Source organism: Drosophila kikkawai, chromosome X (genome assembly GCF_030179895.1).
Source record: "Drosophila kikkawai strain 14028-0561.14 chromosome X, DkikHiC1v2, whole genome shotgun sequence".
Lineage (NCBI taxonomy): Eukaryota > Metazoa > Arthropoda > Insecta > Diptera > Drosophilidae > Drosophila > Drosophila kikkawai.
In genome coordinates, this window is record NC_091733.1 from 5,368,234 (window position 1) to 5,656,591 (window position 288,358).

General features: G+C 40.8%; 2 protein-coding genes and 1 long non-coding RNA gene across 7 annotated transcripts; 1 reads left to right on the forward strand and 2 right to left on the reverse strand.

Annotated features, from left to right (window-relative positions):
* Nucleotides 1-686: 686 nt before the first annotated feature.
* Nucleotides 687-20,684, reverse strand: LOC138929128 (uncharacterized). Of its 4 annotated transcripts, none has more exons than XM_070288266.1 (2): nt 20,575-20,684; nt 687-3,508 (listed from the first exon to the last, which is right to left on the reverse strand). In XM_070288266.1, exon 2 carries the CDS (start codon nt 2,141-2,143, stop codon nt 1,298-1,300), a length of 846 nt encoding a protein of 281 aa, XP_070144367.1. In that variant the 5' UTR covers nt 2,144-3,508; nt 20,575-20,684; the 3' UTR covers nt 687-1,297. The 4 variants fall into 4 exon arrangements, with proteins under 4 accessions (XP_070144367.1, XP_070144370.1, XP_070144369.1 ...); XM_070288269.1 differs by having other exon boundaries at nt 687-2,401; nt 20,575-20,669; XM_070288268.1 differs by having other exon boundaries at nt 687-3,445; nt 20,575-20,600.
* Nucleotides 20,685-27,176: 6,492 nt separating this feature from the next.
* LOC138929139 (uncharacterized) lies at nt 27,177-204,415 on the reverse strand. Of its 2 annotated transcripts, XR_011445579.1 has the most exons (4): nt 203,776-204,415; nt 203,214-203,717; nt 27,640-27,731; nt 27,177-27,527 (listed from the first exon to the last, which is right to left on the reverse strand). It is a non-coding gene; the product is annotated as an uncharacterized lncRNA (long non-coding RNA). The 2 variants fall into 2 exon arrangements; XR_011445580.1 differs by lacking the exon at nt 27,640-27,731.
* A 54,377-nt stretch (nt 204,416-258,792) lies between these two features.
* Nucleotides 258,793-260,752, forward strand: LOC108079311 (repetitive organellar protein-like). Its single transcript, XM_017173608.3, has 2 exons — nt 258,793-260,545; nt 260,601-260,752. The coding sequence occupies exons 1-2, from the start codon at nt 259,022-259,024 to the stop codon at nt 260,610-260,612; spliced, it is 1,536 nt and encodes a 511-aa protein (XP_017029097.2). The 5' UTR covers nt 258,793-259,021; the 3' UTR covers nt 260,613-260,752.
* The last annotated feature ends 27,606 nt before the right edge of the window (nt 260,753-288,358 follow it).

Here is a 288,358-nt window from a genome sequence, read left to right on the forward strand (position 1 = left end):
TCGAGAAATTTCTCATCGCACGTGATTCTCGCTAGCCAAAATGCGTTTCACGCACACACACATGCGTGGTCTCCTGGTGCTCCGTCGCTGGTCCTGGGCCGGGCACACACTTTTCGAGATCGCCCGGTTGATCTCCTCCTAGGTTGGCAGCCGGTGGCTGAAATGGATCGCCTCCGCAGTTGACCTCGCGCGTCAAGGTTGGGTTTTCGCTGACCACTGATGGGCTGCAGCGAATCCCACTGGATGGCTCCTTGGTCACTTGGGCCCTTCCTCGTCGAGAGCCGCCTGTCGGTCTCGGGTAAATCACTCGATTGTTCTGGGTTTTATTCACAAACTTTTCCGCACTTAGAAATCCGCAAAACTCTGTCTTGAAGTTTAAATATTTTCCTCTCGCACTTCTGATCGAGTTCGCGACGTCCGCAAGAGTGAAAAATTTGACACGCCCCTTTGCAAATTTTGCAACTCCGTTTTCGCTTCTCGAAGTTTCGGTACTACTTGGCTCTCGCTCTTTCCTTTGGCGCGTGCCTATTTTCCCTATCGCTCGCACATATGCGGCCACCACTTTTCGTGGTGAGTTTGTCGTCGCTGCGTTGGTGTGTGTGTGTGTGTGTGTGGCTGCTGGTGATGCGAGAAAGACGAGTAAAAGATAAACAAAGACTATTGCTTAGGCTTAAGCTAGGATAATTATTATTTAACAATAGAACTACAAATCAAAAAATTATTGACTAAGCTTACATATTAAGGAAATATTCCAAAAGATATACAAAGTTTACAAAGATATTCGCGAGGGTTTTATTTTTGTTCCGGGCCTTGGCCGCCGCCGGTTTATTTTGGTTTGGTTTTGCTGCTAGCTGCTGGCCGCCGTTGTTGTTGGCGTTAGCTGCCGTTGTTATTGCTGCTGGCCGCCGTTCTTCGTTGACCCTGGGCGCTGTTGTTGTTGTGGCTATTTGTGAGGGGTCATACGACTCCTCAAATCCCCCTCCTACTTCGGGGTGCGTTTTGAAATAATGATTCGGTCGGTCTTGGTGATGTGCACCCGGAATTCCTCTGGCCCAGCGTGGAAGAGAAACTTACGATTTACCCGCCGGTTCGTGCCCTCCTGTGGCTGCACCAGCTCGACCAAGGATCGGGGAATGCGTCCTCCCTCGATCAGAACGCGCCATTGACGGGGCGGCAGTACCCAGTCCTCGTCGGCCGGCGGGTATTCGGCTCGTTCCTCTGTGGCCAAGACTGCCGGGGTATCGGGCTGCTTCTCTGCCGAGACTGGTGTGGGGCGGGCCTCAGGACGCTGCGCTCGCTACCTGCGGGCCTTTGCCCGGAGATCGGCCTCCCATTTGGCCACCCAGGGGTCGATCCTGAGGCTGTCTTCGTCGCTGTGGCCGTGGTTCTGGCCACCTCGTGGGGGTATGAGTACCTCGGTTACGATCCCGAAAGTTACTCGCCGGCGGGCGGATGGCACCAGGCTTGGTACCACCGCGGCTAACCAGGCGTGTACGGCCGCTTGGCCCAGGCCTGAGACAGGCTTCCTCCCGACGTAGTCTACGACGGTCGATAGGCTCTCTTTCCAACGGGCTACTTCCTCGTTGTAGGCGGCCCAGTCGAAATCCGACCATCCAGGGGTCGTTGTTGATGCTATCAAAGCAGCAGCCCTCGTTGCTACTAGAGCCGCATCCGGGGCCACGATGACCGTATCGTCGCCTTCGTCCTCGTTGTTGCTGGGGCCCGCCTCTGGGGCCACGACGACAGTATCGTCGTCCTCGTCCTCGTTGTTGCTGTTGAGGGCCGCCTCTGGGGCCACGACAACCGTATCGTCGTCCTCGTTTGTGCTGGCGACCTTCACATGCGCCGGCATCCGTCCGCGCGGATCGCGTGGAGGTAGAAGTACTTCAGTCACCTCGCCGAAGGTTGCTTGGCGGGGAGCGGGTGGCACCGGGCTCGGCACCACCGCTGCTGCCCAAGCGTGTATGGCCGCTTGGCCCAGGCCTGGGGCAGACTTCCTGCCGACGGGTGGCTGACTCACCCAGGATTGGGCTGCGTCTTCCTTCAGGGGCAGCGCTATGCACTGCTCCTCCTCCTGCTCGTCCGGGTAGCCGAGGGTGACGCCGTTCGGGCCCAATCCTTCAAAGGTGGACTGAACGCCCATGTCTAGACGCCATAGTCTCGGCTCGTCTTCGCGAGGTGGTGCGGACCCCCACTCTCGCTGTCCGTGCTCCAAATGGGCAACGCGTCTGTCGCAGGCTCGCCGCCACGCGGTGGGGAGGAGATGGGGGGTTCCTCCTCGCTGTCCGAACTCCACATACGCGAAGCGTCCGTCGCCGCTAGCCTCCACGCGGCGGTGAGGAAATAGTGGGTTCCTCCTCGTCCTCCGAGCTCCAGGTGAGCGAGTTGGTCGACGCCATGGCTGTATGGAAAACAAAGGTTTGTTAGTTATTTTGTTTTTACTATTACTAACTAGGTTTTTAATTTGTTAGTTAGTAATTAGAGGGAGAAGAAAATAATAAGTGTGGCACTGGGAGCGTTGAGTTCCCACGAAGGGAGTGGGACGTTGGAAAGGCGCACCCTCCACCAAGTGGCCCCACTGACTCAAACATTGGCTCCTGTCGCAGTGTTCCTGGTTGGCTTCTGTCGCAGTGTTTCTGGTTGGCTTTTGCCTCGGCTAGATCGTGTGTAGCAAGTTCGTTGCTAAGATGCCGTCTTCGCACGGACTTCTGGAGCTGCTGCTGCGCTGCTGTCTTTGTGTACGCTTCCGCCGTCCGCGGGTATCCTTGGATGTTTCTCTGCTTCTCTCGTCTTGATGCGGGTATCTCCTAGTGTTGGTTCTCCGTTGCTTCCGCCTTGATGCGGGTATCCGTGGCTACTGTGTCTCTTCTGCTACTGTTGTTCGGCTGTCGGGTCTTAGTGTCGATCGATCGCTAACCCTGCTCCGCTGTCTGGGTGTCTTCGGTGCTGTCCAGTCGTCTGGGTACCAGAGTCTGGGTTTCTGGCTCATTGACTGCTTCCTTCAAGTCTCCGAGTGATGCCGTTCTCCGTTGTCTGATCTGCATGTGTTGCAACCGCACTATGGTGGGAGAAAAGAACTTGATAGCCTTATACGGGCCTTCATACTTGGGTGCTAGCTTGGCAAAGTTATCCGCCGCCTTAGAGAATTGATGCTGTTTTACGAAGACCAGTGATCCAATGGTTGGTATCCAGGCACGTCGCCTGAGATCGTAATGTTTTCGTTGCTCCAACGAAGCTCGCTGAATGTTCTCCTGAACTACTTTAAAAATCTCCCGTAGCAATTCCGCTTTCGCTTCGGGTGAACGTGGCGCTTGGCTTGGCCCTGGAGTCACTTCATCATACAAGGCCCCTGGAGTCTTGGCTCTCTGCCTTGGACGCTGCTATTTATCGCCAGGTTCAGTTCGGGCAGAAGTTCATCCCAAGTCGTCTGCTTTTCCTCGATGTACTGGGCAACCATTGTTTTAATGGTATGTGTTCACACACGAACATGTAAATAAATAAGATGCATCTGTTAAGCATTAAATAAATCTCTGCCGCAGCGCACTGTACTTGTCTATCTTTAAGTAAACCCGCCACTTGGGCCTGTGTAATACAAGCAACCCGAAATATGACCTCCTGTGAGCGGTCTGGGTTTGTTCAACATATGTGCTATCGGGTTGCCTGCGTGCACCCTTATCTCACTTTAAATATTTCCCACCATCGGGAACTGTCCGATGCGTGGGTCTAGAAATAATATCTAAATGTACATTCTCATGTTAGCTATATAAGCTAGGATTGGAATAAAATAAACTAGTTTCTTACAAAAACTCAACGAATGAAGACTTCTCATTTATTTTGGAGCTCTTTCATTTTGGTCAATCAAGCCTTCGAAGAAATTTACTTCGATTAACTCAGCAGTTTCCCCCTACATGGTAAGGGACTCAGGCCAGCTCCTTCAAGCGAAGCAAAGTAACACTTGCAGCTAAAAGGTAGCAAAATAATTAACTCTTGTTTCTCCCCACCCGTGGTAAGAAACAGAGTAGAAAAAAAGCAAAAGGATAAAAAAAGAGTCCTTATTGTTTAAAAGCAAAATTTTCCAATAAAAAATATTGGTAGTAAAAAAAAATTTTTGTGGTCGAGAAATCGGCAAAATTAAAAAATAAATATAACAAATATTTATTGTGGGCGTTTTTTCGAGGCCGAAAACATTGAAAAGTCGCGGTAGTAAAAAAAAACAAGAAAGGAAGCTAACTTCGGCACGCCGAAGTTTGTATACCCTTGCAGATTGGTTTTCATATTTATATTATAAATTAGAATGCCGAAAACAGACACTAAACAGAGTTTCATAACATTTTACCTATACTTATTATGTTTACAGTTTGACAGTTACAATTATACATTTCCAGCTTTACGTTTTCTCTACATCTACGGATCGCTTCTATGGCAGCTATATGATATAGTTGTCCGATTTTCATAAAATGTATACCAAAATTCTATAATAATAAGTAAAGCTCATATCTCAGAGTAGATGAAAATACGTTGAAAAACAACGAAGTTATAATTTTTTCTATTACTTTCCCTATCGTTCCTATGGCAGCTATAAGATATAGTCGTCCGATTTTCATAAAATGTATACCAAAATTTTGATATAATACCAGAAGCTCATGTGTCAAAGTAGATTTAAATACGTTGAAAAACAACGAAGTTATAATTTTTTTGATTAATTTCCCGATCGTTCCTATGGCAGCTATAAGATATAGTGGTCCGATTCATAAAATTTTTACCAAAATTCTGGAATAATATAAAAAGGCTATATCTCAAAAATGATAGAATAATATTGAAAAACAGCCAAGTTATAATTTTTTTTCCAAAAATTTATCGATCATTTGTATGGCAGCTATATGATATAGTCGTCAGATCCGGCCCGTTCCGACATATAAAGCAGTGAGAGTATATAGAAGACTATATGCAAAGTCTTATTCAGATAACTTTAAAACTGAGAGACTAGTTTGCGTAGAAACGGACGGACGGACAGACGGACGGACAGACGGACGGACAGACGGACGGATAGACGGACGGACAGACGGACGGACAGACGGACGGACAGACGGACGGACAGACGGACGNACAGACGGACGGACAGACGGACGGACAGACGGACGGACAGACGGACAGACGGACATGCCTAGATCGTCTCGGCTATTGATGCTGATCGAGAATATATATACTTTATTGGGTCGGAAACGTCTCCTTCACTGCGTTGCAAACTTCTGACTGAAATTATAATACCCTGCAAGGGTGTAAAAAGACCTATCGTGACAAATTAAAAAAAAAAAAAAAAAAAACCCTATCGTGACAAAAATAAAAAATACCGACTCCTCCAAGTGAAGTGAAGTGCAAAGTCAAAAATTAAATATACAAACACCTCCAAAAAGTGCCACAGAAAAAATTAAAAAAACAAAGAAACCCTAAAAAAAAAACCACAAAAATCAAAAACAACAAAACGAAACCAGGCGTATAGAAGGAAGACCGCAGCAGAAACAACAACATCTACATTAAAAACAACGACAGCAGCAGCAACAACAGCAGCAGCGACCGAGGACATGGAGCAGCTAAGTCAAATTACACAATTTTTTAATATCTATATATACACAGATAGGTATAAGTATATACATAGAAGTTAAAGAATTAGGAGAAACCCTGTTATTAAAAAAAAAATAATAATAATTAGATATATTTTTCTTGTCCGCAAAATAAAAACACACACAATGTTGTCCGCTGAGTCCATAGCTTTAATTAAAAGGCAGGTAGAGATAACGGAAAGGAGTAGGCAATTGTTCAAATTACCCAGCCTTAGTCTGGAATCAATCCGAGAGTATGAAAAGCTAAAAGCTGAATGCGTTGCAAATCACTCGTCACTGCTGCGGATTGGAGTAGTCGATCACGACTACTTCAAAAACAAGCATTTTGACGAGATTATGTCAGGTTTCAAGGCGATAAAAGAAAAAAATTAAGGGAAGTGTTTAAAAAGGCAGAAGAGGAGGCAGAGAAAAAAACAGAACAAAAAAAGATAGATCTAGCCCTAGAGCAACTAGAGAATTATTTACAAGATACTCTTCTTGCAATTCAGGAGGATAAGGTAAAAACGGTTGACATTAGGATCAAAAAAAATAATTTTTATTGGCATAGACTGATTAATTTAAAAGAAGTCACCCATATTGATGTCACCGATAGGGCATATGATTCTAGATTCGACGAAATCGAATTCGACATCGCAATATTAATAAGCGATATGAAAAAAACCCAGGAAGTTGTGCCAATAAAGGTAGATGTGGCAAATCTCAAAATTGATGATTTGCCAACATTACCAAAAATACAGGTCCCAACGTTTTTTGGAGATTCCAAAGATTGGGACCTATTTTATGAGCTCTTCACTGAGCTCATTCATTTAAGGGAGGATTTAAGTCCGACCTTAAAATTTAATTACCTCAAGATCTCGATAAAAGGAGAAGCCAGAAACGTGGTTTCTCACTTATTACTGGGGTCTGGGGAAAATTATGAAGCCGCTTGGGAATTATTAACCAAGCGGTATGAAAATAAACGGAAAATATTTTCCGAACAGCCTAATCGCCTCCTTGAGCTTGAGAATGTGAATCTCGACTCAACAAGGCAATTGATAAAATTAAAGACACAAGTTTCCGATGAGGTTGATTTAATCTTTGCACAAATAATTTTAAAGAAATTTAATAAGAGGCTCTGCAGCTTTATGAGAGCCATACAAAGAAACCAAAGGAAATTCAATTATTATCCGATGTAATTGAATTCTTAGAGCAGCGATTAAGTTCGATAAGCTCTGTTCAGGATGAAAATCCTGTTAAAGTAAATAATGTCAGGAAAAAAGTTTTCACTAGCAGTTGTTCCATTTGCAAAGGTTTGGGACACACAGTGGCACAGTGCCAAACATTTAGAGCATTAAATCCATCAGAAAGGATGGAAAAAATTAAAAAGGCCAAATTATGCTTTAAATGTTTTAATCACGGACATCATATAAAATGTCTAAGCAATATATCGTGTTCGAGTTGCAAGGGTTATCACCATAGCATGCTGCACATAGCACAATATCAAAAAACAAAAAAAAGTCTATACGCTAAGGACATCGGATCAAGCCTTATTAGCTACGGCTAGGGTTCAAATAAAGAACTCAAAAGGAAATTACGAAAACTTTAGAGCTTTGATTGACACAGGGTCACAAAGCACAATTATATCAGAAGAATCTGCGCAGGTTCTAAATTTAAAAAATATTCGATCTCAAACAGAGATAAGTGGAGTATCTTCCACTGGAAAGTGCATCTCCAAGAACAAAGTCGTAATTTCCATTAAAAATTCTCCAAAAAATTTAATAACTGAAGCAATTATACTCCCAAGGCTTATGAAGGCTCTTCCAGTCAATGTAGTTAAAGTTGACAAAGAACAATGGAAGAAAAATAAGTTAGCTGACCCCGAATTTGATAAGCCTGGTCGTATTGACCTAATCATTGGAGCAGACTTATATACTCACATTATACAGAATGGAGTTATAAGAATAGACGGACTCCTTGGGCAAAAAACTCTTTACGGGTGGATTGTTTCTGGGTGTAAAAAATCCAAAGGAAACAAAACGATTGTAGCAACAACAATCGAGTTAAAAGATTTAGATCGATATTGGGAGGTTGAAGAGGAAGACAAAAATGATGTCGAGTCTGAAATATGCGAAAGTAAATTTATTAAAAGTACTATAAAAGATTCAGATGGGCGATACATTGTGTCAATTCCATTTAAGGAGAATGTCACCTTAGGAGAATAAAAAAAAACAAGCTATAGCGCGATTTATAAATTTGGAGAAAAAGATAAAAAGAAATAAAAATCTTAAGGTTGACTATGCTAATTTCATGAAAGAATACATGGATTTAGGACATATTTAGGTTAAAGTGCAAGTTGAAGGTAAATATTTTTTACCGCACCAGGCTGTGATAAGAGACTCCAGCCTGACAACCAAATTAAGAGTAGTTTTTGATGCTTCAGCAAAAACTACAAACAATAAAAGTTTGAACGATATAATGTGGGTAGGTCCACGAGTTCAGAAAGATATTTTTGACATTATTGTTAAGTGGAGAAAGTGGGAATTTGTGGTTTCGGCGGACATTGAAAAAATGTACCGTCAGATAAAAATAAATGATGATGATCAAAAATATCAATATATATTATGGAGAATTTCTCCAGAAGAAAAAATTAAAAATTACAAATTGACAACAGTCACTTACGGTACTGCATCTGCACCATATTTGACTACCAGACTCTTGGTAGATATTGCAGAAAAATGTAAAAACCAAAAAATCAGTGAAATAATTAGGAATGATTTCTATATGGATGACCTAATGACTGGAGCTGATTCGGTAGAAAAAGCCAATAAATTAATAAAACTGGTTTCACAAGAATTGCAGAAAGTGGGGTTCAATTTGAGGAAATGGATTTCCAACGAGCTCAAAATATTAACCACTGTAGAAGACACACGGGATAATAAGGTTCTCAATATAGTCGAAAATGAAAGTGTTAAGACTTTAGGGCTTAAATGGGAACCAAAAAAAGACTTATTTAAATTTAAAATAAATTGTACGGAATCAAGTAGTACAAAAAAAAGAGTTGTATTATCAACTCTTTCAAAAATATACGATCCATTAGGATGGTTGGCACCTGTTACTATTTTAGGAAAACTTTTCATTCAAAAACTTTGGCTAAATAAAATTGAATGGGATCAGGAATTATCCATAGAAGATAAAAATTATTGGGAAAAATATAAAGAAAATGTATTACATTTAGAAAATATTCGAATCCCAAGATGGATTAATTCAAATAATCATACAGTCATACAGTCATACATTCATGGATTTGCTGATGTCTCCGAAAAAGCGTATGCTGCAGTAGTGTATGCTAAAGTTGGAAATAAGGTGAATATAATAGCCAGCAAGAGTAGAGTTAATCCAATAAAAAATAGAAAGACAATTCCCAAACTTGAGCTGTGCGCAGCTCATTTGCTCAGTGAATTGATCCAAAGATTGAAAGGATCTATTGACAATGTGGTCGAGATATATGCCTGGAGTGATTCTACAATCACTTTAGCTTGGATTAACAGTGGTCAGAGTAAGGTCAAATTTATTAGAAGAAGAACGGATGACATTCAGAAACTGACAAATACTGAATGGAACCATGTAAAATCAGAGGACAATACAGCAGATTTAGCATCAAGGGGAATTGATTCTAACCAATTGACTATCTGTGATCTTTGGTGGAAAGGTCCAAAATGGCTATCTAACCCAAAAGAACTTTGGCTTCGGCAGCAAACGGTAGAAGAATCTGTACTAGTAAATACAATATTGAATGACGAAATAAATTATCCAATTTACGAATTTCCAGTATGGAAAAACTTATACTTATAGTAGCATATATAAATAGATTCATTCAGATGAAAACAAAAAAAGAATGCAATCCATATTTTCTTTCAGTAAAAGAGTTAAAACAAGCTGAAAGGGTTGTTATAAAGAAACAGCAAGAATATCAATTTAGAGAAGAAATAAGGTGCCTGAAAACCAACAGAGAAATTAAGACAAATAGTAAAATATTGTCACTAAATCCATTCCTGGACAAGCATGGCGTACTCAGAGTGGGAGAAAGATTACAAAACTCAAATGCAGAATTTGAAGTCAAACATCCAATAATCTTAGGAAAATGTTATCTAACCAACTTGGTAATTAAAAATGCTCATACTGAAACATTGCATGGAGGGATAAACCTTATGCGAAACTACATCCAACGAAAGTATTGGATTTTCGGTTTAAAAAATTCGCTTAAACGGTATTTCAGAGAATGTGTAAAGTGTGCTAGGTACAGACAGAATACAGCTCAGCAAATTATGGGTAACTTGCCAGACTATATTCATACAATGTCTTTTCCCTTCTTAAATACTGTAATAGATTTCGCAGGTCCTTATTAAGTTAAATGTTCAAAAAATCGTGGACAAAAAACATTTAAAGGATACGTTGCCGTATTCGTTTGTATGGCCACCAAAGCCATACATTTAGAAATAATAAGCGATCTAACTTCTGAAACATTTTTAGCAGCGCTCAGAAGATTCATAGCTAGACGCGGAAAATGTGCCAATATCTATTCAGATAACGGAACTAACTTTGTAGGAGCTGCAAGAAAACTAGATCAAGACTTATTTAATGCAATACAGGAAAATATAGCGATTGCAGCGCAGCTAGAGAAGGATAGGATTGATTGGCATTTTATCCCCCCGGCAGGACCTCACTTCGGAGGTATTTGGGAAGCTGGGGTTAACTCAATAAAATACCATTTAAGGGTCCATTCTGGTTAGTTTAAAAAAAAAAATTGATTTTTTTTTTTTTTTTTGCATTTTTCGATAGCTAAGTGTGTAGAACATCATACTAAAAGAGCAAATACGTAATAGTTTAAAAGTTATGAGCCTCCGAACCGGCCGACTCAAAGCAGCTACAAAGCAAACATAAAACTTTAAACGCGTTTTCTGGAAAACTACGTTTTTCGAGCTGGCGACCGTCCTATCTCAGTGATTTTTGACGAATCTTAATGTTTTTTTTTTTTTAATGCGCTTAATGAAGCTGTCCATGGAATAGACTACAATTATATTGATAGCTTATACATTGGATTTTTTATTAACAAAAAAGTGAAGAACATTTTCACGAAAAACGAAAAAGTAATTTTGAATCGCCGCCATTTTTTTATTTTTTATTCAATTTTTATAATTGTAGTCTATTCCATAATCACATTAATACTAAACAAGAACATCTTTGAATTTTTTGTTTCAGTCGATTTTTACGTCCTGCAGGACGGTCGCCAGAGGGGTACCTTTTTTTTTACAGAGGCTTACGTCGTCCTGTGTCCTGCTTCAGGACATGCTCTAAAATTTTTTAAAATTTGTGCTAAATCATCTCTAAACTATGAGAAATAAACATGCAAAGTTTGAACTTTCTATGTCTTTTCCTTTGTCAAAAAAAAAATTCCTAAAGATTGCCTATTTTTTGGACCAACTAACCAGAATGGACCCTTAAAGCGATTAATCGGAGACAGTAGTTTGACATACGAAGAAATGTCGCTTCTGTGTCAAATAGAAGCATGTTTGAATTCAAGACCATTATATACCATAGTTGACGAAATGGACCAACAAGAGGTTTTAACGCCAGGTCACTTTTTGATTGGAAGACCCCCCTTAGAAATAGTCGAAGCCATGGAAGATGAGAGAATTGGAAATTTGGATAGGTGGAAACTGATCCAAAAAATGAAAAAAGATTTCTGGGTGAAGTGGAAAAATGAATATTTGCATACACTTCAGCAAAGAAATAAATGGGAAAGGGAATGCTCTAACGTAGAAGAAGGGCAACTTATATTATTAAAGGATGAAAATTGTCATCCAGCGAGATGGCCTTTAGGAAAGGTAGAGAAAATCCATAAGGGGAATGATGATAAAGTCCGAGTGGTTGAGATAAAAACACAAGATGGATTTATCACAAGACCCATTACTAAAATTTGTCCCTTGGAAGGAATAAAGTCCGTTGATGATAGAGAGGTTGACCCCCAGCCAAAAAGGCAAACTAGAGCCGCGTCAAGAATGTCCAAGCTAGGGTTTATAATGGCAATGCTTATATTTATATTGAGTTGTCAATTGTCTAACGCATTCCCAAATAAAGAAAAACCAAAACACTCAATAGAGAGTATAAATAAAACCTCGGCAATATACTTAGATCCAATGGGCGACGTTGAAATTGTGGCCTCGTCAGTGTCTCTTAGTTCTAGATAACACAGAAAGACAGATTTCAGACTTAGAAGAGAAAAACAAACTCTTTATATCTCAAACTAAACCTAGAAACAGGAGAACTCCTTTTGGCTTTATGGGATCTCTTTATCACATATTATTTGGAATAATGGATGAGGATGATAGAGAAGCAATGGAGAATAATATGAGAAATTTAATAAGCAATCAGCAGGGTCTTAACGAATTAGGCAAGAAGCAAACGTCAATTGTCGATTTTACAGTTAATATATTAAAAAGTACGACAGATGATATCAATGCCAGCTTTAAGGGCATGAATAAGAGAATCGACAATATGACTGCTGTGTTAAAGGAATCGTATTCTTCATGATCTCCAAGCAATTAACCAATATAATAGATGATTGCGAGAAAATACAATCCGGAATCATAGGCCTATTAATTGATATCAATCATGGTAGACTTAATACTAACATGCTAAAGCCCAGTCAGTTAAAGCTAGAAATCTCCAGAATAAAAGACTTACTGTCCGAGAATTTAGTGTTGCCAGGAAAAAGGACAGGCACGGAGTTAAAAGAAATTTATACTTTACTAACAGCTAGAGGACTCTTCGTTGAAAGGAAGTTGATTATTAACGCAAAAATACCTTTGGTAGACATGCTTCCGTGCTTTATAGAATCGTTCCTGTGCCACTTAAAATTGACGATCGCATGATAATAGTCCATCTCGAGTCTCAATATCTAGTATATAATGTTGAACTAGATGCTTATCCAGTGTTTCCACAATAATGATTTCGTTTCCCCACGCCTTAATTCAGATTTCCCCTTCTCAGGACTTTTTTTCCCTCAAAAATTATTTTGCTGTAGTTTTTAGTTTTTAATCGATTTTCTTCTATAGCCCGCCCACTCACGTTCTTTGTTATACCATGATAGCATACTATAATAATATTATTTACACTAAATACGTCAACAAAATCATCGACAAAATTTGTCGACTTTGCACATTATTACTTTGATATAATTGCACTTTACTAGCTGGTAATTTTTTCCAACTAATCAAACTAAACTATCCTCAAGTATTTGTGTCAAAATGCTCTTGCCATATCATACATCTGGTGGCAAGTAAAGCATGCACCAAGTTAAGTAACTCATTAGAAGATTTGTGCCGCAAAATATACAATCATTTTGGAAGGAGCCCTAAAAATTCTGCTGCTTTTAAAGAGTTTCAAAGCTTCCATGAAGTCAAACCTCATAAAATATTGAGAGCTTCTCAAACCAGGTGGTTGTCGCTACAAGCATGCGTGAGAAGAATTTTAGAACAATGGAATCCATTGAAGAGTTACTGGAGAAGATTAAGCTTTGAAGATCCAACACATGCAAACCGCCACACTCTCCAAATCTTGGAGAACCCCTTGATAAAAATGCATTTTGTAGATTACGCTCTTGGCCAATTTAATGATTTTAATTGCATGATTCAAGCTGATTATCCTAATTTCTCAGAATTAAAGACTCAAACTGAAGAATTAATCAAAACATTGGCGTTAAATATTATGAATAGAAATTATGTCAAGAAAACCCTTGCGAACCAAATCAATCATCATCAGACAGAAGAACATCTGAAATTGAAACGTATTTATTTAGGTGTGAATGCAACCCACTTATTAACAGAGGAAAGAGAGAGAAAGAGGAAAATGAAGAAAACTTTGAAGTTCAGAAAATTGTTCAGTCAGTTAAATTTTTTTATATTAGTCTTTTTCAAGCCCGAAAAATGCCAATGATTTGCACTCTACATCATTGTACGAAATCGCGAAAAATTACATTCCATCTCATATTACTGTGGATTTAACAGAGCTGGACAAGGAATGGAGAAATCAAAGTCTCCGTGGCGATACGGATTGTAACGATTCCACGAAAAGAACGGGAACAACTTCTGTACAACTAATGAAAAATCAGTTAGAAATACCACACCTTAAGTTTGTACAGTCCAATGCAACTGCAAGCGAATCAAAAGAAATTAGACTTAGTATCAATAAAGTGTAATTAAACGATTCGTGTTTTATTTATAGCCTGACCAAAAGCTTAAGCGCTCCCAGCTTAGCAACGCTCGCCCGCTCTCCGCTCCTCGGTATTCCCGATCGCACGCTCCCGTGTTCCCGATCGTAGCTCGATTTTAGGGACGGCTACGCCGTCTCCCGCTCTCACGCTGTTAAGCTGGGATTCTCTCCTGAACACCTGGAACTGTATATTATCCTTTTATTCCAAGTCAATTAACGCTATCAGCGCACACATTTCAGCACAGAATAATATTTTAGGCCTTAAACAGAATGGAAATAAGGGTAAGTATACGCCACCTGAACGTGCTGTAACTGTTTCTTTTATACGATAACACGCTAGTCCATGGTAGAGCTAGGTTTTATCTATGATTTCCCGCAATTTCCCCTTTTATAGTTCGTCCCCTTTTCCTTCCCCTCTGCACCCTAATTTCCCCTCAAAAGGGGAAGTTCCCCTCATTGTGGAAACACTGTGCTTATCATCTAATGGCAGAATTCACTCTTAATAAGTGCCAAAGGTGGCAATCAAATAAAAGAGTTTGTGATGGAAGCTGGCCTTGGAAAAGTGCCAACGATAACAGTTGTGAGATTACTCCTCTTAAACCAAATAGGGCTTCAAATTGTAGGTATAAAGCGATTATTGAGAATAAGTCATACTGGTTTGAGTTAGATAGACGAAGACGAATAAAGTTATTATTGATCAGTTAGGTGCGCCTATGATAAATCATACAGTAGAAATTAAGAATCTTTTACATGAAATAAATAATTTAAAAACGCATAAGTTAAAATTACATGAATTAGATTTTCATCATATTACTGGTCATACATCTTTAAAGTTGGCTATTATTATTATCATAATATTGATTGTATATTTTGCGAGGAAAATAAAAATACGAAGGCAATTGCAAGCAATAGCTATCCCAAGTAATATACTAAATGTTTAAGATAAAGAAAAATTGTTAAGTCTAAGAAAAATTAAGAAAAATAATTCAAAATAAAAATGAAAATAAATAAAATTGTACATGTATTAAGCCATGATACGGAGGCCTTTGCAAAATGTTAGTTGCAAAATTAATTATATCGAATGAAACAAATAAAATACAGTCCACTTACTTTTTTATTGCAACTAATTTAAATGTACCTCGGATCTTGCTGGCCCTTGGCAGAATGTTTACACATGAACATGTAAATAGATAAGATGCATCTGTTAAGCATTCAATAAATCTCTGCCGCAGCGCACAGTACTTGTCTATCTTTAAGTAAACCCGCCACTTGGGTCTGTGTAATACAAGCAACCCGAAATATGACCTCCTGTGAGCGGTCTGGGTTTGTTCAAGATATGTGCTATCGGGTTGACCGCGTGCACCCTTATCTCACGTAAAATAGTTCCCACGATCGGGAACTGTCCGATGCGTGGGTCTAGACCTAATATCTAAATGTACATTCTCATGTTAGCTATATAAGCTAGGATTGGAATGAAATAAACTAGTTTCTTACAAAAACTCAACGAATAAAGACTTCTCATTTATTTTGGAGCTCTTTCAGTACGATTGACCCTTTCTGTCGGGTTCTGGCGCGGTATGTTGGATCTCCATTCCCAACTGCTTGCAGAAGGCTTTGAAGGAGCGACTCGTGAATTGCGTCCCATTGTCACAGACGAAGGTGTGAGGGATGCCGAAGTGATTCAGAATCCTCTCCCGAAAGGATTTTTCAAGCTGTGCCGAAGTAGCCTTTCTCAGGGGAACCAACTCAACCCATTTTGAAAAAGCGTCGAAGAATACTTGCAATATCGTATTGCCACTTTTGGATCGCGGAAGTGGACAAATAAAATCGCTGCAGACAGTATCAAACGGCTCGTTGATCTGTCGGGTGAACATTTTACCCGATGGCTTGCTCTGGCTTACCTTAAACCTTTGGCAAGTGTCACACCTGCGGACATACCTTGCAATATCGCGAAAGAAACCCGGCCAGTAATATCTCTGGGCGATCCGGGTGGTTGTCTTCCTGATTCCGAGATGTCCTGCCGTGGGCTGGTCATGGCATTCCGACAGTACTCGCTGTCGGTGTTCTTTGGCCACACAGTTTCCATGGCACGGAGTCTTCGTCGTCAGGTCGAGATTCGATATGTCGGTAGAGCTGCTGGTTCTTGTATGCGTAGTCTGGGAAATCCTCGGGTTTGTCTTGAACGAGTTTTAGCATCCGCTGGTACCAAGTGCATCTCGGCTTCTCCTCCTGGATCATCTGAAGTACCTCCAATGGCTGTCGAGATAGTGCGTCAGCGACGACGTTCTGGCTCCCGCGTCTATAGGTGACGTCGAATTGGTACTGCTGCAGTTCCAACGCCCAGCGCGCTATGCGGCCGGTGGGATTCTCAATCGAGTTGAGCCACTTCAGGGCGAGGTGGTCCGTTATCACCTCGAATCGATATCCTTCCAAGTAAAACCTGAGTTTCCTGATGGCCCATATGATAGCCAGACACTCCTTTTCTGTTGCGGAGTAATTCTCCTCTGCAGCGATGAGGCGTCTGCTGGCGAATGCGATGACTCTTCCTTCTCTTTGGATCCTCTGAGTTAGAACCGCTCCTAAGCCGATGTCGCTGGCGTTTGTTTGCAACACGAACTTCTCGTTGAAATCGGGGCAGGCGAGGACAGGCGCCTGTAAGTTTTCACTTCAGTTCCTCGAACGCATCTTGCTGCTCCTGCTGCCATGGGCTGCACTACGCTGACAAAGTTGGGTAGAAATCTCCTGTACCATGACGCTATGCCCAGACATCTCCTTAACTCCTTGCATGTGGTGGGCGGACTCAGTTGGCATACGGCCGGATCCGTGTGTATTCCCTCCTCACTGATTACGTGCCCTAAGTACACCAGGCTGCGCTTAAATAAACTGCATTTTTTTTTGCGTTGAGACGAAGGTTCGCCTTTCATAGCCGCTGGAATACTTCTTGCAGATGCTGCACATGCTCCTCCAGAGTGCGGCCGATGATAATGATATCATCCAAATACGCAAACGCGTTGGGCTCCATGTCCGGTCCTATGACGCTGTCGAGCGCCCGCTGGAATGTGGCTTGTGCTGAGTGGAGGCCAAACGGCATCACCTTCCAGTGGTACAATCCTCTCCCGGGGACTGTAAAGGCTGTCCACTCGCGACTAGACTCGGCTACAGGAATCTGCCAATATCCGCTCTTCAAATCGAGCGTCAATATGTACTTAGCATGACGTAGACGTTCCAAGATGTGCGTTATCCTTGGCAGCGGGTATGCATCTGGAATCGAATGGGCATAGAGTTGTCGAAAATCAACGCATAGTCGCATCTCTCCAGATTTCTTGCCCACGAGTACAATAGGGGCGCTGTGGGGGCTTCATGAAGGCTCTATGCAGTCATTGCAAAGCAGTTCGTTGATTTGCTCATCAATTATTCTCTGTTTGATGGGCTTATCATCCCGCATCGTGATCGTATGCTCAGCGATATATGACACTCCCGTCAATCCTTCGAATTTGGCCAATTCCTCCTGTAGGAATTGGTTCACCCAGGGTTCTAAATCTTCTCGCTCTGTGTATTCTTTGATCACGGCCAGTGCTCCTCCAACGTCAGGTGCGTACTCGGGTCTGGCTGGGAAAAGCGCTCGCCCTTCCGCTATTGGTTCTGTTGAAGCAGAAGCTTGATTCCGACGAAACGGATTGTTTTTCACGGCGTTGTCGTCTCGAGGCGTTGTCGTTGCTGGCTGGTGAGGGTTCTGTGGCTTCTATGAGGTCTGTTGTGTCCGGAGTGAACGGGCGAAGGCATAGATAAGTCATTTTTGGGGCTGGCGATTAGGAGAGAATTCAGTTGCGAAGCGAAGCGCGACCGCATTGAATAGTAGCAGACACGCCACAGAGGAAGTCCATGCCCAACAGCACGTCTTCCATGATCGAAGGTAGAACTAATGGAAAAGTTACCCAACGTTGGTCCACCTGAACTTTGGCTACCAGAGACTTAGTTATTTCTTTGTGCGAGCCTTCGGCCAGGCTGACATGAGTGCGTACCGACCGTACGTTATGCGCTGTTCCTACGCGTTGAACAATTCTCTCACTCACAAAACTTCTGCTAGCTCTATAGACTATTGTATCTATAGTCGCGTTAAAACTCTGCCCCTCGATATGCACCTGCGCGATAATTCTGCTAGCCTGAACCTGTAAAATCTCTCCTAATTCCGTGGATTCCTGAAGGCAGTCTCCGTCCCTTCCCCGAGTGGGCGAGGACTCCTCTCGTTTCCCGGCTGGGTACGCCTGCAACACTCAAGAGTGCGCATTCCCCTGCGCCCACAATCCCAACAGAAAAGGACTCTGGGATTGCGGCACGTTGCCTGTTGATGACCCTCTTGAGCACAATTTCTACAAGCAAACCTGAAATTCGTCACCATCGACATGTTTCCTACTCGCGGAGCTGTTTGCTGATTCGAAGGCGGCGCTCCTGCGTATGCTGTGACCTCGTAGTCGTTCCTTCTCAGCGGTGGCTGCGGTTCGGCCACTATTCTGGCATGGCTTCCTGTTTCTCGATCGTGGGTGACCTCATAGTTAACTGCTAACGTGGTAAGCTGCTCCAAAGTTGTGAAATCGTGCCTCCTGGCGTACATCTGATACTCCGGCTGGAGATTTTCATAAATGCGTTCCAACTCCTGTTCCGCGTTATACCCTGCTCGGTGCATCATGAGTCTGATGTTGACTAGGTGTTGTTTGAAGGTCTCTCCTCGTCGCAGATCTCTGGTGCGGATCTCATCCTCGAGTCGCTGAAAATACCTGGGCGGCAGGAAAAAATCAAGAAACGCTTTCTTGAAGTTCGTCCACGATTCTCCTAGCAGCTGGCTCGTCCGAAACCAGTGCTCCGCCGTGTCCGTTCGAAAGGCCTGGGATGACCTGCGGCATCTTCTCCACGTCGACTTCGTATGCGGTAGCTCTTTCCTCAAGATGTTGAATGAATGTGATGGGACCGTGGTCCCGTCAAAAGTGATTCCCCATTTCTTCAGTTTCTCCGCTAGCGCGGCTGCTGATATCTCTGCTTTCTTGGGAAAAATATCCCGTCTGACCGGATGGATCTCCATGTCTCCGATGGCATCGGCGATACTTCTGGTTGCAAGGGTTGGTACCTGCAGATGTGCAGGACCCGGAGGGTTCGGGTTCGGACTCGGTGTGCGTTGTTTTCTCTCCGTTAACGCGGCTGTGATCTCCGCCTCCGCATTCCTACAGTCGCTCGGCTATCTCCAGCACGTGGTCATCCCGATTATTAAAGACTGCCAGCCGGCTCCTCATTTCCTCGACTGTTCCAGTTGCTTCCAAGGAAAACTCCTTCAAATTCGCCTCCAATTCTCGCTTCCGGAGATTTCGTATCTCCAACGGGCGCCCATATTGCTGTGAAATACTAGTTAACTGGCGACCAAGAGGAAAAATTTCAAAGAGACGAGAAAATTTGCAAACGGGTCAAACGAGTTTCGAATTAATGAAATCTTCAGCGAAAATTTGATTTTATTTGTCACAGAAAATTTACTCAATGCCCACGTGCAACTAGGGTGACCACAAATTCGGAGTCCAACGACGATTAAATTCTTAACTTTTCTCGACGGTGCTTAAGTTTGTTCGACGACGATATAGTTTAAATTTTCCACGACGATGCTTAAATATTGTTCAACGGCGATTAGACTTTGTTCGACGACGATTTGATTTGGCTCGACGGTGATTTAAACTTGTCAAATTTTCACGACGATGTTTTAGAGAGCCGCGGATGCACGTGTTGAGAGAGGGCTCTCGCTCTCTCTCTCTCTCTGCTCTGCTCTGCTTATTTGCCAGTGTGCGTTTCCTCACGTGCTTTGCTGGCCACGTGATCTTGTAACCCCGAGTTTTAGGTTATGATCCTTGCTCTGCTTAGAAATAAATGTATGTTTGCCTACGTGGGGAAACATTTCTCGCTGTGTGGGTATACTTCTGATTAAGTTCTCCCGATTGTACCATGTGCTCGCTTAAAAAATCAAAGTCTTTGCTTTTCTGAGGTTATGTGCAAGGTGCTAGTATATTTTCTCAAAAATATATCTGGATATATCCCTGTTTTCTGCCCTAGAAATTTCTGTGTCCCTCGTCATGCGACTCTCCTTACGTTCCGACTTAGAATTTCGGCTCTAAGTGGCGGAACCGAAAATTTTTTCGAACTCTACGTATCCGGATGGGTCTCTAGGCCATATTTACGTCGTCTGGAATTCGAAAACCCCATGTCCCTGTTCGGGCGCCATTCTGTAAAAAAGTCTCGACGGCAGGGATATGCTCAGTCACGTCCAGGGTCTCTTTACCGAAAATATTTGTAAAGATCTGGGACAGTAGGCTTTTGACGCTCGGTAGGCTGACGAAAGGTGGAAGGTGTCAGCCACCGGGATACGGCGTGAGAAAAGTAATTGCTTCGGTATTGGCAGAAGAGCGGGAAAAGTCAGCGGTAACGCCTATTGGGCCTGGCTCATAGCATTGGCTACGAGAAGACCGAGAGAGGGGATCGATTACACAGGTACACAGCCAAAAATTTCCACGAACCATTTCAAGTTTTCCATGATATTTGGGTGCTCCTGAGTTAAAGTCCCATACAAAATTATTTTCCATCACCTACAGGTTCCGCGGTATACCTAAGAATACAAAAAACCGATGTTTGCCGACATTTTGAATTACGTGGCCTATATAATTGGACTTACCTTTATTATTTTCGGTAGGACCTCCTCTCAATACATCACGGCACTACTAAAAAATAGTCCCAATCGTGGACCATTGCCCATGTCTTTGGAATTCGCCGCCAAAGTTGAAACTCCCAAAATTTTCAACATTTCTGTGATGAAAAAACAAATCTGAGAATTAAATCTTATATGGAACTAATTTTAAATATTCATTGAATCTATTGTTCATTGTATTCTTTAATTTCGGTTTAAAGCGTTTTCATGAGGACATTTTATTGGATTTATTAAACGAATAAAACCGCTTTTTTGGTTTGATTATCTACTCCTATTTTCTGTCAAAATTCAAATAAGTCAAGGCAACCTATGGAATGCGAGTAAATATATATCTTTTTATATATAATATAAATTTAGATTTATATTAAAAAATGAAAAAGTCCATCGTAAATGTGAAAAACTTGAACGACTAGTTTTGCTTCAAGTGGACTATAATTGCTGCAATTATGGACATGCCATCTAATCGGAGTAGATTCAGTGCCTATAGGGTTAACATTGGAGATATTGTTATCACCCTTGAAAATGGATACAGATTGGATTTTACTGGATTGGAGTTCCCTCTCAACCCTCGACATATCACAGAATTTATGAAGAAAAATCTGGAGCTAAGCGTGACGGTCTTTGGCTACGGTGAAGGACTAATTTATGGTCCCATTTTTTACCGATCTAAGGTGAAGCCCCGCCATTTATATGGAGGATGGAAAAAAAGCACACTATACATGGATTACAAATCTTTTAGGGTGTCTTTTTTTCTTATTATTGATATTATATTCATATTCATATTCATATTTATATATTTATATATCCCTGTTTATTATAATGTTCTAAAGCTATACTGCAGCCTAATGAGAAGGCTATTGCTCAAAAACTATTCAAATTAAATACACATGTACCTATAGCATATACATACTATATAAAGTGTGCATATGATGATTGTTTAAATAAGTTTGAAATTGAAACGAACTTAGAAGCAGGAAAAAATTTCTTAGATTCACTTATTACAAATTAAAAATATATTTATTCTAATTATATTTCGAAACAAGTTCCCATCCAAATGTTTGTGGATGAGGAACAAGAATTCAAAATAATTGAAAAATGTCACTCTTGCCATAGTCCCCCTTTTATAAGATAGGGTAAGACACCATTTCCATTTTACTAGTAAATTTAGAGGTGCTGCACATAATGCATGTAATTCAAAACAAAAAATGTCCCTGATTTTATTCCAGTTTTTTCCACAATTTCTCCAGGTATGATTGTCATTTATCTGTAAAGCAATTGGCTCTCATACCTGGACAAATGAGTGTTATCCCATCGAATAAGGTGCATTATATTTCGCTCACAAAAGTAATAGCTACTGATGATAGGGGAAGTTTTCAGATTCGCTTCCTTGATTCCTTCCGTATCATTACGTACGATTTGGATATACTTGCCTCAAACCTCGACGATGAGCAATTAAAAATAACAAAAACCTGTTTTGAAAATCAGGAAGAATTTGCTTTAATGAGGCATAAGGGTGTATTTCCTTATGAATATTTAGATTCAGTTGAGAGGCTATAAGAAACTTCGTTACCTCCCCGAGAAGCATTCTACAGCTCCTACAGCCAATTGTTCTACAGCTAATTGTTCAGAAGGAAATTACACTCATGCACAAAGGGTGTGGAATACATTTTCATTTCAAAATTTAAAAGATTATTTAGAATTGTATTTAAAAACAGATGTCTTTCTAATAACAGATCTTTTTAAAAACTTTTGAAATGTATACATGGAAATTCATTCATTAGACGCTGTACATTTTTACACCTTTCCTGGCTTGTCATGGGATGCTAAGTTGAAATATACTGAAATTGAAGCTAGATCTGTTAACAGATATCAATTAAAATTTTTACAATCGGGTATTCGTGGTGGCCTCGTGCAATGTGTCAAACGATATTCGAAAGCAAATCATAAATATTTGGATTCTTACGATAACAAACAAGAAAGGAAGCTAACTTCGGCTCGCCGAAGATTGGTTTTTATCTTTATATTATAGATTTAAATGCTGAAAACACTCACAAAACAGAGTTTCATTACATTTTACCTATACTTATTATGTTTACAGTTTGACAGTTACAGTTTTACATTCCCAGCTTTATATATTTTATACATTTACCGATCGCTTCTATGGAAGCTATAAGGTATAGTTGTCCGATTTTTATGAAATTTATACCAAAATTCTAGAACAATAAAAAAAGCTTATATCTCATAGTAAATAAAAATGCGTTGAAAAACAACGAAGCTATAATTTTATTTCTATTAATTTCCCGATCGTTCCTATGGCAGCTATATCATATAGTCGTCCGATTTTCATAAAATTTTTACCAAAATTCTGAAATAATATAAAATGGCCAAAATTATGCAAAAATGTTTAAAAACAGCAAAGTTATAATTATTTTTCTAAAAATTTATCGAACATTTGTATGGCAGCTATATGATATAGTCGTCCGATCCGGTCCGTTCCGACATATATAGCAGTGAGAGTATATAGGAGACTACATGCAAAGTTTCATTCAGATAGCTTTAAAACTGAGGGGACTAGTTTGCGTAGAAACTGACAGACAGACAGACAGACGGACAGACGGACATGGCTAGATCGACTCGGCTGTTGATGCTGATCAAGAATATATATACTTTATAGGGTCGGAAACGTCTCCTTCACTGCGTTGCAGTGGTCGAGCTTGTATGGAGCCGCGGCCATAAATACTTCTAGATGTGCTAAAATCTAAAAAAATGTTTTAAGTATATCCACAAAAAATTGGCCATATTGCTCGACTATATCATATAGATGCCATAGGAACAATCTGTTTAAAAGTAATACTTAATATGAAAAACTTTTTTGTTTTTCAAGATATCTTAACCAATTTCACAGATTATATGTTTGGTACAGGTTTATGCATTCTTACTAAATTTGGTTAAAATCGGATCTCTATATCTTATAGCTCCCATACAACATTATTATAAAATTATTTTTTTTCCAAGACCTAACTTTAATTTTTTAATTTTTGATCTCTTAATGAGAACGTATGTGAAATATAAGTGCCCAAAAGTAAAAAAAAAATATTCACTTATATATTGTGTATTTAATTTGTCCAGCAACAAAAGTACACAGCTTAAGGGGGGGCAAGGTTAATTGGGTGCAAAACTCACTACTTTTCAAAAAAATGTTGTGACGAAACGGCTAAAATTAGCTTAATGAATTAAATACCATATAATAACACAACATTTGAACAATTTTTTTTAAATTTTTGTATTGAAAAATATTTACATGCTTACGAGTAATAGCGAATCTCCTGAGTCCCCACAAAAAAAGTTTATTTTCGGTGTACATCCTATCCTAACTGTCCACAAAACATCAGATATCAAAAATTTATTGTATTCACTAAAGGATAAGTGCTCCAAGATACTCAGGTGACGTTTTTATTTTTAAATTTATTTCCCGATTTTCTATTACAACCCGGATTATTGGCTAAAAAATTAGGGTAATTTGTTTTGTAATGGCAAATTCGCAGCCGCAGGTAGCCGCAGCTGAAGTAAACATTTTTATAATCTTTAAATATCAGTTAATGACGGCACATAAATTTCATTTGGGGGCAACGGGGGGAAAATACCTAAAACTTTACGTAAACACAACATATACGAACTAAAAAGACGCACTTTTTTAACATATAAATATATATATTTTTCTGTACAAATAAAGTATATACCTTTATCTACCATATCCAGTCCAATTGTTTTTGGTTTAACAGCGTTTTATATTATATTTAAAATTTTTAAATTTGGTCTGTGCACTCCACTGCTGATAAATTAAAAGTGCATGAATACAAAAACGCTTTTGTCAATCTATTTTCAGAAAGTCCCGTTAGAAATTCCAAGCAGACCGTATTGCATGGTAAACTTTGGACAATCAGCTGATAGAAAAACCAGGTTTCGCTTGGATAGCTCAAAATCAATTTTTTTATTTTTGGCCTATGGGCCCGACCACTGTGCAAGGGTATAAAAATTATCCATTTATGTATCGTATAATGCTGCCAAAAATGTGTATGGTTGGGCCATGTCCAACCTTTACCATACGAAGGATTTGAATGGATATTAAGGGAAATCCTTGATAACATAACTATATTAGAAATTCCAGATGAATCCGAGTATGGTTACATTTTCGAGGTAGATTTAGATTATCCGTTTAGCTTGCATGAGACTCTTAATGACTTACCATTTTGTTGTAGTAATCAGCTACCAACACTATCATCTAAAGTTACAAAATTAAGTGCAGATCTAAAAAATAAAAATACGTATACAATCCACTATACAAATTTGAAACAATGTGGATTACAATTGAAAAAAATTCATAGAGGCTTTCGCTTCTTCCAAAAACCTTGGTTGAAGAAATATATTGATCTTAACACTTTTCATAGTACAAATGCAAAAAATGCATTTGAAAAAGATGCACTCTATGAGAAAACTATGGAGAACGTTGATAAACGTGTTAAAATTAAATTAACTACAGGGTGGGAAAGTGCATCTCCAAATAATTTTTCTGGTCCTAAAAGAGATTGCGCCCGTTCACTAATTTCCAAATCAAACTTTCTTAGTGTAAACAAATTTGCTGACCATTTATATTCTTTTCTAATGAAGCAATTAAATGTTTTTTATAACTATCCATTATATTTATGTTTTGCAATTTTAGAAATTTCAAAATTGAAGATGTATAACTTTCATTATTATTATATGAAACCAAAATTAATTGAAAAAGCTTATTGAATTATTTGGAACAGATTCATTCATATGTATAATGACATTAAAAATTATATAGAGTCGTATTCTCATACATCTGAATTTTTTGATGAAATTTCAAAAAATTAAATCTTCCTAAAACTAATAAAAAAATGTTAGGGTTCTTCAAAGATGAACTCAGTGGGAAACCCATGCTTGAGTGTCTTGGTTTGATGGTAGCGCTGAAAAAACTATACAAAAAAATCAAAAGGTGTCAAACGAAGCGCGATAGATAAAATAGATTTTCAGGACTATAAAAAGTGTTTGCTTTCCGAAGAGTCTGTGATAGGGTCAATGGCAATGATACGATCTTCTAGTCATGTATTATTACTATTAATAAAATTATACTGAATAGTAAAGATGAAAAGAGAATTATAGAATCTAATAAAATGGGGACTATGGCATATGGGCATTATGAAATAGAAGAAAAAGATTTACAATGTAAAATATCATAATTAAATATAAATCCTTTTGAATGAAATGTGTTCAGGAGGGGGGTGGCCAGGAAATCCTCCGCAAACTTTTGAACTCTCGGTGGGCAAAGGGGGAACAGGGGCCTCCTGGCGTTAACATTCTGCGTACAGTAGAGCGTCGCGGAGTGGACTGTATTTTTTTGAAGTTGTAGAAACGGTTTCACAAAATATCGAGGCCGCGGGAAACATACAGTGAACGAAGATATGAAACGAAAACCTCGGGGGCCGAATTCGGCAATACGAACTGTTCACTGTACAATTTTCACTGTCGCGGCGCTCGACTCGAAACACACGTTCACTAGTTTGATTATTATAATTTTTTTTAAATTTATTGTTCGGCTGAAGGTTGAGGATGTCAATTACCACTCTAAGTTTTATTCGTTGATGTACGGCCGAATGTAGGGACGTATGTTTGTATGTACGGAGAAATGTACAACGGGTCCGAAGAAGTGGAAGAAAAACGGCGATAATTATGCCGTTGCAGAACGAAGTGCAGGGGAAAATTGGATTTTGATATATGTATGCAGATTTTTACGTTGTCTTACGGGAGGAAACTTTTTAATTATTTTTTCTGCGGCGGCACCACCAAAGCTGCTGGAAAAAAAGGATTCCAGGACGATATCCTTATCCGGCTCGAAGGACCATGTTCAGGAGGGGGTTGGCCAGGAAATCCTCCGCAAAAGGATCAGAAGAAAATTTTTCCCACGAAGAAGAAGTACCAGAAATTCGGGAGTCAAAGATGACGTTGGCTGGAGCGCCCGTTGCATACATTTATTGAAGGTCGTTTCGGTACTAAACTTAAATTAGCCTAAGCGCCCGCTGCGACGATCGGGAACACGGGAGCTTGCGATCGGGAACACGGGAGCTTGCGATCGGGAATACCGAGGGGCGGAGAGCGGGTGAGCGTTGCTAAGCTGGGAGCGCTTGAACTTTTGGACGCTCGGTGGGCAGAGAGGGGACAGGGGCCTCCTGGCGTGAACAGAATGAAAAAATAAAAGAAATTGAAAATTGTCCAAATAGGAGTTATATAAAACAAATTGAATTACATGAGATTTAAGAATTAAAGAATTAGTATAATTAATAAGTACCATTTTATTAAAAAAAAAAAACATTTAAAGACATGTATAAACTTAATTCTAAGAACAGTAGTGTATTTTAAACAATATTAATTTTTTAAACAATGTTAATTTTTAAACAATTCAAAATTATTAGTTTTTATTATTCTAAGAACAAATGTATTTATTTTAAAAAAAATTTCAATATTTTTGACAACTTTAAATGGTTAGTAATAACAATTTATGTGTTTTTTTTTTTTGTTTTTAATTTTAAGAAAAAATATTTACAATATTTTGAATAAAGGAACAAACTAAATTAATAAAATTTTAAATAATTTGATTCATTTTTATATTGGTGGAAAACTCGTCTTTTGAATCTGAAATATTAGATTTTACAATTTCGGTGTAATTATTCAATCCCCCTCTATTAAAATTACATCATTATCGTTTAGATTTGAGTCATCATCAACAATTGGAGGGGGGATGGGATTTTCGTCTTCTTCTTTTTCTATATTTAAAGGTAAGATTTGTTTGTAATTTTAGATCCCGCCATCCACGAAAATAATTTTATTTTCCAATGCCTTATCTGTAAACAAAATTAAATATATAAAAAATAATTATAAATATTTAAATACATAAGTAATAAAATATAATGGAAATAAAAAATTTATAAATAGATATAAATTTAGTTCACTCACCTTTTTTATTAGTTGCTCCATTTTTATACCCTTGCAGGGTATTATAATTTCAGTCAGAAGTTTGCAACGCAGTGAAGGAGACCTTTCCGACCCTATAAAGTATATATATTCTTGATCAGCATCAACAGCCGAGTCGATCTAGCCATGTCCGTCTGTCCGTCTGTCCACCTGTCCGTTTCTACGCAAACTAGTCCCTCAGTTTTAAAGCTATCTAAATGAAACTTTGCATATAGTCTTCTATATACTCTCACTGCTATATATGTCGGAACGGGCCGGATCGGACGACTATATCATATAGCTGCCATACAAATGTTCGATAAATTTTTAGAAAAAAAATTATAACTTGGCTGTTTTTCAATATTTTTGCACAATTTTTTAGATATGGCCATTATATATTATTTCAGAATTTCGATAAAAATTTCATGAAAATCGGACGACTATATGATATAGCTGTCATAGGAACGATCGGGAAATTAATAGGAAAAAAACTATAACTTCATTGTTTTTCAACGTTTTTTCATCTACTCCGGGATATAAGCTTATTTTATTATTCTAGAATTTTGGCACAAATTTCATAAAAATCGGACAACTATATCATATAGCTGCCATATAAACCGATCGGTAGATGTAGAGAAAATGTAAAGCTGGGAATGCAAAACTGTAACTGTCAAACTGTAAACATAATAATATAGGTAAAATGTAATGCAATAATATCTGCAAGGGTATACAAACTTCGGTGTGCCGAAGTTAGCTTCCTTTCTTGTTAATCTTGATTTTCTCCCAGTCATATCCATTGCCCTCCACGCACTATCCGCCACGCATTATTTATAGAATTTCGTTTTTCTGGACCCAGCTATCTTCTGACTTTGAAAAGCCTAGCCAGCGCACAAGCACACGCTCCCCCTTCCACTTCAAAATCTTTTCGACGAGATAAGTGTGGGGGAACAAAGCCTTTTTTATTTCTTGGGCATATAAACCGCCTTCTATAGGGCCCCCTTTCAGATCTTCATGCAAGTATGTTGTTGGGTGTGTTGTTAGGATGGCGCCCCTGACGCAAACAGAAAATCCCTATCATCCTACTTTCGATGTGACTATCGACATTGGGATTGTTTTACGGAATAATTCTGATTGTCCAGCCCAAAAAGCCTTTTGCTTTAGCAACAATAATTTGACTCGTTGCAGGGCCCAGTTTTCTGAGGACCCAAAACAGTTTTATAATTTTGTTAAAACTAAACGTAAGCCCATTACTAATCCCTCCTCGCTCTCTTTTAAAAATACAACAGCAGATAATGTTCAGACAATTGCCGATCTATTTGCTCAGTTTTTTTAAACTTCTTACTCCAACTTAATATTTGATATTTTAATTTGAGAACCTGATGTTGGCGTTACCAGATCAGACATAGAACAGTGTAACCATATTGAGAAGATATCGATGGCAAGCTTAAAATCGTTGCCAGATTATCGTCCCTGGACCAGCTTGTCAAGCTGTGGCCATTCTTTTCACTGAACCGGCAGCTGAATTAGACGTGCGTCTCTTAATCTGAGAAATTAAGTGGAAAAGTTGGCAAAGTGTGAAATGTTCTATCGCGAGTTAGCATCCAGTCAGCTAAAGTGGTGAACAAATGCCACAAGTGATTTTTATAAAGTGAGTACATTTGCGTCTGCATTTTTGGTTATATTTAACCTCGAAATCTCTGCAGATCGCAAACTTATCTTTTTGCGGGTGCCGCTGAGACCCGGACGGGACTCCTCGCCGCTGAACTCAAGAGCGTCCCAAGAAGCACCCCCCAGGGTGGCTTGCGAGCCCGTAAAGATGGCGAACTAGAACGGATGCGCTGCTGCAACTTCGAGGGAATGTAATCCTGCAGCGCTTTGTTGTCTGATCGAGCAACGCATCTCTATCAGGAGCCTTATCGCGCGGTTAAGTGCTTTCTCTGTTTTTTTTTTTGGTTCCTGAAAGCGAAACTTTGACCTGCGAGCCATGTCGGCCTTAACCACACTTTCATGTTTTTGCCTTTGCCGTGGCCGAACGAACTTAACCTCACTTTAATATTTTTGCCTTTGCCGTAGCCGAACGAATTTTGTAGAAAATAGAGTACCCTGTATATTTCTCTCTACAATGCACGCTTGTATAGGTATAGGAAAGAGATCTCGAAGTATCTATATTTGTCTCGCTCTAAGGAATAGAGAATACGAAAATATGTATACCCATTTTTTTGTTTCTTCTTCAACTTCAAATTCAGTCGCATATAAAATTCCGCAGCATACACACGGTGTTCTGATTTCTCGCATTAAATTCTGCCGCTCAATAGGTTATGGGCCCAGGAACTGGAGAATTTATGTTAGGCGGTGTGTGACTCGAGACTAAGAACAATGAGTGCTCTTTATCAAATTGATAAGTTAGAGGAGACTAACTATGACACATGGAAAATACAGATGCGATCTGTATTGGTGCATTCCGGCTTGTGGAGTGTAACATCGGGAGAGCTAACTGACGCGAATGTTCCAGAAGGACAAATTCGGGTGGGTTTGGACAATAAGGCGTTGGCAACAATAACGTTGAGTGTAAAGACATCTCAATTGGCCTACATCAAGAATTGCTTGACTGCTGAGGAAGCATGGACCAAGTTGAAGGAGGTTCATCAGCCAAGCGGACCCGTACGAAAGGTACAGTTGTACAAGAAACTGCTCAACAAACGGATGGAGCAAGGGCAGAGCATGACGGCATACATAAGTGAATTTGTGGAAATTCTGGATGGTCTAACTGGAGTTGGAATAGAGCTGAACGACGAACTACGTACTATCGTTTTGCTATCGAGACTTCCAGAACAATTTGAACATTTCGTGGTTGCTATGGAGACACGAGATCAGTTGCCCTCGTTTGAGGTTCTCACCATAAAGTTAAAGGAAGAGAGCGAAAGAAAAGGAATTGCAGAAGAACGAGTCGACAATACTAAGGCATTCGCTGCAACACAGAAGCACAACACACAGACGAAGAGCTATGGGCAGAAGAAACGAAAAACTATCGTTTGCCTTAAGTGTGGTGAACAAGGGCACATTAAGTCCCAGTGTCGGAGTGAGGGAGATCACCGCATGGTACCGAGAGATGTTGTGAATCGCCAAAGCAGCCTGCTGCACGCCTGTGACGTCAACAACATTGACAATTCAACATGGTGCTTGGATAGTGGCGCAACAAGCCATATGTGTTGCGCAAGAGAGCTATTCACCAAGTTTGAGAAGCACACGGAACAGATCGGATTGGCCGATGCTGGTTTCCTTCAAGCAGAAGGTATAGGTGACGTCAAGATACAGACAGGCCTTCGCCAAGCTTTGAGTTGGACGTGCTTTATATCGCTCTACATTTATTCAAAGTTTTCTTAGTGAAATCCTATTTATCAAAACCCAAATTTTTGGCAAGTGGTCGGTGTTTCCGTGAACTTCATAATCAATAAACAACCGGACCTTTGTAAATAAAGTCTGTGACTTTATCGTCGTAAAACAATTTCGATTTTACAATTGCCTTGCCTTCCTATTCTTGTGCATTGTGTTTACCGCTTATCGCTGCATCGCCTTGTATTTGTTGTTGGCGCTAGCTAAATCAATAACACAAATTTCTTATTTTTTGGCGCTTAGATAAAAGCTTTTATTTGTGCGCTCTTCGCTTTCTGTTTTGATCGGTCTGTTCGCCGCGAAACTTAAACAATTTTTTTTTTCAAAAAAACAATTGTATAATTTGTTTTGATCGGCCATCTCGTCGCGCAAATAAATTAATCCAATTCGTAATTTACTTGGATAAAGTATTTTTTTATTCCAAAAATGGCTACGTGTTGTTTCCCTAAGTGCCCGAACGGCCAAAAAATTTCTTCGCGGCATGTCACTGTCTACTGCTGGCTCTGTGATAATATCGCTCACATTGGATGCGCCGATCTGGGGCAAAATGGATCGCGTATCACCGACCGCATTCGCGAAAATCCTGGATTGGACTGGACGTGCCCGAGCTGCCTGCATATCAAATCCGATATGCGGGTCTTCATGAGGCAGACTCACCTGGAGTTTCAGTCGTTGGCGGCCGCCTTTAAGGAGTTGTCAACTCGCTTCCAGAAGGCGGAACACCATTTCAAGTCGCTTAAACTGCTAAGTGACCCCGCAAACAAAAACAAGAGCAACCTGTCTGAAAAGTTCTTATCTCTTCCAGACCCTGAATGCCCCCTTATGCAGTTCACCCCACGTGCCAAGCCTGCAGCCGTGGATAACGGCTCTGGTGATGATGCATCATCGATCACAACTTCTATGGTTGAAGATCTTGTCAGGCCGTTGGATCAGCTGCCTGTCAACGTTGTCCAGGCGTCCACGTTGCACGCTGCTGCCTCTGCTGAAGTTGCTGCACCAGTCCCCATTCTCGGAGGGGGCGAAGCCACCATGCTCCCGGTTCAGCAGCCTGTCTACACCGATCAGGCATCCACGTCGCGTGCTGCTGCCATCAACGACGCGTCGGTGGTGTCAAATCCCAACCCAGTGGCTCCCCCGGTGGTCACTATCTCGGTGCCGGCCGTTACCAGAAGCGGCCCCCAACAGTCGACAATTTCTGGCGTTGCCAAACGCGGACCGGTGCCTTTGGCTGGTGTTGCTCCGAAAAAACAGATTTTTGTTTCCCGCCTCAATCCAGATGCTTCTGAGGGCGACGTTAAGACCCACTTGAGCAGCAAATTGAATGTTTCTGTTACTGAATTTAGTGTCTCCAAATTCAATTTTAAGGAAAGACGTGATATATCTTCGTTTAAAATTACAATTTCTGACCAACTATTTTCTAAGGCTCTTGATCCTTCTGTGTGGCCTAAGCATGCAATTGTTCATGAATTCGAACACAAAAGTACTCCTCGTGCTCGCGGGCCTCAAACTCCCTCAACTAGGCCTCCAAAAACCTAATAGACTCTTTTGTTCTTCACTATCAGAATGTTCGTAGTTTACTTGGCAAGCTCAGTAGGCTGCACGTCAATAGTGTCTCTTTCGATGCCAATGTTATTGTCTTTACAGAAACATGGCTCAACTCCTCTGTGTCTGACTCTGAGATTTTTTCAGGGAACTATGCCATCTTTAGACGTGATCGTCCTATACGGACAGGCGGTGGTATTCTCATTGCGGTTAAATCCGATCTGGTTTCCAATATCATTTCTAAAACTGACACTGATATAGAGTTTGTGGCGGTTCGCATCCAGGTTTACGATTATTCTATCTACGTTTCATGCTCGTATATTCCACCTAGGTCTGACACTGATATTTATATGCAGCATTTATCCTTAATTCAAGAACGTCATTCTTCCCTTTGTATTAATGACCACCTTATCGTCACAGGTGATTTTAATCTACCCTCCATTTCCTGGATGCCCTTACCTGATTCAAATGTTCTTGTTCCCACCTCACCCAACGATTTAATTCATGGTCTCATTGACCATTCATTGGGACAATTAAATTTTGTTAGGAACTGCAGTAATAACGTCTTAGACCTCATCTTTGTCTCTGAGTTTGCCAATGCCTACGTCACTAGAATTGACCCTCTTTCTAGTCCTGAGGACGCTTATCATCCCACTTTGGAGCTAACCCTCGAAGCCTCCACACCATTATTATTGTGTCCGGAAGCTGAGCCTGCAACGTTTCGTTGCTTTCGAAAAGCTAAGTTTACAGAAATGAACCACCACTTATCCTTAACGGATTGGACTTTCTTGAACTCCACAGAGGATCCCTCAGACATTGTTAAGCGTTTCTATGAAATAATGTACTCAGTTTTCGACATGTATGTCCCTTCATTTCCCTCACCAGAAGTTTCTCATAAGCCCCCTTGGTTTTCTCGTCGGCTTTCATATCTAAAAAATCTGAAATCCAGACTGTTTAAAAAGTATAGCAAATCTGGTCTTCAAGTCGACCATTCGAGATATTTAACTGCTCGTACAAATTTCCTAGCACACAATTCTGAATGCTACAGAAACCACTTAAATCGGTGCAAAATTGAGTTTCAGGCTAACCCGAAGCAATTTTACGCTTTTGTAAACTCGAAACGGAAATCTCAACAATTTCCTTCATGTCTTCATTTCGATAATGCCTCCGCTTCCAATGAGCCTGATATCGCGAACCTGTTCGCAAAGTTCTTCCAGACTACATACTCACAAACTAATTTCGATAATAACTCAGAGTATTCTTTTCCACTCCCGCATTCCAATTGCATTTTTATGCCTGTAATCAGCGAAGATGATGTTCTTCATAATCTTAGAACAATCAAACTTTCCTTTTCCTCTGGTCCAGATCTTGTACCTAGCTGTGTTCTGAGAAATTGTGCCAGCTCATTATGTAGACCATTGTCTAGACTTTTTCAGTTATCACTTCAGCATTCGTTTTTCCCCAAAGTTTGGAAAGAATCGTTTATCATTCCGCTTCATAAAAAGGGCAGTAAATCTAATATTGAACACTATAGAGGTATTGCAAAACTTAGTGCGATTCCCAAATTATTCGAATTTCTAATTACTACTCAGCTTCAGCACCAATGTAGCTCAATAATGTCCCCCTCACAGCATGGCTTCATGAAACGCAAATCAACGTCTACAAATCTCCTTGAGTTTGTTGCTGTCATTAGAAACGCATTTAAAAATAACACCCAAACCGATGTTATCTTTACAGATTTCAGCAAAGCTTTCGATTCGGTGAATCATCAATTACTGCTGAAGAAACTTTGTCTGTTGGGTTTTCCGGTTACGTTGATCAAGTGGATTTCTACTTATTTGTCGAACCGTACTCAAAGAGTTGCATTCAAGGGTTCATTCTCAAACCTTGTTCACGTGACTTCTGGCGTTCCTCAAGGGAGCCACCTCGGTCCTCTTCTATTTGGCATTTTTATAAATGATCTGCCCCAAGTTATTCTCCACTCTTACGTCTTGATGTATGCTGATGACGTAAAACTATGTTTGCCTCTTGTGAATCCTGACTCTGCTCAGCTTTTGCAAGCTGATTTAAACAACATGATGTCCTGGTGCACTCACAATTTATTGTTTCTTAACAACTCCAAATGTAAATACATGTCGTTTTACCGCAGAAATTGTTTCCAGGCCAACTATTTCTTAGGCACGAGTGTTCTTGAACGTATCCACTCTGTAACGGATCTTGGTGTTCTATTTACCCACAACTTGAGCTTCACCGATCACATCGGTATAATTGTTGGTAAAGCAAAGGGAGTTTTTGCTTTCGTAAAACGATGGTCTAAGGAATTCGATGATCCCTACACTACAAAACTTTTATATATATCCCTGGTTCGGCCCATACTCGAATATTGTTCGTGCGTATGGTCCCCTCAATATGCAAAGTATCAGGATCTTATCGAATCGGTACAGAAACAATTCCTTTTGTTCGCTCTTCGGGGTTTAGACTGGGACCCTCATCGCCACCTTCCTCCGTATGCCGACAGACTACGCCTTCTGGACCTGCCCTCTCTTAAGGATCGTCGTACCTGCCATGGCATGATGTTCCTGCATAAATTAATAAATGGATATATTTTTTCCAGTAATCTTCTTAAGCAAATACGCTTTTCAGTTCCTTCTAGGCCATCACGTTACTTTCGGCCTATAGCTTTGGATATTTGTAAAACTAATTTCGAGGCACACGATCCTTTTCGCGTTTTATGTTCGCTTTACAACGACATGTACTCTCTTTTATATTTTGAAATGTCATTAGACTTTAACAAAAATAATATTTTAAGACACCTATCCTTGCCTCTGACCACCTGATGTGAGTCGGAGCATATCATTAAAAAACACTCCTTATCCGGTCTGAGGTAAGGATATGGATTCAAAATGGCAGATATTTGCTATTCTTAATAAATAAATAAATAAATAAATGACACTGAAGAACGTTCTTTACGTTCCGAAGATGACCGGAAATTTCTATTCCGTAAGCAGTGCTGTAAAGAATAGGTGCAAGGTGACCTTTGACATTGAGAATGCCAAGGTGATGCAAAATGGAGAATGCATAGTAATAGCCAAAAAGATTGGCAACTTGTACTTGTTTGAGGGTGGCCGCAGTAAATGTTTTGCTATGTCAGCGGTTGATGGGATTTTGTTACACAAGAGATACGGCCACATAAATTTCTCTAGCATGAAAGAGATGGTATCCAAAGGGATCGTTCGTGGGATAGATAATATTCAGTTACCAAAACGTGCATGGTTAGCAAAATCCATGTCCAACCTTTCCCAACAGCAACAAGTAATCGGGCTAAGGAGCTTTTGGAATTGATACACGCAGATGTATGTGGACCTTTCCCAACACTTTCTCTCGGAGGCTCCAAGTATTTCCTGACTTTCATCGACGATAAGTCCAGGAGGATTTTTGTTTACTTTCTGCGTGGGAAGAACGAGGTGCTGTCCAAGTTCATCGACTTCAAGAATCTGGTAGAACGGCAGACAGGAAGAAGGCTTAAATGCCTGCGGAGTGATAACGGCGGAGAATTTGTCAATAAACAGTTTGACGAATGTCTCAGGCAGCATGGAATTGAGAGACAGCTAACAATAGCGTATACTCCCCAGCAAAATGGAGTTGCGGAACGGGCAAATCGCACGCTAGTGGAGATGTCGAGATGCCTTCTGGTTCAAGCGGGTCTGGGAGATTCTTTTTGGGCAGAAGCCGTCAACACTTCGGTTTATTTGAGAAACCGCTCCCCTACCAGCGCATTAGAGAGTATGACTCCTATGGAAGCGTGGACGGGTAAGAGACCTTGTGTAAAACACCTAAAAGTTTTTGGATCTCTTGCAGTTGCTCTGGACAAGGGTCCGAGGAAGGGCAGCAAATTTCAACCTAAGGGCAAACAGTACATTATGGTTGGGTACTCTGTGGCAGCCAAAGGGTATCGACTGTACGACCCAGCAGCTCGACAATTGGTTGAGAAACGGGATGTTTTATTTGATGAACATCATGACGTGGCATCAAAGGGTGATGCTGTGACGATTGAGCTGGAGGAACCAGAAAAGACCTGCCAGCAGCAGGGACCCGAAGATACAGAAATCGTTTCTGACTTATCCGTCGATCCCGACAGCTCAGATGAGAGCACGGATCAGTACGAGAGTGCTGAAGATAAGGACGAGGAGGTCGTGGAGGAGGCACGCAGGGGCCCTGGTCGCCCAAAGATCATCCGGACTGGAAAACCGGGACGTCCTAAGAAGCAGTACAACATCCTTGGCGCTCTTGTTTCGGAAAATGTTCCGATTCCATTATCCTGCAAAGAGGCGATGGAGAGTACGCATGCCAAGGAGTGGCGTGAAGCTATGGCAAGAGAATATGATTCTCTGGTTGCCAACCAGACTTGGCAGATCACTGATTTACCCAAAAATCAGCGAGCAATTGGATGCAAGTGGGTGTTCAACGTGAAGCGTGATAAAGACGGCCAAATAGAACGCTTCAAGGCTCGATTGGTAGCAAAAGGATGCTCCCAGCAGTTTGGTATAAATTACCAAGAAACATTTTCGCCGGTATGCCGATTGGAGAGTGTGCGGTTCATTATTGCACTGGCGGCGGAGCTCAAGCTACATCTTCATCAAATGGATGTATGCACGGCGTATCTCAACAGCGATCTGAGTGAGACGGTCTACATGAAGCAGCCGGAAGGATACTCAGATGAAACGAATCCTGATAAGGTATTGCTGCTGAAGAAAGCAATATATGGGTTGAAGCAATCAGGAAGGGCCTGGAACGAGAAGCTAAATGGCGTATTGGTGGATATGGGATTCGTTGCCTGTGACAACGAGCCATGTTTGTACAAGAGTGTGGAGAAGGTAATCTATCACTAATCCTTGTATATGTTGACGATATACTTATAGCTTGCCAATCGCACGAGGATATGCTGAAAATCAAGAGCAGCATTTCACAGTCATTCGAGTGCGTTGACAAGGGTCCGCTTAATCATTGCCTGGGCATGGAAATCGAACGAGACGGCGATCTTGGAGCGATTGCTTTGGGACATACGCAATATATCAAGGACTTATTGCATGCCCATGGAAGCGAACATTGCAAATCGGCGAAGACACCTTTGGATGCTGGTTTCCAAGTGGATTGCACAAGCCCGCAGTGCAAAAAGGTGGATCCTACTGTTTATCAGTCAGTAGTGGGAGAGCTTATGTGGCTAGCTCTTACAACAAGGCCAGACATATTGCATTCGGTGTCAAAATTGGCACAACGGAACCAAAACCCGCATGCTGAACACATGGCTGGCATAAAGCACATCTTTCGATACCTCTCAGCCACGATTGACATGAAACTGCACTACCGGCAATGTGGTCAATCGTTCTGTGGATGCGGATTGGGCAGGCGATAGACTTGACAGGAAGTCTTATACTGGCTACATCTACCTGTTAGCAGGTGGTCCGATCTCTTGGCGTTCGGAAAAGCAGCGAAGCGTGGCGTTAAGCAGTACCAAGGCGGAGTACATGACACTATCGGCGGCATTCAAGGAGGCGATCGTCATGCGAAGGCTGATTATGGAGATTGGCTGCGGAGACAACGACACTCCGATCGTCGTGTATGGAGACAATCTGAGTGCGCAGGCCTTAACCAAGAATCCTGTTCATCATTCCAGAACAAAGCACATTGATATACGTTACCATTTTGTCAGAGAAGTTGTTAAGGAAGGGCAAGTTTTGTTAAAATATAAATGTACAACTGAAATGATAGCAGATATTTTGACGAAAAACCTTCCAAAAACGAAACACGAAGAGTTTACAAAAATGTTTAATTTGTTTTGAGAATAGTTTTTTGTAAACGAGCTTGCATTGAGGAAGGGTGTAGAAAATAGAGTACCCTGTATATTTCTCTCTACAATGCACGCTTGTATAGGTATAGGAAAGAGATCTCGAAGTATCTATATTTGTCTCGCTTTAAGGAATAGAGAATACGAAAATATGTATACCCATTTTTTTGTTTCTTCTTCAACTTCAAATTCAGTCGCAAATAAAATTCCGCAGCATACACACGGTGTTCTGATTTCTCGCTTTAAATTCTGCCGCTCAATAAATTTAACCTAACTTTTCTTCACTTTTGTGGCGGCCGACCTTAACCTCACGAATTAAAGAAAAATTTTTACATGCGCTCCAAAATAGTGATATTTTGAGAGACAAATGTGAATCAAATACCAACGTATTGAATACAATTTTTGGAGTGAATGAAGTGCCCAGAGGCAAACGTTATTAACAATTAATGAGTGAAATTTTCGAATTATTTAATTTCTTCGAATTACTGTAATGGCATCGAAAAGTTATAGTGTAAAAGAAAGCAAGGGTATGTCGAATTCCTTTTTCAGCGAACCACGCCGGATATCGATCTTCTTCGTTGGAATTATCCTGAGTGAGTTATATAACTATACGATATTGTGTATATTCTTTCGACAAAATGAATGAGTAAAGTGACTTCAACCAAATGCTTTCCTTAATTGTAATTTAAATCATGAATTTGTTGCAACTTTTCGAGATCAGTACGGAGCTTAGCTTACATTATTCTTTGAAACAATTACGATTACCTAAATAAAATTAAATCTATCGTTTTAAAAATATTCACGAATAAGTAAATACAATTTAGCTATATAATATTCTTTCAAAAGAATACTTAATTGCGATTAAAGAAAAGGAAATTAAGTTCTAGCTCTACAATTTTTGTACAATATGGATTATATTATCATAATTACCTCCTAAGGTTATCTACGCCTTGAGAAATATCAATTAAAATTTTAATTAGAGTTTATTTTACCGCATTTATTATTCTTTAACTAACTTACATTACAATGTTCTTAGGTTACACTATCTATAAGAATACTAAAAAAAAACGGATAAAATCATGAATACCTAAAACTAAAACTTTTTGAACTCTGCTAATGAATCCGTGAAAGTAGGGTATCCAAAGGGGTTACCGGAGTTATACCTCCAAAGGAAGGTGATCATAGGTTGGGTGGGCATACAGCGAGAACAACAACATCCGTGTTCTCGCAAAATTGGCTTTCTCTCTATCCTTTATTTTTGTTCTTCTAAGCTCTAGTCTTTCTCTCGCTTTCTGTTTTTTTTTTTTTTTTTTTTTTTTTTTTAATTTTGCGCGGGGTCCACCACCTCCCGCCCAACCGACCGAGGGGCGCAGCCGTGTGACGTACGGCACGAATCGCGAACTAGATAGACGTGGTGAATGAAGGAAGAAAAGAACGAGGAAACGTTTCGAGAAAACAAAAAGGAAAAAAATATAATATAATAAAAACAATAATAAATAAGTAAAAACGCATGCAAAATAAATATAAAAAAAAATATAATATAATGTAACTAAATAATAACTACGATAAATAAATAAGAACGCATGCAAAATTAGACTACGGTGATATACTACGAGCTAACTCAACAAGTATTAAAGTTTTTAGTACAGAAGGGCTATCGCTACGAATTATAATGCCAGAGAGGCGGTTGTAATCCGTACATAAAACCTTAAAGGGTTCGTGTACTTCAAACTCCCGCCTACAGAGATTTACTACTAAAGGGATAAGGGTTCTAGATGTTAGTCGGGGAACGTGGAAGTTAAGCTGCCCTAAAAGAAAGGGGCTCTCAACATCACCGTTTATTAGGTTATGAAGGAATACGACACCAAGCATCGTTCTACGGTTAGCTAGGGAGGGTAAGTTAATTAATAGGAGTCTACTTGAATAGGACACCAGCATCCCAAGGTAGGCCACGGAGGGCGAAAAGTAAAAAGTTCTTTTGTACAGATTCAATACGGTTAATATGGATTCCGAATTGAGGACTCCAGACGCATGAACCATACTCCAATATAGGGCGAACTAACGAAGTAAAAAGGGTCTTCGTTATATAAGGGGAATCGAATTCCTTCGACCACCTCTTAATAAAACCGAGCATGCCCTTGGCTTTATTAACCATGCACGAAATATGTTCAGAGAACGAAAGTTTAGGGTCTAAGCGAACGCCTAAATCATCAACAAGAGATATTCTTTCAAGAGCGCAATCATTAAGCATATAAGTGGCAAACTGGAGAGTGACACGTGAAAGTGTCATCAGCTTGCATTTAGAGCTATTGAGATGTAATAAATTAGCACGACACCATGCTTGAAAGTTATTAAGATCCGATTGCAGGTCTGACTGGCAAGAGCTGTCCTTATACTGCAAGCATAGCTTAACGTCATCAGCGTACATAAGTACTCTAGAATTCGTTAGAACCAGCGGGAGGTCATTGATAAACAATGTAAATAGCAGCGGGCCAAGGTGGCTACCCTGTGGGACGCCAGAAGTGACTCTGAGGAATTTGGATAGAGCATTTTTAAACAGAACCTTTTGAGTTCTGTCACTCAAATAGCTCAAAATCCATTTAAGAAGATCGACAGGAAACCCGATTAAGTCAAGCTTCCTTACAAGAAGAGAGTGATTAACCGAGTCAAAAGCTTTACTGAAGTCTGTGTAAATCACGTCGGTTTGAAAGTTATGTTGGAAACCTCTAATAACGAAGGAGGTGAGTTCCAGGAGATTTGTAGTGGTCGATCTTCGCCTCATAAAACCATGCTGACATGGTGAAATTACGGATCTGCATTAATGCTGCAAGTGGGGAGTAATTACATTCTCGAAATGTTTTGGAATTGCCGACAACTTAGAGATTCCTCTATAGTTGTTGGCGTCCGATTTGCTACCTTTTTTGTGGAGAGGAATGATAAATGATTCCTTTCAAATAAGGGGAAATTCTGAGGTTTCTAAAGATAAGGTAAACAATTTCAGAAGGGGATTGCACAGAGCTCCAGCACAATACCTGAGCACGCAGCCTGGTATTCTATCGGGACCCGTTGAGTAAACTGGTTTTACACGATGAAGATCCGAACAAAGGGAGCTTTCGGTTAAAATAGGACTGAAAATTAGGTTCGACTTGGGCAAATCAAGAGAGTAAGTCTGATCTAAGCTATTTGAGGAACAATACGTAGTTTTGAAAAACTCGGCAAAGAGATCGGCGATGGCCTGGTCAGAGTTTGCTGTAGCGTTCTTGAACGAACGCGATGAAGGATGTAAATTGGGTTTTCGCTTAGTGTTAAGAAAGGTATCAAACTGTTTCGGGTCCTGCGTGAACTGAACCCTACAGTTAAATAACTTTTATAACACTGCGCGTTAAGCACGGTGAAATCCGACCGAGCACTAAGATATCTTGAATGAACAGTGAGAGATCCGGTGCGTTTATAGCGATTATCAGCTCTTTGGTGAACCAAGGTGTTTTACTAGAAACAGACGGATAGGCTAACGGAACACATGATGCAAAGAACGCATTCATGGCACTGTAAAAAATATCCACGGCGGACGCCATGTCAGTGCATCTGTAAAGTTCAGACCAATTAAATTCAGAAATTAAGATATCTAGCGTTTGAAAATTTGCTTTACGAAAGCAGCGAACTTTAGTCGCTGAGCAACTCAGATCAGGTTTGGTCTTTACGACAGTCCCCAAATCGATGGTCACTTCGAAAGTAGGATGGTAAGGGTCTTCGGGAAGCGTCAATGGATCAACTCTTGTTAAGTTTACACCTACAGGATCAGAGACGAAACTCAGATCTAGTAAGCGATTTAAAGAATTTAAGACATGGTTAACTTGGGACAAGGAAGTGTCAAGCAAGCCATCTATGAGGTCATGCTGGGCCGCAGTTTGGAGGACATTGGACGTACCATCTGATGACCAACGAGCTCCAGGTATATTGAAGTCTCCAAGAGTTATTAGTTGGTCTCTATCTGAAAGCATGTTGGAAACAGCCTGAATTGCCGAAATGTGTTTCCAATAAATAGGCTCTTCAGCAGATGGAGGAACGTAAGAACCAGTTATATAGATAAAACTACCTGGAAATGATAGTTTTACACAGATAAATTCAATACCTGTGAGATCGTCAATTTGAACCAGTTCGGAACTAAGGGTGGAGTCAACGTCGATTAGAACTCCACCTCCTCGCTGGGAAAGACGGTCTAATCTATAAGTTGTATACTTACCTGGGAAAATTTCGGAGCTGAAAATCTCTGGCTTTAACCAGGTTTCGGTAAACACAATCACCTGGGATGCAAACGAAAAACTATCAGAATACAATTTAGAGAGCTTGCTGCGTAAGCCTCTAGTATTCTGATAGGAAAGTAGGAGGGAGGTATTTAGTTTTTTGGCACTGCCGTGACGCCCGCTGTCACTGTGGTTTGTGCCGGCCGTGAAGGCCGTTTTTTCTTTATCTTTACCTCGTACTTCTTGACTACAGCGTGCTCGGGCCAGAAGTCACCAGAACAAATTGTGTCAAAAAGATCGAGGGAGACACTTATCTTGAAAGATGAGATGTCTCTGGGGTATGAAAAATTGAATTTTTCTATTTTCACATTATTGGCTTGTATTTTGCTCTGTATATGAGCTTGTACATCTTCAGATGCGAGGTCAGGGGCAAGCCGAGAAACGAATATTGTTTTTAATGGTGGAATAGCGGTGAGGGTTTTTGGTAACGCAACATTACCGACTTCAGCCAGTGGACCGGCCTTTTTTTTGCCCTGATAGCTGAGATTTTTTTTGAAGTCTGTGGTGTCAGAGATTGAGACGTTCCCGATCTCAACACCATTGGAGTTGGTGTCGGTGCCGGGGGCTGGGCCGAGGGGGTATGCCAGATCGTAGGTTGCTGGGGCTCGCCCAATTGCTGCCGACAAAAGCTGATTTTTTGCGCTTTGGCGACTCACTTAACAGCTTCCCCCCGTTAAATTGAGCGTCCAGCGCTGTGAACAGGTCATTCGCTTTGCGAAAATTGACCCTAAGCTCATTAAATCCGCCTCTGGTCTGCCGCATGAAGGATAACGATTCCGTCTCAACCTCCCGGCAGGCATGGCAACAGTAACGTATGCCTTTATTGGCAGAAATTACGTCAGCGATACGGCCCGTTAAGTCGAGACACTTAGCGTGTACGACCGCATTGCAAATCCAGCAAAAAAGGCTGGGCTGTTCTGCCAAAACTTCTTTTTTGCAGCCTTTAATAGCGCAAACATTATTCGACACCATTTTACACAACCTACAACCACGGTGCACCGATAAGCAGAGTCGAAACGAAAAAAAAACAAGAGAGCGGAAGCGTAAGCGTGGGTGAGCAGAGACACAACGAAAGCTTGGAATAGCTTAAGTGCAGCTAGAAGCAAATAAACGGGACAACACAAAGAGAAGACAGGAAAACGCAAAAACTAAAAGTGATTGAATTAGATATATGTATATGTCGGAGATAACCGTTCTTTAATCCCACCGTAGTCGAGCTAGCCAGTTCTGTTCGCCTGCGCAGTCAAATCGTATCTGTCATCACGCCACTTTTCCTGTGGCCCTTTCACCTTTTCTTACTTTTCACCCAGACGTCATTCCTAGACAATCTCAAGCTGTCTCTCTCACTCTCTCCTATTGTTGCGACAGACGAACAGACCTCACTCAGTAACAGACAGTCTTCTGTCCTTGTCCTGTTACCGACTCAACTGTCATTGCGCCTGCGCGCCGGCGACACCTACAGGGCTACCAATACCTGAGCATGCACCCCTTGGGCAACTAGCGGGGACTACCTCAGTAAAATTTATATATGTGCAAATTTTGTTTTCTATATAACTGTCGTTTTAATAGCGATAGTTTTTTTTAAGTACACACAATTTTTCTCTTATATATGCTAATATTGCTGCATACATTGGGTTTTTATTAGCTCCCAATTTGTAGTACCATTAGCGTAAAAAAGAACACGAAGAACTGCTTTTAATAGAAAGTTGATAAATGTGCAATATGCTTCATTTACGTTTGGAGGGCGACCCGGTCATATTCTAATGGAACAAAGTGATTAAATTTGTGATTTTATTTACTAAAAATTAATTATATTTTATATTGGGCTATTATTAAAAAAGCTGGGTTAAAAAAACGGTACTCCATGATTAAAATCCCACGGAGAACCGAATTAAGGGAAAAAGAGCAGATTAGAGTAAAAAGTATGGCTGAATGTGGCGTCAAAGTGAGTGTTATTGCTACAATAACTAATAGGCAACGGAATACAATAACAAATTTCCTAAAGTCATCGCAAAATTAAGCTCAGAACAACCGCAAAGGTGCAGTTCCTAAGGTTGATGGCAGGACTAAGGGCCACATTAGAGCTTGGCAACTGTAAAAAGTATGAGTTACGCCCAAATTAAAACAGAATTGAAGTTGCCAATAACTAGGCAAAGGGTGCAACAAGTTTGCAGAAGGGACTTGAACCTCAGATTTGAAGCAAAGGTGCTAAAACCCAAGCTATTGCGACGCCATAAAATGGCTCGACTTGACTATAATGAAAAATATTAATTTTGGGGTAGCTAATTTCGTAATTTCATCTTCAGTGATGAAAAAAAGTTGAATTTAGACGGTCCTGATGTAAATCAAAAATATTGGCGAGACCCTAGGCATCCCCAGCTAACTTGCCACAGACGCCACCACGGTGGTGGATCTCTAATGGTTTGGGCTGTTTTTAACTTCTTTGGTAAATCTCCCATATGCTTTGTGCCTGTTCTAATGAATGCGCAAATATGCTCGGATCTCTTGGAAAGTGAGCTGGTACCCCTTTCGGAAGAGTTCCATCCCGAGAATATGGTTTTTCAACAGGATAACGCTCCCATACACGTTCACGGTTTCTGGAATCCAAACAAAAATTTCCTTGACGCAGTGGCCAGCTATAAGTCCGGACTTAAATCCGATTGAGGATCTTTGGGGCATCCTCTCACATAAAGTTTTCGGAGGTGGAAGGCAATTTGAGAGCCCAAAGGACTTAAAGGAGGCAATAGTAAAGGAATGGGCAAATATTGATATAACCGTCCTCGAAAACATGGTTAATTCAATGCCGAGGCAGTTGAAATTATTGGAGCAGCAAAAAGGAGACACTATTTCATATTAAAAACACATTTAATCAATATTACAAATTTATTTTATTTTTTTTTTATTTTATTGAATGTTAGAATAGTTTATAAAACTAAGACTAACATGTAAATATATAGAGCGAGCTGCCAGGGCCACCGACTATATACGGGGCTATGGTGTATTATTTACAACATGTAAAATTTGCGTAGGAGTGTCACTTTGACTTTTGCGCCATTGACAAAATAATTTTTGAATTCGGCCATAACTTTTTTATTAGTTAATATTTTTTTATAAAAAAAATTTTAATAAGTACCCAGAAAGATGTACTAAACAACGCCGGTAAAACATTTTTAATATATATTTTTTATGGTGTCAAAAAAAAATCGACAAAACTACATATTTTTGCGCGGTACAACTGTATATAACCCCTTAATTTACATTTGGAGGGCGACCCGATCATATTCTAATGGAACAAAGTGATTAAATTTGTGTTTTTATTTACAAAAAATTAATTATATTTTATATTGGGCTATTTTTAAAAGAGCTGGGTTAAACGGTACTCCATGATTAAAATCCCACAGAGAACCGAATTAACGGAAGAAGAGCAGGAGGTTAGAGTAAAAACTATGGCTGAATGTGGCGTCAAATTGAGTGTTATTGCCAAAACAAATAATGGGCATCGGAATACAATAACAAAATTCCTAAAACTTTCGCAATAATATGCTCAGAACCACCGAAAAGGTGCAATTCCTAAGGTTGATGGCAGGACTACGCGCCACATTAGAGCCTTGGCAACTGTAAAAAGTACGAGTTGAATTGAACTGTAAAAGTTGAATTTAGATGGGCCTGATGGAAATCAAAAGTATTGGCCAGATCCCAGGCATCCCCGGGTAACTTGCCACAGACACAACCACGGTGGTGGATCTCTAATGGTTTGGGCTGCTTTTAACTTCTTTGATAAATCTCCAATATGCTTTGTGCATTTTCGAATGAATGCCCAAATATGCTCGGATCTCTTGGAAAGTGAGCTGGTACCCCTTTCGGAAGAGTTCCATCACGAGAACTTTGTTTTTCAATAGGAGTACGCTCCTATACACTTTGCACCGTTTCTGAAATCCAAACAAATTTCCTTGATGCAGTGACCCGCTATAAGTCCGGACTTAAATCCGATTGAGGATCTTTGGGGCATCCTCTCACATAAAGTTTTCGGAGGTGGAAGGCAATTTGGGAACCTAAAAGACTTAAAGGAGGCAATAGTAAAGGAATGGGCAAATATTGTTATAACCGTCCTCCAAAACTTGGTTAATTCAATGCCGAGGCAGTTGAAATTATTGGAGCAGCTAAAAGGAGACACTATTTCATATTAAAAACATATTTAAGCAATATTACAAATTTATATAATCCTATTTTTGTCAATAACTCATTTTTGCACATATATCAATTTTCTATGAAGAATACTTTTAAATTATTATCTTAATAAGAAACAATGGATTATTAAATATTTTTTAAGCTGATTCATTTTGTACATCTACTATCTATATAAATAAAATAAATTAAAAAATTTCACATGAAGGAGTTAGAAAAAAATTGAGAAAAACACGATGCACATATATCAATTTTACTGAGGTAGCTTAATGCTAATCCCCTTCCGTGCTTTGCCTAGTCTGGCAACGCAATCCGCCAGGAAGTCCCGCGAGAACTCATCGTCGCACCTGATTACCCGTTGCCTTCTAACCACTTCCAAGGAGTCAAAGGAGGGTGACTGGCCCGTTGGCTCGGACAGTAATTTGTCAGTTACCATCTCCGCCAACTGGGTCTCGACCTCCTCCCATTTCTCCATCAGAAGGCGCCCATCGTCGTTGAGCTCGTCGACAAGTGCCATTGCGAGGCTGTCTCTGGCCACCTCGCTGAACTTTTTCACCGGTTTGACGAAAGTTCTCGGTGCTCACTTAGCGTCCTTGGCTCTCTTCGGAGCGCTTTCGTTCACCTCTTGTGAGCGGTTGCACTTTGCTTGGGGAGGCAAAGACGTCTCTGGGTGCTCCTTCGATCACTGCTAAAAATCTGGCTTTGCCTGCAGAGTCGCGCGGGTCGGCTTTGCCCTCCTTTTCATTCCTCGCGATTTTGGCGAGGATGAAATGGGCCTTGCTTGCCTGCGCCTTTTGCTGTTGGTGGGTCCACGGTTTTGTCTTCCCGTGTTTGCCGGTCGCTTTGGCTTGGCTTGCCGCAGCTTTACTATGCTTTGGTTGTGTCGCTTGAGGAGTGCTTGTCTTTGCACTTTCCTCTGTATTGGACGGAGCTAACGTCTCATCGTCTGAGCGCAGTAGCTCCTCCTCGTCCAATTCGCTTTCCGTCGATGTGTGTTGGGGTTTTACCTCCCCCACGAGGTCCGAAGCGGATTTTTTGGTTGTGCTCATTTTCATAAACGCCCGCGTTGCTCGGCAGGGCGAGCGCGGCGGGCCCGAGGGGTTTGGGACATTGAAGGAAGGTCGACCGTGGCTTCGTCCCTAAGCCACGGCAAGGCTCGTTTCGACCCAGGGTTGCCCGGCCCTGGGAAGGCTCCGTTCGAACACAGCTGGTTTAACCCTTATAGTCAGTGGGCACGGGTCGCTTTACACGCCTGACTTGAGGGGAGGCAGTTTCAAGATTTGCCCATGTCTCGGTAGGGATTAGGAGTCAAAGGATTCCAGGAGGTACAACGCGGAGGACATTTTCCGAGGAGAATGTGGTGTCTATCAAACCGATATTCACCTGCGAGTCGACTTGGTGCACCATTAGAGCCAAGGTATATTCATCAACAGTTGCCCTGCTGACTTTGCCTTGGATTGGCGTTTGGAAGTTGTTCTTCTATCACACTGCTATTTCATTGAACACAGCTGTATGTACGCTGATGACGTTAAACTATGCCTGCAGTATAAAGACAGCTCTTGCCAGTCAGACCTGCAATCGGATCTTAATAATTTTCAAGCATGGTGTCGTGCTAATTTATTACATCTTAATAGCTCCAAATGCAAAGTAATGACATTAATGACTGCTCTCTGGATATGTAACGAACATCTATAAACAATAACAAGGCTTGATGTTACGGGTGGACTTGAGAGCACACAAAAATGTTCCTCGGCTATGGCTCGTCAGCAAATGGTGTGGATCTTTGCTCTAATCCACCAACGCCTCTTCGACTATTATACCCACTCAGATTGCGTGCTATGACAAACCAATAACAACTACTCTAACCGGAGAGAAACACACACTCCTACATTTGGGCTATTGTTGGGCTCAAAGCCCTATGCACCTGCGATCGGGTCTACCGCTTTTCCACCTCAGCTGTTAATGAGGCGCCCTTGGCCCACCCTTCCATTGGCCGTTCGTTCCCTATCTCCCTTCTTTGAGAACGGCCCCTTCACGGTTCTGGTTTTTATAGGGGTCTCATGTCCGCCGAGGACAAACACTTATTTTACCACATTATAAACATATTTATTTACGAGCTAACAAACATAAAATCCTCAAAAATAATATCGCCTAAAATATACATTAAAATCCACATTAATTATGAGCGAATTGTATAAACATAATTAGACAAAATATAATAAAAATAATAGATCGAATAAATAGCTTAAAAACTTATAAAATGTGCCATAAATATAAATATGAGAATTTTTTTAATTAAAATTCGTTTCGCTCAAGACTCGATAAACCGCAAGAGTACAAGCGAACGCTCTCAATACGATATTCGAGGAGTGAGTTCTGCGCTCGCCTTCAACAATTACTCATTACTTTGAATCAGTTATATTATCGCTGTTTGCTGACCAGCAAAAATCTCAATTTTTTCCGGCAAGTTTTAACTCATATTTATTTTCCCTCTTTTTGCATTCTTTTGTTTTCTTTTATTATTTTCTTTCAGCCGGACAACTCACTCCAATGACAAAAAAAAATTTTAAATCAAGAATAGTCACTAAAAATAATTAAACCATTTTTTTTTTTTTTTGTTTAAATGCTCACCAACAAATTTTTTTCAGCATCCAACCAAGAAAGCGCTTTATTCGGGGACACCTGAAATTGCTGCGAAAGGAAAGGTTTTATGGGGACATGGGGATTTTTATTTTTTTGATTAATTTCTTTTAACCTTTAACTTTTTTTCTTGACAAAAAAAAAAATTTCACATTAAACAAAAATCATTAAGCGAAAATTAATTTTGGATAAAACAATACTGTTCACGCCAGAAAGGCGCTTAATTTCGGGAGGCAGTGTGATCCCGAACGCTCTCCTTTTCTCTCCCTCTTCCTCCGGACTTCCAGTCCTAGAGCTTCTAATCCGCTCTCCCTAGCTTTAGTTTTTGTTCTTTGTATTCAGTACCAATTACTCCTTCTACTAATAAACATCGACGCACGTCGCGTAAAACCCCGTCAAGTCTCCGTGTTCTTATTTCGAGTGCATTTCAGCTTAAAGCCGCCCCCCTCCAACATTTGGTCCATCAGAGCCGGATATCATCCACCAGCAGCTCCGGTGGCTTTAACACCGCACCAGATAAGTCCATTACATTATTGCTGCCGGTCATACAGTTAGGTTTTGCGAAACTCAATTCGTCTTAACTTCTCTGTATGATTATTGTCTAAATCCAAGTCCGATTAATCCGACACTACGGCAGCATAATACCTTCCAAAAATCCAAAATAATTCGGTATTCATTTTCTACATTTGTGCCAAAATCCAAAAGTGTGTGTTTAAATAAATAAATAAATGCAATAGCCACAGTGAGAATTTAATTCCAATAGTTCTCAATTCCTCTTCGTTAACTGTGTTCCCGCTAGCATTTATTTACATTTACATACATATTCAATACAGTCCACTCCACAAGACTACAATCGCTGTCAACATTGACATTTCCCCAAATCGAGAAATTATATCCAAATAATTTCTATACAAGATCTACGAGTTCCAAAATTCCGAAAGTGTTTGTTTAAATGCCTAAGCCACAGTGAAACTTTCAGTTCCGAATTGTTTTAAATTCCTTTACGTTCGCTGTGTTCCGCTTGCATTTATTTACATTTATATATGTACATATGTACATACGTACATATATTTTCACTCCAGTCCAGTCTACACTACTGATCTCCGACTACTTCCGCAACATCTGAGTATACATAAAGATATCCACATATTTATAACAAACAAATTAAAACAAAAAGAAAAACTACAAATACAGTCCACTTCATTCCGAAACATACATATATTTACAACAAATATATAAATATATAACCCAAAATATTTCAATTACTGTCCGGCAGCTACTACGACTATAAATTCATTTAAATATATGCACTGCAGCGCCAACTTCATTTGTATATTTAATTTATTTACTCTCCCTTGCTCTATCCTGAGCTTCACCTAATTAAATATACATATGTACATACATACATAATCGTCTGCAAGTCGACGCTCCAATATTTGGCAATTTTTTCCGCCTCTCCTTATCTCCGCTATTTTGCACTTGCATACGACAAGTGCACAAATAGACATACACACGTATTGGTTCCAAAATACAGCACCGGTCAATCACATAAGTCCAGATCAATAAAATAATTTGTAAATTATTTTATATAATTTGTAAATTATTTTATATTAAAATTCCAACTAACGAATTAAGTTAGAAATCCAAGTGCGCTTCCGTATCCGCACTAGTGTGACCGTATATTATTCGCTGCTGACCGGAATTATTAAATTAAATTGCATATTTCCGTTTTTAAATTCAAAAAAAAAATACAATTTTCCGCAAAGATAATTATTATTTCAAAAATAATTATTACGACTCCGATTGGTTCCTAAATTCCCAATCAAACTTCGACACATAAATTTTAATATATATTTATAGTACATTTTTGTAAAAAAAAAAAAAAATTCAAAATGGCTCCTTCAATTTCAAACAAATTTACTTTGATCTGTGACCGTCTGAGTCACTTCGAGTCCAGAGTCTGCAATCCAGCAGCACCCACTCCATCCAAGTACTCTTGTCAAATCCATCTCGACCAAGTCCGAGCGCTATGGGACAAGGTCGAGACAGAGTACGAAGCTTGTTCAGAGCTAATTTCAGTTGGTTTAGAGGGCGCTGCAGACACCTTGCCTACTCTTAAGGCAAAATACGACGACACCTATTCCATTTATGAACGGTGTGCCGCCAAGTTCATGGAACAGATCGATACGATCTCTGCTAAAGCAGCTCCAGTCCAACCTCCTGCGCCCCAAAATTCCTTTCCGTCTGGCTGTCGGCTTCCTCCGTGCGAAACGGAAGTGTTCTCGGGCGATTATCTTCGCTGGCCGACTTTCCGAGACCTTTTCACAGCGGTCTATATCGACAATCCTACGCTGACCCCTGTAGAAAAGTTGTTCTATTTAAATGCCAAGACGAGTGGTGAAGCTCATTCCATAGTTTCGAATTCGCCACTGACCAACGACGGTTTCCGCTCAGCATGGGAAAACCTATCTGAGCGTTTCGAAAATAAACGCGCGTTGGTGAATAGCCAACTGAAGAAATTACTAAACATACAATCCATTGAACGCGAATCCTCGGCAGCCTTGAAGGAGCTGCAGAATACAATTCAAAATTGCCTCACATCCCTAACTCTGTCCGGCCTTCCTACGGATAATTGGGATTGTCTATTGGTTTATTTGTGTTCCACGAAGCTTCCAAAGCTGACGCTCTCATTATGGGAGCAGTCCTTACCAAATAAAACCGAAATTCCGACGTGGCTAGAATTAGATTCTTTCCTTACTGAGCGCCATAGAACTCTGGAATCTATAAATTCTATTCAACCTCCTACGATACGCTTCAGTCCGTCCAACCCGACAAAATCCATCGTGGCACCGCGAGTACTAAAATCCTTTAGTACGCGGATTGTTCCCATATCCAAAAGATGCGATTTGTGTTCTGCAGAGAACCATCCAGTGCGTAAATGTCCACGCTTCCTCCAAATGACGATAGAAGATCGTACTTCATACATTGAGAAAAAGCAGTTGTGCTTAAATTGCTTTGCAAGCGGTCATCCGCTCCGTAATTGCACAAGCGCCCACAGCTGTCTTACTTGTCACGGTCGGCATCACACATTGTTGCATCCAAGCAACACTTCATCCAGTGTTCCGAATCCTCGTGATGACGCACCGCAAATTCCTGCACCCATCCAAAGGATTTCCTCGTTCTCCACACGAGTGACCACTTCTGCCGATTCCTCCAATTACTGGGTTCCATACGACGATAGCAAGAGCAGACGTTCCCGAGGTATTTTATCCTACCAATGCCGAGTCTGCCAAGGGAACCATCCTCTTCGGAAGTGCCACCGTTTTCTCCGGCTTGATGCGAAGAAACGGCTCCAGACAGTCATCGACAGGAAGTACTGCGTCAACTGCCTGGCCCACCACCATTCCGGAGGATCCTGTCGAAGTAGCGACCGATGCCAGTCGTGTGGACAGGATCACCACACCCTTCTACATGCCGACGAACGCTCAGCGTTATCCTACGCTTTCCAGAGCTAATACTTCCTGGTACTTTTGCTGCGTATCCTCGCAAGGGGGGGGAGGATGTTCACGCCAGAAAGGCGCTTAATTTCGGGAGGCAGTGTGATCCCGAACGCTCTCCTTTTCTCTCCCTCTTCCTCCGGACTTCCAGTCCTAGAGCTTCTAATCCGCTCTCCCTAGCTTTAGTTTTTGTTCTTTGTATTCAGTACCAATTACTCCTTCTACTAATAAACATCGACGCACGTCGCGTAAAACCCCGTCAAGTCTCCGTGTTCTTATTTCGAGTGCATTTCAGCTTAAAGCCGCCCCCCTCCAACAAATACAAATCACTACGGCCAAAAATTAGACAATTTTTTTCTTTTATATTTACTCCTCCTCCTTTTTTTTCCTTTCCCTTTTGCTCCTATACCCCAGTTATGTGAGGTTAAATTCCTTTTTCTTTTCTCTTTTTCTCACTTCATGATTCTCACTATTTCTCCATTTTTCTGGGAATTTTCACATCAAATTTTCGGGAACTTTCACAGCAAATTTTCGGGAATTTTCACAGCAAAAAAAATTAGATCAGGGGCAGGAACACAACACGTTAACAACGGCCGCAGCGGTTGCCTTTTTTTCCGATTTTTTTTTGCGATCCCTCGACGCTCTTCGCCGACCGTAAGTTGCGCAGACACTGGTCCCCCTCTCCGCCGCCGAGTCGCTCCAATGCGAACTCTGTGTTTGCTCGGCTGCTCGTCGGCCACCAATATCGTAGCTTGAGTTATTATTCTTTTCCGCTGCCAAACCCATATAAGTTGTACGAAAATCTGCTAATCGGTAACGAAGTCACTTTTTACTTTCCCCAACTCACCTAATCTATAGGATTTGGCCAACGAAAACAAATATTAAATCAGGTTGCCTCTTCCGATTGCTTGCTTGGAGACGCTGCCCCCAAGTCTCGTTCGCCAGCAGTGATTTCTTTTAATTTTTCCGGATTATCACTACTTTCACTGCGAAAGGTTCAAATGGAAAAGAACGCTGATGCCGCCTGCCCATGGCGCCAAACCCCTTAACAGCCGATCTGGAACCCGCTCTCATCAGAACATATCTGACAATTCGCCCTGTTGACCTATGCTGCATTCTCTTAGCCTGCGAATCGCGTTTCTCAACCGACCCATAGATGGCGATTGCTCCGTCTTTTCTACATGGGTCTACCAGCGCTACAAAATCCCCCCCTCAAGATCTGGAATGGGGTTTGACATCCCAAAACAGATCCCAACAAAGCTGGTAGCTACGCCTGACTACTGCTTTAAGTCTTTGGCGTGATAGCGTCCCAAGGATCGACCTTGCAGATCCTCTAGTTCGTAGCATGAGTTCCCAAGCTTTTTCTGAATCCTGGTTTTGAGATATAACGGGCCTAATTTAGCACTATAGCCTCCTGGAAAATTACTTTGCCTAAAGTTTTTGCGATAGACCTCCTGATACTTGTGATACACTACCTCTCGAGACCGTAGATTATACTGACGTTCATTTTTTTCATTATGTTTTTGCATGACCTCTCGAGCCGTAGAACGCACCAACTCCAACGAATTCTCCTGCGTGAACCTGGCTGTTCGATCTTCCAGCATACCTAGAGCCCTCAACAGCTTATAAGTCGAACCAGACGAAAAAAAATGCTGGCCAAAGACCATGTAATAGGGCGTTGCACCCACTCCCGAATGCACGGATGAACGCAAGACACAACAGATACTGCTTAGGTGTTCGTCCCAATCCTTCTGGTCCTCTCTAATATATGACCGTATCGCGCTTATTACCGACCTATTTACCCTTTCGGATGCGTTTGCCTGTGGAGCATAAACAGCAGTCAAGCTGTGGGCACTGTGGGCTGTGGTACTGCTTCATTAACTTTTGGAACGGCTCAGACTTAAATTGGGAGCCATTATCAGATACAATGGTTTCCGGCACCCCAAAAGTATGAAATAATTCTTGCTGCAAATACTTAACAACCGAATCCGCTGTCAATTTCTTCACAGCTTTTAGAAAGACAAATTTTGAATAGTGGTCCAAAACTATAAATATCCCCACATTTCCCGAACGGGATCGAGGATATGGGCCAAGAAAATCTATGTAGAGTCTCTGGAAGAATCTTTGCGACTCGGGAGCAATTCCTATTGGTGGCCGCTGCACTCTGTTTGGTGCCTTTGTCTTTCTACAGATATCACAATTTCCTATTTATTCCTTGACATCCGAAACTAATCCTGGCCAAAAATAATATCTGCGAATACGTTCTAGAGTCTTGTGGATCATCATGAGCTTTTTTTAAAATATCAGGCACTAATTCACTTGGAATCCACAACATCCATGCAAAAGTATCGTGAAGCAAATCCCCAGTTGCATGATCAGTCCTGCGATACAATAAACCATCAGCAATCCTTAGATCCGGAAACTTATCGCTATTTGCGCTAACTTTTTCCTGTAGTTCCGTATATTCGCTTCCCTTAAACGCTGTAGATTGCAAATCGACCAAAAGACCATGACTGGCATCAATTGCTGCCAATTCCTCCTCATTCACACGCGATAACGCATCGGGAACCACATTAAGTCTGCCAATTCTGTGCTCAATTTTAAAGCTAAACCCTTGCAACTTTAATGACCAACGCGCTAAACGACTGTGCAAATCGGTCTGAGACATGAGCCATTTCAGAGACGCGTGATCAGTAATCACAGTGAAATCATGGCCTTCAATATACGCTCGGAACCTTTTTATGCAAATTATGGCTGCCAAACATTCTTGTTCTGTCACTGAGTAATTCCTTTGGGCCTTATTCAACTTTTTTGAAACGAATGCGATGGGATATTCATCGCCTTCGTCTGTTTTCTGAACAAGGACACCACCGACACCAGATTTACTTGCATCACATTGAACAAAGAATGGTCTAGAAAAATCAGGGCTTCGAAGCACTGGCGCTGAGCAAAGCATATCTTTTAGCGCTTCAAAGGATTCTTTGCCTTCAGGGGTCATTACAAACTTCTTCTTTGGCTTTAGCAGGTCTGTGACCGGAGCTGCCACCGAAGCGAAATTGTTGATGAATTTCCTATACCATCCGACCATGCCAAGAAAACTTCGAAGAGCCTTTAACGATTTTGGTAATGGAAAGTCCCTTATGGCTGATATTTTTTCAGGGTCTGTACGAATGACGCCTTCTCCAACAATGTGGCCCAAATACTTAACAGATTTCATACAAAACTTACTTTTGCCGACATTAAGCGTTAAGCCAGCGGCTCGCATTTGGTCAGCAACCAAACCTAAAACCCTCATATGGCCTTCGAATGTAGCCGATACCACCAACAGGTCATCCAGATATACGAATACCTCATTTCTTAAGGATGCTGGAATTACTTTATCCATGAGACGAGTCATAGTTTGGGATGCATTCGTTAGCCCAAACGGCATCACTTTGTATTGGTACAGTGGTTTCCCGGGAATGGTGAATGCAGTCTTTTCGCGAGAACTGGGCTCCAAAGGAATCTGCCAATAAGCGTCCTTTAAATCCAAACTCGAAATATAGACTGCTTTGGGAAGTCTACCTAATATTCCATCGATTTGCGGAAGTGGGTAGGCATCTTTCTTGGTGGCTACATTGACTTTTCTGCTATCGAGGCAGAGTCTGACCTTTCCAGGCTTCTGAACTAACACCACAGGAGACGACCAAGGACTATCTGATTCCTCAATAACCCCTGTAGTAGCCAGCCAGCTAGTCGGTTCTCCCTTGTCTTTCTATGTCCGCCAGACTAGGATCGTCGGTTGCCCGTCAGGGCTCCCTGGCCTGTGTTCACCGGGTTAAGGGTAACCTAGTGTATAAGGAGATTCGGTTTCGTGCACTTCTAGCATTGCTATTTGCTAAGCTCGTCGGATTGTCGTGGGTTTTCCTCATCTTCCCTATATACACACTGCACTACGCAAAAGAAAAGTTTTAAGTGCACTTACTGCAATCTACAGTTCAAAACAACAAAGGATATATTCGGATTCTGGTATACGCGGACGGACCAGTAAGCTAATCAAGAGAACACCAGGAGTAGGGGTGGCTAGCTGTTATTCGCCATCCCTTTCTGTACCCTCCCTGCCATGATAACTCGAGAGATTATGTTTGCGGTTATCCCTTAATCAAAGTTTATTATTATATTATAATTCTAATTCACATTGCGGCAGCATCAAGATCGATCCACGAAAACTAATTCAAATTACTCCAACATATTGGAAAAAGGTTCAATCAATCATAACAAAGAATCGCATAAATTCATTCATATTGGCCAAATGCCCAAAACAATAACAAAGCGTTATCAAATCGCATCTCTTATCGTCTACAAAATCTTATTCGCTCCTAAAATTCTTATTGTTGCTTACGATGTATTTAACTCCTAAAATTTACTTTAATCGAATCGTAAAAATATTTAAATGTCATTCGACTAATTATATGGCGTATCGTTATTTAAATGCACACACAAAAATAGAATATATTCGTAAAGTCAGAAATCAATATGTTTTTATAAGGAGAGATCTCACTTACTCACAAATCCGGTTGAAGCAGGTTCAGTGGGCCCATCGAAGACGCTGTGCTAGATTTAATCAAGAAATGTTGTTAACTTCTGACAAATATTATTTTTGTGTTGCTCAAACGACTCTAAATTTACATTACTTGAATACAAACAGGATATTGTATACGCAATCATCAAACAAAATTAGATCTACAAATTCAGCACATTGGCTTTAAATCCCTAAACAAAGAAAATTATCTGCAGCACACGTCAACGTTGATTGGCTGCAGCTCTGCACATGGCGATGCCTCCTTGCGGCATTCTCCTCCAGGTCTCCTGATCAATTCACCACATACGAAGGGTTTGGCGTCTTCGCATGCCAGACAAGAGGTCTGTTCTCCTTATTTCATCCCGCTCTGGGATATGGTGCCGCACGTGGCACGTGCGCGCAAAGTGTAGGCTAGCGTCGCCTCACATTCGTCTCCTCCTCCTAATTACGGCAGCAAAACCAACGGTCAACCGATCGTCGTTGCTTCTGCAGGAGCTCGTCGCTCCTTCTCCTCCTCCTCGCGTTCCTTAGGGTAGCCTAACCCGCATGGGTACTCCGACACCACGCCTGGCATGGATTGGCTGATTGGGAACGGCAGGTCGGATTAAGGTTAAATCCGTACCTCCATGTGGCACACGGTTGTCGCGGACGAAGTGTCTCTCAAAATTTGAGGTTAAGTCCGATTGGTGTTGGGCGTGCTCACGCGCAGGTCGATTACCACCTCAAACGTGGCAATCAACACGCGGCACGTCCAAAAGAATACGGCGGTTGTCGCACTGATCTTGGCCAGCAGCCTCCAAAACGGCCCACCAGCCGGTGACCAACACCCGAGAACTGCCGTAATGCTGCCGCTCTGGCGCTGAAGTTGCCGGCCGACGTATCTTCCGTCTCTTTTCTACGCAAAAATATGCACTTAAACACTGCCTTTTCATTTGCACTTTTCACGGAAATATTTACCCCTTGTGCTGGGTTCGTTTCTCCGAAACTCCTTCTGCACTGGTGAACTCCTTTTCCTTGGCCAGAAAACACTTTTAAATTTTCGGCCACGCGGTTGAAAATTTTCCACTATTATTACTACGATCTGCAGCGGTTTGCATGCGAACGTTATTAGTGCCAAAAATGAAATGAGCGAGAACTCTGACTCGAGAAGTTAGCTGTACGCAATTGCAGCGTTGCCAAACTTCACCTAACGGAGTGCTTTCAGTCGCTCTTCGCCTTTTCCGTCTTCACACGCATTCGGTGCACACGAGAAAGGGTTAGCGCTATGCAGGTAGGCTGTATGCGAGAGCAGGCCAGATAAGCTTCTATCGACGCTCTCCGCTATACTCTACGTTTTGCTTGTGGGCATATGCGAATTCAAATGTGATTTGCATTTTCGCAATGTTTAGAAATTAATTTCCTTATTTCTCATATATTTTATTTTCGGTTTGCGACCGGCCACCACACCCCAAGTTTCAGCATTCTGCCTATCTCCGCATATAATAATTTTTCAATGGCCGGAGACACCGGAAAAAGCCGCTGTTTGACTGGCTTAGCATCTGCTCGCCAGATAGTTCGTGTGAATCTGACGCAATTTCACTAATTTGCATTGCAGACGGTAGCAACTCAAATTTGGACCAAAAGTCAATCCCTAAGTAGAGGTCTTGGCTCAGCGATGGTATTATATTAAGATCCAAATCTTTGAAGACTCCCTTATACTGGATTGGAGTACTAAAACGTCCATGAACTTCTTGTCTTTTACCATCAGCTGTGCACGCTGCAGTCGCTACTGGTTTAAACGGATTATTGCTTTGAATTAACTGGTTAGCCAAATTTCCTTCTAACACACTGATTGCTGCACCTGTATCTAAAAGTCCTATAACTATTTTATCTAAAAGTCGAACCTCCGCATAGGGTCGCTTATCATTTCCTTTGAATCTAATTGTATTTATTGTTTTCCAATAAGATCTCATGCGTTTTGCGTTTCTTGATCTAGATCTACCTGGATCCTTAGGAATATTATTAGAAAACTGCTGCTTACAAAGTTGAGGCCAATACTTCAATTGCCTTGTTTCCTCACCCAAAATGAATGAATTGTTTTTTTCTTGGATGGACGCTTTCGATTTTATTGGCTCAGCTCTGTGTTGGTGGCTTTGTTCTTCTGAGCACCCAGTTGCTGACGGTACTGTGTGCTCTGTTTTCCGTTTTTTTGGCAACGAGCGCAGGAAGTCTTTAAAACATTCTTGGCCCCGCAACCCCAACAGAAAATTCTCCTCTTTTCCTGGCAATCTTGGTGGCGATGGCCATCCCCATGACAATTCCAGCAGATTAAAGCCAGAGCACCAACTTCCTCATCCTCGTCCACATCGGAAAACTCAACTGGCTCCTCGAATTTTTCTTCTTCTACCAACTCAGCCACTTGCCTCCGAAAAGGAACTACTTTTTGGTACCCTTGATTTTTCCTTACATCGTCTAGGAAACTCTCACGTCGCACAGTAGCGCCTCTCGAACAATTAGCGTTGCAAAAATCGAAAAAGTCATGTTCGCAAATTTAACAAGGATTCAGAATCTGCAATAAAATCAATTTTAAGATTTTTTTGTAGAAGTTATGAGCATTTAAAGTTGAACTTTGTTTCGTTTTTTGCCTCATACAAAAAAATGTGTAAATTGGTCGACTTTCAGGTAATATTACAAAAAAACCATAAAACCAATGGTCATGTTTTTAACTTTAAATGATAGATACATTCATAAACTATTAAAAAACCTAAAAAAAACGACACTTTGGTTTGGGCTTCTACAGGTAAATCGCTACCTGCCAGGTGTCCATTTTTTTAACCTTTTTCTGCCTAAAGTAGTCTATATCTTTTGACGCCAATGCCGGCCACTGACTACACTATGACTACAAACTCCGTGGATCTTTCCTGGATCAGAATTAACTTTCATCGGCTGCGTCGAGCTGCGTCTGCGGAAATGCAACGCAAAAAACCAAAACAACTCAGGGTAAAATATACCAAAATACCATAACCGCCACTTACACGGTATATACTATATACCAAATTTAGCGCGCAACTGTTTTGCATCCCAAATACTTCCAATCTGTTTATGTTTTCTGTATTGAAGGACAAAACGTACCTTTTAAAATGGGTTTGGAGGTTTCATATTTATACCTGATTATACTTCCAAAGGGGCAAAAAGAGTACTTTTAAAAAGAGGTAGACCATTTTGTTGTTTACAAAATAGTTTTGGGCTGTACTAGGTTTCATATTTATACCTGATTATACTTCCAAAGGGGCAAAAAGAGTACTTTTAAAAAACAGGTAGACCATTTTGTTGTTTACAAAATAGTTTTGGGTTGTACTAGGTAAAAAATGTCTTACCTAAAAATTGCATAACATGAATTTGGGACATATTTACAAAGATGCACAGGTATAACACGTGCATGATGTAACCCTTTAAAAGACCCAAAACCGGGATATGAAAACTCAAACGATGGAAATACTTCTCGGAGATTTTTTGAAAATTGCCATGTTGGAGTTGACGAGGAAATCATTCAAAGATTGGGTACGATCTTGAATGTACTCAATTGCAAGGAGAAAATTGATTCCGTAAAATATGGGGAATATGCTTCCATCACAGCTTCAGTTTTGGCTCAGAAGTATCCACATAAAAGATTGACCCCGACAGTCCACAAAATTTTGGAACATGGTAAAGATATAATTGAATATCAATCTTTGCCTATTGGAGAACTTTCGGAAGAAGCTCAGGAGTCGCTGACTAAATTCTATAAGAAATACAAGTCATCAAGACTGATGCAAAATGAGGACCTGTTCAACATGTTGGCTGCATCATCTGACCCATTTATTGCATCTCTACGGCATGTAAAATCACGAAAAGAGATAGAATCAAGTGATTAAAGTCCAGAAATGCTTAGTCTATTAGAAATTCCTCAAATATAAGCATATATTTAGTAATAAGTAGTCAAAATTAACCAAAAATTAAAAAATACTAAAAAAATTGTAAAAAAAAAAAAAAAAAAATTTCAGTGTTCAAAATATTTTTATTTTATAAATTAAATAAAAATAAAGCAAAAAAATTAACAATCTTTTGTTTTTAAAAATTCGTTTTCATAGAAAAAAAATTATTTTTTCTCTTTGATACCCTATAAAATACCCTATTTGTGGGCGTGGCACATTATGCAGTACATATATAAATTTTACAACAATTACCTGTCCAATGCCGTTTAAATTATTTAGTTATCTCATTTGGTTCAAAAGTTATGATTTTTGCAACGCTAAATGAGAAAAGGCGCTACTGTGCGTCGGCGGCTAACTTCTCTCAAACGATCCACAGAATGAATGGCTACGTTAAGCAATTCATGCCTTATCTCTGGTCTCAAATTCCTCTTCAGGATATCTACCACTGTAAATTCCTCTAAAGGCACTTCCAGTCCATCCATCATCTGCATGATCGCATCGTGAAAACTGTCGAAGCTCTCCTTCTCTCTTTGCTTGCGATCTCTAATGGCTTCCCTAATATCCACATCGGTACGGGTATCCCTGAATTGCTTCCTTAAGGCTTGGAATAGCAGATCCCATCTTAGCACTGGGGCTGTTTTATGGAATCGCCAATAAAAATCTCTGGCCTTACCCTCAAATAGCATGTTCGCGTTGCTGCAAAGAATAGTGAAATTTCCTTCAAGTGTTTGACGAGTTAAAGCTTCAACCCTGTATATGAAATTATCAATGCTAAGCCCATCCTGATTTCCACTAAAACGAGTCTTCCAACCGTTTAGTATATGCGCAACCTTATCTGGCCTCTGCGCTAAGTCGGAGACCAAACTTCGCTGTGAACCTGGTCCAGGTCCGGGGCTACGGCCAAAACCTTGAGCAGCATCTATCTCTATTTCTGGAAAACCACTGGGAGAAGGTTGGGAGGTGCCTAAAAGACCTCCGCGTTGAGATAGCTGATCACTGATAGGTTGTAACTGCGTTGCTATGCTTGAGCGAATCAGTTGTCCCATTTCCCTCGATAATTGGGCCATTAACTCGCCTTGCATTGCTCGAACAGCCTCAGATATAGCGCTTGTAATTGATTCGGGTTGCCCCATGTTTGCATCTGACGACTGTCTAACAGACTAGTTCAAGCCGGCTGAGGTTCCTGGACTATCGACATTAAGTCTGCTTTGTGACCTGGTATTGGGCGTAGCAGGCTTTTCAAAACAAACCGTGCTGCAGGTTGGACACGTTGGTTTCTTTTTAGCATAAGCTGCAATACAATTTTTATGAAATTCGTGGGAGCATTTGGTTCGAAAAACTGTTGAAGCTGTCAATTCTTTTCCACACAGAACGCATTCTGGAGGTGGCGAAGTAGAATCATTTTCCTGATCTGCCATTTTTGTAATATTAATAGCAAGGCAATTAAATAATAAATAAATAAATCAATGGTACATTCAACACAAAATAATCCTAATAAAAGAAGATAATTAATAAGTATGATAATAATAAATAAATAAAACAATAATATATTCTAAAAAAAATCTAATTAAATTTTTTTTTTCCTTCTTTTGGGTTTCTATTTCAAAGTTCAATGCCCTCAAACGCACAACCAGCTGTTTTATTTATTTTATATCAGCTTGAACTAAAAGCGAATCAAGGTTCTAAGCGCTGAAGAGAACTACTAAAAACAAAACAAACGCTTAAGGGGTTATATACAGTTGTGATAGTCGAAAAAATCGTTTTTTTTTATTGCATATTCTTAAAGTATATACAAAAATACATACAAAATACATACAAAAATTCATAACGATCGGAGCATTAGAACCGAAGTTGTAGCTATTTATAGCGCACGACCTGCACGTCGGCCGGAACAAACTTGAAACTTTAAACGCGATTATCTCAGAATCGTTTTTTTTTTCGAAGTTACCTTTGCGGTGGACACGATTACTAAAAAACTATTAATCCGATCGAAGGATTTTAAATTTTTTTGAAAACTTCCTTTTTTAGAGCATAAAAATCGAAAATTTTACCCCTTAAAAAGGACATTTTTTGTTAAAATCGTCGCCATTTTTTTTTTTAATCAAAATTTTTACAAATCCTTCGTTCACGGACTAGACAATTCAATATACTAACGAAATGTTTTTGAATTTTTGATTTCTGATGAACCGTTCTCGGGATATGATGGCCAACGCAAGTCACTATCGGAAAAAGAGGGTATTTGAATTCGGCCATAACTTTTTTATTAGTTAATATTTTTTATAAAAAAAATTTTAATAAGTACCCAGAAAGATGTACTAAACAACGCCGGTAAAACATTTTTAATAAATATTCTTTATGGTGTCAAAAAAAAATCGACAAAACTTCATATTTTTGCGCGGTACAACTGTATATAACCCCTTAACAAAAATCGAAAACGAAATTTCTCAGAAAAAAATCGTTTACCTCTAGCGAGACTGATACCCCTGCAAAAAAACCAAATTGAGACGTCGACCAGACAAGTGTATAAAGGAATTGATAAAAAATATGTTTGACAAAGGGCATGCATATTGGCTGCTCTTATCTCTAAAAAACAACAACAACATAACTAGCCGAATTGCACATCGTGGTCTGCGAGCGGTCTGCTCGAGCGGCGCACAGTAGCGCCTTTTCTCATTTAGCGTTGCAAAAATCATATCTTTTGAACCAAAAAAGGTAATCGAATAATTTAAACGGCATTCGACAGGTAATTGTTGTAAAATATATATATGTACTCCATAAAGTACCACGCCCACAAATACGCCTTTTTAAAGGGTATCAAAGTGGAAAAATAATTTTTTTTCAATGAAAACAATTTTTAAACAAAAATTTTTATTTAATTTTTTATGTTTATTTTTATGTATTTGCTCAAATAAAAATAATTTGAAAACTGAAAAAAAAAAAAATTTTTAATTCGAAGTGTAACCGCCACGCGCTACAGTTAGTATATTTCTTGAAATGTATGAAATTGTGTCGGTATTTTGGTATATTTTACCCTGAGTTGTTTTGGGTTTTTGCGTTGCATTTCCGCAGACGCAGCTCGACGCAGCCGATTAAAGTTAATTGTGGTCCAGGAAAGATCCACGTAACTTGTAGACATAGTGTAGTCAGCGGCTTTCATTGGCGTCAGAAGATATAGACTACTTTAGGCAAAAAAAGGTGAAAAAAATGGACACCTGGCAGGTAGCGATTTACCTGTAGAAGCCCAAATCAAAGTGTCGTTTTTTTAGGTTCTTTAATAGTTTATGAATGTATCTATCATTTAAAGTAAAAACCATGACCATTGGTTTTATGGTTTTTTTGTAATATTACCTGAAAGTCGACCAATTTACACATTTTTTTTGTATGATGCAAAAAACGAAACAAAGTTCAACTTTAAATGCTCATAACTTCTACAAAAAAATCTTAAAATTGATTTTATTGCAGATTCTGAATCCTTGTTAAATTTCCTGTCGAATTAGTATGGTTAAAATCGTTTTTGCGAACATGACTTTTTTGATTTTTGCAACGCTAATTGTTCGAGAGGCGCTACTGTGCGGCGTTCCAAACGACTTTGCCCATATACCCATTTATTGATCTTATCAGCTGGCCTTAGAATGTGGTCACTTAACTTTTTTATAAAAAAAATTATTGTTCTGTTAAGTGCATCCAAAGCGTTCGACCGCGGACTAATTTTTTTTTCAATATGTGACGGAATGAATACCCAATATTCGACATCTGACTTGGCTAGGCAAGCCGTTATTAATAACTGCAAGCCTATAAATCCTATGCGGCAGAATGCAAAATTTTAAGTACTCAAAAAAAGTAAGGGTAGAAATAAAAAGTATTGTTCTTGCATCTCGTCAGCCGTGGCCGCTGCCTAACTTCTCGGAATCTTGGCAAGCGTTTTCCAAGCGCCTGATTGAACGGTTGCAAAAACAAAAGTGAATGCGGAACAAGTATAAAAAATACGTCGGAACGATATTTCATTTCTTCTACGGAAAAATGAGTTTTTTCTACTAAAATGTTGGTAGGTGTAGGTGTGTGTGGGTGGTGCACTGAAAAAACTTCAGCCACACGTTTGGGCGCCAGAATAATTATAATAATCATGAATAATAACACAGGTACACAGCCAAAAATTTCCACGAACCATTTCAAGTTTTCCATGATATTTGGGTGCTCCTGAGTAAAAGTCCCATACAAAATTATTTTCCATCACCTACAGGTTCCGCGGTATACCTAAGAATACAAAAAACCTATGTTTGCCGACATTTTGAATTACGTGGCCTATATAATTGGACTTACCTTTATTATTTTTGGTAGGACCTACTCTCAATACATCACGGCACTACTAAAAAATAGTCCCAATCGTGGACCATTGCCCATGTCTTTGGAATTCGACGCCAAAGTTGAAACTCCCAAAATTTTCAACATTTCTGTGATGAAAAAACAATTCTGAGAATTAAATCTTATATGGAACTAATTTTAAATATTCATTGAATCTATTGTTCATTGTATTCTTTCATTTCGGTTTAAAGCGTTTGCATGAGGACATTTTATTGGATTTATTAAACGAATAAAACCGCTTTTTTGGTTTGATTATCTACTACTATTTTCTGTCAAATTTCAAATAAGTCAAGGCAACCTATAAAATAGTAGTAGATATGTATCTTTTTATATATAATATACATTTTTTCTTTTTGACTAAACTTAAATATGTAAGGATTATCGCTGGCTACTAAGCTGTCTTAAAAATTTTATGTTCGGAAGACCTTTTTATTTAATATAAAACTAAATTTATATTATATATAAAAAGAAACATATCTACTACTATTTTATAGGTTGCCTTGACTTATTTGAAATTTGACAGCAAATAGGAGTAGATAATAAAACCAAAAAAGCTGTTTTATTCGTTTAATAAATCCAATAAAATGTCCTCATGAAAACGCTTTAAACCGAAATTAAAGAATACAATGAACAATAGATTCAATGAATATTTAAAATTAGTTCCATATAAGATTTAATTCTCAGAATTGTTTTTTCATCACAGAAATGTTGAAAATTTTGGGAGTTTCAACTTTGGCGTCGAATTCCAAAGACATGGGCAATGGTTAACGATTGGGACTATTTTTTAGTAGTGCCGTGATGTATTGAGAGTAGGTTCTACCAAAAATAATAAAGGTAAGTCTAATTATATAGACCACGTAATTCAAAATGTCGGCAAACATAGGTTTTTTGTATTCTTAGGTATACCGCGGAACCTGTAGGTGATGGAAAATAATTTTGTATGGGACTTTTACTCAGGAGCACCCAAATATCATGGAAAACTTGAAATGGTTCGTGGAAATTTCACAAAGTTTAATTTTGTGTTTCTGTGTAATTATTTATATATGTAACGAACATCTATAAACAATGACAAGGCTTGATGTTACGGGTGGACTTGAGAGCACACAAAAATGTTCCTCGGCTATGGCTCGTCAGCAAATGGTGTGGATCTTTGCTCTAATCCACCAACGCCTCTTCGACTATTATACCCACTCAGATTGCGTGCTATGACAAACCAATAACAACTACTCTAACCGGAGAGAAACACACACTCCTACATTTGGGCTATTGTTGGGCTCAAAGCCCTATGCACCTGCGATCGGGTCTACCGCTTTTCCACCTCAGCTGTTAATGAGGCGCCCTTGGCCCACCCTTCCATTGGCCGTTCGTTCCCTATCTCCCTTCTTTGAGAACGGCCCCTTCACGGTTCTGGTTTTTATAGGGGTCTCATGTCCGCCGAGGACAAACACTTATTTTACCACATTATAAACATATTTATTTACGAGCTAACAAACATAAAATCCTCAAAAATAATATCGCCTAAAATATACATTAAAACCCACATCAATTATGAGCGAATTGTATAAACATAATTAGACAAAATATAATAAATATAATAGATCGAATAAATAGCTTAAAAACTTATAAAATGTGCCATAAATATAAATATGAGAATTTTTGATTAAAATGCGGCATGCCTAATCACTCTTAGTTTTCCTAAAATATCCTTTAACTTAATTTAAATAATTTCTTTAAATTTATGGCCTTTTAAATTTCATACATTTTTTTTCTATATTCTTCTTTGACATTAAAATTCGTTTCGCTCCAGACTCGATAAACCGCAAGAGTACAAGCGAACGCTCTCAATACGATATTCGAGAAGTGAGTTCTGCGCTCGCCTTCAACAATTACTCATTACTTTGAATCAGTTATATTATCGCTGTTTGCTGACCAGCAAAAATCTCAATTTTTTCCGGCATGTTTTAACTCATATTTATTTTCCCCCTTTTTGCATTCTTTTTTTTTCTTTTATTATTTTCTTTCAGCCGGACAACTCACTCCAATGACAAAAAAAAAAATTTTAAATCAAGAATAGTCACTAAAAATAATTAAACCATTTCTTTTTTTTTGTTTAAATGCTCACCAACAAATTTTTTTCAGCATCCAACCAAGAAAGCGCTTTGTTCGATGTTCACGCCAGAAAGGCGCTTAATTTCGGGAGGCAGTGCGCTCTCTCTTTCTCTCCCTCTCCCTCCGGACTTCCAGTCCAAAGCTCCTCCGCTTGCGCTCTCGCTCTCCAAGCTGATGCTTCGGCCGCTCGCGCACTCCTATTTTGATCTCCCGCTCCCGCTTGTAATTAGTTCTAAACCTGAAGCCAAATAAAGCGGACCAAGTCCATGCTATTTTATATATCGAAATCACCCCCCCGGGCCTACTTCTTTTTGTCTTGTGGTGGTTGATCGTTTTTCTACTGGACCTTCGACGGCGTCGCTGGATGATTTGGTGCCTACTCTGCGGAAGCTAACTGAGACAGTTCCCCCCAGCCGAACATTTGGTCCTTCGAGCCGGATTTGTGGATTTTTTGGATTTCCGGATTTTATTGGATTTTGGATTTTTTGGATTCCGGATTTTTTCTACAACTCCGCTTCACCAGCAGTTCTCGGCGTTTTCTGCTTCCAAGATAAGTACTCCGTATTCCGTCGCCCCCCTCGCTGCCGATCTTCAGCAGTAGTCCGAACATTTAATTTCGGTCACTCTGCTGCAAGATTAATTTTCCGTGTCGACTCCAAGTGCGAGTTTTCCTGACAACGGCAGTTGAGGAATTTTCCATTTCCTACAATTTGCAAATTTTCAATCCGTCTCCGTTTTGAACGTCGCCATATTCTTGTTATTCCGCTTTCCTCTGTACATATTGGCATTTATCCGTACATCAATGTACAAAACGGTTCCTACATGAGAACACACATTACATACATATGTCCATACATATCGGCTTACTTTATTAAGCACGATAGAAAATAAAATTCCAAAATAAAAATTACTAATAATCAAAATACAGTCCGCTAACGTCCATATATATACATATATATTATTATATTATAAATCCATCTAATTTCTCCATATAAAACATATATATTATACACATACATACATTCCACATACAAAAATCATTACGTACAACATTTTAAAAAATATTTAAAAACAAGAAAATCAAAAAAAATACAATAAATAAAGAATAAAATATTGCAAAAAATTTGTAAACCAGTGTCCGTATTTTTTTGTGCATTTCATTTTTGCACCTTGCATAGTTCCGCTGCCGCCGCGACATATATACATACCGCGACTTACATACATATCCATACACAAGAGCTTTACATCGCCGGCAGCGTAACCCAACGAACATTGTGTTGGGAAAAAGGTGTCAGGTGTTCCAATCCCACCATTCCGGTTTAATTATTTTTTCTTTACAATTAATATATTTTTTTTAATTAAATAATTTTTTAATCAATCAATTATTGTTAAAGTTTTTTTTTACTCGCATAAATATCCGCAATCGTCATAATTTCGTAATCTACATCCTTCCTGCATTTATTTTAAATACGAAAATAATAAAAACTCTGCATTTCCATTCCGCAATTATTTATAAATATAAATAAATTCCGATTCTCGTCGCATTTGCTCCAATTAATATTGGCTCCACTACAAATAAATTTTTAAATTCTCGTCGCATTTGCTCCAATTAATATTGGCTCCACTACAAATAAATTTTCCATTCTCGTCGCATTTGCTCCAATTAATATTGATTCCTCTACACATATTTTCGATTCTCGTCGCTTCTACTTCAAGTAAATTTTTTCCAGTTTATTTACTTGCAATTCTGAGATTGGTTAATTCCACCATCTACCCTCTACCATCCGAATTCTACGGCATATTCTTGCAATCCATATTTGTTTCGATTTTACCGTCTTACATTGCTACTCCTTCGATTTAGTTGACGGTACTGGGAGCAAATAATTCTACCATTCGAATTCTACAGCATATTCTTGCGAACATCCTTTATTTTGAGAATTCTGCTCAATCCAGCAGCTTCATTCACCTACTTAGTTGGTCACTCCTGCCTACTCCCAAAGGAATATAAATATGTCAGAAGGACAAAAGTCAATTCCCCAAGACGCAAGTCAGAAGAGGGAGATATCCAGAGCCAACGGCCCTCTAGATGTTGCTATGCTTGAGTTTATAGCAACTAGCAACCGTCTCATCCAATTTGAGAGCCAGATTTTTGCGGCATCCACTTCCAAGCCCAATTCATTCACATTAAAGATCCGTTTAGATCAGATCCAGTCCTTATGGGAAAAGGTTGAACGGGAGTATGAGACCGTTTCCAGAGCAGCTCTTCACGAGGGAGGTAGCGGAAATCTTCCGCAACTTCAAAATAAATACGAACACTATTATGCGGTGTACGAAAGATGTGCTTCCAAGCTGAGCGAAGACATTGACCGTGTGTCCGTCTCCAATTCACAGGCAAGAGCAGCTCCGCCACCAGAGACATTCTCGAGGGGCTGCGATCTTCCGCCATGCAACACAGAAATCTCTGACGGAGATTATCTGCTCTGGCCCACTTTTCGTGACCTGTTTACGGCCATTTATGTAAATAATTCAAGGTTAACTCCAGTGGAAAAGCTTTTCCACTTAAACGCAAAAACTAGCGGCGAAGCTCACGCCATTGTTTCTAAATCTCCACTGACCAATGATGGCTTCCAATCCGCGTGGTCAGCGCTTCACGATCGTTTCGAAAATAAACGCGCGTTAGTAAACAATCAGCTTAAGAAATTATTTAACATGGCGTCCATTGAACGCGAATCCTCGGCAGCCTTGAAGGAGCTGCAAAATACAATCCAAAATTGTCTAACATCACTGAGAATTTCCGGCCTTTCTACTGAGAATTGGGATTGCCTCCTTGTTTATTTGTGCTCCACAAAACTTCCAAAGCTGACGCTTTCATTATGGGAGCAATCCATCGAACAAAAAACCGAAATTCCTACGTGGCCGGAACTTGATTCATTCCTAACAGAGCGCTATAGAACTCTTGAAGCCATAGATTCTCTCCAGCCTACTGTGACACGCTTTCGTTCATCTAAACCGACAATTTCCAACCCATCGCCACGAGTACTACAATCCTTTAGTACGAGGATTCTTCATACGTCCAAGATATGCGATTTGTGTTCTGCAGAGAACCATCCAGTGCGTTTGTGTCCACGCTTCCTTCAGATGACGATAGTCGATCGATCATCTTATATCCAGAAAAAGCAGTTGTGCTTAAATTGCTTTGCAAGCGGTCATCCACTCCGTAATTGCACAAGCGCCCACAATTGTCTTACTTGTCACGGTCGGCATCACACTTTGTTGCATCCAAGCGACTCATCTTCCAGTGTTCCGATTCCTCGTGATGACACCCGACAAATATCTCCACCTATCCAACGGATTTCGTCGTTCTCTACACGAGTGACCAATGCGGCCGACTCCTTCAACTACTGGGTTCCATACAACGACAACAAAAGCAGACGTTCCCGAGGTATTTCATCCTACCAATGCCGAGTCTGTCAAGGGAACCATCCTCTTCGGAAGTGCCACCGTTTTCTTCGACTTGATGCAAAGAAACGGCTCCAGGCAGTCATCGACAGGAAATACTGCGTCAACTGCTTGGCCCACCACCATTCTGGAGGATCTTGCCGTAGTAACGACCGATGCCAGTCGTGTGGACAGGATCATCACACACTTCTACATGCCGACGACCGCTCAGCGAATCCAACACTTTCCCGAGCGCAAGACCTCTAATATTTTGCTGCGTATCCTCGCAAGGGGGGGAGAATGTTCACGCCAGAAAGGCGCTTAATTTCGGGAGGCAGTGCGCTCTCTCTTTCTCTCCCTCTCCCTCCGGACTTCCAGTCCAAAGCTCCTCCGCTTGCGCTCTCGCTCTCCAAGCTGATGCTTCGGCCGCTCGCGCACTCCTATTTTGATCTCCCGCTCCCGCTTGTAATTAGTTCTAAACCTGAAGCCAAATAAAGCGGACCAAGTCCATGCTATTTTATATATCGAAATCACCCCCCCCCGGCCTACTTCTTTTTGTCTTGTGGTGGTTGATCGTTTTTCTACTGGACCTTCGACGGCGTCGCTGGATGATTTGGTGCCTACTCTGCGGAAGCTAACTGAGACAGTTCCCCCCAGCCGAACATTCGGGAACACCTAAAATTGCTGCGAAAGGAAAGGTTTTATGGGGACATGGGGATTTTTATTTTTTTGATTAATTTCTTTTAACCTTTAACTTTTTTTCTTGGTTTGGGGCAAGTCGCCTGCTAAGATTTTGTCAGAGATTAATTTTAACGATCAAACAAATTGTAATTATTGGAAATCTGCGCCGAACTCAAACACATTTTTTTGACAAAAAAAAATTTCACATTAAACAAAAATCATTAAGCGAAAATTAATTTTGGATAAAACAATAAAAATCACTACGGCCAAAAATTAGACAATTTTTTTCTTTTATATTTTCTCCTCCTCCTTTTTTTTCCTTTCCCTTTTGCTCCTATACCCCAGTCATGTGAGGTTAAATTCCTTTTTCTTTTCTCTTTTTTCTCACTTCATGATTCTCACTATTTCTCCATTTTTCTGGGAATTTTCACATCAAATTTTCGGGAACTTTCACAGCAAATTTTCGGGAATATTCACAGAAAAAAAATTAGATCAGGGGCAGGGACACAACACGTTAACAACGGCCGCAGCGGTTGCCTTTTTTCCCGATTTTTTTTTGCGATCCCTCGACGCTCTTCGCCGACCGTGAGTTGCGCAGACACTGGTCCCCCTCTCCGCCGCCGAGTCGCTCCAATGCGAACTCTGTGTTTTCTCGGCTGCTGGTCGGCCACCAATATCGTAGCTTGAGTTATTATTCTTTTCCGCTGCCAAACCCCTATAAGTTGTACGAAAATCTGCTAATCGGTAACGAAGTCACTTTTTACTTTCCCCAACTCACCTAATCTATAGGATTTGGCCAACGAAAACAAATATTAAATCAGGTTGCCTCTTCCGATTGCTTGCTTGGAGACGCTGCCCCCAAGTCTCGTTCGCCAGCAGTGATCTCTTTTAATTTTTCCGGATTATCACTACTTTCACTGCGAAAGGTTCAAATGGAAAAGAACGCTGATGCCGCCTGCCCATGGCGCCAAACCCCTTAACAGCCGATCTGGAACCCGCTCTCATCAGAACATATCTGACAATTCGCCCTGTTGACCTATGCTGCATTCTCTTAGCCTGCGAATCGCGTTTCTCAACCGACCCATAGATGGCGATTGCTCCGTCTTTTCTACATGGGTCTACCAGCGCTACAGATAGAAAACCTATTTTTGACGATTTGAGTGTTTGCTTAGACCCTAAACTTTCGTTCTCTAAACATATTTCATGCATGGTTAATAAAGGCAGAGGCATGCTTGGTTTGATTCGATTTCCCTTATGTAACAAAGACTCTGTTAACATCGTTATTACGCCCTTGTGAGTATGGTTCATGCGTCTGGAATACTCAATTTAGAGTCCATATTAACCTATTTAATCTGTACAAAAGAACTTTTTATTTTCGCCCTCCGTGGCCTACCATGGGATGCTGTCGGGAAACTACCGTCCTATTCCAGTATTAATTAACTTACCCTCGCTAGCTAACCGCAAGACAATGCTTGGTGTAACAACTTAATAAACAGTGATATATTTTAAGGCAGCTCAATTTCCATGTTCCTCGACTAACATCTAGAACCTTAATACTTGTAGAATTAGCTAGTAGTGTAGTACCGTAATCTAATTTTGTTTGTGTTTTTTTTTATTTATTTTCTTACTTATTTTCCCCCTTTAATTTTTCTTCGTTCTTCTATCTTCTTTCATTCGAACGCGTCTATTTAGTTCGCGATATGTGCCGTACGTCACACGGCTCCGCCTCTCGGTCGGTTGGGCGGGAGGTGGAAGCGAGACCCTGCGCGAATAAACAAAAAAAAAATGCTCGCACATACTGACGACACATTGAGCTAGCCCCCAGCTCAATACAAAAGCCGACATCGACTCCTCCACCACCGCTCTGGAAGAGGTACTTGTGACTGCAGCCAGGATCTCAACACCACAACAGACGGATATGCAAAAAATCAAATCAAAAACGAACCAGCAAATTGAACAGCTTACAATTAAGATATATTGAGAAACTGTCGCCAACCAGCACAAAGCATCCTTTATGGAAAGCTCACCAAAACTTAAGCTCACCGACTGAAACCGTCACCCCGATAAGAAAGTCATCTGGTTGCTGGGCCCGCAGCGACAAACACAGAGCCGAAACTTTTGCCTCACATCTCCAAGGCGTTTTCCACCCGAACCCTGCAAATCCATTTGAATTACCGCAAATCCAAACTGAAACGGAATCTATTCCAGCCTCATTTTGTCATTTGCTTGTTCAAGCTATTTGAAAAATGACTACTAAAGCGCATAATTCCTTATCTGGAAGCTCACAAAATCATCCCAGCTCATCAATTTGGCTTCAGAGAAAAGCATGGAACTATCAAGCAAGTTAACAGAATAACATCAGAAATTCGCACAGCCTTCGAGCATCGAGAATATTGCTGCGTGATATTTCTCGATGTTTCTCAAGCATTCGACCGCGTCTGGCTCAACGGCCTCATGCACAAAATTAAAACACTTTTGCCGGTATACACACACAAAAAACTTGAGTCGTATCTCTACAACAGAGTCTTCACAGTGAGGTGCAACGCAACAACATCCGGCACCTATTCAATCGAAGCTGGAGATCCACAAAGAAGCGCACTTGGGCCTACCCTATTTGTCCTATACACAGCGGATATCCCCACAAGCGACCAGCTAACATTATCCACTTTCGCTGACGACACTGCGATCCTCAGCCGTTCCAAATGCCCAGTCCGTGCAACAACCCAGCTCGCCAACCACCTCAAGGTAGTCGAGAAGTGGCTATCTGACTGGCATATTAAGATAAATGAACAAAAGTGTAACATAACGTTCACTCTCAACAGACAAACATGCCCTCCGCTCTACCTGAACAGCACGCAGATCCCCGAAGTCAATGTGATAACGTGCCTGAGCGTCCACATGGACAGACGCCTAACATGGCGAAGACAAATTGAATGCAAGAAACTCTCTGCCCATCTAAATCCTCTAGCAAGGGACTTGATACGGGTTTCCAGAAGAAGCCGTCTACTACGTAACGACCTTCCAACCCAGCCAAAAATAGTCAGGGCCTTTTACTCTGTACCAGTCTACATGAATGCTAGTTAGGTAGTATTGTAAGTTTTGATACACTTATTGTTAGTCGCATAAACGAGAAGATTCAATAAATAAAAGCAAAGCCTAAGAAAAAAAAAAAACAAATATTTCCCTTGTGTGAAATCTACGATTTAAGGTCCAAGCTGTCGAATGGTGGGCAATATCCCCGTTGAGCCCCCAAAAATTTAGTTTCCTCTTTCAATCAAGATGTAACACCGACTTTAAATTAGGATATTGTTTATTTCATTTAACTGGTAACTTTATTTCCCAAAAGACAGAAACGTTTGCGATCGAGGCGAGATCCTGGCGGCTGGATGGACCTGGAGGCTCATCCCCAATCTGGTTCCCTGGTTGCAGAGACGACATGGTCAGTTGGATTACTACACCATCACAGGATATGGTTGCTTCAAGGCTTACTTGCACAGCTATAAGCATGAGGTCGACCTGTACTGCGACTACTGCGGCAGCGTATTTACTGAAGACGGGGAGCATGCCTTTTCGTATTCCCCCTATTCTTGACGGAACGAGCTGCGCTGGAAGCAGCCATGAGCCGCCTGACACCCGACAACTTAGTTGGCTGCATGATGAAGACCCCCTCCACATGCGATGCGGTTGCTGAAATGGCAGCAACAGTGATGCGAGAGCTGAGGCGCCGGGAGCAGACCCACTGAAGGCGACCGATGAGCGGCAACAGAACCGCCAGCTTTGCGGCAGTCCGGCGGGTGCGGACTCTTCCACTCTATCCCTTCTTCCATGTATTATATTTAACCTTATATATTTTTTAATAAAAAAAAAACACATTGTAGCACTTGGACACAATGGGCATGCAATGTGCCCGGTAATATGATCGCGGTTGAGTGAACTGGGGCTGGATAGTGCTTAATCGACATATTTGACATGCGCAATGGCTCTGCCTCTATATGAGCTTTATACCTCCTCTCTGCCAGATCGACTCTTCGCGGGCTCTTTTATATATGTCAACACTGTTAAGGAGTAATTATAAGTCGATACATATCTTAGGTGACCGAGGACGGTCATATTTCTAAGGGGAGAGTTGTTAACACTGTTAAGGAGTAATTATAAGTCGATACATATCTTGGGTGATTATTGGATCACCCTAGTGTTTATTTCCAAAATCAGCATAAACGTCTTTAGGTCGTACCTGGTTCCTCTTAGTGCACGGTATGGTGAGTTATGTTGATTTTTCTAGTGTCAGCACTTTGCTGCACGAGCGGTCGGCTTGCCGCGCATAGCTTACGTAAAGTCATATACATATCGACACATTCCTCGAAAGTATCTTATGTCGCTTTTTTTCGAAATTGAGATTTTAATGCAAAATTGTTAGGTACCTAATGTCTCACGACCCTGTGAAATGTTATAACTGAAAACCCTATACTAATACTTCAAACGCACAAAAATAAAGAAATACAGTATTATTGTTTGTTCCTCTTAATGCCGTTAATTCTCGGTGTACGTTTTGATATTCACTGATTTTACTACTGATAAGGGAAGATGTTAGAGCTTAAATTAGTGTTTTAGATTTTGAGTTTTAGTCTTTGTTTAGTCGCAGTTATTAAAAAATGCCCATTATCAATAGAATTAAATTATGAATATTTTGAACATTCAAAGAAGTATCTTTCTAATTTACCTAATTCCACCCAAACAATAAAATTGAATAGCGCCCAAATAAGAACACGTCTTCATTTGCTGAGTTAATATTTCAAACTGATTTTTCTTTATTCAAATTCTACCTTAAATAGCTAACATGAGATTGTACAATTTTAATCTTAGTTTTGGACCCACGCATCGGACAGTTCCCGATCGTGGGAAATACTCTAAGTGCGATAAGGGTGCACACAGTCAACCCGATAGCACATATCTTAAACAAACCCAGACCGCTCACAGGAGGTCATATTTCGGATTGCTTGTATTACACATTCCCAAGTGGCGGTTGTACTTAAAGATAGACAAGTACAGTACACTGCTGCAGAGATTTAATGCCTAACATAAGAATCTTATCTATTTACATGTTCACGTGTGAACAAAAATCATTATATAATTGTAAGCTAAATATTTATAAGAAAAAATTTAATGATCTTAATAATTTATGTAAGCAAAATAGTATACCTCAAAGATACCACAATGAATCGAACGTATTAGATTGTTTAAACGAAACAGGTGAAGTCGATGATATTTTGGTTTAATTTTTCATAAATATATTTCAAATATTTTGTATATAATGTATTTATAATGTTGTTAATTAATAAAATCTCCAAAAAAAAAATCCTTATAAAATAAATCAAATTTTATTATCGTATGTCGCACGTTGTGCGCAAGCTTATGAAAACAAAGCGTATAAAATTATCGTATGTAATTATATTTTTATTTTTTCCTTAAATGACAAATAGCTAAAACCACGAATCCTTGAAAAATATTTCCATGATTTTATCATTCCTAAGAGGTTAAATAAAAAAAATGCTTCTCCTGTAAAATTGGATTTTTCAACATACGATACATTTGCGAAAATGCTTCGATATGTTTTCAGTTTTAATTTTGATATTCAATAAAGAGCATTGAATGTAAACTCCGGCATTGGCTGTCAACAACGGCCTTAAGGGCCGTTAGCAACGGAGTCAGTTACTCCCGACGTAGTTTTCCTAAAAGAAGAGAGAAGAAAGCCGGTGGCAACTGCCCAGCTCATCCATAAGAGCAGACAGCCACGGTGGCAATTGCATCATCACCCCCTACCCTCACGGACAGCGGCGAGGGACTGCGAGTGATTACACAACTAAAACATAATTGGCACCCAACTTTAATTCCGAATCCACGACACAAAAATATGTAAGTGGGCTGATCAAAATTAATACATGTTCAAGCTTCAAATACACAAACAAAGAAAAAATATATAAGAATCCCTACGAATTATTTACCCAAAATTTAAAAATATACAGCTAAAATAAAGCAATTGTAAATGTGGCTCACAAATAAAGTGAATTAATATCGGCCGTCTCTAAATAAATTAAAAAAAAAATTTTATTATATTCCGACCTCCCAATAACTTGAGTTTAGTGTCTACCAATAAGTGGCCTAATGAGTTTTCCAGGTCCATATAGGGAAACTAAACGCGAACTTGAAAGTGATAGTAAAGAAGAATTAGTCCGAGAAGCCCGTAGATATCAACCAGCACGGACACTGGCAGAAAAAATCACAAACACCATGATCACGGCACAAATAGAGGCATTCATTCAGGCCGCATTATCTAATCAATAACGGAGGCTCAGAGCCAAATATTGCGGGTCAGATCAGTGCCGTTAATCAACAGCTTCAGAATTTGCGTATAGAAGCGCCAGAGGCAGAATCCTACCAGAGCGTAGCGGTAGTACCGGCAACACCACAGTGCGATATACCATTACATATAGTGACGCCGACGCCGACGTCGGCCGGCGCCAATGGAACGGCCACCTACCGAGGGCTGAAGGCCAGATAGCGACTCTGGAAGACGACAGAAGCAATTGGACGGCGAACTAACTTAGATCACTTTATAATTACTGATCCACATATTTTATTCGAACCTATTCAATAAAACAATTATTATAACGTTAACTTGCTAACTTCCGACTCCGAATCTTTGGGACCATTAGGACACACAGCACCGACTCAAGAATTGTTCAGAGGAAAGAATAGGATGAATAGGTATAAATCGGGGACATAGCCTCGCCATAGTGACTGATTCTATGGCGAGGCTCCCCACATGTCCTGCCAAGGGCTTAACTTACATATGGATGCAATTATGTTGCAACCCAAACATTGCACTATGTGGAATTTGACCCGTTTCTGTGGCCAAAACTCATTTTTCGCAAGTTCGCAAATTTTTGTTTTTTCAACGCTACCATGTTAAGGGGGTCTTCTCATTCAAAAGCTGTTTTTTGGACCCTTTTTAAAAAAATTCTTATTTGAAAACGCAAAGAATAATTGAAAACTTTTTTTATTTATTGTATTCAAAAATGTTCAAAGTAACTAAAAACGTTGTTCTTGCCTCGATACGAGGGTTGTTCAAAGAGTAATGAGACTTCAAACTTGGTGGTCGAAAAAAAAGGTGTCGTCCTGGCGGCCACGATTCAGGGTTTCCAGAGCGTCCGAAATGAAAAATAAAAACGGGGTTATAATCAGAATAGATGTCATTTTCGGCTGACGGAACAGATTTTTTTTTAAAATTTTTTAAACAAAATGGCGGCCATTCAAAAAAAAAAAATTTCGATTTCGGGCGTTTTTTTTGTAGTTTAGTGTAAAAAAAAAATAGAAAAAAAAATTAAAAAAAAAATCTGTTCCGTCAGCCGAAAATGGTGACAATTCTGCGTCGATTGCACTTTGTTTCATGAAAATCGGTTCAGTTGAACTGGAGATATCATGGCCGCCAGTTCGAAAAACGTGGTTTCGAGATAAACGCGTTTGAAGTTTGAAAAAAGCTCATTTTGCATAGATCTTGCTTCACAAAAAAGGCTGTATCTTCTAAAGTATTTCGAATTTCTTAAAATCCTTTTGGGGACATATACACACCATCCCAAGCTATAAATAAATGCACAAAAAAAAAATCGAAAAAAAAAAGTTGCCCAATGAGAAGACCCCCTTAAGAAATGATCAAAATGCTATGTTACATACCTTAAATGTTAACTTAACAGTTTAGTGTTAAGATAACAGCTGTTAAAGTCAGCTATTTCAAGCGAACAAAACGTGCTGTCATAAATGTTAACTTTGAGGTGCAATTTCAAATTGGAATATCTCAGGCAAGAAATCAATAAATAATCTAATTCAAAAAGAATATTGATTCTTCAGGTTAGTACTATGTGTTGATACTAATATGTTGCGTGTTTCGTTCGTAGTTTTCTAACAATTTGTGTATTTAGCAACTGATGTTCCCGTGTTATTTTTGGAAAGAAAGTTGAACTTTCCAAAGAGTTTAAAAACAAATTTCAAGTTGTTTCAGTGAGTGTCCATATACATGTTGTAGAGTAGTCAATTCTGAACTCAGAACTATTAAGCTCATTGTGCACTTTTTTCGATTTTTTGCGTTATTTGAATAGAACAAAAAGCCTAAAAAATGTGTCTTATTGAATAACTTCTATATTTATAATGCGATCTGGACCAAATTTGCATTTATCCTGTGTTCCAAAATTGGAGTCTATAACTTTATAATTGCTTTAGATTTTCGCTTTTTTCCGATTTCTGTGGGCGAAGGGTGGCGTTGACACGCCCACTTTTCTAAAATACCTTCCTATAGTCATAATTATCATTATACAAGAAACCTAAAGTGAAAAATCTTTTTAATTTAAAAAATTTTAATTTTGACCACAAAAACGGGTCAAAATCCACATAGTGCATTGTCCAAAGTGTAGCGCTCGTGGCAGCCTCTGTTTGCGCCATCTAGGTTTGGGGAATAATAGCTAGCGCCATCTGCATAACAGATAGCGGAACTAGTAGGGGGCGCGAGCTCAAAAGGTTTCGGAGTGAAAGAGGCAACAGTGGCTTCTGTCATTTCTCTGGATAAGCGGTCCAAAGAAAGCCGAAGCAGGCGCGAAGGCGGTCCAACGGCGATCGCCCAGCGAATTTCGCTCTTTGTCCTATTTTTGCTGTGTCAGAGGAAAGTCAGAATTTCTCCAGTGGCTAGCAGCCCATGTAAAGCAGGAAGATAATTGGGAAAAAAAGAGTTAACCAGCGCTGAGTCCGAGTCCAGGGTAAGCGAGTGGAAAAACAATATTCTTTGGCTGCCAGCTAATTTTTGTGTTTAGATTTGGCGCTTAATTGCGGATTACTTTTTGGCAATTTGTGACGCGGAGACCTTTGGCCAATTTGGCGCTTCAGCAGCCGCCCATACATGGCGTGAGCGGGAATCTGGCTTATCGACGCAACCCGGCAGATCATACGGAAACCCATCTTGTGTGATGCTGGTGGATTAGCGTCCCTCAACTGGCTGTGCATCGGCCGCTGCAGCGAGGACCAATCGTGGTTTTTTTGTGATTTTTTTTATTCAAACGTCCCATCGTCTCAGTATTGGGCCCAACGTTCGCACAGGCCTACATGACGCTTTAGAGGAGAGGGAGAGGCTCGAGAAAAAAAAGGGGGCAAACATAAATGCTCAGCAGAAACTTTCAGTCTGCTCTCGTATTTGCTGGAATCGGTTCGCCGCGTTCGTAAGCTGGCCAATAGTGCCACCGTTGAGCCCGAGTTCCGCGGGAAAGGCCAGGGCATTGGAGTGCCCAAGATCGTTGAGGAAAATCCGGCCAGAAAAGGCATAAATCATGAAAATTTAGTGTTAGTTGTTTTTTTAGTTTGTGTGAAATTTAAAAAAAGGTTATGTGCGCCGGCAAAGAGTAGTAGAAAAATTCCGTTTTTATGTTCGGCTAGTTGTTGTTTTTTTATGTGAGGAAAAGAACGAAACAAGTGCATAGGAGAACCAATTGGCGTACAGTGGGCCCAATGACTTTTCCCTCGTGAATTTTTTTTTAACTCCACAGGTTGGCGGCGACATCACGGAAGCGCTTTCGTCGGTGGATTCCCCCATCAGGAATGTACTAGTGAGTCAAACACAAGGCAAGAAAAATTTATTTGCAATCCAGGGAATAAATAAATAAATTCTCGCGTTCTCATTTTTGGGTTATTTGCCCCACTGTTCCGCTCCAATAAGAAAGCATAAATTTATGCTCCGAATGCATTTCAAGGGCAAGGCCAAGGCGAACATATGCCGGGTTTTTTTTTGTTGTTCTTTTTGTCGCATATTTTATGCATCCAACCGGAGAGCTTATAAGCTTACGCTACCGACGGAATTGTTTTTGATTTAATTTATCCTCGCCACCAATGTTTACCTAATTTGCTTATGCTGCCGGTCGCAAGTCCAATATAAGAATATCCAATTTGGCATTAATTTAGTTAGACATTATATTTCGACTTCTAAGTAATGATTATCGGGTTTATAGGTTTATGATATTTGTTTACATGTATTTTTGTTTTATGTCATTTAGCGTTAATAATGTTTCTAGTGCTTAAATATATTTTTATAATGTTTTAATTGTCTCGTTTATTGCCTTCACCTAGGATGACTCCCCTTTAGAGACCCAGCGGCAGCCACAAGGGGCCGTTCGATCAAAGAATATATTTACAGGGTACGAATGGCCAAGGTAGGGCGGGCAGTGAATTCCTCGAAAACATCTGAGGATTGTAGGAGATTCCGAGTACCATGCTATCCTTCTGTCTAAGTGTCGTGAGGGTTTGCCTTCACCCCCCATTTTTTTGTCGCAGCACGCAAAATTGAACTATAAGAATGGCAAAAGGCCAGATGCAGGAGGGCAAGATCACCACCCCATTAGCCGACGAGCCGCAGCCGGAATATTTCGCGTGCGCCCCCCTTGCGTCTCATTTCCATCTAGGCCGAGTACCAATAATTCGTTACAGTTATGATTAATCATTCTTATTTTTCTGGCGCCCAAACGTGTTGGCTAGATCAATCTGATTTTTTTTCAGAAACTCACAGCACATAGATAGACACATTCTGTTTCAATTTTAATTCAGGCAGTATTGCGGTGGGCTAATATATGTATGTTCATATATATATGGGTGTGTTGACATCCCAGCCAACGGTTGCCAAAACACTTTGCCGAATATCTTTCTCCTCGTTTCACTTTAGGCTCTATATCAGGTGCATAGGAATATAGTCGAGCAGTTTGTACGCAAACGTTCAGCTAGCCACGGCTGATAGGAGAATGGAGTGAGGCAGAATCTTTTCTATTTACCCATTTTAGGTACCAAAAGAGTAGGCTTGGATTTGCAGGTGAAAGAATTATTGTTAATTTTTTTCCTGACCACGAATAATTAGGCTGCACTGAGGACCAATAATTCCTTTAGCGAACGGCATCGCGCTCGCAGAGCGCATAGGAATACAGTGGATTTTCTTTTGGAAGAGACCCACTGGCCACGCCTTGCAGCGGAATCGATAGGCCGGATCGCACCAATAGGGTATAGCGAAAGCTTCAGATGTGAAAGCTCCGCTAGCAATTCAATTGTTGTTGGTGATTCTGAGTTTGGCATTCAACAGGTGTTTGTTGTTGTCAAAACGTATGACGTAGCTCTGCATAAACAGCAATCGCATAATCTTCATCTCTTTACTCAGGAATCTCTTATCAAGCTGCTGCTAATAGTTTCAAAGGGAGAGCACCTATGGTTGAAGGCAAATCATTTTATGAAATTTTTCTGTTGAGATTTTATTACAATTTCGAACGTTTTGGCTTTTAAAGATTACGTTTTTATTTATTATACATTTTATTTATCCATATATTTATTATTATATTATTGTTTACCTATTATTCTACCGTAAGCTTGGCACCCGAAGCTTCAACGGAAGTTAAGAGAGTTTAAGAGCGGAGCACGTCAAGCTCAAGAACATTCTTAGAGTTTTGCATGGGAAGATAAGAGAGGAGCAAGTTAGTCAGCCTCTCGAGGTCATTGACCGCAATTAAACGAGATCAAATTAAGAGAAAGCGAGAGTGCTAGACAGCTGTTCAGTTTCTCGAGGTCGTTGACAGCAGTCAAATACAAATACATAAAGATAGCAAGAGAGATAAATAGAAAGCTTACAGATATATCTATAGAAAATAAAGATACATTTATAGAGTTGTAATATTAGGGTTTAGATTTTAGTTTCGGTGTTGGTTCTAAGGTTTAGTTTTTTTGTAAATTAATTTTCGGCGTGTTTCTTGTTAAATTTCGGTTGCAAAGGGTGAGCCAATATAAATACAAAAATGAGTGAGATCGAGGGAAACGAGGGTGGAAGCGTGCCCAAATGTAGCCTTTGCGACGTTAATTTAGAGGTGGGTAAAACTTACAGAACAAAATGGACATGATTTCCATCAGTCTTGCATAATAGCTTATTCAAGGAACAAAACCACCTGTCCCACATGCAACGCAGTGTGCTTTGAAAAGGCAACCGCACCAGCTCAGAACACCAGGAGCCAGAAAGCCGCATCGGTAGCAAGCGAGCAGGCGCCAAGTGTTTCTTCAAATGCAGCAGGGTTAGGAAGGGCCCAAACAGAACTGATCCAAAACGTAGTGGTCAATGCGGTTCAGTCTATGCAAAGCGAGCTACTCGCGCAGCTGTCCGAGAAAATGTCCCAATTAATTCAGACGAATCTGTCTGCCCATTTTCAGACCGCATCAGGAGGAGGTCGAGAAAGGGAAATGGGAAGGAGTTACTCTGGGGATGCAGGTTTGGATCAGTGGGGTGCCCAAGCAGGCTCGAGCCGCGATACACCAAGGAGCAATCACTCGGACCTGGTCAACCGACCAGATAAAGTTGGCCATATTCTCAACAACTGGAAGATCAGATTTAGTGGTAGTTCTGAAGGCATAAGCATCGACAATTTCATTTACCGGGTTGAGGCGTTGACTCATCAGACTTTGGAGGATAACTTTTCTCTGTTGTGTGGAAATGCTAGCCTTTTATTCGACGGGAAAGCCAGAGATTTTTACTGGCGATTCCACAAGACCGCCCCCGTTGTTCGTTGGGATTCTCTCTGTCAGGCCCTGCGGAAACAATATAGGGATACGAGAACTGATGTCGATATTAGGGAGGCAATGCGTGACAGGAAGCAAAGGGAAAAAGAAAGCTTCGACGTATTTTATGAGGCCATAGTGTCGCTAATGGAGAGTTTGGAAGTACCTCTTTCGGAAGAGTCAACCGTAGAGATTCTCCGTAGGAATTTGCGTCCGGAAATCCGCCACGAGCTGCTCAACCTTAAAATAAATTCAGTCGGACAGCTTAGGGAGATCTGTAGACGAAGGGAGAGTTTTCTGGATGATGTCAGGCGCAATCATACCTATCAGAAGGTCACACCTTTCCGAAAACAGGTAGCCGAGCTGCTAGAGCCATTGCCCGACGAGGCTTCCGAATTTTCCGATTGCGAAGGCGAGGTGGAAATTGGGGCACTAGCCTTACTGTGCTGGAATTGCCACAAGGAAGGCCATCGCTATCAAGACTGCGAAGGAAAAAGGAAGATTTTCTGTTATGGCTGTGGCAAGCCAAACACCTATAAACCTTCATGCATCAAGTGCTTAAAAAACTTCAAGGGGAGCACGCAGCCTCGTCAGCCGTGTGCCCAACGCCAGCGCCCGACGACTCCCGAGGAAAGATAGAGAAAAATTCAGTTTCCCCAGTCTTAAAGGACAAGGTTAGTTCTCCAGACCCCAAGGTCAGGTTCGATCCAGATTCTGTTTGGCCGAAGTCGATCGATTCAAAAATAAATGACTGTATTAGACGTCAGAAATCTAACTCCAGGAAGACGAAAAGAATGAGAAGTTATTGGTCAGCCTTGAAGACCATTAATACCATTCGTTATAAAGACAGAGACAATCGTCCTTACGCGGAAGTTTGGATTTTGAATCGATTAATAACGGGCTTATTAGATACAGGGGCGGCAGTGAACGTCATAGGCGGAGATTTAGCGCGGCAAGCCATCAAAAGCCGACTTGCGTTTAAAAGAGCTTCATCCTCAGTTAGCACGGCGGATGGGAAAAGCCAAGAAGTAGTTGGTAAATTAAAGACTCTCGTTAAGTATAAAGATAAGGAAATAGAGTTAGAATTTCATCTGATCCCGTCTCTCAATCAAGATTTATATTTAGGCATAGATTTTTGGGCCAAGTTTGATTTACTGCCACCGGAAATGCAGATATCCGAAATTTCAGCTGCAACACATATACTTTCTGCTCAGCAGCGTGACGACTTACAAAAAGTGGTAGGCAAATTTCCATCTTTTGCCGTGTCAGGTTTAGGGCAAACTTCGCTATTGTCTCACACGATAGATGTTGGAGATGCAAAGCCTGTAAAACAGCGCCATTTTCCGGTGTCACCAGCCATAGAGAAGCTTTTGTATGCTGAAATAGACAGGATGCTTAAGCTTGGGGTTATTGAGGAGTCGGATAGTGCCTGGTCATCACCAGTGGTACTGGTCCAAAAGCCTGGCAAGGTCCGCCTTTGCTTAGATAGCAGGAAGGTGAACGAGGTCACAAGGAAGGATGCATATCCGCTGCCGCAGATTGATGGCATTTTGGGCCGATTGCCAAAGGCAATGTTTATTTCGAGTCTCGACCTCAAAGATGCCTACTGGCAAGTGCCTCTGGATCCTGGCTCACGAGATAAAACGGCATTCACCATTCCGGGAAAGCCTCTTTACCAGTATAAGGTTATGCCATTCGGGCTTACAAACGCTTCGCAAACCATGACGCGCCTGATGGATAAGGTCATTCCAGCAGAACTTCGCAATGAGGTTTTTGTGTATCTGGACGATCTGCTGGTCGTTTCAGATAGTTTTGAGTCCCATCTAAGGGTGCTAGAAATGGTTGCCGGACACGTGAGAGCTGCAGGACTAACCCTAAATGTAGAAAAAAGCAAGTTCTGTATGCGATCCGTGAGATATCTAGGACACATCGTAGGAGAGGGCGTAATAAGGACGGATCCCGAAAAAATATCTGCCATGGCCGATTTTCCATTGCCAAATTCTCTGAAGAGTCTTAGAAGATTTTTAGGCATGGTTGGCTGGTATCGGAAGTTTATCCACAACTTCGCGTCAGTAGCGGCACCACTAACAGATCTCCTAAAGCCAAGGCAAAAGTTTGCGATGACACCCGAAGGGAGGCAGGCGTTTGAAGATTTAAAGACAAGGCTATGTTCAGCACCTGTTCTCCGTAGTCCAGATTTTGCTAAACCGTTTTTTGTTCAGTGTGACGCTAGTAAGATGGGAGTCGGAGGGGTTTTAGTTCAAAAAACCGCTGAAGGCGATGAGTTCCCAATTGCGTTCGTCTCGAAGAAGTTAAATAAAGCCCAACGTAACTATTCAGTTACAGAGCAGGAATGTTTGGCGGCAATCGTGTGCATCAATCGGTTTAGGGCATATATAGAAGGCCACGAATTCACGGTCATTACGGATCCTGCATCCCTAAAGTGGCTTATGACCCAAGCAGACCTGCATTCTCGTCTAGCTCGATGGGCTCTTAAGCTGCAGGGATTTAATTTCAAGATCGAGCATCGCAGCGGGAAATTAAACGTAGTGCCGGATGCATTATCCCGGGTAAACGAGGAAAATCTAGCGGCATTAGATGCAAGGCATGGGTTGATGGTGGACACGGATGCTGACGAGTTTAAATCTCCAGAATATTTTGAGCTATTAGAAAAAATAAAGGCAAATGCGGATAAATTACCGGATATGAAAATATTGGGGGATTTAGTCTATAAAAAGACGGAACATGCCACAGGAGAATCCCTGCATGATCAGTTTATTTGGAAATTATGGATCCCAAAGGGTTTGATCAAGGAGGTCTTGAAGAATGCTCACGATCACCCTATGGCTTCGCACGGAGGGATTCATAAAACTCTGGAGCGTGTGCGCAGGTATTATTACTGGCCCGGTCTAATAAACGACGTGAAATCCTATGTGTTAGCTTGTGATGTTTGTAAAGCAACCAAAGCCCCGAATATGGTACAGAGACCTCCCATAGGTGTGCCCCCAGAGTCGGAGCGTTTCTTTCAACGCTTATACATAGATATTTTGGGTCCATACCCGCGTTCCAAAAGTGGTAACATCGGCATCTTCATAGTTCTGGACCATTTTTCCAAATTTGTATTCTTAAAAGCTGTTAAGAAGTTGACGGCGGAGATAGTCATAAAATATCTGCAGCAGGACCTGTTTCACACTTTTGGGATACCGGAAACGATAGTTTCAGATAATGGTTCGCCTCAGGCGAATGCATCAGAGCGAGTGATCAGGTCGGTCATAGCGGCTATCCGTTCTTATGTCAAGCCCGATCAGAAGAATTGGGATGAAGACCTGAGTAGCATTTGCTGTGCCTTAAGATCATCGGTGCATTCCAGTTTAGGGACGACCCCCTATTATATGGTTTTTGGCCAGCATTTTGTGGGTGCAGGCTCGACCTATAAGCTGTTGAGAGCTTTGGGGCTGTTAGAGGATCGCTCGCTGACTTTTTCTAAAGAGGATTCCTTGGAGTTAATACGGAGTAAGGCTAGAGAGATCATGAGAAAGCAAAATGAGAAAAATGAGCGGCTTTACAATCTTCGGTCCAGAGAAGTGTCTTACGACGTAGGACAGGAGGTATTTCGTAAGAACTTTAAACAAAGCAACTTCCAAGCGGGATACAACGCCAAATTAGGTCCGATGTATTTAAAAGCGAGGGTACGGAAAAAAGTTGGAAATGCTTATTAGGATCTGGAAGACCTGCAGGGCCACTTTGTAGGGAGATACCATGCCAAGGACATGAGGCAATAAGTTAGCTGCCCCAAGCTGTGTTTCGTCAGCCTTGGGAGTATCGCCCCCAAGTCTGATCTTTTGCGGGGGGCTTTTGTAGCGCTCGTGGCAGCCTCTGTTTGCGCTATCTAGGTTTGGGGAATAATAGCTAGCGCCATCTGCATAACAGATAGCGGAACTAGTAGGGGGCGCGAGCTCAAAAGGTTTCGGAGTGAAAGAGGCAACAGTGGCTTCTGTCATTTCTCTGGATAAGCGGTCCAAAGAAAGCCGAAGCAGGCGCGAAGGCGGTCCAACGGCGATCGCCCAGCGAATTTCGCTCTTTGTCCTATTTTTGCTGTGTCAGAGGAAAGTCAGAATTTCTCCAGTGGCTAGCAGCCCATGTAAAGCAGGAAGATAATTGGGAAAAAAAGAGTTAACCAGCGCTGAATCCGAGTCCAGGGTAAGCGAGTGGAAAAACAATATTCTTTGGCTGCCAGCTAATTTTTGTGTTTAGATTTGGCGCTTAATTGCGGATTACTTTTTGGCAATTTGTGACGCGGAGACCTTTGGCCAATTTGGCGCTTCAGCAGCCGCCCATACATGGCGTGAGCGGGAATCTGGCTTATCGACGCAACCCGGCAGATCATACGGAAACCCATCTTGTGTGATGCTGGTGGATTAGCGTCCCTCAACTGGCTGTGCATCGGCCGCTGCAGCGAGGACCAATCGTGGTTTTTTTGTGATTTTTTTTATTCAAACGTCCCATCGTCTCAGTATTGGGCCCAACGTTCGCACAGGCCTACATGACGCTTTAGAGGAGAGGGAGAGGCTCGAGAAAAAAAAGGGGGCAAACATAAATGCTCAGCAGAAACTTTCAGTCTGCTCTCGTATTTGCTGGAATCGGTTCGCCGCGTTCGTAAGCTGGCCAATAGTGCCACCGTTGAGCCCGAGTTCCGCGGGAAAGGCCAGGGCATTGGAGTGCCCAAGATCGTTGAGGAAAATCCGGCCAGAAAAGGCATAAATCATGAAAATTTAGTGTTAGTTGTTTTTTTAGTTTGTGTGAAATTTAAAAAAAGGTTATGTGCGCCGGCAAAGAGTAGTAGAAAAATTCCGTTTTTATGTTCGGCTAGTTGTTGTTTTTTTATGTGAGGAAAAGAACGAAACAAGTGCATAGGAGAACCAATTGGCGTACAGTGGGCCCAATGACTTTTCCCTCGTGAATTTTTTTAACTCCACAGGTTGGCGGCGACATCACGGAAGCGCTTTCGTCGGTGGATTCCCCCATCAGGAATGTACTAGTGAGTCAAACACAAGGCAAGAAAAATTTATTTGCAATCCAGGGAATAAATAAATAAATTCTCGCGTTCTCATTTTTGGGTTATTTGCCCCACTGTCCCGCTCCAATAAGAAAGCATAAATTTATGCTCCGAATGCATTTCAAGGGCAAGGCCAAGGCGAACATATGCCGGGTTTTTTTTTGTTGTTCTTTTTGTCGCATATTTTATGCATCCAACCGGAGAGCTTATAAGCTTACGCTACCGACGGAATTGTTTTTGATTTAATTTATCCTCGCCACCAATGTTTACCTAATTTGCTTATGCTGCCGGTCGCAAGTCCAATATAAGAATATCCAATTTGGCATTAATTTAGTTAGACATTATATTTCGACTTCTAAGTAATGATTATCGGGTTTATAGGTTTATGATATTTGTTTACATGTATTTTTGTTTTATGTCATTTAGCGTTAATAATGTTTCTAGTGCTTAAATATATTTTTATAATGTTTTAATTGTCTCGTTTATTGCCTTCACCTAGGATGACTCCCCTTTAGAGACCCAGCGGCAGCCACAAGGGGCCGTTCGATCAAAGAATATATTTACAGGGTACGAATGGCCAAGGTAGGGCGGGCAGTGAATTCCTCGAAAACATCTGAGGATTGTAGGAGATTCCGAGTACCATGCTATCCGTCTGTCTAAGTGTCGTGAGGGTTTGCCTTCACCCCCCATTTTTTTGTCGCAGCACGCAAAATTGAACTATAAGAATGGCAAAAGGCCAGATGCAGGAGGGCAAGATCACCACCCCATTAGCCGACGAGCCGCAGCCGGAATATTTCGCGTGCGCCCCCCTTGCGTCTCATTTCCATCTAGGCCGAGTACCAATAATTCGTTACAAAAGCCGGGCAACGAGCACTTGAGTCGATGCCCTTCTACGTTTTGCTGACATCAAGACAGGAAATACGACACTAGCAGCCACTTGGACTGGATTGTTTGTAAACAATCATTTGTTTCTTTTTGTATTTCGGTATAAGCATTTATGTATTAGTATATAAGAATCTATGTACAACTCGGCAGCGGAGGCAACTTGGTCGCCGCTGAAAAATATATTTGGCAGTCTAGTACGACAGCTCAAACTGAAAAGTCTTATTGAATCTAATTATTGACCAACTACCGAAACCACCTCGGACCACCCCCACGGAAGGACGAAGGATACATAACTCGCGCTGCTAGTTTCGTAAAATACAGTGCCTAATTTTACAGCCATATTAGCTAGATTAGACTGCTCTTACGCAGATATAAAACATCTTTGCGCCTATTACGGCAGGGACTTGAATCGGTCCGTCAGGGCGACCAAATACTAATGCAGTACTACGATGAGGTCGAACGAAAATTTACTCTCGTTACAAAAAAAATTGTCATGAGACATGACGACGAAAGGGCTTCATTCCTCAATACAGAAGTTTGGGTTGACGCTCTACACGTATTCATTTCCGGTTTAAAAAAATCACTAAGGGCTTTTGTGTTTCCAGCACAGCCAAAAGACCTGCCAGCAGCACTGACATTAGCTAGAGAGGCCGAGGCCAGTATTGAATGAAGTATGTTCGCGACCACATATGCCAAGGCGGCTGAGCAAAGAAATCAAAATACTGATTTTCTCACAAGGGTCAACACCGAGCGCCCGAGAGACAAGGCAAAAATTCCGGTGCCGACCGCGAACCAGAAAAAAAATCACATTTTTTTGAAAAAGCCAAACAAGTATTAAAATAACCATTCATGGTGTAAACAGGACAACTGGGTAGATCAGGGTAAACAAAATCAATCACCGGAACCTATGGACATTGATCCATCATCTTCTAAATTCCGACATCCTACGGGTTTTAGACAGGGAAACAACACTCAATACCAAAATTTACAGGGCCCAAAAAGACCAAACTCTTCGGACAGAATGACTGGCCAAAGGCAAACCGCAACCGCGGAAGATACTCAAGATTATGAAAATGCGGCCGCAGCCGCACTAAATGCATTTGGTCATCATCAATTGCATTTAGTGCGGCTGCGGCCGTATTTGACTGTAACGACATCGTACATTTTTTAGAGGAAGGTCCCACTTTCCCTTCATTGAGCGAGGGCTGGCGGGGAGAACTATAAAAATCCTCAATGACACTGGAGCGGCAAAGAGTTATGTAAAGCCCCTAAAGGAGCTGAAGAACATAATGCCTGTCGACTCCCCATTCACTGTGCGTTCCATTCATGGCTCCAGTAAGATAAAAGAAAAGTGCTGTATGCACATATCCGGCTTAAAGGCTCATTTTTTTTTACTTGATACCATCAACACTTTTGATGACATAATAGGTTTCGACTTGCTAACGCAGGCAGGAGCAGCATGAAATTTACGTAACAGCGTAATCAGCTATGGAAACATATCTGAACAGCTCAAATTCCACGAATGCGAACATCGGTGAACCAAAAGATTTATCTGGCTGAAAAAGACCGCGAAAAAACAGCTTTCTCCATAAACAAAGGAAAGTATGAATTTTTCCGTCTTCCCTTTGGACTGAAAAATGCGGGAAGCATCTTTCAAAGGGCGATTGACGACGTACTACGTGAACAGATCGGGAAAATTTGTTACGTCTGCTGACCACGTTATACACGTTATATGTCCTAAAATGCCTGTGCAAAACCAACATTAGAGTGGTACCGGAAAAAACCAAAGTCTTCAAAGAAAGTGTTGAATTTTTAGGTTTCATTGTTACATCAAACGAAATTAAAACAGACCCGGAAAAGGTAAAAACCATTAAGAACTACACTGAACCAAAAAATTTGTTCAGTCTCAGGTCTTTTCCAGGATTGTCCAATTACTACAGAAGTTTTGTCAAAGACTCCGCTACCATAGCTAGACCACTTACCGCCATACTTAAGTAAGAGAATGGTACTGTTAACAAACACTTGTCAAAAAATGTTGTTATATATAAGCCTTTATATATAGTATATAAGATTTTATGTACATTTCGGCGGCGGATACTCGGCAACCGCTGAAGAATATATTAATTCAGTCTTAAACGGCAAATCAAGTGGAACAGATCTTCTTACTTATCTAACAAACATCAACTCTTAAAAACTACAAAGGGAATCTGGGGAACCTCTTCGGACTACAAGTCGAACCTTTACTGTAGCTCCCGCGAGACAATTTGTCATCAGAAGATGTGATACTAACGTACCCAGATTTCAAACTCGCTTTCGATTTGACCACCGATGCCTCAGCAAGCGGTATCGGTGCGGTATTGTCCCAAACAGGCAAGCCAATGAAGACTGCGAGCTCAATTATGCAACTAACGAAAGATAATTATTGGCAATTGTTTGAGCTATAGGAAAATTACAAAATTACCTATACGGCACAAAAGAGATCCGGATTTTTACAGACCATCAACCTCTTACTTTCGCTGTATCCGAGCGAAATACAAATGCCAAAATTAAACGATGGAAAGTGTTCATCGAAGAACATAACGCCAAGATATTCTGCTAACCCGGAAAGAAAAATGTTGTGGCCGACGCTTTGTCACTTCAAACGCAATACAAAACGAACCCCAATCTTACGTAGCAACTATTCACAGTGAACTTCCTTGACCTACACAGTCGAATCCACCGATAAACCCTTGAACTGCTACAGTAATCAAATAATCCTGGAGGAAGCAGAGCAGCCTTTACGGTGACATTTCATAGTTTTCGGGATTAAAAACCGACACATAATCCAATTCAATAACAAGGACTCGCTGCTCGGATTGGTCAAAGAGGTAGTAAACGTAGATGTTGTTAACGCTATTTACAGCAACCACTCCGCACTAGCATGCATCCAACATGCCTTAGTTACCGAATTCCCAGCAACCAAGTTCTGACATTGCAAAAAATTCGTGAACGACATCACGGATGCAACTGAGCAGAAGGAAATAATTATCTGCGAACACAACCGCGCTCACAGGGCAGCCCAGGAAAATGTTAAACAAATTCTTCAGGATTACTACTTGAGTTGGGTATCAAACCAACCCCCTTATATGCTGGCGAAATGTTGCATATAGACATATACTCTACGGATAAGAGGTTTTTTTTAACCTGCGTAGGCACACCTGATGCGGCCGATTTCGATATGCTAAAAATGTCCGAGACTCGTTAAATTAAGTCAAATAATCGGCAGGTTATAATAAATACGCAGACGCAGAATAAAATTATTGAAATAACTGAGGACGTTAATAAAATTATCAAGGCAAAACAAAATAATATAGTTGACACTTCTCACCTGTACGAGGTGCTTTTGGCCTGAGATTCAAAACGTAATGCTTACAGACACGCTTGCAAAAGCCAACATCATTAACCCAGCAATTTTTAATCAAAATGATTTGAAGTCTGTATTTATTGCTCACCCCACAGAAGTCCCCATCATTAGCTTGCTAGAGGCGTATAACATTAGAGTCCTTCATCGCATACCCTAAGATTAAAACACTTTTTAAAAAGGTCACAATTTTCCCTGTAGCACACCAACATACCATCCGGCAGTTGCAGGAGAACACAGTAGCCGAATGCAACAGCGACGTCTTAGCAGTCACCGATTGCATACCAACAACTTACGCGTCGTTTTGCAAGCTTGCGACCCATAACACTTGTGCTCGAGGCCTACACGCGGAGAGTACCGCACTATGTGAGACGCAAACCAACGTGAAGCCATAAGAAAAACTCCGGACATGGCGGCGTCCCCGTTACTCAACATCATCGGCCATGATCTCACACTGAGCATGCCATTTCTCCAAAGAATTAACAACCAAAACTTGGAGGTCATCCACGGGCTTAAAGAGGAAGTGAAATCGGCTGGAACTACCGACACCTGGTTCGCGGTTGGCGTGGGAGTCAGTCTTCTCATCAGCTGCTCTTTCCTACTCATCATGATGCTGAGGAGGACAAGTCGTTGACAAATTCCAGATGTCCGAGGACGGTCATATTTCTAAGGGGAGAGTTGTTAACACTGTTAAGGAGTAATTATAAGTCGATACGTATCTTGGGTGATTATTGGATCACCCTAGTGTTTATTTCCAAAATCAGCATAAACGTCTTTAGGGGTCGTACCTGGTTCCTCTTAGTGCACGGTATGGTGAGTTATGTTGATTTTGCTGGTGTCAACACTTTGCTGCACGAGCGGACGCGCATAGCTTACGTAAAGTCATATATGTTTTTAGTTTTAATTTTGATATTCAACAAAGGGCATTTGCTTGAATGTAAAACTCCGGCATTGGCCATCAACATTTACCTTTTTAATTGAAATTGGTTATCGTTCCTTAAGGGCCGTTAGCAACGGAGTCAGTTACTCCCGAAGTTGTCTTCCTAAAAGAAGAGAGAAGAAAGCCAGTGGCAACTGCCCGGCTTATTCATAAGAGCAGCCAGGCACGGTGGCACTTGCATTCCCTCCTCCGGAACCAGCGACGTTGGCAATTGGATCATAACCCTCTACCCCCACGGACAGCGGCGAGGTACAGCGAGTGGTTACACAACTAAAACATAATTTATAAACATTTATTCATAAGCGATGACCGCTGCTTTGCCAGCAACACTTATTCATATATACTTAGATACATAAGCATTGGCCGGTGCGCTGCCAGCGCAACAAAATATTCAAAACCAAATGAGCATTCGCTATATGACTATGAAAAATAACTGATCTGAAAAAACTATTACAAATAAGTTTGACTAAAAACAGTGCAGCGAAATAACTCATGAAGTGCAACTAAAAATAAGTCAACAAGGAATTCGAGGGAGTTCAAATAAAAATAATTTGAATTCAAATTCAAACTAAAATTGATTTACCATTCAAAAAGGCATAGAGAAGACGGAACCGAACGAACAAATACAACGAGGCAAGAATGGCACAGTAAAACCCCCATATGCTACAAGCAGACCTACTGTAGCAACTGGAAATCAGGGAAAGGCATTTGGAGCAACTCCAATAAGCCTACGTACAATTACAAAACAAGCCTGGCAATTCTGCACAGCAAGGACGTCTGTTCAAAACCATGAACCATCTGGCGACGGTCACAGGAACAGGGGACATCTCGATACTCATTCTTCAGGAGCGTCGAGTATCTGCTCCTATTGATAAGATCCCGAACTTAAACGAGAGGCCACCAGGACATCTTCTATAGGACGATTCAAGGACAAGCGAGGGATGTAGTGATCAACGTACCGGAACCCGACAAATGGGAGCTGATCAAGGCGACGCTAAAGCTACGATACAGGCCGGATTCCGAACCACATCAAATCTACCGAAGAATCTGAAGACAACTTCATAGATTTAAGTAAAGTAGAAAGCTCGCTAGTGAATGCAGCTAAGGAAATAACACAAGGTAAACTACTACATAAAATATATGATGAAAGAGAATTAGGAGAAATCTTAAAAATAATGATTCTACCCAGATATGAAAACATTTGTATTAGATTCCAATGTAGAAAAGGCAGACTCAACAGAAACAGTCCAGAGACAGGGCCTTTCAATAAAAACCAAGGAAACACTATTCGACAACAAAACGTTTGAAATTAATCAAATTAATCAACATCCCAACTATAGGAATTTTAATAAAAAAAACAATGGCCAACTAAATAATCTGTATATAAGAATTTGCCAACTCAGGAAAGAGTAGGCAATTAAAAACTATCAGCAATCAGTTTCACAACAAATCAATACGACCAGCAGGCAGAGGTTAATACCATAATACCGTTTTTTTATGAAAAAGCCTCGGAATACCTGCCACTAAAAGAATTAAACATAAATAGAGAAAAGTTATGTTGCATTAAGCCACTTTAAGTCTGGTCAATGACCAACGACGATTACCAAAAAAGATAACTAAGCCGACCAATGCCCTACATTACAATAAATAGCAAAGACATTTCAGAGCATGAAATTCATACAACAGCACCACAAGAATTTAATCTACCAAGTAATGCATGGGTCATAAATAACCCTTACCAATATAAAGAAGTAATACTGGCATGACACTGCCGCATTAATTAGAGACTTCATTAAAGATTTGACAGCGCTATAGCGTTTTACACAAGTGCGAGCATATGGCGCTCTAATGCATTAGAATAATGCATTAACTACTTCATTGCCGCGATAATCGATATATCTACATATTATATACTAGATACTCGATAACAAAATACGGGTTTAATGAAGAAAATTGTAATTGAAAAATGTATTAGCCAGCTCATTGACAGTATGGTCTCACAATGAGAATTTTATTTTTATATCATTTCGCTTGTTTTTTGAACTGAAAATATATTAGAAAATTAGCAAAAATAATATGTTTTGCGGTAGCAAGGTTCCTGCGCTGTAAAATTAATTAAAATTATTTTTTTTTGTAATAATTTAAAAAATTTTAAGCATTATAGGTTAAAAACACAAATTTAAAGGATTCTGCATTTATTTTTGCAAGAATACTTCGACGAGGAATTCAGAAATTCATAATAATACGCCGCGAATGGCGGCCGTTTTTTTGTTTACCTTTTACGGTTGGTGTGATCGTAGTCGTATTACCAAAATAATCCAAGCAAAATCCAAGCCAAATTACACAAAATTACACATATAGTGGTCTCTTTCAAGATTCTAATGAAGTAGCTAATTAATGAAAACTGCATTAGTGTATCATATGGGCATAACGAAAGAAACCTGGATAATTTAAAACAGTTTTTTAATCATTTAAACAAAGAAGAACGAAAAGAAATTCATACACGCGCGAGTTACCGACCAGTCGGTAGGCAACGAGCCTCCGGCCAAGCCACCCAGAGCTACCTTGGAGTTGGTACGCTGACTGGGTGGCCATTCGTCATACGCAATTAATTAGCGTCGGCTAGATGATAGGTCAGCATCTCTTAGCCGAAGCGAGCTGTCGGACGATGGGTTATCGTCCAGGTTATTTTGTTTTGCCTACATACATATGGATGCAATTATGTTGCAACCCAAACATTGTCCAAAGCCGGGCAACGACCACTTGAGTCGATGCCCTGCTACGTTTTGCTGACATTGCAACAGGATGCCCAGACCCTTCAAGACAGGGAATACGACACGAGCAGCCACTTTGTAAACAATCATTTATTTCTCTTTGTATTTCCGTATAAGCATTTATGTATTAGTATATAAGAATCTATGTACAACTCGGCAGCGGAGGCAACTTGGTCGCCGCTGAAAAATATATTTGGCAGTCTAGTACGACAGCTCAAACTGAAAAGTCTTATTGAATCTAATTATTGACCAACTACCCAAACCACCTCGGACCACCCCACGAAAGGACAAAGGATTCATAACTCGCGGGCCTCACATGTAAGTTAATACACCCATTTCCCACAAAGGGAATTCGCAGAGTTGCAGGCCACATCCGGTGGCCAACACACGCAACTGTGAATCTAGTGACCAAGCACTCCGAGGGCCCGGAGTCCGTCGCCAGGCAACTAGTTGCTGACCCGGCACTTTACCAGCAGTGCCGGGAACACTCGGGCAGCGCATGATCGACATGCGCCGGATACCGCTGACCAAGCATCTTGGCGGCAGCGCTGCGGCGAGCCGAAGACCACGAGCTGCGGCCGGTGTAGACCTCTAGTTTAGTTCAGAATTATAACTCCACAGCCTTAGCTGTGTTCATTACCAATAACCCATATTGTAACTTGATTTTACCTTGCCCTAACGGGTTTAGGAATAATAAATAACCAATAAATAAAACTTGTGGCCTTTCACTACCATTGCCATAACAGGCGGTCGGAACAACAAGGTAACAAGGTATTCAAATAATAATTGGCGCCCAACGCAACCGATCTCGCGACTGTGTTAAAAAAAAAAAAAAAGTTAGCCGAAAAATTCGCGTGGAACTGGTGAATTATTTTGTAAAAAATTACAAAAAACTCTGTGCAGTGTATTCAGCAAACAAAAGCTGAAAATATAAAAAACAGAACAGAACCATAAATTGCGACGAACAGTGGCAACGGTGTGAAAAATTGACCAATAAAAGGTCGAACAATAATTTATTGTGCCAAAAATAAACCAAAAAATAATTCAACAAACTAGGCAGAGCCATCCCGCATAGCCTAGTAAAATTATAATCAACAAAAATTGGCAGATCTATTCCGCATAGCCAAAAAATAATTCAACAAACTCAGTATCACTCAAGACTTCGTTGAGGTAAGACGTGCTACAGGCAAAGCAAAGACGTGCTACACAAAAACAACAATCTACAAAATTTCGAAAACAAACAGAAGCACAAAACAAACTCAAAAATAATCCAAAAACAAAAACGTCGAACAGTATCTACGCAAGCGCTGCAAGCAGCAGCCCAACTTATCGTACGATGTCGAGACCACCTGATATAAACCTCAACCCACCGTGGAACAAATCAACGACTCTTGAATCAAAATACATAACGATCACAAGAATGGACAACAAAACTTTTGAGAATATCAACCCCTTCATAATAAAAAAAGTAATAGACTTCCAATGCAGTGGTGTAGTCGAATCAGTTAAAAAAGCAATGACGAATCTCTGTTAGTTAAAACTATAGACTTATTGCAAGCTATCAAACTAAAAAAAACTAACAATATTCCATGATTTTCCCGTCACAGCAACAGATCATAAAACACTCAACAAAAAAAGGAGTTATATACTCAAACGACCTCAGAAATATAGATAAAGAAAAAATAATAAAAGAACTAAGCACCCCAGAAGTAACCGATGTCGAGAAGAAATTACATTTCAAAAACAGCACCCTTTAAGAATCCGGCCTCATCATTCTAACTTACTCAACTATGTACAAACCTTCCAACAACGTACGTCAACGTACGTTGACCCTCTGCCATTAAAATGCCGCAACTGCCTCAAATTCGGTCACCCAACCAAATACTGCAAGAGCCCAAACAAATCTTGTAAAAACTGCTCAGAAGTTCACTCATCAGACGACGAAAATTGCTCAAACCAAAAATTCTGCGTAAACTGCAAACACGACCCGAACCATAGTAGAATTATATAATTCTACTGTAGTATGCACATATATTGAGTACCCACTATACTTAGCGGGTACACACTGTAACACTAAGTTGCAACGTTTATGACATAAACATCAAGTGGACGAAATATGAACTACCCACTTATGTATGCAAGAATGCAAGCGTCAGCATAAATGCTACACGAGCGGACCACATGTATGTATGTGCATATACCTCCGCGCTCAGTCCAAAAGAGCATAGCTATGTATTTAAGAATATTTAAGAATATATACATCACTCTCTGCTGCCGCTGTTGGCAGCGCAGCTACGGGACTTAGACTTCCCTAGCCTTAAATTCATATTGATTAAGACACACATGAATGAGAGTTCGGAGCGACAACAATGGTTGCTCCGACAAAACTAATCTGAAGAATCAATAAAACAATTAAAATAAAAACCTACAAAGAAACTGCCTACTTATTTCTGGAGACACATTGATGATCATATTACATGGCGACCGATAACAGAGATGAACCTCAAGGGACCGCAACTCTAAAATGGAAAGCTAATAAATTAATATAAGCCAACAACAAAAAAAAAACACCGTGTGCCCTAAAATCTACAGATGAAAACCGAAGCTGGAAAACGGATCAAGAAGCAAAACGCAGTGAGTAGTGTGTGATGTGCGGAAGAAGAAGTGGTGTGGTAAAAAAATTAAAGGCCAGAAAGGCCGAACTACTGAAGCTATTGAATAGCGGAAGTAATGTGAATTGGTCCCACTCGGTAAAAATACATGCCGAAGTGGAGCATATAAAAAATATATTGAATGAAAAAAAAAACAAACCACCAAAAACCACTGAGACAACCACATCCACCTACACTGTGATTAAAAACAATGCAAAAACTAATCTGAAACAACCCCCTCCAGAAGAAGCTGAATTCCCACGATTTAAAAAGGAATGCCCAAAGGACTGCCCGGGACCTCTGGAGAGCCCGTTTTGCATATCAACATGTATGAAGCCTGTGCGATGACCAGCACCGGCACCGCCTGAGCCCATAGGCCCAGGACAGCTGCAGCAGAAACTGCGAGTGTGAGGGGCAGGCCGCCTCTTACACCTTCGAGGGAGCGTCAGCGAAGCCGGACCGGCGACGACCAGCTGACGCAGAGGACGTCACTGGAACCTGTGGAATCCTGCACAATATTTTTAAAAACATTTTGAACTGCGTTGCATATTTTTTTTAAATTGCACTACGATGCATATTTTTTTTATACATATAAAAAACAATTGTAAAATTGAGCGACATTAAAGTTACCCGATAGCGTGTGGCCTGGCGGCTATACAACCAATAGGCAGGGAAAAATGTAAATTTTTTTTATGAAAAGAAAAGAAAATTAAACAAATTTTTGAAATTTACAAATTCTCTAATATTTTCTATGAGCCATTGGCAAATAAGTTCAAAGCCAAAATCCACGCCATACGTTAATGGCATAAAATTGGAAGAAGATTTTACAAATTTTAAAAACAAAGCTAAACAAAACATAGCCACTATGGGATTGATAGAAACAAAGTCAGTGGACTCCACTGCAAATGTAATTAATAAAATCGAATCACACACCAGTGATACCAATTTGACAAATATTTTATTAGCAGTTATTGTTTTCATAATGAGTGCTTACATTCTGTACAAGGCTTATATTTTCCATAATAAATGCATTTCAAAAAGAGCCATAAACAGGAGTCAGGCTAATGACCTGGACAAAATATAAGAAGCACAAACAATAATTGAAAATAAAATTCGAAATATCATTGAGGAAGTGTATAAAGAACTATGTTAAAAAAAAACTTATCCTATATCCTTGAAAATAAAATAATATAAATAAATAAAACAAACACAATTTAAAAACAGTCAATAGGAAACCATCAGCAAAATGGCTAGCAACAACGCTGACATTAGACGTACTGACATGAGTCAGGAAATGCAGGAAAGCGCCATTGAATGCGCAAAACAAGCCATTGGTGCATTCGAAACTGAATCGCAGATTGCCAAATATATTAAAAACGAGTTCGATGCAAAATTTAAACCCAACTGGCATTGCATTGTCGGCAGTGATTTCGGATCATCTGTGTCCCACGATCCAGATCATCTCATATATTTCTATTTAGATCAGTTAGCGATTTTATTGTATAGGACAAGTTCGTAGAGACAGCAATTCCGTTTGTGTAGGTTCGAGAATAAAATTCGAGCAATGTTCTCAACAAAATTCCATTAAATAATGGAATGGGGTGAACAACATAAAAACTGATTTTGACAGATCATACAAGTCATTATCAAGGACCCGGCTGGCACAGCAAAATACTGTGAATAAGCATGCTGAAATATTAGTAGACCGCTTTAACGCAGAGCGCACCGCTTTATTTACGTAAAAGGTACAATAATAATAATTCAATAATTTCATGCCGGATCTCGATTCTGGGGTACGCCGTAGTTCCGATTCGTCCTCGTCCCGAGTACGGCTGTCCGATAGGGGAATGCCGATAGTCCCGCCAGGGTATGGGCCTTTAAAGCCACCCAATAGCGAATGCGTTCGGACTCGAAAGTCAACCACGAGAGAATGCGTTCGGACTCGAAAGTCGACCGAACCCAGTAGTTGTCGGACTCGACAGTCAGCTCAGCGCCGTTTGTTGGACTCGAAAGTCAGCAGATTCGGACTCGAAAGTCAGCTCGAAGACGTTTGGACTCGAAAGTCTGCAGATTCGGACTCGAAAGTCAGCAGAGACGGTTGGACTCGAAAGTCTGCAGATTCGGACTCAAAAGTCAGCTCGAAGACGTGTGGACTCGAAAGTCAGCAGAGACGGTTGGACTCGAAAGTCTGCAGATTCGGACTCGAAAGTCAGCAGAGACGGTTGGACTCGAAAGTCTGCAGATTCGGACTCGAAAGTCAGCAGAGACGGTTGGACTCGAAAGTCTGCAGATTCGGACTCGAAAGTCAGCAGAGACGGTTGGACTCGAAAGTCGGCAGTGTTTCGGACTCGAAAGTCAGCAGATTCGGACTCGAAAGTCAGCTCGAAAGTCTGCAGATTCGGACTCGAAAGTCAGCAGAGACGTTTGGACTCGAAAGTCAGCAGAGAGACTTGGACTCGCAAGTCAGCAGAGAGAAGTGGACTCGAAAGTCGGCAGTGTTTTGGACTCGAAAGTCGTCAGAGATTGGACTCGCAAGTCAGCAGAGAGAATTGGACTCGAAAGTCGGCAGTGTTTTGGACTCGCAAGTCAGCAGAGATCCTAACTACAATTTATAAATAGGAACCAGAGTTCCCAAAAAGTGACTTCGCTGCAAACTACTGGGGAGGTTAACTCGACCCAATCGCAGTCGGCTGCTAAGTGATTACTCCAGGGCCGTGGTCCGCTTTATATAGGCCCTGGCGCGAGTCCTGTGCGGGATTTGCCCGAATAGTGTGGCCAGTCGTTCGGTCTAGTGTGACCCTCCGCTCGCGATCAGTGGCGCGCGAGTTACCGCACACATTGTTGCGGCCACATCGCCGCCCCCCAAACCCCAGCGACTTGGATGAATGGTCATCAACCTGGACTGGGGACATAAACGCTGAGTTGGAATCCGAGCGGAAGCGAAACCAATCGCTAAAACGGCAAAAGCTTCGTGAAACCACCAATACAGCAGATTCTCGCTCCGACTCCAATCTGCCTACTTTGCACTTCCCATCCCATTCCATTCCATTCCATTCATTCCCTTAGATACATTATATACATTCTTTATTCCATAAGACACTTGAGAGTTTAGAGCACAATAAAGATTCATTATATTTTTGACTGCACAAAAGGAAGGTTCTTATTATTATAATCGGGAGAAATCACTAAGAGACTCTGGAAATATCCATCGGACCCACTGGACTGGACTGGATTGGACACAGTATACATCCTCTATACTGTAATTGGCGCAGCCGGATTCGAACAGGAGATTAAAAATGCTCCACCTCCTTATCGTACTATTTCTGTAAGACAGGTATGTGAACTAGTGGCGGTGAAACAAAAAAAGAAGGAAATAAAAATGGAAAACTAATAAAATAATAATTCTTTTACTAAAAAAAAAAAAAAAAATATTAATAAAGAAAAGGAAATAATGCAACAGGAAAAATATACTTCTGAAATAAATCAATTCATGTGAGTGTACAAGTGTGAGTGCCTACCCAAGTTGCGACCGAATATGTGCACATCAAACGCTGATAATGCACCGGGCTCGCATTCTTGAAAAAGTGGTTAATTTGTCGCTAGTATATGTAATAAATTCTCAATTATAAAATTCGTGACCGAATATGTGCACATCAAACGCTGATAATGCACCGGGACCACGTAATCAAATAAATAAATTTCTTTATGCAAATTCCCCATTGTGACCGAATACGTGTACATCAAACGCTGATAATACACCGGGATCACATATTTAATAAATAAACTTTTCCTCTTTATTGTGACCGAATATGTGCACATCAAACGCTGATAATGCACCGGGATCACAAATTAAAAATACAAAAATTTAATAACAAAATTTTTGTTTATTAATAACAATAAACATTTTTTTTAATAAAATTTCTTTAATTAAAAATAATTTATCGCATTTTTCTCATTGTGACCGAATATGTGCACATCAAACGCTGATAATGCACCGGGATCACAAATTAATAATACAAAATTTAATAAAATTTTTCTTAATTAATAATAATAAAATTTTTTTAATAAAATTTCTTTAAAAATAATTTCGTTTTAATAATAAATTTTTTTTCCTTTTTCGCATTTTTCTAATTGTGACCGAATATGTGCACATCAAACGCCGATAATGCACCGGGATCACACATTTAATAATTAAATTCTTTTTAATAATTCTTTCCTCTCTCACATACAAATCCCCTCTATATGACCGAATATGTGCATATCAAACTCTGATAAAGCACCGGGACCATATAGTCAAGTATAAAAAATAATAGAAGGAAAAATATAATACATATATATCGTGCATACTTTAAACAAACTCAACTCTCCTCCTCTTTGTGGCCGAATATGTGCACATCGAACGTCGATAAGGCACCGGACCCACAGACCTTAAGAGCTGAGAAAATAAAATATACACAAAGTTGAAAAAAAAAAAAGAAACCAAATGCCTTCACGAGATACGTCGAGCGAAAAACGCTGACACGACAGTTTGAACCCAGATACAGAACGGAAAATTACAGTTGTGCACTAACAAAGAATTGAATTCAAGTAATTACGTCACGGTTCCCCCACCGAATATATTCTTCTTTTCTTTTGGTCGCCACACGTTCACTAGCCTATTATCACATATATTATTAAATGTAAACCAAATCACTAATCCCATATATATATGTATATTACAGTCAACAACACTAAACACAACACGGAAAGAGATATCACCGGAAAACACACAAAACAAACAATCTAACAAATTTCACTTACGCAAGTTTACACACATATAAATAAGAACACACACGATTGTATACACAAACACGTAGAACAACACTATTAAATAAGTAAAACCAATGCTAAAAAAAGTCACTGCAGCTAAAAGGAGACTAGGGTTGAGAAGCGGAGGTAGTTTGCCAGACATTAGGGAAAACGAGGACGCAGAACAACGTGATCAGGTAGAAGAACCCCAACATTTTAACAACAACATGAATCACTTAGACTCGGGTAATGCTTCGGGCTCTCTCAGCCCTACAATTAGTAACTCGCTGACCATTGTCAACACAACCCTAACCCCGAAAGATGTTTTGGCATTCATAGAACATTTACCAACTTACGAGGGCCCATCCGATAATCTAGAAGTCTTCATAACCGGTGTGGAGGAGCTATTGGTACTCATCCGGTCCGTGGATCAGACGCCATATGGACAGATGATACTTAGGTCTATTCGTGGTAGGATAAAGGGCAAGGCTCATGAGGAATTGAACCATTGTGGCACACCACTTATCTGGGAGGTAATCAAAGCAAACCTCAGACGACTTTATTCAAGCAAGAAAACAGAGGCCGTATTAATTCGGGAAATTCAGACCATACAGAGTGGATTATCTATTAACAAGTTATTCTTTGCTATAGCAAAATTGAGAAGCCAACTGGTGTCTCTGAATAACTTAAACACCAATGCCCAAAATGCTACAGAGAAACACGCTCTTTACGCTGACATTTGTCTTAATGCATTTATTGTCGGACTAAATGGTCCATTAAGGACAATAATCAGGTCCCGAAACCCAGAATCTATCGAACAAGCTAATGAATTGGCACAAATAGAACAAAGCTTTTACTACCAGAACTCTAACGACCAACAGAAGAATTATCGCCGTGACAATTCTAACGATCGCCAATATCGCAACCGAGACAATTCAAGCGACCGAAACCGACCTTACCAAAGAAATCAAAATAATTACAGACACTCAGGCGGTAATAGCAACAATAATAATAACAGAACAAACGACAATCGACAACAGTCTCAGAACCGCCAGGGTAACGACTCGACCAGGAATCAAAACCCGTTCCGAAACAACACAGGTTCGACCAATAATACTTCTTCGGCCTCTTGCAACATTAACGATGGCGCAAATTTTTCACAAGAAGCCTCGGACAACCAATTGGGTTCTTAAACAAGAAATCCCACGGCAAATCCCTACCTTATGTTCTCTTAACTTCAGAATTTTTCACAACAAATCCCCATAAATTTCTAATAGACACCGGTTCCACTTATTCTTTTGTGAAACCGGCCCTAATCGCAAAGGACCACATAAAAAAATTGAACACCCCCATCAATATCCATACAGTTCTTAACAAATTCCAAATCCAAGAATACACGAACTCAATTAGCTTCGAACAATTTCGTACAAAAGGCGAACCAAAATTCTTTTTATTCGATTTCCACCCACATTTTAATGGTCTTCTGGGCATGGACTTCCTAGAAGGCTTAGATGCAAAAATAAATATAGCAGACTCCGTCTTAGAAATAATGAAATCGTCCCTACCAATCTTAACAAGCGTAAACCCAGTGGATACTACACACATTGTACCACTAAACACTAAGGTACGGGTACAACTCCCTGTAAATGTCATGGACGGGGATTTTCTACTCGAAACGACAACTCTAAACAATGACTTAGAAATCACCGGAGGGCTTTACACCGCAGTTGCCGGTTTCGCACACTTTGAAGTTTGTAACGGGTCAAACTACGTCCAAACGTTATACCTCGAAGAGTCATTACAAGCAGAAAACACCCCAGTACAAGACTACGAATACTTATACTGCATGTTTGCAGGAAAAACTCCACAACTCACAAACTTACAATCAGAACTGGAAATTCAAACAGGACACTTGAACGACGAAGAGACACAGAACCTCATAAAACTTTGCAAACAATTCAAAAAACTTTTCCATAATGAAGATAACCAGCTGACGTTTTCAAATGTTGTCAAACATTCAATCCCTACAGTAGACGACGTCCCTATACATACCAAATCGTATAGATACCCCTTCATACACAAAGAGGAAGTTCGGAAGCAAATCACAAAAATGCTCCAACAAAATATTATCAGGAATAGCAACTCCCCTTGGAGTGCACCCGTATGGGTCGTACCCAAGAAAGCCGATGCATTGGGCCACAAAAAATGGCGACTGGTGATAGACTTCCGCAAACTAAACGAAAAAACTATCTCGGACAGATATCATATTCCGAATATAGCGGACATACTAGATAGTATCGGGAAAACAAAATATTTTACAACAATCGATTTGGCTAGCGGCTTTCACCAGATTGAGATGAACCCACAGGACGCAAACAAAACAGCGTTCACTGTAGAAAACGGACACTATGAGTTCACAAGGATGCCGTTCGGTCTCAAAAACGCACCGGCAACCTTTCAACGTGTCATGGACAACGTCCTGGGAGACTTAATAGGGAAAGTTTGCCTTGTGTACCTCGACGATATCATAATATTCTCCCCTTCGTTACAAAGCCATATTTCAGACGTTAAATCAGTGTTCGCTAAACTACAAGAAGCGAACCTAAAGATACAACCGTCTAAGTGCAATTTCTCGAGAAAAGAAATTGATTTTTTAGGGCACATCGTTACACAGGAAGGGGTTAAACCCAACCCAGATAAAATTCAAGCAATAAAGGATTTCCCTTGTCCAAAAACCGTTAGGGAAATTAAGTCCTTCCTGGGCTTATTAGGTTATTATAGGAAGTTCATAATACTGGCATGACACTGCCGCATTAATTAGAGACTTCATTAAAGATTTGACAGCGCTATAGCGTTTTACACAAGTGCGAGCAAGACGACTATATGGCGCTCTAATGCATTAGAATAATGCATTAGCTACTTCATTGGCGCGATAATCGATAGATCTACATATTATATACTAGATACTCGATAACAAAATACGGGTTTAATGAAGAAAATTGTAATTGAAAAATGTATTAGCCAGCTCATTGACAGTATGGTCTCACAATGAGAATTTTATTTTTATATCATTTCGCTGGTTTTTTGAACTGAAAAAATATTAGAAAATTAGGAAAAATAATATGTTTTTCGAGGGCAAGGTTCTTACGCTGTAAAATTAATTAAACAATTTTTTTTGGTAATAATTTAAAAAAATTTAAGCATTATAGGATAAAAACATAAATTTAAAGGATTCTGCATTTATTTATGCAAGAATACTTCGACAAGGAATTCAGAAATTCATAGTAATACGCCTTGAATGGCGGCCGTTTTTTTTGTTTACCTTTTACGGTCGGTGTGACCGTAGTCGTATTACCAAAATAATCCAAGCAAAATTCAAGCCAAATTACACAAAATTACACAAAATTACACATATAGTGGTCTCTTTCAAGGTTCTAATGAAGTAGCTAATTAATGAAAACTGCATTAGTGTATCATATGGGCATAAGGGACTTCGCGGGAATAACCAAACCGCTAACTAGACAGCTAAAGGGCAAGAAGTCAATAGTGATTGACGACGAATTTAAGGAAGCGGTAGCTTATTCAAAAAACCTTTTGTGTAATGACCCGATACTTGCGTATCCAGACTTCACTAAAATATTCACACTAACCACAGATGCAAGCAACTATGCCATAGGCGCAGTGTTATCCCAGGGACCCAGCACAAACGATAGGCCCATCGCATTTGCCAGCCGAACACTATCCGATACAGAGGTTAGATATTCAACAATAGAGAAGGAGATGCTTGCAATTGTTTGGTCTGTAGGGCATTTTAGACCCTACCTCTTCGGTCGCAGATTCAAAATAGTAACTGACCACAAACCATTAGTCTGGTTAGAAAATTTGAAAGGGCAAAACCCAAAATTACTTCGGTGGAAAACCACCCTCGCCGCATACGACTATGAGGTAGTTTATAAAAAAGGTTCACAAAATGTTGTAGCTGATGCACTCAGCAGGATAGAACCGAACTTAAATATAAACGAGGACCCACCGAGAATAACAGTCGTTCAAAAACCTATAAATTACTTCAACATCCAAGTAATCTTCCAAATTGGACCCTCAGTCCCGGTACAGCTAATAACACCTTTCCCTCATAAAATAAGACGTACCTTCTCAGAACCAGAGTATACGTTTGATTCAATCACTAGTATACTTCAAACCATCCTCAAACCAAACAAGACGCATGCCATTCTAGCACCAGATAACATCTTTTGTATAATTGAAGAAGCATACAACAACTATTTCACAGGAAACAACCTGTACAACATTTGTCGTTGCTCTTCACTTCTAATCGATCTTCCTGACCCAGATGAACAAAAGAGGAGGATCCAATCGTATCACCTTAATAGTAATCACAGAGGAATTGATGAGACCGTTAGCCATCTCAAAAGAGACATTTATTTCCCACGTATGAAAGAGATCGTAACCCAAATAATCAAAGACTGTGATGTTTGCCTAACGCTTAAATACGATAGACAACCTCATAGACCTTTCATGCAAGCTCCACCAGCACCAACAGGGCCTTTAGATGTTATTCACATCGACATCTACACAATCAACAACACGAATAACCTGACTGTAATTGACAAATTCTCCAAATTTGCACAAGCATACCCATTATCTAACAGGAATTCAATTAAAGTCATTGCAGCACTCTCACAATTCTTTAGCACCTTCGGCCTACCAAAGAAATTAGTATTCGATCAAGGCGCAGAATTTTCCGGGAATTTATTCACTGATTTTCTGAATCAATACAACATAGTTATTCACATTACCTCTTTCCAACAATCAACGGGAAATGCACCTGTTGAAAGACTTCATTCGACTTTCACTGAGTTATATAGAATAGTAGAAAATCGCAGGAAGGAGCTTCAGCTCGAATCTGACCATGCCGAAATATTTTCGGAAGTGGTAACAACTTATAACAATGCAATCCACTCTAGCACTTCGCATACGCCATTTGAACTCTTTCATGGCAGAACCCACATATTCGATAAAACCATTAAATTCAACAACCACCACGACTACTTGTCAAAACTGAACGAATTTAGAAGGGAATTATACCCTAAAATACAGGAACATCTAAATAACACAACAGATAAAAGATTGACCAAACTAAACGAGGATAGGGAACCACCGATCCAAGTTGAAGCCGATGACGGCATTTTTAGGAAGGAAAATAGGAGAAATAAGCTAACACCTAGATTCTCCCTACATAAAGTCAGGGCTGACAAAGGAGTCACACTACTAACCACCAGGCAACAGAAATTACATAAACAAAAGATTAGGAAAACAATTCGGAAACGACTTAACAACCCATCCACCTGACTCATTTCAGAGCATCCCATTCCACCGCACAGTCCTTCTCATTGGAAAGACTCAATGGATCTTCACCCCTTGCATTCATCCACCTAGGAAATGCTCACGTAACTCAAAGCCATAAAATCCTAACCCATATTGTAGACGTCCAGGATTTCAAAGTATGCCTTTCCGGGATAAGGGACACGTTAAAAGCTCTCAGACTGGATGTAACGTTTGAAATCTCACGGGAAATAATAAAAGGGAAACTACAACAATTAGAGGACAGAATAGACACCTTACTACCACATGTGAGAAGGAAAAGAGGCCTAATCAACGGTTTGGGTACTATTCTGAAATCGATTTCGGGTAACTTAGACGACAACGACGGAAAAAATATCCTTGCGGAAATAAAAAACTTAAGGGACACTTCCGACTTTTTAAAGAAAGAGCAGGAGAACCAGGCAAATTTTGACAAACAAGTTATCATTAGATTCAACAACATTACGGACCATATTAACAAGGAACAGGTTAAACTACAATCCTTCTTAGACTCAACACAAAATGCCATTTTTAAAGAACTTCGGGAAGATAGGGAAAACATCTACACCCTTCAATACATTAACCGAATAAACTACAACATTGATACTCTGACGGAACACATTAACAACATTGCTGAAAGTCTTTTGGCCAGCAAGCTAGGCTTAATCCCAAAACTTTTGTTTAATAAACAACAAATAGACACCATAAGAAATATGTTAAACACACAAAATATTAATATTCTATTAGACGAACACATTTATAACATTCTTACTCCATCTTGCTACACTTTCAATACCAAATTATTATTTAGCGTTAAGATACCAATTTTTAACATACAAATGTATAACTTCACCCACATAATACCCTTATCCCTAAACAATTCACACTTCATCATATCCCCTGAATTCGTGGCCCACGACAACAACACCCTATACCAATTCCATGAAAGCTGCCTTAAGGTAGAACAAGAATTTTTCTGCCCAAAAACCCACACAAAACCGCCAACACAAAACAGCGGTTGTTTATCGGATATCATCAACAACGCCAAAGAAACAAAATGCGATGTAATAGACGCTGGTGATAAGTTGGACATATTTGAAGCAGAGAAAGGATTCATTTTCATCTTCAACGGGAAAAACCTTACCATCAAATCAACGTGCTACGAAGACACTTGCTTAAACGGCTCGTTCCTAATACGGTACACAAACTGCACCGTGTGGATAAACGACATAGAATACAGCGACCAGGAACTAGTAGAGAACGATCATTTCACTTTCATACTTCCACCACTCGTCAAGATAACTAGAAACCAAACAATAAAACCATTGTCATTGGAGAAATTACATGTGGAAGCCATGTCAACAGCTGGAAGAATCGCCAACATGAACGTGATAACACACTACAAATTCACGGCCATGTATTCAGCAATCCTAATAATCCTTATCCTCATTACCACCCTTCGACTTTGCCACAAAACAAAGACCATTTTCTTACCGCAACCACCCACTGTACCTACCTTTGTGGAGCCGACCATCCCTCCGTTATGGCCCTCTCTCCATTCTCGGGGGGGAGGAGTTACCGCACACATTGTTGCGGCCACATCGCCGCCCCCCAAACCCCAGCGACTTGGATGAATGGTCATCAACCTGGACTGGGGACATAAACGCTGAGTTGGAATCCGAGCGGAAGCGAAACCAATCGCTAAAACGGCAAAAGCTTCGTGAAACCACCAATACAGCAGATTCTCGCTCCGACTCCAATCTGCCTACTTTGCACTTCCCATCCCATTCCATTCCATTCATTCCCTTAGATACATTATATACATTCTTTATTCCATAAGACACTTGAGAGTTTAGAGCACAATAAAGATTCATTATATTTTTGACTGCACAAAAGGAAGGTTCTTATTATTATAATCGGGAGAAATCACTAAGAGACTCTGGAAATATCCATCGGACCCACTGGACTGGACTGGATTGGACACAGTATACATCCTCTATACTGTAATTCGCGCGCGCATTTAATTCAAATTATATTCATTATGTCGCCGATCCATATTCTTATGTCGCTAATTGCTCCTATTTTATTATATTTCCTACTATTACGATATATTGTGCGCGTACAAGCGTCACACTCCCCCCCCGTTTGGGAGGCGGTGTGCTACCACACCGTAAGATCTTTTCCCCGGTCGAATACGCTTCTCCAGTTCGGGGTCCTGTCCATCGTTCCGTCTTTGTGCCGTTGCTTCCTGCGTTTCGCTCCTTGTTCTTTTCCCCGGGATGCCACTAGACCCGTCGCTCTCCGTTCGCTCCAGTCTTTCGCCGTTGCTTGTGTAATCGTGCCGTCTCCTTCCCACGATGCTCGTCCTGCCGTTGTTCTCGCGAAGTTGGCTACTTCCTGTACTGGCTCCTCTCCCTGGTCCACGTCCTTCTTCTCTACGTCCGCCCTCATCTGGTCCTCCAGCATTTCTTCTTCTTGATCCTCGTCTTCCTGCCCGTGCGGCTGTTCTTCCACTTGCTCTGCCATCCTTCCTATCTCGCCTGCTAGCGCCGTGGTGCTTCCACCTTCCTCTTGCCTCGATTCCTCTTCCAGGTCTTATTGGATCCCCATGTCGGATTCCTCTAATTCCTCGGTGACCTCCTTCCTAACGGCTGCCCGAATGCACACCTCGGCCTCTCCACCTTCCAGTGTATTCCATTGGTCAGGAACCACCTGGCTTGTGTGCCCTGATCGGTTCCATGCCGTCTCACAGCATCCGATGGTTTTGGGGTCCCTTTTAACAGGCCCACCGTCGGACTCTCTGCAGATCTCTTGGTCGAGTCTGTGCTGTGGTTGATCGAAACTTTCTGCTTCGATCATCTCAACTACCTCTGCCAGTTTGAGGAACTCGGGAAGTGTTTTGAACCCCGACCTCCTCGTGTATAGTTTTATCTGGCTTCGGCAATTCAGGTATATGCGGTTCAATTTTTCCTCCGCCGTATACTCCGCAAACCTCATCATTTGCATCAGCTCCATTGCGAACCCTCTCGTTGGTTCGGTCTCTCCTTGCCTCCGATGCTGGATCTGCTCCTTGAGTTGCTCCTGATACCTCCGCGGCAAGAAGTACGCCACCAGCTCTCCCGTGACCTTCTCCCAACTGTCAAGCTTGTTTGGTGTGCAGTTCCACCAATCGCTCGCCGCGTCTTCCAGGATGAACGGCATGGTTTGCACCAACTGGTCGTGCCCGATGCCGTATCCCGTCGCCCAACCTTCCAGCTTCCTTATAAATTCCAGCGGGTTGGTCATTCCATCGTACGTTATTCCCCAGCTCCGTACTTGATCCAGAATTTCCACGTTTATCCTCCTCTCCATGATTGTATCTCCAGCTTTGCGTCCGTCTAGCTCCTACAATCCTTGACCGTTTCCTTGTGGTCGTTGCTCTGACTCACGGTCTTGCTGCCTCTCTCTTAAATCTGCCTGCTAGCCATTACTCTTGGTGTCGATCTCTTGCAACCACTTCAACCTGTTCGGGCGCCAATCTGTAACGTCCTGTCGTCCACGGGTAGTCAGCGGGACGTCCAGGGTCTGTGCAGATATATTTATTTGGTTCAGGCGTGGTTGCTGTAAGAGATTCCGTCCCCGTCCCAGAGTAGAACGCTAGAGGATTATGCCGTAAATGTATCTTAATGTTTATTTACGTAAAAGGTACAATAATAATAATTCAATAATTTCATGCCGGATCTCGATTCTGGGGTACGCCGTAGTTCCGATTCGTCCTCGTCCCGAGTACGGCTGTCCGATAGGGGAATGCCGATAGTCCCGCCAGGGTATGGGCCTTTAAAGCCACCCAATAGCGAATGCGTTCGGACTCGAAAGTCAACCACGAGAGAATGCGTTCGGACTCGAAAGTCGACCGAACCCAGTAGTTGTCGGACTCGACAGTCAGCTCAGCGCCGTTTGTTGGACTCGAAAGTCAGCAGATTCGGACTCGAAAGTCAGCTCGAAGACGTTTGGACTCGAAAGTCAGCAGAGACGGTTGGACTCGAAAGTCTGCAGATTCGGACTCGAAAGTCAGCTCGAAGACGTGTGGACTCGAAAGTCAGCAGAGACGGTTGGACTCGAAAGTCTGCAGATTCGGACTCGAAAGTCAGCAGAGACGGTTGGACTCGAAAGTCTGCAGATTCGGACTCGAAAGTCAGCAGAGACGGTTGGACTCGAAAGTCGGCAGTGTTTCGGACTCGAAAGTCAGCAGATTCGGACTCGAAAGTCAGCTCGAAAGTCCGCAGATTCGGACTCGAAAGTCAGCAGAGACGTTTGGACTCGAAAGTCAGCAGAGAGACTTGGACTCGCAAGTCAGCAGAGAGAAGTGGACTCGAAAGTCGGCAGTGTTTTGGACTCGAAAGTCGTCAGAGATTGGACTCGCAAGTCAGCAGAGACGGTTGGACTCGAAAGTCGGCAGTGTTTCGGACTCGAAAGTCAGCAGATTCGGACTCGAAAGTCAGCTCGAAAGTCCGCAGATTCGGACTCGAAAGTCAGCAGAGACGTTTGGACTCGAAAGTCAGCAGAGAGACTTGGACTCGCAAGTCAGCAGAGAGAAGTGGACTCGAAAGTCGGCAGTGTTTTGGACTCGCAAGTCAGCAGAGATCCTAACTACAATTTATAAATAGGAACCAGAGTTCCCAAAAAGTGACTTCGCTGCAAACTACTGGGGAGGTTAACTCGACCCAATCGCAGTCGGCTGCTAAGTGATTACTCCAGGGCCGTGGTCCGCTTTATATAGGCCCTGGCGCGACTTCAGTGTGGCCAGAGTCCTGTGCGGGATTTGCCCGAATAGTGTGGCCAGTCGTTCGGTCTAGTGTGACCCTCCGCTCGCGATCAGTGGCGCGCGCGCGCATTTAATTCAAATTATATTCATTATGTCGCCGATCCATATTCTTATGTCGCTAATTGCTCCTATTTTATTATATTTCCTACTATTACGATATATTGTGCGCGTACAAGCGTCACAACATAAAACAAAGGTATAACTTGGCCATTTCAGTGCCAACTATATTAAATACACCATTGGCAGTAAAAACTGAAGACGAGCCAGCACCATCAGATTCACCAGCTCTTGAGCCGGATGAAATAAATGACCCAGTCTCTGCAGATACCGAAATAGAGGAAAAAGATATAAACAACCTCACGGTACCTGCAGTCCTTATTCAATCTGAACCATCAGATCAGGACCTAACAGACTCTACCGATAACGACAGCATTGTAGAAACAAAACCTACCACAATGGCTGACGAAACGATTGCCCAACGGGCATACATTAAAGAAATTTCGAGTGCCATACCCGAATTCAACGGCCAAAAATTACATCTACAACGATTTGTAACGGCCTTGAAGTTAGTTAACCTAACGAAGGGAACATTCGAACACATAGCTGTAGAAGTGATCAAATCCAAAATTGTTGGATCAACACTATACAGAGTTCAAGATGAAACGACCATACTTGCGATAATCAAGAAGTTGCAAGACACCATAGTCGGTGAAACATCCGACGTAATAAAGGCGAAAATGGTCAAAACCATCCAGAAAGGCAAAACTGCCGAAAAGTTTACCACTGACATAGATAATTTACGTAAGCTCCTCGAAGCTTCGTATATTGATGAAGGCCTCTCAGCCGAACACGCTGACAAATTCAGCACGAAGGAAGCCATCGCCACAATGGTTAAAAATTGTGAGCATGGCCGACTTAAGACAATATTGGAAGCTGGTAACTTCACAACCATGAATGAAGCCGTCACCAAGTACATACAATGTAGTACCGAAATGACGGGTAATGCCAACGCCATATTGTACACACAGAGAGGTAACAACTATCGCGGTAATAATTACAGAAATAATTATCGCGGTAGGGGTAATAACCGAGGTAACTACCGAAATAATGGCTATTACCAGAATAACCAAAATAACGGTTATAACCGCAGCTATAATAATAATAACAATAATTATTATAGAGGAAACAACCGTGGCGGAAACAACCGCAGCGGGAATAACAGCAAAGCAATGTCCGAGTAGCCCAAGGCACATCGGAAAACTCGCAAACCCCTTTAAATATTAAAAATTAGACGAAGCTAGAATTCACACAGTTAATCTCAGCCAAAATGTATTTGTTCCATTTTTCAATGTAGCTACTGGGAAACACCTTACCTTTTTAATAGATACGGGTGCAGACATTTCAATTTTAAAAGAAACTTCGGATAACTTCCAAAACATTCAATACGATTACATAATAGACATAAAAGGCATAAGTCAAGAAATAACTAAATCTCAAGGTTTAGTTTCAATTGAAATACAAACAACTAAATACATAATTCCACACGATTTTCATATCGTAGATTCACACTTCCCTATTCCATGCGATGGAATATTAGGAATTGACTTTATTAAAAAATACAACTGTCAATTTGACTTCAAGCCATCTGAAGACTGGCTTATAATTAGACCCAATAATTTGAAATTCCCAATTAATATACCAATAACTTACAGTTCTGGCAACAATTCAATACTTCTGCCAGCAAGATCCCAAGTTATTCGGAAAATTGAACTTAATTCAAAAGAAGACAGTGTATTAATTCCAAATCAGGAAATTCAGCATGGTATTTACGTTGCGAATACCATAGCAACATCCCAAAATGCCTTCATAAGATTAATTAATACAACAAATACAAACCAAATAGTAAGTACAGATAATCTAACATGTGAACCACTTTCGAACTACGATGTAGTCAACACAAATCCAGACAATAGAGAAAAATCTGTACTATCGCAACTTTCAAAAAACTTCCCTCCACAATTCAAGTCACAGCTTTCCAACTTATGCACTCAGTATAGCGATATATTCGGATTGGAAACCGAATCAATAACAACGAACAATTTTTATAAACAAAAACTGAGATTAAAAGATGATGAGCCAGTCTATATAAAGAACTATCGAAGCCCTCATAGTCAGGTTGATGAAATTCAAAAGCAAGTCGGAAAATTAATCTCCGACGGGATTGTCGAACCATCTGTTTCTGAATATAATAGCCCTCTGTTACTTGTTCCTAAGAAATCATCCCCAGGGTCCAATTTAAAGAAATGGCGATTGGTAGTTGACTATCGTCAGATTAATAAAAAATTACTATCTGATAAATTCCCATTACCTAGAATTGATGATATTTTGGATCAACTAGGTCGAGCTAAATACTTTTCATGCCTTGACTTAATGTCAGGATTCCATCAAATTGAACTAGAAAAAGGTTCAAGAGATATAACGTCTTTTTCAACGAGCAATGGCTCATATCGCTTCACGCGATTACCTTTCGGATTGAAAATAGCTCCAAATTCGTTTCAGAGAATGATGACTATTGCATTCTCTGGACTAGAACCTTCTCAAGCATTCCTTTACATGGATGACTTAATAGTAATAGGTTGTTCCGAAAAACATATGCTTAAGAACTTAACAGATGTTTTTGAGAAATGCAGGAAATACAACCTTTTGTAGGTCATAAATGCACAGATAAAGGAATACTTCCAGATGACAAGAAATATGACGTCACCAAGAATTACCCAGTCCCGCACGACGCGGACAGTGCTAGACGTTTCGTCGCGTTCTGTAACTATTACAGACGTTTTATAAAAAATTTCGCCGACTATTCACGGCACATAACAAGATTATGTAAAAAGAATGTTCCTTTTAAATGGACAGATGATTGTGAAGATGCATTTCAGTATCTAAAAACAAAACTTATGGAACTTACCTTGTTACAATATCCAGATTTCACAAAAGAATTTTGCATAATAACAGATGCAAGTAAGCAAGCATGTGGAGCGGTTTTAACTCAAAACCATGATGGTCTCCAACTTCCCATTGCATACGCATCAAGAGCATTCACTAAAGGTGAAAGTAACAAGTGTACTACTGAGCAGGAATTATCTGCAATTCATTGGGCAATATTACATTTTCGACCGTATATTTATGGAAAACATTTCGTAATTAAAACGAATCACAGACCCCTTACATATTTATTTTCAATGACTAATCCAAGCTCTAAACTTACACGTTTGAGGCTCGAACTAGAAGAATACGACTTTACAGTCGAGTATTTAAAGGGAAAAGACAATTATGTAGCTGATGCGTTATCGAGGATAACCATCAAGGAATTACAAAATATCACTGGATCTATACATAAAGTCACTACTAGAAATCAAAGTAGACAGAAATCCTGCGCAGGAAATCGACAAACAGAATTGCCTAGGCAATCTGAAGAAAAAGCTTCAAAGCCCAACGTATATGAAGTCATTAATAATGACGAAGTACGTAAAGTAGTGACCTTGCATGTAAATAATAACATGTGTTTATTCAAATACGGAAAGAAAATTACAGCAAGTTATGATGTTAGCGATTTGTATACTAATGGAACCTTTGACCTAGGTCAATTCTTCCAAAGGCTTGAAAAGCAGGCCGGTATTAACAAAATCAGCCAACTCAAGGTGGCACCGTGGGAAAATATCTTTGAACTAGTTTCAATTGATAATTTTAAGATAATGGGCAATAAAACATTGAAATTATTGAGAGTAGCGCTACTCAACCCGGTGACCAAAATAAACAATAAACAATAAAAAAGAACAAGAAGCTATACTGTCTACATTCCATGATGATCCAATCCAAGGAGGTCACACAGGCATTACAAAAACCTTGGCCAAGGTCCAGAGACATTACTACTGGAAAAATATGTCCAAAGACATAAAAGAGTACATAAGGAAATGTCCAAAATGCCAAAAGTCCAAAACGACTAAAAATACCAAGACCCCGCTAACAATAACAGAAACTCCGCAAAGAGCTTTCGATAGGGTAATTGTGGATACAATAGGTCCACTACCAAAATCTAATAATGGAAATGAATACGCAGTAACATTAATATGCTATTTGACTAAGTATTTGGTAGCAATACCCATACATAATAAAAGTGCAAACACAGTACCGAAAGCTATATTCGAAAATTTTATTCTCAAGTACGGTCCAATGAAGACGTTCATTACGGACATGGGAACGGAATATAAAAATTCGATAATTGAAGACTTATGTAAATACTTAAATATCAAAAACATAACTTCTACTGCACACCATCACCAGACCGTCGGAACAGTGGAACGAAGCTACAGAACACTTAACGAGTTCATACGCTCATATATCTCGGTCGATAAAACATATATTGTTTCAATACAACTCCCTCTATGGCACATGATTATTGTCCATATGAGTTAGTTTTTGGTAAATCTTCAAATTTGCCAAAACACTTTAATAGCATAGATAGAATAGACCCATTATATAATATAGAAGACTATGCTAAGGAATCTAAATTTAGATTGGAGCAGGCATACAAGAGAGCTAGAATATTAATAAACAAAAACAAAAACATAGGTACGACAAAAATAGTTTAGACTTTGAATTAAAAATAGGAGGTTTTATTAAAAAATGAAACTGGTCATAAGTTAGACTTTAAATATACAGGTCCGTATAAGGTAGAATCAATAGGAGTTAACGATAACATAACCATAACAAATATTAGAAATAAAACACAAGTAGTTCACAAGGATAGATTAAAACCATTTATTTCATAACCAATTTAGTTCTTTTTATATTTCACGTATGGCCATACATAGCATAAATACTATTAAAATCATAATACATAAGATAACCAAAAAATTAAAAAAAAAAATTTGTACAAAAAAAAAAAAAATGTACAAAAAATTCAAAAAAAATTTTATATATACATATATATAGTGACATATTCACATATTCAACTTTATTCAAATAAATAAAAATATGCAGCGTAGGCGATCCCACGCTGAACACCTGCAAGCAATCTACATCCAGGGCAAGCGATGCCGCTCTTCTATAACAAAACAATAATTCTTAGAATCACTAAGTGCCCTCCATGGATGGCACTCATACTATTAAATTACTGTATATATTCAACATCCCAAGCGGGCAATCTCGTTCCCACATTATGTACAACCAATATCCCAAAATCTCTTTGTAAACAAAGAGCACCTCAAGAAATATTTTTGTAACAAGAAATTAGTCTTAAGCTGAGATCAAATCAATAAACACCTAAACCTAAACTTGTGTGTGAATTTATTCTTCTTAGCGTTGTTCTTAGTCAACTGACGGGACATTAGTTCGACTCAATTAATAAACATTTTACTGGCGCAGTCGGTAGGATACAAAAAGTATCCGAAAAAAAGAACCTCGAGTGAAAAATAAATTAAATTTTATAATTTAGTTCTCGAATAAAATTACGCTACAAACCTTTCAACTTGGATTATAATTCCAATTCGGTTGTCCAACAAAGTGGAAGAAATAAAAATAAAATAAGACAACAATAAGTCCAAAGGCAACTAACAGTTAAGAATAAAATAAAAAATAATTAAGTGAAACAAGCGCTAAAATTTTTTTTTAGTGAAATCAAAATAAAAATAAAACCAAATTTTTATTTTACTGTAACAACAAAATTACAATTATACAATAATGGCACAACCAATTATTGCCGCACCCCAAGTCGTGGTGCTAAACGACACCAACCTTGCTGAAGCTCGTCGGCAGCTAAAAGACATCATGCCATTTAAGGGTGATCCAGAAATCCTCTACACTTTCATCAGCAGAGTGGACTATGTAATTTCGCTCTACCAAACTACTGATTTGCGACAACAGAGAATTCTACTTGGAGCCATTGAAAGGAACTTGGACGGACATGTAACCCGATCATTGGGCCTTCCGAATATCGAAGATTGGCCTACCCTTAGATCGAGACTAGTTGCAGAATTTAAACCCCAAACACCGAATTACAAACTACTGGAGAACTTCAGGGAGACACCTTACAAAGGAAACCTGAGAGCATTCTGCGAAGAAGCTGAGAGACGACGACAACTACTGATTTCCAAATTGCATCTGGAAGGTAACGAACCAGATTTTCTTATCTATGTTCAGGCTATTAAAGATTCCATTAAAATACTGATCAGAAAATTACCAATACAATTATTTACTATTTTGGTTCATCATGATATTCAAGACTTAAGATCGCTAATAACTATAGCACAAAATGAGGGAATATATGAAGAGCATATTAAATTTGAATAGAATAAAAATCCAGATAACCGTAATAAAAATGCAAACTCTAATCACAATTCGAAATCATACAAGTTCAATACAAATACCCAAACCCAATACCGACCAAGTTACCCACAATATTCTCAACCATTCCAATCTAATTTTAACCAACACATGCATTCATTTAGACCCACCTATACACAACAAATGCCTAACAACCAAGCTATGTGGTACGTTCCAAATAATTTCGGACCCACCCAATATATGAACCCACAGCCAACTACTCATAAAACTCCTTTCCCACAATATTCCAATAAAACCCAAAATCCTCAAACAGCATATTTTAAGGGAAATACATATCCTCAAGTCCAACAACCCTCCACATCTAAAAATACTAACTTCCCGGTTACCAAACGTCTAAGACCATCGGACAGTGATCTAACCAAAATGTCTATTGACGAATTGAGATTTCAAGATGCGCACGAATACGAAGAAATACAACCTAATTTTTATGAACAATAGTACTATGACCACAATCAATGCCATGGGTTGATTAATGAAGAGCAGCAACAGGTACAATCTATTCAAAATAAAGATGAACAATATCAAAATAGCTCAGAATCAAATGAAAATTTTCAGTTAACAGCCCCGGACAACACCAATTCATAGAAATAGCATACAAAGGTTGCACATACAAATGCCTTATAGACACAGGATCCACAATAAATATGATCAATAAAAATATATTCTTTCTTCCTATTAAAAATATTAAATGTGAAGTTTTGACATCAAATGGTCCCATTACATTGAACAACTTAACTATGTTACCCAGCAATAGTATTTTTAAGACAAATGAACCATTTTATGTACACAGTTTTTCTAATAATTACGATATACTGATTGGCAGAAAATTGTTGCAAAATGCACAATCAATTATAAATTACAAAAATAGCACAGTTACTCTTTTTGATAAAACATACAAATTAATTACTTCAAAATTAGGAAAACCCCAAAACTTGTATATCCACAAGATACCAGAACAAATTAAAACTTCAGCTCAAGAAACAAAAAAAAAAGATTTTGGATTGCTCCGATTAAATCACCTGAATCAGGAGGAAACTTTACGGTTGAAGAGTTTATTAAACAAATTCAAAAATCTTCAATATGAAGAAGGAGACAGTCTAACATTTACAAATACCATCAAACACGTATTAAATACAACACATAATTCCCCAATTTATTCAAAACAGTACCCACTAGCTCAAACGCACGAAATTGAAGTCGAAAGGCAAGTGCAAGAGATGCTTAATCAGGGATTAATTAGGGAAAGTAATTCTCCATACAATAGTCCTACTTGGGTAGAACCCAAAAAATAGATGCTTCTGGTAAAATTAAATATAGAGTAGTAATTGACTATAGGAAGCTCAATGAAATAACTATTCCAGACAGATATCCAATACCAAACATGGACGAAATCCTAGGTAAATTAGGAAAATGCCAATATTTTACAACCATCGATTTGGCAAAGGGATTCCATCAAATAGAAATGGACCCAGAATCAATATCTAAAACTGCATTTTCCACCAAAAGTGGTCATTACGAATACCTTCGAATGCCATTTGGCCTTAGAAATGCACCCGCTACTTTTCAGAGGTGTATGAATAATATCCTTCGACCGTTGCTCAATAAACACTGTTTAGTCTATTTAGACGACATCATAGTTTTTTCCACATCCCTTACCGAGCACTTAAATTCTTTACAATTAGTTTTTCCCAACCTTGCGGAAGCTAATTTAAAGTTGCAGTTAGACAAATGTGAATTCCTAAAAAAGGAAGCCAGCTTTCTTGGCCACATTGTAACCCCTAACGGCATAAAACCAAATCCCCTTAAAGTTAAAGCCATAGTTTCATATCCAATTCCTACTAAAGTAAAAGAGATCAGAGCTTTCCTTGGATTAACCGGTTATTATCGTAAATTTATCCCAAATTACGCAGACATAGCAAAACCAATGACCAAATGTTTAAAAAAAGGAGCAAAGATAGATACACAAAATCTCGATTACATAGAAGCATTCAAAAAACTTAAAGCTCTAATAATTAGTGAACCCATTCTCCAAGTACCCGATTTCGAAAAAAAATTCACTTTAACCACAGATGCCAGTAATTTAGCCCTTGGGGCCGTGCCTTCTCAAAATAACCATCCAATATCCTTCATTAGCAGAACACTTAATGAACATGAATTAAATTACAGTGCTATCGAAAAGGAATTACTCGCCATAGTTTGGGCCACTAAAACTTTTCGACATTATTTACTAGGACGACATTTTCTCATTGCTAGTGACCATCAACCTCTTAGATGGCTGCATACCTTAAAAGAACCAAATGCCAAGTTACAAAGATGGACAGCCAAATTAAACGAATACCAATTCAAAATCGACTATATTAAAGGGAAGGAAAATTCAGTTGCAGATGCATTATCAAGAGTTAAAATTGAAGAAAATCATCATAGTGAAGTTACTCAACATAGTGCAGAGGAAGACAATAGCAACCTTATTCATCTAACAGAAAAACCAATAAACTATTTCAAAAAACAAATCATTTTCCTAAAATCCGAAAAAAATAAAGTAGAGAATTCAACAATATTCAATAACTCCATTACCACAATTCAATATAATGTAATGACACTCGAAAAGGCCAAACAAATTTTACTTGATCATTTTATTCATAGAAACATTACTATTTATATTGAGAGCGATGTAGATTTTGAAACTATTCAAAGAGCACACCGAGAAATTATTAATACCACTTACACTAAAGTAGTTCGCAGCCTCTACCTATTAAAAAATGTTTGTTCATATGCCGAATTCAAAGAAATTATACTAAAATCACATGAAAAGCTTTTACATCCAGGTATACAGAAAATGACGAAATTATTTAAAGAAAATCACTACTTCCCAAATAGCCAACTATTAATTCAGAATATAATAAACGAATGCAACATATGCAATTTGACTAAAACAGAACACAGAAATACCAAAATGCCTTTTAAAATCACACACAACCCTGAACATTGTCGAGACAAATTTGTGATAGATATTTATTCATCTGAAGGAAAACATTACATCAGTTGCATTGACATTTATTCTAAATTCGCTACCCTTGAACAAATTAAAACAAAGGACTGGATAGAATGCAGAACCGAGTTAATGCGTATTTTTAATCAGTTAGGTAAACCCAAATTACTAAAGGCAGACAGAGACGGAGCTTTCTCCAGCTTGACATTAAAGCGATGGCTCGAAGCAGAAGGAATTGAGTTACAACTCAATACAGCGAAAACAGGTGTAGCAGACGTCGAAAGATTACATAAGACAATATATGAAAAAATCCGTATAATCAATTCATCCGATGATGAAGAAGCAAAATTAAGCAAGATAGAAACAATCCTTCACACATACAACCACAAAAATAAACATGATACCACTGGACAAACCCCTGCTCAAATATTTTTATACGCTGGACATCCAATATTAGACACTCAAAACATTAAAGAAAGAAAAATAGACAAAATAAATGAGGAAAGACAGGAATTTAATATTGACACTAGATACAGAAAAGGTCCACTTCAAAAGGGAAAATTAGAAAATCCATTTAAAGAAAATAAAAATGTAGAAAAAATAGACGAAGACCATTACAAAATTACTAATCGAAACAGGGAAATCCAATACTACAAAACACAATTTAAGAAACAAAAAAAAACTAATGCCGTTAAACTTCCACAGGAACCCTGTATACAATGATGTTGTTTCTATTATTCACCACGGGCCACACTCAACAAATTCAAATAACCAACCCAGATTCCGACATTGGCTATTTTCTCTTCTCAAGCATTCCAATCCAAATACCGGTAGTGTATGAACATCACTGTCTAAGAATTAATTTAATGGAAATCAATGTCATCACTAAATCTTTTGGTAACAAAGTCACAGAATCGCCTAGAATGAAATATTTGTACAATAAACTATTGAAAGAATTGAATGGTTTAACTATTCATCAGCAAAATAGGCAGAAACGTGGGCTATTTGACATAATAGGTTTATCTTTTAAATTTCTTTTTGGCACACTTGATGAAAATGATAGGGTAAAAATTTACAAAAAAATAGATCTTATTGCAGAAAATTCAATTCAACTTCATAAATTAAATGATGTAGTAAAGTTTGTGAATGAAGGACTGCAGAGACTTACCAACTACGAAAATAACCGCATTAGTATCGACACACTTGTTTATGAACTTATGCAATTTATTGAGTACATTGAAGACATAGGACATCGGACTTTTTAACCCAAAGTTATTAAATTATGACAAACTAGAAAGCATTAACAGTCAAAACATACTTTTAATCAAAACATCAACTTGGATTGATTACAAAAATAACGAATTACTACTTATTTCGCATATCCCTATTAGCCACAAGATCATTAACACCATTAAAATAATTCCTTATCCCGACCATAATGGGTATCAGTTAGACTATTCAGATCAACAATCATATTTTGAAAACGAGAATAAAATTTATAATCAAGACAATAAAGAAGTTAATAACGAATGCATTAAAAATATAATTAAGCGACAGAACCCAATTTGTAATTTTAAACCAACTCTCTCAAAAGAAATTATCCAATATGTTGAACCAAATATTATACTTACGTGGAATCTAACTGAAACCACAATCGCACAAAATTGCCAAGAATTAAATGGCGATATTAAAATAAGTGGAAACAAAATTATAAGAATAAAACAATGTAAAGTTATAATTCGAAATGCTATTTTAAGCGAAAATTCGTTAAGTCCAGAGTTTGATTTAACTCCATTGTACTCCCCAATTAATGTAACTAAGATAAGGACAGTAGAACATAATGATGTTTTACAACTTATTTCTGAAAATAATACCACACTTTATGTAATTATACTATTTGTAGTTATTGTCTTATTATTTTTCTTGTTCTATCAAAAAAAATTTTTACATTAAAGCCACTTACTCTTTTATATACAAAATTCAGAAAACAATCAAAAAATAATCAAGAACCCGAACAAGAAATAGAACCGGCACAAATTGAGTTGCCTGCATTGTACCCTCAAATACCAGCCCAAGCATAGGCAACCCTTTTTAAGGGGAGGGAAGTGACATATTCACATATTCAACTTTATTCAAATAAATAAAAATATGCAGCGTAGGCGATCCCACGCTGAACACCTGCAAGCAATCTACATCCAGAGCAAGCGATGCCGCTCTTCTATAACAAAACAATAATTCTTAGAATCACTAAGTGCCCTCCATGGATGGCACTCATACTATTAAATTACTGTATATAAGTTAACTACAAACGAATTCGCAAACGAATTCACAAATGAATTTGACACGCGCATCCGGCCTTGCACAAGCCAATAAAAGTGCAAGAGCAACTTCACGGCTTAGGTCGATAGCACCCAGTAAGTGCTGACCGCAGCGTCTGCCCCACTTCCCGGTGCAGCAAAGACAAGTGCAAAGCTCCGACGTCGGCAGAGGCAGCGACTAAGTTAGGGGTATAAATACACCATAAATTGTAAACATAATTTAGTTCGATTATTTTGTTCAATAAAACCGGACCAAGTGTCCGAAGTAATACATTTTTTTAAATAAACTACCCGTGAGTTTATAACTGGCGCCCAACGTTCAAGGGTCCTGTCCGCGGAAATATCCTTGGTATCGAATCGAAGTAAACTTATAAGTGCACCCCATAGGCTGCCCGGTTTCCACTGATCCGAAAAAATAAGTCGCGAATCTCCAAAAACCACCTGCAAGTGCACCCCATAGGCTGCCCTGGTAACACCGCGAGAGCGCTCCAAAGGAAAAATAAACGCTGCTGGACAACCCGGCAAAGAAGAGAACTCACTTACATCAGCCTGAAGGCGATCGCCACAGACAACTGGACGGGAGTGTCAGGAGAAAGGTACCTCAGTAGCAGAAAGCAAAAAGGAAGACTACCAACTGACCGGTTCAGGATGTATTTTATTTTACTGTAAGCTAACTCCAAGAAACAAGCACACACAAATTAATTAAAACAAAATATTAAAAAATTTTACAAGAAAACAAAGCTAAAAAGCTCATTAAACCAACATTAAAACAATATAACTTTAAGACTACGTATTTTACACAACAAATCTACACATCTTTACACATACAAAAAATTACCAACAAAAAACACACACAATGTCTAACCCAAACAATTTAATCAGGCCCGCTTTGCTAAACAATAACGGAGTACAAGCTCCTGAAGTAAATCAAGTCCCAGCAAATATAGGCAATATGCAGGCCCAAATACAAGAAATAGTGGAGAGAATTTTAAATCAAAGATTAAACTCAGATACAGTGCCTCTACTTGATCAGACATATAATGCTACTCCAAATAATATTAGTGATTTTGACAAAGTCCCAGACATAGTGAAAAGCCTCAGGGAATTTTCTGGCCAAGCAGGAGAATTTAGCTCATGGAGAAAAAGTGTAGAAAGATTAATAAAAATATATTCATTAACAGAAGGGTCCCCCAGATATTATGGAATTCTTAATGTCATTAGAAACAAAATAGTAGGTAATGCAGATTCTGTTTTAGTACAGGGTAATCAAACCACTACAGACTTCTACCAACAGGTCTATACCCACTTGTCACTTATCCTGAATAAAATTTCATGCATGGAAATGGGAAGGGAATCAATTGATCTTTTCGCCAAATCTTACAGAGATAAGGCACTCGATACATTTATTAGGGGTCTTAACGGCGACCTACCCAGATTGCTAGGTACAAAAGAGCCAGCAGATCTTCCATCTGCCCTCCAACTATGCGAAAGACTAGAAAATCAAAAATTCAGAACGAACTATGCAAACAATAGCCAAAGTAATTCAAGGAAATTTGACGGAACTACTAGAGGACCAGCCTTACCAAAAAAATTCGTACAACAACCTTTCAATACAGCTAGACAAACATTTATTCCACAATTAGCTCATGTTCCACAGACTTCAAAAACGACCCCCTATTTTTCAAGGCAGCAAATGCAATTTGCTGGACAGAACCAACAATATGCTGGTGACCCAACATTACAACCACCACGTCCATCGGCTCCAAAGCCACAGCCTAAGCCAGAACCTATGGATATAGATAAAAGTTTACAGACAAGACAAGTCAACTATATGAACAGACCGAATAATGGAATGCAGGGTAAACGACCCCCACCTCAAATGACAAGCGGACTGGTAGACAAAAGACAGAGAAACTTCCACCTAAACACCGACCCAGAACCGACTACAGAAAATTCTGACCAATTGACGGAATCAGAAGTTTTAGATTTCGAATAAGAAACAGACGATACTGAATACACTGGCCTTCATTTTTTAGAGTAGGAGCCTCTTCATTACCCTACTTCCAATGTAAAACTGGTGATGGAGAGATGATACAAATTTTAATAGATACTGGATCTAATAAAAATTATATCCAACCATGATTAGTAAAAAAACCAATCAAGAATCAAAAATCTTTTCATGTAAACTCCGTAGCAGGAGCCATACATATCACACACCATACAATTGCCAAACCATTTGATTTAAAAGATACATTTGTTAAATTCTTTTTACTACCTTCACTAGAAACTTTCGATGCTATTATAGGAAACGACACACTTCGCGAAATCAACGCTCAAATTAACATGCAGGAAGGTTACATTTCAATTAAAAACAAACTTCGAATTAAAATAAAACAAAAAACCTCAGCTGAAGTCAACAAACTAAATATTCGAGTAGATCATACAACGGAAATACAAAAGAAAAATTTAAAAAATATTTGCTCTAGATTTCCTAATTTATTGAACGGACGAAAAATTGACATACACTACCAAAGTAGAAGCCACTATAAGAAGTACAAACGAAAGTCCAATTTACTCAAGGCACTATCCATACCCAGAAGCACTTAGACCAGAAGTTGAGAAACAAATTCAAGAGCTTCTCGAAAACGGTGTAATCCGACCTTCAAGGTCTCCATATAATTCTCCCATATGGATCGTACCGAAAAAAATGGATGCCTCCGGACAGAAAAAACATAGAATGGTAATTGACTTTAGGAAACTTAACTTGGTGACTATTCCAGACAGATACCCTATACCAGACATTAACAACGTACTGGCACAACTCGGACAAAATAAATATTTTTCTGTTTTAGACCTTAAAAGTGGATTTCATCAAATCCCTCTCAGACAATCGGATATCGAAAAAACAGCATTTTCAGTAAATCAAGGCAAATATGAGTTTACCAGACTTCCGTTTGGACTCAAAAATGCCCCTTCAATTTTTCAAAGAGCTTTAGACGATATTCTCAGGGAACATATAGGAATTAGGTGTTTCGTCTACATCGACGACATTATTATTTTCAGCAAAAACGAAGAAAACCATCTTAAAGACATAGAAATCATTTTTAAAATTCTGGAAGACGCAAATATGAGATAAATGCGAATTTTTAAGAAAGAAGTTGAATTTTTTGGATTTTTAGTAGCAGATACCGGAATAAAGAAAAACCCCGAAAAGGTGAGAGCAATCGTCGAATTCCCCGAACCAAAGACACTGAAAGATCTTCGTTCCTTTTTAGGACTGTCAGGGTTTTACCGTCGCTTCATTAAAGATTATGCAAAGTTGGCAAAGCCCCTTACAGCCCTTTTAAGAGGGGAAGAGGGCCGAGGCCGAATTTCCAAAAATGCCTCAAGCAAAACATTGATCGATCTTGATGAAGACGCAAGAGAAGCATTTAGTAAATTAAAACAAACTCTCGCCTCCGAAGAGGTAATGTTATCATATCCAGATTACACCAAGGAATTTCAATAAACTACCGATGCCTCTGATTACGCTATTGGTGCCGTATTGGCCCAAGAAGACAAACCTATCATGTTTATTTCAAGGACCTTAAGTAAGGCAGAAAAAAGCTATGCTCCGAACAAAAAAGAGATGCTAGCCATAATTTGGTCTATACAGACTCTTAGAAATTTCCTGTACGGTCCAACTAAAGTAAAAATATTTACTGACCATGAATCTCTCACACACCCAACTAATCCTAAAAGCCGTAACGATCAGATGAAGAGATGGAAAGCCATCTTAGAGGAGTACAATCACGAACTGTTACACAAACCAGGCAAGGCAAACGTTGTAGCCGATGCTCTGAGTAGGCCTCCCATTCAAACGCGAGGGGAAGTAAACACACTAACAGGAACTATTCACAGCAGTTTCAGTTCTCCTGAAAGATTGATATCAATGGCAGAACAACCAGTAAATGTTTTAAAAAATCAAATATTACTCTTGTTAGGAAAGACTCCCTCCTATAAATTTGAACTTGTTTTTCCCACTTACCATAGACACACTATTACTGAACCAATATTTGATTCTGAAATCTTATTAAAAATTTTAAAAGATAGGCTCAATCCGTCTGTCATTAACGGAATTTATACCGACGAAAAAACTTTAGGTCAACTACAAGAAATCTATCCACAATTCAATAATTATAAAACCAGATTTTCATGCAAGATAGTTAAAGATTTAAAAGAGGAAACCGACCAAGAAAAAGCCATTATAACAGAACATAGAAGAGCACATCGAAATTGGAAGGAGAACAAACAACAACTGCTTAGCAAAATTTACTTTCCACAGATGAGGGCTAAAATAATCAAAATTGTAAAAGAATGCCAAATTTGCAAAGAACAGAAGTACGAAAGACATCCCAACAAACCAGAATTACAAAAAACGCCTTTACCACAATATCCAGGTCAAATTATTCACATAGATTTTTACCTTACATGCAAACAAGTCGTTCTGACTGCAATAGACAAATTCTCAAAATTTGCACAGGCTAGGATAGTCAAATCTCGAGCAACTCAAGACATAAAAGAACCTTTAAAAGAATTATTAATAAATTTTGGTATCCCAGAAATGATAGTAATAGACCATGAGAAATCACTCAGTTCAGCTCCAGTAATGCGAATGTTACAAGATCAATTCAACATAAAAGTTTACAAAACACCCCCCTATAACAGTTCAGCAAATGGCCAAATTGAACGTTTTCATTCAACATTATCAGAAATTATTAGGTGTCATAAAGCTGAAAAATTACACGCTTCTTTAAAAGATCTTATTGAAAGATCGGTTGTCAGATATAATTATTCCATACACTCAACCACTAATAGAAAGCCAGTTGACTTATTTTTTGGAAGAAAAGTAGCACAAAACCCTTACCTACAGCAGGCAGAGAAGAGGAAAATTACAGAAAGAATTAAAATCACTCAAGAAAAAGATTTAGCATTCCATAATAAAAGCAGAGACCAAATAAAAAAATATTCACCAGGAGATGAGATATTCGTTCAAAATAATAAAAGATTAGGTACCAAACTATCCGCCAGATTTAAAAAAGAAATTGTAAAAGAAAACAGAAACACTACAGTACTAACAGAAAGTGGAAGAATTGTTCATAAACAACTTATTCGAAATTAAATCACATTTACAGAACCCTTTTCACTGTGTGCGCTGCTGACGTGCAAATAACTGACTACACGAAATCCAATATCGTTACTCTGACTACCGGACTGGCAAAGGTTCAAACGGGAACCTTCAGATTAATCCATATCATTGACTTAGAAAAATATGAAAAAACTCTGGTAAAACTTAACTACACTGCTAAATACCAACTTAAAACATACGACCCAATCTTACCATTTATAATTGAAGAAATACGAATTTCACAAAATTTAATCAATAACCTAAAAGTTAGAAGTAGAACAAAAAGGCATATCGATTTGATAGGCAGCGCCTGGAAATGGTTAGCTGGATCCCCCGACAGTAGAGACTTCGAGATAGTTCAAGAAAAAATAAATTCAGCATTAACTAACAACAACAATCAGGTTATTTTAAATAGGCTCATCATAGAAAAAATAAATAATATCACCCAGGCCAATACAAATTTAGTAAATAGCTTAAAATACGGAGGAGACACTCAAAGGGACACAAGCACAACACTAATGTTTCAAATTAAAATGCTTAAAGAAGAAATTGTCAATTTAAACCACGCGATACAATGGGCAAAGGCAGACATAAGTAACACACAGATATTAGGAGATGACGAGGTTAATGAAGTTATAAGAACACTAGATCAAGACCAGTTGCCATACACTAATTTCGAAGAAGTCATGAAAATAGCAGAAATAAGCGTAGCAAGCAACGGGACAACACTTATTTATATCATTAAAATTCCTATTACCGACACCAACCTTTGTGAAGAACTTTTAATCAAACCAATAAAAATTGGACAATATGTTAACAAAATTCAATATGAAAATATTGTTAAATGTAAAGGAAAACTTTTTGCGAAAATTTCAAAATGTAATAATTATAATGACATAACCATTTGTAAACATAGAAATATGATTGATATAAGTAATTCCACATGCCTACCAAATTTGTTAAAAAGTCGCCCTGCCACCTGCACTCATATTAATAACCAACACATTCGAGCCATTGATGAAATCGCACCCGGAGTCATTCTTCTCAACAAATTCTCCGGCAACGTAAGAATTAACGGGACACCCACAAGTCTCAACGGAACATTTCTTATAAAATTCAGCAATTCTTCAATACAAATTGATGAACAGACATTCACAAACAGAGACATGATAAATTACCATCCGATGCCAGCAATTCTCCAAACAGAGATGACCATAAACAAAATAGAGGAACAGCTATCACTAGAATTGGTGAAAGAACTACATTTAAACAACACCAAGACTTTGCAATTATTGAAAACAACATCCCATACCGCTGACTTTCTAATAATTTTCATAATAATCATCGGACTCGTAACAATAGCGAGCCGCTTCTGGATTAAACGGGTCAGAACTCTGCAAATCAACAAGACAGATTCTGAAAACAAGAGCAACGACCGCATCGAGCGTGGACACTCGATTTTAAAGGTGGAGGAGTTAACTACAAACGAATTCGCAAACGAATTCACAAATGAAGTTGACACGCGCATCCGGCCTTGCACAAGCCAATAAAAGTGCAAGGGCAACTTCCCGGCTTAGGTCGATAGCACCCAGTAAGTGCTGACCGCAGCGTCTGCCCCACTTCCCGGTGCAGCAAAGACAAGTGCAAAGCTCCGACGTCGGCAGAGGCAGCGACTAAGTTAGGGGTATAAATACACCATAAATTGTAAACATAATTTAGTTCGATTACACAGGAACACAAAATTAAACTTTGTGAAATTTCCACGAACCATTTCAAGTTTTCCATGATATTTGGGTGCTCCTGAGTAAAAGTCCCATACAAAATTATTTTCCATCACCTACAGGTTCCGCGGTATACCTAAGAATACAAAAAACCTATGTTTGCCGACATTTTGAATTACGTGGCCTATATAATAGGACTTACCTTTATTATTTTCGGTAGGACCTACTCTCAATACATCACGGCACTACTAAAAAATAGTCCCAATCGTGGACCATTGCCCATGTCTTTGGAATTCGACGCCAAAGTTGAAACTCCCAAAATTTTCAACATTTCTGTGATGAAAAAACAATTCTGAGAATTAAATCTTATATGGAACTAATTTTAAATATTCATTGAATCTATTGTTCATTGTATTCTTTAATTTCGGTTTAAAGCGTTTGCATGAGGACATTTTATTGGATTTATTAAACGAATAAAACCGCTTTTTTGGTTTGATTATCTACTACTATTTTCTGTCAAATTTCAAATAAGTCAAGGCAACCTATAAAATAGTAGTAGATATGTTTCTTTTTATATATAATATACATTTAGTTTTATATTAAATAAAAAGGTCTTCCGAACATAAAATTTTTAAGACAGCTTAGTAGCCAGCGATAATCCTTACATATTTAAGTTTAGTCAAAAAGAAAAAATGTATATTATATATAAAAAGATACATATCTACTACTATTTTATAGGTTGCCTTGACTTATTTGAAATTTGACAGAAAATAGTAGTAGATAATCAAACCAAAAAAGCGGTTTTATTCGTTTAATAAATCCAATAAAACGCTTTAAACCGAAATTAAAGAATACAATGAACAATAGATTCAATGAATATTTAAAATTAGTTCCATATAAGATTTAATTCTCAGAATTGTTTTTTCATCACAGAAATGTTGAAAATTTTGGGAGTTTCAACTTTGGCGTCGAATTCCAAAGACATGGGCAATGGTCCACGATTGGGACTATTTTTTAGTAGTGCCGTGATGTATTGAGAGTAGGTCCTACCGAAAATAATAAAGGTAAGTCAAATTATATAGGCCACGTAATTCAAAATGTCGGCAAACATAGGTTTTTTGTATTCTTAGGTATACCGCGGAACCTGTAGGTGATGGAAAATAATTTTGTATGGGACTTTTACTCAGGAGCACCCAAATATCATGGAAAACTTGAAATGGTTCGTGGAAATTTTTGGCTGTGTACCTGTGTTATTTTGTTCAATAAAACCGGACCAAGTGTCCGAATATATATATTTTTTTATATAAACTACCCGTGAGTTTATAACTTATATTCAACATCCCAAGCGGACAATCTCGTTCCCACATTATGTACAACCAATATCCCAAAATCTCTTTGTAAACAAAGAGCACCTCAAGAAATATTTTTGTAACAAGAAATTAGTCTTAAGCTGAGATCAAATCAATAAACACCTAAACCTAAACTTGTGTGTGAATTTATTCTTCTTAGCGTTGTTCTTAGTCAACTGACGGGACATTAGTTCGACTCAATTAATAAACATTTTACTATATAACTATAAAATAACTTCACTATATTACGTTATTTTCAAAAGGAGGGAGATGTAGTATGTACATATATTGAGTACCCACTATACTTAGCGGGTACACACTGTAACACTAAGTTGCAACGTTTATGACATAAACATCAAGTGGACGAAATATGAACTACCCACTTATGTATATATTGGCCGCTCACAAAGAATGCAAGTGTCAGCATAAATGCTACACGAGCGGACCACATGTATGTATGTGCATATACCTCCGCGCTCAGTCCAAAAGAGCATAGCTATGTATTTAAGAATATTTAAGAATATATACATGACTCTCTGCTGCCGCTGTTGGCAGCGCAGCTAAGGGACTTAGACTTCCCTAGCCTTAAATTCATATTGATTAAGACACACATGAATGAGAGTTCGGAGCGACAACAATGGTTGCTCCGACAAAACTAATCTGAAGAATCAATAAAACAATTAAAATAAAAACCTACAAAGAAACTGCCTACTTATTTCTGGAGACACATTGATGATCTTATTACACTACTATGACCCGAACATAGTAAATAATCACACTCCGCTCGACAAAACATGCCCAATATTCATCAAACAAAAGGAAATCGTCGCAATAAAAACTATTGAAAAGGTAGACTTCAGAACTTCAAGAATTATATACAACCAACGCCACACACACCAGTCCACACCATACTCAAAAGACTCAACAGACGGCGGTAGTGCCAAAGAAAGACCGGGCAGTTCAGACCGACCCGTGGAGAAGGGTCAGCCAACAAGACGGCATAGCCGGGGCTAGTGAAGTCCCCAGGCAGAGGCGAGCCCCACCAGCCCAGGCCACAGCCCCCGCAGCGCCGAGAAACGGTGCCAGAAAGGCACGGCCTGATGCCCCAGCGATTCCTCGGGCACCGGAGCGTCGGCATGGGAGCGCAGGAAGGCCACCCGAACCCGAGCCTGTGACTGCCGGGAATTTGTGGAGCACAGTGGTCAAGAAAAAACCAGCTCCTGGAGCACGCCCAGACGCGGTAGTAGTGGAAGCTCCAGGGAAGAGTTACAGCGAGATCCTGGTCCTGGTCACGAGAAGGGAGGACAGACAGCTGACAGATCTCGGAGGGGCTGTCACCAAGGTGCGCCGGACAGCTAGGGGAAATCTTCTCCTCGAAGTAGCCAGAGGGAGCACAGAGAGCGCTGAGTCCATGAGGGACAGCATCTCCAGGGTCCTGGGCGACGCCGCGGAAGTGCGAGCCCTGACGGAGGAGTCGAAGGTCTGCGTCTTCGAGATACGTAACCTCGACGCGATCACGACGGAGAGGGAGATTCGTACCGCCCTCGCTGAGCAGTACCAGTTAAGCGACGGAGCAGTGAGGATACGAAGCCTCCGCCCCGGGTACGGGGAATCTAAAACGGCGGTCTTCAGCCTGCCATGCTCGATGGCAAAGGAAGTCAGACGGCGTGGCGAGGTCCGCATAGGTTGGACCAGGTGCAGAGTGCGGGAGCGCGACGGCCTTCCTCGCTGCTTCAGATGCTTGGAGCTTGGGCACATCGCCATCAGGTGTAAGAGCCCGGTGGACAAGAGCGGCTGCTGCATCAAGTGCGGCGAAGCAGGCCACAAGGCCGTTGCCTGCAAAAAGGAGCTAGTGAACCCTTCAGTGAGTTCCGGAGAGGCCAACGTTCGACCCGGCAGCAAAAACCGCCAGGCCGGAAAAAGCGGTACCGACATTCCAAGGACCGTATGCAGTTGATTCAGCTCAACCCGAATTACTGCAGAGCGGCGCAGGACCTGCTGATGCAGACGGTGCGCGAGGTAGCGGCGGATGTGGCCATACTTAGTGAGCCATACAGGGCGAGCGTGGGAGGAGAGTGGGCCAAGGACCGCTCTGGCAAGGCGGCTCTTTGGCTCTGCGGAGGCAGGCGACTTCGTATGTCTAACATCCTGGCTGCAGACGGATTCGTGCGGGCGGAAGTGGGCGGCTACTACATTTATAGCTGCTACTTGGCGCCTAGTCTCCCACTAGAGGTGTTTAGTAGGATCCTGGACGACCTAAGCTCTGATCTTCGAGGGAGGCCCAAAGTTATAGTCGGAGGAGACTTCAACGCCTGGGCCCAGAAATGGGGATCCGTCTTGACCAACGCCAGAGGACGCGCGGTGCTCGAAGCGTTTGCATCGACAGACGTCGTCCTCCTTAACGACGGTGAGCGACATACGTTCGTCAGAGCAGGAGCCGCCTCCATCATCGACCTGACGTTTGTGAGCGGAGCAATATCCCAATCCGCTAGATGGGGAATCTGCGACGCATACACCGGGAGCGACCACGAGGCTATCCTATGCTTAGTGGGAGGTCCCGCGGAAGATACCCGTGCAGCACTGCGACCTAGCAAAGCCTACCGGCCAGACACGCTGTGCACGCAGGCGTTCGCAAACGCGCTGGACGGCATGGCGGCCGAAGTGACGGGTGGAGCCAACCAAATGGCGAACCACATCGCAGCAACCCTGGAGCACGCCTGCGACCAGAGTATGCGCCAGAGAGGCTCGTTTCGAGGAAACCACAGGCCAGTGTTCTGGTGGAGCGAAGCGATCGCCGACATCAGGGCCACCTGCCTTCGAGCCCGTAGGCAGCTGACTCGTGCACGCGGAACCTCGCGAGTCGCTGAGCGTAGCGAGGTCTACAGGGCGGCGAGAAAGGCCCTCAAGACGGCCATAAGGGACGCCAAGAGGGATCGTTTCCTGCAACTCTGCGACGAGGCGGAGGACGATCCCTAGGGCGGAGCGTATAGGATGGTAGTAAAAGGGCTGAGAGCCGGTAGTACAGCTCCGTCGGACCCCGAAGCCTTGGACGGCATCGTGCGGGCGCTGTTCCCGACAGGATCCCCGGTGACCATGGAGCCCAGTGCGGAGCGTCTCCCAAACGACGCCTGCGAAGTCTCGGAAGCGGAGGTGATCCAGATGGGAAATAGCGTGCCGCCCAAGAAGGCGCCGGGGCCGGACGCTGTACCCAATAGAGCGTTCAAGCTGTCCATCGCCTTATATCCGAGGGCGTTCGCCACCCTGTACTCCAAGTGCTTGGAGGAGGGGACCTTTCCGGAGAGGTGGAAGAGGCAGAAACTACTGCTACTCGCCAAGCCGGGCAAGCCGCAGGGGGAGCCATCCTCGTATAGGCCCATCTGCCTCACCGCCATCACCGGAAAGGTATTCGAGTGGATCATCTCAGCCAGACTGTCTGCTGCCATAGAGGAGGCCGGTGGTCTCTCCCCAAACCAGTTTGGGTTCAGGAAGGGGAAGTCAACGCTGGACGCCATCGAGGCGGTGACGGGAATAGCCGAATCGCCTATCGCCGGTAAGAGGTGGAAAGGCGGCGGGTTGGCGGAGCCGTGATCAGATCGCAGAGGGCAATAAAATACCTCGGCGTTCTGATCGACACCCGGCTATCGTTCAAGAAGCACCTGGAGTACGCCCAGAAGAAGGCCAGTAGGACGGCAGGTAGCCTCTCACGGATACTCCTTAATACCAGAGGTCCTAAGCAGACCATCAGGAAGCTGCTGACTAGCGTCGTAACCTCCCAGATGCTGTACGCGGCACTGGTGTGGGCTAAAGCCGCCGAGACCAAGTCCTACATGCGGGGAGCGGAGTCTACATACAGACTATGCGCTGTCCGAGTGGCAAGCGCGTTCAGGACGGTCTCGGACGACGCCGCGCTAGTGATAGCGGGCTTGGTCCCGCTGAGGGAGTTGGTCCGCGAGAAGGCTGAGCTGCGCAACGTACTCCGCGGGCACCATAGGCCAGATCGCGCCGCGAAGGCCGAGGCCAAGATAGTGGCCAGAGGAAGGAGCTACGAGAGCTGGCAAGCCAAATGGGATGCCTCGTCCAAAGGGAGATGGACGTACAGCTTGATCCCCAACATTGAGGCATGGATGGAGAGGAAGCACGGGCAAGTGGATTTCTACCTGACCCAGGTGCTGAGCGGGCACGGCTGCTTCCGTAGCTACCTAAAGAGGTTCGGCCACGAGAACGAGGATGGCTGTCCGGAGTGCGGTTCTGGCGTACAAGAAGACGCGCGCCACGCCGTCTTCGAGTGCCGCCGGTTCGCCGAAGAAAGGGCAGAGCTAGAGGCGATAGTAGGAGCGGAGATCTGTATGGGCACGCTGGTGCCGCTGATGCTGAAGAGCCCAAGGTCGTGAGAAGCGACGGCGGAATTCGCGGCGAAGCTGTTGAAGACACTTAGGCGTCTGGAGAGGGACAGAAGCGGCCTGCCACTGTGCGAAGCAATGCTTTGCGGCCGTACCGCACAGTGAGGGCCATGGTTTTCGTCCGCAAGAGAGATAACGATATAGCATCCATCTTTAAATTACTACAGTATGTTGTTATTTTAGTTGTAAATAATAAATAAAAACTGAATACAAAAAAAAAAAAAAAAAATACTCAAAAGTATTGCAACAACAACCAACTCAACCAACATCAACACAAACTACCAACCTCCAAAGCTCCAACCCAGAAGACCGCACAGTTCCAACATAAAAAGAACAATTAACTCCTACGATGATATAATTCTGAACACAATGACGAGAAATACGAAGCCAACCCCACCAACCGCCGAAACACTGGAAGAAGACATGGACACCACAGACTCACAGCCCAGCCTACACAGTAATACAAATCCTGAATCCGATCGTAAGTTTAGAAGCCATGTAAAAGATAAATCCAATCCCCTTAGTAAATCACTAAAAGCCAAAGATAAAACCGACAAAAACAAAACCCCAAACTCAAATCTCGTAAACCAGTTAGCAAAAATTAAATCAGACCAAAATCATACCGACGAAGAATTTTAAACAGATTAATAACAAGAAATCAAACCCGAATTATCGTAATCTAGACTATCGCTACCATAACGCTAAATTTAAGTAAATCAAACAACTTTCTCCACACACCGATGCTCAGAATAATCCAATGGAACATTCATGGCTATAAAAACAATTATATTGAACTCCAACTCCTCATCAAAGCAACCCGTCCTCTCATTATAGCTCTCCAAAAAACCCATATTACAAACCTAATCTCTCTTCCTATCCCAATCAACGACACCCTTTATACCAGCAACAACACTAGTAGTTTTCGAGGCACTGCCCTCCTCATTCACAACTCCATCTCACAAAAACCACTTCCACCTAACAATGACTTTAACGCGGTCGGTGCTTCCGTCCACTCGAAAACAAAATTCAACATAATTTCTGCATACATCTTCCCCTCCAAGCCCTTTACTCGGAAAAATCTCGAAAACATGCTCAGTTCCCTTGGTTCCTGCACTCTAGTGCTGGGAGTCTTCAACAGCTGGCACCCCTACTGGGGATCTCCGAAGCCCAACAGTAAAGGGAAAACAATTGCCTCCTACCTCGACCGTTCAGATTACATCTTACTGAACGACAAATCACCAACGCACTTCTCAACACACAAAACGTATACTTATCCTTCGCATCAGCCCCAATCGCTTGGAGGCCTCACAACCAGGGGCAGTTTTTGTAGTGTTTATGATCATTTCCATTTCATAGTATCTAAGTTCATTTTCAATTCTGTAGTCTGTAAGCTCATTTATCCCTAGCACGTAAGGTAACATATAGTTGGTATTAGGCATTAGGACATAAGCGACAAAATACTAAGACCCACGAAGGGCACACTAGTTAGGGATTTAGTAGTAGGGACTAGGTTTAAGAGAAACGCGCGAGATTTAAGAGAAAAACAACGAAGAGACGACGAGCGGCCGAACATACACACGAGTAGCCGAAGCCGGCAGCCGACCGAGCCGAAGGACGGCCAGCCCATGATACAATCATAGTGATACTATGATCATACTATGATTGTATCATGGGCCAGCCGAACCGTCTTCGGCAAACACCCGAAGGAAAGGCCCGATCAGCCGAAGCATGGCATCAGCACACACGACAGGGCCCGAGCAGCAGATCGGCGGCCATGACACCAGCCGAAGCTCACCCGAAGCTCACCCGAAGCTTCCCGAAGTCGGGAGTAAAACGACGCCACCGATCGCCGACGGCCTATAAAAGGGCCTCGGCAAGCCGAGCCCGGCCTCTTCTCTCGGAATACCAGCAACAGACCAGACGTGCCACGGAGCTAAAAGGAATACCATTGGAATAAAACAACGCCGCCGGCCACGTGCCCAAAATGGAGTTGGAGTAAACTACTGGTGAGCTGGCCAAGGGCAAACCCCTGCGGGGTAGGGGAACTTCGAGTGCGTTTAGGTTGGGAATTGATAGGGAACAGTTAGGAAGTTAGAATACTGTAAATAAACTCTGGACTTAGTTAAATGAACTCAACAGCGGAATATTATTTACCCTCTCGGCGCCCCATGACTTCTGGAGAGCAAGGGCCACCGGCACATGGCCAGCGTGGTCGGCAACCCTTCGCTTCTCCTTCCTTAGAGGAGGGGCCGGTAACCCGGCATGCGGGATCGGCCTTCTTCCTGGTTAGGTGACCACATTTTCTCTCCCGAGGCGGCGAAGCGGTACTCGGCCTGCGGGACCGTCTCTCCGTTTTGGAGCCCCTTTTTCCCGATACCCAGGGCGACCGGCACACGGTTTTGCGTGGCTGGTGGCCCTCACCCGGATCCCGTTTGTTCGGGCATATCGGGGAAACTGGATCTCGGCTTGCGGGACCGGTCTCCTCCGATTCCGGGCGGCCCCATCTCACCCAGAGGCGGCGGGGCGGTACTCGGCCTGCGGGATCGACTCGCCGTTTCGACATCCCTTCTCGGGAACCCAGGGCGGCCGGCACATGGCACTGCGTGGCCGGCAGCTCTCACTTCGGGCCGCTCATTCGGAGATCAGGGAACACCGGTACCCCGGCTTTGCGGGATCGGTCCGACTTCGGAAGATGAGCCTTCGTCCCGGATCTGGCAATCGGACTACGGCTTGCGGAGCCGGTTGCCCGGATTGCGGGGGTTTTCTTGACCATCCCCTGCCTCTTTTCGCACCCAAATAAACATACCGGCCTTCGGGCCCGTCCTTTCTCCTGCCTGTCTCCGTAAAATTATAAATATTTTCTGTAGAGGACTCCTGGGCCGACTGAGTCATTATCCTGGCCATAGCGTCCTTACACGCTCCAGAGTTTCACTGGGAAACCATAAACGACCTCAACGGCAGCGACCATATCAATCACAATGCTCAACACCCACAACACCCCGACCTTTACCTCAAAACCCTTAATCACGATTAACAATGCAGACTGGGATCTCTATAGGAAAATAATCACAAAATTAACACCAACCTTTTCTCCCAGCACCAACATCAACAAAGAAACAGCTCAAATTAAAAGCATTATAATCCACAGCTCCCATCTGTCCATACCCCAAAACACCACATTCTCCTTCAGGCGCACAGTACCCTGCTGGAACAAGGAATTATCGCTTTTGAAAAAAGACAAGGTCAACAAATGGAAAATTTTTAAAAGAGACATAAACACTCATAACCACATAGAATACAAAAAATCAAACGCGAAATTTAAAAGAGCCATTAGCAAAGCCAAACGCATATCCAACTTCACCGGAAAGATACTTCATAAGTCGGACCAATCTAAAACGTGGGCCAACATAAGACGACTGTGTGGACTACACCCCACAAAAAACATGCACTGCATAGACAACCCAACCTCACATACAGCAACTGCAGACCAATCCACAATAGTTAACTCGTTTGTCCAAACTTGGTCAGATGAGGCAGGTGACCAAAACTTCTCTACACAATTCCGATTAAACTAACATCTGCTCAACACCTTGATTAACTACACTCCCACTAAAACAGCTTTAGAAATGCAAAACGACATTTCATTCAAAGAATTCTCTTCCGCCTTTAACTCCTTGAAAGGCAACACACCAGGCCTTGACCGCATATCATACTCTATGATAAAAAATTTGACCATCCCCTTTAAACACATAATCATAAACCACTTTAACAGCATTCTCCACTCACACATCCCAGAATCTTTCAAACTAAGCTTAGTTCTACAGATATTAAAACCACATAAACCTCAAACAGATATAAAAACGTATAGGCCTATCTCACTCAATTCATGTCTTGCCAAAACACTAGACAAAATCGTGGCGAAAAGATTGTGGTGGTTCGTTTTCAATAACAATCTCATACACAACAGCCAAGTTGGATTCAGAAGAGGCAAGTCTGTGCTAGACAGTCTACTTTACGTAGACCACCTTGTATCCAGATCCCTTGCCCTTAAAAAACATCTCTCGGTGATGTCCCTCGACTTCACCAAAGCATTCGACAAAATTGGCATACACAAAGTCATTCACCAACTCCACGAATGGAAATTAGGTCCATCCACTACGTGAAGAACTTTATGTCTAACCGAAAAATCACAGTTAAGACTGGCAATCAGCTATCTAGCTCGTTCCCACTTAACAATGGCATCCCTCAAGGATCCCCCATCTCTATAATCTTATTCCTTATCGCATATATCAAACTAACAAACATTATCTCACTAAATAAACAAATAAAGTTTACTGCATACGCCGACGATTTTCACCTACTCATAGAACACAACAAACAAAAAACCCTACAACAAACCTAGAGACCACCTTCAATCAAATAGAGGAATGGTGCTCCTACTCAGGATCTATCCTCTCAAAAGACAAACGCCAAGCAATCCATATTTGCCGCAAACACAACTGCAAAGCAAAACTCCTTATGGGAAACACACCCATTCAAACTACAAAAGAACTCAAGATACTAGGCCTCACCATTAACCACAGATACCACTGGAACACACACATCGCTAAACTTAAAGCTGACCTCAAAGAACCATTAGGAATTATTACGCACCTCTCATCGCACAAATATAATACCAGCACTGCTTCCCTGATCCAAATCACAAAATCCATCCTCGTCTCTAAAATAGACTACTGCCTGCCCATTTATGGATACGCTCCTAAAACTCACCTAAACCGCCTTAAAACGCCCATAAACGCAGCAATTAGAGCTGCTCTAGGAGCGTTCGAACCACCCCAACAAATAATCATCTAATAGAGTCCAACACATTTAAATTAGAAAACAAGAGAGTTTACCTCACAAGTAAACTCTGCAAAAATCTCATTCAAGCAACAGACTCCCGTCTTAGAAAGCTCACCAAAATTAATAAAAGAAATTATAGATACCCAAGGACAATAGACAGAATTATTCAATCTTGCATGAATCTCTCTCTACCATACTCACCCATTAAAACCAACACCTGCAAAAAATATAACATGAAAATTATCAGCAAAGCAACCGACATCACCCTCTCCAAACTCAATAAAAACCCAACCTCTCCAATAGTTTTCCAGCAACAAATTCACTTCCTGAAGTCCACATACCCAAGACGGCTCCAAAGCGAGAGGTATAACAACCTATAGCATCGCAAATGAATAAGCTCCAATCAAATCCGAACTCCTACCCACATACTCCTCAGTAATTTCGAGCGAAATAATAGCAATTCACGAAGCTATACTACTATGTAAAAATACTCCAGGCAAGCATGCCATCTGCTCGGACTCTCTACCCTCTATTACCGTCATCACAAACACCCACAACCACACACACTATGCCTCCTCCGTTAGAAACTTAATTACTAAACACTACCCAAAAATACGTCTCATCTGGATCCCTGGTCGTATAGGCATTGTAGGAAACGAAAACGCTGACCACATAGCCAAACAAGCAGCCAGATAGCCTCTAACGTGACCCCAAACTATAAGACGAACGACATCACATACTTTCTAAAAAAAACCCTCCAGGAAAAGCAAACTCTGCAATCAAACATCAAATTGGTACCAAAATATCTTAAATTCTTCACCAAATCCCTACACACCTCTACTTAATTACTACCTTCCTTCCAGGAGGGACCAAATCATTCTGAGGTTAGGCCACACTGACCTCACTACTTCGATAAATCAAAATCTAACTCATGCCCTATGTGCAACAATGCACCCATTGACATACAACATATATTTTGCACCTGCCCCTCACTAACTTCACAAAGACTCGCATCCTCAACCCCATCCTAGCTATAGCCCACCCCACAAAAACAAATTCCGAAGCCATACTCAAATTCCTTAAAATCTTAAACATCATATATAAAATCTAAGAACTAGAAAAACCAAAACTAATGTTATACTAAAAATAGTGAAAAAAAAAGAAAAAAATGTAAATACACTACAATTAATCAGACGAGCTGAAGGCCCTAGCAGCTATAGCTCAAGTCCCCTGTTAGCATTTAGTTTTAACTATAGGCTAAATAAATAAATAAATAAATTCAACAAACTAGGCAGAGCCAGCCCGCATAGCCTAGCGAAAATTATAATCAACTAATTTGGCAGAGCCATTCCGCAAAGCCAAAATAAACAAGAAAGGAAGCTAACTTCGGCACGCCGAAGTTTGTATACCCTTGCAGATTGGTTTCGATGTTTATATTATAGATTTAAATGCTGAAAACACTCACAAAACAGAGTTTCATTACATTTTACCTATACTTATTATGTTTACAGTTTGACAGTTACAGTTTTACATTCCCAGTTTTACATTTTCTCTACATCTACCGATCGGTTTATATGGCAGCTATATGATATAGTTGTCCGATTTTTATGAAATTTATACCATAATTCTAGAATAATAAAATAAGCTTATATCTCAGAGTAGATAAACATACGTTGAAAAACAACGAAACTATAATTTTTTTTTCCTATTTATTTCTCGACCGTTCCTATAGCAGCTATATCATATAGTCGTCCGATTTACATAAAATTTTTACCAAAATTCTGAAATAATATAAGATGGCCATATATGGTGCAAAAATGTTGAAAAACAGCAAAGTTATACTTTTTTTCTACAAATATATCGAACATTTGTATGGCAGCTATATGATATAGTCGTCCGATCCGGCCCGTTCCGACATACATATATAGCAGTGAGAGCATATAGAAGACTATATGTAAAGTTTCATTCAGATAGCTTTAAAACTGAGGGACTAGTTTGCGTAGAAACAGACAGACAGACAGACGGACAGACAGACAGACGGACAGACGGACATGGCTAGATCGACTCGGCTGTTGATGCTGATCAAGAATATATATACTTTATAGGGTCGGAAACGTCTCCTTCACTGCGTTGCAAACTTCTGACTGAAATTATAATACCCTGCAAGGGTATAAAAATAAAATAAATCAAATCAATAAGGGCAGAGCCATTCCGCCTAGCCCAACAATAAGAACACCGACGGCAGCAGCGACGGCAGCAACAACGACGACGGCGTATACATATAAGAAATGTGAGTAGGCTTCTTGTCCAATCAGAATCAAGCTCAGTTTGCCGTTACAGTGGGCATAGCTCTATTTGTCCCACGTGAAATTAAGAAGTAAATAAAATCAGGAGTATTTTATTGATATTTAAAATTAATTAATTTAATTTAATTAAAACAAATAAAATCAAGAATATTTTATTGAAATCTTAAAACTTTCCTGTTTAGGAAATAAATGCTAAGTCCACTGCATTTATTTTCTACCTTTTTTTTACCTTTTTATGTGAAATCAAGAATTAAATTTTTAATACAACTTTTGAATGTAATTAATGAAAATTAATTATCAAAGCAAATTGGAGGCTGGCATGACAGTATCTCAAGAAAAGTCAAAGTTCTTTAAAAAGAGCGTTGAATACTTGGGATTCATTGTGTCGCAAGGGGGACTTAGAACATCACCTGAAAAGGTAAAAGCCATTGTAGTATGCACACATATTGAATACCCACTGTACCAAGAGTACTTAAAGGGTGCGCACTGTAACACTTGGTTGCAGCGTTTACATATATCAATGTCCCGGTCATAAACCTTTTTTTTTTTTTTTTTTCTTAGGCTTTGCTTTTATTTATTGAATCGAATCTTCTCATTTATGAGACTAACAGTAAGTGTATCAAATCTGACAATACTACCTAACTAGCAGTCATGAGACTGGTACAGAGTAAATGGCCCTGACTAATTATGGCTGGGTTGGATGGTCGTTACGTAGTAGGCGGCTTCTTCTGGAAACTCGTATCAAGTCCCTTGCTAAAGGATATGGATGGGTTGAGAGTTTTTCCTTGTAGGATGCTTTTTGTTTTTCTATTTCGTTCTTAACTGCAGGAATGCCGAGATCCCTGTGGATGTGTTCGTTGCGAATATACCATGGTGCCCCAGTGATAGTTCTGAGGATTTTTGATTGTGCGCGCTGTATGATGTCTAGATTGGTACTGCACGAGTTACCACCTCGACGTACACCCTCGGTGGTCCCCCGCCGAAACCCCTTCGGCTGTCCACCAATTAGACAGCCTCAGCACATTCCCTCGGCGGCCTAACAGAACCCATGCAATAAACAACAACAATGTATTGGCAACTAAAAGTTGCCATCTAAACACATACAACGAGCCACTACGGAAACCCGAGACGAGACCCAATTACGCATCCGCTCCAATTCCAACCCGCTAGGTCAGCACTTTGATGTATAAACGTTTAGGTTTGAATAAGAATATTTAAGAATAAAACTTCACTTTGATTTTGGATTTCAAACAATACACTTCGGCCTTGTTTAATTTCTCTGGAAAATCACGGGAACACCCATACATATAAAGGAATACCATCTCTCAGCTACTCACTGGGACATCTCTACAACTATTCATCTCTTAACTGGCGCAGCACGGTAAACTTTCGTCCACGAACAGGTTCGACCAAGGACAGGAAGGATCTGAGACGGCGAAAGGAAGAAGGACGGACTGATGTTCTGGATATTAATAAGCATTCTAATGTAAGAGAGTGAGTAGAGTGAAGTGGGTGACATGGAGTGAAAATAAATAATTTAAATCAAGAAAAAAAAAATAATAATTCAGCAAGAGGCAATAAATAATTATGGAGTATGGCAAAATTGTTATAAATCAATGGAAATAACAAAAGGAATGAAATCAAAAATAAAGATAATGCAACAAGAACCAATGAATAATTTATGGAATGTGGCCAAAAGATTGGTATAAATCAGTGAAATAATAAAATAATAATTGAAATATTAGAAGAATGTCGAGAATTTAGTTAAAGTGCAGTTTGAAGCAAATCAAATGACGGTGGACGGACGTCGGTTCGATCGTGGCGACCGGCGGTTCGGGGTTGCGTCGAGCGGCTCGATCGGCAAGCGATTGTCGGTCAATTACATAATATTCAGGAAGAGGAGGCAAATTTTTCACAATCAGCCTCCAACAACCAACAGGATATCTAGGAACTAGGAGGGGCCACTCGACCCTACCTTATGTAATGATCAGAATGACCCCACAAAATACAATAAAGTTATTAGTTGACACCGGATCCACGTATTCTTTCATTCGTCCCGAACTGGTACAAGCACAATATGTAAAACAACTTCAAGAGCCAATAGCGATTAAAACTATCACCCAATCACACGCGATTTTTCAAGAGGCATATATACCAATGTTTAAAGAACTCGGTGGGACAGGAAAAGGGAGACTGTTGCTTTTTAAATTCCACCAATTCTTCGAAGGGTTAATTGGTATACACCTATTACAACAACTTAAGGCCGTCATTGATATCGAGAAACGCTGGTTCCGTACGTCGGACACCGAATTACAGATACATTTCACTACATATAGACCCAGTGAGGTCCATTCAATAGAAGCAGGGACAAAGGCAGTTATTTCTATTCCGGTACAAGTACCGGACGGGGATTTCCTGTTAGCCAAAACTATAGTAAACGAAGATTTGATCATTTCAGAAGGAATTTATAGGGCAGTGGCTGGAAGAAGCCTGGTCGAAATAACGAATTATGCTGAAGAGGACCAGGAAGTATTTTTGGAAGAACCGTTGGAAGGGGTTGAGTTTGAGACAGAACAACATTTTGAACTTAACAATATTGAGGAGGCAGAGAAATTAGCTATGAGGATACCATTTGAGAAGATTAGAACGGAACATCTAAATAGTGAGGAGCTTAAGGAGCTCCAACGAATTTGCAAGAAATATCCCAAAGTGTTCCATAAAGAAGGAGACCACCTATCATTCACTAATGCGGTCAAGCATCAAATTAGAACGAACGATGACATACCGGTGTACGCAAGGCCGTACAGGTATGCATTCCAAGAGAGACAAGAGGTGAGAAGACAGCTAGAGAAGCTGTTAGAGCAGAAGATCATTAGGCATAGCCATTCTCCTTGGAGTGCGCCGGTTTGGTTGTTGCCCAAGAAGAAAGATGCCTCGGGAGAGAGGAAATGGAGAATGGTAGTAGATTATAGGAAACTTAATGAGAAAGTCATTAAGGACAGGTATCCTCTTCCATTAATCAATGACGTATTAGATAACCTAGGGAGAGCTAAGTACTTCTCAACCTTAGATTTGGCGAGTGGATACCACCAGATCGAGGTAAAGGAGGAAGACATCCCCAAAACTGCCTTTTCGGCAGAAGGGGGACACTTTGAATATGTCCGAATGCCATTCGGGCTGAATAACGCCCCAGCAACCTTTCAAAGGTTGATGAATAATATTTTCGGAGAGTTACTAGGAAAATGTTGTCTTATATATATGGATGACATTATGGTATACTCGACATCTCTGCAGGAACACATGACAGATTTGGAGAAAGTCTTCAAGAAACTTTCGGAGGCGAACTTCAAATTGCAATTGGACAAAACCGAATTTTTGAGGAAGGAGGTTAAATACTTGGGACATGTAGTGACCCAACAGGGAATTAGACCGATCCCAGGAAAGATTGAGGCGATAAAAAGATTCGAGATTCCCAAAACCAGGAAACAAATTAAATCATTCCTGGGCCTGTTGGGGTACTATAGGAAGTTCATAAGGGATTTTGCGGCTATTACAAAGCTATTGACAAATCAGTTGAAAGGAAAAAAGGCTGTACAGATAGACCAAGAATTCTATGATGCATTCGAGGTATGCAAGACCCTATTGTGCAATGACCCCATACTTCAATTCCCCGACTTTGAGAAACTGTTTATTCTCACCACGGATGCGAGCAATTATGCGATTGGAGCCGTCTTGTCCCAAGGGAACTTGGGAACAGACAGACCAATAGCATATTCTAGCAGAACGTTGTCAGGATCAGAGGTAAATTATGCCACTATCGAAAAGGAAATGCTCGCCATTATTTGGGCGATTAAGCATTTTAGGCATTACGTGTTTGGCACTAGGTTCAAGATAGTTACTGACCATAGGCCATTAACATGGCTAATGAGCGTCAAGGAACCTGACTCCAAACTTGTAAGATGGAGACTCCAAATGCTGGAGTACGATTACGAGATTGTATATAAGAAAGGTTCCCTGAACGTAGTCGCTGACGCATTGAGCCGAATCCAGCCGGAACTTAATGCATTCGAAGATGCCTCCGAGAGGGCGACCGATGGAGAGACAATCCACTCTGCTGGGGAAGATCTCCAATTGGGTTTCCCAATATCAGAAAAGCCACTGAATGAGTATAACATTCAGGTGGTAATACAGGAAGGCAGGGTAGCGAGAATTCAGAAACAAATTCCGTTCAGGAATAAGCTGAGAATAACTTGGACAGACAATAAGTTCGATGAGGAGACAATTGGTCGAAGATTAAAAGAAATCTTGAAGCCAAAGAGAACAGTAGCACTCCTGATTCCAGACAATTTAGTCATTACGATTCAAAATGCATATTGTAAGTATTTAGCTTACAGCAAATTGTATAAGGCAATAAGGTGTACTGTCTTATTACCTGATATAACGGAAAAGAAGGAACAGGAGGAGATTATTAGAAACTATCATGAAAAGTCGAACCACAGAGGGATAGACGAAACTTTAGCACACCTGAAAAGGAAAGTGTTTTTCGTCCACATGAAACAAACAATTGCGCAGACAATTAACAATTGCGATAGCTGCCAAACACAAAAGTATGATAGGAGGCCAAATAAGATCGTATATAGCCTTACTGAGACGCCTGAGAGACCAATGGAAATAGTGCATATTGACTTGTACTTCGTGAACAAGAAAAATGTACTAACCATTATTGGATAAGTTCTCGAGGTACGCTTGGGGATTGACAATCCCAGCAAAAGAGAGTATTAACATCGTCAAGGCTATAAAGAGCTTCATGGCCCTATTCGGGGTGCCTAGGAAGATAGTCTGCGATCAAGGAGTGGAATTCTCTTCCAACTTGTTCAAAGACTTTTGCAGACAGTATGAATTAGAACTTCATACAACATCTTTCCAGCAATCGTCAAGTAATTCCACAGTCGAAAGGCTGCACTCGACGATTACTGAGATTAATAGGCTGATAAACGAGGCAAAGAAGAAAAATAAGCTAGAGATTAAACACGAAGAAGTCCTAGATGAAGCCTTCATAACATACAACAATTCCATCCACTCAGCAACAAAACTAACGCCGCAAGAACTATTCACAGGAAGGACGCATAAATTCTTGAATAACGTGTCATTTAATAGTGAACACGATTATTTGCAGAAGATTAATGCGTTCCAAGCTGAACTCTGCCCGAAAATTAAAGAAAAGGTACACCAAGAGAAGAGGAAGAGAATAGAGGCGGCGAATGCCGATAGGCAAGACCCAGAACCGATAGAAGTAGGAGACACAATATTTAGGAAAGAAAACAGGAGGGACAAATTGACTCCTAGGTTTTCGAAACACCAGGTGATGGAGGACCACGGTCTAACATTAACCTCTACCAAACCTCAGAAAATCCATAAGGAAAAGATCAGGAAACTAACTAAACACAATGATTGATAAATAATTACAGGTGGTCTAGGACCATGACGGCGGAGAGGACCTTTGAGCTCCGGCCGGCGAAGATAGTGCAGACGCACAAGACGTTTGTACACGTAGTACAACTCCAGGAATACAAGGAAGCGATGGAACAGATTGAGAAAACACTTAATGAGGTAGTAGAAGAGGCAGAAACTAGAGACCTTGTTAGGGTTTTACAAAACAAATTCCGCATGATAAGGAATAGGTTAGAGGTAATATGCCCTAGAAGAAGGAAAACGAGAGGATTGATCAATGGACTAGAGTCCGTTGTTAAATCCATAACAGGGAATTTAGATGCAGAAGACGCCGAAAGGCTTGAACAAGAAATAAGGAAGATGCAGGAGGAAGAAAGGAGATTGAAAGAAAATTTGAACACACAAGTAACAACAGGAACCAAATTCGCAATTATGTTCAAAAGTTTGACTAAATATATAAACGAGGAACAAGATAGGGTAACCACATTCATTAACAACTATAAAAATGGCATAAGTAAGACGTTCGTAGAAGAGGACAAAAGGATTTACAGAATAGAGTATATAGAGAGGATCGCTATAACAATAGATATATTAGGATTGAACTTGAATGAATTAGCTGAAAGCCTACTACAAGCAAAGATTGGGCTAATTTCAAAATTTATCTATGATAAGCAGGAGACAAATAAATGCATAAAAGAGTTAGAAGGCCAGGGAGTAAAGATTTTGTCAGAAGAACACATGTACGAGTTCTTAGAACTAAAGACAATCATGAACAATACAGACATAATATTTTCGGTGAGGTTACCAATATTTAAGAAAGAAGAATATTATTTACAAAGATTGGTACCGTTACCAATGAACAAAACGGAATTTGTAATTTCCCCGGAATACGTAATTAACAATGAAAAAGAATTATATTATTATAAAGAGAAATGTCAAAGGATAAGGAGTTTCTATATTTGTAAGAACGACAAAATTGTTAAACAAACTAATGAAGAATGTATTAGGAATCTGATCAGCGGGAAGGAAGCGGATTGCGAGACACGGGACGCCGGATTCACAACCAAGATCTTCGAGCCAGAGGAAGGGTACATAGAAATCTTCAATGGTGGAAACGTAAAGGTGCAAACGGACTGTGGGCAAGATGAAACCCTAAACGGATCAGCGCTAATCACGTTCAGCGAATGTCGAGTAATGGTGAATAACGTGCAATACGAAGTAGTGGAGAAGATGGGCACGACGAAATTGAAGTTGGAGATTCCGCAGATTTCAACTATGAAGAAGAACAGGACGACGAAGGAGTTGGGAATTCACGAGTTGAATTTGGAGGACATCGAGACAAGATTACAGATCGACAGAATCCAGTCGGGAACAATAATACACATGACGACCACATACACCATGTTGTCTGTGATAGCGATAATAGTGCTGGCCGTAGCATGTTTTTCCAAGAGAACGACCACGTTTACACCAGTCGCTCCACCGGCTAGCCCTGCACCAACCGCTAATCCACCTGTCACATTCACACCAACCTTCGCTCCACTATGGTCGGTAGTTCAGTCTGAGGGGGGAGGAGTTACCACCTCGACGTACACCCTCGGTGGTCCCCCGCCGAAACCCCTTCGGCTGTCCACCAATTAGACAGCCTCAGCACATTCCCTCGGCGGCCTAACAGAACCCATGCAGCAAACAACAACAATGTATTGGCAACTAAAAGTTGCCATCTAAACACATACAACGAGCCACTACAGAAACCCGAGACGAGACCCAATTACGCATCCGCTCCAATTCCAACCCGCTAGGTCAGCACTTTGATGTATAAACGTTTAGGTTTGAATAAGAATATTTAAGAATAAAACTTCACTTTGATTTTGGATTTCAAACAATACACTTCGGCCTTGTTTAATTTCTCTGGAAAATCACGGGAACACCCATACATATAAAGGAATACCATCTCTCAGCTACTCACTGGGACATCTCTACAACTATTCATCTCTTAACTCACGCGTTCCCCCAGGGCTGGGAGCCATACGTCCATATTGGCTTTAGTGTGGAGTTGTAGAGCAGGACCTTGTAGTCCAGACACAGGGGCGATCGGGAGCTTATGAGCCAGTGGAGGCTGCTGGCTTTTAGTTTTAGATGAAGTTTCTTGCATTCAATATGTCTTCGCCAAGTTAGGAGTCTGTCCAGGTGGACGCCCAGGTACGTTACCACGTTGACTTCGGGGATCTGCATGCTGTTCAGGTAGAGCGGAGGGCATGTTTGTCTGTTGAGAGTGAACGTTATGTGCTTACACTTTTGTTCATTTATTTTGATACGCCAATCAGATAGCCACTTCTGGACTACCTTGAGGTGGTTGGCGAGGTGGGTTGTTGCCCGGACTGGACATCTGAAACGGCTGAGGATGTATAGGACAAATAGGGTAGGCCCAAGTGCGCTTCTTTGTGGATCTCCAGCTTCGATTGAATAGGTGCCGGATGTTGTTGCGTTGCACCTCGCTGCGAAGACTCTGTTGTAGAGATACGACTCAAGTAATTTGTGTGTGTATGCCGGCAAGAGTGTTTTAATTTTGTGCATGAGGCCATTAAGCCAAACGCGGTCGAATGCTTGAGAAACGTCTAGAAATAATGCGCTGCAATATTCTCGATGTTTGAAGGCTGTGCGAATTTCTGATGTTATTCTGTTAACTTGCTCTATAGTTCCATGCTTTTCTCTGAAGCCAAATTGATGAGCTGGGATGATGTTGTGAGCTCCCAGATAAGGAATTATGCGCTTTAGTAGGCATTTTTCAAATAACTTGGACAAGCATGTTAGTAGACTTATTGGTCGGTAGGGTGATGGAATCGAGTGGTCTTTTCCGGGCTTCGGTATCATTATAATTATAGATTTTTTTCATTTAGTTGGGTAATGGCCGAGACTTATGATCCCATTAAAGATTTTACAGATGATCTCAATAGCACAATTCGGAAGTTCAATTATCATTTTTTGAGTTATTAGGTCATCGCCGGGAGCCTTTTTCAGCTTCAGTTACCTGATGACCTTCGTGATCTCGTTCGGACGAAATAATGTTGGAGTAGATTCCGTTTCAGTTTGGTTTTGCGGTAGTTCAATTGGATGTGCTGCAGGGTTCGGCTGGAAAACGCCCTGGAGCTGTGAGGCAAAAGTATCGGCTCTGTCTTTGTCGCTGCGGGCCCAACAACTAGATGATTTTCTAATCGGGGTAATGGTTTCAGTCGGAGAGCTTAAGTTTGGGTGAGCTCTCCATAAGGGATGCTTTGTGCTGGTTGGCGAGAGTTTCTTAATATATCTTAATTGTGCATTTTCGGCATCTTGCTTCAGGGCCCGGCTTAGTTTGCGTGTGGCTTCACACCGTCGCAGACGCCTCTTTTCTTGGATAAGCTGTTCAATCTGCTTGTTCGTTTTGAATTTGATTTTTTGCACATCCTTCTGTTGTGGTGTTGAGATCCTGGTTGCAGCCACAAGTACCTCTTCCAGAGCGGAGGTGGTGGAGTCGATGTCGGCTTCAGTATTGAGCTGGGGGGCTAGCTCTATGTGGGAACTCACATACTTTTTGTATTTCATCCAATTTGTTCTGTGCGACGTCAACCTGTGAGAGCGATTCGTAGTTTCTGGGCTTTGAAGGAGGGTTATCAACAGCGGCGAGTGATCTGAAGAAAGGTCCGGAAGGGCCTTGGCGTTTATTAGATTGCGTGGGATGTTTTTTGTCACCGCGAAGTCGATTAGATCAGGTATCTTTCTGGGGTCTGCTGGCCAATAGGTGGGGCTACCAGGGGAAACGTAGTCCAGCTTATTTCTCACATTGATGAGAGCGTTTTACAGTTGTCTTCCCTTGGGGGTCACGAGGCGGGATTCCCAATGCGTGTGCTTGGCGTTGTAATCTCCTGCAGCTATGAAACGATCTCCAAGAGAGTTGTAAAAGTCCATGAATTGGCCTTCAGAGATTGTAAAGCGAGGTGGGCAGTAGACAGCAGCAATGCAAAGGTTGCCATTTCCTGACTGCACTTTAATGGACGTAGCTTGCAAGTAATTTGTTGCAAACCTTTGGTGGAAGTGGTGTTTGATGCGTTCTCTGATAAGGATGCCGGTGTGCGGTGGAAGGTATAACCTCTTATATGGAAGTTGTATCTGCTTGTGAGGTGCGTTTCAACCAGTAGCATGGCGTCGATGTGGTTTTCATTTAGGAATTGTGTTAGTTCAAGTTTATATCGTGAGACGCCGTTGGCATTCCACGTGGATATATGTAGATTGGACATTGATTATTTTGACTGTTGTGCTACAAGCAGCTGTATCACCATATTCTGATTCTGGACGAGCGTTTGCATGGTCGTTTTCATAAATGACATGAGTTCCATCATACTTTGTTGCATGGTTTCCAGGTTGTTTTGTGACTGCCCTGAGGCCTGCTAAGCATTTACTAAGTTTGAGGGGAGTGGATTTTGCATACCTGTCCGTAGAGCTTCGGCGTAGGAGATGCCCGTGGGGGTATTTAGGGGACCAAAAGAAGATCTGCCTGCTTTGGCAAAAAATACATCTGGAGTAGTTTTTGAATTAAAATACACATTTTGTGTATTTTGTTGGCGTGTAGCTGTCGCTCTTCGCATGCGACTCTTCAGCTCCTTGTAGACCACACAGCCTCTGTAGTTAGCTGTATGGTTTCCTCCGCAGTTTCCACATTTTTTCGTGTTGGGGTCTTCTTTGTTCGCAGGGCAGTGTGCGGAGTTGTGGAAGTCTCCACAGACTACGCAGACTGACCGAAGGGTGCAGTATGTCCTTGTATGACCATACTCCTGGCAGTTTGTGCATTGCACAGGACCGTTGCGTTTGTGCGGTTCTTCCACGGTGATTCTTCGATGCAGTAGGAACTGCAGCTTGTAGATCGGGGGAACTTCATTCTTCTTCAGGGTTTTACTTTCTGGCTCCAGTTCGACTTTCAAAAGTGGTTGCGGCTTTTTGTTTTCATTTATAATGTTGCTGACATTCTTGGCAAGGAAACCCTTTCCTTTCAGGGGTTCCACTATCTCAGAGGGGGCGGCTTCTGGTTCAATTCCCTTCAGCACTACTTGCAGTCCCTTGCTGCTTTTTAGTTGGTGGGTGTAAAAGCTCTTTTTTGCTTCCCGCTCTGGAAGCCTTCAGCATCCCGGGCTACCTGCTGAGGATAGTCCGCAGCTACCTCAGCGAGAGGAGTCTCATCGTGGACACGTCCCATGGTACCAGAACGCACGAGGTCTCAGCCGGAGTCCCGCAGGGCTCCGTTCTGGGACCGCTGCTCTGGAACACGATGTATAACGGGGTGCTAAACCTCCCGTTATCCTCGAACACCACTATCGTCGGCTTTGCCGACGACGTGGCGCTGGTGGTCGTGGCGAAGGAGCTGGCAGACGCGGAGACAGCGGCAAATAGTGCGATCCGTGCGGTCGAGTCCTGGCTTGCAGTCGCCGGCCTCGAACTGGCCTCGCACAAGACCGAAGCAGTCCTGATCTCCAGCAGGAAGCGCGTGGAAACGGCGGAGATCCGGGTAGGTGGACTTCCAATCACCTCCCAGCGCGCACTGAGGTACCTGGGCGTCATCCTGGACACACGCCTCTGCTACAGAGAACACCTAGAGTATGTTCACAAGAAGGCCAGCGAAACCGCAAGGTCCCTCTCCAGGATCCTGCTGAACACCAGGGGGCCCAAGCAGTGCAAGAGGAAGCTGCTCATGAGCGTCGTCTCGTCACAACTCCTCTATGCAGCCCCAGCCTGGGCGGAGGCTGTGAAAGTCAGGAGCTATGTGAGGGGTGTAGAAGGGGTGTACCGCCTATGCGCTCTAAGAGTAGCGTGCGCCTTTCGGACTGTCTCCGACGACGCGGCCCTAGTCATAGCGGGGCAGGTGCCGATATGCGAGCTGGTTCGAGAAGCTCAGGAAGTCCGCCTCTCACGCGAGCCGGGAAACTCTTCGGCGAGGAGCGAGGTCAGAAGCAGCGCTAGACGCAGGAGCATCGCCCGGTGGCAGTCCAGGTGGGACAGTTCCACAAAGGGCCGTTGGACTCACCGCTTGATTCCGGATATCCAAAGCTGGATCAACCGAAAGCACGGCGAGGTAGACTTCTACCTGACACAGGCGCTCAGTGGGCACGGTTGTTTTCGGAGCTACCTCAAACGCTTCGGCCACGACTCAGAGGACCACTGCCCTGAATGCGGGACTGGAGTGGAGGAGAACGTGCACCACGTTCTCTTCGATTGCCATCGATTTCACCACGAGCGGCTAGCACTGGAGGAAGTCGTGGGCGCCGCCATCGGAGCTGATAACCTGGTCCCCATCATGCTTGCCAGCCAGAAGGCCTGGGACGCGACAGCCACGTTCGTGGCTAGCGTTATGAAAACGCAGAGGACCCTGGAGACGGAAAGAAGGATGCGAGCGGAGTAGGTGGCCTGTACCTCGCGCGAAGCAATGCTTAGCGGCGGTACCGCGCGACCATGGCCATCTACACCGTTAATATAGCACCATTCTACCCAACAACCCGCAGTCTTCGCTCTTTATGTTGTTATTTGTTTATTAGTTGTTTAGCAAAATGTATGTTTTAATAAATGGAATATAAAACAAGAGCTTTACATCGCCGGCAGCGTAACCCAACGAACTTTGTGTTGGGAAAAAAGTGTCAGGTGTTCCAATCCCACCATTCCGATCTAATTATTTTTTCTTCATAATTAATATTTTTATTAATTAATATTTAATCAATCAATTGATCATTAATTACTTTAAAAGTTTTGCACTCGATTAAATATCCGCAATTGTTAAGGGTACTCCATTGGGTTATTATTAAATACGAAAATACTAAAAACTCTGCATTTCCATTCCGCAATTATTTATAAATATAAATAAATTTCGATTCTCGTCGCATTTGCTCCAATTAATATTGGTTCCACTACAAATCAATTTCAATTCTCGTCGCATCTGCTCCAATTAATATTGGTTCCGCTACATATATTTTCGATTCTCGTCGCTTCTACTTCAAGTAAATTTTTTCCACTGTATTTACTTGCAATTCTGAGATTGAATATTTCCACCAATTCTACGGCATATTCTTGCAATCCATATTTGTTTCGATTTTACCGTCTCACATTGCTACTCCTTCGATTTAGTTGACAGTACTGGGAGCAAATAATTCTACCATTCGAATTCTACAGCACATTCTTGCGAACATCCTTTATTTTGAGAATTCTGCTCAATCCAGCAGCTTCATTCACCTAATTAGTTTGTCACTCCTGCCTACTCCCAAAGGAATATAAATATGTCAGAAGGACAAAAGTCAATTCCCCAAGACGCAAGTCAGAAGAGGGAGATATCCAGAGCCAACGGCCCTCTAGATGTTGCTATGCTTGAGTTTATAGCAACTAGCAACCGTCTCATCCAATTTGAGAGCCAGATCTTTGCGGCATCCACTTCCAAGCCCAATTCATTCACATTAAAGATCCGTCGAGATCAGATCCAGTCCTTATGGGAAACGGTTGAACGGGAGTATGAGACCGTTTCCAGAGCAGCTCTTCACGAGGGAAGTAGCGGAAATCTTCCGCTACTTCAAAATAAATACGAACACTATTATGCGGTGTACGAAAGATGTGCTTCCAAGCTGAGCGAAGACATTGACCGTGTGTCCGTCTCCAATTCACAGGCAAGAGCAGCTCCGCCACCAGAGACATTCTCGAGGGGCTGCGATCTTCCGCCATGCAATACAGGAATCTTCGACGGAGATTATCTGCGCTGGCCCACATTTCGTGATCTGTTTACGGCCATGTACGTGAACAATTCCAACTTAACTCCAGTGGAAAAGCTTTTCCACTTAAACGCCAAAAGTAGCGGCGAAGCTCACGCCATCGTTACGAAGTCTCCGCTAACTAATGATGGGTTTCAATCCGCGTGGTCAGCGCTTCACGATCGTTTCGAAAATAAACGCGCGTTAGTAAACAATCAACTTAGGTAGGTAGGTAAAAGTGGTGAGGCAGCCCTGGCCGCCTCCAATTAGAGCTGAGCTCCGTTTTGATCCACACCCTCGATTTGTTGTTGTCTGCGCCCTACTCAGTACCAGCCTGTGTCATTCAGGTAAGCTAGGATGGCCGCTACTGGCTGCCTTCCAATTTCCCCTAGTGACTCGAGTTGGTGTGCTTCGAAGTGTCGGGCTCTTTGTTTGTTGAGTGCCGGGCAGTGGCACAGCAGATGCTCTGGTGTCTCCTGCTCGCTTGGTTCCTTGCAGCTTCTGCATTGTGGGTTGTAGGGTAGACCCATCTTGCAGGCTTGCGTGCCTATTGGCCAGTGGCCGGTGATGGTTGCCGCTATCCTCCTGATGTCCTTTTTGCTCTTGGAGGTCAGTTCTGCGGTTCTCTTCCTATTGAATTTTGGCCAGCATAATTTCGATCTTCTGTGCTCTGCCTTCCTCGACCATTCCTTGCTGGCTAGTTGTTTGAAATGGTCATGGATTTCCGTCTGGACTGAGTTCAGGGAGATCTGTATGTCTGTTGTTGCTGAGTGTTCTTCTGACCCTTTTCTGGCCAGCTCGTCTGCTTTCTCGTTTCCGTCTATGTCATTGTGTCCGGGTACCCAGGCTAGTTGTACCCTGTTGTCTTCTGCTAGTCTGTTTAGTGCCCTTTTACATTTGGCCACTAGTTTTGAATTCGTCCGTGCTTGTGCGAGGGATTTGATCGCCGCCTGGCTGTCTGAGTATATCCTCACCTTGGTATTCCGGAGGCCTCGGTCTAGCGAAAGTTCGGCAGCTTTCAGTATCGCGAGAACCTCCGCCTGGAAAATCGTCGCTGACTCTGGGAGGTGGAAGTATTCCTCCACCTTCCAGCTCTCGGCGTAGATTCCGGCCCCTACTCCGCCGCTCATCTTTGAGCCGTCGGTGTAGAGTGATACTTCGTCCGGTTCAGTTACTCTCCCTCTCTTCCAGTCTTCCCTTGTAGGGTATATAGTGGTGTATGTGTTACCGAATCGCAGTTCGGTTGTCATGTAGTCTGTGTCTACTGTCGTCCGATAGTTTATCTCGTTCAGAATCCTGCAGTGCCCAGTGTGGTAGTCTTTCCAGCTTTGGCTAGCCTTAAGTCGTACCGCACCTTGTGCTGCAGTGTTCCTGATGAAATGCTCTATCGGTATTATGTTCAGGATGGCGTTCAGCGCCGCCGCGGGGCATGATCTCAGTGCTCCTGTGGCTCCTGCGCATGCCGATCTCTGTATCCTTGTTAGTTTCTGTACGTTGTATGCCCTAGTTAATGCTGGCCACCATACTAGTGCTCCGTATGTGAGTATGGGTCTTACCACCGCTGTGTAAAGCCATATTATTATCCTGGGGTGGATGCCCCAGTTCTTTCCGAACATCTTCCTGCAGGAATATAATGCTAGTTAGTTCCGTTTTACTTGGATTTATGCCCAATCCGCAGGCTTTTGCCCATGCATTGAGTTTAGTAAGTCCCCTTGTCATTAGTTCGCTGATATATTCTTGTAGAATGACCGCCAAGCTACCCTACAGTACCAATGTTTATAATTATTGATGCATGGTGTTCAGGTCAGGAGCTTATGTTCCCCACCCGGCGACTCCGAAGCGCTCCCGCTTCTTCAAAGCTCCTCAGCTCGCGCTCTCGCTCTCAGTTTGCGCTCCTGCTCTTCTAGCGGATGCTTCGGCTCTGGCCGATCGTCGCATCGCTGAGCGGCCGCTCTCGCTCTCCTAGTTTTGATCTCCCACTCCCGCTTGTATTTTAATTCCTTTTATGAAGCCGAATAAAGCGGACCACGTCCATTAGTTAACATTGAAAATAACCACGCCCCCCCGGCCTACTACTTTCTTGCGGTATTCGTTTTGGTGGTGACTTTTTTCTTTGGTGTTCTGTGACTGCGGCGCGGGAAGTGTTTTTCCTACCTATCCTACGGAAGTGACTCGAGAAGTTTTCCCCCCAGCCGAACATTTGGTCCTACGGAGCCGGATTTTGGATTGTGGATTTTTTTGGATTTTTGGATTTTTGGATTCCGGATTTTTCCTTCCACACCAGCAGTTCTCCGCGTTTCTCGGCATTTTCCAAGATAAGTACGAATTATTCCGTCGCCCCCTCGCTGCCGGTCTTCAGCAGTAGTCCGAACAATTAATTTCGGTCACTCTGCTGCAAGATTAATTTTCCGTGTCGACTCCAAGTGCGAGTTTTCCTGACAACGGCAGTTGAGGAATTTTTTTCCATTTCTTTTTTCCGTTTCCTTCGACTTGCAAATTTTCAATCCGTCTCCGTTTTGAGCGGCACCATATTCTTTTTATTCCGCTTCCCTCTTTACATATTGGCATACATACATCCGTACATCAATGTAAAAAACGTCTTCCTAAATAAGAATAAAATTCATACATACATATGTCCATACATCGTTTTACATAAAGACATTGATTTTATTTCGCACAATAAAAAAAAAAAGAATAAAATAATAATATTCCGATAATAAAAACTTACGAATAATAAATAATACAGTCCGCTGCTAACATCTATATATATATATATAAGTATATATTATTATAATAAATCCATATATCATATTTCCGCCATATAAAACATATATTATTCCATATTATATTTTCTTCCACATACACATACATACATTCCACATACATTACATACAACATTTAAAAAATATATAAAACAAGAAAATCAAAAAATATAATAAATAAAGAATACAAAATTGCAAAAATTTGTAAACCAGTGTCCAGTATTTTTGTGCACTTCATTATTCCGCCTTGCATAGTTCCGCTGCCGCCGCGACATATAATTGGCTACTTACATACATATACATACACAAGAGCTTTACAGTGCTTTCTCAAGTTATGCGACGACGTCGAGAAGGACCCATGGGGCGGGGCCTACCAGAAAGTTGTGAAGCGAGTGAGCGCTGGCAGCAAGGCGCCAACTGACCCTGAGGCTCTCGAAGGCATAGTCCGGGTGCTATTTCCGACTGGGCAACCGCTCAACTTCCATGTGAGCAGCGAGTCCATGGAGATATGCCCGGTCTCGGAGCAGGAGATCTTAGTGGCAGCGAGGTCACTCAAAAACAAGAAGGCGCCAGGCCCTGATTCAATCCCTAACAGGGCGACCAAACTGCTGCTCACACTGCACGCCAAAACGATCGCCGATATTTTCAACAAGTGCCTGGCGGAAGGCTCGTTCCCAGTGAGATGGAAGCGCCAGAAGCTTCTTCTTCTCCCGAAACCGGGGAAGCCAGCGGGCGAGGCATCTTCGTACAGACCCATCTGTCTGCTGGATACGATTGGGAAAGTATTTGAGAAGATGATTGTTTCGAGGCTGGAGGCAGCGATAGAGCGCGCTGGTGGGCTCGCGCCAAACCAGTTCGGCTTTCGGAAGAGGAGATGCCATTGAAACGGTCACAAACCTGGCCGCGAACGCCATCGCTGGCGCAAGATGGAAAAACGGCGCCAAGGAATACTGTCTGGTAGTTACTCTAGACATCCGGAACGCCTTCAACTCTGCGGACTGGAGGCGGTCACTGGAGGCTCTGGAAGCCTTCAGCATCCCGGGCTACCTGCTGAGGATAGTCCGCAGCTACCTCAGCGAGAGGAGTCTCATCGTGGACACGTCCCATGGTACCAGAACGCACGAGGTCTCAGCCGGAGTCCCGCAGGGCTCCGTTCTGGGACCGCTGCTCTGGAACACGATGTATAACGGGGTGCTAAACCTCCCGTTATCCTCGAACACCACTATCGTCGGCTTTGCCGACGACGTGGCGCTGGTGGTCGTGGCGAAGGAGCTGGCAGACGCGGAGACAGCGGCAAATAGTGCGATCCGTGCGGTCGAGTCCTGGCTTGCAGTCGCCGGCCTCGAACTGGCCTCGCACAAGACCGAAGCAGTCCTGATCTCCAGCAGGAAGCGCGTGGAAACGGCGGAGATCCGGGTAGGTGGACTTCCAATCACCTCCCAGCGCGCACTGAGGTTCCTGGGCGTCATCCTGGACACACGCCTCTGCTACAGAGAACACCTAGAGTATGTTCACAAGAAGGCCAGCGAAACCGCAAGGTCCCTCTCCAGGATCCTGCTGAACACCAGGGGGCCCAAGCAGTGCAAGAGGAAGCTGCTCATGAGCGTCGTCTCGTCACAACTCCTCTATGCAGCCCCAGCCTGGGCGGAGGCTGTGAAAGTCAGGAGCTATGTGAGGGGTGTAGAAGGGGTGTACCGCCTATGCGCTCTAAGAGTAGCGTGCGCCTTTCGGACTGTCTCCGACGACGCGGCCCTAGTCATAGCGGGGCAGGTGCCGATATGCGAGCTGGTTCGAGAAGCTCAGGAAGTTCGCCTCTCACGCGAGCCGGGAAACTCTTCGGCGAGGAGCGAGGTCAGAAGCAGCGCTAGACGCAGGAGCATCGCCCGGTGGCAGTCCAGGTGGGACAGTTCCACAAAGGGCCGTTGGACTCACCGCTTGATTCCGGATATCCAAAGCTGGATCAACCGAAAGCACGGCGAGGTAGACTTCTACCTGACACAGGCGCTCAGTGGGCACGGTTGTTTTCGGAGCTACCTCAAACGCTTCGGCCACGACTCAGAGGACCACTGCCCTGAATGCGGGACTGGAGTGGAGGAGAACGTGCACCACGTTCTCTTCGATTGCCATCGATTTCACCACGAGCGGCTAGCACTGGAGGAAGTCGTGGGCGCCGCCATCGGAGCTGATAACCTGGTCCCCATCATGCTTGCCAGCCAGAAGGCCTGGGACGCGACAGCCACGTTCGTGGCTAGCGTTATGAAAACGCAGAGGACCCTGGAGACGGAAAGAAGGATGCGAGCGGAGTAGGTGGCCTGTACCTCGCGCGAAGCAATGCTTAGCGGCGGTACCGCGCGACCATGGCCATCTACACCGTTAATATAGCACCATTCTACCCAACAACCCGCAGTCTTCGCTCTTTATGTTGTTATTTGTTTATTAGTTGTTTAGCAAAATGTATGTTTTAATAAATGGAATATAAAACAAGAGCTTTACATCGCCGGCAGCGTAACCCAACGAACTTTGTGTTGGGAAAAAAGTGTCAGGTGTTCCAATCCCACCATTCCGATCTAATTATTTTTTCTTCATAATTAATATTTTTATTAATTAATATTTAATCAATCAATTGATCATTAATTACTTTAAAAGTTTTGCACTCGATTAAATATCCGCAATTGTTAAGGGTACTCCATTGGGTTATTATTAAATACGAAAATACTAAAAACTCTGCATTTCCATTCCGCAATTATTTATAAATATAAATAAATTTCGATTCTCGTCGCATTTGCTCCAATTAATATTGGTTCCACTACAAATCAATTTCAATTCTCGTCGCATCTGCTCCAATTAATATTGGTTCCGCTACATATATTTTCGATTCTCGTCGCTTCTACTTCAAGTAAATTTTTTCCACTGTATTTACTTGCAATTCTGAGATTGAATATTTCCACCAATTCTACGGCATATTCTTGCAATCCATATTTGTTTCGATTTTACCGTCTCACATTGCTACTCCTTCGATTTAGTTGACAGTACTGGGAGCAAATAATTCTACCATTCGAATTCTACAGCATATTCTTGCGAACATCCTTTATTTTGAGAATTCTGCTCAATCCAGCAGCTTCATTCACCTAATTAGTTTGTCACTCCTGCCTACTCCCAAAGGAATATAAATATGTCAGAAGGACAAAAGTCAATTCCCCAAGACGCAAGTCAGAAGAGGGAGATATCCAGAGCCAACGGCCCTCTAGATGTTGCTATGCTTGAGTTTATAGCAACTAGCAACCGTCTCATCCAATTTGAGAGCCAGATCTTTGCGGCATCCACTTCCAAGCCCAATTCATTCACATTAAAGATCCGTCGAGATCAGATCCAGTCCTTATGGGAAACGGTTGAACGGGAGTATGAGACCGTTTCCAGAGCAGCTCTTCACGAGGGAAGTAGCGGAAATCTTCCGCTACTTCAAAATAAATACGAGCACTATTATGCGGTGTACGAAAGATGTGCTTCCAAGCTGAGCGAAGACATTGACCGTGTGTCCGTCTCCAATTCACAGGCAAGAGCAGCTCCGCCACCAGAGACATTCTCGAGGGGCTGCGATCTTCCGCCATGCAATACAGGAATCTTCGACGGAGATTATCTGCGCTGGCCCACATTTCGTGATCTGTTTACGGCCATGTACGTGAACAATTCCAACTTAACTCCAGTGGAAAAGCTTTTCCACTTAAACGCCAAAACTAGCGGCGAAGCTCACGCCATCGTTACGAAGTCTCCGCTAACTAATGATGGGTTTCAATCCGCGTGGTCAGCGCTTCACGATCGTTTCGAAAATAAACGCGCGTTAGTAAACAATCAACTTAGGTAGGTAGGTAAAAGTGGTGAGGCAGCCCTGGCCGCCTCCAATTAGAGCTGAGCTCCGTTTTGATCCACACCCTCGATTTGTTGTTGTCTGCGCCCTACTCAGTACCAGCCTGTGTCATTCAGGTAAGCTAGGATGGCCGCTACTGGCTGCCTTCCAATTTCCCCTAGTGACTCGAGTTGGTGTGCTTCGAAGTGTCGGGCTCTTTGTTTGTTGAGTGCCGGGCAGTGGCACAGCAGATGCTCTGGTGTCTCCTGCTCGCTTGGTTCCTTGCAGCTTCTGCATTGTGGGTTGTAGGGTAGACCCATCTTGCAGGCTTGCGTGCCTATTGGCCAGTGGCCGGTGATGGTTGCCGCTATCCTCCTGATGTCCTTTTTGCTCTTGGAGGTCAGTTCTGCGGTTCTCTTCCTATTGAATTCTGGCCAGCATAATTTCGATCTTCTGTGCTCTGCCTTCCTCGACCATTCCTTGCTGGCTAGTTGTTTGAAATGGTCATGGATTTCCGTCTGGACTGAGTTCAGGGAGATCTGTATGTCTGTTGTTGCTGAGTGTTCTTCTGACCCTTTTCTGGCCAGCTCGTCTGCTTTCTCGTTTCCGTCTATGTCATTGTGTCCGGGTACCCAGGCTAGTTGTACCCTGTTGTCTTCTGCTAGTCTGTTTAGTGCCCTTTTACATTTGGCCACTAGTTTTGAATTCGTCCGTGCTTGTGCGAGGGATTTGATCGCCGCCTGGCTGTCTGAGTATATCCTCACCTTGGTATTCCGGAGGCCTCGGTCTAGCGAAAGTTCGGCAGCTTTCAGTATCGCGAGAACCTCCGCCTGGAAAACCGTCGCTGACTCTGGGAGGTGGAAGTATTCCTCCACCTTCCAGCTCTCGGCGTAGATTCCGGCCCCTACTCCGCCGCTCATCTTTGAGCCGTCGGTGTAGAGTGATACTTCGTCCGGTTCGGTTACTCTCCCTCTCTTCCAGTCTTCCCTTGTAGGGTATATAGTGGTGTATGTGTTACCGAATCGCAGTTCGGTTGTCATGTAGTCTGTGTCTACTGTCGTCCGATAGTTTATCTCGTTCAGAATCCTGCAGTGCCCAGTGTGGTAGTCTTTCCAGCTTTGGCTAGCCTTAAGTCGTACCGCACCTTGTGCTGCAGTGTTCCTGATGAAATGCTCTATCGGTATTATGTTCAGGATGGCGTTCAGCGCCGCCGCGGGGCATGATCTCAGTGCTCCTGTGGCTCCTGCGCATGCCGATCTCTGTATCCTTGTTAGTTTCTGTACGTTGTATGCCCTAGTTAATGCTGGCCACCATACTAGTGCTCCGTATGTGAGTATGGGTCTTACCACCGCTGTGTAAAGCCATATTATTATCCTGGGGTGGATGCCCCAGTTCTTTCCGAACATCTTCCTGCAGGAATATAATGCTATGCTTGCTTTCTTGGCTCTCTCGTTGATGTTTTGTTTCCATGACAGTTTCGCATCCAGTATCACTCCCAGATACTTTGCCTGCTGTGATATCTCTAGTTCTATGCCATCTATCTTTGGCTTTGTGAAGCTAGGGACCTTAGTTCTTCTAGTGAAGAGCATTAGTTCCGTTTTACTTGTTTTACTTGGATTTATGCCCAATCCGCAGGCTTTTGCCCATGCATTGAGTTTAGTAAGTCCCCTTGTCATAAGTTCGCTGATGACGTCGGGGAATGGTCCTGAAGTGAGTAGGACTACGTCGGCTGCGTATGCTATCACTTTTACTCCTTCGCTATTTAGTGTTCTTAGTACGTCGTCCATGTTTATCAGCCAGAGCAGTGGGGACAGGACTCCCCCCTGAGGTGTGCCCCTCTTCACAATTCTTGTGTGATGAGTGCCACTCAGTTCGGCTGTTATCCTCCTGCTCGTCAGCATTGCGCCAGTCCATGCCCTGATGCCTCCCTCTACTCCTATACCGTTGAGGGAACTCAGGATGAAATCCGCATTGACGTTATTAAAGGCTCCTTCTATGTCCAGGAAGGTGGCCATGGCGTAGTTTTTGAAAAGTAGAGCCTTTTCTATGTATCGCACTACTTCGTGAAATGCTCTTTCCGTGGATCGGCCTTTCCTGTACGCATGTTGCGCATTGGAAAGGTTTTTCTCCGTTCTTTCTCTGATGTGGATATCGATGATCCGTTCCAGTGTTTTCATTAGGAAGGAGGTAAGGCTTATCGGCCTATAATCCTTGGCTTGGATGTGTTCCCTTCTTCCTGGTTTTGGTATGAAGACTACCCTCGCTTCCTTCCATGGAAATGGCATGTGTGCTGTTTTAATGCATGCCTGGAAGATTGCTAGCAGCCATTTTCCCGTGCTTGCTTTTGTTGTTTGTAGCATTGCCGGTATTACTCCGTCTGGACCCGGGCTTTTGTATTTGTCGAAGGAATCTATCGCCCAATGGATTCTTTTCATGGTGATGATCTCTTCTAATTGTAGCTGCTGGTCTGCCCCCTGGCTTTCCATTATTCTGGGTTCTTCTTTTTGGTTTCCTGGGAAATGCGTATTCAGCAGGATTTCCAGTGACTCTTCAGCCGACGTGCTTCCTGTCCCATCGGGTTTGTTTATGAGCGTGGGGCTTGTGTGTCCTCTCGATAGGATTTTACTTACCCTCGCCGTGTCATTGACTCCTTCAAGCGATTCACAGTAGCTGCTCCAAGATTCCTTCTTGGCTACGTAGATTGCCTTTTTGTATTCTTTGTGTATTGCTTTGTACGGCTGCCAGTCTTTGGTTCCGTAACTTGTGTTGAAGGCTTTTCGAACTTTCTTTCTGAGCTCGCATAGCTCTTTGTTCCACCATGGTGGGTATGTCTTCTTAGAGTATGTTAGTCTGCATGACTCTTTGTAGGCCTTGTTCAGAATATTTGTGAAGTCCTCAACTTCCTTATCTATTCTCTCCGTGGTGGATCGGGTCTTGATCCTTCTGTCTTTGACCTTTGACTGTGCAATCTTTCCGTATTTGTCCCAGTCAGTGTTTCGAGGGTTTCGCTTCGGCGCCGTACATATGTACATAAATGCCGGAATATTTGGACAACAACTTCAGAAATAATCTTACGATATGTTACAAATTACATTTTTAAATCAGTGTTACCGTATTCGAATACAAAAAGCACATTTATGTACATAGTTGTCTTTTACAAGATTCTAGTAAAACATCAAATTAATGAAAACTTCAGTTGCTACAAATTTTTATTCCTTATCGTGTTTCAATATGGGTCGGAAGTGTAACTTTTTGTAAAACTGAATAATAATTAAACAAACATGTCAACAGAATTAGTTTTTTTATACGGAGATGGAAACTTTTTGTTTTCGAATTGGCAAGGTACAGACGGAGATTTTTCAGAATTATTATATTTATTATATGCAAGGAGAAATATTGGAAAAATACGGTTACACTGATTTGAAAATGTAAAAAATTATACAATTTGTATCATATACATAAGATTATTTCTGAAGTTGTTGTCCAAATATTCCGGCATTTATGTACATATGTACATACATATGTGCAAGGCCTTTAATTTATGTTTTAACCCATTTATGCATAAAGGATTTATAATTACACCTGCTCCATTTAGTTACTGATTGACATATCTTTGTCCTATTACCATACATCAATAATTATAAACATTGGTACTGTAGGGTAGCTTGGCGGTCATTATACAAGAATATGAAATAATATCGGCGAAAAGTCTAACACGGAACCCGTGAAGTAAGGTTGAGTTTTATTTTGATAAATAGAACATAAAAATCATCAATAATCATTATTTTTGAAAATTATTTTATCGATCAAACAAAATTTTTATTGAAACAATTTTATTTTTTTACTCAAATCTAATGATTATCTTTAAAAATAAAATAAAAATTTTAAACATAATTATTAGGGTAAGGTGGGGTAAAGCCGACAGTTTGGGTAAACCCGACCTCCCTCTGTTTTCGAAAATCGGAAGCACTACGGAAACTAATATTAGTGTTGTCGTGTAGAGCATCGAAAACAATGAAAATGGTGGTATGACAGCATTTTATTAGTCAACATTGAGATGGTCAAACGACAAGAAGTTTGTTTTCACAATTTTGACTTTAATTTTCGTGCATAATTAACTGCAGGATATTTCTTTTTGTCAAAGTTATCGCATGAAAAGGTAAGTGGATTTAGATTCTTTGAATAAAGTCCTATAAAGTGCATATAAGTTTGGTTCATTTTTTTTCATAATTTCTTTTTTAATTACGTTTTTATGAAAAATTACGTGGTGGGGCAAATCCGACCTCTAAATAGTGGGGTGAACGGCAGCCGCAAAAAAGCCAAAAAAACAACAATCACACCAAAACCATCATCATTGCAGCCAACCAGACGTTCAACTCGAACCAAAAAACGCCAGCACGCTTTTTGAGTAGCGAATCAGATGATACTGATTAATTATTTTGCTATTTTCATTTTTTAAATTCTATTATCTTATATTACCATTATATAACATAACATTGATTGATTTATCATTGCAAAACCTATATTTAGGTTATATCTGTACTAAATCAACCAAAAACATAGGCGGTCGGGTTTACCCCATCATTTTTGAACATAGCAAAAATGAACTTTTTCGTAAAACGCTTGTATCTCAAAACTTTTCAAAGGTATGAATAAAATGCTTTGCATAGAAAGTTGTGCAAAAGTCTAACCTTTAATTTGGTATATATAACGACTTGACCCGATGTAAAATAAGCATTTTATAGCCAAAACCATTTGCTAGGTCGGCTTTACCCCACCTTACCCTACCATTTAATTTTTATAATATAACTTATAATGATTACGGTGCCTGATAACAACGAATAACTTTTACAAACAAAAGCTTAGATTAAAGGATGATGATCCCGTATATATAAAGAACTATAGAAGTCCGAGTCCCAAGTACAAAAACTTATAGATGACAAAATAGTCGAACCGTCAGTCTCACCTTACAACAGCCCACTTTTATTAGTTTCGAAGAAGTCTCTTCCGGACTCTGACAAGAAAAAATGGCGATTAGTAATCGACTATCGTCAAATTAATAAAAAATGATTGACAGATAAATTCCCATTACCTAGAATTGATGATATTCTAGATCATGCCTAGACTTAATGTCTGGTTTTCACCAAATTGAACTCGAAAAAGGTTCTAGGGATATAACGTCATTTTCAACGAGCAATGGCTCGTATCGCTTCACGCGATTACCATTTGGCTTGAAAATAGCCCCAAATTCATTCCAGAGAATGATGACTATTGTTTTCTCAGGACTAGAACCGTCCCAAGCATTCCTTTATATGGATGACTTAATAGTCACAGGATGTTCCGAAAAACATATGCTTAAAAACCTAACTGATGTTTTTGAGACATGTAGGAAATACAACCTAAAGTTACATCCTGAAAAATGTTAATATTTCATGCATGAAGTTACATTTTTGGGACATAAATGCACTGATAAAGGAATCTTGCCTGACGACAAAAAATATGACGTCATAAAAAACTATCCAGTCCCACATGATGCGGACAGCGCTAGACGATTCGTTGCATTTTGCAATTACTATAGGCGCTTTATAAAAAATTTCGCCGATTATTCTCGTCACATAACTAGGTTATGCCAAAAAGATGTAAAATTCGAATGGACATCTGAATGCCTTCGATCATCTTAAAACGGCACTTACAAATCCAACCTTGCTACAATATCCAGATTTTTCCAAAGAATTCTGCATAATAACTGATGCAAGTAAGCAAGCGTGTGGAGCGGTTTTAACTCAAAACCATAATGGACTCCAACTTCCAATTGCATACGCATCAAGATCCTTTACTAAAGGAGAAAGTAACAAGAGTACTACTAAGCAGGAACTAGCTGCTATTCATTGGGCTATAAAACATTTTCGACCATATATTTATGGCAACCATTTTACAATTAAAACAGATCATAGACCATTAACTTATTTGTTTTCAATGGTAAATCCAAGTTCAAAATTGACACGTATGAGGCTTGAATTAGAGGAATTCGATTTTACGGTAGAATACCTGAAGGGCAAAGACAATTTCGTAGCTGATGCGTTATCAAGAATAACCATCAAAGAATTACAAAATATCACTGGATCAATACATAAAGTCACTACAAGATTTCGTAGACAAAAATACTGCGCGGAACATCAAGAAAAAGAATTGGATATGCAATCTCTAAATAAAGCTTCTAAGCCCAACGTATACGACGTCATAAACAATGATGAAGAAGTACGTACCTTGCATATAAAAGATACGTTATGTTTATTTAAACATGGCAGAAAAATGATTGCAAGATATGATGTTAGCGATTTATATACTATCGAGTTATCGATTTAGGTCAATTTCCAAAGGCTTGAAATGCAAGACGCTATAAATAAAATCAGCCAACTCAAAGTGGCACCATGGGAAAATATCTTTGATAAAATATCAATAGATAATTTCAAATTAATGGGCAATAAAATACTGAAAACATTAAGAGTAGCGCTACTCAACCCGGTGACTCTAGTATCAAATATAAAAGAAAGAGAAGCAATTTTGTCTACGTTCCATGATGATCCAATCCAAGGAAGTCACACAGGCATTACAAAAACCTTGGCCAAGGTCCAGAGACACTACTACTGGAAAAATATGTCCAAAGACATAAAAGAGTACATAAGAAAAAGAAATAAGGTTAATTCGGTGCAATGCGGGCCACTTTTCAAAAATTTATTATGGCGAAACGGCTAAAGTTTGGCTAATGAATTAAAAATCATATAATAACAAAACATTTGAATAGTTTTTGTTAAATTTTGTATTGAAAAATATTTAGAGGTAGAGGAGTTATAGGGAATCTCCCGAGTCGCCTCCAAAAAAAAGTTGGTTTGCGGTGTATATCCTAACTGTCCACAAAATCATCCGATCTACAAAAATTATACCTCATTCGGTAAAGGATAAGTGTCCCGAGGTATTCACGAAGCGTTTTTATTTTAAAAAATTTTCCCCGATTTTTTATTAAAATTTTAAGTCAAAACCCCGATTTTTGACTAAAAAAATTAATTTGTTAAATAAAAAATATAATAAAAATAAAAATTAAAAAAAGCTCGACGTGAGTACCTGTAGATTTATCTAAAGAAGTTATGTCCCAAATTGCAAACCGATTGGATCAGTAGATTTTGAGTTATCGTGTACACCGATTTTCAAAATGGCATTTTTCAGGAGAGCGCTTTAAACTTTGTGATTCTCATGCATTGAATACCAACCGACCTTCGTTCAACTCGGCATAACTTCGTCAATTTTGCTATGATGTAAAACTTGGACACAATATTCCTAAGATATTAGGCCTTAAAAATAAAAAATAAAAAAAAAATTTACGAAAAAAAAAAATTAAATACCTTACCCCCCCCCCCCCCTTAATATGTGATCTAACTAAGTATTTAGTTGCAATACCTTTTCCAAATAAAAATGCTAATACTGTCGCTAAAGCAATATTTTAATCTTTTATCCTGAAGTACGGTCCAATGAAGACGTTCATTACGGACATGGGAACAGAGTATAAGAATTCAATTATAGACGATTTGTGCAAATATTTGAATATTAAAAACATTACATCTACAGCACACCACCTCCAGACAGTTGGAACAATAGAAAGAATTCATAGAACTTTCAATGAGTACATACGATCTTACATATCGGTTGACAAAACTGATTGGGACGTATGGCTTCAATATTTTGTCTTTTGTTTCAACACGACCCCTCTATGGCACATACTTATTGTCCATATGAGTTAGTATTCGGTAAAACAAGTAATTTACCGAAACACTTTAATAGCATAGATAGTGTAGAACCACTTTATAATATAGATGACTATGCTAAGGAGAGTAAGTATAGATTAGAATTAGCTTATAAAAGAGCTAGAGATATGTTAGAAGCAAATAAGAATAGGAATAAACTATTATACGACCATAGAGTAAATGATATAGATATATCAGTAGGTGACAAAGTTTTGCTAAAAAACGAAACAGGTCATAAGTTAGATGTTAAATATACAGGTCCGTATGTAGTAACGGAAATAGGAGCTAGAGATAACATGGTAATATCAAATGATAAACGTAAGAAACAAACAGTTCATAAGGATAGACTAAAAATCTTTATTTCATAAATTACACTTAGTATGGCCATACATAGATGCAAACCCATACATAGATAAACACACATACATAGATAAACATACATAAATACATAATTACATAAATACATTAATACATTCTAAATACAAAAAAACAAAAAAAAATTAAACAAAACAAAACAAAAAAAAAAAAGCAAAAACAATTAAAAGTGTAATAATTAGAAATCTTATTATAAAATAACTTCACTACGTTACGTTAATTTTCAAAAGGAGGTAGATGTAGTATGCACACATATTGAATACCCACTGTACCAAGAGTACTTAAAGGGTGCGCACTGTAACCCTGGGTTGCAGCGTTTACATATATCAATGTCCCGGTCATAAACCTTAAGAGGCCGAAATATGAACCGATCGCTATGGCTTAGCCCGCACACAGAAAGTGCTAGCGTCGGCATATTTGTAACGAACGGACTGCACACGCATACCCCTCGCGCCTCCACTTGAGAGTGCATAGCCAATGTACATAAGTACTTTCCTTTACACATAAGAATATATAAGTTAACACATCCATTTCCCATAAGGCAAATTCGCGGAGTTGCAGGCCGCATCCGGTGGCCAACACGCGCAACGGCGAATCTGGTGACCAAGCACTCCGAGGGCAATTGCCCGGAGTCCGTCGCCCGGCAACAAGTTGCTGACCCGGCACTTTTCCAACGGTGCCGGGAACATTCGGGCGGCGCATGATCGACATGCGCCGGATACCAAGTGCTGACCAGGCATCTTGGCGGCAGCGCTGCGGCTACCCAAAGACTACAAGCCGCGGCCGCCGTAGACCTTTAAGTTAGTTTAGAATCATAACTCCACAGCCGTAGCTGTGCAATTTAATAAACCACTGTAACGATAATTTCATATCTTACCCTAGCGGGTCAAGATCAATAAATAGAATTGAAACCAAACTCGTCTCCTTTATTACCATTGCCTTCACAGGCGATCGGGAAACAGGTAGTAACCAATCTAAATATAATTGGCGCCCAGCGTAACCGATCTCACGACCGCGCTTAAAAGAAGTTAGCCGAAAAATAAATAAAAAAAAGAAACACTCGCGCGGAAGCAGTGAATTACTTTGTGAAAAGTTACAAAACTTGTGCAGTGAATAAAAAAAAAAAGAAGGAAAACTTAACAAATATAAATTGCGACGAACAGTGGCAATAGTGCGATAAATCGACAAATAAAAAGTCGAAAAACAGTTATTGTGGAAAAAATAATTCAGAAATTGGCAGAGCCCGGAGCATAGCCAAAATAAAAAATTGACAAATTTGGCAGCATAGCCAAAATAAATAAAAAATTAATTAATTAAAAAAAAAATTTTTGTTAATTAAATAAATCAAATCATCAGGGGCAGAGCCATTCCGCATAGCCCAGCAGCAAAAAACACCGACGGCAACAACGACGACTTGGCAGAGCCCGGAGCATAGCCAAAGAAAAAATCAACAAACTTGGCAGCATAGCCAAAATAAAAATTAAATAAATAAAATCATCACGGGCAGAGCCATTCTGCATAGCCCGACAGCAAAAAAAAACACCGACGGCAGCAGCGACGACAAGCAGCGACGGTAGCAGCGACGGTAGCAGCGACGACCGCAGCGACAGCGACGACGGCGAATAAATATAAGAAATGTGAGTAGGCTTCTTGTCTCCGCCAATTAAAATCGAGCTCAGTCGCCATTACAGTGGGCATAGTTCTATTTGTCCCAAGTAAAATTAAAAATAAATAAAGTCGGGAATATTTTACCGAAGTTTAAGGAAATTAACTAATTTTATTTAATTAAAATTAAATTCAAAATAAATAAATCGGGGATATTTCCTCGAAACCTAAAAATTCCATACGTACAAAATAATACAATGGACTCGTTTTTTTCTTATTAAAACAATAATTAATAAATCAGGATTTAAAATTTTCAATTTATAAAAATCCAACTGTGAAGACGATACAGTTTTTAGAAAATTAAACAAAAAAAGACATTCTTGAAACTTCCGACCTTTACGCATATCAAATACTCTTACAGGAATTGGAGGTTGGGCGAACGATAAATCGTTCTACATTTTTCATTCTTTCAGCACTTGGAGGGTGGGAATAAAAACACAGATTTATGAGTAAGGAACTGTCAGACGAGGAAATTCCTTCAGACGAGGAAGTTCTCGAAGAATATAATAGAAGAATGGAGGCAAGACGAAACGCTCACTCTGAAGCAGGTCAGTCGACCAGCAGAGAAGCACAAGAACAGGTCTTGCTCATGCAGCAAGTCCAAATCACTGCCATGGAGGCGGCCATACAGGACGCACTTCAAAGGCAGCAAAAATTATTCGAGGATAGATTAGCCCTTGTCCAACAGGAGTTGGACTCATTGAGAGTTCGGGACAATAACCCAAAAATCAAAACATATACCGAAATTGAGCTTAAGCCAGGAGAGGTATTTTGCGACGAACCACTCGATATGGTGAAGTCGGTCCCAACATTTGATGGGAAGCAGGAAAATTACGTTGCCTGGAGACAAGCTGCCTGTGTAGCATATAAAGTTTTCGAAAACTATGAAGGCAGCAGCCGCCATTATCAGGCCGTGGGAATAATAAAAAATAAAATAACCGGCCCGGCAGCTGCCGCCCTATCTTCATTCAACACAGTGTTTAATTTCAATGCCATATTGGCACGTTTAGACTTCACATACGCGGACAAAACTCCGACGCATGTAATTAAGCAAGAATTAAGCTTGTCCAGACAGGGGGAACTGCCCCCTCTTAAATACTATGATGAAATTGAGCGCAAGTTAACACTTCTAACAAACAAAACCATCATGACCCATGACGCAGCCGCAGCGGCCGTCCTAAATGAGCAGCACAGGGAGGACGCCCTACACGCGTTTGTCTCTGGCTTGAAAAAATCATTGAAGATAGCAGTCTTCCCGGCACAGCCGCGAGATTTGCCGTCAGCATTAGCGCTAGCGCAAGAAGCTGAATCGAGCAACGAAAGAACCATCTTCGCAGCCAGCTTTGCTCGGCACACAGAGGAAAAATCGTTCAGACCAAACAACCAGCGACAAACGAGCTGGAGAAGTTATGAACAAAACCAAAATTCGGGGGCAATAAAAAAGAATCCTCACTTTGTCCGAACCCAGAGGGATAATAACCAAAGTGGTTCATCCCGGCAAAAACCGCGTAATAACGCAGATAATAAACAGCCAGCACCAGAGCCGATGGAAGTTGACACTTCCTCTCGGTTCAGGCAACCTACAACTTGGCAAAAAGGGCAGTCGAATCGATTCCCACAAAAGATAAACTTCTTGCCGGAACAAGAATCCGACAATGAGGACTACAACTCAGTCGCTCAAGCTTCTGCCACTGAGATAGAAGACGACCTAGAAGCAGAAGACTCCTGCAATTTTTTAGGGTAAAGTCCCTGCTCCCCTATATTACCCGTAAGGTGGCAGGAAAAGAAATAAGAATATTATTGGATACGGGTACCTCTAAAAACTTTATTACTCCACTCCCGGGGCTGAAAGGCGTCGTGGAAGCGGAGAAACCTTTTACAGTAAAGTCAATCCATGGCTCTACTAAAATCGACAAAAAATTTCTAGTTTCGGTGTTCAACGTAAAGACACCCTTTTTTATCTTAAAGAACCTCAAAGACTTCGACGGTATTATCGGACTCGACTTGCTTAAACAAGTGAATGCGACACTGGATTTTACCAACAATGTCTTGCGGACAAGTAACGGAAACGAAAGTATCCAGTTTACTAAAGCAAAAAACGTCAACTTCATTAAAATCGATGACGAGGACGTCCCCGTGGCAATTAAAGCCACTTTCGATAAAATGATTGTAAAAAATCATGGAGCCTTCGCCGACACAGACGAAGCTCTACCTTTTAATATAAACACTATTGCTACAATCAAAACTGACGGGGAGCCAGTATACTCCAAGTCATACCCTCACCCTATGGGTGTAACTGAATTCGTCAATGCAGAGGTTAAACAACTTCTCGCGGACGGCGTAATCAGACCATCCAGATCCCCATATAACAACCCTACGTGGGTCGTGGACAAAAAGGGCACAGACCAAAACGGGGTAAAAAAGAAGCGATTAGTCATCGACTTCAGAAAGCTAAACCAGAAAACCGTGGACGATAGATACCCTATCCCTAAGCTAACATTAATAGGCTGCTTGTCTTTAAATTCGCCAATGTCGGAGTTATCAAGGATTGCTGGACTTACAATGTTTAACTTTGCTAGGGTTAAGCCCATTAATATGTTTTCCAAATCTGTGATGACGATTCTATTTTTTGCTAAGATGATTTCCAAAAGGTGTGTTTCTTAATCTGACTCGAATTTCTGGAGTTGATTCATCGCGTTAGCGAGTTTGTTTAGACGTTCTTGAAACTTGATATTTAGCTCTGTCTGTCCCTCGTCCGCTTTCATTAATGATTCCTGATGATTGAATTTTACCTGCTCCCAATGATTGAAGTCGGGAGAGCCCGCAACAACCTTTAAGGCTGTCCCGAGTATGTTGAGACTCCTAGCAGCCCTATGGTGGAATTTAAGGGTAACTACCAACTTGCGATATGTCCGAGGTCCGTCTTTATTACCGGTATCCGGTGGTCGTCAGTGAATGTCTTAATGTCTCCGTCTGGTCCGCGTAGTCTTCGTATGACGTCATGTTAGTCGCGTGCTGTAAGTACCCATAGGACTCCCACACTATGATGTTACCGTCTTCTATTGGTATGTAGTCTGCGTTCGTATAGTCATTTAGTCTTACAGTCGCGTCCGTCCTAACAGCCGTTAGTGTCAGAAATAGGATGTACTTTCTTAACCTAAAAAGTATAAAAAATGCGAAAATTAGGTTGGAGAGTCTAGCGAAGATGGTTAACGTAGGTTGTCCTTATAGACCACTCTCCCTTTAATTAGGACCGTTGTCCCCAGGTCCGCTTCAACAACCTCTTCTGAACAAAGTGGTAAGAGCTTGTTACCTAGGCGTCTGTTCGTTTTCAAAAAAAACTTTCTCGCCGACCTGATAGTTTTTGTAAGTCCTGTCTTTGTTTACCTGGTCTAGGCTCCTTTCTTGCGCCTGCTGGATTTTCCTTTTAATTTCCCTCTCGAATTCTACAGGTTTTGAATGAATTACCTCCATTGGTTTCCTGTTGGTTACCGAGTGGATTGAGCTAATGTATTTATTTGTTGCGAGGAGAATTAGTTCGACCGTATCGTTTAGGTTGCTTCCAAGCTTCAGGCATCTGGCTATTTCTGCCAGGGTGCTATGAAACCTCTCTACCTGCCCATTTGAGGTGCTATGCAGAGGTGGAGCGTTTGAGACTGTTATGTTGAAATGGTTCAAAAGAAAAGACTTGATGGTTTCTGAATTTAGTGACTTTTCATTGTCACAGTAAACTTTTTTTGGTTTTGGGAAAAAAATTTATTATGTGTAGTAGAGGAGCTTTAATATCCACAATAGCCCTTGATGCGATCTTCTGCACTGTAGCGAACTTTGAGAATTTATCGACGCAGGTAAGAAAAAGTGTCCCGTCCGTTGAAAAAATGTCTATGTGTAGGATTTCTCCTACGGAAGAAGGGATGGGTGTTACTGCTACTGCCTGCTTGGATGGGTGGCGTTTTTATTTTGCCATGGAGCAAGTTTTACAGTTTGCAGTTACTTCTGTTGCTAACCGATAACCTTTGCTCTGTTGTGTCCGTTATGTCTTGTACAAAGCTCTTCGCATACTAGAATTAAGTGCTAGGGAATAATTCAACTAGTTGGTGTTGAATGAACGCTAGAGTTGGTAATGAGCAATGTATTGCGTTCACCACCTCTGTATTTACAGCATCTTGTAGGGGTTTTAGTAGGCTGTCGCGATTTTGTATTCTGATCACGTGCCTTATTTTGCTCCTAAACAAGATGAACGTGTCTACCGAAAAACTGTTTCCTTCTTCAATTATTATTTGATTCCGGAAGCAGTTTACTGGATTGTCAGTTGAGTCAATCGTGTAAGTTAGCGACTGTTCGCTATGCACGGTTGCTATGTCCGCCACGAGGTTTTCCTTCCCTGGCTTGTAAACTAGTTGTGCGCCATGGTCATCGATAATTCCTTTCCAGCGTTTCAGCTTTGCATTAGGATTTTTGTCGGAGACGGCGAAGGTTAACGGCTGATGGTCAGTGAAGATTTGCAAGTCTTTTACCCAGTAGAGGTAATTCCGGAGATTTTTTAATGCCCATACGAGGAGTTCCCGCTCGTTGGTCGCATAATTTTTCTCGCAATCACGCAGGGCGCGTGATATCATGGTGATTGGGCGGCCGTCTTGAGATAGCACTGCCCCTAGACCAAAGCCTGACGCATCCGTCGTTAGATCGAATGGCCTCTTAAAGTCTGGGTATGAGAGGAGAACGTCTTCTGATGCTAAGATCTCTCTCAGTCTGTCAAAAGATTCTTTATGCTCCTTTGTCAAATTTATGTCAATTTTCCTCGACTGATATTTGCTGGCTTTTCCATTTTCCCCTTTTAGAATGTTTGTCAAGGGTCTTGCGATTGTCGCGAAGTTTCTTATAAAGCACCTGTAGTAGCTTGCAAACCCTGGGAATGACCTGAGGTCGAAGAGCGATTTTGGTGGGGGAAATTCCTTTTTGGTAATATATGTTTCTTCCGAAGTTCCAAAGTATTTCCAATATTAGTGAGAAGTCTTTTATTTAGAGTTTTGTTCAATATTTATTTATTATTTGGTTTTGGTAGGAGCAGCTATGGTGCCGCTCCAACGCTCAAAGAGTTTCTGGCTTTTACAATATTCCTTAAGTTATAATTTAAACTAGGCCTCGTAGCTGCGCTGCTCGCAGGCGGCGGCAGAGAGACGGCTGCATATATAAATTATATTTAGATTGGTTACTACCTGTTTCCCGATCGCCTGTGAAGGCAATGGTAATAAAGGAGACGAGTTTGGTTTCAATTCTATTTATTGATCTTGACCCGCTAGGGTAAGATATGAAATTATCGTTACAGTGGTTTATTAAATTGCACAGCTACGGCTGTGGAGTTATGATTCTAAACTAACTTAAAGGTCTACGGCGGCCGCGGCTTGTAGTCTTTGGGTAGCCGCAGCGCTGCCGCCAAGATGCCTGGTCAGCACTTGGTATCCGGCGCATGTCGATCATGCGCCGCCCGAATGTTCCCGGCACCGTTGGTAAAGTGCCGGGTCAGCAACTTGTTGCCGGGCGACGGACTCCGGGCAATTGCCCTCGGAGTGCTTGGTCACCAGATTCGCCGTTGCGCGTGTTGGCCACCGGATGCGGCCTGCAACTCCGCGAATTTGCCTTATGGGAAATGGATGTGTCGCCAAGGATTCCAGAGACTGCATGGCTATTGATTTTAAGATGGCAGTATCCAAGCCAGACAGTGGAGCACAGCAGAAGGGCGGCGAGTAGTGCGAAAGCGTAGTTAATGAAGGAGCCCATGGTAAGCTTATCCCGAAGTGTTCCGATGTGCTGGAGGTTCGTCAAGCTTAGTGCGTGGAGGAGTGGTAGACTTAGTCGATTTTGGTGTGTCGTGACGTTGACCACAGTCATGGCTGATACGGCGGGCTTCTTCATCGAGTTCCCCAGCTGGTTAACGTACCAGGTTCCGTTGAGGCTCACTCGGTCCGAAAATGTCACCAAGTAAGTTCCGGTTATTCTCTGGTCCCGACCTTGGTCATCGGTTACAGTCACGTTGGCCTCATTTACGATGATAGTGCCGTGGTCCACCATGGTAATTGGGTCAAGGTGGCCTGGCAGTGTGGAACAATGTGCAACGGTTCCAGATATCAGTTGCTGAGCACACGTGTCGTCTTGCAGCTCCTTGCAGAAGGTGGCACCGACTGTTGTCTTGCAGTGTCCGATATTTAGGTTTCGTTCGGGGCATTCGGCGACCAAGTTTCCTTTCTCGAGGTCCAAGATTTTATTATGGTGCTGGACCGGGTAGACCGTAATTTGCTTACATGTAAACTTAGGTTTACGGAATTTAATGAGGAAGTGGAGGATGTCTGGGGTTTGAAAAACACTAATACTAGATACTTCTAATAACTCTATTAAGCTAACATTAATAGGCTGCTTGTCTTTAAATTCGCCAATGTCGGAGTTATCAAGGATTGCTGGACTTATGTGTTAATGTTTAACTTTGCTAGGGTTAGGCCCATTAATATGTTTTCCAAATCTGTGATGACGATTCTGTTTTTTGCTAAGATGATTTCCAAAAGGTGTGTTTCTTTATCTGACTCGAATTTCTGGATTTGATTCATCGCGTTAGCGAGTTCGTTTAGACGTTCTTGAAACTTGATATTTAGCTCTGTCTGTCCGCTGTCGTCCGCTTTCATTAATGTTTCCTGATTGAATTTTACTTGCTCCCAATCATTGAAGTCGGGAGTGCCCGCAACAACCTTTAAGGCTGTCCCGAGTATGTTGAGACTCCTAGCAGCCCTATGGTGGAACTTAAGGGTAACTACCAACTTGCGAATATGTCCGAGGTCCGTCTTTATTACCGGTATCCGGTGGTCGTCAGTGAATGTCTTAGTTAGTGTCTCCGTCTGGTCAGCGTAGTCTTCGTATGACGTCATGTTAGTCGCGTGCTGTAAGTACCCATAGGACTCCCACACTATGATGTTACCGTCTTCTATTGGTATGTAGTCTGCGTTCGTATAGTCATTTAGTCTTATAGTCGCGTCCGTCCTAACAGCCGTTAGTGTCAGAAATAGGATGTACTTTATTAACCTAAAAAGTATAGAAAAGGAGAGTCTAGCGAAGATGGTTAACGTAGGTTGTCCTTATGGACCACTCTCCCTTTAATTAGGACCGTTGTCCCCAGGTCCGCTTCAACAACCTCTTCTGAACAAAGTGGTGAGAGCTTGTTACCTAGGCGTCTGTTCGTTTTCAAAAAAACTTTCTCGCCGACCTGATAGTTTTTGTAAGTCCTGTCTTTGTTTACCTGGTCTAGGCTTCTTTCTTGCGCCTGTTGGATTTTCCTGTTAATTTCCCTCTCGAATTCTACAGGTTTCGAATGAATTACCTCCATTGGTTTCCTGTTGGTTACCGAGTGGATTGAGCTATTGTATTTATTTGTTGCAAGGAGAATTAGTTCGACCGTATCGTTTAGGTTGCTTCCAAGCTTCAGGCATCTGGCTATTTCTGCCAGGGTGCTATGAAACCTCTCTACCTGCCCATTTGAGGTGCTATGCAGAGGTGGAGCGTTTGAGACTGTTATGTTGAAATGGTTCAAAAGAAAAGACTTGATGGTTTCTGAATTTAGTGACTTTTCATTGTCACAGTAAACTGTTTTGGTTTTGGGAAAAAAATTTATTATGTGTAGTAGAGGAGCTTTAATATCCACAATAGCCCTTGATGCGATCTTCTGCACTGTAGCGAACTTTGAGAATTTATCGACGCAGGTAAGAAAAAGTGTCCCGTCCGTTGAGAAAATGTCTATGTGTAGGATTTCTCCTACGGAAGAAGGGATGGGTGTTACCGCTACTGCCTGCTTGGATGGATGGCGTTTGTATTTTGCCATGGAGCAGGTTTTACAGTTTGCAGTTACTTCTGTTGCTAACCGCAGCATTTTCGGGAAGAAATAATCCCTCAGGATTTGTTTAACATTTTCCTGTGCCGCTCGGTGAGCCCTGTTGTGCTCTGTTACAACTATTTCCCTTTGTTCTGTTACGTCCGTTATGTCTTGTACCAAGCTCTTCGCATACTTGAAGGAAGTGCTAGGGAATAATTCAACTAGTTGATGTTGAATGAACGCTAGGATCGGTAATGAGCAATGTATTGCATTAACTACCTCCGCATTCACAGCATCTTGTAGGGCTTCTAGTAGGTTGTCGCGAGTTTGTATTCTGATCACGTGCCTTACTTTGCTCTTAAACAAGATGAACGTATCTACCGAGAAACCGTTTCCTTCTTCAATTATTATTTGATTCCGGAAGCAGTTTACGGGATTGTCGGTTGAGTCGATCGTGTAGGTTAGCGACTGTTCGCTATGTACTGTTGCTATGTCAGATTCTTGCCCGTCTTGGAGGGCGTTTATGTTCTGGCGGGACAGTGCGTCCGCCACGAGGTTTTCCTTCCCTGGCTTGTAAACTAGTGTTGCGCCATGGTCATCGATAATTCCTTTCCAGCGTTTCAGCTTTGCATTAGGATTTTTATCGGAGACGGCGAAGGTTAGTGGCTGATGGTCAGTGAAGATTTTCAGGCCTTTTACCCCGTAGAGGTAATTTCGGAGACTTTTTAATGCCCATACAATAGCGAGGAGTTCCCGCTCATTGGTCGCATAATTTTTCTCGCAATCACGCAGGGCGCGTGATATCATGGTGATTGGGCGGCCGTCTTGAGATAGCACTGCCCCTAGACCAAAGCCTGACGCATCCGTCGTTAGATCGAATGGCCTCTTAAAGTCTGGGTATGAGAGGAGAACGTCTTCTGATGCTAAGATTTCTCTCAGTCTGTCAAAAGATTCTCTTTGCTCATTTGTTAAATTTATGTCAATTTTTCTTGACTGGTATTTACTGGCCTTTCCATTTTCCCCTTTCAGAATATTTGTCAAGGGTCTTGCGATTGTCGCAAAGTTTTTTATGAAGCACCTGTAGTAGCTTGCTAACCCTAGGAATGACCTGAGGTCGAAGAGCGATTTGGGTGGGGGAAATTCCTTTATGGCTTTTACCTTTTCAGGTGATGTTTTAAGCCCCCCCTGTGACACGATGAATCCCAAGTATTCAACGCTCTTTTTAAAGAACTTTGACTTTTCTTGGGATACCCTCATGCCTGCTTCCAAAAGTTTATTGAGTACCCAATCTACATCTTTTACATGGTCCTCTTTCGTTTTGGAGAATATTATGACGTCATCTACATAAACGTAGCATATTTTAGAGATTCCATCTCTTAGCACGTCATCAATGGCCCTTTGGAAAATGCTAGGGGCATTTTTTAGTCCGAATGGCAACCTACAGAATTCGTATTTGCCATTGTTTATGGAGAAAGCAGTTTTTTCTCTGTCCCTTTCCGCCAATTCTATTTGGTGGAATCCGGATTTTAGGTCGAGTGTTGTAAAAAATTGGGACTCGCCTATGTTTGACAGTATCTAGTATTAGCGTTTTTCAAACCCCAGACATCCTCCACTTCCTCATTAAATTCCCTAAAGTTTACATGTAAGCAAATTACGGTCTACCCGGTTCAGCACCATAATAAAATCTTGGACCTCGAGAAAGGAAACTTAGTCGTCGAATGCCCCGAACGAAACCTAAATACCGGGCACTGCAAGACAACAGTCGGTGCCACCTTCTGCAAGGAGCTACAGGACGACAAATGCGCTGATATCTGGAACCATTGCACATTGTTCCACACTGCCAGGCCATCTTGATCCAATTACTGTGATTGGACCACGGCACTGTCATTGTAAATGAGGCCAACGTGACTGTAACCGATGACCAAGGTCGGGACCAGAGAATAACCGGAACTTACTTGGTGACATTTTCGGACCGAGTGAGCCTCAACGGAACCTGGTACGTTAACCAACTGGGGAACTCTATGAAGAAACCCGCTGTATCAGCCATGACTGTGGTCAAAGTCACGACACACCAAAACCGGCTAAGCCTACCACTCCTCCACGCACTAAGCTTGACGAATCTCCAACACATCGGAACCCTTCGGGATAAGCTTACTATGGGCTCCTTCATCAACTACGCTTTCGCCCTACTTGCCGCCTTTCTACTGTGCTCCACTGTTTGGCTTGGATACCGTCATCTTAAGACCAATAGCCATGCAGTCTCTGGAACCCTTGGCGACGGGGAAGCTGAAGGTCACCGGGACGGCGACCACTTAAAAGAGGGAAAAGTTAACACACCCATTTCCCACAAAGCAAATTCGCAGAGTTGCAGGCCACATCCGGTGGCCAACACACGCAACTGCGAATCTGGTGACCAAGCACTCCGAGGGCAATTGCCCGGAGTCCGTCGCCCGGCAACTAGTGCTGACCCGGCACTTTACCAGTAGTGCCGGGAACACTCGGGCAGCGCATGATCGACATGCGCCGGATACCAAGTGCTGACCAGGCATATTGGCGGCAGCACTGCGGCGAGCCGAAGACTACTAGCCGCGGCCACCGTAGACCTTTAGTTTAGTTTTAAATGGTAACTCCAAAGCCTTAGCTGTGTCAATTTACAATATTTGTAACATTGATTTTATCTCTTGCCCTAACGGGTTTAATATTAATAAATAAACTACAAATTAACTTGTCGCCTTGAATTACCATTGCCCTTGCAGGCGGTTGGGAAAATAGGTAACAGGTAACCAAAAATATAATTTACATACATAAGTATATGCATACATAGCCGTCTCTCTGCCGCCGTCTGCGGGCAGTGCAGCAACGAGACTTCGCCTTAATTAGACTTAAAAGAATAATGTAAAATCAGAGACTATTCGATCGTTGGAGCGGCACCATTGCTGCGTTAGTTTTTTGGGCTTTATTGTCACCAACAATGGTGCCACAACTGACCCAGAAAAAATCAAGGACATTCAAAAATTTCCCGAACCCAAAAATGTATTCGAGGTGAGATCGTTTCTTGGCCTAGCCAGTTATTACCGATGCTTCATCAAAAATTTTGCATCAATAGCTAGGCCCATCTCTGATATTCTTAAAGGAGAGCATGGAAGTGTCAGTAGGCACAGATCCAAAAATATTCAGGTGCAATTCAGCGAGGAGGAACGGCTTGCTTTTCAAAAGTTGCGTTACATTTTGGCTTCAGAAGATGTCATCCTCAGCTATCCTGATTATAAGAAGACATTCGATCTAACGACGGATGCCTCGGCATTTGGCATTGGCGCAGTACTATCCCAAGAGGGAAGACCCATTACCATGATATCTAGGACCCTAAAGGACCTAAAGGTTAACTACGCTACTAACGAACGTGAGCTGTTAACCATAGTTTGGGCGCTAGCCAAATTACGCCATTACTTATATGCAGTAAGAGATATAAATATCTATACTGACCACCAACCGTTGACATTCGCAGTATCGGAATCCAATCCGAATGCGAAAATCAAACGATGGAAAGCTCGCATCGACGAGTCCGGCGCTAAAATGTTTTATAAGCCCGGCAAAGAGAATCTCGTCGCGGATGCCCTCTCCAGACAGCAACTTAACGTTGTGGAGGCGGAAGAAGCTTACTCGCGTGCACTATTCACAGCGAAGTGTCGCTCACACACACCATCGAAACCACGGATAAGCCTTTGAATTGCCCAGCAGGCAAAGAGCGGTCTCAGTGCGGATGGATCTGAGAAATGTCCGCTAAAAATATTAAATGCGAACAAAGAATCGGAGTTTCCGCATTAGGTTCGGGGAATGCTCAAAAACGGACGCGCAAACGGACGAAAAGCAAAACTGTGGCGTTCCCCGTGAATGTACCGAAAACGTATTGCTAACGGACACTGAAACGTACAGTGGGCGGCCAAAAAGCGGACTTACCGCAATAGGTTTGCCTAATTGTCGAAACCTGGTCCGAAAACAGATACTGAAACGGGTTAACACTGGGACCCGTGCAAATGCCGCAAATGTCCCGCTAACGGACACTAAAACGCACTGCACGCGTTAAAAATCTTGTCGTCAACGAAATTTCTAGAACTCGATGAACGGTTCTTCTCCTTCCTTTTTTTGTCGCTTGCCTGTTTTTTGTTATTTCGCTGCAAATGAGCGAGCGGCAAATATTATTGCATCATCTTTTAACTCTTTTGGTTTGTGGAATTTTTCCCGTTGCGACTCTTTTCCTTTTGACCGGCGAGTTGTGCGGACGTGAGTGAACAGTTTTGTACAAGACGCACGTGTTTTCAACGGTAAGTGTTAAATTTAAATTGATTAATATGTACAATCTCATACTAATGAACTAATATTGACTAGATTTATATTTATTTATGCTGGCGAGACTTAATTTCCGACGAAGTGGCGCGCCAATGGTCCTGGTTTGGGACAGAGTCCAAAATGTCCATTCGAGAGATGCTTATTACGTCATCCGTCAAAGGTATGTATATTTTTCGTATATTTTTTAATACGTATATACTTATAATAATTTATATTTTTACAGCCGTTTTTATAAACAAATTTCCGTTGGAGGATGCAAGCAGAATGCACAGGACGGTTTGTATTAGTATTAAGTATTATTAGTTTTAAGGAAATTAACAAATCTTAAGTAAAATGTTTATTTTTAAAGTTAAATAATGATAAATAATAAATAATGATAAACATAAATAAATGTATGTTTTATTTACATTTAAAAAGCCCAAAATTCTAAAAAAATGGAGTTGGAAATAGATATTAAAAATGTATCTGAAACGCATCGTCAAAAGGTCCGCAAACAGTACTTCTTGCGGTATTGCCACAGGTCTGCAAACGATCCTTTTTTGGGTATCGTCGAGGGTCTGCAGACGGTACTTTTTCCGGTATCGCCACAGGTCCACTAACGGAACTCTTTCGGGTATCGTAAAGGGGTTGCTATCGGTACCGTTTCCGGTCTCGCCACATCGTCCGCAAACGCTATTAGTTCGTGCTCCGAAAATGAGAGGTTTTGCTGCCACAAACCCCACGACAAGTAATTTACTTTGCTACCGATCTTGAGCCTAAAATCGGACGTTTTGTCCGCCTGCGGTCCGCAAAACTTCAGTTTTTAATATTTTTTACGGAGTTTTTGTCTGCTGAGTGCTTTCAGAACCAGATAACTCTGGAGGAAGCACGCTTTCGTGTAAACGCAGCTTCGTGCTCTTTGCAAACAAAAGGCGGCATAACATTGACTTCACATCCAAGGAGTCACTGCTCGAGAAGCTCGCGGACATTTTAGTAACCAAAGGCGTAAACGCCATTCATTGCGATCTGCACACGCTTGAAATGATACAAGACGAATTGGTCCGGCAATTCCCAGGCACCAAGTTCTGGCACTGCAAGAACCGTGTCACAGATATTTCCGCAGTCGCTGAGAGACGAGAAGTCCTCACCACTGAGCATAATAGGGCTCACAGATCTGCACAGGAGAATGTCAAGCAGGTACTTTCGGAATACTATTTCCTAAAAATGGCCAAGTTAGCGAATGAAATTGTCACTAACTGCAAAACCTGCGCTAAAGCAAAATATGACAGGCATCCTAAAAAACACGAACTCGGCGAAACACCAGTCCCGTCTCATGTGGGAGGAATGCTACATATAGACATTTTTTCCACTGATAGGAAATATTTCCTCACATGCATTGACAAATTTTCCAAATTTGGTCCATCCAATTCTCTCTACTCTACTACAACTCCTTAATGTTTTTCGTAAAGACAGAGTCATTTACTGCGACAATGAACCCTCATTTAACTCGCACACCATTCGGAAAACTGTGGAAGCGGACATGGGGACCATAGTCCTCATTAAGAAGAGGGTGGTCCACAAGGACAACCTTAGGTAGGCGAAACACAAGCACGTTGTCATTCGCCTGATAATTTGTTACCGTTTTTTTCCATTTTTTATCTCTAGCAACTTGGCATGAGTTTTTTATAATTGCTATTTTTTATTATTCTTAATTTTTTATGCCTTGGTGGTGGACTACCTCGATAAATTTATAAAATACTACAACAAATCCAAAAATTACAGGTTCAAACCCATACCTCTGCTATTCCTTTTTGCCCTGACATCGGCGCATGTCACAGACTACTCGCAAGCCAAATACATGTACGTCATTGATGGACGGATTTTATGGGAAGAATTCGCATCCTTGAGACACTCAGCGAATCTCTCAGAGTATAGGCGCGTGATGGAGGAAACTGACGGCATGATTAACATGTTTCCCCAGTCGCACATGCAAAAGGTTTTGATCGTAGATGTCGCTCACCTGCGTGACCTGTTCGAGTCACTGAGCATCCATCACAGAGGAGCCAGGAGTCTAGACTTCTTGAGAGCGGCGTTAAAAGTAGTGGCGGGAACGCCAGAAGCGGAGGACTTCGAAAAAATTAAATTCAACGAATTTCAATTAAATAATGCAATAGTTTTTGCGTTTTCTTATCCCCTCTTTGTGTTGTCCCGTTTATTTGCTTCTAGCGGCACTTAAGCGGCTCAAGCTTTCGTTTGTTTTCTCTGCTCACCCACGCTTACGCTCCCGCTCTCTTGTTTTTTTTCGGTACTGCTTATCAGCGCACAGTGCTTAAAGGTTTGTGAAAATGGTTTCAAATTTTATTTGTGATATTAAAGGCTGCCAAAAAGAGGTTTTGGCAGATCAGCCCTCCTTCACTGCTGGCTTTGCGATGCGGTCGTTCACGCTAAGTGTCTAAGCTTAACGGGCCGTATCGCTGACGCAATTTCTGCCAAAAATGACTTGCGCTGTTGTTGCCATGCCCGTCGTGAGGTGGAGAAGGATATGTTATCCTTCATGCGGCAAACCAAAAGTGGATTTACTGAGCTTAGGGTCAATTTTCGCAAAACAAACGACCTGTTCACAGCGCTGGACGCTCAATTTAGCGGCATGAAGCTGTTAAGCGAGTCGCCAAAGCGCAAAAAATCTGCTGCTGGTCGGCTGCAATTGGGCGAACCCCAGCTACCAAAGATTTGGCACTCTCCCTCGGCACAGCCCCCGACACCGACACCAACTCCAATGGTGTTGAGATCGGGAACGGCTAAAGATTCGGCATTCGAAGGTGCCGGGGTAGAAATGGCAGCAGCTCCGCCAGTGTTAACAGTTGAGTCCGCTGCGGGGTCTTAATCTCTGACTCCGCAGACTTAAAAAAAAAATCTCAGCTATCCCAAAAGGCAAAAATAGGGCTGAACCTCTAGCAGAAGTCGGTAATGCTGCGTTACCAAAGACCCTCACCGCTATTGCACCATTAAAAACAATATTTGTTTTTCGGCTTGCCTCTGATCTCGCATCGGAAGATGTACAAGCTCATATACAGAGCAAAACACAAGCCAAAAATGTGAAAGTGGAAAAATTCAATTTCTCATACCCCAGAGATATCTCATCTTTCAAGATAAGTGTCTCCCTCGATCTTTTTGACACAATTTGTTCTGGTCTTCTGGCCCCAGCACGCCGTAGTCAAGGAGTACGAGATAAAGATAAAGAAAAAACGGCCGGCACAAACCACAGTGACAGCGGGCGTCACGGCAGTGCCAAAAAACTAAATACCTCCCCCCTACTTTCCTATCAGAATACTAGAGGCTTACGCAGCAAGCTCTCTAAATTGTATTCTGATAGTTTTTCGTTTGAATCCCAGGTGATTGTGTTTACCGAAACCTGGTTAAAGTCGGAGATTCTCAGCTCCGAAAATTTTCCGGGTAAGTACACAACTTATAGATTGGACCGTCTTTCCCAGCGAGGTGGTGGAATTTTAATTGCCGTTGACTCCACCCTTATTTCCGAACTGGTTCAAATTGACGATCTCACAGGTATTGAATTTATCCTTGTAAAACTATCATTTCCAGGTAGTTTTATCTATATAACTGGTTCTTACGTTCCTCCATCTGCTGAAGAGCCTATTTATTGGAAACACCTTTCGGCAATTCAGGCTGTTTCCAACATGCTTTCAGATAGAGACCAACTAATAACTCTAGGAGACTTCAATATACCTGGAGCTCGTTGGTCATCAGATGGTACGTCCAATGTTCTCCAAACTGCGGCACAGCATGACCTCATAGATGGTTTGCTTGACATTTCGTTGTCCCAAGTTAACCATGTCGTAAATTCTTTAAATCGCCTACCGATCTGTGTTTCGTCTCCGATCCTGTAGGTGTAAATTTAACAAGAGTCGATCCATTGACGCTTCCCGAAGACCCTTACCATCCTACTTTCGAAGTGACCATCGATTTGGGGACTGTCGTAAAGACCAAACCTGATCTGAGTCGCTCAGCCACTAAAGTTCGCTGCTTTCGTAAAGCAAACTTTCAAAGGATGGATATCTTGATCTCTGAATTTAATTGGTCTGAACTTTACAGGTGCACTGACATGGCGTCCGCCGTGGATATTTTTTACAGTGCCATGAATCGCATCGTGTGTTCCGTTAACCTATCCGTCGGTTTCTAGTAAACCACCTTGGTTCACTAAAGAGCTGACACGCCTAAAAAACGTTAAGTCTAGGCTTTATAATCGCTATAAACGCACCGGATCTCCTACTGTTCATTCAAGATATCTTAGTGCTCGGTCGAATTTCACCGTGCTTAATGCGCAATGTTATAAAAGTTATTTAACTCGCTGTAGGGTTCAGTTCACGCAGGACCCGAAACAGTTTTATAACTTTGTTAACACTAAGCGAAAACCCAATTTACATCCTTCATCGCTTTCGTTCAGAAACGCTACAGCAAACTCTGATCAGGCCATCGACGATCTCTTTGCCGACTTTTTCAAAACTACGTATTGTTCCTCAAATAGCTTAGATCAGACTTACTCTTTTGATTTGCCCAAGTCGAACCTAATTTTCAGTTCTATTTTAACCGAAAGCTCCCTTAGTTCGGATCTTCATCGTGTAAAACCAGTTTACTCACCGGGTCCCGATGGAATACCAGGCTGCGTGCTCAGGTATTGTGCTGGAGCTCTGTGCAATCCCCTTCTGAAATTGTTTACCTTATCTTTAGAAACCTCAGAATTTCCCCTTATTTGAAAGGAATCATTTATCATTCCTCTCCACAAAAAAGGTAGCAAATCGGACGCCAGCAACTATAGAGGAATCTCTAAGTTGTCGGCAATTCCAAAACTTTTGGAGAATGTAATTACTCCCCACTTGCAGCATTTATGCAGATCCGTAATTTCACCATGTCAGCATGGTTTTATGAGGCGAAGATCGACCACTACAAATCTCCTGGAACTCACCTCTTTCGTTATTAGAGGTTTCCAACGTAACTTTTAAACCGACGTGATTTACACAGACTTCAGTAAAGCTTTTGACTCGGTTAATCACTCTCTTCTTGTAAGGAAGCTTGACTTAATCGGGTTTCCTGTCGTTCTTCTTAAATGGATTTTGAGCTATTTGAGTGACAGAACTCGAAAGGTTCTGTTTAAAAATGCTCTATCCAAATTCCTCAGAGTCACTTCTGGCGTCCCACAGGGTAGCCACCTCGGCCCGCTGCTATTTACATTGTTTAGCAATGACCTCCCGCTGGTTCTAACGAATTCTAGAGTACTTATGTACGCTGATGACGTTAAGCTATGCTTGCAGTATAAGGACAGCTCTTGCCAGTCAGACCTGCAATCGGATCTAAATAACTTTCAAGCATGGTGTCGTGTTAATTAATTACATCTCAATAGCTCTAAATGCAAGCTGACGACATTTTCACGTGTCACTCCCCAGTTTGCCACTTATATGCTAAATGATTGCGCTCTTGAAAGAATATATCTTGTTGATGATTTAGGCGTTCGCTTAGACCCTAAACTTTCGTTCTCTGAACATATTTCGTGCATGGTTAATAAAGCCAAGGGCATGCTCGGTTTTATTAAGAGGTGGTCGAAGGAATTCGATTCCCCTTATATAACGAAGACCCTTTTTACTTCGTTATTCGCCCGATATTGGAGTATGGTTCATGCGTCTGGAGTCCTCAATTCGGAATCCATATTAACCGTATTGAATCTGTACAAAAGAACTTTTTACTTTTCGCCCTCCGTGGCCTACCTTGGGATGCTGATGAGAGGCTATCGTCCTATACAAGTAGACTCCTATTAATTAACTTACCCTCCCTAGCTAACCGTAGAACGATGCTTGGTGTCGTATTCCTTCATAACCTAATAAACGGTGTTGTTGAGAGCCCCTTTCTTTTAGGGCAGCTTAACTTCCACGTTCCCCGACTAACATCTAGAACCCTTATCCCTTTAGTAGTAAATCTCTGTAGGCGGGAGTTTGAAGTACATGAACCCTTTAGGGTTTTATGTACGGATTACAACCGCCTCTCTGACATTATAATTCGTAGCGAGTAGAGTTAGCTCGTAGTGTAGCACCGTAGTTTTTTTTTTGCATGCGTTTTTACTTTTTATTTTACCTATTTATTTATTTTTGCATGACTTGTAGTAGTTATCTCGTAGAGTAGCACTAATTTTGCATGCGTTTTTTTTTATATTTTGTTCATTTATTTATTTATTTATTTATATAGTTATATATTTTTATTATACTTTCATTATTTTTCATGCGTTTTTATTTATTTATATATTTATAGTATATTATATTTATATTATATTATATTTTGTACTCTTCTAATGTTTCCTCGTTCATTTTCGTCTTTCCTTCTAACGCGTCTATCTAGTTCGCGATTCGTGCCGTACGTCACACGGCTGCACCCCTCGGTCGGTTGGGCGGGAGGTGGAAGCGGGACCCCACGCAAAAAAAAAAAAAAAAAATAGACAAATTAATATCAATAACAAAGTACAGGATCAAATTTCCACCACTGTCAATCAACTCCAGAGGTCAGCCAAAGAATCCCAAATCGATACGGGGCATCTATTTGAGATGTTATTAACTCGGAATAGAATGATCACAATGAAGTTGCAGAATCTTATGCTTGCAGTAGCTCTTGCAAAAGTTAACATAGTGAGCCCTAGCATATTAGATCATGCAGACCTGGAGAGTGTGTGGATGGAAGAACCGAAGATCACCATCAAAGATGTTTTGTCCGTAGCGTCCGTAAAAATTTTACAATCCACTAACATTTTACACTTCATTATTAAATTTCCTAAAATCAAATCAGCCTGCAATAAAATTTCTATTTTTCCGGTGTCGCTGCTTCACGACCCATACTCTGGCTGGAAGTCAACGTAATAGCGGAATGTAACGGGGAGATCCATGCGGAGAAAAATTGCTTCACAACACCAGGGGTTACCTTTTGCCAGCTGGCGCTAAGAAAATCGTGCGCCCAGGGCACTGCGCATTGCTAAATCCAGCAAAGTAACTTGCATCCCGTTACCTACGTTGACGATGGGATTCTCATTGTGAATGATCGCCCGGATCGTGTGAGTGTGGACAATGGCACTCACGTCCACCTACAAGGCACCTTATCACCTTTAACTGCTGTACCATGGTCAACAAAACCCTATACGTTAATTATGACGTAGCCCAGAAGAGGGTACCAGGAGTGGCTAGCTCGCCTTCCCTGAACATCACCCTGGAACACAACATACTTAGCCTTCCGTACCTTCACCGCTTGAGTGAGTGTAACCTGGAACACATTAAGAAATTCAAGGAAGATATCAACGAAGATTCAAAGAAGATTCACGGCCCAACTAAGGGAGGTGATTGCCCAAATAGGGTCAGCCGAGGGCGGTCTAAATTCTGAGGGGGGAGTAGTTAACTAAGTTAGCCGGGTGACGGCAATGACCGATCGTCCGAGCTCGCTCCGGCCAAAAATGCTGACATAGCGTCTACCCGTGCATAGCCGGCAAGCATTAAAAAGCATTAAAAACTCCGGAACAGCCGTTAAACAATCGTTCATTTTTATATGATTGGGTAATCGCGCCTTAAGGGCCGATACTAACGGAGGAAGTTCCTCCCTACCTATTATCTACTAAAGAAGAACCATCGCGGCAACCGTCTGGTGTGAACAAACAGCCGAGTTTCCCTCGGCACTCCTTGCTCGAAGATCGCGGTACTGATCCGTGTGTGAACGAAGTCCGAACTCCCCTCGGCACCCCCTGCTCGAAGATCGCGGTATACATTCGTGTGTGAAGTACGGCCGAGCTCCCCTCGGCACCCCTTGCTTGAAGTTCGCGGCATCCGCCCATATGTGAACAGTGGACGAGTTCCCGTCGGCAGCCCTTATTCGAAATTCGCGGCAACCGCCCAGTGTGAATAACTAACAGCCGAGCTCCCCTCGGTACCTCTTTGCACCTGTGACATTGACCCATATTCATTCAATTTGGAAAAACCATATACCTTTTATATATATATATATATATCGGCGAACTGATATTTTCTATAGGCACGTCGTCGATGTTGTTCTCCTGTTGCCTCAACCGCTGTTGATAGCGGTGTGTGTGTCGATAGCCATAGGTATTTTGGATATACTGTAAAAATTTCAGATCGATCGGTTAAGATTTGTTCGAGTTATGTTTTCGGCCAACTCAAAAAAAGTGGTTTTGGGAAAAACGCGTTTAAAGTTTTAACATCGTATATATTTACATGAGAGGCATCGCCGCAGAATGGAAAATTTCGACACTTAGACACATTTGCCGGACTCTATCTTTTGGTATGTTATTTTTAAGACCCTAAAGAATTTTTTAAGCAAAAAAAAATTGTTTCGATTTTTAAAAAAAGTTACTCAGATGTCCCCCCTTAAGCAATAATCAGTTCCCTGCTCGTCCATCGCCCACTTGGCTTCACGAATTCATTAATTTCATACATTTCTCGTCCATCGCCCAACACTTGGCTTCACGAATTCATTAATTACATACATTTCTCGTCCATTGCCCAACACTTGGCTTCACGAATTCATTTACATTTCTAAAGCAACCCTCTTCCATCGTCAATCACATGACGAACACTATTCTGTTTCAATCGGCTCTTCCAACTGAATTTGTTCTTCAATATTTACATCAAGCTCTTCTGGAATTTGCACATCCGGTAACTTTCGCAAACTTTCGTGTGGATACTTGTAACGCCTATTGTTCTGTGTAGACTTCAAAACGTATCGGTCTCCGTCCAATACCTCGACCACCAAAAAAGGTCCTCTGAACTTTGGGTCTAATTTCGTTTGCTGTTTAAGTAACACAAAATCACCTACACTGAATCTAATTACCTTAGCCTTATTTTTATCAAATTTTGTCTTCTCATATCTAGCAACCTCTTTCATGTTTTTATCAGCCAACTCCCTTAATTTAATCTTGTCGATTTTAGTTTCAGTATCACTAATAGGGATCAATCCCAGTGGAATCAATCCAATCAAAAGTTCTAAAGGGCTACACCTTATCTAGCGTTTTTTCCCATCCTAGATGCATGATCGACTCATGTACCTGATTTATAACTGACCAGCGGAACGTACGAGGGACAACAGGTAAACAACGTGTTCTTGAATTCCTCTGAATTTTTCTATACAAAACATTTGACCTAATTTCATAAATGGCAACTAATGCCAGTGGTAAGTCATCATTCTTTATCTTAGTTACAATTTCTCCTATTTCTGTTAAATAAATTCGCTTCTCCTCTATTTTACTTGGTACTGACTTATTCTTTTCACACACCGGATTCCTAGATAGAAAGTCTACGTGTGCCATGCCATCTCTGTATTCAATTTCAAATTTAAATGCTTGTAGAAACTCCGACCAACGATAAACCCTAGGTGACAATTCGACTTTGTTTCGGGAAGATTTGATTGCATTACAATCACGTTTCCAATTCATAAGATGTGTATCTGGACTCACAGGAGATAGTTGCTCTGCTATAATATTCGACTACATGAGGCCTAGAATTTATGCGATGCAAAAGGATAGCACCATACCCGAAAGAGCTGGCGTCGGTATGTAGTTCTATCGGAAACTGTGGGTCAAAAATAATCAAAACAAAGCTTGTTTGTTAATACACCGATGATTTTACTGCGAATTTCTTCATACTGTGTTTGCCAGTCAAAATTAGTCTTTTCGGATGTCAGAAAATATAAAGGCTTCATCAGTTGTGAAAACCCCGGAATGAACTGACAAAAATATGACGATAACCCTATGAATTGTCTTAAAGTAGTAACTGACTTCGACGGAGGCAACGCCACTAGCGATTCTATTTTGTTTGAGTTTGGACGTATCTCTCCAGCTTTTATCTCATACCCAAGATAGTGAACTGTAGTTCTCAAGAAAAAGCACTTTGAAATGTTGAATGAAAATCCTGCCTTCACTAAAATGTCTAAAACAAGTTTCAACCGCTCAAATGCTTTGTAGCGTGTTGCATGGTCTGTGTTATACGACAACATATTGTTAGTTTTCGACTGATCAGCGGCGGCGGGACCCATAAAACGGTAGCTCATTCCGGGTGGGGTAGGTTCTTGCTGACGTCTAAACTTGACACTACGAACTTTAAATTTAAGAGTCCCTCAACAAAACAATAAGCCTACTCATAGGCGAAAAAGGTGGAATCAAAATCAAATTTATTCTATAGATGTATGTGTAGGGTCTTCAACGAACTGTAAGGCGGTGGCGTTGATGGTGGATGCCACATGTGTTCTTAACTCTCCCAACCATGTCTCTCCCTAACTGGGGAAACCCAAATGTTTATGTCCCTTCTTTTTATTTAATTTAGATATTAGATTTTAAAACTTAGAACTTCATTGTTAATTCCATACTATAAATGTTTGTTATATTCATTTTCAATATATTTTCTTTTTTTTTTTCAATTCATCTTTTCCTAAACATCCATTTTTACAATTCAAGCTTTTTGTTTCTTTTCATTAGGTTGTAATAATTTCCAAATTTATATGACTTATTTATGTTTTAAATTGTCAAAGCAACAGCAACAACTAAACCAACGACCAATATTGCGAAATCGGTGCCAACGGCCGCAGCGCAAAATACAATGGTAACAAAAACCGTGAGCTCCGATAAGCAACAAGCGGTTCCGGCCATACAGACTGGCATGGATCGCTACATCCAAATTAAGCGTAAGCTTAGCCCCCATTACACGGTTGGTAACAAACCTAAGATCAACCGTGTCACCAAAAGCTACGACCCAAACAACTCCAATAGATTTTCTCCGCTAGCAGCTAGTGAGAATAATGAAGCAGAGCTGGAGCAGGAGACTCAAAAACAGCCAAAGCCCCCACCTATATATATAAGGGAGAAAAGTTCAAACGCCCTGGTCAACAAAATTGTTGCGGTGGTCGGGGACGGAAACTTTCATGTTGTTCCGATTATTAAAGGGAACATCTGCGAAACCAAAGTTCAAACCAAAACAGAAGAACACTTTCGAGCTGTGTCTAATTACCTGCAGGAAGCAAAAAAGAGCTTTTACACCTATCAACTAAAAAGCAGCAAGGGACTGCAAGTAGTGCTGAAAGGAATTGAACCAGATGTCGCCCCCTCCGAGATACTAGAAGCCCTGAAAGGCAAGGGTTTCTTTGCCAAGAATGTTAGCAACATTATCAACAAAAACAAAAAGCCGCAACCTCTTTTCAAAGTCGAACTTGAGCCAGACAGTAAAGCCCTAAAGAAGAATGAAGTTCACCCGATCTACAAGTTGCAGTTCCTACTGCATCGAAGAATCACCGTGGAAGAACCGCACAAACGCAACGGTCCTGTGCAATGCACAAATTGCCAGGAGTATGGTCATACAAGGACATACTGCACCCTTCGGTCAGTCTGCGTAGTCTATGGAGACTTCCACAACTCCGCACACTGCCCTGCGAACAAAGAAGACCCCAACACGAAAAATGTGGAAACTGCGGAGGAAACCATACAGCTAATTACAGAGGCTGTATGGTCTACAAGGAGCTGAAGAGTCGCATGCGAAGAGCGACAGCTACACGCCAACAAAATACACAAGATGTGTATTTTAATTCAAAAACTACTCCAGATGTATTTTTTGCCAAAGCAGCCAGATCTTCTTTTGGTCCGCTAAATGCCCCCACGGGCATCTCCTACGCCAAAGCTCTAAGGACAGGTATGCAAAATCCACTCCCCTCAAACTCAGTAAATGCTCAGCAGGCCCCAGAGCAGCCACAAAACAACATGGAATCCATGATGGTGACCATGCAACATAGCATGATGGAACTCATGTCATTTATGAAAACGACCATGCAAACGCTCGTCCAGAATCAGAATATGGTGATACAGTTGCTTGTAGCACAACAGTCGAAATAATCAATGTCCAATCTACGTTGAAACGCACCTCACAAGCAGATACAACTTTCATATAAGAGGTTATACCTTCTACCGCACAGATCATCCAGATGGTAAAGCCCACGGCGGGACCGGCATCCTTATCAGAGAACGCATCAAACACCACTTCCACCAAAGGTTTGCAACAAATTACCTGCAAGCTACGTCCATAAAAGTGCAGTCAGGTAACGGCAACCTTTGCATTGCTGCTGTCTACTGCCCACCTCGCTTTACAATCTCTGAAGGTCAATTCATGGATTTTTACAACTCACTTGGAGATCGATTTATAGCTGCAGGAGATTACAACGCCAAGCATACGCATTGGGGATCCCGCCTCGTGACCCCCAAGGGAAGACAACTGTACAACGTTCTCATCAATGTGAGAAATAAGCTGGACTACGTTTCCCCTGGTAGCCCCACATATTGGCCAGCAGACCCCAGAAAGATACCCGATCTAATTGACTTCGCGGTGACAAAAAACATCCCACGAAATTTAATAAACGCCAAGGCCCTTCCAGACCTTTCTTCAGATCACTCGCCGCTGCTGATAACCCTCCTTCAAAGCTCAGAAACTACGGATCGCCCCTATAGGCTGACGTCGCACAGAACCAATTGGACGAAATACAAAAAGTATGTGAGTTCCCACATTGAGCTTGCCCCTCAGCTCAATACTGAAACCGACATCGACTCCTCCACCTCCGCACTGGAAGAGGTACTTGTGACTGCAGCCAGAATCTCAACACCACAACAGACGGATGTGCAAAAAATCAAATTCAAAACGAACCAGCAAATTGAACAGCTTATCCAAGAAAAGAGGCGTCTGCGACGGGCGTGGCAAACCAAAAGATCGCCATGCTCAAAGCAACGATTAAATGAAGCCACACGCAAACTAAGCCGGGCCCTGAAGCAAGATGCCGAAAAAGCACAATTAAGATATATTGAAAAACTCTCGCCAACCAGCACAAAGCATCCCTTATGGAGAGCTCACCCAAATTTAAGCTCACCGGCTGAAACCATCACCCCGATAAGAAAGTCATCTGGTTGCTGGGCCCGCAGCGACACAGACAGAGCCGAAACTTTTGCCTCACATCTCCAGGGCGTTTTCCAGCCGAACCCTGCCGCAAATCCATTTGAACTACCGCAAATCCACACTGAAACGGAATCTACTCCAGCATATTCGCTGATGACACTGCGATCCTCAGCCGCTCCAGATGCCCAGTTCGTTCAACAGCCCAGCTCGCCAACCACCTCAAGGTAGTCGAGAAGTGGCTATCTGACTGGCGTATCAAAATAAATGAACAAAAGTGTAAGCACATAACGTTCACTCTCAACAGACAAACATGCCCCCCGCTCTACCTGAACAGCACACTGATCCCCGAAGTCAACGTGGTAACGTACCTGGGCGTCCACCTGGACCGACGCCTGACATGGCGAAGACATATTGAATGCAAGAAACTTCATCTAAAACTAAAAGCCAGCAGCCTCCATTGGCTCATAAACTCCCGATCGCCCCTGGCCTGGACTACAAGGTCCTGCTCTACAACTCCACACTAAAGCCAATATGGACGTATGGCTCCCAGCGCTGGGGGAACGCGTGCAGTACCAATCTAGACATCATACAGCGCGCCCAATCAAAAATCCTGAGAACTATCACTGGGGCACCATGGTGTATTCGCAACGAAAACATCCACAGGGATCTCGGCATTCCTGCAGTTAAGAACGAAATAGAAAAACAAGAAGCGTCCTACAAGGAAAAACTCTCCACCCATCCAAATCCTTTAGCAAGGGACTTGATACGAGTTTCCAGAAGAAGCCGCCTACTACGTAACGACCATCCAACCCAGCCATAATTATTCAGGGCCATTTACTCTGTACCAGTCTCATGACTGCTAGTTAGGTAGTATTGTAAGATTTGATACACTTATTGTTAGTCTCATAAATGAGAAGATTCAATAAATAAAAGCAAAGCCTAATAAAAAAAAAAAAAAAAAAAAAAAATTGTCAAATAATTTTCTATATCTACATGTTGGTTTTTAATTAAATATAATAAAAATTAAGAATTAAAATTTAAATTGTAAGAAATAATTGTACATCTTTGTTTTTTCTCAGTGTATGTGGTTTAACTTCATTGTTTTCTTTTTACTCTATATTAACTTGTTTCTTTTATTCTCACAATCACATCAACAGGCCGTGCTTTATTTAATTCATAATTAATTTCAACTATGCGAGAACATCAAATCATATATATTTGCTATCGGCCAAACCAATGTACACGAGCTTCCATTATCTCTCAACGAAACTGTATAATGAAAACAAAAGCTGCGCTTACGGCTGCATTTAAATTCTTATATATGTTTTTTTTTTTTTTTTTTGCACGACTTAAACGGTCCCAATTAAATTGATTTGGATTATCACTTTGCACAAAATATTAATTATTTGATTTACATGTTCATTGGTTTGCTCGATCACTTCCACTTTTTTAATATGTTGCCGAATAAAAACTCACCCACTCTTGTTGCTTGATGAAGGCCTTCATGTTGCTCCAGAGGAGATGGTTAAAAAGCTGTGGGCTTAGAAGCTTTCAAATTATATGATTAAGGTTCTCTATAAGTACACTTAGAGAAATGTTGATCGGCGTGTTGTGGATTTAAGTGTTGTTGGCGGATTTAAGTTAATTAATTTTAGTTTTAAATTTAAATCTGTTTTGTCTTTTTTTTTTTATATATATAGGTTATTTAGGATTTTATTATTTTAAGGTGTTTGTTGTATTGTTGTAATATTTTTAACAATCCCACGTGGCCAGTTTTTCTGCGACATTTTTGCTTTTGTTGCTTTTCTCTCCTTGATCCCTACAGGCTTTTCCTTTTCCGATGGCAAGAACGTTGTTGCGAGGAAGTAAGTCGATTTTTCGGGTCTGCCCAATAACAAGGGTTTGCGCAACACAGGTTGGCAAAAAGAATTTGGCTACGGCCACGATCACGAGAAATGTTGGTCTTGGTGGATCCAGTGGCTATTAGAGGGGCATAGGTTAGAATTTATATTTTCTAAAATTTGCACAAAATATTTACCGTATAGGTTTAACCAGCAGCCGAAAGGTAAATTAAAGCTGACAGAACAGCGGAGCACTTTCCGTATCGCGAGATGCGAGCAGATTTGTATGCCTGGACTTTGAACTTTAATGTCCAATTTTATCTTGCAGCGTGCAAAAATAATAATTGAGATAAGAGCGATTTGAACTGCTCGTAGGCACGACTTAAAACGGAAAGACCAATTTCTGGGCTTATGAGCTTTTTATCGGTTCTCAGGCCGACGAAGGGGTGCATTCAGATTATCACTTTTTTTTGTCATTCACAGGTAGTTGTCATAAAAGGTGAATAGTGGGTCCTACTATGGCGGGATATGACGAGATTTTAAAAAATCTAAGTCAAATAAAAAAACTTTTCTTTCCCAATGTTCGTATAGGGAAGAAAATATTCTTGCAACTAAGGCGACCATTACAGCTTCTTCCTTTGTTTCTGCCACAATTAGTATATCAGTTAACAACCAACTCCCAGCTTAGGCTGAGCAGGCCAGTCCTTATTTATATGTGTGTCTTTATATTTTTCTGCGTTGACCATACCATGACATTATTTTAAGTGGAGTTGTGCCCAGCATTGAATCCACAACAGAAAGAGAAGCGGACCCTATTTTTCAAGATGATTCTGCCCCTTGCCATCGGGCACGATCTGTGAGTAATTCAATGTCCTGTTGTTATTAAAAAAACTTATTCAATTACTGTTGACATTTTTCTAACTATAGATATCAAATTTGAAGGATGAATTGGGCATTAAGTCCCTAGACTGGCCCGGAAACAGCCCCGACCTCAACCCAATTGAGAATGTCTAGGCCCATATGAGCTCAAAAATAAAAAAGCGGAAGCCTAAAACAATGGCAGAGTTAAAGCAAACTATAGAAAAAGTATGGTTAGAGGAGATAACACCAGAATATTTGAAGGCTTTATACGATTCGATGCCCAATAGCGTAAAATGCGTAATTAAGGCCAAAGGGGGTATCACAAAGTATTAATTTAAATTTATAAAATATAATTTACCTTGAAATACCAGAAAGTTTATATTATTTATTTATTTATAAATATATAAAGACTTCTTGGCCCTCTTTGTAATTCACTGGTTTTGATCTCAAGTTATACTGTTCTACATTTCTTGCATATGCTATTTGCTGTTTCTCTGTATATCCTTTCTAATCAAAGTTAGACTATCAGGGCGATCTAATGGAATAGAATCCTCTAGCAAGTTTAAGTCTTTCAGCAAACAATAGTCAGAACCATGCTTAATCATATTAAGACCAAATAACGCCTTATATGGTGAACATCCAATACCTTGATGTATTGCTGATCGAAGAGCACAGGATATATGAGTCAGATACTGATCCCATTCTCTCTGGTCTTGTTTGATGTACGCACGGACAGCAGATAGCAAAGATCTGTTTACACGCTCAGCCGCATTACTCTGGGGAGAATAAAGTGCGGTAAACACATGTCGTATACCAAACTTGGTTAGAAAAACCTCAAACTCTTTAGCTTTAAATTGGCTTCCGTTGTCACTGACTACTATCTCAGGAACTCCAAAGCAATGGAAAATACTGTGCTCTAAAAATTCCTGTATTTTTTTAGAAGTAAATTGTTTTAGGGGGCATAGCCAATGATATCTGCTAAAATGATCTAACACGATTAGAAGACCGATATAACCAGATTTACTTCTAGGGTAAGGACCTAGCATATCAATGTATAATTTTTGAAAGGGTCTAACGGATACACTCTGTTGACCCATTGGTGGTCTTAGGATTGCATTGGGTGCTTTGGTTTCTTTACAAGTACTGCACTCACGAATGTAATCACGAATATCCTTGGAGAGACCTGGCCAAAAGAAATGTCTGCGTACTGCTTCAATTGTTTTATGCATTCCTCCATGAGCTGACAGAACATTATCATGGGCCTGACTAATAACGTTGGGTCTTAACTTTTCCGGAACCTATAATCGCCAGTTATTTTCATCATTTAAATGATCTCCTGTCGAATGTTCTGTACGAATATATACAAACTTATCGACGACTTGTAAGTCTGGAAATGAATCTGCCTTTCCTAAAACTTTGTTTTTGAGACTTACATATTCATCGCTTAAAAATTCAATCGAATCTAAATCAATTTTCGGACCGCATGATGTTACTGCATCCAAATGTCCTTCGCAAATGCGAGAAAGGGCCAGGGACTATATGATCTTTTCCCTTTCTGTGCGAGATAGAGAACTTAAATGATTGTAGACGAAAATCCATCTTGCCAAACGACCACAAACATTTTGTTGCCGCATTAGCCATAACAGGCTAGAATGATCGGTTATGACTTCGAATTCCTGCATCTCTAAATAACATCGAAATTTTTCTACTGCCAATATTACTGCTAAGCATTCTCGCTCGGTAACGCTATAATTTTGTTGGCTTTTGCTGAGTTTCTTAGAAAAATAAGCTATTGGCCTTTCTTCCATAGATTCCGATAATTGCACGAGAACTGCTCCTACACCATAATCGCTTGCATCGCAGTGTAAAAAAAATTTGTGACTAAAGTCGAGATTTTGCAAAACTGGTGCAGTTGTCAAAAGTTTTTTTAAAGACTCCATGGCTTGTTGAGCCTCTTCAGTCCACTTGAAGGTCTTTTTAGATTTCAAGGTTTCAGTTATAGGGTAACTGATCTCTGCAATGTTATGTATAAACCTACGATACCATCCACAGACTCCTAAGAAACCTCGAACTTGCTTTAGATTTTTGGGACTGGGCCAGTTTAAGATACACGATATTTTCGACGGATCGGTTGATATACCTCCGCTTCCAATAATATATCCTAAGTAATTAATTCGAGTTACGCAGAAATTGCTTTTGTCGATATTCAGAGTTAAATTTGCTTTCCTGTACTGTTCCGCAATACGAACGAGGATGGCCAAATGCTCAGAAAAGTTTTCGGAGACTATACACATGTCGTCCAAATAACCAAAAACACAATTGCGTAAATCTGGTGGAATAAGAGAATCCATTAGCCTACACATTGTTGACGCGGCATTGCAAAGACCAAATGGCATAACCGTAAACTGGTAAAGTGGTCTGCCAGGAACGGTAAAGGCAGTTAACGGTTTAGCTTCCTGTGTTAACGCGATTTGCCAATAAGCGTCCTTTAGGTCTAATTTGGATATTATATTCGCTTTTGGGAGTCGAGCAAAAATTCCTTCAATACTCTGTAAAGGATAAGCATCCTTTTTAGTGACACAGTTTAATCTGCGTGCGTCCAGACAGAGTCGAACTTTGTTGGGCTTCACAACCAATCTCATGGGTGAACTCCAGTCACTTTCTGCGGGTTCTATAACTCCTAAACTTAACATACGGTCTTCTTCATCGAACATTAACTTTTCTACCGCGGGGCTTACGGGATAATATCGTTGTTTTACAGCTTTAGCTTCCCCAATATCTATATCATGTTGAATAAGCGATGTACGACCTAGACCTTGCTTTTGAAAATCCGGAAATAATTTTTTTACTGCCTCAAGTTGGTTTAATTCCAATTCTGACAGAGGGTAATTTTCTGACTCGCTAGACTCAGTACTTAGGGAGCTAATAACTCCAGGTGCTAGCTTAAAAATTCTCCAAAAGTCTATGCCTAAAATAAGCCTTTGATTTATAGAAGGAATAATATAAATTTGCATATTCCTTTCCATATCTTTATAAGCCATTTTTACGTTTAGCATTCCTACGACATCGTGAGCTTTTCCATTTGCCGTTTTCACGTAAGATTTTATGTTTTTAAATTCTGGATACTGACTAAAATTTTCTTTAGCTAATGTGGAACCTATACAGGAAATGTTGGCACCTGTATCTAGTAATCCGTGTTCTTCAAACTCCAATAATTTTACTTTTGCATAACTTCGCATATCATCGTTATTGTGAATTATTGTAGCTACGACTAATTTTTCTCTTAATTTCACATTCTTATAATAGTTTCGCATTCTACGTGTATTTCTTTTTGATATTCTTTTCTGTTCACCAAATATTCTTTTCTTTACATTTAAATAGTTTTTTAAACGCTCGTGATAAGCTAAGCAATGGTTCTTCAGAATCGTTGGTGGATTAATTTTTTCTATGGTTTCTGATCGACGAAGAATGTTTTTTATGTTGGTGTTTAAGGGAACTATTGATTCTGGAGCACCTTGTTGTTCTGCTGAGATGCTCCTTTCTGGCGGTTTTCCGACTTACGGAAACAATTCTGACATTGCGGTTTGTACACATTTGGAAGACCACATCCGTAACAAAAGATGCGCCTTTCGCCAAGACAATTTTCCCATAAATGCCCTTCCTTATCACAATTCCAGCTACTGTTTCGAGATATTGGTTTTTGCATAGCAGCGATATCTCCGGTGCATTCATCTACATTATTTTCCTCCTCACTCAGAGTTTCTTCAACTGTATAAACTTTATAAGAAGCTGGTTCTCTGCCCTTAGAGGGTATGACTCGAGATTTTCCTATTTCCCTAATAAAGTTTTCCCTTTTCTGAACTAACTTTCGAAGTTGTGCTATTGAATTTACATCTTCAAACAATAATCGATCTTTAATATCTGATAGTAAGTTTCCTTTCACTATCTCCACTTCTTCTCGTTCATCTAGATTCACAGTCATCCGATCCCTTAATTTACAAATAGCTTCGTAATAGGACTCAAAGGATTCGCCTACCTTTTGTTTGCGAGCACGAATTTGTTCTCGTATCTCGGTATTCGACCTACTTTCTTTATACTGGAACCGTATAGCTTTGCAAAAATCGTTCCAGTTATTCTCTGTTGTGGCTTTGTGGTATCGCCAGTACCAATCTTTGGCTTTTCCAACAAGCAAAGAATGAATGTTTTGATTTACTGCTTGAAAATTATTATTAAGATTCTGAGCAGTAAGAGTTTTAATTCGGTAAAGAAATTCTTCTACTGGTAATCCTAAAGCAGATCCATCGAAATGAATACCCCACTTTTGCATGATATCAGCAACCTTAGCTGCCGAAATAGTATGAGCAGTATTTTGAAACGATCGGTGATCCTCTTCATGACTATCCTGCCGAGAATTATGTTGTGACAATTGCTCTGCATTGACTTGACAATTTCCACTAGCTTGACCTCTATTCAGACTAGGTTGCTGAGGAAAGTTTTGATAAACTGGTGGATTAGGTGACTGTAATGCTCGTGCTACAGCTTGTTGTATCCACATCTCTAATTGGCCAAAGTCTAAACTATGACTCGTTGGATTCATATTTCTTTGTGTGTGTGAGCGGTTGTTGCCTTTTCTAGGTCTTCCCGGGGGGTTATTTCGAGCGCCACCTCTAGGAGGATGTTCGGCTCTATTAGTACTATGACTGATATCTAATGGTGGTAAATTTTCTATGCTTAAGTTTGTCGGTGGATTGGAACTTGCTGCTTTTCCCCTATTCAAATCTCTGGTAACTGATCGAGTGACAACTCTTCCAGGTTCTGGAGCTTGTGCTTTTGCATTTGGAGAACAATTTCCAATCACTACTTTTAAATCTTGCGTGTGCACTACAGCAAAACAAGATGGGCAATCAGCATGTGATAGTAATCGGTTTTCAATGCAAGACTTGTGGTATATATGTTTACATAATGTTATTGAACAAGTTTGTGTGTCCGACATTACTTCACTGCAAACTAAACAAATATTATCCTCTTCATTAGAGGGTTGATTTCCAAAACTGTGTTGTAAAACCATTTTAAATTGTATAAACTTTCTTAGACATTTTTTGGGCAAAACTAAATTAAGAAGGGTTTCCTATTTCTTCCAAACAATTCATTTGAAGACATCTGTATATAATGGGCTATTGATTTTAAAGTGAATTTGATGTTAATCGATTACCTGAAATTTGAAAAATGTATGTTAACGGATGCACATACCTTTGCTGATATGCTACATAATTCCAGTTAAATACGTCTTAACAATTTTCTTTAATGGAATTACATCGTACTAACAATCAATTTAATAAAGCCAGGTGATTTATTTGCAAGAGTAAAACATAGGCCTTCGATCGTGCACCGATGTTAAGGTCGAAAAGATTTAAATGCCTAAATCTTTGAATTCCAAAAAACGTATCCGAACTACAACTCTATCTTGTCCTCTCCACTAAATAAAAGCTTGCTTTATCCGAAATAAAAGAGCTGGATTCATTAATTATTGTTGCAGTTTATTATTTCTTTGGGTTAACTTGAAACGCTAAGACGAGTCGGTCAAATCCTCAAATAAAAACCAAAATTACAACAACTCTTAATGGCGGGATTTGTAAACCAAAACATCACCAAATGAATGAGTGTTTTTTCGTCTACATGCCCCACGTTGGGCGCCAAAAATTTGTAGCGTGTTGCATGGTCTGTGTTATACGACAACATATTGTTAGTTTTCGACTTGTACTGAATCTTTGGTTGACAGGAGTCTTCCCTTTTTCTAGAGTGTGATTGAGTGTCGGTTAGCACTGGGACGTTTTCGGCTAGGACTTCGTCGGATTGGAGGGGGTTCTTTATCAACTCTAGTTATCGACACAGACAAGAGAAATGTGCTAACCTAGCCAGGTGTTAAATTTGTTTAGTTAATATATGCGTATTGAGTATTTGTTAAGGGGAGATGTTAGTGCCCTTTACTACCCGCCCTACCTTGTTAACAATTTTCATTAAGGCATAATTTGTTAACCCATAGTTGAATTAATGTGTGTCTTTTCTTTTCAGAACCCCTTATTCATCTTTTAATCAATATTCTTCATTTTTAATTCGTATACAATTCATAGCTTTAATTAACTCCCTTATCTTTACAAATTTCAAGCTCATTTCAATGTCATTTCAAATTCGCGAAGTCAACAAGACAATAATAATTGGATTATACAATAGGCTTAGTCTAATGCTTAAATTATTTTAATATTAATGAAACAAAGAATAGTAGTAAGTAATTTGATTAATTAATTCATTTAAAATTTCAAGTATTTGAGTGACGAAAAAAAAATTTATTTCAGATTTATGTGCTTCTACATTATTAATATTATTAGTTTTTGTTTTTCTTTTATATATTTCCTGATAGATATTTTAATTTTAACTTGTTACCTTTTTAATTCCACGTATGCATGCAGGCCTGTAGCTGTGTGGGTGTAAGCTTTTTATCAGGGTTAGGTTAAGTAGAATAGATGTTATATAAAATAATAATTAGGTTAAGAAATGTGCTCCTCAAAAAAAAAATGTTGGAACTGGCCGTCTGGATCTCGATTCCTTTTCGTCTTCAAATAATTAGCAGCTCCCGTGTTGTAAGGCACATGTTGTGACGTAATTGATCAAGCCATAAAACATATTTATATGGTGGGCTCTATCAAATTTTCCACTGCCTTGGGACAAATTTCCTAATCGAGTATATATATTTATAATAATATATATCCAGAATCCTGTACGGATTATTTCAATTAATCAAACAAAATATTTCTTTAAAAAAAACAAGCTTTACCTGACGGATTTCAAAGAAATGATTTCCTCTTTTTTTTTTTTCTTGTATTATCAAATATGATTGTTAGACAAATATCCTTCCTGCCATTAGGTGGTATAATACGTGTAGCACTCAATTAAAATTTTATTTGCCATGCAAATTTGGCAAGTGCAAAAAAAACACGTGTTAGGTGAAACAAGAAAGGAAGCTAACTTCGGCACGAAGTTTGTATACCCTTGCAGATTGGTTTATATTATAGATTTAAATGCTGAAAACACTCACAAAACAAAGTTTCATTACATTTTATCTATACTTATTATGTTTACAGTTTGACAGTTACAGTTTTACATTACCAGCTTTACATATTTTATACATTTACCGATCGCTTCTATGGCAGCTATAAGATATAGTTGTCCGATTTTTATGAAATTTATACAAAAATTCTAGAATAATAAAAAAAAGCTTATATCTCAGAGTAAATAAAAATACGTTGAAAAACAACGAAGTTATAATTTTTTCTATTACTTTTCCTATCGTTCCTATGGCAGCTATAAGATATAGTCGTCCGATTTTCATACAATTTAAACCAAAATTTTGAAATAATACCAAAAGCTCATGTGTCAAAGTAGATTAAAATACGTTGAAAAACAACGAAGTTATAATTTTTTCGATTAATTTCCCGATCGTTCCTATGGCAGCTATAAGATATAGTGGTCCGATTTTCATAAAATTTTTACCAAAATTCTGGAATAATATAAAATGGCTATATCTCAAAAATGATGGAATAATATCGAAAAACAGCCAAGTTATAATTTTTTTTCCAAAAATTTATCGAACATTTGTATGGCAGCTATATGATATAGTCGTCCGATCCGGCCCGTTCCGACATATGTAGCAGTGAGAGCATATAGAAGACTATATGCAAAGTTTCATTCAGATAGCTTTAAAACTGAGGGACTAGTTTGCGTAGAAACGGACAGACGGACGGACAGACGGACAGACGGACAGACGGACGGACAGACGGACAGACGGACAGACGGACAGACGGACATGGCTAGATCGACTCGGCTATTGATGCTGATCAAGAATATATATACTTTATAGGGTCGGAAACGTCTCCTTCACTGAGTTGCAAACTTCTGACTGAAATTATAATACCCTGCAAGGGTATAAAAAGGTGATGTAACCACTTCACTTTATATCTGGCAGCAGAAACGATCTTATTAATCTCAGAGGCTTTATTCAACTAAATCGCCAGGCCTCAAACTTTTCGCAATTACTCTCGAGTATGCATTAGCGTAAGCTTATGGTCCAATATTACGGTTTTGCTGACAAGATAAGGTTACAAGCGCGGGTTTATCTTTTGAGCTTTTCAGTTTTTTATAAGAGAGCACAGGTTATTTTATTAGCTTTTACAGTAATAAAAGAAGCTGGAAAATGGTCATCATATTTAAGCTAAACACTTTTGCAGGTCTTTCGCGTGAAATTTGCCAATTATCTTTCCATTCTCTTCTAATTCGTAGCAATGGTTACCATACTTGCGAACTACTTTTGCCTTTACAAATTTTGGAGCAAGCTTTGCATTAAAGTGGTTAAGTTTATTACTCAGAGCAAAATTCCGTCTATACACGTATTCTCCTAGCTGATAAGTTACATACCTAGTGCGAAGATCGTATACCCTTTTATTTGCTTTATATGCTTTGCTAATGTTCTTCATTATGGTTTCCCTTATAATTTGCAGCTTGTCAGAATCCAAAATTCTCTCTCCCACTGTTAGACTTTCTAACTTCCTCAACAAATCATAATCTTTTGCATGCGAAATCATATTGCTACCAAAGAGTGCAAAATATGGTGAGCATCCAATTGCTGAATGATAAGCAGAGCGTAGCGCTGCTGATATATCACTTAGTTTGTCGTCCCATAATCGTTGATCTGCTCCGAGATATGATCTAATGCCTGATATTATTGATCTATTGAGGCGTTCAGATGCGTTTGATTGTGGACTATAAATAGCTGTGAATAGGTGCTTTATTCCATGCTTCTCAATAAATGACTTAAAGAGTGAAGATTTAAATTGACTCCCATTATCTGTCACGATGCATTCTGGTACACCAAATACATGAAAGATATTGGTTCTTAAAAACTCTATTACGCGATCAGAGGTAAATTTACGCAGAGGCTCAAGGAAATGAAACTTGGTAAGGTGATCTAATACAATGAAAACTCCTATATTTCCTTTCTTTGATCTAGGATAAGGTCCAATAAAATCCATGTAAAGGCGTTGAAATGGCCTTTCACTTATTGCAGGGCTTCCCATAGGTGGTTTAAGTGTGATGTTTGGTGCTTTGGATTGTTTACAAATATTACACCGCACAACAAAGTCCTTCACTTGTTTTGCCATGTTTGGCCAATAGAAGTTTAGGCGAAGTCTTTCTAACGTTTTTCCTATTCCTCCATGTGCATTATGTGGTGGTGAGTGAGCATTTTCTACTACAGAGTTTGTCAGTTCAGAGGGTACCCATAGCTTCCAGCAGTTTGACTCGGACACTCCTTCTGCATAAAACCGATTTCTGTGATAAACGTACTGATCGACAACTTTCAGATCTGGTAAACGATTTTGATTCTCCAATATTGAGTTTTTAAGCTTAACATAATCATTAGACCAAAACTGTGGTGAATCCAAATCAATTTCTGGTAATACAACATCTAGTGCACTGACTTCCTTTATAGGCAATCGCGAAAGCGCGTCCGGAACTACATTTAAACTTCCTTTTCTGTGTTCTATTTCAAAGGTGTACTGCTGTAGTTTAAGCGCCCATCTAGCTAAGCGACCGTTGAGATCAGTTTGACGCATTAGCCATCGTAAACTGGCATGGTCTGTGATAACTTTAAACTCTAGGCCCTCCACATACTCTCTAAATTTTTCTATGCTTAAGACTGCTGCTAGACACTCTAATTCAGTGACACAATATTTTTGTTGCATCTGGCTTAATTTATGGGAAAAAAATGCAATAGGTCTCTCCAAACCATCTTCATCAAGTTGAGCAAGCACTCCCCCAACACCGGTTTTCGAAGCATCACATTGAATAATAAAAGGCTTCTCAAAATTAGGTGTTACCAGTAATGGTGCTGTAGTTAACCTCAGTTTCACTTCTTCAAATGCTTGATTGGCTTCGTCAGTCCATTTAAAGTTCTTAGACTTTTTGGTTAGATCTGTAAGAGGTGCTGTTATCGTTGCATAATTCTCCAGAAATCTGCGATACCAACCCGCACAGCCTAGAAATTTACGCAACTCTTTAACGGATTTGGGTGGTAGTATGTCTCTGATTGCTGATACCCTCTTTGAATCTACCTTTATACAACCATTGCCAATTACATAACCCAGATATCTAACTTCTGGCACACACCATTTACATTTTTCTAAATTCACAGTTAAGCCTGCCTTTCGCAAGACATCTGCCATACTCTTAAGAAGACTTATATGTGTATCAAAAGTTTCACTGACCAACAATAAATCGTCCAGATAAACAAAAACACGATTCTTAACCTCAGGTGGAATAATTATGTCCATAAGACGACACATTGTTTGGGCAGCATTGGTTAAGCCAAAAGGCATTACCTTGAATCTGTATAACGGTCTGTTTGGCACCGTGAATGCAGTTAAGTCTCTACTAGATTCCCTTAAATTTATTTGCCAAAATGCATGCTTTAGATCTAAAGAAGTGATGAATTTAGCTTTGGGTAATCGTGATAGAATTCCGTTAATTTTCGGCTGCGGATACGCATCTTTAATTGTTACTGCGTTTACCTTACGAGAGTCTAGGCATATTCGAAATTTATCACCCTTTTGTACCACTGCCACCGGACTACTCCATGAGCAAGTAGGAGGTGCCTTTTCTATCACTCCTAAATTAAGCATATTGTCGACCTCAGTGTGTATTCGTTTTTCGACTGCAGGTGATACAGAAAAATATCTTTGCTTGATTGGTTTAGTTCCTGGGCTAATTTCTATTGCGTGATCTAAGATAGATGTTTTCCCTAATCCATCCCTATTAAAATCTGGAAACAATGATATCACTTCTGACATCAGTGTTTGCTGCTCAGCATTTAATGAATCTGGCAAGGTCAGTTCGCTAACATATATGGATTTGTTTAGTTTATTCATCAATCCAAATGTGCACCAAAAATCTATCCCTAAGTATAAATCTTGTCTCAGATCGGGGATTATGTATAGAGTTAGCATTTTTGTCTTATTTAGGAATGTTACTTCAGTTTTTATAGTTCCTAGAATTTTATATTTCTGACCTCCTGCTGTTTCTACTTCCGAGTTTGTGAATTTGAAATCCATATTTTCATTTAAATATTCTCTGGCTGCTTGCCCACTTAAACACGAAACAGTAGCTCCTGAATCCAATAATCCGCCATAAACCTTATTAAATATTTTTACTTCTACGAATGGTCTAATATCTTTCCCTACATGCAGTATGGCATCCAAACTAACCGTCAATCTTGCGTTTGATCCTTAACTTTTTTGTAAAAGTTACGCAACCGTAAAGAGTTTCGCTTAGCTTTGTTTTTCACTTCATGAACAATTTCTTTACTCTGGTTAAAGATTTTGTTTCTGACATTATTATAGTTTCTCAATCGGACATGGTATGGTATTATAGGGTACAATTTGCCTTTTATGCTGTATTGCCCCAATTGTGTAGATGTAATGTACTTTGGCGAAGGATGAGCTAAGTTTCCTTCCCCATTACTTAGTTTTTTGAATTGAAACCATAATTGTTATTGTTGTTATAGCCGTTCACTCTGCGGTTTTCCTGGCAGAATTCGCAATTTGGTTTCTTCACATTTTCTGCGCCACATCCCATACAAAATATTTTCTTTTCAGCTTGGCAATCAAAATATTTATGACCATATCTTCTACAGTTCCAACACAATAGCTTATTTTCGTTTTCTACTTTTTCTCCTTGTATTTCACAAACTTCTTCTTTTAAGTATTCATTTACGCTTTGTTCGCCTATACTTATTTCATTCACTTTCCGATTATTCTTTATATTAAACGTATTACTAACTTCGTCACTAAAAGCTTCTCTTCGCGTTACCAAATTTCGTAAGTTTCCTAACGAGTTTATTTCTAAATAGAACAGTTCCTTTCTAAGAAAAGGCCTTAGGTTTCTCTTAAGTATTGTTACTAATTGACTTTCGCTTATGGGATACTGTAAACGATCTACTAGCAACATAATGGCATTATGAAATTCGTCAAAGTTTTCGTTGGGTTGCTGCTTCCTATCTCTTATTAATTCTCTCACATCGTCGTCTGACAATGGATCGTGAAAATAAGATCTAAGTGAGCTGCAAAGACTATTCCACTCCACTTTGTCGACCGTTCTTCTATATCTCCAAAACCATTCACTGGCTCTACCACCGAAAAGAATGTGAATATGATCACACAAAATATCAAAATTATTAGCAACACAATCATTGGTCAATGCAGTCACCATATAAATAAACTTCCCAACAGGCATGCCATTTCTAGCTCCGGTATACTGCACTTTCCAACCACTTATAAGGTTTGCCACTTTTCCAACATCTGAACTAATATTACTACTACGACTTCGCTCTTGACTATTTCGACCTCGGGACTCATTTGGGACGAAAGGAGGAGCATCTCCATTCAAACCGAATGAAGGAGTTATACTTCTTCCCCACTCTGGTTCAATATTTTCTCCAGCTTCAGTTGATCTATGATTTGTTGAGTTTGCGGTCAATCTAGAAATTTGTCGTGTAAGTTCTGCAATCGTTAAATTCATTTGATTTAGTTGTGAATTAAATCGACTTTCCATTCGATCTACTAATCTTTGTTCCTCTGACGCTTGATTTCTATTGCCTTCTGGATTCTGATTGTTATCTAAGGGTGTAACTGGCTCGCTATCAGTTGCTCTGAACGCTGATTCTGGTACTCTTTTCTTTTTCTTCTTTTGACCACTGGTTAACAACAATCTTCCATCGGAATCGGTCCCGTTATTTATGTCTATATCTTCCCTTGATACAACTTCTAGCAGACTATTCCGTGTAATACTTTGGCAGCAAACTGGGCATGTAGAAGAACTCTCCAGCCAACTTAGTATACACTGCCTATGAAATGTATGCAAACACCTAGTAATTAACCTCATATCCAATTGCGTCATTGGTTGGGAACATATCTCACAATTACTTTCATTATTAGGCAGACTTGGCCGATCTAAACTGTGTCTCACAGGCATTTTGCTCTAATATAATATATTAACCACAAAGTTTAGATTTAGATTTTCCGACTAACAAAATTTGCTTTATATATAGGGTAAGGTGGGGTAAAGCCGACAGTGTGGGTAAACCCGACCTCCCTCTGTTTTCGAAAATCGGAAGCACTACGCAAAATAATATTAGTGTTGTCGTGTAGAGCATCGAAAACAATGAAAATGGTGGTATGACACCATTTTATTAGTCAACATTGAGATGGTCAAACGACGACAAGTTTGTTTTCACAATTTTGACTTTCATTTTTGTGCATAATTAACTGCAGGATATTTCTTTTTGTCAAAGTTATCGCATGAAAAGGTAAGTGGATTTAGATTCTTTGAATAAAGTCCTACCAAGTGCATATAAGTTTGGTTCATTTTTTTTCATAATTTCTTTTTTAATTGCGTTTTTATGAAAAATTACGTCGTGGGGCAAATCCGACCTCTAAATAGTGGGGGAAATCCTGCCGCAAAAAAAGCCAAAAAAAACAACAATCACACAAAAACCATCAACATCGCAGCCAACCAGACGTTCAACTCGAACCAAAAAACGCCAGCAAGCTATTTGAGCAGCGAATCAGATGATACTGATTAATTATTTTGCTATTTTCATTTTTTTAATTCTATTATCTTTTATTACCATTATATAACATAACTTTGATTGATATATCATTGCAAAACCTATATTTAGATTATATCTGTACTAAATCAACCAAAAACATAGGCGGTCGGGTTTACCCCATCATTTTTGAACATAGCAAAAATGAACTTTTTCGTAAAACGCTTGTATCTCAAAACTTTTCAAAGGTATGAATAAAATGCTATGCATAGAAAGTTGCGCAAAGGTCTAACCTTTAATTTGGTATATATAACGACTTGATCCGATGTAAAATAAGCATTTTATAGCCAAAACCATTTACTAGGTCGGCTTTACCCCACCTTACCCTACAGGGGTTCCAAAAAATTAAGACACATCATTTTCAATTTTATCAATACGCAAGTTTTTAACTATTCCCTCTTTTATTTAGATTATGTTGTCTTTAATAAGTTGTGACTGTAAGTCAATGCAAAAGAAAAATTGTTCCGGGCAGCAAAGTTAATGGCTTGCATAATAACCTTGAAGAAATCCACAGGCAATGTTATTCCTTTTACAAAATACTTATTTCTTTGCTCATAAATTATTGTTTAGATAATATTCGGACGGCCATGTTAAGATATGAATACTTTACATAAACTGTATTCCAGAAATTCTCAAACAACAATTAAAGTTCGCACAGACAAAAAAATTGGAACGAATAAGGCTTAAAGGGTGTTGGTGTTAATTTAAATTTAAATTGAAAATATCTGTCGCCTTCTTTGATCATTCGTTGCCTCGACGGAGGGCGCCACTTTTGTACTGAATCTTTGGTTGACAGGAGTCTTCCCTTTTTCTTGAGTGTGATTGAGTGTCGGTTAGCACTGGGACGTTTTCGGCTAGGACTTCGTCGGATTGGAGGGGGTTCTTTATCAACTCTAGTTATCGACACAGACAAGAGAAATGTGCTAACCTAGCCAGGTGTTAAATTTGTTTAGTTAATATATGCGTATTGAGTATTTGTTAAGGGGAGATGTTAGTGCCCTTTACTACCCGCCCTACCATGTTAACAATTTTCATTAAGGCATAATTTGTTAACCCATAGTTGAATTAATGCGTGTCTTTTCTTTTCAGAACCCCTTATTCATCTTTTAATCAATATTCTTCATTTTTAATTCGTATACAATTCAAAGCTTTAATTAACTCCCTTATCTTTACAAATTTCAAGCTCATTTCAATGTAATTTCAAATTCGCGAAGTCAACAAGACAATAATAATTGGATTATACAATAGGCTTAGTCTAATGCTTAAATTATTTTAATATTAATGAAACAAAGAATAGTAGTAAGTAATTTGATTAATTAATTCATTTAAAATTTCAAGTATTTGAGTGACGAAAAAAAAATTTATTTCAGATTTATGTGCTTCTACATTATTAATATTATTAGTTTTTGTTTTTCTTTTATATATTTCCTGATAGATATTTTAATTTTAACTTGTTACCTTTTTAATTCCACGTATGCATGCAGGCCTGTAGCTGTGTGGGTGTAAGCTTTTTATCAGGGTTAGGTTAAGTAGAATAGATGTTATATAAAATAATAATTAGGTTAAGAAATGTGCTCCTCAAAAAAAAAATGTTGGAACTGGCCGTCTGGATCTCGATTCCTTTTCGTCTTCAAATAATTAGCAGCTCCCGTGTTGTAAGGCACATGTTGTGACGTAATTGATCAAGCCATAAAACATATTTATATGGTGGGCTCTATCAAATTTTCCACTGCCTTGGGACAAATTTCCTAATCGAGTATATATATTTATAATAATATATATCCAGAATCCTGTACGGATTATTTCAATTAATTCAAACAAAATATTTCTTTAAAAAAAACAAGCTTTACCTGACGGATTTCAAAGAAATGATTTCCTCTTTTTTTTTTTTTTGTATTATCAAATATGATTGTTAGACAAATATCCTTCCTGCCATTAGGTGGTATAATACGTGTAGCACTCAATTTGCCATGCAAATTTGGCAAGTGCAAAAAAAACACGTGTTAGGTGAAAAAAGGTGATGTAACCACTTCACTTTATATCTGGCAGCAGAAACGATCTTATTAATCTCAGAGGCTTTATTCAACTAAATCGCCAGGCCTCAAACTTTTCGCAATTACTCTCGAGTATGCATTAGCGTAAGCTTATGGTCCAATATTACGGTTTTGCTGACAAGATAAGGTTACAAGCGCGGGTTTATCTTTTGAGCTTTTCAGTTTTTTATAAGAGAGTTAGAAAACATAAGCTTTGACCATCACAGACTGATCAGCGGCGGCGGGACCCATAAAACGGTAGCTCATTCCGGGTGGGGTAGGTTCTTGCTGACGTCTAAACTTGACACTACGAACTTTAAATTTAAGAGTCCCTCAACAAAACAATAAGCCTACTCATAGGCGAAAAAGGTGGAATCAAAATCAAATTTATTCTATAGATGTATGTGTAGGGTCTTCAACGAACTGTAAGGCGGTGGCGTTGATGGTGGATGCCACATGTGTTCTTAACTCTCCCAACCATGTCTCTCCCTAACTGGGGAAACCCAAATGTTTATGTCCCTTCTTTTTATTTAATTTAGATATTAGATTTTAAAACTTAGAACTTCATTGTTAATTCCATACTATAAATGTTTGTTATATTCATTTTCAATATATTTTCTTTTTTTTTCAATTCATCTTTTCCTAAACATCCATTTTTACAATTCAAGCTTTTTGTTTCTTTTCATTAGGTTGTAATAATTTCCAAATTTATATGACTTATTTATGTTTTAAATTGTCAAAGCAACAGCAACAACTAAACCAACGACCAATATTGCGAAATCGGTGCCAACGGCCGCAGCGCAAAATACAATGGTAACAAAAACCGTGAGCTCCGATAAGCAACAAGCGGTTCCGGCCATACAGACTGGCATGGATCGCTACATCCAAATTAAGCGTAAGCTTAGCCCCCATTACACGGTTGGTAACAAACCTAAGATCAACCGTGTCACCAAAAGCTACGACCCAAACAACTCCAATAGATTTTCTCCGCTAGCAGCTAGTGAGAATAATGAAGCAGAGCTGGAGCAGGAGACTCAAAAACAGCCAAAGCCCCCACCTATATATATAAGGGAGAAAAGTTCAAACGCCCTGGTCAACAAAATTGTTGCGGTGGTCGGGGACGGAAACTTTCATGTTGTTCCGATTATTAAAGGGAACATCTGCGAAACCAAAGTTCAAACCAAAACAGAAGAACACTTTCGAGCTGTGTCTAATTACCTGCAGGAAGCAAAAAAGAGCTTTTACACCTATCAACTAAAAAGCAGCAAGGGACTGCAAGTAGTGCTGAAAGGAATTGAACCAGATGTCGCCCCCTCCGAGATACTAGAAGCCCTGAAAGGCAAGGGTTTCTTTGCCAAGAATGTTAGCAACATTATCAACAAAAACAAAAAGCCGCAACCTCTTTTCAAAGTCGAACTTGAGCCAGACAGTAAAGCCCTAAAGAAGAATGAAGTTCACCCGATCTACAAGTTGCAGTTCCTACTGCATCGAAGAATCACCGTGGAAGAACCGCACAAACGCAACGGTCCTGTGCAATGCACAAATTGCCAGGAGTATGGTCATACAAGGACATACTGCACCCTTCGGTCAGTCTGCGTAGTCTATGGAGACTTCCACAACTCCGCACACTGCCCTGCGAACAAAGAAGACCCCAACACGAAAAATGTGGAAACTGCGGAGGAAACCATACAGCTAATTACAGAGGCTGTATGGTCTACAAGGAGCTGAAGAGTCGCATGCGAAGAGCGACAGCTACACGCCAACAAAATACACAAGATGTGTATTTTAATTCAAAAACTACTCCAGATGTATTTTTTGCCAAAGCAGCCAGATCTTCTTTTGGTCCGCTAAATGCCCCCACGGGCATCTCCTACGCCAAAGCTCTAAGGACAGGTATGCAAAATCCACTCCCCTCAAACTCAGTAAATGCTCAGCAGGCCCCAGAGCAGCCACAAAACAACATGGAATCCATGATGGTGACCATGCAACATAGCATGATGGAACTCATGTCATTTATGAAAACGACCATGCAAACGCTCGTCCAGAATCAGAATATGGTGATACAGTTGCTTGTAGCACAACAGTCGAAATAATCAATGTCCAATCTACGTTGAAACGCACCTCACAAGCAGATACAACTTTCATATAAGAGGTTATACCTTCTACCGCACAGATCATCCAGATGGTAAAGCCCACGGCGGGACCGGCATCCTTATCAGAGAACGCATCAAACACCACTTCCACCAAAGGTTTGCAACAAATTACCTGCAAGCTACGTCCATAAAAGTGCAGTCAGGTAACGGCAACCTTTGCATTGCTGCTGTCTACTGCCCACCTCGCTTTACAATCTCTGAAGGTCAATTCATGGATTTTTACAACTCACTTGGAGATCGATTTATAGCTGCAGGAGATTACAACGCCAAGCATACGCATTGGGGATCCCGCCTCGTGACCCCCAAGGGAAGACAACTGTACAACGTTCTCATCAATGTGAGAAATAAGCTGGACTACGTTTCCCCTGGTAGCCCCACATATTGGCCAGCAGACCCCAGAAAGATACCCGATCTAATTGACTTCGCGGTGACAAAAAACATCCCACGAAATTTAATAAACGCCAAGGCCCTTCCAGACCTTTCTTCAGATCACTCGCCGCTGCTGATAACCCTCCTTCAAAGCTCAGAAACTACGGATCGCCCCTATAGGCTGACGTCGCACAGAACCAATTGGACGAAATACAAAAAGTATGTGAGTTCCCACATTGAGCTTGCCCCTCAGCTCAATACTGAAACCGACATCGACTCCTCCACCTCCGCACTGGAAGAGGTACTTGTGACTGCAGCCAGAATCTCAACACCACAACAGACGGATGTGCAAAAAATCAAATTCAAAACGAACCAGCAAATTGAACAGCTTATCTAAGAAAAGAGGCGTCTGCGACGGGCGTGGCAAACCAAAAGATCGCCATGCTCAAAGCAACGATTAAATGAAGCCACACGCAAACTAAGCCGGGCCCTGAAGCAAGATGCCGAAAAAGCACAATTAAGATATATTGAAAAACTCTCGCCAACCAGCACAAAGCATCCCTTATGGAGAGCTCACCCAAATTTAAGCTCACCGGCTGAAACCATCACCCCGATAAGAAAGTCATCTGGTTGCTGGGCCCGCAGCGACACAGACAGAGCCGAAACTTTTGCCTCACATCTCCAGGGCGTTTTCCAGCCGAACCCTGCCGCAAATCCATTTGAACTACCGCAAATCCACACTGAAACGGAATCTACTCCAGCATATTCGCTGATGACACTGCGATCCTCAGCCGCTCCAGATGCCCAGTTCGTTCAACAGCCCAGCTCGCCAACCACCTCAAGGTAGTCGAGAAGTGGCTATCTGACTGGCGTATCAAAATAAATGAACAAAAGTGTAAGCACATAACGTTCACTCTCAACAGACAAACATGCCCCCCGCTCTACCTGAACAGCACACTGATCCCCGAAGTCAACGTGGTAACGTACCTGGGCGTCCACCTGGACCGACGCCTGACATGGCGAAGACATATTGAATGCAAGAAACTTCATCTAAAACTAAAAGCCAGCAGCCTCCATTGGCTCATAAACTCCCGATCGCCCCTGGCCTGGACTACAAGGTCCTGCTCTACAACTCCACACTAAAGCCAATATGGACGTATGGCTCCCAGCGCTGGGGGAACGCGTGCAGTACCAATCTAGACATCATACAGCGCGCCCAATCAAAAATCCTGAGAACTATCACTGGGGCACCATGGTGTATTCGCAACGAAAACATCCACAGGGATCTCGGCATTCCTGCAGTTAAGAACGAAATAGAAAAACAAGAAGCGTCCTACAAGGAAAAACTCTCCACCCATCCAAATCCTTTAGCAAGGGACTTGATACGAGTTTCCAGAAGAAGCCGCCTACTACGTAACGACCATCCAACCCAGCCATAATTATTCAGGGCCATTTACTCTGTACCAGTCTCATGACTGCTAGTTAGGTAGTATTGTAAGATTTGATACACTTATTGTTAGTCTCATAAATGAGAAGATTCAATAAATAAAAGCAAAGCCTAATAAAAAAAAAAAAAAAAAAAAATTGTCAAATAATTTTCTATATCTACATGTTGGTTTTTAATTAAATATAATAAAAATTAAGAATTGAAATTTAAATTGTAAGAAATAATTGTACATCTTTGTTTTTTCTCAGTGTATGTGGTTTAACTTCATTGTTTTCTTTTTACTCTATATTAACTTGTTTCTTTTATTCTCACAATCACATCAACAGGCCGTGCTTTATTTAATTCATAATTAATTTCAACTATGCGAGAACATCAAATCATATATATTTGCTATCGGCCAAACCAATGTACACGAGCTTCCATTATCTCTCAACGAAACTGTATAATGAAAACAAAAGCTGCGCTTACGGCTGCATTTAAATTCTTATATATGTTTTTTTTTTTTTTTTTGCACGACTTAAACGGTCCCAATTAAATTGATTTGGATTATCACTTTGCACAAAATATTAATTATTTGATTTACATGTTCATTGGTTTGCTCGATCACTTCCACTTTTTTAATATGTTGCCGAATAAAAACTCACCCACTCTTGTTGCTTGATGAAGGCCTTCATGTTGCTCCAGAGGAGATGGTTAAAAAGCTGTGGGCTTAGAAGCTTTCAAATTATATGATTAAGGTTCTCTATAAGTACACTTAGAGAAATGTTGATCGGCGTGTTGTGGATTTAAGTGTTGTTGGCGGATTTAAGTTAATTAATTTTAGTTTTAAATTTAAATCTGTTTTGTCTTTTTTTTTTTTTTATATATATAGGTTATTTAGGATTTTATTATTTTAAGGTGTTTGTTGTATTGTTGTAATATTTTTAACAATCCCACGTGGCCAGTTTTTCTGCGACATTTTTGCTTTTGTTGCTTTTCTCTCCTTGATCCCTACAGGCTTTTCCTTTTCCGATGGCAAGAACGTTGTTGCGAGGAAGTAAGTCGATTTTTCGGGTCTGCCCAATAACAAGGGTTTGCGCAACACAGGTTGGCAAAAAGAATTTGGCTACGGCCACGATCACGAGAAATGTTGGTCTTGGTGGATCCAGTGGCTATTAGAGGGGCATAGGTTAGAATTTATATTTTCTAAAATTTGCACAAAATATTTACCGTATAGGTTTAACCAGCAGCCGAAAGGTAAATTAAAGCTGACAGAACAGCGGAGCACTTTCCGTATCGCGAGATGCGAGCAGATTTGTATGCCTGGACTTTGAACTTTAATGTCCAATTTTATCTTGCAGCGTGCAAAAATAATAATTGAGATAAGAGCGATTTGAACTGCTCGTAGGCACGACTTAAAACGGAAAGACCAATTTCTGGGCTTATGAGCTTTTTATCGGTTCTCAGGCCGACGAAGGGGTGCATTCAGATTATCACTTTTTTTTGTCATTCACAGGTAGTTGTCATAAAAGGTGAATAGTGGGTCCTACTATGGCGGGATATGACGAGATTTTAAAAAATCTAAGTCAAATAAAAAAACTTTTCTTTCCCAATGTTCGTATAGGGAAGAAAATATTCTTGCAACTAAGGCGACCATTACAGCTTCTTCCTTTGTTTCTGCCACAATTAGTATATCAGTTAACAACCAACTCCCAGCTTAGGCTGAGCAGGCCAGTTCTTATTTATATGTGTGTCTTTATATTTTTCTGCGTTGACCATACCATGACATTATTTTAAGTGGAGTTGTGCCCAGCATTGAATCCACAACAGAAAGAGAAGCGGACCCTATTTTTCAAGATGATTCTGCCCCTTGCCATCGGGCACGATCTGTGAGTAATTCAATGTCCTGTTGTTATTAAAAAAACTTATTCAATTACTGTTGACATTTTTCTAACTATAGATATCAAATTTGAAGGATGAATTGGGCATTAAGTCCCTAGACTGGCCCGGAAACAGCCCCGACCTCAACCCAATTGAGAATGTCTGGGCCCATATGAGCTCAAAAATAAAAAAGCGGAAGCCTAAAACAATGGCAGAGTTAAAGCAAACTATAGAAAAAGTATGGTTAGAGGAGATAACACCAGAATATTTGAAGGCTTTATACGATTCGATGCCCAATAGCGTAAAATGCGTAATTAAGGCCAAAGGGGGTATCACAAAGTATTAATTTAAATTTATAAAATATAATTTACCTTGAAATACCAGAAAGTTTATATTATTTATTTATTTATAAATATATAAAGACTTCTTGGCCCTCTTTGTAATTCACTGGTTTTGATCTCAAGTTATACTGTTCTACATTTCTTGCATATGCTATTTGCTGTTTCTCTGTATATCCTTTCTAATCAAAGTTAGACTATCAGGGCGATCTAATGGAATAGAATCCTCTAGCAAGTTTAAGTCTTTCAGCAAACAATAGTCAGAACCATGCTTAATCATATTAAGACCAAATAACGCCTTATATGGTGAACATCCAATACCTTGATGTATTGCTGATCGAAGAGCACAGGATATATGAGTCAGATACTGATCCCATTCTCTCTGGTCTTGTTTGATGTACGCACGGACAGCAGATAGCAAAGATCTGTTTACACGCTCAGCCGCATTACTCTGGGGAGAATAAAGTGCGGTAAACACATGTCGTATACCAAACTTGGTTAGAAAAACCTCAAACTCTTTAGCTTTAAATTGGCTTCCGTTGTCACTGACTACTATCTCAGGAACTCCAAAGCAATGGAAAATACTGTGCTCTAAAAATTCCTGTATTTTTTTAGAAGTAAATTGTTTTAGGGGGCATAGCCAATGATATCTGCTAAAATGATCTAACACGATTAGAAGACCGATATAACCAGATTTACTTCTAGGGTAAGGACCTAGCATATCAATGTATAATTTTTGAAAGGGTCTAACGGATACACTCTGTTGACCCATTGGTGGTCTTAGGATTGCATTGGGTGCTTTGGTTTCTTTACAAGTACTGCACTCACGAATGTAATCACGAATATCCTTGGAGAGACCTGGCCAAAAGAAATGTCTGCGTACTGCTTCAATTGTTTTATGCATTCCTCCATGAGCTGACAGAACATTATCATGGGCCTGACTAATAACGTTGGGTCTTAACTTTTCCGGAACCTATAATCGCCAGTTATTTTCATCATTTAAATGATCTCCTGTCGAATGTTCTGTACGAATATATACAAACTTATCGACGACTTGTAAGTCTGGAAATGAATCTGCCTTTCCTAAAACTTTGTTTTTGAGACTTACATATTCATCGCTTAAAAATTCAATCGAATCTAAATCAATTTTCGGACCGCATGATGTTACTGCATCCAAATGTCCTTCGCAAATGCGAGAAAGGGCCAGGGACTATATGATCTTTTCCCTTTCTGTGCGAGATAGAGAACTTAAATGATTGTAGACGAAAATCCATCTTGCCAAACGACCACAAACATTTTGTTGCCGCATTAGCCATAACAGGCTAGAATGATCGGTTATGACTTCGAATTCCTGCATCTCTAAATAACATCGAAATTTTTCTACTGCCAATATTACTGCTAAGCATTCTCGCTCGGTAACGCTATAATTTTGTTGGCTTTTGCTGAGTTTCTTAGAAAAATAAGCTATTGGCCTTTCTTCCATAGATTCCGATAATTGCACGAGAACTGCTCCTACACCATAATCGCTTGCATCGCAGTGTAAAAAAAATTTGTGACTAAAGTCGAGATTTTGCAAAACTGGTGCAGTTGTCAAAAGTTTTTTTAAAGACTCCATGGCTTGTTGAGCCTCTTCAGTCCACTTGAAGGTCTTTTTAGATTTCAAGGTTTCAGTTATAGGGTAACTGATCTCTGCAATGTTATGTATAAACCTACGATACCATCCACAGACTCCTAAGAAACCTCGAACTTGCTTTAGATTTTTGGGACTGGGCCAGTTTAAGATACACGATATTTTCGACGGATCGGTTGATATACCTCCGCTTCCAATAATATATCCTAAGTAATTAATTCGAGTTACGCAGAAATTGCTTTTGTCGATATTCAGAGTTAAATTTGCTTTCCTGTACTGTTCCGCAATACGAACGAGGATGGCCAAATGCTCAGAAAAGTTTTCGGAGACTATACACATGTCGTCCAAATAACCAAAAACACAATTGCGTAAATCTGGTGGAATAAGAGAATCCATTAGCCTACACATTGTTGACGCGGCATTGCAAAGACCAAATGGCATAACCGTAAACTGGTAAAGTGGTCTGCCAGGAACGGTAAAGGCAGTTAACGGTTTAGCTTCCTGTGTTAACGCGATTTGCCAATAAGCGTCCTTTAGGTCTAATTTGGATATTATATTCGCTTTTGGGAGTCGAGCAAAAATTCCTTCAATACTCTGTAAAGGATAAGCATCCTTTTTAGTGACACAGTTTAATCTGCGTGCGTCCAGACAGAGTCGAACTTTGTTGGGCTTCACAACCAATCTCATGGGTGAACTCCAGTCACTTTCTGCGGGTTCTATAACTCCTAAACTTAACATACGGTCTTCTTCATCGAACATTAACTTTTCTACCGCGGGGCTTACGGGATAATATCGTTGTTTTACAGCTTTAGCTTCCCCAATATCTATATCATGTTGAATAAGCGATGTACGACCTAGACCTTGCTTTTGAAAATCCGGAAATAATTTTTTTACTGCCTCAAGTTGGTTTAATTCCAATTCTGACAGAGGGTAATTTTCTGACTCGCTAGACTCAGTACTTAGGGAGCTAATAACTCCAGGTGCTAGCTTAAAAATTCTCCAAAAGTCTATGCCTAAAATAAGCCTTTGATTTATAGAAGGAATAATATAAATTTGCATATTCCTTTCCATATCTTTATAAGCCATTTTTACGTTTAGCATTCCTACGACATCGTGAGCTTTTCCATTTGCCGTTTTCACGTAAGATTTTATGTTTTTAAATTCTGGATACTGACTAAAATTTTCTTTAGCTAATGTGGAACCTATACAGGAAATGTTGGCACCTGTATCTAGTAATCCGTGTTCTTCAAACTCCAATAATTTTACTTTTGCATAACTTCGCATATCATCGTTATTGTGAATTATTGTAGCTACGACTAATTTTTTTCTTAATTTCACATTCTTATAATAGTTTCGCATTCTACGTGTATTTCTATTTGATATTCTTTTCTGTTCACCAAATATTCTTTTCTTTACATCTAAATAGTTTTTTAAACGCTCGTGATAAGCTAAGCAATGGTTCTTCAGAATCGTTGGTGGATTAATTTTTTCTATGCTTTCTGATCGACGAAGAATGTTTTTTATGTTGGTGTTTAAGGGAACTATTGATTCTGGAGCACCTTGTTGTTCTGCTGAGATGCTCCTTTCTGGCGGTTTTCCGACTTACGGAAACAATTCTGACATTGCGGTTTGTACACATTTGGAAGACCACATCCGTAACAAAAGATGCGCCTTTCGCCAAGACAATTTTCCCATAAATGCCCTTCCTTATCACAATTCCAGCATCTGTTTCGAGATATTGGTTTTTGCATAGCAGCGATATCTCTGGTGCATTCATCTACATTATTTTCCTCCTCACTCAGAGTTTCTTCAACTGTATAAACTTTATAAGAAGCTGTTTCTCTGCCCTTAGAGGGTATGACTCGAGATTTTCCTATTTCCCTAATAAAGTTTTCCCTTTTCTGAACTAACTTTCGAAGTTGTGCTATTGAATTTACATCTTCAAACAATAATCGATCTTTAATATCTGATAGTAAGTTTCCTTGCACTATCTCCACTTCTTCTCGTTCATCTAGATTCACAGTCATCCGATCCCTTAATTTACAAATAGCTTCGTAATAGGACTCAAAGGATTCGCCTACCTTTTGTTTGCGAGCACGAATTTGTTCTCGTATCTCGTTATTCGACCTACTTTCTTTATACTGGAACCGTATAGCTTTGCAAAAATCGTTCCCGTTATTCTCTGTTGTGGCTTTGTGGTATCGCCAGTACCAATCTTTGGCTTTTCCAACAAGCAAAGAATGAATGTTTTGATTTACTGCTTGAAAATTATTATTAAGATTCTGAGCAGTAAGAGTTTTAATTCGGTAAAGAAATTCTTCTACTGGTAATCCTAAAGCAGATCCATCGAAATGAATACCTCACTTTTGCATGATATCAGCAACCTTAGCTGCCGAAATAGTATGAGCAGTATTTTGAAACGATCGGTGATCCTCTTCATGACTATCCTGCCGAGAATTATGTTGTGACAATTGCTCTGCATTGACTTGACAATTTCCACTAGCTTGACCTCTATTCAGACAAGGTTGCTGAGGAAAGTTTTGATAAACTGGTGGATTAGGTGACTGTAATGCTCGTGCTACAGCTTGTTGTATCCACATCTCTAATTGGCCAAAGTCTAAACTATGACTCGTTGGATTCATATTTCTTTGTGTGTGTGAGCGGTTGTTGCCTTTTCTAGGTCTTCCCGGGGGGTTATTTCGAGCGCCACCTCTAGGAGGATGTTCGGCTCTATTAGTACTATGACTGATATCTAATGGTGGTAAATTTTCTATGCTTAAGTTTGTCGGTGGATTGGAACTTGCTGCTTTTCCCCTATTCAAATCTCTGGTAACTGATCGAGTGACAACTCTTCCAGGTTCTGGAGCTTGTGCTTTTGCATTTGGAGAACAATTTCCAATCACTACTTTTAAATCTTGCGTGTGCACTACAGCAAAACAAGATGGGCAATCAGCATGTGATAGTAATCGGTTTTCAATGCAAGACTTGTGGTATATATGTTTACATAATGTTATTGAACAAGTTTGTGTGTCCGACATTACTTCACTGCAAACTAAACAAATATTATCCTCTTCATTAGAGGGTTGATTTCCAAAACTGTGTTGTAAAACCATTTTAAATTGTATAAACTTTCTTAGACATTTTTTGGGCAAAACTAAATTAAGAAGGGTTTCCTATTTCTTCCAAACAATTCATTTGAAGACATCTGTATATAATGGGCTATTGATTTTAAAGTGAATTTGATGTTAATCGATTACCTGAAATTTGAAAAATGTATGTTAACGGATGCACATACCTTTGCTGATATGCTACATAATTCCAGTTAAATACGTCTTAACAATTTTCTTTAATGGAATTACATCGTACTAACAATCAATTTAATAAAGCCAGGTGATTTATTTGCAAGAGTAAAACATAGGCCTTCGATCGTGCACCGATGTTAAGGTCGAAAAGATTTAAATGCCTAAATCTTCGAATTCCAAAAAACGTATCCGAACTACAACTCTATCTTGTCCTCTCCACTAAATAAAAGCTTGCTTTATCCGAAATAAAAGAGCTGGATTCATTAATTATTGTTGCAGTTTATTATTTCTTTGGGTTAACTTGAAACGCTAAGACGAGTCGGTCAAATCCTCAAATAAAAACCAAAATTACAACAACTCTTAATGGCGGGATTTGTAAACCAAAACATCACCAAATGAATGAGTGTTTTTTCGTCTACATGCCCCACGTTGGGCGCCAAAAATTTGTAGCGTGTTGCATGGTCTGTGTTATACGACAACATATTGTTAGTTTTCGACTGATCAGCGGCGGCGGGACCCATAAAACGGTAGCTCATTCCGGGTGGGGTAGGTTCTTGCTGACGTCTAAACTTGACACTACGAACATTAAATTTAAGAGTCCCTCAACAAAACAATAAGCCTACTCATAGGCGAAAAAGGTAGAATCAAAATCAAATTTATTCTATAGATGTATGTGTAGGGTCTTCAACGAACTGTAAGGCGGTGGCGTTGATGGTGGATGCCACATGTGTTCTTAACCCTCCCAACCATGTCTCTCCCTAACTGGGGAAACCCAAATGTTTATGTCCCTTCTTTTTATTTAATTTATACCTCCATGTCTAAAATAAAACTTAGAACTTCATTGTTAATTCCATACTATAAATGTTTGTGTTTAGGAGTGGGGTGGCTGGTAAATCCTCCGCAAAAGGATTAGTAGAAAAAATCCGTCCCACGAAGAAGAAACGCAGAAAAAAGGTCCAGAAATTCGGGGGTCGAAAAATGACGTTGGCATGGAGCGCCCTTTGCATGCATTTATTGACATTCGTAATCGAACTAAACTTAGCTTAGCCTAAGGGCCCGCTGCCGGCCGAGAAGCCCAGCTTAACGGCGAGAGAGCGGGAGAGCGGGAGAACCGTGAACTAGAGCGGCGTAGCCGTCCCTAGAAGCGAGCGACGATCGGGAACACGGAGCGTGCGATCGGTAATACCGAGGAGCGGAGAGCGGGCGAGCGTTGCTAAGCTGGGAGCGCTTAAGCTTTTGGACGCTCGGTGGCCAGAGGGGGAGCAGGGGCCTCCTGGCGTAAACATTCTCCCCCCCCTTGCAATCACTCGGGTTGCAATAAACCCGTACAGGACGATGGTATGGAGGGGCGTCAGAGCGCCGCGTAGATCGTTGATGCTGGAGCGACGAGGAGCGATGAAGGACGGATGAGTGCCAAGGAGAGGCGGATGATTGCCATGGAGAGGCGGGAGCTTGTCGCAAGGAGCTTGCTGAACAAGGCGGAGGCGTCGAATGCCGTGACCAGGACGCATCACTGTGCGCTAGAAGACGTCGAACTTTCCGTAGCGGACGAACGTTGGCAGACTCGGCAATGGTAGGACTAAGAACCTCGAGTACGTCTGCCTTCCAGAGCGATCGCGGTGTGTGGAAATGAAGCCCTCGTATGTGATCTGGATGAAAGAAGATGACATGGAGATGAGTGATGGTCAAGTAAATGCGAACTAGAAGTATGGGGGTGACCGATGCTGCGAGCGGAGTCGATGCTCTGGACGGTCATGCGGATGCAGGAGAGTGTGGTCGTGCTGATTGCACGTCTTGCATCGGTCACCGCTGCGGCAGGTTCCCTCGGAATGTTCGTGGGCCAAACAGTTGGAACAATAGCGGTGGTCGAGAACCGCTCGGAGCCTCTTCTCAGCGCAGAGTTTGAGGAACTGTTGGCACTTCCGGAGCGGATGGTTCCCTTGGCAGACTCGGCATTGGTAGGATAAAATACCTCGGGAACGCCTGCTCTTGCTGTCGTCGTACGGAACCCAGTAATTGGAGGAATCGGCAGAAGTGGTCACTCGTGTGGAGAACGAGGAAACCCTTTGGATGGGTGCAGGTCGAGGACTAGATGGAGCGGAGGGTCTTGGAACGGTAGCCGCAGGGTTGTCGCGGTGCAGCAGAGTATGATGCCGGCTGTGACACGTAAAGCAGGAATGGGCACTAGTACAGTCCCGTTGCTGGTGCCCTCGCGAAAAACAATTCAAGCAGAGTTGCTTTCTTCGGATGAAGTCTGTCCGCTCATTGACATTCATGTCTAGGAAAAGCGGACATATACGGATAGGGTGGTCTTCTCTGGAACATAGATTACACCTTCTCGGTGTTGGAGCCACCCTAGCTTCGTATGAATTGAGCCTGCGCACCGGGGGATTGGAATTTGCTGACCTTGGCGGAAAATGCCCAGAGCCGCTAGGCCTGACGTCGTCGATGGCCTCCAAAGTGCGATGGCGCTCGGTCAGAAACGCGTCCAACTCACGCCAGGTTGGAATTTCGGCCTTATTGTGAATTGATTGCTCCCACAAGGAAAGCGTAATCTTGGGAAGCTTCGAGGAGACCATATACACAAGAAGGTAGTCCCACGCCTCGACTGCAATGGAGGACATTTGTAACGCGGTCAAACAGCTTTGAATTGTGCCTTGGAGCTCTTTTAGAGCGACTCCGGATTCTTGAGGAACAGCCTGGATGTTAAAAAGAATCTTTAACTGACTGTTGACTAACAAGCGCTTATTTTCGAAGCGGTCGGAAAGGCTGCTCCATGCTGAGACGAAACCCTCGTTGGTCAGAGGGGCCTTTGAAACGATGGCATGAGCATCGCCGCTTGTCTTCGAAAGTAGGTGGAATAATCTCTCCACAGGCGTAAGTCGGGAATTATTAATGTAAATCGCCGTGAAGAGGTCCCGGAAGGTGGGCCACCGAAGATAATCGCCTGTGAAGACCTCGGTGTCCACTGGTGGCAATCGACAACCCATGGACGAGGGTGTGGGCGCAGGGGCGGAAGCCTGAATGGACTGGGAGGCGGCCTTGTCGATAATTTCCTGCAGCTGTACAAGACATCTCGAATATACGGAGTAGCACTCACTGTACTTGGATTCAAGCTCAGTGGCAGTGGCTGTACTGTCGGAGGACACGGAAAGAAGATCGGAGCAGCTTTCATAGCTTTTCTCCACCTTGTCCCACAGGGCACGGATTTGGTCCCGATGGACTCTGCACATGGCAGGGGAAAATCTCTCCGTGTCAGGAGCGCTCGGAATGTGGATGTTAGCTTCGAATTGGCTAACACGGGCTGTCGTCGAAATGAACTTTCGCAGGGCGATGTCTAGGGCATTTTGAGCCATTTTGGAAACCGTCTTAGTGAGTCTTGGCGAAGGAACGGGACCAGAATCGACGGACTTGTCTCTTTTTGCCCTTGTGTTGGCAGTGGCTTTTTGTTGTTTCCCGTAGACAAACTCAATTTGGGACTCGGCGGATCAGCGGTTGTCGACTGACCTGAGCGAAGGATGCCTGATTCGAAGTGGAAAGCAGAGTCGGGAACCAGAACGTAGACCGTACTGTCCGTGATCGTGGTGGAGTAGGAAGCAGAGATGTCTATATATATTCCGTGGCTCGGAAGTGGAGCTTGTCTAAATTGGAAAATTACTTTATTAATTATAATCCGTGATAACAAAAATTATTAATTAATTATTAATGTCGGAAATAATTAATGTGAATTATTTAAGTATTTGCACGTAATTAATACGGAGCCGGAAAGGCGGAATTAAAAATAAGCCTTGGCTTTGACTTGGGAAAAACTCACTGGGCTATACCGTCGGCAAAGCAGTGCATAAGTGAGGCTTAGGAGAGAGAACAAAAACGTAACCCAAAGAACCGTGACAAAAACAACACGTCTGCTGGGCGGTTGTGCAGATTTGGAGAAATAAACACTTGCACTTGAATATTTAATCTTGGTTATTTTGTTTGTTATTGTAATTTAATTCCTGTATGGACGGGCAGCGAATATAAATACATATGTATGTATGTAGTTTGATAAGCATGCAGAATATGTATGGATGAGTTGTCTTTATTTTGGACAGTGGAAACCCGATAACCGGACTGTGGTTGTAAGGGCGTACAAAAAGTATTGGAGGCAGAAAATATATTTTGTACAGTGGAAACCCGATAACTGGACTGGAGTTGTGAGGGCGTACGAAAATATTGGAGGCCGAAAATATATTTATATATTGGCATAAGTACAGTAGAGCGTCGAGAAGTGGACTGTATTATTTGAAGTTGAAGGAATTGTGTTCAAGAAAATATCGAGGCGGCGGGAAACACACAGTGACCGAATATACATATGAGAATAAAATCTCGGGTAGGGGGCCGAATTCGGCAACACGAAATATTCACTGTAGAATTTTCACTGCCGCGGCGCTCGACTTGAAACACACGTTCACTTATTTTATTATTATAATTTTTTTTTATATATTGTTAGGCTGAAGGTTGAGGATGTCAATTACCACTCTAAGTAAGTGACCAACCAACTCGCGGAGTAATGCGCGCCGATTTACATACGTATGTATGTCCGTATGTCAAGACCGTTTTATTCGTTGATGTACGGCCGAATATAGGGACGTATGTGTGTATGTACGGAGAAATGTACAACGGGCCGAAGAAGTGGAGTAAAAAGCGGCGATAATTATGCCGTTGCAGAACGAAGTGCAGGCAAATGGAAGTGGAGAAAATTGGCTTTGGAAATGATTTTTAAGTTGTCTAATTGCCGTGGTGTCGGAAAACTCGGACGAGGAGTTGACAAAAAATCGTCCGCAGGTTGAGCGAAATTTAAGTTTCGGACAACTGTTGACGACCGGCAATTAGAGACGGGCGGAAACTTTTTACTTATCTTTTCTGCGGCGGCACCACCAAAGCTGCTGGGAAAAAAGGATTCCAGGACGATATCCTTATCCGGCTCGAAGGACCATGTTTAGGAGTGGGGTGGCTGGTAAATCCTCCGCAAAAGGATTAGTAGAAAAAATCCGTCCCACGAAGAAGAAACGCAGAAAAAAGGTCCAGAAATTCGGGGGTCGAAAAATGACGTTGGCATGGAGCGCCCTTTGCATGCATTTATTGACATTCGTAATCGAACTAAACTTAGCTTAGCCTAAGGGCCCGCTGCCGGCCGAGAAGCCCAGCTTAACGGCGAGAGAGCGGGAGAGCGGGAGAACCGTGAACTAGAGCGGCGTAGCCGTCCCTAGAAGCGAGCGACGATCGGGAACACGGAGCGTGCGATCGGTAATACCGAGGAGCGGAGAGCGGGCGAGCGTTGCTAAGCTGGGAGCGCTTAAGCTTTTGGACGCTCGGTGGCCAGAGGGGGAGCAGGGGCCTCCTGGCGTAAACAGTTTGTTATATTCATTTTCAATATATTTTCTTTTTTTTTTCAATTCATCTTTTCCTAAACATCCATTTTTACAATTCAAGCTTTTTGTTTCTTTTCATTAGGTTGTAATAATTTCCAAATTTATATGACTTATTTATGTTTTAAATTGTCAAAGCAACAGCAACAACTAAACCAACGACCAATATTGCGAAATCGGTGCCAACGGCCGCAGCGCAAAGTACAATGGTAACAAAAACCGTGAGCTCCGATAAGCAAAAAGCGGTTCCGGCCATACAGACTGGCATGGATCGCTACATCCAAATTAAGCGTAAGCTTAGCCCCCATAACACGGTTGGTAACAAACCTAAGATCAACCGTGTCACCAAAAGCTACGACCCAAACAACTCCAATAGATTTTCTCCGCTAGCAGCTGGTGAGAATAATGAAGCAGAGCTGGAGCAGGAGACTCAAAAACAGCCAAAGCCCCCACCTATATATATAAGGGAGAAAAGTTCAAACGCCCTGGTCAACAAAATTGTTGCGGTGGTCGGGGACGGAAACTTTCATGTTGTTCCGATTATTAAAGGGAACATCTGCGAAACCAAAGTTCAAACCAAAACAGAAGAACACTTTCGAGCTGTGTCTAATTACCTGCAGGAAGCAAAAAAGAGCTTTTACACCTATCAACTAAAAAGCAGCAAGGGACTGCAAGTAGTGCTGAAAGGAATTGAACCAGATGTCGCCCCCTCCGAGATACTAGAAGCCCTGAAAGGCAAGGGTTTCTTTGCCAAGAATGTTAGCAACATTATCAACAAAAACAAAAAGCCGCAACCTCTTTTCAAAGTCGAACTTGAGCCAGACAGTAAAGCCCTAAAGAAGAATGAAGTTCACCCGATCTACAAGTTGCAGTTCCTACTGCATCGAAGAATCACCGCGGAAGAACCGCAGTAACGCAACGGTCCTGTGCAATGCACAAATTGCCAGGAGTATGGTCATACAAGGACAAACTGCACCCTTCGGTCAGTCTGCGTAGTCTGTGGAGACTTCCACAACTCCGCACACTGCCCTGCGAACAAAGAAGACCCCAACAGGAAAAAATGTGGAAACTGCGGAGGAAACCATACAGCTAACTACAGAGGCTGTATGGTCTACAAGGAGCTGAAGAGTCGCATGCGAAGAGCGACAGCTACACGCCAACAAAATACACAAGATGTGTATTTTAATTCAAAAACTACTCCAGATGTATATTTGCCAAAGCAGCCAGATCTTCTTTTGGTCCGCTAAGTGCCCCCACGGGCATCTCCTACGCCGAAGCTCTAACGACAGGTATGCAAAATCCACTCCCCTCAAACTCAGTAAATGCTCAGCAGGCCCCAGAGCAGCCACAAAACAACATGGAATCCATGATGGTGACCATGCAACAAAGCATGATGGAACTCATGTCATTTATGAAAACGACCATGCGACGCTTGTCCAGAATCAGAATATGGTGATACAGTTGCTTGTAGCACAACAGTCGAAATAATCAATGTCCAATCTACGTATATCCACGTGGAATGCCAACGGCGTCTCACGGCATAAACTTGAACTAACACAATTTCTAAACGAAAACCACATCGACGCCATGCTACTGGTTGAAACGCACCTCACAAGCAGATACAACTTTCATATAAGAGGTTATACCTTCTACCGCACAGATCATCCAGATGGTAAAGCCCACGGCGGGACCGGCATCCTTATCAGAGAACGCATCAAACACCACTTCCACTAAAGGTTTGCAACAAATTACCTGCAAGCTACGTCCATAAAAGTGCAGTCAGGTAACGGCAACCTTTGCATTGCTGCTGTCTACTGCCCACCTCGCTTTACAATCTCTGAAGGTCAATTCATGGATTTTTACAACTCACTTGGAGATCGACTTATAGCTGCAGGAGATTACAACGCCAAGCATACGCATTGGGGATCCCGCCTCGTGACCCCCAAGGGAAGACAACTGTACAACGCTCTCATCAATGTGAGAAATAAGCTGGACTACGTTTCCCCTGGTAGCCCCACATATTGGCCAGCAGACCCCAGAAAGATACCCGATCTAATTGACTTCGCGGTGACAAAAAACATCCCACGAAATTTATTAACGCCAAGGCCCTTCCAGACCTTTCTTCAGATCACTCGCCGCTGCTGATAACCCTCCTTCAAAGCTCAGAAACTACGGATCGCCCCTATAGGCTGACGTCGCACAGAACCAATTGGACGAAATACAAAAAGTATGTGAGTTCCCACATTGAGCTTGCCCCTCAGCTCAATACTGAAACCGACATCGACTCCTCCACCTCCGCACTGGAAGAGGTACTTGTGACTGCAGCCAGAATCTCAACACCACAACAGACGGATGTGCAAAAAATCAAATTCAAAACGAACCAGCAAATTGAACAGCTTATCCAAGAAAAGAGGCGTCTGCGACGGGCGTGGCAAACCAATAGATCGCCATGCTCAAAGCAACGTCTAAATGAAGCCACACGCAAACTAAGCCGGGCCCTGAAGCAAGATGCCGAAAAAGCACAATTAAGATATATTGAAAAACTCTCGCCAACCAGCACAAAGCATCCCTTATGGAGAGCTCACCCAAATTTAAGCTCACCGGCTGAAACCATCACCCCGATAAGAAAGTCATCTGGTTGCTGGGCCCGCAGCGACAAAGACAGAGCCGAAACTTTTGCCTCACACCTCCAGGGCGTTTTCCAGCCGAACCCTGCCGCAAATCCATTTGAACTACCGCAAATCCACACTGAAACGGAATCTACTCCAGCATCATTTGGTCCGAACGAGATAACGAAGGTCATCAGGGAACTGAAGCCGAAAAAGGCTCCCGGCGATGACCTAATAACTCAAAAAATGATAATTGAACTTCCGAACTGTGCTATTGAGGTCATCTGTAAAATCTTCAATGGGATCATAAGTCTCGGCCATTACCCAACAAAATGGAAAAAATCTATAATTATAATGATACCGAAGCCCGGAAAAGACCACACGATTCCGTCATCTTACCGACCAATAAGTCTACTATCATGCTTGTCCAAGTTATTTGAATGCCTACTAAAGCGCATAATCCCTTATCTGGGAGCTCACAACATTATCCCAGCTCATCAATTTGGCTTCAGAGAAAAACATGGAACTATCGAGCAAGTTAACAGAATAACATCAGAAATTCGCACAGCCTTCGAGCATCGAGAATATTGCAGCGCGATATTTCTCGACGTTTCTCAAGCATTCGACCGCGTCTGGCTCAACGGCCTCATGCACAAAATAAAAACACTCTTGCCGGTATACACACACAAATTACTTGAGTCGTATCTATACAACAGAGTCTTCGCAGTGAGGTGCAACGCAACAACATCCGGCACCTATTCAATCGAAGCTGGAGTCCCACAAGGAAGTGCACTTGGGCCTACCCTATTTGTTCTATACACAGCGGATATCCCCACAAGCGACCAGCTAACATTATCCACTTTCGCTGATGACACTGCGATCCTCAGCCGCTCCAGATGCCCAGTTCGTGCAACAGCCCAGCTCGCCAACCACCTCAAGGTAGTCGAGAAGTGGCTATCTGACTGGCGTATCAAAATAAATGAACAAAAGTGTAAGCACATAACGTTCACTCTCAACAGACAAACATGCCCCCCGCTCTACCTGAACAGCACACTGATCCCCGAAGTCAACGTGGTAACGTACCTGGGCGTCCACCTGGACCGACGCCTGACATGGCGAAGACATATTGAATGCAAGAAACTTCATCTAAAACTAAAAGCCAGCAGCCTCCATTGGCTCATAAACTCCCGATCGCCCCTGGCCTGGACTACAAGGTCCTGCTCTACAACTCCACACTAAAGCCAATATGGACGTATGGCTCCCAGCGCTGGGGGAACGCGTGCAGTACCAATCTAGACATCATACAGCGCGCCCAATCAAAAATCCTGAGAACTATCACTGGGGCACCATGGTATATTCGCAACGAAAACATCCACAGGGATCTCGGCATTCCTGCAGTTAAGAACGAAATAGAAAAACTAAAAGCGTCCTACAAGGAAAAACTCTCCACCCATCCAAATCCTTTAGCAAGGGACTTGATACGAGTTTCCAGAAGAAGCCGCCTACTATGTAACGACCATCCAACCCAGCCATAATTATTCAGGGCCATTTACTCTGTACCAGTCTCATGACTGCTAGTTAGGTAGTATTGTAAGATTTGATACACTTATTGTTAGTCTCATAAATGAGAAGATTCAATAAATAAAAGCAAAGCCTAATAAAAAAAAAAAAAAAAAAAAAAATTGTCAAATAATTTTCTATATCTACATGTTGGTTTTTAATTAATTTTAATACAAATTAAGATTTAAGTTTTAAATTGTCAAATAATATTTTTATATCTACATGTTGGTTTTTAATTAATTATAATAAAAATTAAGAATTAAAATTTAAATTGTAAGAAATAATTGTACATCTTTGTTTTTTCTCAGTGTATGTGGTTTAACTTCATTGTTTTCTTTTTACTCTATATTAACTTGTTTCTTTTATTCTCACAATCACATCAACAGGCCGTGCTTTATTTAATTCATAATTAATTTCAACTATGCGAGAACATCAAATCATATATATTTGCTATCGGCCAAACCAATGTACACGAGCTTCCATTATCTCTCAACGAAACTGTATAATGAAAACAAAAGCTGCGCTTACGGCTGCATTTAAATTCTTATATATGTTTTTTTTTTTTTTTGCACGACTTAAACGGTCCCAATTAAATTGATTTGGATTATCACTTTGCACAAAATATTAATTATTTGATTTACATGTTCATTGGTTTGCTCGATCACTTCCACTTTTTTAATATGTTGCCGAATAAAAACTCACCCACTCTTGTTGCTTGATGAAGGCCTTCATGTTGCTCCAGAGGAGATGGTTAAAAAGCTGTGGGCTTAGAAGCTTTCAAATTATATGATTAAGGTTCTCCATAAGTACACTTAGAGAAATGTTGATCGGCGTGTTGTGATGGCGGATTTAAGTTAATTAATTTTAGTTTTAAATTTAAATCTGTTTTGTCTTTTTTTTTTTTTATATATATAGGTTATTTAGGATTTTATTATTTTAAGGTGTTTGTTGTATTGTTGTAATATTTTTAACAATCCCACGTGGCCAGTTTTTCTGCGACATTTTTGCTTTTGTTGCTTTTCTCTCCTTGATCCCTACAGGCTTTTCCTTTTCCGATGGCAAGAACGTTGTTGCGAGGAAGTAAGTCGATTTTTCGGGTCTGCCCAATAACAAGGGTTTGCGCAACACAGGTTTGCAAAAAGAATTTGGCTACGGCCACGATCACGAGAAATGTTGGTCTTGGTGGATCAAGTGGCTATTAGAGGGGCATAGGTTAGAATTTATATTTTCTAAAATTTGCACAAAATATTTACCGTATAGGTTTAACCAGCAGCCGAAAGGTAAATTAAAGCTGACAGAACAGCGGAGCACTTTCCGTATCGCGAGATGCGAGCAGATTTGTATGCCTGGACTTTGAACTTTAATGTCCAACTTTATCTTGCAGCGTGCAAAAATAATAATTGAGATAAGAGCGATTTGAACTGCTCGTAGGCACGACTTAAAACGGAAAGACCAATTTCTGGGCTTATGAGCTTTTTATCGGTTCTCAGGCCGACGAAGGGGTGCATTCAGATTATCACTTTTTTTTGTCATTCACAGGTAGTTGTCATAAAAGGTGAATAGTGGGTCCTACTATGGCGGGATATGACGAGATTTTAAAAAATCTAAGTCAAATAAAAAAACTTTTCTTTCCCAATGTTCGTATAGGGAAGAAAATAGTCTTGCAACTAAGGCGACCATTACAGCTTCTTCCTTTGTTTCTGCCACAATTAGTATATCAGTTAACAACCAACTCCCAGCTTAGGCTGAGCAGGCCAGTTCTTATTTATATGTGTGTCTTTATATTTTTCTGCGTTGACCATACCATGACATTATTTTAAGTGGAGTTGTGCCCAGCATTGAATCCACAACAGAAAGAGAAGCGGACCCTATTTTTCAAGATGATTCTGCCCCTTGCCATCGGGCACGATCTGTGAGTAATTCAATGTCCTGTTGTTATTAAAACAACTTATTCAATTACTGTTGACATTTTTCTAACTATAGATATCAAATTTGAAGGATGAATTGGGCATTAAGTCCTTAGACTGGCCCGGAAACAGCCCCGACCTCAACCCAATTGAGAATGTCTGGGCCCATATGAGCTCAAAAATAAAAAAGCGGAAGCCTAAAACAATGGCAGAGTTAAAGCAAACTATAGAAAAAGTATGGTTAGAGGAGATAACACCAGAATATTTGAAGGCTTTAAACGATTCGATGCCCAATAGGGTAAAATGTGTAATTAAGGCCAAAGGGGGTATCACAAAGTATTAATTTAAATTTATAAAATATAATTTACCTTGAAATACCAGAAAGTTTATATTATGTTTTTGTAAATTAAATAAAATTTTAGAAAAAATTGTTTTTTGTTGAATTTTTGAGTTATTATAATTAATATTAATTTTTTCATTTTCATTTGGCATAATACTTGAAAAGTGTTAAAATAATGTGTATCTAAAAAAGACATTAAATCTAAATAAAACACTGGCTTAAAATAAAAATTTGAATGCACTTTTGTTTAAAATTGTTCCATTAATATATACAAAAAAAAATTTGACGACAAACATTTGAAGAAACCCCAGGCAAAAGAAGTTTGAAGTGCATGAATATTCATAGTGCGGCATTTTTGTTGGCACTGGGTGTATATCATATAGCTGCCATAGAAGCGATCGGTAAATGTATAAAAGATGTAAAGCTGGGAATGTAAAACTGTAACTGTCAAACTGTAAACATAATAAGTATAGGTAAAATGTAATGAAACTTTGTTTTGTGAGTGTACTCAGCATTTAAAACTATAATATAAACATCAAAACCAATCTGCAAGGGTATACAAACTTCGGCGTGCCGAAGTTAGCTTCCTTTCTTGTTATTATTAATATTGGGTCCGCCTTATTGGCATTAGAGCTGAGCCAGCACATTGTGCCATTCCGAGCCGTGGCTCCTTTTTATTGGCTGACAGCGATCGTATGACTTCTGCAAAATGTGCAAGGTCTGCGGCCTGCCACGGGCATCCGGCTATGCATGAGCTTTTGTTCAATCTTAAGTTTTAGTTTTAATTTGGATTTGAAATAAAGAGCACCAGCTCGATCATAAAACTCCGGCCTTAGCCGTTACATTATTCTGATTATTGAGTTTGGTTATCGTGCCTTAAGGGCCGTGACAACGGAGATAAGTATCTCCCACCGTATACTTCGGAAGAAGCAAAGGAGTCGAAGCGACCACCCGACTCCCCAGTGGCTGCCAATCTTGGTGGTCACCAATACTCAACCAGCGGCAGTACCCTACTGCCAGCCCCCCACGGATATATTACCTACCGGCTCTACCCCTGCCGCGGAGGATCCGCCAGCCGGCTCGGACAATTAAATAATTGGCGCCCAACGGATTAATATTATTACTAATATTCGAATCCCACCCCTGAAGTTGTAAATTATGTAAGTAGCTGAGCGCCGACAATAGCCAAGGTCTACACATACACAACACACAAATACCAGTGCATACAATTTCCTATGCCCAGCAATATATAAATATAAAAAGTGACTCGATTTTCGATTTCTGATCCAGATTTTTATGAGTGCGTGGCAAAAATAAAAAATAAACATATAACTCAAGTTATGTACACTCGTACTGGCGATTTTTATGTGAATAAATTATTCAAACATTAAATTACAAGATACTTCCATGTTTAGCGTGTTGATTTAATTTTGTTCGATCTGGATTTTTTTAAGTGCATTATAAATAAAAGAAACCATATATCTCAAATAACGCACACTGGTGCCAAGGCAATCAAAATTTATATGAATTAATTATGCAAAGGAATATTTTATTTCTTTGTTAAGGTTGGTCTCTATACGCATTCAGAGGTCCCAGTCGTTTTTCTCCTTGTGTTTTGCTACAAATTTACCCACTGTGCTTACATTGAATTTTGTACTAAAGTTATCCAGTGTGTCTGTGCTAATAATATACCCAGTCGAATTGACCTATAGCTGTTGTCACCGTTCTGTATTTTAATTTTGTTTTTGGGACAAATTAATCCAACATTTTTGTGTTTTTGGTGACGATCCATTATTTTTCGCCAATTTTCAAATACCTCGTATCTACCCAGCGCCCTTTAACTGCCAATGAGTTGGAAGTATAGGGAAGTAAAACCGGAAATGGATAGCGGCGATAGCGAAAAAGTAGGATTTCGCCCCGAAGTTAGGGACATAGATCAACCAGAAATGAACGCAGAAATGATCCAAGCGCTTGTCGCAAATGCGGTCAGCGCCGCTCTTAACGAACAGGAGGATCGGTTAAGAATCGAATTAGAAGCAGTTAGAACACAGGTTAGCGCGCTGTCAGTGCAAGCGCCGCAGGTGGAAGTCTATAAAAGAGTAGTACCAAACCCTGCAGCAAGATGCGATGTCAAGTTAGACATAGTAAAATCTCTGCCGACGTTCAGTGGAAGCCACGATGAGTATGTTTCGTGGAGGCAGGCTGCATCAGATGCCTATGAAGTATTCAAGAAATATGACGGCAGCGAGGCACACTTCGAGGCCGTGGTCATCATTAAAAACAAAATTTGCGGACCCGCTCGGTCACTACTCACGTCCCACAATACAGTGCTAAACTTCGATGCAATTATAGCCAGACTAGATTGCACATATGCGGACAAAACGTCCCTAAGAGTGTTACGGCAAAATTTGGAAATGGTTCGGCAAGGGGATGCCGACCTTATGGCATACTATGACGAGGTCGAGAGGAAACTCACGCTCGTCACTAACAAGATAGTCATGTCACATAACTGTTGTCTCAGCCCTCTCAGAGCCCTAATCCCAGTCCCTGCCAGGGTATCAGGCCCGGAGTACCGGCCGAAAGTGGTATGGTGGCTCAGTCTGCCGTGCCAAAACCCCTTATGGCAATTCCACCAACAAAACAGTTATTTGTTTCACGGCTTTCCCCTGATCAGACATCGGAAGATGTCATAGCTTTTATCCAAGGCAAAGAAAAAGTCGATAGAGAAAAAATCAAGGTGGAAAAATTTTAATTTTCTTACCCTAGGAACATTTCGTCTTTCAAGATAAATGTTCCTGACGAAGTCTTTGGCACTCTATGCTCTGCCGAAATCTGGCCACAGTATGTGGTTGTCAAAGAGTTTGAAGGTACGAAAAAGAAAAAGCGGCCTGTAGGAATTACTCTTCCTAGGTCAGATTTGCCCAATGCTCCGTCTACGTCTTCCAATTCCGTCCCAAAAAACTAACCAGTTCCCTTGGTATTTCCTATCAGAATGCAAGAGGCTTACGCAGTAAGCTTCCTAAATTGTATTCCGACAGCGTCGCATTTGCTTCCCAAGTTATTGTGTTCACAGAAACCTGGTTAAAGCCGGAGATTCTGAGCTCCGAAGTTTTTCCAGCTGCGTTCACAGTATACCGGCTAGATCGGCCTATCAGACGTGGGGGAGGTGTCCTTATAGCGGTCGACTCCACTCTCACGTCCGAATTAATAATTTTCGAGGAATCCAACAATGTTGAATTCCTTTGCGTGAAGCTATCTGTTAATGGTAGTTCCATTTTTGTTACATGTTCCTACATTCCTTCATTGTCGGAACTTCCTATTTATTGGAACCATCTTTCCGCTATTCAGTTGGTCTCCAAAAGACTTTCGGATAGGGACCATTTAGTAGTTCCTGGTGATTTTAACATCCCAGGGGCTATTTGGTCCCTAGATAATTCCACTAACACACTTCTTACGACAACACATCATGATTTTATTGCTGGCTTGTTTGACATTTCGCTGTCCCAAGTCAATCATGTTCGAAATTCCTTAGAGCGCTTGCTTGATCTTTGTTTTGTCTCAGATGCGGAAAGAGTTAGTTTAGCTAGGGTGGCGCCCCTGACGCAACCCGAAGATCCCTATCATCCCACTTTCGATGTGACTATCGACTTGGGGACTGTTTCACGGAATAAGTCTGACAGTCCAGCCCATGAAGTCTTCTGCTTTAGCAAGACGGATTTCGTACGGCTAAATAATTTCATAATTAATTACAACTGGTCCGATCTTTACACATGCACTGACATGGCGGAAGCCGTGGGTATTTTTTATCGTGTTATGAATTCATTTTTTATTGACTGTGTTCCGTTATACTGTCCGTCTACATCAAACAAGCCTCCTTGGTTTACCAAAGAGTTGACCCGCCTCAAAAATAGAAAATCAAATATATATGCTAAATATCAACGTACCGGTTCTCCGATTGTCCTATCTAGTTATTTATCAGCTCGATCCACTTTTACTGTGTATAACGCGCAGTGCTACAATAATTATCTGACTCGTTGCAGGTCCCAGTTTTCTGAGGATCCAAAACAGTTTTATAATTTTGTTAAATCCAAGCGTAAATCCATTACTCGTCCGTCCTCGCTCTCTTTTGGTAATTCAACAGCAGATAATGATCAGGCAATAGCCGATCTCTTTGCTCAGTTTTTTGAAACCACTTACTCCAACTCAATAGACCCAAATCAGGCTTATCCTTACATCATCCCCAAATCGAACCAAATCTTCAGTCCTACCATTAACGAAAGCTCTCTTCTTAGGGATCTTCATCGTGTTAAGCCAGTTTTTCTACCAGGTCCCGACGGAATACCAGGCTGTGTGCTTAGGAATTGTGCCGAAGCCCTGTGCAATCCACTTCTCAAATTGTTTACCTTATCCTTAGAAACCTCCCACTTTCCCCTTATTTGGAAGGAATCATTCGTTATTCCTCTCCACAAAAAAGGTAGCAAATTGGATGCCAACAATTACAGAGGTATCTCTAAGTTGTCGGCCATCCCTAAACTGTTCGAAAATGTTATTACTCCTCATCTGCAGCACCTGTGTAGGTCAATTATTTCTCCATGTCAACATGGTTTTATTAGGCGAAGATCAATTACAACGAATCTGTTGGAGCTTACTTCCTTTATTATAAAGGGATACCGAAATAACTTTCAGGCAGATGTAATCTATACTGATTTCAGTAAAGCCTTTGACTCTGTTAACCATTCTCTTCTTGTTCGGAAACTCGATTTAATGGGATTCCCGACTGATCTTCTTAATTGGATCTCAGGTTATCTAAATGGCAGGACGCAGAAGGTCCTTTTCGAAAATAAACTATCTAATGTTCTTAGGGTTACATCTGGCGTCCCGCAAGGGAGTCATTTGGGTCCCCTACTTTTTACGTTATTTATCAATGATCTGCCCGAAGTTTTGACCAACTCCAGAGTACTTATGTATGCTGATGACGTCAAGCTTTGTGTGCAATATAACGATGCTACTTGCCAATCAGACTTACAGACAGATCTTAACAATTTTCAAACATGGTGCTGCATGAACTTATTAAACTTAAACGGCTCTAAGTGCAAGCTAATGACATTCTCCCGTGTCACTCCTAAGCCTGCAACTTATACGCTAAACGGCTGCTCTTTGGAAAAAATTAATATAGTTGATGATTTAGGTGTCCGTCTGGATCCTAAACTTCACTTTATCGATCATTTTTCGTGCATGGTGAATAAAGCCAGGGGTGTGCTTGGTTTCATTAAACGGTGGTCGAAGGAATTCAATGACCCCTATGTTACAAAAACGTTATATACTTCACTTGTTCGTCCTATTTTAGAATATGGATCCTGCGTTTGGAGCCCTCAGTATGGCGTCCATAGTAAACGCATAGAATCGGTTCAAAAGAACTTCTTACTTTTCGCTTTACGCTGTTTAAACTGGGATGCAAACCAGAGGTTACCGTCTTATTCTAGTAGACTCTTACTAATTAATTTACCCTCCTTATCAGATCGTAGAACCATGCTAGGTATTACATTTTTACACAACTTAATCCGTGGTGACATGGAAAGTACTGACTTGCTCGGTCAGCTAAATTTTCACGTACCAATAAGAAACACCAGATCCTTTTTACCATTAGTTTTGCCCCACTGTAGAACATACTTTGAACTGCATGAACCCTTTAGAGTCCTCTGTGCAAATTATAACGATTTGTACACAATAATATCTAACGTTGATAGCCTCCCAAAACTAAAAACTTCAATCTTAACCCACTTACGCATGCAAGCAACCAATCCGGCAGTACGCCAGTAGTAGTCTCCCCGCATCCTTTTTTTTTAAGTCCTTCGCGTTTACTAATTGCTAAAAAGAACAAGCACGTGCTTGGTGTCGCAAGTTCCACTTGATATGTACTGTACATAGTGCATCAACGTCTTGCATAATAAGAAAAAAACACGGATACAGCAACTATTCTAAATAAGGAGGTTAGGGATGACGCCCTTCATGCATTCATTGCAGGGCTTAAAAAACCACTCAAGTCACTCGTGCTGCCAGCACAACCCTTCCGTCTGCACTAGCGTTAGAGAGGTCGAGAACAGCATTGAAAGAAGTGCGTTCCAGCATCTTTTCGCGCGGGGTCCCGCTTCCACCTCCCGCCCAACCGACCGAGGGGCGCAGCCGTGTGACGTACGGCACGAATCGCGAACTAGATAGACGCGTTAGTAGGACAGACGAAATGAACGAGGAAACATTAGGAGATAATATAAATATAACCCTAAAGGGTTCATGTACTTCAAACTCCCGCCTACAGTGATTTACTACTAAAGGGATAAGGGTTCTAGATGTTAGTCGGGGAACGTGGAAGTTAAGCTGCCCTAAAAGAAAGGGGCTCTCAACAACACCGTTTATAAGGTTATGAAGGAATACGACACCAAGCATTGTTCTACGGTAGGGAGGGTAAGTTAATTAATAGGAGTCTACTTGTATAGGACGGTAGCCTCTCATCAGCATCCCAAGGTAGGCCACGGAGGGCGAAAAGTAAAAAGTTCTTTTGTACAGATTCAATACGGTTAATATGGATTCCGAATTGAGGACTCCAGACGCATGAACCATACTCCAATATAGGGCGAACTAACGAAGTAAAAAGGGTCTTCGTTATATAAGGGGAATCGAATTCCTTCGACCACCTCTTAATAAAACCGAGCATGCCTTTGGCTTTATTAACCATGCACGAAATATGTTCAGAGAACGAAAGTTTGGGGTCTAAGCGAACGCCTAAATCAGCAACAAGATATATTCTTTCAAGAGCGCTATCATTTAGCATATATGTGGCAGACTGGGGAGTGACACGTGAAAATGTCATCAGCTTGCATTTAGAACTATTGAGATGTAATAAATTAGCACGACACCATGCTTGAAAGTTATTAAGATCCGATTGCAGGTCTGACTGGCAAGAGCTGTCCTTATACTGCAAGCATAGCTTAACGTCATCAGCGTACATAAGTACTCTAGAATTCGTTAGAACCAGCGGGAGGTCATTGACAAACAATGTAAATAGCAGCGGGCCGAGGTGGCTACCCTGTGGGACGCCAGAAGTGACTCTGAGGAATTTGGATAGAGCATTTTTAAACAGAACCTTTTGAGTTCTGTCACTCAAATAGCTCAAAATCCATTTAAGTAGATCGACAGGAAACCCGATTAAGTCAAGCTTCCTTACAAGAAGAGAGTGATTAACCGAGTCAAAGGCTTTACTGAAGTCTGTGTAAATCACGTCGGTTTGAAAGTTACGTTGGAAACCTCTAATAACGAAAGAGGTGAGTTCCAGGAGATTTGTAGTGGTCGATCTTCGCCTCATAAAACCATGCTGACATGGTGAAATTACGGATCTGCATAAATGCTGCAAGTGGGGAGTAATTACATTCTCGAAAAGTTTTGGAATTGCCGACAACTTAGAGATTCCTCTATAGTTGCTGGCGTCTGATTTGCTACCTTTTTTGTGGAGAGGAATGATAAATGATTCCTTCCAAATAAGGGGAAATTCTGAGGTTTCTAAAGATAAGGTAAACAATTTCAGAAGGGGATTGCACAGAGCTCCGGCACAATACCTGAGCACGCAGCCTGGTATTCCATCGGGACCCGGTGAGTAAACTGGTTTTACACGATGAAGATCCGAACTAAGGGAGCTTTCGGTTAAAATAGGACTGAAAATTAGGTTCAACTTGGGCAAATCAAAAGAGTAAGTCTGATCTAAGCTATTCGAGGAACAATACGTAGTTTTGAAAAACTCGGCAAAGAGATCGGCGATGGCCTGATCAGAGTTTGCTGTAGCGTTTCTGAACGAAAGCGATGAAGGATGTAAATTGGGTTTTCGCTTAGTGTTAACAAAGTTATAAAACTGTTTCGGGTCCTGCGTGAACTGAACCCTACAGCGAGTTAAATAACTTTTATAACATTGCGCATTAAGCACGGTGAAATTCGACCGAGCACTAAAATATCTTGAATGAACAGTAGGAGATCCGGTGCGTTTATAGCGATTATAAAGCCTAGACTTAACGTTTTTTAGGCGTGTCAGCTCTTTGGTGAACCAAGGTGGTTTACTAGAAACCGACGGATAGGCTAAAGGAACACACAATGCAAAGAACGAATTCATGGCACTGTAAAAAATATCCACGGCGGACGCCATGTCAGTACATCTGTAAAGTTCAGACCAATTAAATTGGGAAATCAAGATATCTAGCCTTTGAAAATTTGCTTTACGGAAGCAGCGAACTTTAATTGCTGAGCAACTTAAATCCTACGCGAAAGCTATAGAAGACAAGTCCCATTTCAATGAGGGCAACAGGCGCAATAGTAAGAAAGCAATGGAGAGGCGAGGATAAGAATCCGCACTTTGTCCCTAAACAAAACCAAAATAAATCTCATGAGGACAATCCCTGGCCAAAGCGCAGGGATCCTGAGCCATTAGACCAGAATAAAGTTCAACCCATGGAGGTAGACCCCTCAACGGCTAAATTTATACAAGAAACAAGCTGGGGAAAGCCTCAAACTAACAACAACTACAAAAGGCAGAACTCGTCCCAGCATCAATCAGGCCAAAGACGCCAACGCGTCAATAATATAGCCCAACCCCAACATGAGGCGACAGATTATGCCGCCACAGCTGAGGCCGAGGTTGCCACCATCGAGGAAGATAGCGACTCCGCCGAGCTTAACGACCTCCTCCATTTTTTAGGGAGCGTTCCCGACTGCCGTTCGTCGAGCGACAGTTGGCTGGCAAATCAATAAAAATTCTCATCGACACCGGGGCGGCAAAAAATTACGTGAAGCCCGTAAAGGAGCTAAGAAACGTAATGCCCGTCGAAACCCCCTTTACTGTGAGCTCTATTCACGGCTCATGATGTCAAATACAAGTGCATAATGCGCATTTTTGGACTAGACGTCCCATTTTTCCTCTTGGATACATTGAGCACGTTCGATGCTATAATAGGCTTCGATTCGCTAACGCGAGCAGGAGTAGCATTGGACCTAGGCAACAGCGTAATAAAATACGCAAACGTCACCGAAAAGCTCAAATTTTTTGACTGTCAAAATGTCAACTTCACAAAAATCGATGACATAGTGGTGCAAAGTTCGGCTAAAGTCGAATTCAAAAAAACTCTTCTGAAAAGAATTAAGGTGTTTTCAACCTCTAACGAGGCGCTCACCTTCAACACATCGGTCATCGCTACTATTCGAACTACGAGTGACGAACCTGTCTACTCCAAGTTATACCCCTATCACTTTGAAAACAATGAAATCAAAGAGCTGCTGCAAAATGGCATAATCAGGCCGTCCAGATCTCCATACAACAGCCCTGCCTGGGTAGTTGACAAAAAAGGGACTGATGATAATGGCAGTAAAAAGAAGCGATTAGTAATCGACTTCAGGAAGCTGAACGAGCGAACAGTCGCCGATCGCTATCCCATGCCGAGCATACCCATGATTCTAGAGAACTTGGGAAAAGCCAAATTTTTTACTACCCTAGACCTGAAGTCAGGGTACCACCAAATATACCTGGCTAAAAAGGACAGAGAGAAGACCTCGTTCTCAGTTAATGGTGGGAAGTACGAATTCTGCCGACTACCCTTCGGCCTAAAAAACGCAGGGAGAATTTTCCAAAGAGCCATCGACGATGTGCTGCGGGAAGAAATCGGAAAAATATGCTACGTCTACGTTGACGATGTTATCATCTTTTCCGAGAATGAAACGGAACATGTCAAGCATATTGACACGGTGCTTAAGCGCCTACTCGATGCCAGCAACAGGGTGGCACGAGAAAAAACAAAGTTCTTTAAAGAGAGCGTTGAGTTCCTAGGGTTCATTGTCACCAGAGGAGGGACAAAAACAGACCCAGAAAAGGTTAAGGCAATAAAAGAGTTCCCGGAACCAAAAAATCTGTTTAGCCTCAGGTCCTTCCTAGGCCTGGCGAGCTATCACAGAAGCTTTGTAAAAAACGTTGCATCTATTGCTAGACCCCTGACCGCCATCCTCAAGGGGGAAAACGGGATGGTCAGCAAGAATATGTCGAAAAAAGTAGCTGTCAGGTTTAATGAAACCCAGCGAAATGCGTTTGACCACTTTCGTAACATTTTGGCATCCGAAGATGTCATATTGACATACCCTGATTTTAAATCACCATTTGACTTAACCACTGACGCCTCAGCGAGTGGAATAGGCGCGGTACTGTCCCAGAATAAAAGACCTATTACCATTATTTCACGCACGCTAAAAGACTGCGAGCCGAACTACGCCACCAACGAAAGAGAATTATTGGCGATAGTCTGGGCAATAGGCAAACTCCAAAATTACCTATACGGTAACAATGAGGTACGGATCTTCACAGACCACCAGCCTCTCACGTATGCGGTATCCGACAAAAATACCAACGCTAAAATCAAGCGATGGAAAGCAATCATTGATGAGAACAACGGAATAGTATTTTACACACCCGGAAAACAAAACCTGGTAGCTGACGCATTATCGAGGCAACCCCTGAATAACTTAGAGGCTGAAGTCCAGTCTGACGCGGCCACGGTGCATAGTGAGCTTTCGCTCTCGTACACCATAGAGACCACAGATAAACCTCTTAACTGCTTTAGAAACCAAATTATTTTGGAAGAAGCGGACCAACCGCTTCGGCGAGATTTCATAGTCTTCGGAAATAGAACTCGCCATATCATCAACTTTAATAACAAGGACTTGCTTGTTGAATCCGTTAAAGAGATCATCAACGCTAACGTTGTGAACGCGATTCACTGCGATTTCCCTACCCTGGCTCGCATCCAACATGCCTTGATGCAGGAATTTCCTGCGACAAAGTTCTGGCATTGTAAAACCTTTGTCAGTGACATAACCACCGCTAATGAACAGTTGGAAATCACTAACACCGAGCACAATCGCACCCATAGAGCTGCCCAGGAGAACGCAAAACTAATTCTCCGGGATTATTACTTCCCGAACATGTCAAAATTAGCTAGCGAAGTGGTGGCAAATTGCAAGGTCTGCCATCCCAAGAAACAGGAATTGGGAACTACGCCCATTCCATCATATGTTGGGGAAATGTTGCATATCGACATTTTTTCGACTGACAAAAAAATTTTCTTAACTTGCATTGATAAATTTTCCAAATTCGCTATCGTACAGCCCTTGATTTCCAGGGCAATAATAGATGTACGAGCACCTATTCTTCAGTTAGTAAATTTTACTCTAACACCAAAACTATATACTGCGACAATGAGGCCTCCTTTAACTCTGAGACAATCACGTCATTGCTGAAAAACCAATACAGCATCGACGTTGTCAATGCGCCACCGCTACACAGTAGCTCCAATGGCCAAGTTGAGAGATTTCACAGTACCCTGGCGGAAATTGCCAGGTGCCTCAAAATTGATAAAAAAAAAAATTGAGGACACTGTGAAACTAATATTGAGGTCTACTATAGAATACAACAGGTCGCTACATTCGGTCACAGAGTCTAGGCCGATAGAGGTCATCTACGCAAGCAGCGATGAGATGAAACTGGCAATTAAAGCCAAGATTGACAAAGCACAACAATCCAACCTAGACAGGGTTAATCCTTCTAGGCAAAACAGAGTCTTCGAAGTCGGCGAAGTCGCTACAACAAAAGATTAGGGAATAAATTGACACCGCTTTATTCAGAAGAGCGTGTAGAACATCTGTTCTCATTAAGGGGAGGGTGGTTCATAAGGACAACATTAGGTAGGCACTCCACTCGCCACATTCGCCCTTATATTAAAACCCAATCTTTGCTAATTTCCCACAGGCTCTCCATTATATCCATCATACTGTTGCCCACCGCGAGCGCGAGAATCACTGATTTCTCGCACGCTAAGTACATCCCGGTGCTAGATGGCAATGTCTTAATATGGGAACAGTACGGCCTGGTCAGGCACTCGACAAATCTGTCCGAGTTTGCCATCATTATCGACTCCACAATCAGAATGCTAGAACTGTGCCCACAGTCCCATATGAGGAAGCTGCTGGAAGTGGACATCGAGCATGCTCAAAACCTATTGGAGGAACTTAAGATACACCATAGAATGGCCTTGATTTTTTGGGCTCAGTCCTTAAGGTCGTGGCGGGTACTCCCGACGCAGACGATTTAAGTAGAATCAACACCATTCAAGCGTCGCTTATCGAGGCTAAATATAGACAGGTTATAATTAACACAGAGACACAGAAGCACATCAACCTACTCACAGACACAGTAAACAAGATCCTCAGGGAAAAGAGGGACGGGCTTGTCGACTCAGGTCACTTGTATGAAACACTCCTTGCCAGGAATAGAATGTTAATATCAGAAATCCAAAATTGTATGATCACCATCACTCTTGCTAAAAATAATATCATCAATCCTACCATTTTCAATCACAATGACCTAAAGGCTATTTTTGACGAACAGCTAACAGAGGTCCCAATAGTTAGCCTTATGGATGTATCTAAGATTAAAATTCTTCAAAATAATGTTCTTGTCCACGTTATAGTCCAGTATCCTAGAGTTAAGCGTATTTGTAAAAAGGTCCTGCTCTTCCCTGTCGCACACTACCATACTATGCTACAAATAGAAAACAACATCGTAGCGGAATGTGATGACGGAATCCTAGCAGTCTCCGATTGCACTTCTACCAACTTGGCCACATTTTGCATAAAAGCGTCCCACGACACCTGCGCCAGGCAGTTACATGCAGGCGGGGCGGCTACATGCCGGACGCGGCCAAGGAATCTGGAACCCCTTACAATTGTGGACGACGGGGTAATTATCATTAATGAGAAACTGACGAGGATTACCATCGATGACGGTCCCACAACAACCATAATAGGGACCCACCTCATCACCTTTGAGAGAAAGGCGGTGATCAACGACTCCGTATATTTGAACCTCAACCACTCAGTGAATATGAGCCCGGGTATTGCGGCCTCCTCCATAATTAACATCACGGGACACGATCACATACTGAGTCTGCCATTGCTACAGCGGATGAATGAGCATAACCTGCGTTTAATGCAGGAGCTCCGGGATAACGTGTCGGATGGAGGTTCCCCGAGGATTTGGTTCGCCACACGAGTTGCCATCAGCCTCACGTTATGCGGCTTGGTCCTGCTCCAACAACACTGCAGGCGCAAACGAGAGGCAGCCCAGCTACAAAAGTCCATCGACGAACTGGCTGTCACCGAGGACGGCGTCCAGCAGGCCAGTTCTTATTTACTTTATTAATATTAATCATTTATCATGTTTATCATTCTCTAGTATTAATCACTTTTTATTATTAATATTATTATTACACTTCTCCCTCATGCATGGTTCACCCTAAATTGGGTCTGCCTTATTGGCATTAGAGCTGAGCCAGCACATTGTGCCATTCCGAGCCGTGGCTCCTTTTCATTGGCTGACAGCGATCGTATGACTTCTGCAAAATGTGCAAGGTCTGCGGCCTGCCACGGGCATCCGGCTATGCATGAGCTTTTGTTCAATCTTAAGTTTTAGTTTTAATTTGGATTTGAAATAAAGAGCACCAGCTCGATCCTAAAACTCCGGCCTTAGCCGTTACATTATTCTGATTATTGAGTTTGGTTATCGTGCCTTAAGGGCCGTGACAACGGAGATAAGTATCTCCCACCGTATACTTCGGAAGAAGCAAAGGAGTCGAAGCAACCACCCGACTTCCCAGTGGCTGCCAATCTTGGTGGTCACCAATACTCAACCAGCGGCAGTACCCTACTGCCAGCCCCCCACGGATATATTACCTACCGGCTCTACCCCTGCCGCGGAGGATCCGCCAGCCGGCTCGGACAATTGACGCCCAACGGATTAATATTATCCCACCCCTGAAGTTGTAAATTATGTAAGTAGCTGAGCGCCGACAATAGCCAAGGTCTACACATACACAACACACAAATACCAGTGCATACAATTTCCTATGCCCAGCAATAGGAATTTTTTACGAATAAATAAAAAATGACTCGATTTTCGATTTCTGATTCAGATTTTTTATGAGTGCGTGGCAAAAAAATAAAAAACATATAACTCAAGTTACGTACACTCGTACTGGCGATTTTTATGTGAATAAATAATTCAAATATTAGATTACAAAATACTTCCGTGTTCTGCGTGTTGATTTAATTTTGTTCGATTTGGATTTTTTCAAGTGCATTATAAATAAAGGAAACCATATATCTCAAATAACGCACACTGGTGCCAAGGCAATCAACATTTATATGATTTAATTATGCAAAGGAATATTTTATTTCTTTGTTAATGTTGGTCTCTATACACATGCAGAGGTTGCCAGTCGTTTTTCTTCTTGTATTTTGCTACAATTTTATCCACTGTTCTTATATTGAATTTTGTACTAAAGTTATCCAGTGTGTCTGTGCTAATAATATACCCAGTCGAATTGACCTATAGCTGTTGTCACCGTTCTGTATTTTAATTTTGTTTTTGGGACAAATTAATCCAACATTTTTGTGTTTTTGGTGACGATCCATTATTTTTCTCCAATTTTCAAATACCTCGTATCTACCCAACGCCCTTTAACTGCCAATGAGTTGGAAGTATAGGGAAGTAAAACCGGAAATGGATAGCGGCGATAGCGAAAAAGTAGGATTTCGCCCCGAAGTTAGGGACATAGATCAACCAGAAATGAACGCAGAAATGATCCAAGCGCTTGTCGCAAATGCGGTCAGCGCCGCTCTTAACGAACAGGAGGAGCGGTTAAGAATCGAATTAGAAGCAGTTAGAACAGAGGTTAGCGCGCTGTCAGTGCAAGCGCCGCAGGTGGAGGTCTATAAAAGAGTAATACCGAACCCTGCGGTAAGATGCGATGTCAAGTTAGACATAGTAAAATCTCTGCCGGCGTTCAGTGGAAGCCACGATGAGTACGTTTCGTGGAGGCAGGCTGCATCAGATGCATATGAAGTATTCAAAAAATACGACGGCAGCGAAGCACACTACGAGGCCGTTGTCATCATTAAAACAAAATTTGCGGTCCCGCTCGGTCACTACTCACGTCCCACAACACAGTGCTAAATTTCGATGCAATTATAGCCAGACTAGATTGCACATATGCGGACAAAACGTCCCTAAGAGTGCTACGGCAAAATTTGGAAATGGTTCGGCAAGGAGATGCCGCCCTTATGGCATACTATGACGAGATCGAGAGGAAACTCACGCTCGTCACTAACAAGATAGTCATGTCACATAACACGGACACAGCAACAATCCTAAATAAGACCTCGTTCTCAGTTAATGGAGGGAAATACGAATTTTGCCGACTACCCTTCGGCCTAAAAAACGCAGGGAGTATTTTCAAAAGAGCCATCGACGATGTGCTGCGGGAAGAAATCGGCAAAATATGCTACGTCTACGTTGACGACGTTATCATATTTTCCGAGAATGAAACGGAACATGTCAAGCTTATTGACACGGTGCTTAAGCGCCTACTCGATGCCAACATGAGGGTGACACGGGAAAAAACAAAGTTCTTTAAAGAGTGTATCACACTTGACTACTAAACTACTTGACTTAAACTTGTAGTAGCCCTAAGCATAAGTTTGTACATACACTTTTATAGTAGCCCTAAGCATAAGTTTGTACATACACTTTTATAGTAGCCCTAAGCATTTATACACATACATACACTTTTAGCCCTAAGCAAATGTACACACACAGACTAAGATAATCTGTGATATACAGGATACACAAAAAGAGAAGTGAAGAATAAAAAGAACAGTCTTGCGAGTGATCTGAAGCAGAACGGTCGTCATTATTGCTGCTACAATATCAGAAGTGGGCACAAAACCTCGTGCCAAAAGCCATTCCTGCAAGATTTTATATCAAAAACTAACTCTATAATGGATCCGGTTAACGCAAATGATTTTTCGATTAACCAACTGCGCAATTGGTGTTCGGCTTTTAACTTGGCCACTCACGGCAGTAAGAGTACGTTGGCAGCAAGGTTGAGTGAAGTGCATTTTCGCGGAAAATGTCCGAGTATGCCAAACGAAACATGTTCCAACAAAAAGAGACAACCAAATTTAAACGAATCGGCGAATGCAGAGAATGTTTCAGAATTAGACAATAAATCAAACGAAAAGGCGAATGCACAGAATATTCCAGAAACAGACGAGAAAGCAAACGAAGCGACGCTAAACGAACGAGAAGAAAAAGCAAACGAAGCGGCGATAAACGAACGAGAGGAAGAACCGAACGAAGCGACGATGAGCGAACGAGGGGAAGAACCAAATGAAATGGCAAACGACGGAGAAGAAGAATCAAATGAGATGGCAAACTACGATGAAGGTGGAGAATCAGAGGAAGATGCAAACGACGAGCCAAATGAGGAGCATAAGGAAGCTGATGTAAACGAAGGACAAGGGAAAGCAGAATTAAAAAGAGCAGCTAAAAACGAGCAGAAAAATCTAGAAAAATCTGAAGAAATGCAGGACAATGAAGAGAATGCAAAGGACGGAAAGCAATTGTATTTTTTGAACGACATTCAACAAAAATTGGCGATCGAAAATGCTTTCCAGAAGGAGAAATTAAAATTAATGGCCAGAGAATTGGAGCTGATGAATTTTGAGAGAGAGCTACTGCGGAGGGAGAACGATTTATTGAGAGCGTCTGAGAGAGTAAGCGAGAGAGAGACATCGTGCAAAGTTACAAAAGATGATGAAATTCCTTTTCAAAGCATAAAGGAAATGTTGCCAGATTTCGACGGCCACACAAATGTTAGTGTTTGGCGCACACATATAAACGTATTAAAAATGACGTATGGATTAACGGAGAATAAGTTACGGTCGCTAATATTTAGCAAAGTTAAAGGTGATGCGCAAGCCTGGGTGTACTCAAAGCCTGAGCTTGCAAATGAGAAGGTTGATACCCTATCGGCATCGATGGAGAAAGCTTTTCTACCAAAAGAGAGTGCCATTACACTGCGCAAGAAGCTCGAAGCACGCAAATGGCAAACAAACGAATCGTTCACTTCTTACTTTAATACTAAAGTAACACTGTCAAATGGATTAGAAATGCCGGAGTGCGAGTTAATTGATTACATCATCCACGGTATATCCGATCGTCAAATACGCACAAGCGCCAACATGATGTGTTTCAAGGAGAAGGATGCCCTGCTGTCAGCCTTACAGCATGTTAATTTAGTAGCTCCAAGATCTGGAGGGGCTACTAATAATTCAGGAAAAATCGAGAAGCCAGTTTTCCGCTGCTACAATTGCAATTGTTTGGGACATATCGCCTCAGATTGCCGCAAACCTAAAAGAGAAGTTGGAGCCTGTTTTGTGTGCGGAAAAATGGGTCACCTTGCTGCGGCCTGTGAAGAAAACAAGAAGACGTCGTCCCCAGCCACTCGCAGAGATGATTATGTAAGATATTTAAGTATGGAAATAGAGGGTAGTTTTAATGAACCTTTTTTTATAGAATGCCTCTTAGACTCAGGGAGCCCGATCAGCTTTATGAAGAAAAATTGTGTTCCGGCTAGCGTTATTTTGAAGTCAGCGCCACCAGCCACGTATTTTGGTTTAAACTTCAGCAAATTAATTATCATTGGAAAAATTTTTGTTTTCATTACAATTTATAATAAAAGAATAAAACTTGAAATGCTAGTTGTTGAGAACGATTCAATGAATAGAAAAGTTATCTTGGGTAGAGATTTTTTAAATGCGAGTGGCGCTGACATCGTCTGGAATGAAGATGAGATTACTTCAACAAATGAAAGTACAAACGAAAGTATGATTATAAATAGCTCGAATGACATGATTAGATTTGATAGTGATGATGATTTTCTAGCAAAAATTTGCATGATTGAGTATGAAAATAATAATGAAAACGTTAATGTAGGGGTAAATTTAAATGCATGTGATAAAGTTCTTTTCGAAAATATGTTTCACAAATGTTATATCGGGGCTGTTCGACCAACTATGCCAGAAACAAAATGCGAAATGAAAATAACGATCAATGACGTGAAACCGTTTAGCTGTAGCCCCAGACGCCTTTCGTATGCTGAGAAAAATGAATTGCAAAAGATTTTGGATGAGTATATTGCCAAGGGATATATTAGACCAAGCGAGTCTGAGTTTGTGTCGCCAATTGTACTAGTGAAGAAGGCATCTGGCGAAATTAGAACGTGTATTGACTTTAGAAAATTAAATAAATTAACAGCAAAGGACAGTTATCCCATTCCATTGATAGATGACCTCTTAGATCAAATGACAGATAAAAAATGGTTCACTAAGCTAGACCTAAAGAATGGATTCTACCATGTTTTTATGCAAGAGGAATCGGTGAAGTTCACTTCGTTCACGACACCTCTTGGCCAGTTTGAGTTTCTAAGAATGCCTTTTGGGCTGAAAAACGCACCATCTACGTTTCAGAGGTTTATTAATAAAGTCTTTAGTGACCTAATTAGAGAAGGAAAGGTTATTGTTTACTTAGATGACATAATGATAGCAACGAAAGACGTAAAGAGCCATCTGAAAATTTTAAATGAGGTGTTTGACAGACTAGTAAGTAATAATTTAGAATTGAGGCTTAGTAAGTGTGAGTTTTTTCAAACGGAAGTTAAATATCTAGGGTATACAATTAATGGATTTGGCATCAAAGCTGATGGTAAAGGCATATCCGCTGTTAAAAATTTTCCAATCCCAACAAAAACTAGTGAGGTACAAAGCTTTTTAGGACTTTGTTCCTACTTTCGCAGGTTTATCAAAGACTTTTCAATTGTGGCGAAGCCTTTATACGATGTTACGAGAAAGAAGGAAAATTTTCGGTTTGGGGAATTGGAGCTAAAGACGTTTGAAATTCTAAAAGAAAAATTGATAGACTCACCAATACTTGCTTTGTACAGCCCAACAGATGAAATCGAACTGCACTGCGATGCGAGTTCGATTGGTTTTGGGTCGATATTAATGCAAAAGAAAAGGGATGGGCGTTTTCACCCGGTATTTTATTTCTCTAAGCGTACGACAGATGCTGAGTCGAGGTATCACAGTTTCGAGTTGGAAACGTTGGCAATAATTTATTCGCTCAAACGATTTAGAGTATATTTGCACGGAAAAAGTTTTAAAATTGTCACAGATTGCAATTCTCTGACACTCACGTTAACAAAAAAGGAGATAAACCCTAGAATAGCACGTTGGGCTCTAGAGATAGAAAACTATGATTATAGGCTAGAACACAGGTCTGGAGCAAGAATGCAGCACGTGGACGCTCTTAGTAGATGCACTAACATTATGGTAGTAGATACAAATTCGTTTGAAGAAAATCTGATTATATGCCAAAACAAAGATGAGAATATAGTCAGCTTGAGGAACTTACTAGAAAGAAATGAACACAAACTGTATGAGATGCGAAATGGAATCATTTATAGGAAATATCATGATTCTTTATTGTGTTACGTTCCAAAAGATATGGAAACGCATGTACTTTTTAAATACCACAATGGTCTTGGACACGTTGGTATCGACAAAGTTCTGGAAGTTATTTTGAAGACCTACTGGTTCCCTAAATTAAAGCAAAAGATAGGACAGCATATCAAAAATTGTTTAGAATGCATTGCATTTACAGCTAAAGGCAAGCACGAAGGCTATTTACACAATATTCAAAAACCTACAAAACCGTTTGAACAGGTACATATTGATCATTTAGGACCAGTTAATACAAAAGATAAGAAGTCCAGACATATTTTAGTGATTGTTGATAGCTGCACAAAGTTCGTTAGATTATATTCTACAAAAACCACAAAGTCAACTGAAGCGATTGCAGCGTTGGGAAACTATTTTAGATCATATAGTATCCCCAAAAGTATAGTATCTGATCGAGGTTCATGTTTTACCTCCTCAGAATTTTCAGCTTTTCTAAGGCATCGCAATATAACTCATACACAAATAGCAACAGGTTCACCCGAGGCTAATGGACAGGTAGAGCGGATAAATCGAAGTATAGGCCCGATGCTTGCGAAATTGTTAAGCTCAGAACCGAATTGGGGTTTTGAAAAGATTCTAGAGGAAATTGAGTTTGCCATAAATAATACAGTTCATAGAATGATTAATCAACATCCAAGTGTAATGTTATTCGGAGTCGGACAGAGAGGGAGTTTAGTTGACTGCCTTAGAGAAAATTTACAGGAAGGACAAAAGGAAGGAAGAACAATTGAAAGTATTAGGGAGAATGCCCAAGAAAGAGAAGCCCAATTACAAAATTATAATGAATCAACAAAAAACAGCAAACGGCTGAAGGCAACACTATATAAGCAGGGAGACTACGTTGTAGTAAAAAATTTTGATTGTCATACGGGGGCTTCAAAGAAGCTTGTCCCGAAGTTTAAAGGACCTTTTGAAGTAGTAAAATGTCTAGGAAATGATCGCTACGTAGTTAAAGATGTCGACGGATTTCAACAATCTAGAATTCCATACACTGGTGTTTGGGCTGCAGCTAATATAAAGCCTTGGTTTGGTTGGTCGAAAGTTGAAGATGAGGTTGAAGATGAGGATACAAATGAGGTTGAAGATGAAGATACAAATGAAGTTGAAGATGAAGATACAAATGAAGCTGAAGATGAAGATACAAATGAAGTTGAAGATGAGGATACAAATGAAGTTGAATATGAATATACAAATGAAATTGAAGATGAGGATACAAATGAAATGGAAAATGAAGAAACTAATGAAAGGGAAGAAAATGAAAATACAAATGAACGAGTTATTGAAAGGAATACAAATGATATGTTTGATGAGGCGAATGAAGTAGTAGAAAACCACATAGTAAATAAGCCAAATAAAAACACTAACTTAGAAACAAATGAAAGAAAAATTTGTTAAAGAAAATAAAAACGTTTGGAGTAAAAAGGATAGTCACTGTAGTGATAAGGTAGTCAAAGTGTATAATACTAGAAGCAAAACCAAAAGAAAATAATGTAACTCAAAACTAAACCAGGATCAGGAGATCCTTGTCGGTCAGGACGGCCGAGTTGTAGTAGCCCTAAGCATAAGTTTGTACATACACTTTTATAGTAGCCCTAAGCATAAGTTTGTACATACACTTTTATAGTAGCCCTAAGCATTTATACACATACATACACTTTTAGCCCTAAGCAAATGTACACACACAGACTAAGATAATCTGTGATATACAGGATACACAAAAAGAGAAGTGAAGAATAAAAAGAACAGTCTTGCGAGTGATCTGAAGCAGAACGGTCGTCATTATTGCTGCTACAAACTTAAACTCCTTTATTAAGCTTAGAGCCCTTTCATTTTTCCACAAAATAGTGACAACCCATGAGCCTTCTTACTTGTTTAATAAATTAATACCGGCAGCCTCGCAAAGGACTAAAAATTTTATATGCCCTCGAGTCCAAATGCTCAACTCCGAGAGGCAGTTCTTTGTCAACGCTATCCGTCTATGGAACCAATTACCCCATGAACTTAAAACTATTAGGAATGCAACTCAATTTAATTCAAAAGTAAAACTATTTTTAAGAAACAACGCATAACAAACAAATAAACAAACAGCAAACTTCATACGTAATTAAGGATATAAAAACAAATAAAATAAAATAAAATAGATAAAAATAACTAAAAACAAGAAAGGAAGCTAACTTCGGCACGCCGAAGTTTGTATACCCTTGCAGATTGGTTTCGATGTTTATATTATAGATTTAAATGCTGAAAACACTCACAAATCAGAGTTTCATTACATTTTACCTATACTTATTATGTTTAGAGTTTGACATTTACAGTTTTACATTCCCAGTTTTACATTTTCTCTACATCTACCGATCGGCTTATATGGCAGCTATATGATATAGTTGTCCGATTTTTATAAAATTTATACCATAATTCTAGAATAATAAAAAAAGCTTATATCTCAGAGTAGATAAACATACGTTGAAAAACAACGAAACTATAATTTTTTTTCCTATTTATTTCTCGACCGTTCCTATGGCAGCTATATCATATAGTCGTCCGATTTTCATAAAATTTTTACCAAAATTTTGAAATAATATAAAATGGCTATATCTAAAAAATGGTGCAAAAATGTTGAAAAACAGCAAAGTTATAATTTTTTTTCTACAAATTTATCGAACATTTGTATGGCAGCTATATGATATAGTCGTCCGATCTGGCCCGTTCCGACATATATAGCAGTGAGAGCATATAGAAGACTATATGCAAAGTTTCATTCAGATAGCTTTAAAACTGAGGGACTAGTTTGCGTAGAAACAGACAGACGGACAGGCGGACAGATGGACAGACGGACAGACGGACAGACGGACATGGCTAGATCGACTCGGCTGTTGATGCTGATCAAGAATATATATACTTTATAGGGTCGGAAACGTCTCCTTCACTGCGTTGCAAACTTCTGACTGAAATTATAATACCCTGCAAGGGTATAATAATAATATACAATAAAATAAGTAAATAATTAGTTCATACAATATTTAATGTACTAGGTATTAAGTAAAAATCCTGTCTAATTTAAACTCAAGTGACCAGGGCATTAATAATAAGTATTTTATACTTGTAGCACTGGGCTAATTTTGCCAAAATAAAATAAAAACAAGAAAGGAAGCTAACTTCGGCACGCCGAAGTTTGTATACCCTTGCAGATTGGTTTCGATGTTTATATTATAGATTTAAATGCTGAAACGACTCACAAAACAGTGTTTCATTACATTTTACCTATACTTATTATGTTTACAGTTTGACAGTTATTGTTTTACATTCCCAGCTTTACATATTTTATACATTTACCGATCGCTTCTATGGCAGCTATAAGATATAGTTGTCCGATTTTTATAAAATTTATACCAAAATTCTAGAATAATAAAAAAGGCTTATATCTCAGAGTAGATAAACATACGTTGAAAAACAACGAAGCAATAATTTTTTCCCTATTAATTTCCCGATCGTTCCTATGGCAGCTATATCATATAGTCGTCCGATTTTCATAAAATTTTTACCAAAATTTTGAAATAATATAAAATGGCTATATCTAAAAAATGGTGTAAAAATATTGAAAAACAGCAAAGTTATAATTTTTTTTCGAAAAATATATCGAACATTTGTATGGCAGCTATACGATATAGTCGTCCGATCCGGCCCGTTCCGACATATATAGCAGTGAGATCATATAGAAGACTATATGCAAAGTTTCATTCAGATAGCTTTAAAACTGAGGGACTAGTTTGCGTAGAAACAGACAGACAGACAGACAGACAGACAGACAGACGGACAGACGGACAGACAGACAGACGGACAGACGGACAGACGGACAGACAGACAGACGGACAGACGGACATGGCTAGATCGACTCGGCTGTTGATGCTGATCAAGAATATATATACTTTATAGGGTCGGAAACGTCTCCTTCACTGCGTTGCAAACTTCTGACTGAAATTATAATACCCTGCAAGGGTATAAAAAGAGAGCGTTGAGTTCCTAGGGTTCATTGTCACCAGAGGAGGAACAAAAACAGTGTAGTATGCACATATATTGAGTACCCACTGCACTTAACGGGTACACACTGTAACACTTAGTTGCAATGTTTATTCAAGGCCACGGTCATAAACCTCAAGTGGACTAAATATGAACTACCCACTTATGTATATATTGGCCCGCACGCAAAGAGTCCAAGTGTCAGCATAAATGCTACACGAGCGGACCACATGTATGTATGTGCATATACCTCCGCGCTCAGTCCAAACGAGCATAGCTATGTATTTAAGAATATTTAAGAATATATATACGACTCTCCGCTGCCGCTGTTGGCAGCGCAGCTAAGGGATTTAGGCTTCCTTAGCTTTAAATTCATATTGATTAAGACACACACGAATGAGAGTTCGGAGCGACAACAAAGGTTGCTCCGACGAAACAAAACTGAATATATCAATGACAAAACTAAAACTGAATATACCAATAAAAGAAACCAAATGAAAACCTATTTGAAATCCTGCCTACTTATTTTCTGGAAGACTTGCTGAACCTATTACATGGCGACAGTGACAGTTAATTAAAAACATTCCGCCTTTGTTCAGAACTCAATTAAAAGATCTATGCACCAGATATACAGACATATTCGGACTAGGAACCGAATCTATTACAACAAATAACTTTTACAAGCAAAAGCTGAGAGTGAAGGATGATGAGCCCGTATATATTAAGAACTATAGAAGTCCTCACAGCCAAGTGAAAGAAATTCAAGCCCAAGTACAAAAATTGATAGACGACTCAGCCCCTGTTAGATGAGGTGAATCACAGCAGCGATAATATTGCAAAGACAATAAGAGCAATATGTTATGATTTTGATATTTTTCATAAAGTGAAAACTATTGTTACTGATAATGCAACATCAATGAATAAAGCCTGCGAGATTTTGCAAAAAAAAACCTGAGATGTTTTGCCCACTCCTTAAACCTAATAGTTCAGAGCATTTTGGCTTTACCTGATGTGCAAGATATTTTAAAGCGCGTTAAAAAGATAGTATCATATTTCAAAAGCAGTGCGATTGCTTACGCAAAACTGCGTTCTGGCACTAACCATACAACATATAGACTGGTCATTTCATACAACGAAAATGGACACAAAAATTTCTTAGCGTACGGTCCCATGTTAACTGTTTGCTGTTAGCGACAGACCGTCTGTTAGATTTGAGCTGTTAGCGACCCGTCCCATGTTAGCTGTCAGCTGTTAGCGTCAGGCCTTTACATGTATGCGTGTTCATGCATTCACGTACACGGGTGCATGTGTGCGACCATTTCGTTTCGGGCCAGCAAGAATATTTGGTCTTTTGCTACTTTTCGCGCTAGGTACCCTAACAATATGGGCATATTCGCTATTGGGTTAATGATACAAATAAGAATGTTATATGTTATAATATATTTCTTAATGTTTCAGCATTCATTTCATATATGTTTACAATTCAAATCAGTGGCAGCAGTGAAATGTGTTGCATATATGTGCATATGTATTCGAATGAATAAAAATCCATCTACTGAGATAGGAACAGGGTATCCACGCGCCACACAGAATGTGCGAGCCTAGGAAATACACTGACAAAAACTTTTTGAGTAGAATTAATTATATTTGTTTATTAATTGGTCAAAAATTTATATTTGTTTATTAATTCGTCAAAATCGATTGCACTGCATCAGATCCAAATTATTAATTTTTGAAAAGAAATATCTCATTGGAGCTTTCAATAACTTCAGCCATTTTTGCGTGAACTTAAGTCCACCAAAGAAAAACGACTACAAAAGAAATCCAAACTTTTTTCTTTAGTGCAGAAGTCAACGCCAGCCTCGCAGTTCCCTTTAAAATTGTTCTTGTTTTTGGTACGATGTGCGAGTTCGGTCGCTTGGGTCGCAAACTCGAGATTGCAGCGATGTGCTTTCTACCTGCGTCGTTGTTTTTGTAAATCTTCACGGTTCCCTGATCGCGAGCACCGACTGCAATATGCCCTGTTCCTATCTCAGTAGATGGATTTTTTATTTATTCGAATATATATGTACATATATGCAACACATTTCACTGCTGCCACTGATTTGAATTGTAAACATATATGAAATGAATGCTGAAACATTAAGAAATATATTATAACATATAACATTCTTATTTGTATCATTAACCCAATAGCGAATATGCCCATATTGTTAGGGTACCTAGCGCGAAAAGTAGCAAAAGACCAAATATTCTTGCTGGCCCGAAACGAAATGGTCGCACACATGCACCCGTGTACGTGAATGCATGAACACGCATACATGTAAAGGCCTGACGCTAACAGCTGACAGCTAACATGGGACGGGTCGCTAACAGCTCAAATCTAACAGACGGTCTGTCGCTAACAGCAAACAGTTAACATGGGACCGTACGCTAAGAAATTTTTGTGTCCATTTTCGTTGTATGAAATGACCAGTCTATATGTTGGATGGTTAGTGGTTCTGGCCAAGGCGTGGAAAAGAAATTCAATTTAATACAATAAGTGCCAACTCGATGGAACAGTTAATATGCTAAAGCGAATTATAAAAGTTCGAGAGGCAGTTTGCTGTGTTTTGCTGAAAACATTGAAGGCACCAGTTCCCTTATCAGAGAAATCATTTTCTGTAATTGATGATATGTACTCTTTTAGAACCTTTTGAAACAGCAACACAAAACACATCAGCTGCGAAAACTATTACAATTTCTTTAATTATTCCGACCGTGTTGGGCCTAATTATTAAAATGGAAACTTAAAAGACGCAGATGAAAACAACTGTAGGTGCTGAAACGTGCCTGTTTGTTACAAGGATTAGTACAATTCTAGATCCTAGATTTAAAAAAGAAGGATTCCACAATACATTAAATGCGGACAAAGGAGTAGCAGCGATAGAAAATGAGTTGAGCTACAGCTTTAAAAATGTGCAGAACGTTTTTTCAAACCTGGAACCGCCCGTCAATATAAATAATTCAGATTTATATGGATTTGTTGCTGAGAAAATAAGAAACAAACCCAAATCCGCTAGATCTGACGCTATAATAAACCTACACCATTACCTTCAGCAAGAAAACGCATCGCAAGAAATTAATCCGCTGTTCGCAAACTTTTGTGACTGCTATTTTTAAAGGGGTTTGGGTAAAATGGTCATTATAAGAAAACCGCTAGGCTCATAATTCTGCAAAAATAAATAAATAATTAAATTAATTAATAAAAAAATAATTCAATTGAATGACTAATAGAATAAACCAATTTTTGATTCGCAGTGCAAAATATTAGCAGAGTTATTTTACGTTAAAGTCAATGCTATGGTTTTTACTGTTCTGTACGCAGAGATATACGAACAAGTGTAGATTATGTGAAAAAAAAAATAAATAAAAAAATAAAAGAAAGAAGTAATAATAAATAATAGAGAAAAAACAAGAACAGAAGCTAACTTCGGCACGCCAAAGTTTGTATACCATTGCAGATTGTAATTGGATCATTGAGAATCGATCCATTCTGGTTAAATAATTTAAAAAAATATATATATAAAAATATAAACAAGAAAGGAAGCTAACTTCGGCACGCCGAAGTTTGTATACCCTTGCAGATTGGTATTGATATTTATATTATAAATTTAAATGCTGAAAACACACACAAAACAGAGTTTTATTACATTTTACCTATACTTATTATGTTTACAGTTTGACAGTTACAGTTTTACATTCCCAGCTTTACATTTTCTCTACATTTACCGATTGTTTATATGGCAGCTATATGATATGTTATGATATGCTAAAAGCAGATAAGAATATGTTGAAAAACAACGAAGTTATAATTTTTATCCTATTAATTTTCCGATCGTTCCTATGGCAGCTATAAGATATAGTCGTCCGATTTTCATAAAATTTCAAAAATAATGCAAAAATATTGAAAAACACCCAAGTTATAATTTTTTTATAACTGTATGTTATATGTGGAAGAAGTAGCGGAGTAATAAGTTTTAGGAATTTGGGACTGACGTTATCTAAACCTTCAGCATTCGATTTAACTTTGAGGATTCCATTTAAAACATCACATTGATCGACGCACATAAAGCTAAAACTATTATCACAGCTAGATATATTGTTCATGTACTGGTTATGAGTTGCTTCAGGTACATCGATTTGCGTAAACGATTGACAGAGATTCTCTACATCATTATAGTTATTGTTTGTTTGCCTGCACTTTCCGATTCCCAATTTTTTGAGTTCATTCCAGGTCTCTTTGACGAGGTGGCATTCTCAAATTTTAGTTTGAATATTTCACCCTTGGCAACCTTTATAAGTTTTGTAACTCTGAACCTTAATTTTTTATACAAAGTGCAAAAATGGTCAGTCTTATACCGCTTCCATTTCCTGTACGCAATATCTCGTTTATGTATAAGTTCCTTTATTTCATTATTAAACCACAGATTTTGCCTTGGTTTAATAACTTTTATTTTGACAGGTACACATTTGTTATACATATTTAATATGTTAATATTTAAGACATTTAATTGAGACTCAACACTTGTACATTGATAAATAGGAGACCAGTTACGCATACTATATTCGCTCTGGATAACCAAAGCATTAATGCCTTTATAATCCCTAAAGCTAAACGAGTTAACATTATGGGTCAAAAATACGTCATAAGTCAAGAATATAAGGTCATGTTTCGAGAAAACTGGTGCTGCGACCTGGTCATATAATAGAATTAAACTAGGGTCATTTACGAAGAACAAGTCAAGAAAGGTATCAGTGGAGTCAGTGAAGTGAGTAGGCATTGATTTATTGACAGCATAAAGGCCCAAAGCCTCGAAGCTATCTATTAGGTGGTTCTCATTAAGGACGTTACTGTTAAAGTCGCCTGCAAGTATAATGTCAGTGTAGGCAGTAGATATCTCACGAATAGTGTCTATCAAAGGTGCGTATTCAATCGTTCGGTTAGGTCGGTAAATGCAGCCGATGAGGGATTTTGTTTCCTTTGAAATACTATTTACCTCCAAAAATAGGGTAAGGTGGGGTAAAGCCGACCTAGTAAATGGTTTTGGCTATAAAATTTTTATTTTACATCGGATAAAGTCGTTATATATACCAAATTAAAGGTTAGACTTTTGCGCAACGTTCTATGCATGGCATTTTATTCATACCTTTGAAAAGTTTTGAGATACAAGCGTTTTACGAAAAAGTTCATTTTTGCTATGTTCAAAAATGATGGGGTAAATCCGACCGCCTATGTTTTTGGTTGATTTAGTACAGATATAACCTAAATATAGGTTTTGCAATGATAAATCAATCAATGTTATGTTATATAATGGTAATAAAAGATAAAAGAATTAAAAAAATTAAAATAGCAAAATAATTAATCAGTATCATCTGATTCGCTGCTCAAATAGCTTGCTGGCGTTTTTTGGTTCGAATTAAACGTCTGGTTGGCTGCGATGTTGATGGTTTTGGTGTGATTGTTGTTTTTTTTGGATTTTTTGCGGCAGGATTTACCCCACTATTTAGAGGTCGGATTTGCCCCACCACGTAATTTTTCATAAAAACGCAATTAAAAAAGAAATTATGAAAAAAAATGAACCAAACTTATATGCACTTTGTAGGTCTTTATTCAAAGAATCTAAATCCACTTACCTTTTCATGCGATAACTTTGACAAAAAGAAATATCCTGCAGTTAATTATGCACAAAAATGAAATTCAAAATTGTGAAAACAAACTTGTTGTCGTTTGACCATCTCAATGTTGACTAATAAAATGCTGTCATACCACCATTTACATTGTTTTCGATGCTCTACACGACAACACTAATATTATTTTGCGTAGTGCTTCCGATTTTCGAAAACAGAGGGGGGTCGGGTTTACCCACACTGTCGGCTTTACCCCACCTTACCCTATATATTCTATGGGACTATCGTTTGGCTGTTTACACTTGACCTCATAGTTTAGACTGTTGCTGGCATATATAGCCACTCCACCAGCGTTCCCAATTCGGTCAGAACGAAAAACATTATAACCATCACAATTAACCAATAAATCAGACTGCTCAGACATAAACCACGTTTCAGATACACATATTACATCTACGTTAGACTTCACGAACAGATACCTAAACTCATTAATTTTTCTTAAGAGACTCTGTGCATTAATATGAACCACTTTTAAGCCCTGTTTATAATTAGTTAAGACTCTTAAAATGCTACCAGTCATGGAACCCCCTACATTATCCCACATAGTTTGGGACATACCATTTATGAGGCGCAAACTCAGTGTAACAAAAGACATTAAACATTAAACAATTACTTATATACTGATACAATTTAATGAATAACCTAACAATTAAATGAACATTAAGAGTACGAATAAAATTAAGAGCGAAAGCTCTCCGATTGTGCAGGTCCATCTTCCAAGGCTAGTGTGGGGAGTAGTGAAGAGCGGGAGGAGGAGAGAGGAGGTTCGTTATCGCACATCACGTTAAGCTCTTCAATGCGCGCTATGCATCGCACATTCTCGCTCCCATTACAGCGATCATGAACAAGGCCATGTCGGGTAAAAACTGCAGTCAAAAACTTGTGTTTTTTCAATCGCATTGCTTCTTTGAAGATGATGTAATTTTCTCTTAAAAGCTGCTCATTAACATAGATCGGGGCATCAGAGTCGATACCCACGTGCTTTAAGCTCAGTTGCATTTTATTTTCCCGCCGGTACGCTGCAATTATTTTCAGTAGCCCAATCTTTTCTCGCAAGTTATCCAACTTAACAATAATGACCGGGCGACATTTGTTCTTTCTGTTTTACGGGCCCGGAAAATGTCCCGAACCCGCGGTGGCGGAGTTATGTGCAGTGAAAAACACAGAGTATGAAAAAGTGTTTTTAAGTTTTCACCCTCAACATATGGGATTCCATGTATGCGAAGGTCAAGCGCATTGTTAGCCGCGTTGTGAGCAGCCAGTTTAGCCTCCACACCTCCCACTCTCTCTTTGACCACCCGCATGTCTGCTACCTCCTGGCTGAGACGGTCAACAAGAACACTCAGCTGTTCCCGCTGCAAGCGCAGATCAACTACTTCCCGCTCCAGGCGAGATACCCGCTCTCCAGTTTGCTTCACCTCACCCGCAATGGAATCCAGTCTGTCCGAGAGAATACTAAGTATGCGTTTCTCCGTTTCCCTTACGAAGGCCGTAATCTCATCCGTCTGCTCCTGGAAGCGCACCTTAAGCAGATTCAGAATCTGGGACGAGGGGGCATCGGAAAGGCGGTCATTTGCGGTTCCAGCGTTGCTGCGTAGGCGTTTGGATGCAGTGGACGTAGACATCTTCGGCAGTTTATTTTGTTGTGTTGTTGAGTGTAGCGATTTTGCTGTGTTAGTGTATCGGTTTCGGTGTATTTGTTTTGTGGTGAGTTAATAAGTGTATATGTACGAGAATATGTGTGTCAAAGCGAACTTTCACAATTTATAATTAACTAGCAGACCCGACCCGTTTTGCTGGGCTCGAACTAATTATAGTTGACCCGGCAAACACTGTTTTGTCATGTATATTATTTGTAGGAAACAATAGAAAAACAATGAGCATATTACAGAGTTGTCAGTAAATAAAATATTAAACCTTGAACAGTAATGTTTATATATAAAAATCTCCTGTCACTATGTTTGTTCGCTATAGACTCCTAAACCGCTTCCTCTGCTTGTTCAATAAAATTATACTGGCACCGAGTCGTTACGCGCTCTTCACAATTACCCATAAAATATATTTGAAGAAATTTCGGATTATCATCAGGCATTGGCATCAATGATCCAATTTTGTGGTACACCTGGCCTTGAATTTTGAATATAGTTTGAGAATTACTATATCTATGTTTCTATCTCGAGCTGCCCTGATTCTCGTAATATTCTGCTGCAGACGTTCGCTACCCTGTGCCTGGGATTCTTGTGCACGACCTTCTGCTGTCCTAATTCTTTGAGCTCTATTTCTTGTATTGACTTGTTCTAGCAACTGATGAGCTTCTTTCGTCTGCGTCGTGCCACTCTGCTGCTTACGTTGTTGAGATTCGATCTTTTCGGTGGCATTTTACTGAAAATAATATCTTACCTTTTTAATGTATTTAAAATGAGCATTTAGAGACTCACCACTTATAAACGCAAAACAATAATTATGAATGACAAATGACAATAATAGAAAAAACAATCTGACGAAATGCGATTTATTGAAATAATTTTTTACAAAATATGTAATACGTGAAGAACCGCTCGACCAATTTTGTGCAAACTCATCAACAAAATAGCCCGAGCAAAGCATAAAGATTTGGTTAAATAAGCACACTAAATTTCATGAGAATCGGTAAAGCCGTTTCGAAGGAGTGCATAAAAAAAAAGATTCCTCCTTGTTCTGCCGAAACTGCCATGATGTAAAAGATCTAAGCTATTCTATCTCTCAAGTTGAACCAAACTGCATAAGCACACTAAATTTCATGAGAATCGGTAAAGCCATTTCGGAGGAGTGCATAAAAAAAGAAGATTCCTCCTTGTCCTGCCGAAACTGCCATGATGTAAAAGATCTAAGCTATTCTATCTCTCAAGTTGAACCAAACGGCATATTTCCTGCAAATTTGAACGAAATCTGTTAAGCGGTTTAGGAGTCTATAGGGAACAAACATAGTGACAGGAGATTTTTATATATTAAGATAACTTGATTCACTTTTACAGATTGATTTAATTGCAGTTTTCCAAATTATAAGGAATACGCAGGTACTTAAGGTGTTGATAAATGGAACCAAGTAATGTTTATTAATTGTTTTGTTTTAATAGGTAAAAACAACAGCGGAGCGATACAAAGCACAACCGATCGATTCTTCTTCTTCTTCTTCTTCCATACATTTGTATGGCAGCTATATGATATAGTCTTCCGATCCGGCCCGTTCCGACATATATAGCAGTGAGAGTATATACAAAGTTTCATTCAGATAGCTTTAAAAATGAGGGACTAGTTTGCGTAGAAACGGACAGACGGACGGACAGACGGACATGGCTAGATCGACTCGGCTGTTGATGCTGATCAAGAATATATATACTTTATAGGGTCGGAAACGTCTCTTTCACTGCGTTGCAAACTTCTGACTGAAATTATAATACCCTGCAAGGGTATAATAAGGAAGAAAATAAAAAGATAAAGACTGAAATGAAGAATACAAATTATGCAAATTTCGGAAATACCATATAGAGAGTTATATAATAATACAAATTTGTGAAAAGTTAGAGTGAGATAGTTCTGCATAATAAATAATAAGAATCCAATATTATGAAACAGATTTTGCAATCCCATCGCGTGTTTTGCAACTTGTTTTGTTCAACTTCGATGTAATTCAAGAGAATATGATTGAAGGCTGGTTTCAGTGCACATTTTAATATATAATATATGAAGAATTTAAGTAATAAATATTCTTAAAAGTAAATGCCACAAGAGTACAACACCTGGGAGAATACACTACACTACAAGCTTCGAAGCAACACTAATAATATCTAAGTACATGGCAAACGATAATCTTAAGCACACTTTGCACGAAACATTGAGCACAATTTGACTTTTCCCAAAAATCACAATAAATTTACTTAATGCCGAATTTTTCCCAAAGTTTGAAACCTATTACCAACTAACAAAGTGACTACTAGAGGCGGTAGTAAGGAACAGACCACTAATAACCAAACACTACAAAGAAAATTCTCTGTCCTTAGACTGATCGTTACACCCTCACTTGCGACCACGGACTCTAGCAGCAATACCTCACCATCCCACCTTAGTTCCGCGGTTGTCAATCATGCCGATTTGTTTGCTTCTATGAGAAATCCAGACGTTATTCGCTTTTTACCTTCATACTCTGAGAACCCCTTTACGTTAAATGAATTTATTTACAATGTGGAAGAAATAATTTTAATGATTTGGGGCACGGATCAGACTCCGTATGGCCAGATGCTCCTTAGAGCAATAAGACAGAAAAAAGAGGGCAAAGCGAACGAGGCAGTGATTGCTTCGGGAGCCAATCTCGTCTGGAATGGTATTAAAGACGCATTAATAATCCCATATGATACACTAATGCAGTTTTCATTAATTAGCTACTTCATTAGAACCTTGAAAGAGACCACTATATGTGTAATTTTTGTAATTTGGCTTGGATTTTGCTTGGATTATTTTGGTAATACGACAACGGTCACACCGACCGTAAAAGGTAAACAAAAAAAACGGCCGCCATTCGCGGCGTATTATTATGAATTTCTGAATTCCCCGTCGAAGTATTCTTGCATAAATAAATGCAGAATCCTTTAAATTTGTGTTTTTAACCTATAATGCTTAAAATTTTTTAAATTATTACAAAAAAAATAATTTAAATTAGTTTTACAGCACAGGAACCTTGCTACCGCAAAACATATTATTTTTGCTAATTTTCTAATATATTTTCAGTTCAAAAAACAAGCGAAATGATATAAAAATAAAATTCTCATTGTGAGACCATACTGTCAATGAGCTGGCTAATACATATTTCAATTACAATTTTCTTCATTAAACCCGTATTTTGTTATCGAGTATCTAGTATTTTTATGTAGATCTATCGATTATCGCGCCAATGAAGTAGCTAATGCATTATTGTAATGCATTAGAGCGCCATATAGTCATCTTGCTCGCACTTGTGTAAACCGCTATAGCGCTGTCAAATCTTTAATGAAGTCTCTAATTAATGCGGCAGTGTCATGCCAGTATAAGCCACTGCAGAGACAGGAGGGACAAAGAGACCCTCATGTCAGAACTTTGCAATTTAAAACAGAAAAGGCTATCGCTGCAGAGGTCATATGAACAAATCACAAAGATAAAGCTAGCATTGTTCAGAATAATCGATACAGAAAAAACGGAACAACTTGCAATTAGAGTTAGACAGAGGGTAGTGTCTCAGACCTGCTTTACGGCGTTTCTCGCAGGGCTCAGAGGAAATTTAAGCGCCATAGTCAGAGCTTTTATACCGACAGGATTGGAGGAAGCTTATAACATGGCAATAAAGGAAAGAAATTTATATTTTACGGAAAATGCCACATATGGTGCACAAAATAGGCAGACAATAAGACAAAACGATCGTTTCCGTTCAAATCAATACCAATATAAAAATAACAATCAATATCAGAGCAGGGATTATAAACAATATCAAAATAGAGATTATAATCGTTATAACCCAACGAATAGAACGTCTTATGACCGAAGAAATTACGATAACAATCGTAACACTAACTTCCTAGCAATAAAAGCAGGTGATGATGTACCAAGTACATCGAATGCCGCAGTGGAGAGAAATGCAACATGCAACTAACTTTCACTACACCAACTGTTGAAATCCCCCTACATATTGAACCAAATCGTTCTTTGGAAATATATGAGATCGAGGAGGAATTCAAATCATTGATCACAATTCCTGTAATCATTAAGGAAGGGCATTCTTGTGCGACCACATTCAATTAGAACAGGATTTTTTCATAACACCAGGTTTATATAAGTTAACTTCAAATGAATTCGCAAACGAATTCACAAATGAAGTTGACACGGCATTGCACAAGCCAATAAAAGTGCAAGGGCAACTTCCCGGCTTAGGTCGATAGCACCCAGTAAGTGCTGACCGCAGCGTCTGCCCCACTTCCCGGTGCAGCGAAGACAAGTGCAAAGCTCCGACGCACAGTAGCGCCTTTTCTTAACTTACGTTGCAAAAATCATAACTTTTGAATAAAACAACATAACTAAATAATTTAAACGCCATTTGACAGGTAATGGTTGTAAAATTTACATATGTACTGGAAAATGTGCCACGCCCACTCATTGGCCTTTTTATAGGGTGTCAAGTGAAAAACTATTTTTTTTTCAACGAAGACAATTTTTTAAAAATATTTTTTATTTAATTTTTTATCTTTATTTTTATGTATTTGCTTAAATAAAAATATTTTGAAAAGTGAAAAAAAAATTTATCTATCTAAAAAAATTTTTTTTTATCATTTTGACTACTGTTTACTAACAAAGTAGTCTTTATTAAGGAAATTTCTAATAGTTCAAGCATCTCTGGACTATAATCACTTGATTCTATATCTTTTCTCGATTTTACATGCCGCAGAGATGCAATAAACGGGTCAGATGATGCAGCTAACATATTGAACAGGTAATTTTGCCTAAGCCTGGATGACTTATAAGCGTTGCAGTATCTATACTTCTTGTAATATTTATTTAGCGATTCCTGCACTTATTCTGAAAGTTCTCCAATTGGCAAAGACTGATATTCAATTATATCTTTACCATGCTCCAAAATCTTGTGTACCTACTAGCAGCTATAAATTAAAAACTTAAAATTTCATTAAAAAAAAACAATTTTAAAGGTACGTTTAATTATTTTGTTATACAAAACAAACAAACAAATTCAAATTAACCGCCACAAAACCGTGCGCGAGTTATGTACAGATCCACTTCATTTCCAGTCCATAATACACAAACAAAACCAATTAGCCAGACAGTTCAAGAGTTATTGGACTCTATAAATGTAAAGTAAGCAATTTCGCGACACGAGTTAATAAGTTCTTGTATGCTTCCGGGTTCATAACGAAACCACTTGTAGGTAGAATAAGTCTAATCAGCATGTTTCGCAATCATATAGAATAAGCTAAATCATTAATTAATTTAAGTACACCAACACAAACCAATTGTAACCCAAATGTAAAACCTTTAAATACGACTTTTTGAATAAAGACAATTCAGTTATGATTCGCCACTTAAAAACTAAACGTCGCGACGCATTGGACAGGTAATTGTTGTAAAATATATATATGTACTGCATAAAGTACCACGCCCACAAATACGCCTTTTTAAAGGGTATCAAAGTGAAAAAATAATTTTTTTTCAATGAAAACAATTTTTAAACAAAAATTTTTATTTAATTTTTTATGTTTATTTTTATGTATTTGCTCAAATAAAAATAATTTGAAAACTGAAAAAAATTTTTTTTTTTTTAATTCGAAGTGTAACCGCCACGCGCTACCGTTAGTATATTTCTTGAAATGTATGAAATTGTGTCGGTATTTTGGTATATTTTACCCTGAGTTGTTTTGGTTTTTTGCGTTGCATTTCCGCAGACGCAGCTCGACGCAGCCGATTAAAGTTAATTCTGGTCCAGGAAAGATCCACGTAACTTGTAGACATAGTGTAGTCAGTGGCTTTCATTGGCGTCAGAAGATATAGACTACTTTAGGCAGAAAAATGTGAAAAAAATGGACACCTGGCAGGTAGCGATTTACCTGTAGAAGCCCAAACCAAAGTGTCGGTTTTTTTTAGGTTCTTTAATAGTTTATGAATGTATCTATCATTTAAAGTAAAAACCATGACCATTGGTTTTATGGTTTGTTGTAATATTACCTGAAAGTCGACCAATTTACACATTTTTTTTGTATGATGCAAAAAACGAAACAAAGTTCAACTTTAAATGCTCATAACTTCTACAAAAAAAAATCTTAAAATTGATTTTATTGCAGATTCTGAATCCTTGTTAAATTTCCTGTCGAATAAATATGGTTAAAATCGTTTTTGCGAACATGACTTTTTTGATTTTTGCAACGCTAATTGTTCGAGAGGCGCTACTGTGCGACGCACATTTTTTCATTTTTCTTTTTTTACTTTGCAAAAATCATAACTTTTGAACAAAACAAGATAACTACATAATTTAAACGCCATTTGACAGGTAATTGTTTTAAAATTTACATATGTACTGGAAAATGTGCCACGCCCACTTATTCGCCTTTTTATAGGGTGTCAAAGTGAAAAAATATTGTATAGTGGCTCAGCCCATCCAAAAAAGATATAGACTACTTTAGCCAGAAAAAAAGTAAAAAAAAATGCACACCTGGCAGGTAGCGATTTACCTGTGCAAGCCCTAACCCAATTCCCCTTTTTTTGGATTGGGTTACAGTTTATGAATGTGTCTATTATTTAAAGCAAAAATCATGGCGATAGGTAATATAGTTTTTGTGTAATATTACCTGAAAGTCAACCAATTTTCCCATATTTTTCTTATGATGCAAAAAGGGAAACAAAGTTCAACTTTGAATGCTCATATCTTCTACAAAAAAGTCCGAAAATTGATTTTACAGCAGATTCTGAATACATGGGAAATTTCCTGTCGAATAAGTATGGTTAAAATCGTTTTTGCGACAACGACTTTTTTGATTTTTGCAACGGCTTTTGTTCGAGAGGCGCTACTGTGCGACGTCGGCAGAGGCAGCGACTAAGTTAGGGGTATAAATACACAATAAATTTGTAAACATAATTGAGTTCGATTATTTGTTCAATAAAACCGGACCAAGTGTCCGAAGTAATATATTTTTATACCCTTGCAGGGTATTATAATTTCAGTCAGAAGTTTGCAACGCAGTGAAGGAGACGTTTCCGACCCTACAAAGTATATATATTCTTGATCAGCATCAACAGCCGAGTCGATCTAGCCATGTCCGTCTGTCCGTCTGTCCGTCTGTCCGTCTGTCCGTCTGTCCGTCCGTCTGTCCGTCTGTCCGTCCGTCTGTCCGTTTCTACGCAAACTAGTCCCTCAGTTTTAAAGCTATCTGAATGAAACTTTGTATATAGTCTTCTATATACTCTCACTGCTATATATGTCGGAACGGGCCGGATCGGACGATTATATCATATAGCTGCCATACAAATGTTCGATAAATTTTCAGAAAAAAATTATAACTTGGGTGTTTTCCAATATTTTTGCATCATTTTTGAGATATAGCCATTTTATATTATTCCAGAATTTTGGTAAAAATTTTATGAAAATCGGACGACTATATCTTATAGCTGCCATAGGAACGATCAGGAAATAGGAAAAAAATTATAACTTCGTTGTTTTTCAACGTATTTTCATCTTCTTTGAGACATGAGCTTTTAGTATTATTTCAGAATTTTGGTAACAATATTATGAAAATCGGACAACTATATCATACAGGTGCCATATAAACGATCGGTAAATGTAGAGACAATGTAAAGCTGGAAATGTAAAACTGTAACTGTCAAACTGTAAACATAATAAGTATAGGTAAAATGTTATGAAACTCTGTTTAGTGTCTGTTTTCGGCATTATAATTTATAATATAAATATCAAAACCAATCTGCAAGGGTATACAAACTTCGGCGTGCCGAAGTTAGCTTCCTTTCTTGTTTATAAATAAACTACCCGTGAGTTTATAACTGGCGCCGAACGTTTAAGGGTCCTGTCCGCGGAAACATCCTTGGTATCGAATCGAAGTAAAACTCCAACCCCATAGGTTGCCCGATTTCCTCTGATCCGAATACATAAGTCGCGAATCTCCAAAAACCACCTGCAAGTGCACCCCATAGGCTGCTCTGGTAACACTGCGAGAGCGCTCCAAAAAAAAGATAACGCTGCTGGACAACCCGGCAAAGAAGAGAACTCACTTACATCGGACTGGAGGCGATCGCCACAGACAACTGGACGGGAGTGTCAGGAGAAAGGTACCCCAGTATCACAAAGCAAAAAGGAAGACTACCAACTGACCGGTTCAGGATGTATTTTATTTCACTGTAAGCTAACTCCTAATTAAAAAAATAATAAGCTAAAAAGCACAAGAAACAAATACACACAAAGATTAATTAAAACAAAACAAAATTATAATTTTACAAAGAAACAAAGCTAAAAAGCTCATAAAACAAACACAATATAACTTTAAGACTACGTTGTAGTATGCACATATATTGAATACCCACTGTACCAAGACTACTTAAAGGGTACGCACTGTAACACTTTGTTGCAGTGTTTACATATTTCAATATCCCGGTCATAAACCATAAGTGGCCGAAATATGAACCGATCGCTATGGCTTAGCCCGCATACAGAAAGTGCTAGCGTCGGAATACTTGTAACGAACGGACAGCATGTGCAAGTTAACTAACTCAGCCGGGCAACGGCAATGACCGTCCGCCCGAAAGCTCGCTCCGGCCAAACTGCTGACACAGCGTCTGGCCGGAAGCTCATGCATAGCCGGCAAGCACTGCCCATTGGAGTGGCCGCTATGATATTCACTTTTGTTAGCTTTTAAGTTCAGTTCACATTTGATATTCAATAAATCAAGAGCACCAGCTCTCACTTATGAAACTCCGGCACTTAGCCGTTAACTCTCTTATTAATTATTATACTGACTGAGTCACTAGGCCAGCGGTATCGAAGGACAGTCATCCTTCCACCGTAATCTCCCTATCTCAATATAGGAGCAGTACGACCATCCCTTGGGATCTACAGCGACGAGGGCCACCAGCGGCAGTAACCTTCCGCCGACCCCTCGCCACGGATATCCAACCAGCGGCAGTAACCTACTGCCGGCCCAGACAATCAATTGAGGAAGGAGGTCGAAGCGACCACCCGACTCTCCAGTGGCTGCCAACCTTGGCGGTCACCACTACCCAACCAGCCGGCTCTACCCCTGCCACGGAGGCATAGCCAGCCGGCTCTGCAATATAAACAATTTACACAAATTGGAATATTACTTATATTAATTGGCGCCCACGTTAAATTACCCACCTAAGTCGGGAAAATCATGTAAGCGAGCACTTCTGTTCTAAATATTTTCCGGCATCTGCATTAGCAAAATATTTAAATACGCTGTATTTTCTGCAACTCTGTATTAGAGTTTCGTGTTTACATTTTTATAAATAAACAAACTCGCTAATTGCTTGACAATTTAATTGGTGTTATCACAGGTGATATTATTAATGTTTATCATTGTTTGCATTTTTAAAATTTGTTCAATAAATATCTTGGTGCCAAATATTATCGCCGATATAACTACCAGACTACATATCTAATACCCCAGCCTAGACCCAAGGGCGCCGCCGGGAAATAAATTAATTAATTGTGCATTTATTGAAATATTTTTGTCGGTAACGGATACTGTCTCATTTTTATTTGTGCATTTAATTTACCCTTTATATGTAATCGTCTTTTTGCTTACACCTAAATTCTTTGTGTTAGCTTCGCAAAAATCTTGGATTTGTTTTTTTTGTTGTCGCTGTCCCAATCCACTACGACACTCGAACTTGACACCACCGCTACGCTGTATTCCGACTTTGTTTAGCTTCGCTTCTTTGTCTTTGAGAACGGCAGCTTAGCCACCACGGATTTTTACTGTGTAAATTTTTATTGTTTATATATTTGTTCGCCATAGCGGAGACCCGGTCCCCGCGATCCCCTCTCCCTTGTCATTGCTTGGCAAGGCTACAGCTCAGTTTTTCAACGAGCTCTCGTCCATCGTTGCCAAGCGGCAACTCAGCCCCCGGGGGCCCCCTCGCCATATCCATGGGCAAGACCGCTTGAGCATAGAAGAGCCGGCCGGAACTTCTACACCGAAAAGTGTAAACGCAGTCAAATCCACAGCCATAAATAAGGCATTTAACACAGAACAACTTCAGACGGTAGTACAGGCTGCCGTCAACCATGCCCTACAGGAAGCGGCAGTTGAAGGCCAGCCTAGGGAGGATGAATTGCGCCAGACTATTCAACGACTGGCCGACCAGGTGGCGGCGATACAAGTCGAACCCGCCCAAACAGTAGCTCCTCAGATTAAAGTCTATACCTATAGATTTAACCAACAACACTGTTTGTAATGAGCCACTAGACGCCGTCAAATACCTGCCCGAATTTTCGGGGGCCCAGGAAACATACGTCTCCTGGCGGCAGGCGGCGGTAGGAGCATACTATATTTTTAGGAAATTCGAGGGAACTTCACGCCATTATCAGGCTGTCATTATAATTAGGAGCAAAATAAGGGGATCAGCCGATTCCGTGCTATCTTCATTTGGCACAGTGCTTAACTTCGACGCGATTATAGATCGACTCGACTTCACGTATAGTGACAAGCGGACAATGCATGTCATAGAGCAGGAGATGGGTACCCTTAGACAAGGGAATCTCTCGCTTCTACAGTATTATGACGAGGTTGAAAAGAAGCTCACCCTCCTTACCAACAAGGTGACCATGTCATACGATGCCACGGCTGCACAAGTTTTATGCGAAAAATTCCGGGATGACGCCCTTCGCGTATTCATCTCTGGATTAAGACGCAGTCTCACTGATGTCCTCTTCGCGGCTAAGCCCAAGGACATGCCAAGCACTTGCATTGGCTCAAGAGGTGGAGGCGAACCATGATAGGTACACCTTTGCATCATCATTTGCCAAAAGCCAAGAAGATAAAGAGAAAAAGCAATTTCCAAAGGCACAGGAGCGTCATCAAGCCGCCCCTTATGCCAATTCCCAACCTAGTGGCGGTAAAAATCCCCACTACTCCAAACAACACAAAGTTCAAGTACACTCTGCTCCGCACAGTGATAGACTTCATAGAAATACGCCCGAACCCATGGATACTGAGCCGTCGCTGTCCAAAATGCTTAGGCCATCGCAGGCCCCGGCATACCAAAATAGGAAGCCGACCGCGTCTGACCGATCCGGCCCACAAAAAAGACAGCGAGTAAACCACATTGCGCAAAGCGCCGATACTACGGCTGACGCCTACACCACCGCAGCTTCCAGCGCGGCAGTAGAAATAGAAGAAGACGCAATCTGCGAGTATGACTCGGATGCGATTTTTAGGGGAAAATCCCTGCTACCCGTCATCAGACGAAGAGTAGCAGGGATCGATATGAGGCTCCTCATAGACACGGGCGCGGCCAAGAATTTCATCCGACTGTACGAAGGATTGAAAGGCGTCCGCCCAGTAGAATCTCCTTTCAAGATTCATTCTATTTATGGTGTCACCACCATCACAAAAAAATGCTTCGTGTCCATTTTCAACTTGAAGGCTACGTTCTTCATCTTACCGGATCTTTCCTCCTTCGATGCTATTATCGGCTTCGACCTGTTAAAACAGGCGGGGGCATCGCTTTGTCTAGATTCCGGCTACCTTAAATGGGGCACTGAGGAAGAAAAAATTGAATTCCATACATGCCCTGAGGTAAATTTTACCGAGGTGAACTGCTCTGACGCACCACCTCTGGTCAGGAAAGCTTTTCTAAAAATGCTCAGCAACAGGCGAAAAGCCTTCGCTGACCCCAACGAGGCATTACCTTACAACACGTCGGTGGTAGCCACCATCAGAACTGTTGATGAAGAGCCCATCTATGCCAAACTTTACCCATATCCAATGGGAGCAGCCGATTTCGTCAATAACGAGAGTCAAGATCTGCTAACTAACGGCATCATACAAAAGTCGAAGTCCCCCTACAATAACCCAATATGGGTAGTAGACAAGAAGGGCACCGACGAGGCTGGAAAACTAAAAATGCGGTTGGTATTGGACTTTCGTAAATTAAACAAGAGGACGATACCCGATCGCTACCCAATGCCGAACATATCTATGATACTTAGTAACCTAGGCAAGGTCAGGTACTTCACTACGCTAGACTTAAAGTCTGGCTACCACCAAATTATACTAGCAGAGCGCGACCGCGAAAAAACTTCCTTTTCCGTTAACGGAGGGAAATATGAATTTCGCCGGCTGCCATTTGGATTGAAGAATGCTGCCAGCATCTTCCAGAGAACCATAGATGACATTCTGCGAGAGCAGATCGGCAAATTCTGCTACGTTTATGTGGATGACGTCATCGTTTTTCAGAAGACGAAAACGCCGACATCCAGCACGTAGATTGGGTTCTTAAGAGCCTACACGATGCTAACATGACGTATTCAACACAGAAGTCTAAATTTTTCAAAAAAGCGTTAGGTTTCTCGGATTTATTGTCACCAACAACGCTGCCACCACTGACCCGGATAAAATTAAGGCCATTCAGGAATTCCCTGAGCCTAAAAACGTATTTGAAGTCAGGTCGTTCTTAGGCCTGGCCAGCTACTACCGATGCTTCATAAAAGATTTTGCGTGAGTAGCTAGACCTGTGTCTGACATTCTTAAAGGAGATAACGGAAGTGTCAGTAGGCACAAATCCAAGAACATCCCGGTACAATTTGATGAGCAACAACGGTTCGCTTTTCAAAAATTGCGTAACATTCTGGCTGCCGATTCTGGCATTCGATCTAACGACGGATGCCTCAGCATACGGCATTGGCGCAGTGCTATCCCAAGAGGGACGACCTATCACTATGATCTCGAGGACCTTTAAGGACAGAGAAGTTAATTACGCTACCAACGAAAGGGAGCTATAAGCCATAGTTTGGACACTGGCCAAATTGCGCCATTATTTGTATGCAGTCAAAGATATAAACATCTTTACTGATCACCAGCCATTGACCTTTGCAGTGTCGGAATCCAATCCGAACGCAAAAATCAAAAGGTGGAAAGCTCGCATCGCTCGAGTCCGGTTCTAAAATTTGTTACAAGCCCGGCAAAGATAATCTCGTCGCAGATGCCCTCTCCAGACAGCAACTTAACGTTGTGGAGGAGGAAGAAGATTATTCGTGTGCGGCCACTATTCACAGTGAAGTGTCGCTAACACATACAATTGAAACTACGGACAAGCCTCTTAATTGCTTTCAAAACCAGATAACTCTGGAGGAAGCACGCTTTCCGTCCAAGCGCAGCTTCGTACTCTTCGGAAACAAGACCCGGCACGACATCAACTTCTTATGCAAGGAGTCGTTGCTGGAAGAACTCGCAGACATTATTGTCCCTAAAGGCGATTTGCACACGCTAGCGATGATATTGGTTCGGCAATTCCCAGCCACCAAAATTTGGCACTGCAAAAACCGTGTCACAGACATTTTTGCTATCGCTGAGAGACGAGAAGTCCTCACTGCCGAACATAATAGGCCCCACAGATCGGCCCAGGAAAATGTTAAGCAAGTACTCTCAGAGGACTACTTTCCAAAAATGACTAAGTTGGCGAACGAAATCGTCATCAACTGTAGGACATGCGCTAAGGCAATGTATGACAGACACCCAAAGAAACAAGAACTCGGCGAAACGCCAGTCCCGTCGCGGGTAGGAGAAATGCTACATATAGACATTTTCTCCACAGATAAGAAATACTTCCTTACGTGCATTGACAAATTTTCAAAGTTTGCCATGGTCCAGCCAATTCCCTCTAGAACCATAGAGGATCTTATTGCAACTCTTAAACATTTTCCCCAAAGCTAAAGTCATCATCGACCGTTGAGCTAATCTTGCTGGCCACTGCCAGATACAACAAATCTATCCATTCGGTCATCGACAAGAGGCCAGCCGATGTGGTTGTAGCACAATCAAGTGACCCACAGTACGAAATACAGGATAAGATAAAGCAGGCCCAAGACAAGCTTAGAGCCAGGGAAAACTCTTCCCGGCAAAATAGGGTGTTTAAGGTTGGAGACAAAGTCCTAGTTAAATCCAACAGGAGACTAGGCAACAAGCTTTCACCGTTATGCGAAGAGCAAACGGTGGAAGCGGACATGGGGACCAAAGTCCTCATCAAGGGGAGGGTGGACCACAAGGACAAGCTTAGGTAGGCGAAGCATTACCATATTGTCGTTCGTCTTATAATTTTTTATTATTTTTTCTATCTTTACACCTAGCCACTTGGCATAAGTTTTTTTCTATATCATCGCACCCCTATCCGCTTGGTATAAGTTTTGGTTATAATTATGCTTTATTCTTTACGCTTTGGTGGTGGGCTACCCCGTTTTAATCAAACACT

Coding starts and splice junctions, on each gene's coding strand:
- LOC108079311 (XM_017173608.3), top strand. CDS start 259,022: ATGGATCCGGTTAACGCAAATGATTTTTCGATTAACCAACTGCGCAAT.
- LOC138929128 (XM_070288266.1), bottom strand. CDS start 2,143: ATGGGCGTTCAGTCCACCTTTGAAGGATTGGGCCCGAACGGCGTCACC.